The following is a 225,144-nucleotide window of genomic DNA, read 5'->3' as shown; positions in this document are numbered from 1 at the left end:
AATTTCTTAAAGTGCAGATTCCCATTGCTCCCTGCAGGGATTCAGAGGCAGTGAGTTTGGATGAGGTTTGGGTTCTGAGTTATGCTCAATTTTGAGTGACAATACTGAACAGTAACAAACATTGTGCTTAGTAGTACCTACAGCAGGCACTGTAGGGACAGAACTTGCCTTTTACTGGCATTGTCAGGGCAATACTTGGAAGTCAGATCATGTGATCACGGTCCCCAAGCTTGTCAGTATTCCTCTGTCTACTCAGACATACCCCCTGACACACAAACATACACTGAAGCAGGTTAAATAAGACTAGCTTCTGTTCAGTAAGTGGCCTGTTCTGTTATTTCATTTTATCCTTGCAACATCATGTGATAACTATAATTATCCCCATTTGTTGTATGAAAAGGAGCTCAGAGAAATCAAGTCATTTTGCCAGCTAGTGAGTGTGATGGACAAGAATCAAGCCATGGTCACTGGTGCCCATAACCCACTCTACCATTGTGATCATAGCTACAGTTTACTCCTGTGCTGCTCTTGCATGCCCAGAGCAGTTTTTCACACTGTCCTGCTCCACAGGTCTCACCTTGACTCTACTGACAGCCAGCTGTGACCTTACTTGTATTTGCTGGGCCTCAGTCTCCTTATGGGCTTGGATTTATGGTACAGGTTCTCCAGGCTTCCTTGACTACTTAAAAGTTGACCCTTTTGTTTTTTAAACTTTTTTTCAAAAGGAAAACTACAAAATAATGTGACTGAGTTGGCAAGAAAACAACCCAGTAAGTATCTTTTGTTGGGGCTGGAGTGATATCAATTTTAGGTCTTCTGCATGTCCCAGTTGTCGGTCCTCTATGTGCCTTTGATGAATAAAAAATGTGAAAACAAATTAATTATTACTTAATAGTTTCAGTAGTTTTGGAAGGCAGAAGCCTTCGAAACAGAATCATAGGTGTGGCTGATCTCTAAGCGCCCTTCCAGTTCTGACACATCTGAAAAGGAAGCTGTTGGCAGGACCTGGCCTGGTTTTCAAATCATCTCAATGCAGGCCTCTCGGGGTCGGCTCTTATTTGCAAGGCTGGTTTATCCTATTAACAGAATCAGCAGAGGTAGTGACTTTCCAACCCCTTCTGCTGTCCCCATGACAAACCCTCGCTGCTCTGAGCCTTGTTCCACCTAATTTCTCACCACTTGAGCAGTGGAGGAGTTCCCTGCCGTTGATTGCCTCTTACCATCAGTAATTATTTCCTGAACGTCATCCCTTCTAAATATTATTTAATATTCCCAGGGCTCTGTGACATGCTGGTCTCTAGCTAAATCAGATTTTGGCTTGACCGAGATACTGTCCCCTGCTGAAATGGCTGGAATGCAGAATGAATGCTCTGGTCAAAACCAATAGAATTGCATCTGTCTGATTTAAAGCAGAACAGAATGGGGGTGTTTACCTGAGCTACCCATGAATCCTGGGAGCCTGTGTGATCCTGCAGACCTGCTTTTCTCTCCAGTTCCCTGCTGACCATGACAGCACTTCACATCAGATTCTCTATATCTCAACCTGGCAGGCTTGGTTTCCGTTCACCCTGCCTAGACCCTTCTATTTCCGGAGTATCCAAGGTCTCTGGTGTTGGCTCATTCTGCCTCCAACCCAAGGGTTCTGTTAGGGACTGGCCTCCTGCTGAGATGTGGGAGAAGAGCCAGAAATAAAACCAGCCGTTGACGGCTGGTGGTGATGAGATGCTCATTGTGTTTAATCCTGTGTTCAGCCCTGTTCTCTGCTGGTCAGACATACCATCTTGTCCTGAATCTGTTGCTCCCCTGTGTAGACTCACTAGATTTCTCTGGGAACCCAATGTCCGGAGAGGGTGATAAAGCTGGTAAGCTGCTTGGTGGGAGGAAGGTAGAAGTAATAGGGCTTTCTCAGTGGAGTTGTCTAAAGTCCTGTGGTCTATAAGAGAGAAACTATAGGTTCCTTCTCCTTGGATCTTTCTTTGGCTTCTTCCCTCCCCAGATTCCCCCATTTCCCCTCTGTCTACTTCCCCAAATGTTTACCTGGCTCAGATCTGGACTCCTTTCTAAGAGGAGACCGACAGATGGAGTTACATCTTGAGCGTGAGCCAGCAGGTGAGGAGCAGTTGGAAACAATTGCAGCATCAGAGAGCAGAGAGATGAGGATAGGGAGTGTGTCTGGAAGGAGGTCTTTGCCTATGAGTGCCGAGTGGGGGACCATGGGAGAAGTCATAGAGTGGCAGAAGTCAGCCTCACTCTTCTATCCAACCAACCCTTACTGAGTGCCTGCCGTGACTAGAGACTGTGTCCTTACCCCTGGGAGTCTACATTCTAATAGCCAGTAAGCCCACAAAGTAGATTACAGAGTTGTTAACTATAAGAAGAGCTCTGGGCAGGGGTGAGGGTATAGAGCAGCACAAGGGAAACCGAGACTCTTATCAGGGTAAGCAGGGTAAGGGAAGATGCTGCAATTTCTCATCCATGGTATTTGAACCCAGGGGTTCTACCACTGAGCTGCCTCCCCAGCCCTTTTCATTTTCCTTTGGGTCAGTATCTCATAAGTTGCTAAGGCTGAACTGGAACTTGACATCCTCCTGCCTCAGTCTCCCAAGACAATGAGATTACAGGTGTATACCACCACAGCCAGATAAGATGCAATTTAAACAGTGACATTTGAGCAGAGATTTGAAGAAGGTGATCAAGTGAGCATTTGAGTGTCTGGAAGAAACATTCCAGACAGAAGAAACAGCAAATGCAAAGGTCCTGGGGCAGAAGCAGGTCTGGTATGCTGAAGGGGTCAGCATGGCAAGAGCGGAGTGATCAAAGCAGGTAATAGTAGACTAAATCAGAGAGGTTACTGAGGGACCAGACCATCCAGGGCTTATGGACTGTTGTAAGAACTCAGTGAAATGGGTACCTTTTTAGCAGGAGAGAGACAAGATCTGACTTCTGTTTTGCCAGAATTACAAGCTGCTATGTTGGACATAGACTACAGCGGGCAGGGTGGAAGGTAGGAGACCTCTAAGGAGCTAGTGCTACAGTCCAGGTGAGAGGTGATGGTGACTCAAACCACAGTGGAGTTGGGGCTTCATGCTGCACTGCATTCATGATTCAGATGAGGGACAGACTGGGTGCCTTTAAAAGACATGATTGCCCCTATTTCTCTGAAGTCACAGACTGCCCACCCAACAAAAGCTCCCTTCTCTCCTGTCCCTTCATGGGATCTGTTAGCTCTTCCTATTCTCACATGCCCACAGTACATTGGCGGGGGGACTGTCACAGGTTTTCCGGGTGACAGGGTGGCAGTGAGGGGCTCGAAATGGTTCTGTTGAGAAGCAATGGGTGAGTCAGAGGTCCCCAGCAGGCCACAGTCATACCAGTGACATCTGTGTGGATGTTCCTGCTGAGAGGCAGTGAGGAGGGTTCACTTGTTGAGGTGTTAGTGTGACTAACAGAGTTGGGGCAGCTGAAGCCTTATCAGGAATCACTCGTGCACCCACTCCTACTATAGGATTTTTGTGGACTGAGAGCTAATGAATAGGAGCTGGCTGTGCCTCTCCTCACTGCCTAGTACCACGTGGGCTCCTTCATTTGCCATATACAGTTTGGAGTGCCAGCTCTTCAAGCAAAGTCTCTCCTCTCATGCAGCCGAGGGAGCCATGGCCCAGAGAGGTGGGAGCATTTCTCTCAGAGCCAGATGTGAACCCAGCCCTGTCCTTGCCACCATATGGCACTCCTCAGTCATGATGGTTATATAATTGCCAGTGGGACCAAGGCCACCAGCTGGAGACTGGCAGTGTTTGTCACTTGCAAGGGTGATGGGCACCCTGCCCCCCACCCAGTCTCTTGGGTGGTAATGGCTTGCTTACATTTCAGCCCACACCCTCTGGGTCCATATCTGGCCTGGGGGCACACTGAACCAGCTGGCTTGGGGCACAGTGGCACCTGGGTATGGTGTTGCCTCTAGGTGACAGGAGGGAGCAGCATGTGAACCAGAGGCTGCGTCTGCCCTCCCTCCTTATGGACCGCTGGGGCACCAAGGGCTGTGCAGTCTTGAATGCACCCACCAAGGCCCCTCTCCTCCTGCCTGTCCTTGTTCTACCAGAGTTGTTGAGTTTTGCAAAAGTCATTTGCTGTAGAGGAAGATGCTGCCAGGTGTGGTGCCCTGAGGGCTGATCTATGCATCCTCCGCCTAGGCCTTTGCCTCGGTGTGCCATTTGGGAATTAATAAGCCAAGCACCTGTATTCCAAATGGAGCAGCCCAAAGGTGGGGATGAGGCTGTGGGAGTGAGGGAAGGCCTCAGGGTATGCTTTGAGTGAAGAAGCTATACCATTATTCCCTTTCAGAAATTGTTCATTCATGTCATTTGCCTATTTTTCTGTTGGGGTCTTTGTGTATTTTGTGAAAATATGCATTTGTTGTATCATAAATATCATAATATTATAAACATTTCCTCTGGTTTGCCATTTGCCTTTTAGGTTCATGATATTTTGAAAGGTATGTTTGACTTTTTTATGTCACATATGGCAAGCTTTTTCTTTTTGATCTGATTTTCCCCCATTGCTTTAATGCTTAAAAGTCTATTTCCATCTCAAGATGAAATGTATATTAACCTATATTTTGTTCTAGTTTTTCCCAGTGTTATTCTTTTTCATTTTATATTTTGCCACAGTCAAAACCATGTTTCTTCATCCCTGCTTAATTCATCCCCACTGCTATGGCTCCTGTCTCACATCTGTTCTTGATTTTTCCTCTCCACATTTTGAGTCTTAATGTACTGCTTCATACCTCCATCCTTGTCCTTCCCTTGACCTTCAAGGGCCTCTTAGAAGCCTCCCTGATTCCCTCACAGTGTTTACAGCTGGACTGCACACAGCTGCCCTGGGGACCATAGTCTGGTGGCATTGAGTTTATGTCCTGCTGTTTCTCAGGGACTAGAATCATTTGCTCATGGTTCTCACCCCCCAGGCTCCAAGCAGAGCTAAGTGCACAAATACCATATTGCCTGGAAGATCCCCACTCCTTTCTCCCTGCTCTCAAGACCTCTGAAGTGGCAGTGGTTGCTATTATTTCCCAATACACAGCTCATTTCTGTTCACCTCTCTTCTGACATCAGTGTTCCTTTGCTTTGAGGAGGACTTTTCTGTTCCATGTCATCCTTGGTGGGGTGCCAGTCACAGAACCTTACCCCATTCTTCTACCCACAGAGACAGACACATGATTGCAGCAAGGTCAATCAACATCTTTGCTGGGATGCTTCTTTTAGAAGATGCAAAAGGACATCATTTTCTTTTAGTTACAGCACTAGAAGACTCCCCATCAGACACAGTAGGGTTCATCATCCCCATTACAGAAAATTCCATACCTGAAATGGGGATGAGGTCAACACAGAAGGAAGTTGAGATCAGAAATGAGAACAAGAAAGAGCTGACAATATCAGTGGAGCACCTGGATCCTGCCCTGCCTGCAGCCCACAATCTCCACGCTTCCTACTATATAAGTCAATATAGTGCCTTTTAATTTGAGCCCCTTTGTAACAGGTTTCTGCCACTGCAAACAAAAGAATTCTAATTTACTCCTGCATTGTATGGTTTTATCTGTCATTGCCTGCCCATCTGAAAACCCCTGAGATATAAAGGGCCTTAGACACCAGTCTCATCCTACAGTTGGTAAACGCTATCTCAGGAGGGAAAAGAACTCATTCAAAGTCACATAGTGAGTGGTTCCTTGCCAAAGGGAAAAAGAGCTTGAGCTCACCCTCCAGCAGCCTGGTCTTCCAGCATGGCATTGGAACACTTAGTGGCTATTGATCTGTTGTTTTTTGGATGTGCTACCCAGACAGGATTGCCGTGGCCACGTGAGCGTGTGTGCAGCCAGGGGAGAGCTCCAGGGCAGGGACAGAGCAGGGCGGGGAGGCACTGAGAGCTACTGCTGCCACCTCTGACTGGTCACCCCCTGTTGGGGAAGGATGGTAACATTCCAGACCATGGTGGCATTTGCTGAGCGCTCACCCCAAGCTAGGCACATTAAACAACAGCAGTAACTTCAGGTGCATTCACTCTTCAAAGTCTCGCAGCACTCATTTAAGTGGGTACCAGCAGTCCCAAACTTACCAGCAAGGAAGCAGACCCAGAGAGGTTATGGCACTCTCCAGTGGTCGTAAGGCAATTGAGGCATGCATTTGGACTAACCCAGGTCAGCCTGACTCAAGGACCAAGTCCTTCACCAGGGGATGCCAACAGGGATCAGGCCGGCTGTGTGGATGAACTGAGGGCCTGGGAGGACTATGAGCCAGCATGCCTCTGCTCTCCACTCTGCCCAGGGCAGCCCATTCAAGGCAGACTCCTCGGAGCTCCCAGTTTTTCAAAAGAAGTCAGAAATCTGGGTTTTTATGTGAAACTTCTCTATTTTTAAATGTTGGCAACAAATTCAGATTAAAAAAAAAATCACTGTGCAAGCCAACCAAGACCACATTTGCAAGCCAGTGGATGGGAGCTTTTTGGCTTTACCCTACCCTCTCTGTGACTAGAGCGAGATGCTCAAAGCTATGGGTATCCGTCCATCCCCTGACAGGAGGACTGACCTACCTGGATGTGGATGGGATCCCACCCCCGCCTGCCCTGGAACTCGTTCACCTCCTGAGTGTGCCTTAGCGGCCCGATGACACCAGAAACAGGGGCCAGGGCAGGGGCTGCAGGGCAGAGATATCCAGTTTCACAGGTGAGGCGATGGAGACCCAGTGAGGAGTGTCAGTGGTTCAGCCCCATAGAGACTCCTGAAAGAGCTGTCAGGACTAGACCTGGGCCTTTCTGAGCCCTAGGTGTGGTCCCCTTACCACACACCCGCCTGCAGATGGCCATTTGGTTAGATGGAGGGAACACCTGGGTGTTGGATGTGACGGAGCCCAGGATTACCCTTGCTGATGGTTGTAACGGGGAAGCCACAGAATCTCTCTGAGTTTCAGTTCCTCCTCCACACATAGGGGCTGTAGCCAGCTCTCAGGATGAGTGTAAAGAGCCAGCCATACACAGAAAGTGAGATGACTGGCGTACGGTAACCAGGGCTTGCTTCCTTTTCGTCCCGTAAATCCAGGCTACAGCTGAGAGCCAGGAAGGCAGGGAAAGGCCTGGCCCATGGCCCACGCGGTGGGCTCTGTGTTCAGTCCTCCCTGCCTCCAGGGAGCTGGGCAGCACAGGGTTGTGTGAGGCTCAGTGGCCTCTGGGGGCAGTGTGGGGCCACAGTGCGTGGCTCAGGGTACTGCTCAGAAAGAGGATCTGTTTCCTGCCACCAGTGGGGCAAGGTGGAACCTCAAGGGTCACTTGAGGGGACTTGCAGGCTCATGACTCACAGGACACTGATGCCAGGAGGGCCCTTGTGATTTTCTGACTTGGAGGATGTGTCCTGGTGTGCGAGTGCATGCGTGTACACACACATGTACACGCACGGGTCCTTTCCATCTCACTGCAGCTCCCCCAGGCAGTCATGGCCAACTTCAGGAAGCTTCACCTAATCACCTTGACATAGCAGGGGCTGAGGACTCCATCTTCCCAGCCAGGAAATTGACTCTCAACAGATTGGTCTTTCCTAATCCACATCAAGTATCCTCATCTTAGAGTAGAAGGGAGACAGGCCCAGAGAGGGTGCATGGACTTTACCTAAGACCACCCAGCATGTTGTACCAGGGCCAGAGTCCACACTATCCTGTGTCCAGGCCAGGGCTGTGCTTCCAGCCCTGAAGTATGTGCTGAAGTATGTGTTGTGGGGATAAGGCTGTTCAATGGGCAGTTTATCTCTGCTCTTCATCTGAACAGCTCAAGAGTTGTGCACAGGGCCTAAAAACCTCAAATGTGTTCCCATTTGGAAGCTCCAGCTCTGTAAGCATATTGGGAGCCTTGACACTATTGTAGCCCCTGGGCCTCATTCTTACATCTCTAACAGGGCTCAGTTTTCTCCTCTGCAAAGCGGGTATTGGCTTTGCACCAGGCTCCTGTCAAACCTCAACCTGCTCCCCATGTCCATAAACAGGAGCCTGAGCCCCTGTGGCATCTTCTGTGCAATGCATGTGGGCAGAATCCCCACTTAGATGCCCCAGCATCTCTCTCCTACCTGCCCTGTACTACACAGGCAGGGGTACAGGCTGGGAGCAGGCGGGTTGTGCTTGTTCATCCCTGGGTCATCAGCCCTTGGCCCTGGGCCTGTCACAGAGGAGAACCAGTGAATGAATGGTTGGCTGGATGAGTAAGATCCTGAAGCAATTCCCATCAGGCCCTTTGTGTGCCAAGCTCTTAGCACACGTCATCCTTCATCCTGGTGGCAGTCTTGTGCTGTAGAGGAAGCCACACCTGCTCCCCATCATCTGTTCACCTTCAGGACACACCCTTCTCTCCACGCTGTGGTTCCTAACTCTCCCAGAGCTCAGGGTTGCCCGAGACCCTGACCCAGGCCTAGCCAGGCTTCCCTGGAATCATCAGGTATTAACTGCCTCCCCTGGCATCCTTGACATGACAGGGGCTGGGGATTCCATCTGCCCAGCCAGGAAATTGGCTCTCAGCAGGTTGGTCCTACCTTGGCCTTTCCATGTCTGGTCAGGGTCCCCACAAAGCTTTATACTGAACCCTTCCTACATCAGTAGGAATGACCAAGGCTTATGAGTCTTATGGGTCCCAAAGGCAGGGTTGAGATAAGTGGGGTGAAGCCACTAGAACAGGCCTAAAATCTTAATATGAAATAAAAGTTACCATCCAATGGTCTAGAATGGAGTAAACTCTTTGCAAGTGAGTGAATTCTCTATTCTCAGAGGTATGCAAGTAAAATCTGGAGCCTAATGGGGCTAAAAGACATCCACTAAGAGGGTAGCCTCACTATGTGACTGTGAAGTTCCCAACCAGTTCTTAGACACAAAACTCCTTTCTACGTTTTCTCCCCAAGTTACCCCCTAAAACAGACACAGATATTAGCAGGCCCCTTTGAGGGCAAAATAAAGGAGAGTACAGAAGCTAAAGGTGAGTTGTTTGTGAGCACACAGTTGGCTTAGGACCAGGGTCCCTGGAACCCAGCTGTCTTCCTCACTGCTTCACTGGTCCTTCATGGATAAAGGGCAAGACTATTGTAAACTGTTCTAAGAGGTTCCCGCAGTGGTCCTGGGTGATGGGTCCAGCCACTGGCTGGGTGTGGGAGCTGGGGGCTGCAGGTTTAACTTGACCAAAGGGGGACACCCATGGGGGCAGAGGCAGGCAGTTTTTCAAGTGCCCACTGCCCTGGGACTCTGAAGGCCTATAGACCTGACCCTTGAGGAGGGCAGGAGGGAGTGTGGAGCAAGCTTTCCACATCCTGCTTCCCTCTAGCTGGCTCCACCAAGCTCACACTCACCTGTTCCCAGAGAGACAAAGCAGAACACACACACAGACACAACCAGCACCCACTTCCAAATCACTCACACACATCAGACGTGCACACGTCGTGCAGAGACACCCACACAGAGACACAGAGGCACACCCTCCCGCAGCCACGCAGACACCCACACACATGCAAGCATTGACATGGCTCCTCTGCTTGTGAACCCCTGCCCCCCAGCTCATCCATCCTGGGTGGGTGTGCAGGCTCAGTCTCTTTGTTCTAGAACCCTGATTGTCTGGAAGCCATTTCTACCTTTCCCCTCCACTGCCCTGCTCATCAGGGTCAGTGGGACTGGTTTTGCAGGTACAGGCAACCAGGTTAGCAGAGCTTTGGAGCTGGTGAATCTGGGCTCAACTTTCAGCTCTGTCACCTCCTTGCTGTGAAACCTTGGCTCAGTGAGCCTCAGCTTCCTCATTTGGAAAGTAGGCATCACATCGTAGCGACCATTTGCATCCAATCATCTCGGGTACCCCTAGGCACTTAGAAGGGGCTCTGGCTTCCCCTAGCCTGGAGGGGAGTATGTGGTCCAGCTCCTACCTCTCAAGATGAATAGGTTATTTTTCCCTCTTAAAAATAACTTATAAAATTATGTAATAATACACATCATAAAATAGTAAGTATAAAGAAGAAAAGTCAGTAAACAGAGATTGAGTGTTGCCGTTCACTGAGACAAAGGCTCAGAAGATAATGGCCACCCATTGCAGCCTGGTATGTGGCACGCTCACCATATTTGAGAGTGATCACTTTCATGTCTACTTCAGGCTTCCTGGGGTCTGCACCCCACCTTTGGGGGTCCCAGGCTGCTGGCCTCTGTGTCCACACTGGTGAAGATAGCCCTGGCTCCCTGGTGGCAGAGGCAGGGCTCAGCCTTTGATATGAAACAGTACAAAGCTGCTCAGCTCGAACCTAGCCTAGAATCTCAGTAATTTAATACTGTTGCGTTCTAGAATCATGGGTTGCCAAAAACAGAGGTGTGTTATAGTCTCTCAAAGACCTCCAAGCACAAATCTCAGAGATGTAAGGAGGCTTGGAGCCTAGTCCAGCAACCTTGCCTCTCAGATGGAATCCCAGAAGCCTGGAGCCTCAGAGTGGGAAGAGAATTCTGCAGCCTTTTCCAATTCAGTTTGACAGAAGAAGAAACTGAGACTCAAAGGGTGAGTGACCGGTGCAAGACTGTGCAGGTCAGAGGAAGCACTGAGATGAGATCTCCTCTAGTCCTGGTCTCACAGACTTCCACTCGGCCTCTCTATGGAGGATTGGAGGAAATGCGGGAGGCAGAGGAGGAAATATTTGGGCCAAAACAAGGATTTCTGGAGAACTGTTTTTGAAAAATCAAACCAAAAAGAAAAATGGGAAAAGTGCTGGCTTCCCTTATTTTCTGCTTGTCTTCCTCTGGGCACTCACTCTCCGCAGCTCTCAGCGGCCTCCAGCTCTGCTCACAAGCTGCTTCCAGCCGCCCACAGGCTTCCTAAAACGGTCTCTGCAAGCTAATTCCAGAGGGTGAATGGCAGTGAGCGCGCGCCGGGAGGGGTGCTTCCTTAGCAGGCTCAGGTACAGGGAGTCTCCACATCAGCGGGGGCTGACTGCCCCCAATCCTGAACCCCTCCCCAAAGGCTCTGGCCTCTCCCGGCCTGGAGGGAAGCGTGGGGCCCCACCTTCCCACCTTTCCAGACCTGATCTCTTTGAATAATTTTTTATGTTTCACTCTTAAACAATTTGTAAAATTCTGTAATAATTCCTATTTATCATAAAATAACAAGGAAAGAATAAAGAAGAAAATTGATATCACCTGTAATGAACCCTGCTAAGTGAAACAATCTCTACAGGTCTATCCTTCCAGACTTTGGACCAAGCACATATTATAGACAGAGGGAAGCTATTCAAACACAGTCTTCTAAAGCCTATTTTCCTTCCAATCATATATTCACACACATCTTTCCTAGTCAACAACTGCACTTCTACAACATGAGTTTTAGTATTCTGCATATGACTGTGCCACACTGTACTCAACCAATCCTTATCGCTGAAAATTTCAGCATGTGTCCATTTTTCCCCTATGAGCAATGACAGACTTTTATTCTTACAGTTACGTCTTTGTGATCATCTAAAGTAATTCCTTAAGACAACTTCCTGGAAGTGGAATTGTTGGTCAAAAGGTTTTTACCTTTTAAAAAAAAATAAAATGTGACATTATTTTTCTTTCTTTTTTTTTTAAGTTGTAGATAGAAATAATACCTTTATTTTATTTATTCATTTTTACATGGTGCTGAGAATCAAACCCAGTGCTTCACACATGCCAGGCAAGCGCTCTATCACTGAGCCACAACCCCAGTCCTATTATTTTTCTTTCTATAATGAATGCGTAATGATGAAAAATTAGGCAGGTGTGGCAATGCACTTCTGTAGTTCCAGCTACGTGGGAGGCTGAGATGGGAGGATTACTTGAGCCCAGGAGTTGTGAGACCCCATCTCCGGGGGGGGAAAAAAAGGAAAGAAAAGAAAAATTAAAAAATAGGGATAAGGAAATAGAGATAAGGAAAAAATAAAAGGAGAACCATTAAATTTCTCCAACTCTAACTACTAAGGTGCGACTGAGGCTTGGTATAAAGCAGGAGGTTTTTCACACGTGCGTGTATGTATGTACACATATAATGTGATTGTACTGTACATGCTACTTTGTAAAGCTTGGAAATGTACTGCGGATGTCCACACATTCACACTCACAACCCACTTTACTACATGTTTATGCTTGGCATAACCACTCTTCTATTGTTGAGAACTCAATTTCTGATTTATTTATTTTGGTGCTGGGATTGAACCCCAGAGCACTCTACCATGAGCCCCATCCCCAGCTCTTTTTATTTTATTTTGAGACAGGGTCTCACTAAATTGCCCAGGCTGGTCTTGAATTTGCAGTCCTCCTGCCTCAGCCTTCCAAGTCATGGGGATCACAGGCCTGTGCCACAGTGTAGATTTCTGATTTTGTTCAAGTACAAGGAGCTCTGTAATGAAGGTGCTTGGAGAAGTGTCGTTGTTTCTTGTCCACTCCCTCTTTTAGGCTCTACAGTAGTGGCCTTCCTGGGTCAAGGGGTTTTCTGCTATCATGTCACATCATGTGTGACCACATGACTAAATACTACATGCTGGCACTGAGGCTCAGTCAAGCTCCCTCGGTGCCTATGGGGAAAGTCCTGCAGTCTGTAAAGCTTGGAGTGGAGTTGTGTGCCGAGTCAACTGCTCTCCGTAATTGCTTAGAGCAAGGCCTTGGCTTTGAATAGGGCTTTTGCCTAGGAGGATTCCAGCCCTTCCCAGGAAACCAGTCTCAAAACTAGGCTTCCAAAACCACGACCACACAAACCAGTTACTCCTGGTTCTCCCTAGTCCACGTCCCAAATGCCCTGGATGCACCATGTGCTCTCTCTAAATCTCCACTTGCCTGAGACCATGGGCATCTTAGGACTGAATGGGACAGGTTAACCGAAGTCTCATTGTTCTGAGGAGGGGAAAGATGTAGCTAGGACATTGCTAGGGCAGCTGGGACTTCAAGACTGTTGAGCATGTATGAACTTCTGGCCTTGCCAGGCATAGGTGAGCACTGGAAGCTGGCCTGAGAGAGAGTGGCTGAGCACCAGAGCCAGCAAGGCTCAGGCCTGAGAGTCAAGAGTGGGAGTGGCCAACTCAGAAGGGAGGCCACGCCATTTAGCTGAGGTGCCCAAAACAGGAAGGGTTGAGAGCCAACAGTGGATGGAAGAGTAAACCCAAAGGCAGGAGGGCCTGCCTGGAGCTTCCTAGGGTCCTGGTGGCCAAGCTGACCTGGAACCTTGTCTCTCCCCACCAGTGCCTCTCCATCCTTCACTGTTCAGCTCGATTTTCTGGGTCTGGCTTCATTCAGACCAAAAGGCAAGCTTAGAACTAGGAAAGAGAGGGAGGGAGAGGAAAGGGGAGGGCAGGAGCCACCCAAGAGAGGCCACACAATCCAGGCCCCTTTGGTTGACTAGAACAAGGGTCTAAATGAAGACCCTGCCAGTGTCAGCTCAGAAGCAGCTGTCACAGACCTTCATCTGGGAGAGCAGCCCTAGGCCATCCCTCTGGACCATAGAGTCCTTGCAATTTTCCAGTGACCTCATATTCCCAGTCTGAGTGGGCAGCGCTCAATGACTACCCAGCTCTGAACAGTGCATGCGGGTGTGTCCCACCACAAGGAGGCCAAGCAGGCCTGCATTAGGCTCAGGTGTTTCTGTTTCTTGTAACTCGATCCTCATTGAATTTCCGTGTTTATTAATCTCCTCTAGAGTACAATCAAGTCAATCTGTGTGAGGCAAAGGACGGGCAGCACAAACGGAAGCTCATGATGTGCTTCTATATCCTGTGGGTGACTGCCCAGGGAGATATCTTCTTGAGCAGTTACTCTGCTTTCTGTCCTTTTTGTCCCTTAATTCAGGTGAGTTCACCTCTCATGGCCTCTCTCCTTCCCTCAGTCTGCTCTGGGGATGTTGGAAATGAGAGAAAGATGGAAGTGTGATGGTGTGCTTCCCTCACAAACACCCCACGAGCCCATGTGTGATCAGGGAGGCAGGGTGGGCAGTGATCAGTGAGTTGTGAGCCACTCCCCTTTCCACCAGGGGGAACTGAAGTCAAAGGGAGCTTGAGAAAGGACAGAAGCACACCCGTGGCCCCTTCATCTTGGGATGGGGGAGCACAGGGGCAGGGTTCTCACCTGAATAATATCCCCATTTTATAGATGGATAAAATGAGGTACAGAGAGGTTAAGAAACTGGCTAAGCTATAGCCAGCAGGTGGCAGAGCTGGATTTAGAGCCTGTGACTGTTTCACAGAGCCACACTCCTGTTAGGTTTTGTATTGCCCAAGCTCTGCCAAACCACCCTGCTTTCACTAAACCTTTCCTTCTCTCATCTGGACTCTGGAACCCATCCACTGTCTGGGCTGAGAGAAGTCAATAAGCTGCTGTCTCCATTCAGTGAGAACACACTCCCTGAGGCAGCATGGCCTGTATCCTTTGTGCCTAGAGGAAATGTTTGCATGTAGGAGACAGAGCAAGTGTGACTGGCTGGTGACATGGCAAGTAAGTAGCACAGTGCAGGCAAGGGAGAGACCTGGAGTCAGGCTGCCTTGTCCAACCCAGCTGTGTGACTCTGGACAAGTCTCCGTGTACTCCTGCACTTGGCTTCCTCACTTGTAAAAGGGAGCTGGGAAGTGCCTTCCTCCCACTGTGGGCACTGATGGGTAAAATGCTCTGTGGTTCTTTAACTGCTGTCATTGTCATCCCTCAAGACCACCATCGATATTTGACCCTGGGTCTGGTCAAATGTGGTTCTGTCTCCACTGTCTCTCTGAATATTACTGAGGACCTGCCAGGTACTGACCTGGTCTCCTTTGGCCCATTTCAGAAAAAAGACCCTGTTGACACCTGTCCCCAGCCCCAGCCCCAGCCCCAGCCCCAGCCCCAGTCCTAGCTGCTATTCTTAGTCCCTCCCCAAATCGTTCATCTGCAGGCATTTTCCCTCCTAAACTTGCTCTGCATCTCCATAGGAACAGAGGTGGGGGGCTGGATGGGGAGGGTCCTCCCCCACGGAAGGGAACTTCATTTGGGGCTGTTTGGGAGCGGCAGGCAATGTCTGGCGGAGCTTCCCTCACTGCTCCCCTCCCCTCCTCCCAGACCCCTCCTTGAACAGCATGTTCCTCCGACCGTTATTTTTAATGCATTTATCCTACCGCTTAATTTATCCTGCATTGTGATCAGATTTAGCCAAGAGCGCTCAGCACGCTGGGCCTGCCTGCATATTCATGAGCCAGTTCATTCATGCCGCCCAGAGAATGCTGGGTGGGTGGCAGTGGGCAGCAACCTGGGTCCATGAATCTCACTCACAGCAAGGGCACCCCAGGGCCAGAGTTCAAGGGTCCAGGCTGGAGCCAGGCAGGCGATATAGGGGATACTGTGTGGAGGTGGGAGTATCACTATGCCAAGGCTCTGGACCAAACTGGGTTTAAATCCTTCTTTGCCATTGCTAATGCAGTTACTTGAGTAGGCATGCCCATTGTCCTAGTCACTTGAAGGATCAAATAGTTCATGTAAATGGTCACAATGGTTACTTATTATCTTTCTTTCTTTTCTTTTCTTTTTTTAACCAGGGATTGAACCCAGAGGTGCTTAACTACTGAACCACATTCCAGGTCCTTTTATATTTAATTTTGAGTCAGGGTCTCACTAAGTTGCTGAAGCTGACTTTGAACTTGTGATCCTCCTGCCTCAGCCTCCAAGCTGCTGGTATTACAGATGTACACCACAAGTCCAGTTACTTATATCTCTGATTTTCACCATTACAGTTACTGCTGAGCAGTGATTTCTTATGGTCCTGGTTCCTTGGGGGAGAAATAAAACCCAGGATGGTACGTAGGTCCTGACAGGGAAGGACTTGGGGTTATTTCTCTCCAGCCTTTGCCTGTCTATTGATACAAACTCTCCTCGAGTGAATATCCAGAGGCCTGGAAGGCAAAAGAAGCTCAAAGAGGCCATCCAGTCTTAGGAGAGGGCCACCAGAATCATCTGGGCACGTGCACCTTAACTGTGGGCCAGCAGGTACACAGATTGACTGGGGCTCTGAAGGAGACTGGGTTCTTGGCTCTGGGTTCTTCTGGTCCATGAGAATTTCTGGGTAGATTCAGTGCATTCACTTATTCATTCTGTCTCTTTACCAATGCCAAACCCATGCTGGATGTTGGGGACACACTGCCATGTTCTCAAGATCTCATCCTGTGAAGGATGTGAGCCCAAAGTAGGGCGCGGTCAGGGCCTACAGATGAGGCCAGATCAATCGCTGTGAACGTTCAGAAGGGGCGAGTGATCTCACTGGGAGCATTGGGGAGGCGCCTTCCTGCAGGAGTCAGTTTAGGCTGAACCTTGAAGCTGTGACTGTAAAATCTAGGATGAATTAAGGTAGGCATTTGGGGGCTTAAGAGATAGAAAGGCAAAGGTGTGGCCCTGGAAACACACTGTGGGAAGTGTTAGCCAGGTGTTATTGGTGGAGAGGTTCCAACTTGTTTCAGCCATTGCCAGGCAAGAGCCAGAGGGGTCTCATCTCCGCCGCTCTACACACAGAGGTCACGTCCTGGCTTGCTGGAGAAAAGAGAAGTGCTCCTGTCCTGGTCTCCTGATTAATCTATAATTAAATCAGCGTAGACTGCGTGGAGCCATGTTGTCATTAGAGAGCTGATGAGGGCAAACAGCTAGTTCTCTGCAAACATAGAGGCCTGCCCAGGGTTGCAGCCCAGGACCGGGCCAGCTGCCTTCAAGAGCAAGGAGCAAGCTCGGAAGGAGAGAGCTTCAGTCAGGATCAAGAAAACCACAACTCACACTTGGCTGCTTAGTGTTCACATCACTGTCTTGGCAAATCTTCATGGCAATGCTATGAGGTGGGCATGATTATGTACTTCCATTTTACAGAAGGAGAAACTGAGGTTCAGAGAGCAAGGAATCAAGCTGGCCTGGTTAAGCACATGGGTTTTGGAATTAGAACACCTTGAGTACAAAATTCCCAGATGTACCCTTTGCCAGCTGTGTGGTCTTGGGCAGATTGTTTGCCTTCTCTATGCCTCAGTTCCTTCATCTGTATATGGAGGACAAAGTCCTATGACGTTATAACGTGTTGCTGAAAGGATGGATAGAAGCAATCCATGTGAAGAGCCAAGCACAGTGCTCATCAGGTGCTACTGCTTACCATCATGAGGTGATGCTTGTTTCTCTCCTCCATCTCTTTTGGTTGTTGTTGTTCTTTTCAGGTATATGTGATAGGAGAATGTATTTTGACATATTATACATACATTAGGATCCCGTTCTGTGGTTGTACATGATATGGGGCTTCACTGGTCGTGATTCATATATGAACCTAGGAAAGTTATGTCCCATTCATTTACTGTCTTTCCTAATCCCATCCCCACTCCCTTCCCTTCATTCCCCTTTGCTGTTCTCCATCTTTCTTACTAGAATGTGGACTCCATGTGGACAGGGACCATGTCCGTCTTGTTTATTGCTGTGACCTCAGTACCTGTCACAGTAGTGTTCAGTAAATTATTACTATGTGAGAACATTTGTAAAGCTTCAAAGTGCCAAATAAATATTAGATACTATTTTATCTATATTTTGCCTTGCTCGAAAAAGAAGAGACAAGTTGTATTATAGCACCCCTCTTTGTTGTTATTACTGTTATGTTAATGTCAACGCTGTTATTCAGAGTTGGAATTCCTTAAGTGGGCTTAGGGAAAGTCTAGAATTAAGCAGGTAAGCTCACTCCACAGTGGTTGCTGAGAGGTAAGGAGGAGACCAGCTCCTGGAGGAGACATCTGGAAACAGCTGCAGAAACATTTTGGCCACCCAGTGGAACATAGCCTGGGGATTCTGGAAGAGTTTCTTGGTCTAGTCATTTGGGAGGTTTTGGACTTTCAGGGACCAGAGGAGCTGGAGCCTGCAACCCACTTAAGGCAGCTTGGAGCTAAATGAATCTGCTGTGGAGATTCTGAGGGCATGTTAGGCTCATCACCATCTCCGTCCAATGGGACCATGGTTTCAGCCTCTCCATTGGGATCAGAAACTTCCTACACAAATAACTGTTAAGTCCTAGATTTTCCAAATGATTTGCTTTAAATACAAGAAATTTTAGTGGATTCAAAGTTATCCCAATGACAATGTTGCTTCCACTCACTTGCGTTCTTAGCAGAAGATAAAGGTACAGAGTTCCCTGGAGCCCACAGAACCTGGGGACTCTTATCTGTGCCCCAGTCCACTGTGTAATTGATAACTGTCAGCTGCCACTCACCTGTGGACAATGCGGAACAAGTACTGCATGGCAGCAAAAGCTGATGTGGTGGCTACTTGTGACTCTCTGCCCTTGCTGTTCTGGAGGACACACTTAGCCAAAGTGCCAGGGGCTTAATACCCAAGAGGGGATGAGGTGGAGAAAGTCTTCCTTGCCCTTCACTGGGACGGTCACCCACAGAGGTGCAGTGACTCCTGTCACTTCTCACCCTTTCTTTGGCTCATTCCTTTCATCTTGGATAAACCACTTGCACCCAAATCTCTATACCAGGACCTGCATTTTGGAAACTTAACCTGGTTAAGACCCACTCCAAAAACTATGGGTGCTTTACTGGTCTATATTAATTTTTTAAAGTCTTTATATATATATATATATATATATATATACACATATATATATATATACACACACACACATATATATATACACACATATATATATATAAACTATATATACAATATATATATATATGTAGTTGTGGACAAACCTTTATTTTTATTTATTTATTTTTATGTGGTGCTGAGAATCGAATCCAGTGCCCCATACACGTCAGGCAAGTGCTCTACCACTGAGCCACACCCCAACCCCTCTACATTATTTACATTAATTTTCGAGAGGTATCAAAGTCAGTGGATTCCCTTGGGAGTGAATCCATCATGTGAACTGTAATGTCAAATGTGGGGCCTGCCTGGGCAATAGATGAGGGAAGAGCTGGTCAGCAGATGTTCTGGGCAATAGAAGCTGATGGAAAACGGAAAGCCAGATTCCAGAGAGCTCAGCACTGAGGCCAGCTTCACTCGCAACCCTGTTAGGAGTCAGTGCAGACCCTATGGTAAGCACTTTGTGCTGAGCCAGGGAGGCACTGATTTGTTTTAGTAGTCATTGATTAAGCACTTACTGTGTACTAAGGATAAAAAAAGTAAATGAGAAAGTGAGTGTGCTTGCCCCTGGAAAGGTCAGAGCCTATTGGGGAAGAGAGATGTGTCAACAAGTAGATGGACATTGGAGATGAGCCAAGAACTTGACAGAACTCAGATAAATTCATTCATTTATTTAAGACACATTTATTAAGCACTTATTGTATTCAAGACTCTGTGATAGGTTCTTGAGTGGAAGAGAGATGGGTGACAATCATACTCTTCCCAGAAAAGAAAGTAACAGCTAACATTTATTAAGCTCTAAGTGTATGCCAGGCTGAGTAGGGCGCTCTTCATAGTTTACTTCAGTTCTTCTCATAACAAACTCATGAAGTGAGAGCTATTCTTATCCCACTACGGGGAGGAGGACCAGAGGGGCCATGGAGCTTATAAGACCACAGGGCTGGTGTGCCAGAGCTGGGCTTCAACCTAGATCTGTCGATTCCCAACCCCCAATACTATTTTTTCCCCTTGAATCAGACCAAAGTCTGTGGCTTTTGTCTTAAATACCCACTGAGTGAACCAGTTTTTAAAAGAACAAAACCTGGAAGCAAACCAGGCCAGGCTTAGATGGAGCTAGAATGAGCTTTTGCTGGGGTCGGGCTCCTGCTTGGAGGCCTTGCCTCTTCAACAGGGAGCCCAGCCTAGTCTGTGACCCTATCTGTAGGGAATCCAGGACACCTGGAAGCTGACCTCATTTCACCCTGGAGAATCATGGAACGGACCTTAGAAGAGGCCCTGATCCCTATGTCCTCTGAGCCTTAGATGTGGACTGACACCAGATTCATTGAAGTCCCTGCTAAGACCCTCCCCATCACCTCCCCAAGGGTCACCAAGGCAGAGCATGACTGATAGTGGAAGGTTGTTCCTTTTACTGTTACCTAAAAAGAAATTCACCCTAAGGCTTAGTGGCAAAAACTAACCATTCTGATATGCCCGCAGAGTCTGTGGGTCAAGTTTGGACAGGAAATTTGGGGATGTGTGCTCCATGATGTCTGGGGTCTCATTTGAGAAGTCTCAATATCTAGGGGTGATTGACAGGTGAAATTATCTAAAGTCTTCACTCATATGCCTGGCACCTGATGCTGGCTGGGACCTTAGCTGGACTGTCAGTCATAACCGTTCCATGTGACCTTTTATGCTTTGTCTTCCCATGGGCTAGTTTGGCTTCCTCATAGCATGGCAGCTGGTTTCCAAGAGCAAGTGTCCCAAGAGAGCCAAGTGGAAGTTGCATTGCTTTTATGACCTGACCTTGGAAATCACAAGCCCTTCATTACTTATGCATAGTCACAAGCTGACCCAAATGAAAGATAGAGGGACATAGACCTCACCTCTCCCTGGACAGCATGTAGAATTAGGATATTGTGAACATCTTTGGGCTACACAGTTTACTACAATCACAGTTAACTACTGAAGACAGTAGGTAGAGGTTGGCCATTAAAATTAGAACATTTGGGTAAGTGATTGCCTCAAGATCATGGTGGAATGGACAGTTAGCCTTGAACAGGTAGGAATCCAGTGGATTCCAGAACAAGCAGCTTGGGTTGGGGTCAACTTCCAAGATCCAGTTGAGACTGGAGCTAACAAAGCAGTTTGAGCTGCACATGGAGGAATAGATGTTATTTTATTTATCCGCTGCCCTTTCATCTGTCCAGTCACTCTCCCATTTATCCATCATCTACCATCCACCATCCACCTATCCATCCAACTATCCTCCTATTTATCCATCCATGTCTTCATCCATGCACTTACCTAGCCCACCTATATATTTTATTCACTTTCATTACGACTCAGTTTCATCATCTGTAAAATAGAGATCATAATGTAAACCTGATGAGACTGTTTGAAGATGCAATGAATTAATAGATACAATGTGTCTAGAATAATTCCTAGAACATATTAAGTATTCAGTGAATGTTACCTATTAGTATTAGCATTAGTACTTTTGTTATTGTTATTCAGGCATGCACCTATAAATCTTTCTACCCATCTGCTCTTCCATTCATCTGTCTTTTCATTATTCAACAATACAGTTAAATCACATGTACACTTAACTTACATAACTTCAACCACAGCCTGAGCAAAAAAGAGGGAGGGAAAACAAATTTAAAAGGCGGGGCTGGGAGATAGCTCAGTCGGTAGAGTGCTTGCCTTGCAAGCACAAAGCCCTGGGTTCAATCCCAGCACCCAAAAAAAAAAAAAAAAAAAAAAAAAAAATTTAAAAGGCACAGCTGACTTCACCTGCCCTTCCATTCAATGAATGTGTGCCCTGGAGGGCAAATAAGGTGAACTGAGGAACTTCCCTGATCTTTTTCCTTTTTTTATTTTTCTTTTTCTCTCTCTCTTTTTTTTTTTTTCTTTTTTTCTTTCTTTTTTTTTTTTTTTGGTTGTTGTTGTTGTGGATGGGCAGCATTTGTTTATTTTGTTTATTTTTATGTGGTGCTAAGAATCAAACCCAGTGCCTCATGTGTGCTGGGCAAGCATTCTGCCACCGAGCTACAGCCCCAGCCCCACTTCCCAGATCTTTACACAGAGTATGTTACTGAAGAGGATGGTAAAAGCAAACCCGCAAATACTGCACAAAGATTGGCTCTTACAGGGTAATGTAAACTGTTTGTGTTGCACAGTCCATGTTGACTTTCCTCCCTTCCGAATGGCATGAAACCCATCTCTCTCTGGTGGGCCAGCTGGCCTTTGCAGCACAGATAAGGGAGGACTTGGTCCCTGCCTCAGTATGGTCAGTCTATGGAAATTTCAATGGGACAGATGTGAGCACATCATTGCAGTATTATAGAAAAAAACAGTATTATAGAAAAACCATGAATGTGTTGAAATACAGGTCTACATAAAGTTGGACGACCGGTGGTGGCAGTCCTTGTATGACGTTAAGCAAAAATTTTAAGGGATGAACATCCATGTTCAAGATATTTAAGAAGGGGAGGGCTTCCCAGGCAAAGGGAAGAGCAGAGAGATTAAATGACATGGGTGTAAGGAAACATCGAGTGGGATAGGTAGGCATGAGAGGAGGGACAGGAGTCTGGAGAAGTGATCAGGGGTGGATCTGAAGGGCCTGCATGCCAGCTAAGGGAGCACGGGCTTTATTCTGCAGGTGTGGGTGGCCATGGGAGAGGGTTCAGCAGAGGAGTGGGAAGGGTCAGAGTGATGTTTTCTTTTTCTTTTCTTTTCTTTTTTTTTTTTTTTTTTGGCATAGGGGATTGAACACAAGGAGTGCTCAAACACCATTCATCCCTTTTTTGTATGTTTTTATCTAGAGACAGGTCTCACTAAGTTGCTTAGGGCCTTGTTAAGTAGCTGCGGATGGCTTTGAACTCACAATCTTCCTGCCTCAACTTGCTGAGCTGCTGGGATTACAGGCATGCGCCACCATGCCCAGTCAAAGTGATGTTTTCAATAGATCACTCTGGCTCCTGCGTGAAGAATGGACAGGAGAGAAGACTTGGGGTACCAGAAGACCAATGGGGGAAACTGGGCCCTGCCCAGTTCAGTCAGTTCCAGATGTATGGGGCTACTACAGAAGAAACCTGGTAGTAAACAGTCCTAAAGAACCAAGGACCTAGTCAAGGGCATGTTTCCCACTTCGGGCTTGACATCACCAGTACATTACCTCAACGATGTTCTGTGTCAAAGCAGCAGATGACATCTCTCAGAGCCAGCTAGGGGCCTTGGGTTCAGGGTCCATGAAGTCTGCCTGGTACTAGAAGGGGCTCCTCATTGGATACAGAGTTTTTAACATCTTCTCTGTCTTTGGTGGTCTGAGATTTGACTGTGGGACATCTAGGCTGTTTTTGTTGTTGCTCTTTTTTAAAATGTATCCTCTGTGGAGTTCATTTCAACTCTTGAATCCAAGGACAAATGTCTTTCATCAGTTATGGAAAGTTCTTTGAATACTCCTCTCCCCATTCTATCTATTATCTACTCTTGGAACTCTGAGTAGACATTATTAGAGCTTTTCCTCTGTCCTCTTTGTGGTAATATTCTCTCTCTCTCTCTCTCTCGTCTCTCTCTCTCTTTCTCTTCCACATTCTGGACAATTTCTTCAGACTTGTCACATTTTTTCCTCCTCTTCAGCTAAAGTTCACCTGCCATTTAACACTGACAATGGTTTTTAATTTTCAGTTATGGCATTTTTTATTTCTGGAAGTTTGACATCCTTCAGTTTAAACCTTCCTGTTCTTCTGTTATGTCTCCTGCGCCTTATTCATTGTTTCAACTTCCTCTTTTATTTCTCTGAACATTTTGAGTATATTTATTTTACATTCTGAGTCCTACAATGCCAACATCTGAAGTCTTAGGGGATCCAACTGTATTGTCTGCTATTTCTTCTGTTAGCTCAGGGTGGCATGTTTCTTGGAAGCTTTGAATTTTAATTCCCAGTTAGACCTGCATCTGTGGGAATTCACTGAAGATTGGGTTGTGGGTATTTTCTTCGAGGGAGATTTTATTTGCTTCTGTTGAGGACCTGGGAGCACCACACACTTGATTTCTTATTTTTTAAAACCTTTAAAAATTGAGTTATACTTTTCAAAAAGTAAAATCTACAAGTCTCAAGAGCACACCTGGATGAATTTCTTTTTTGCAAACGTTTGTTATTGAGAGAAACATGCATAGGATAAAACACATTAATCTTGAATATACATTTAATAGATATACATCTGCACAACTCTGAATTGAGATATAGAACATTCTCAGCCTTTCCAGAAAGTTCCTGCATCTTCATTTCTAGTCACCTCCATCCAGAGAGGAAACTGCTATTTGAACGTCTACCAAATTACTGATTTGTTGTGAAATACAAATAGGGTCACAGTATTGTTTATCCTGGTGTATGTGAGATTCATTTGTGTTATTAGTTGTGGTTGTAACTGCTCATTCTCGTTTCCGTATAGTACTCCATTGCATGAACATACCACAATTCATCTACGCACTCACCTGTTGATGGACATTTGGGTGATATCCAGTTTGGCACTGTTATGAATAAAGCTTCCATGAACATTCTTGTGTAATGCTTTGGGTGAACAAAGCACTTATGTTTATTGGGTAAATACCCAGGAGTGAGATTATTGGGAGATGGAGGATGTGGTTATTTGGCTCAGTGGATACTGCCTACGTTTTCCCAAGTGGTTGGGTCAAATCCCTCTTCATCAGCCATGTATGCATCCCCTGGCCCTATATTCTCGCAGTGTTGGCATTGTCAGTTTTTAATTTTGGCCATTCTGTTGGAGGTGTAATAGTATTTCATTGTGGTTTTAATTAGTATTTGCCTGGTAATTCATGACATGGAGTATCTTCTCATATTTTGCTATTTTGACCTATTTCATATGTGTTCAAGTCTGTTACCCCTCTTTTTCTGAGTTTAGAATTAATTGTAATTCACCAGAAAAGTAAAGTAGTTCATTTCCACATTATATAACCTCCAGCATAGTCTAGGGCAGTGGTTTCTGGTAAACTGGTTCTCAGAAATTAAAAAAAAATAAGGTCTAATTTGTAGCATTTTCTCATAAATAATCCAACTATAGCCAATTTCAAGCTACCAACTGAATGGCTTATGAAATCCTTAAATATTTAACAAATTGTTTCCATGAGCCAGTATGGATTGGCTCCAGGACACCACGGAGTCTAGGGCAGCACCTCTCATGAAACTAATTGATATTTTTGCAGAAAACATGTAAATATTTACACTAATTGGTATAAAACAACCTCACATCTATTGAGGTCAGATTTTTTTTTTTTTTTTGCCTACAAATGAGTCAACCACCAATTAATTGCAAAAGAAGAATGTTAAGTTTGTAAGGTTCCTTGGGCTTTCATGTTGCATGTAAAAGATTATGGTTGTGTATTTGCTTGTGTTCTGCTGTTTGCAGACTTGGGGTACTACAGGAAATCCTGCTGAACTTTGTGAACAGCTGTGATCAATAATTTTGAGCTAAATGATCTCCAAGATTCCTTCTAGTTCTAGACGCTTATAGCTAAAAATTCAATAAATATTTCACTAAACGTATATACTTATTTATTTATATTTTATACTGTTGTAAGATGGAGTCTTCTAAAACATGGCTTCTGGAACTAGTAAACCCAGAAATCATGTTTCTTCCCTTTGATGGTTCTGGAGTTAGGTTGCCTGAATTCAAATCTTGGTACTATCACTTACTTTCTCTTTAATTTGCAAAGGAGTGTAGTAGAGGAGGTCAGGACATGACCACAAGTAAGAGGGGTGGGGAGCGAGAGACTGACTGCAGACCAGGGACAAAATATATACCCCAAAGGCATGCACCCAATGATTCACCTCCTCCAGCCACACCCTACAGTTACCACCCAGTTAATCCCTCTCAGGGGATTAATGCACTGATTAGGTTAATGCTATTGTAACCCATCATTTCACCTCTAAACCTTCTTGTATTGTCTCACACATGAGCTTTAGGGGACACTGCATATCTAAATCATAACAAAATGTTATTTCTGCACCCACCTGTGAGCTGCCTACTGAGGGCTTCCTCATACCTGGGGCCCCAATTACATGGAGAATCTCATCAGTCATCATTGTCAGAGTAGGGAGAACAGTTTGTAGTGACCACGAGGGTATCTAACACACACAACTGAGTGCCAGGGCATTTCCTCATCTTGCCACTTTGCTCATCTGTGTCCATGATGACTGATTAGGCCTTGGAGGAGCTTCTTGGTCAGCAATACTCAGGCCCAAGACTGATCCCCGACTCAGGAAATCCTGTGTTCTGAAGAAATGTCCCGTCAAGGTCTTACCCAATCCTGATAAAACTTTGAAACCACCATCATGAAATATCTCAGACCTGGACTTCTGGGTCTTTTTCTACTGGGGCCTGTCTAGAGGACTGAGTTGGCCCCATCTCCTCCCACTGAAGGTAGGAGAAACTGTGATGGTCATGTCCTGTGCAGCCCAGTTCACCTGGGCATGGTAGGTTGGGGGTGACTGAACCATCAAGGTGTAAGCATTAAACTGTTCTGATGTATATTTTAAAAATTGGGTTGCCAGGTGTGGTGGCTCATGCCTGTAATCTCAGTGACTTAGGAGGCTGAGCAGGAGGATCCCAAGTTAAAGGTCAGCCTTAGCAACTTGGTGAGGCCCTAAGCAACTTAGCAAGACTCTATCTCAAAATAAAGATAAAAGGACTGGGGATAAAGCTCAGCGGTAAAGCACCCCTGGGTTCAGTCTCCAGTACCAAAACAAAACAAAACAAAACAAAACAAACAAACAACAACAAAAACTAAATTGAATTGTCTGTCTCTTTTGGATAGAATCTTCGGAATTATTTCTGGCTAGGAGCCATTAGGTGGGTATGTGTATTGAAAACATACCTTTGCCCAGTCTGAAGCTTATCTTTTCTGTCTCCTAAACAAAGAATTCAATTTAATGAAGTCTATTCATCATTCTTTCTTTTGTCACTGATGTTTCTTATATCTTTGAAGAAATCTTTAAGCAATGAAGGTATTATTCCATGTTTTCTCCTAGAAATCTTAATGTTTTAGTTTTTGTAGCTAGATCCATGTCTCCCTTGAATTAATTTTTGTGTAAAAGTCAAGATTCGTTTTTTATGTGAATATTTAGTTTTGGAAGTTCTATTTATTTAAAAAAAAATTCCTTTCCTACAGAATTACAAGAGAAGCTCGCTAGCCAGGTGAATGTGAGGGTCTGGGTTAGCATTCATTCTGTACCATTGATCTGTTTGTCTATCTTGCACTAATGCCACACTGTCTTAATTACTATAGTTTATTTTTAATTAAATTTTTAATCTTGGGGTAATTGTAGATCTGCATGCAGTTGTAAAGAATAATATAGAGGTCTCATGTTCCCTTTAGTCAGTTTCCCCCAATGGTAACATTTTGCAAAACTATAGTTTCACATCTAGGAGGTGAATAGTGACACAATATACTGATCTTATTCAGATTTCCCAGGTTAACTTGTACTCCTCCTTGGGTGTGGTGTTCCTTGGTTGTTTTAATGTTGTTTTAAGAGTTCTTTATGTATCCTATATGCTAGCCCTTTGTTCCAAATATTTTCTTCCACTGTATTTTTTAACATATCCTGCAATATAATAATGTTAGTTCTGTGACTTCATGTTTTTTCTTCAAAATAGTCTCTCCAATTGAAAGTCCTTTGATTTTTCAAGTACATTTTAGAATGAGCTTATCAAAATACTGATAGGGTTTCAATTGTGATTGATATCTTTCTATGGTTAGTATTCCAATCTATGAACATGGTATTTTCTTCATTTGTTTTCTTTCTCTCAGCAAAGTTTTGTAATTTTGAGTGTAAAAGTCTTGCATACCTTCATTAAAGATATTTATAGGTATTTGATGGGTTTGGGTGCTATTTTAAATGGTATTATTTATTTAAATTTTATTCTTAATGTTTTGTCATTCGTCTATAAAAATATTAAGTTTTGAATATTAGTTTTGCATACAGAGAACTTGTTGAATTCACTTTTTATCTCCAATATTGTATAGGTTCTTTTGTATTTTCCACATATGCAATGTTATCTGCATATTATATGATACACACGTTTGTACTTCTTCTGTTCCAATTTATACATTTTTACTTGCCTTATTGCACTGACGAGAGGCTCTAATACCATGATGATGATAGTGGACAATCTGAAGGGAAAATCATTTCATTTTTCACTTATACATATGTTAGTGGAAGGATTTTATAGATGTTCTTTATAAAATTAAGGAAGATAACTTCAATTACTAGCATGCTGAGAATTTGTTTTCATGAATGGGTGTTAAATGTTACCAACAAAATTTCCACATCTTTTGAAATTATCATTTTAAAACCTTCTGTTGAAGTGGTGCATTATATTGATTTCTGATATAACCAGATTTGCATTCATGGATGATAACATCTTGTCATGACACACCACACTTTTATAAATAATTAGATTTATTACTTGATATTTTCTTTAGTATTTTTGCATCTTCACTCATGGAGCTGCGGGCTTAAACTTTTTCTTCCTTATAATATCCTTCTCAGTACTCGATGGCAAGCTTCAACTGAATTTATAAACTGAGTCATGAAATATTTCCTTCTTTCCTATTTTCTAGAAGAAATTGAAGGATTAATTTTTTTATTCTCCAAATGTTTGAGAAAATTCACCAGTGAGGTTTCCTGGACTTAGAGTTTTGTAGGAATGTTTTAATTTGACAGATTTACAAGGCTATTCTAATTTCTTATTTCTCCTTGTAACTAATTTTTCAAGGAATGTGCTCTTTTCCAGTAAATTATTCAATTTTGGCATAAAGATGTTTATAATATTTTCTTTCTGCCTTTTAAATATCTACAGCATCTGTAGTGATGCTATTCTTTGGTACTGGGGATTGAACTCAGGGGCACTTGACTGCTGAGCCACATCCCCATTCTTATTTTGTATTTATTTAGAGACAGGGTCTCACTGAGTTTCCTAGTGCCTCACCATTGCTGAGGCTGGCTTTAAACTCACTATCCTCCTAGCTCAGCCTCCTGAGCTACTGGGATTACAGGCGTGTGCCACTGTGCCTGGCTATTCTTCATTCTTAAGGTTTAAACTTTTGTCCCACCCTTTCCTCTGTCTCTGTCTCTATTCCTCCTACCTCCTTACCCTGCCACAGAACAAATGTTTGACTTTGTTGATTTCAGGTTTATTTTAAATTGAAATTCTCAGCTTGGATTTGTTGGGTACAATACCAATACTTAAAATCCAGGTCTTGAATCCATGTGAGGGCCACTCAATGTCCATGACTTCTCAGAAAAACTTCTTCTTTTTCTTTAGTCTCACTCAAAACCAAGGCTGAAATAGACATGTCTACCTCCATGGGGCAGGATTAAAATAAAAAATCTACCTTAGCCTGGTACATGCACTTAGCACATGCCTATAATCCTAGCAAATGGGAAGACTGAGGATCATAAGGTTGAGGCCAGCCACAGTAACTTAATGAGATCCTAAGGAGACCTTGTCTCAAAATAAAAAGAACTGGGGATGTAGCTCAGTGGCATAGCAACCCTGGGTTTGTTCCCAGGGTTGGAAGAACAAAAACAACTGGAAGAAGAAGAACAACAACAAAATCCACCTTTTTTCAGTGGTGTAGCCTTTCCTGAGTCCATAATTTATGTAGGGTGATCTCTGACTCATTTGGTTCTCTGTCCTACATGGGTCGCAAGCTTCATGTTACCAAGCACAACATCCTGCAACTTCAGTGTAGGCTTATCTCTTTGGTCTCATGTTCCTGCTTTGTTTCAGGCATAAGAGGATATCTCTTCTTTCTTTACGATTTATCCATTTCCACATATTTTTTTTTAAATCAAGCATTTTACAGGAAGGGAGATTTATTTCTCACCTTAAAGGCTTTGCATTGACTGTTTCCTCTATCTGGAACACTATTACCCCAGACATCTGCACGAACATCCCCTTTACTCTTTTTCTCAAATATTACTTTCTCAGTGAGTTCAACCTGACTACTCTTTTATAGTTAATAATCAGCATTGTTTCTAACACTACTTATTTCTCTTGCCCTGATCTACTTTTTAAAAAAATAAACCTTATAACAATCTAATAAACTTGTCATTCACTTACTTTTATGTTATTTGCTTATTGATCAGTCACCTTGGCTTGAAGTATGATCCATGCATTTAGGTTCTTTAACTGTTTAGTTTACTAAAGTCTCTGAAATTCTTAGAACAGTACTTGCACATAGCAGGTTCTCAATAAATATTTCTCAAATCAATTGAATGAATTAAATGATGTGACCAGAATGGGAGCCCTTTTATTGGACTGAGGGAGAAACGTGGGTATAGAAGGGGAAAAGGAGCAGTCCAAGACCACCTGAAGAAGTGGCAAAGCCACCAGAACAATTACCCCTGGTCTCTGTCCATCATTCTACAGTTATTAAGTATACTCATCTCCTTGGAGACTCCCCCAAGGGCCCCGGTGCAGACAGAACAGGAAAATGGTCTGCATTTCATAGTGCTGTTGGTCACTTTCTCTTCTGGAAGCTCAGTCCTCCCTGGCTTCTATCCCATGTCACTCTCTGGCTTGCCTTCTGCCTCCCTGATCATGTCCTTTTAGCCTCTTTTGCTCAACCCATGAAGCTTACTGTTTCTTGAGGTTCCACCCAGTGATGACCTATGTCCCTCAAGGCCCTCTCATTGAATGACCGTGTCCACTCCATGCCTCTGGTCATTCTGTCGCTCCAGGCCCAGGCTCTCCCCTGCCTAACAGTTTTCCTGGACATTCTTGCAAGCCTCTAATGGCTGGAGGCTCCTTGGGTTCAGGAGAAAACCTTGGACTCGAGGGCAGAATACCTGCTCCACCCCTTCTTGGAGGACCCTTGGGTCAGTTTTCACCACTCTGACCCTCAAGTGTTCCCTCTGAGACAAATGACACTTCTTTTATTCAACCTTCACGTGTCTTTGGAAAGTTCCAGGGAGCCTGTGAACAGCTCTTTGTAAATTGCAAGACAGGGAGCCCACAGGAGGAGCAGTACTGTATCCCTCAGACATCTCACAAAGGTCACCCCACCAAAAAACAGCCTCATTTTTGTCTCCTCTGCCCTCACCCCCATGGGGATCATCAGCAACAGTGCCGATTCCACCTGCATGGCATCTCTCCCAGCTTTCCCTTCCCTCCAGGGCTCCTGCTCCCGTCCCACTCCCTCTTGACAGTCCTCCTCCACACTGGCCGCCAGAGAGATCTGCGTGAAACCATGTCTGAGCATCCCCTCCCTGTACTCTGAACTCTAGGATGGCTCTCCTTTGCTCCCCCAGATGAAGGCTGAACTGCTTGGCTGGCACTCAGTCTTTCCTATTGAAAACCCTGTGCTGGTCCCATCTCTGCCACGCTCCTGCATTGCACTCAGGTGTTTGTTTCTCCCTGGACAGCCCCTGCCTCTTCCTTCTATTCATGCCAGGCCCTCACCTAGAATTCCCTTCCTTTGTTCTCTGCCTGCTGCAGAGTATGAGACCATGACCCTCTAGTACTGGACAGGAAAGTCTGGATGGAAACTGCACACCCAGCATACCAAGTTGATGCGATCCCACTTCTGCCTGAAATCTTTGCAGAAATCCTCTCCTGTCTAAGTTTAGCCATCAGATGTGGCAGCTGCCTCTAAACTCAAGATCTGAACTAGTGGGGGCAACCACCTACGTGGCTTGGGAGAGGCCAAAAGAGGGTGCAAGGGTTTAGGGTTGACCAGATGTTTACTATGAGATGCTCTGAGTGGGATTCACTAGCTGCTAAAGCAGGTGGGATATGGTTGATCCTATGCTTGGGTGAGTGGTGTCAGATACCCTGGTGATGTCAGTTTGGGGCTGCTTAAGAGAACGGAGGCAAAAACAGGGTTGAGATCCATTTGTCCAGACCCTTCTATCTCTCCCTCTTTACCTTGGGACCTTGAGCTCCCACCATGAGACCCCACACCCACTCCTCACAGCAGTGCTTTGTATGGGTCATGGGGCCATTACAATAAGTCATCTTGCAAAACCTGGGACTTCATCCTGGTGCTGCCACTTCCTCCCTGTGACTCCTTCAAGAAATGAATTTATTTATTGGGAACTTAGTTTCTTCTCTAAAAAATGGGGTTCCTAAATCCTACTGGCCAGGGTATTAGGAGGAGCAGCTGAAATGGTCCCTCTGAAGCCTTTGCTGATATACACAGTAAGTAAATGGGCCAGTGGTCATATGTTAATACTCCCCATCCTCAATGTGTGAATGTTTTAAGGAGAAGACCTTGTCTTATTCAAGTCAGTCTTCCTCTCACTGCATGCCGGTCCCAGGCTAACGAATACCAGGTGCCCATAAATGTGTTCTAAATCCAGTCAAGGAAGGGAGCTGGGTTGGGGAGGATGAACATTGCCCTCAGGATGTTGGGAAACATCCTGGAAAAAGGGCAGGGCTCTCCCTCACAGTCCAGACACACCTCTGTACCATGTCACATAGGGTCTGGCTTTTGAGTCCTACGGAAGTGGGTTCAAATCCTGGGTCTTCTCTCACTTGCTGTGAGATGGGACAAGGGAGTTCAGGTCTGCCAGCCTCAGCTCCGTATCTGAGGAGCTGATCCCTAGCTGAGGAGGGTGGTGGGGGTCAGGCCTGACACACAGTAGGTATTCAGGAAATAGGATCCAACCTGTCCTCCTGCTTCTTTCCCTCCCTCCCTCCTTTCCTTTCTTCCATGTGAGAGATGTCTCCAAGGAAACAGGAAGAATTATTTTAAGAAAAGAGCCGAGGGCTTGGGTGGAAGCAGATGGTGGCTCGGGCATCTGGGAGGCAGAGGCAGGCTGCTCTGGCCCTTCAAGGAGAAAAGGGGACCCAGGTGCCTCCCATCACAGAGAACACGAGGGCAGGCCTGGAGGCGAATCCACACTGAGAGGCAGGGAAAAACATTTCCGGCGTCACAGAGCAGAGAGAGTGCTGGCCCTGGCTGTGTGTTTGCCTCACCAGGTGGCCCTGAGGAAGTCCCAGCCCTCTAGCCTGTTGGTCTGTGTTGAGAGGAAGGTCTTGCAGCAAGGGGCGGGGCAAGGATAGGCAGGACTGGGGCTGGTGGGGTCCAGGTGCAGAACATTGGGAGCAAAGGTCTAGGTGCTCCTGAGCCAGGCAGAAACTCATCCATTAAGTCACTCGCTCATTCCTCATTCCACTCGTGTCCAGTGAGCACCTGGCTTCTCTGCCAGACACCCACTGTGTTGTGGGATTACTAACCCTCCATGGTACAGATGAGGAAAATGAGGCACCAGGAGGCAAAATGAGTTTCCCAAATTCACAAAGAAAGTCAGAATTTCCCAAACTCATCCTCATTTTCTATAGCTCCCCATCACCTTCGCTGAAGTCCCTACTCCTCAGGAGGACGGTGAGGTCATCGTGATGCATGTCCTGCTCACCTTCCTGGCCTCACCTTTGCACGAGAGCCTTCACCTCCATGAGCTTGGGGTTGTGGCCCGTGCGTGCCCCCTTCTGGCCTCCAGGTCCCCCGCGCACCCTCGTGATGGTCTATCTTCTCTGTCCTCACCTGCCTCATCACTTCTTCCTATTCTGGATGTTCATTCAGGGCCCCTCCATGAGAACTGGGTTCTCCTGGGTCCACTCTGAAGACCACAGTCTCCCTGAGGCCAGAGATGTTCCTCACACAGCTCGGCATTGCCAGTATTCAGCACAGGCTCGGCCTATGTGGCTCTAAGTGAGCGCTGAATGAATGAATGAGTGAGTGAGATAAGGAACATCGTGGGATTTCCATTCCTAGCTTCAATCAGTTTGTTCTCCAAACATTTCTCAGGCACCTCCTCCATGCCAGGCCTGGTGCCAGCCCCAGGGATAGGGATAACTCAGTCTCGCAACTCACTTCAAGGTTTACAAAGTGCTTCCGTTGTAGAAGTCATGACCACCCTGTCAAGACAGGGTTTGGGTTTGTGTCCATTTCCCACATGTGGAAACTGAGGCTCAGTGAGGGTGGGTAACGTGCCCAATCACAGCCAGTTGTGGCAGAGCCAAAATCTGATTCCAGGCCTGTTCACTCCAGAGCCCACACTCCTTCCACACTGTGAAAACAAAACAAAACAAAGCAGAGGAATAGACATGAACACTTGGAACATTTGGAAAACACAGGAAAGGCGAAGGAAGGGAGAGGGCAAGTCCTGCATCGCCCTCTGCCCTGAGGTAGATTTCACTAACAAGAGTTTGGGAATGGTCTACTGTTTTGGCTGAGCCTGTGGGTGTAAGGTCCCACAGACACAAGTGGTACAGTCATGGGGCAACCCAGACTGTCAAACACCACAATTTGAGAAGAACTTGAGGTGACCCTAAACTTCAAGGAGCTACTTCTGTTCTTGTGGGAGAGATGAAAGCTAACAGGTGTGTCTAAGTTTGGGTCCCCCAAAAGTACACCTTGAGGTGCTTAAGCACAGACAGTTTATTTGGGAAGTGATCCTAGGAAGCAGCAGAGAGAGGGTGGGTGCAAAGAATGAGATGGAAAAAGAGAAAGTCAGGAAGTGAGTGTTCATTAGCGAACAGGTGACCAGTGTGGGCTGCTGGACTCCATCCAGCTGGGCATTTTCTAAGAAACAGGGTGAACACCCCCAAAACTGTCTCCCTGAAGGCTGGGAGGCTGAGCATTTGCCCATGACTTCCATTCCCAGGAAGTGATGGAAGGTTCTCCTGGGGGCGTTAACTCGCCTGCATTTTCAAGCTGTCTTGAGCTTGGGCTGGGCCAGCTCCTGCAACCTCAGAAAATACTGTCAGGCAGAAAAGCAGGACAATGTGGTGGGCACCTGCAGTGGGCCAGTGTTTGAGAAGCTGTCTACCAGCTGCAGCTGGAACCCAAAACGGGCACCAGAAGCCAGTTGCTATATGGTGCTTGACACACGGTGTTTCTTGGTCATGGTAAAGTACTTTGGGGTGAAAAACCGGGAATGGGAGTGGAAAATAGTTCTTCAGAGTAGATGACAGTGGAGTTGGACTTTGAAAGGCAACTGTGCAGTGGAGGGAGAGGCCTTCCAGGTAAAGGCTGAGGTGTGAAACGGCTCGAAGACTCTGCAGTGTCTTTGGGAGAAACTTTAGAGCCTGTACCCGAGTCAGGGGATTTGACCAGAATTGAGTTAGGAGAGAGTGAAAAAGCCAAATGATGAAGAGCCTTAAATACCAGCCCAAAGTCTATCCCCAGGTGCTGGAGGCAATGCAGGGCTCCGAGTAGGGGAGGCGAGTCCGACCTGTGCACAGAAAGATCTCTCTGGGGCTGTGTGAGGGAGGGCTGGAAAGGGGAGTCTGGAGCAGGAGGTTCCCTGTGCCAGGAACCCTGAGCCCAGGACAGCCTGTGAGGCTCCTTCCTCTTTATGTCCAGGTCAGGCTGGCCCAGGCTGTCCAGATAGATGACGATCAGGAGGCAGTGCTGGGGCTGGCCATTCCCGAGGTCTGTCTTGACTAACCTGGATTTATCTATTTAGGTACAAACCAGGTCTTGTCATTGCCTAGAATGGTCATTACCAGAGCTGGTCATCATCAGGGCAGGATGTCACCTACTGCCAAGTGGACTTTCTCCACTAAGAAAATTTTCTGGTTTGGACCACTATTCTGTCCTCTTTCAGGGTCCTTCCTAAAGCTCTGGCGTCAGCATGTGCTGAGGTGGCAGGTTTGTGCAGGACTGGGGGAGACGGGAGACCACTAGAAGCACCACAGACTTCCCACCACACTGGCTCCCTCCTGGTCTCTGGGTTGGGTCAGGCAAGTGTCCTCTAGTGCCACAACTTCTACACCTATTCCCTCAGATGCCTGATTGCGCCTGATCACCAGGCCATGCTCGTGCCTAACAGTCCTTTCCCACGTGGTCCATGCCCGTAGTCCACACTCTTCCCATCTCTCCTGGTCTTTCCATCTCTCTTTGAGTCTCTGTCTCAGATAAACATAATTGAGCTAAACAGCACCTTGGTTTATGATATGCTCTCACGCATGGCCCAATGTACACCATGCAAGATAGTGAAAAACACAGCATAGCGTCACACGCACAACCAAGAGCCACTGCCCATCCCACAAGCTGGGACAGAACTGATGCCTGACTTCGCCTGCATGCTGTCCCCCAGCACTCTCAGAGGTCACGAAGATTCCGAATTTTAAGTTTATCCTTCTCTGGTTTCCTTATTTCTAGTTTTATTACACATACAAAACCTAAATAATATGTTGTTTGTTTTAACTTATTGATTTCATGTTAAAAGGTGCTGACTGTATATAGTCCTTTTGTAAAACTCAATGCTGTGTTCTGAGCATGTCTATGTTGTGAATAGTTGTGATTTAGTCATTTTGAAGGCTGTGTGTGTGACTCTACCACTATTTATTTATTTTCCTGTCAGTTGATAATTGTTTTCAGGTCTTTTGCTATTACAGATAGAGCTGCTCTGGCTATTCCTGTGAGGTTTTCCTAATGCTCTGCAAAATGTGGCCCAGGGACCATCGGCTCTGCAATCCCTGGAAACTTGTTAGAAATGCAGAATCCCAGGGCCTGCCCTGGACCCAGGGAACAGGAATCTGCATTCTCACGAGGACCCTGGGGATTGCCTCACATTAAAGTTTAAGAAGCAAGAATTGCAGGGTCACAGTGCCAGCTCACCCTCCATCAGCAGTACGTTAAGGCTGCCCCTAACTACACTTCGCCAGATTGTGGTACTGTCCTACTGTTAGGGTGTAGCTATGAGGTGTCTCCCAAAAGCTCATGTGAGATAATGTAAGAATGTTCAGAGGTGAAATGATGGGGTGTGAGTGCCTTAACCTAATCGGTGGATTAATCCACTTATGGGGATTAAGTGGGCGGCAACTGTAGGGAGACTGGGTATGGCTGGAAGAAGCAAGTCACTGGGGGTGTGCCTTAGGGGGTTATATTTTGTCCCTGTTATATTTTGTCTCTCCCCAGCTGGCCTGCTCTCTTACTCCCTCTCTCTCTCTCTCTTTCTCTCTCTCTTTCCCCCAACCCCGGCTTCCCCTTCCTGGAAGCCCACCCTGAACAGCTGTCCCCCACCAAGCCTGCTGCATGACATGGGCACAGGGCAACAGAGCAGCCATCTGCGGATTGAACCTCGGAAACCGTGAGCCCCAGATAACCTTTCCCTCCTCGAGGTTGTTCTTGTTAGGATTTTTGCTTACAGCGCCGAGAAAGCTGACGAGAGCCCTGACTTGGTTTTCGTCATGTTCACCACGGAGTGGGCGTGCCGGCATCTCACTGTGGTGGTGGTTAACTTTTCCCTGATGGCTAATGAGGTCAGGTGCTGCTCATACCTCTAGTGGCACACGTTTCCTCCTCGGTGAACCACCACTTCCTGCTCTCTGCTCCTTCTTTCTTTAGGGCTACTCGGCCCAATCCTGCTTTTGCAAGTGCTGTTCTCTCAGCTTGAAGCACCTTCCCCCTGCCCTGCCCCATGTCAGCTCCTCCAGGAAGCCCTCCCTGACTGCTGCTTGGGCAATGAGCCCCCTCAGCCTCACCGAAGAGACTGCAAACCTGTGCAGGTTGGCCCCAGGGAAGTAAGTGTTTTTCAATTAGTTGTCATAATTTTCCAGAAATTTTTAATTTAAAGTTTGAATTACTGGTTTCTCTTGAAAAATTGGGCCTTCTTTCTTTGCTTTGCTTTTTTTTTTTTTGGTACTAAGTATTGAACCCAGGAGCAACTGAGTCACATCCCCAGTCCCTTTTTATTTTTCAAGACAGGTTCTCACTAAGTTGATGAGGCTGGCCTCCAACTTGCAATCCTCCTGCCTCAGCCTCCCAAACTGCTGCAATTACAGGCATGTGTCACCATGCCCAGCTGAGCCTTCTTTCTTATATGGCAACAATTAGCTGGTGCATAGTGTCAGAGTTCCCACTACTCCATGCTCCTGTCCTGTTCAGAGCATTTAGGTTTGTGACCCTTGTCTAAACAGGGCCAATGTTTATTTCTCTAAATCTCTCTCATCTTCTCCTTTTCCCCATAACCCTGTCCTTACTCCCACTTAGTCCTTTGCACCTCTCCCATGGACTGTCACACCAGCCTTCCACAACCATTCTTTTCTAACCTGCCTCTTCCAATCCACTGACCATGAGGCCCTACTGCTCAAGAATCAGCTCCCCAATGCCTTTCCAAGCACAGAATTAAAAAAAAAAAAAAAGTATTATTACAATATAAATATTTCACAAAAAAAGATGATAGAACTGCATAACAAACACCCATGTATCCACCACCCAACTTAAGAAATAAACCATTTCAAGTATATTGAAGCCCTTATTACATTCCCTCCCTCCCTCAGGGTCACTACTGTCCTGAATTTGCTATTTATCACTCCCATGAGCGTTTTTACACCTGTATTGCATATGTATGTGTCCCTATATAATATACAGTATTGTGTTGCATGTTTGCAGACTTAATATATCTGCCATTAAACCGTGTTTTCTGTCTTCAACTTACTTTTTTCATCTCTATATTTTTAAAAACTGAAGTATAAAATTGAGACAAAAGGTACACAAAACAGTGTACAACCATGCATTTCCACAAACTGAATCAACAGTGGGGTTTTGAGATTCAATCCTCAGAAGTTTGGGTGGCAGTGTTCACCTGCTCTGAAGACAGTGGCGTGGAAAGTCTTCCATCGTCTGTCACTGTTTACAGACTCCAGCGGACGGGCAGTTAGGCTGTGTCCAGCCTCTCGCTATTACAAGTGGCACTGCTGTGAATATCTGTGCGGAGTCTCCCGGCGCTCTTTTTCTTGAGGACAATGCCCGCTCATCTTCAACCTGACCATAGAGTTCCAGGTCACTGTCCAGCCCTTGGCTGTCCTGGCTCTTGATGGCCCCCAGCACAGTGGAGAAGGTTCTCCCACCGGCTCCATTAGCCCCACTCCTCACTACTCACATCCTGCCGAACCCTCAGCCTTCTTTTCACCTGTCATATACTCTCCTTTCTCCTGAGGGCTCCAACACCCTTCTCCTTCTAGGCTTTGCAGAAGCCTCACCCCTGCCAGGAAGTCCTCTTGGGCAGCACAGGTCCTCAGTCTCCTCTGAGTGACACTCTTCACAGTTACCAGCGCCCAGGAGGACAGAGACAAAACAGCACAGGCACTGGGGAGAGGGGACATGCTCTTGAGAAGAGAGACATGGATGGACCAGTAGAGAGTGAAAACTGATCTCTTCGGGTGTGGATGGATGAACAGGAGTCTGTTAGACAGAGATGACCGAAGGCCACACAGGCACAGGGCAAGGCAGAGGCTGCACACTGGAACCCGTCTGGATGGGGATGTGAACAGGTGGGCAGGAGGTGGATCAGACCGGAAAAGGGCTGCGAGGAACCTTAAATGCCACCCATCAGCACTGTCCTTACACTTCTGCATTCAACTGGTGTTCTCTAGACATGGCTCTGTGTGGGAGCCTGGGGAGACAGGCACATGCATTTGACACCTACTGAATGCATGGCACCAACAAAGAGTTTACTTACAATCTTTATCTCTTTGGTTTCCCTACTCAAGTTGACAGTAGATACTCCTGTTGTCCCATTTTACAGGTGGAGAAAATGGGACTCAGAGAAAGGCAATCTGTGGTCACAGAGGCACAGGAGAAGTAGGACAGGTACTCAGCCCACCAACATCCCGATATCCGACTCCAGAGACTGTTTTTAACCCTGGTGTTGCCTGAGACAAGAAGGCACGTGGGAGAGAGTTCTGCAGGAAGCAGGTCACCAGGAGGGGGCACCCATTCACAGAGACAAGAGCCCCAAGCGGGAGGGGTCTTCCAACTCTCCGTGGTGTGACCCAGGACGGTCTCGCCCTCTCTGAGACTCAGTTTCCTTCCTCCAAGATAAAGCGATACTCAACACAGGTTCCTGCTGGCCCTCTCCATAGCCTGTGGTTCCAAGTTCCCGCGCCACCCCTGCCCGCGCTGTGTGACCTTGTTCCAGTAGCCTGCCCTCTCTGGACCACCGACCGCAGATTTCCAAGCACTATTCGGACTAGCGACAGGGCGTCTACAGCTGCGGAGACCCTCCCGCTACCCCTGAGTTGCGGGGGCGTGGGTGGGGTGGGGCGCCCGGAACCGCGCGGCCCCCGCTCTCCCCCCGCAGCCCCGGGCCCGCGGCCGGATCCGCGCCTGGTTTTGGGCGCAGCCGCGCGGCCCCCTCCCCCGCGCGCATCTCCCCGCCCCCCGCCCCCTCCCCGCCGCTCTCGGGGAGCCGGGGCCGCGGGCTCCTCCTCCCGCAGCCGCATCTGGGGCGCCGCGCCGGCCGGAGGAGAGGCATGGGGCGCCCGCGGGCCGGGGCCGGGGCCGGGGCCTAGGCGGGCGGACCTGCGAGCGGACCGGGCGGCGGCGGCGGCGGCGGCGCAGCGCAGCGGCCGAGCGGGCCGGAGGCGGCCAAGGCGCCCGGCGCAGGTGAGGGCGCGGGGGTGGCGCGCGGTGGCCCCGACCCCCTTTCCCGATCCGGCGCGCCCGGTCCCTCGGCAGGACCCCCAATCCGGGTCTCCTCCCAACACCTCCCTGGGCCGGGGGCGGTGCTGGCGCAGAGAAGCCCCCTCCCCCTGCCGGGTGCGTCCTCGGAGCCCCAGTCCAGGGGCGGCTTGCGGCCGGGAAGCCCGCTTCCCTGGGTGGGATCGCCCCATTCAGGGCTCCCCGACCCTCGAACCGGGGGCGGTGGCGCTGGGGCCTGGAGTCCCTGTCCAGGGCCGGACCCCCCATCCGGCCCTTCTTCCCGCGGACTCCCGGGTGTCAAGGGGCTGTCAAAGCTGAAGAGCCCCCTCCTCAGGCCCGCCCCTCCATCCGCAGGACGGCCTGGGGGCAGGGAGACCCCTCCCCTGCCCGGCCAACCTTGCAGCTAGGGAGAGCGACGGCTCTGTCGGCCAGCGGGCTTTCCTCCATCCTGCCCAGCTGCCGCGGATCCCGCCTCGTCGCCTCGGAGCTGCCCCACAGCTCCCCCCTTGCGAACGCTTTCCCCGGACCTGGCATCTGGGGAGGGGGCGGGGGCAGCCCCCATCCCCGTGCTGCATAGCGCCCCCTCCGTGTTTGCGTACCCGGGAGGGGCCGGGCCGGCTGACCGGGGCACCTGGGCTGGAGGGGGGGGCGCTCACATGGCTACGGGAGGCCCCCACGTGCGGCGCCCCACGGCAAAAGGGGTTCGCATTCAGAGCCGGTGGCGGATGGACCAGGTGGCTGCGGAGGCCAGCTGGGTCCAGATGTGCCGGCTCTGCTGGGAGGGGACATATGGTACCTGGACATGCGATGGCCCCTTGGCCTCTTTGGGTTGAACCTGCTGCCTCCGCTCTCTCTTCATCCCTCCATCCCTCTAACCCCCCATCCTTCTTTCTCCGCTAGCTCCGCTCGTACATGCTGCCTCTGTTGCAGAGAGGGGCTGTCAGACTGTTGTGGGAAAAAATGAAATGGAGGAGGGTTGTGGGTTGGTGAAGGCCAGTTGTGTGTGGGTTGCTGGAGGATGGTGAGCCCCAAGCTTGGAGGGCAGTGCTGGTAGGGGTTCCCAGCACCCCCACCTGCCTGAAAGCAGAAATGACAGAGGGGGAGGGGGCTGCGGTGCCAGCCTCAAGGGAGACTGGACTGTCCTGCCACTACTCCACTGTACTTCCTCTGGGGACATGGGAGGGTCCTGGACCTTCTGCCTCTGTGCCTTCACTTGTAGGAGGGACTGTGTTTTCTGCCAGCCTGGAGGTGGTGGCAATAGGTTGTACAGTACCGGTTTCAAATGCCCGTTGAAGGAGCCCGGTAGAATTCTGCCTCTCCTCTGATGGCCACCTCTCCCTTCCCTTCTCTGCTAGAGGGAACTGTGGGCTCCCCAGTCTCAGGTGGCCTGAGGGGCCTGAGCCAGAATCCAGTGGGCAGCAGCACTGGGTGGGGCCACAGGGCTGGTACCCTGGCTGATTGGTTACTAGGGTGTTGGGAGCCACTTCCAGGCCCCAGATTCTGAGTGTGTTCCCAGCAGTTTCTGGCCATGCTTGCTGTGCACGTGGGGCAGGTGTATGTGCGTGTGCCTGTGCTGTGGCAGGAGTAGGCCAGGGCTCCTTGGTCCTCCTGGAGCTAGGAAATGGCAGCTCAACTTCTGTGAGTGTGTCTGGTATGTGGTGTCCATGGTGCCCTCCCTCCTTCATCCATCAGAGGTCCCGGGAGGCTGGACTCTGTGCTGGGAACTGTGGGAAGGGCCCAGACTAAAGACAAAGCATGGAGTACCAGGGCCTGAAGGCTAAGTTGTGTGGGACCTGGAGAGGCATCCAGCTGGTGCCAGCCTTGCGCTGGAGAGGTAGGTCTGAGGGTTGTGCCCCAGGTCTGAGACTGCGTGGTCTGACTGCTGAGATGGTGTTTTTGAAGGAAGGCTGTGCAGTGCTTGGGAACTGAGGATAGAATGTGTACTTTAGAGCTTTCAGACGACTCAGTGACGTATCAAGCGAATCAGGGGCATCCATTGACATCTCATTAGGTTTCTATGCAGTTTATGGGCTGATGGCTTCATAAATGTCAGTGTTTCTACATACCGTGCCAGGGTATCCGGGACACTTTATGTGATTGAGTGCAGGTGGTCTCTACCCTCCCATACATCTTTGGTTGATGGAGGTTCATTCATTCATTCATTCAAAAAAGCATTAAATAATAGCATTCTCTGACTCCTGTGTATTTAAATACTTCCGTTTAAACATTCCGAAATGTGAATTAATAAAATCTTGAGTTCAGATTTCCTTTTTTTAAGAAAGTACAGTTAAGTGCCCACAACTCCCATGATAAAGCCCAGACTCCTCCCCTAGTAGCTGTCTCTTGATCTACATCTTGATTACCCCACCCCACAACACCAACACTTTTGGCTCTGGTCTCTCTGGCCTGCTTTTAGTTCCTGGAACAGACCACATACCTTCCAGCCTCATGGCCTTTGATTATGCTGGTTCCTCTCCCTGAACACCCCTCCCACTTGCCTGTATAACTGATACTCATCAACCAGGCCTCAACTTCAGCATCACTTCCAGAAGAAAACCTTCCTTGATGCCCACACCAGGTTGTGTCCCTATCACATCTCCACAGCCCTGAGGCCTCTGCCTTCACTGCCTCAGATGCAGTTCCTTCTTGGATGAATCTTGGTGTGGTTGATGTGGGAAGGGGTAGGGTCCCACCTTCATGCCATTCCCCTGTGTGGAGGACAAGTCTCGGTGTCCTATAGGCACTTAGTCTATTTCTTTTGTTCGAATGAGTGAATGAGCACAGTGTGGGCCCGTGTTAGGGTGGGGCCGTGGGCATGCTGGGAGACAACCAGGCCCAGTTGCCTGCGTGATGCTCCTTGTGGGTTCCTGCCTCCAGCAGGCTTCGTGAATGCAGAGGCATTTGGTCAGGACCCATGGGAGTTCCAGGCCTGTGGCCTATAAATTCCCAGTGTGTCCGAGTTGTACAGGAGGGCCAGGGCCCAGCACCGGCAGCTTGCACCTTCAGGGTGTGTCTGTGCCCCCTCAGGTTAGGCGCCTGCTTCCACGTTGGTTCCTTTGATCACATCACCACCTGTCTGTCCATCCCTTCTTTCGTTCACTAGGCCATGGGCTAGTTTTCCCTCCAGTTTCTCATTTTTTGTTCCTTTGGACCACCAGTGTTTCCTGGCCCACTCAGTGCTCAACCCTGTGCCAGACTTGGGGACACAAAATCAAACTTGTAGAAGCCTGCTCTGTAAACTGCCATCTGCCAGTCCCTTCCTGGTGTGGGGGGATAGTGCTGTGGAAGTACAGGGAGTGTGCCCTGGAGGACATGCACTTGACCTGGGTTTGGAGGACTCTGAGATGTGACAGTGGAGGGGACTGGAGAAGGCCCTTGCCAGCTGTGAGAACTACATGGATAGAGACAAGAAAACAACTGAGTGGCCTGGGGATGGTGGGGGCCTGTGTACTAAAAAGAGGAGGAGGCCCTCCTGAGTGGACATGGGGGGCTGGTGAGGAAGGCGGGCAGTGTGCAGTTTGGGTTGGGTTCTCACTTGGTGCCAGGACCCTGTTGCTGACTTGCTGTGTATCTTTCTGTAAGCTCCCATCTTGGACCTGTTAATCTCAGAGGGACCTTCTGCCTTCTACTGTCTGGAGTTTGTCACCCTGAAAGTCCAGAAAGAGAGGCTTCAGGACCCCTTTTCTTTGTGAAGAACAGGCAAGGGAGGGAACTTGGTTTGTTCTAGTAGCTTTGGTGGGTAGTATGTACAAGTGCCCAGGACTGGGGTACACAGAGCTAATGAGGCTCCTTAATTTTAACAGATAGATGACCTGTCCATTAAGGGAATGAAGGACTGACTCAGTAGGGAGCAGCCCATTAAGCAAACTTTTACTGGGCACCTTTTGGGAAAAGCTATCACTGAGGAGGGACCTCCTGTGTGTAGAACCAAAGACAAGCCCACCTCTGCTTCATCAGACTCCCCTGGGGGGCCTTTGAGACTGGTGTGACTGGCTTTCTTTTGTTGTGACCTATAGGTGAGGGTTTGCCCATTCATTTCCTACACCCCTTCCACCTCCAGTCTCCTGGCAGCTACCCCAGGCCAAGACCAAAGACTTTAGCACTCTATAGTTTGCACAACCCATTTAATCCTTGAATTTTCTAGCCACCCCTTGGGGGTAGGAATGAAAAGGGGTATTATCTCCATTGACAGATGAGGAAACTGCGGCTTGGAGAGATGGGCAACTGCCCAACGTCACTTAGAGACTTGGGGGTGGACCTACAGGCCAGGAGACCCGATCATTGGACCATGGGGAGTGGCCATCATGTCAGGGTCTCTGTCTTTCTGGTGGCACATCACTTCCTGAGCCAAGGAGTGGGGCCCCAGATCCTTCTGTGCTGGGTTTCGCAACGCCGCCTCCTCCCCGCCGAGCTGTCTGACGTGGCCTTTTCAAAAACCCAAAATGAATGGAAGCACATTTTGTTTGGAGAATTTTGCTACACCCCTCACCAGGGCTGGTTGCAAAACCAGGCTTGGGGATCCCTGCTGACATTGTTGATGATGATGTGATGATGATGATGATGATGATGATGATGATGATGATATTGGCTAACATTTTTTAATCCTTCCATTCAACAGAACATTGATTATCTTCCAGGCCCATGGATGCTTCTGGACCCTTTCTTTACTGAGTTCTGACTCCAAGCTCCTTACATCTAACCCATCTACCAGTCCCCTATTATTATTAGTCCCATTTTATAGATGAGGAAACTGGGGCATAGAGAGCTTTAGTAAGTAAGGCCACACGCTGGGGAAGCAGTGGTACCAGAGTCCAAGTCACTGAGAGTTTAGAGTCTGATCTTAGCTGGGTGTTCTGGGAATTCTGAAGTTCCCATTTGTTCACCAGCAAATGATAGGTGAGGCAGGTGGAGGGTGGATGTCAGACCCAGTTCTGACTTTGGGGAACCTGGTCATGCACACTGGAGGTGGAGCTCAGTCTAGGCTGAGCAAGCATCCCCAAAGAACCGCTGGAATCGAGTGGCCACTGTCAGCAGCCATTCCTCCCTGTCCTGCTAAAAGCTGTGTTTTAACTGTGAGGTTCATGGTCACTGAGAACTGGGTGTTAGTAAGGGGAGCACTGCAGCCTCTCCCCTAGTTCTCTGCTCCACAGCAGCATACAGTTCTGCTAAGCTGTCAGGCTGCCTAGGGAGGTTGCAGGGGTGGGAGAACTGACCACACTGACAGCCTGTTCCAGAAGGAAAACAGTATTTGGGTCCTGGGACCAGTGAAGGGGCAGATGCCTCCCCTCGCGCACAGTGCAGCAGGCTCCACGTGCAGTCATGGGTGTACATGCCCCGGAGAAGGCCACGGAACAGGCGAGCAAATGCTGCATTTGTATTCCTGTCTGGTGTAAGAAGGCCTTTGCTGATGACCCATCTCCAGAAGTTTGTGTCACAAATGATTAGAGGGACATTTGGCACACAAGGGGGTCATTTTGAAAAAGCACACAATGGGAGTGGGTTCTTTGACGATGTAGAAATGGGCCAGGCATCCTGATATATATATGGAGTACTGAGCTTATTAAGGCACTAATTAAGTACCTGCTGTGTACCTAGTGCTTCACTGGACCCTAGACAAGGGATCAGAATATGTCCTGATGGTTTGGAAGGCAGTGGGACTCTACAGACCCCAGGTCCTGGACTGGGGGTTGAGCACTTAACTTCTGGGTCCAGGTGTTTTTCTTTCTGCAGTGACAGTTGAGCTCATGGTGACAGATGTGAGTCTCAGAGGCTTTTTCTTTGCAGCTGGCAGGTGGTGGGTACTGGGTACTTGGGGGATCATAACAAGGATAGTGGGCTGCTATGTATCGCTAACTAAGGGCTGCACCTCTCTGGGCCTCATGGTCTCCATTTCTTTGGAGGGAGTGTGATGGGACTGGTCTTGAGGCTCTCGCAGCTCAGTCTTCCAGAACTTAGGTGTGAACTGATCTGGGCTTCCTTCTGGGAGGTGTCAGGGAGCCCTCACTGTCCTCATCCGTGGCTTCCCTGCCACCCTCTGCCCCAACCCTGTCAGAGGGAAGGAGGGAGGGAGCCCTTCCTTCCGCCCACTGCAGTCTGACTGGGCGCGGTGATGGTGACGCAGCCACTGAGGACTCTGGAGCGCAGCTTGGAAACGGGGATCCGGGTTTGCTGAAGACAGGGGGAAAGGTTCTTCCCACCACCCCCAGCTGCCTGCCTGCCTCCTTCCTCCGGCTGCTGCCAAGCCCTGGCACTGCCTCTGCTCTGCCAGATCCACTTGGGGTTGGAGCTTGGGCTGGAGGCTCAACTTGCCAGGGCCTTGCTGGGTGCCCCTGGCCTGCTGCTGGCCTTTGCTGGACAGTGTGCACTGTGAGGGCCTGGGCCCTGGGAGTCTGTGGCCGACCAGGCAGCTATGCAGTGCCGGCTCTGGAGGGCCACCTGCCTGAACTTGGCCTGCTGTTGGGGGGACTGGATTGAGCATGGCTTCAGGGCCCTCTGCCTCTTGTGTTTTCAGTGTGCAGCCCACAGTGAGGGAGCGAGGTGTCCATCTCAGGTTTGTGTCTGAGGAAATGAAGGCTGCACAGCTGGGGTGGCAAAGCTAGGACTTGAACCCAGGTGTGTGCGAGTTGGGCATTTGGACAAGAAGGCCAGCTGGGCAACCGAGTCTCCCTGTGCCCTCTCTGGTTCTCATTTCCCATGTGTATTGGGAGTGGGGCTGTGGTGTGGCGCTCCCTACCACCTCTGGGCCCTGTTGTCGTCGGGCTCTGCTGGCATTTTTTGAGCCTCCTCGCCCAACCTCCATTCCTATCCTCGAAATCAAAACAGGTGTGACCGCAGGCAGGGAGGTGTTGGCATCTCGCGCCTCCTCCCAAGACCTGCCACCTCTGGTGTGAGGGATTCCTGGAGGATTGAGTGCATTTAAGGTGCTCCAGGGATAGCCAGGGCAGGGCAGAGGCAGGGTGGTTCTAGAAAGCCTGGGGTCTTGGCTAGCCGTGGACCAGGCCCATCTCAGCCTGTGTACAGGGCTGACCCTCCTATGTGTGGTTCGCTAGGTGTGGATAGAGAGGTAGGACTGCCCCCTGACTCCTTTATGTCCCTGGGTGGGGGCGTGGAGGTATGTGGTATGTGTGTGTGGGGGTGTATGTGTGTGCTTAGTGTGTGTATGGTGTGGGGGTATGTGAATGGTGTGTGTGTGTGTGTGTGTGCGTGCGGACATCATCCCCACTCAGGCCAGGCTTTGGGTATATTGTCAGATCCTTTCAACACTGAGACGTGGATAATGTAGACGTCGTCATCCCTCGGGGCCTACCTTCCCTACCTCCCTTTCTTCCAAGGATTCATACAGCAAACACATGTCAAATGCCTGCTTTGAGCCCAGAGCAGACACTGGGCACACATCAGTGAACGAGCTTCTGGTCCCTGCCCTGTGGAACCTCCATCTCTGGGGAGGTCTGCAGTCGTTACATAACCTCCCAGATGAGTGTGAACTCACATCAATGACAGGCACTGCTATCACAGAGACCTAGGAGGAGACTTTAGCTAGTCTTGGGGGTCAGGGAGGACTACCCTCAGGAGGTGACCTGGGGCAGAAACCTGAGAGTGGCAAGGAGTTAAGAGGGTGGGACAGCTGGTACAGATGCCATGGGGCAGCATGGGGAGCTGAGGGTCGCAAGCTTGGAGAAGGCAAGGAGGAGCTCAGTGTGAGGAGGGCTGGGTGACATGGCCTACTAGCCTACAGGGTGGACTGCTGATGTGTGAAGAATCTGAGACTCAGAGAGGTGAAGCGTCTGACCCACGAAGGGCTGGGAACTTGGCTGGATCCTGAAGGGCTCCTGGATGGTTCACCTGTCCTGTTACTAGGATGGTCCTTGACCATCACTGAGTCCAAGCAGGACATTTGGGCAGTTTTCCTGACGTCCTGCAGCAAATTGGAGTGGAGTTGAACCTCCCCTTCCAACTCTCAGCCTCCCCCTGCATGGGGGACATAAACTAGGGAGCCACAGAAGGCTCTAGAGCAGAGAAGGCCCACAGTGCTCTCCTGGCCTGCCACTGCCAGCCTTCCCGGCACTGGCATAGAGTGTTGGCTGCCTGCCCACCTGCCAAGGCCAGAGCTGACTGACCCCTGCTAACCCAGTCTGCTGCTTCCCTCTGCTGACGCCGGCCAGGGCAGGGGCTGAGGCAGTGGGCAGCCTGGGAGGGGGAAGTATAGGCAGGGGACACCCGTCCCAAGGTTTCCAGGAACCGTTTTCAAGGTTGTGTTTGATAAATGACAAGGCCCTCCCTGAAGGCCAGTAGGTAGAAGCGGCCTCCTACCTGGAGCCCTTGGGCTGGGTCTGGGGATTTACAACGAAGTGGAAGCCGGGCTCCTCCCCCTCTCCACATCCCTTCTCGAGCATCTTTTGGCTCCAGCCGTCATGGCCTCTGGCCAAGATGCCTTCCAGCCTCCTACCCAGTCTCCTGCTTCTGTGTCCTCCACACACAGGCAAAGGGATTGATCCAGAAACCACACTGGCTGCTTCCACCTGTCTGGCCCAGAACCCTCGGTGAGGCAGCTGGTTCTCCATCGCCTGCTCTGCACCTCTGTGCCCCTTCTGCTGCTCTGCATCATGCCCAACCTGCAGCTCCATGAAATGCCTTGGGATTTCCAGGATGATCCATGTTTCCTGACCTCCAGTCTCTGCCTCTCTTGGCCTGGCAGACCTTTCCCGAGTTGTCACTGGTTAACTCCTATTTGTCATTTAAGGCTGGGTTCAGGCCTCCCCATTCCAGGAACCCTGCTCTCCCCTTCTACTGGGTCCCCTCACCCCTGCAGACTGGACTGTGAGGGTATCCCAGCAGGCAGGGATTCTCCGGGGCAGGACCAGTCTGATGCCAACAGTACCCAGTATGACTTGGCACAGTAGGTGCACAGTCAGGAGTGGTACCTGAGCACTTTTGAGCCTGGTGGTCCATAAAACAAGGTGAGAAGTGGAAGGTAGCTCCAGGTGAGGCTGTCCCTCAGTGTGCTCTTGAGCCTCCCAGAGGGGTCACAAGGCAGGTGTCTCCTGAAGTCCATGCTGGTACATCCCGTTGTAGGTCCCCTCTCCTCTCCTCCCCAGTTCCAGGAGCAGGGGCCTACTCTGGGGCCACTTTCTCACCTGGACCTGGCTATAGGGTACCTGGGCTGTCTTTCCAAGCTGGGCAAAAAGCTCAATGGCTGGAAAATCTGTTTCCAGGAAAGGGATACATTTCTTGTCCTTTTAGCCTCAGAAATGTTGGGATCTGTCTGATCCTGCAGCTGATACAGATCCCTGCTGTGTGCCATAGAGGACTGGAGGCAAATAATAATCTTCACCCCCAAAGGACAGCTGGAAGAATCTGCTGAAGACTGACAGGGACACCTGTACTTGGTGCTGGTGCACAGTAAGCTCTGTGGGTCAGATCTGTCCATGTGTCTGTCCACAGTCACAAGGAGCAGCCTCCAGTGATGGTGGGGTAGGCTTCTCTGGACAGAGCAGGGGTCCTAGAGGAAGGGAAGGTGACCCTTCCTGGCCTGGCCTATAGTCCACACCCTCAGGAAGCATCTGCCAGCTCTGGTTCCCTTCTGCCCATCTCTGGGCTCCCTTCTCCATTAGCTGTCTATTACTGTGGAACAAATGACCCTTCAAGCTGGTGGCTTAAAGCAATAATGAACACTTCATTCTCTCTCACAAACACAGTGTGCTTCCAGGAGGACTTCGGGGGACTCCAGTTTAGACCCCTCACATCCTTATCAGGCAGAATGACATAGGCTGATGCCAGGTGATGCTGGGGTCAGAGTATAACAGCAGCTGTCTTTCTAGTATGCTCATTCTCTGAACAGGAGGGGCCACTGGCCTCAGGAGGGGAAACAAAGAGGAGAGAGGAAGAGTGACTCTTGAGGTTACCCAGTTGCAGCTGGCAGAGCTGAGGTGTGAGTCCAGACAGCCTGTGCTCAGGGCCCAGCCCCATCGTGAGGCTATTTTAAAATGAGGTGTTCATAGCCGTGAGCATTTATGTCCAGCTGTTCTAATGGGCAAGTTTTTTTTCTTCTGATTTTTGTCTTTAGGTAAAAGAGCAAATCTAAGTGGAAAGGTGGTGTCTTCCTCAGCTCCAAAGACCCCGGAAAGCCACTGGCTGGGCCTCCCTGGGTGGCCACCAATGAACTTGTCCACTCTTCCAAACCAGTGTTCTTTCTGCTGTCCCACAGCATAGGATCTCTGGGAGAACTTGGAAAAGCTGAAGAGAATTCTTACTATCAGGGTCCTTAGGAAGCCTGGGACCAGCGAGCTTGGACTTCGCTGCGCCCATGGGACTCTGTAGAGTTGCTTTCCTCTTTGTGTCCCCTCCCTCCTCTGCTGGCCTGGTTTGCACATGGCCCACTTTCCAGGAAGCTGTTTTGGGGTGGGAGGTCAGCAGTGGGAACCGTGTTGAAGGGACCCAGGCTCAGCACTCTCCCTTGGCACTGTGTGGAGGCCTCTGCAAGGAAAGGTGGCTATGGGGCCGTTGGCCGGGGCTCTGGTTCTCCCAGTGCTGCAGGCCTGATTCGTGCCCCCTACCCCTCCCTGCACATCCTGCTTTGGGGAGCAGATATATTTAGATGAAATGCTCTGTTCTGAACAGATTCTGTGTCGACTGTACTCATCAGGGCTGGGGGAGGCAGGGCGGTAAGCAGCCACACCTGGAGCCTGGAGTCTCAGGCTGCCAGGGATCTTCAGGGGCTGTTAGAGGGGACACCAGTGAGACAAGTGGCAGGTATGGGGGTGGCCTTCTGCTGACACTCTCCCTCTCCCCTAAGGCCACAGCTCTCTGACCCTTCACCACCAAGTTATAGCCAAACTCACTCATTTGTTCCTCATCTACCCACCGCCTGCTGAGCTCCCCAGTCCTCTCTCTCTTGTGTGGTCAGTTGGCAAATGAAGATTTGTGTCTGCTCTGGGCCAGGCTCTTGCTGGATGCTGAGGACATGGGACATGGCCACATCACAGACAAGAGAGGGACCAAAGACATCTAAGATGTTAGGAAACCTGTTGGGATAGCGGAAATCTGTAGGCAAGGGACACTCAGGTTGAGGAGATGACCAGGGAAGGTTTCTTTGAGGAAGATAAGTGATCCAGGCCGAGATGTGGGTTAAGGCAAGAGTCAACACCTGGAGACGGTGAGGCATCTGGGCAGAGGAAGCAGCGTGCACAGGCCTGGAGTCGAGGGAGGCCCTGACTGTGAGTGGCGGGGTGGAGCACAGGAAGGCAGGCAGGGACTGGGTCTGGCAGTACCGCGTGTGTTAGGCGGAGGTCCTTGTCCACCCGCCCCTGGCACTAAAGAACTGTGGGCAAGTTTTCAGTAGGGCCATGGCTGGGTCAGTTGTGATTGGGGTGGCCAGTCATTGGTTCCACGCACTGCTCGCCAAGCTGCCCAGGCTCCCACAGCAGATGCGCCTTGCCCCGTCCGGGTGGGAATCAGAAATAGCTCACACGTGCTCAGTGCTTGGTGAAGCAGCTCCCCCTCCTCAGCGCATTTCATCTGTGCCTGCCAGAATCAAGGACGGCTCATTGCTTGAGAGCTGGGTGACCTTCTCTCTCCCATTTATTAATACAGCGCCTACTGGGGCTGTAGGCCAACCCAGGAGAGGGTGTGCAGGGAGAGGCAGGAAAGGTAGCAGATCTGTGTCTCCTAGATGAGAGAGCCACTGGGGTTTGGAAAATGATGCCTGCCTACCAGAACAATATCCAACAAAAGTATAAAAATCAGCATGAAAATCCCCTGGCATCCACCGCTTCTGTGACTACATATTCACGTCAGCCTTCTAGACATATCTTCAAGTCAGCCTGCCCTGGCAGATGCATTCCTTCATTCAACAAATATGTCTTGGGTGCCCACTCTGTGCCGGGACCTGTAGTGGGCAGAGGAAGCATGGCTCTGATAGATGATGCTCCTCAGGGAACTCAAAAGCAGCTAAGACAGTGATCAGGCCTATGGAGGAAGGTGGCAGAAACCTTGGGCCCTGACTTGGGATCAGCAAGGCTTCCTGGAGGAGATGGCACCCTAGCACTAAAGCTTAGAGTTGAGAAGGAGCCCCACAAAGAGGAGCAGAAAGAAGCGATCCTGACAAAGAATCTCAGTGTGCAAACTGTGGAGTGAGGGAGGCAGTGTTTTCAGGGAAGAGAAAGGAAGATGGCGAGGGTGGGGTGTTGGGGTAAAGAGGAGATGAAGCATCAGGTGGTGGCAAGGACCAGACCAAATGGGGCCTTGTGGACTGTGATCGGTGCTTTAGAATTTACCTAAGACTGTGGACTCTGGTGCTGGAAAGCCTGGGTTCAAATCCAAGTGTTGCACTGATTAGCTGGTTGACTTCAGTCAAATTACCTGGGTTCTCTGTGCCTCAGTCTCCTCATCTGGAAAGTGGGATCAGTGATGTACTCTACCTCATGAGACCATTGCGGAGGTGAAATGATGTGATGAAGTGGTTAGGACAACACCTGCACACAGCAAGTGCTCGCAAATGATTGCATGTGTGCTTCTGAAGTCATCTGCAGATAGTGCAGATGTGTAGATGATTTTGCATAAGCAGGCTCCTGTTAGTCCTGTTTGTCTGCAGCTACTTTTGCTTCTGATACTGACCATCTTTCTGAGTCAGTGACCCTGGGGTATTATATTTGAGATTTGTGAACTGAGATGTAATGTGTGTTGTGGAGGGCATTTCTTTTAAGTTGTATAGTCCAGCCTGATGTCACCACCACTCAGATCAGGATGTCGGACATTTGAGCTCCCCTAGAAAGCTCCATTTTTCCTTCTTCAGTGACTCCCCACCCCCAGCCCCCTAGACAACCAGTGTTTTGACTTCTAAACCCATAGCCCAGTTTTATCTGTCCTGGACCTTCAGATCAACGGAATCATACAGAATGTTCCTTTCTGTTTCTGGCTGCTTTTATTCATTTTGTCAGTGAGATCCATCACTGTTGTTGTGTGGATTGGTAATTCACTCCTTTGCATTGCTGCCACTCTTCCACTGAGTGGAATATTATATCCACTTTATCCATTATACACACTTTATCCATTCTTCTGTTGATAGACATTTAGATTTTTTCCAGGTTTTTTTTAATTATATGGCTAGTATTACTTTGAACTTTCTAACAGATGTCTTTTAGGAAACTTACAAAGTGATATAACCAGGAGATCTGGATCACAGAGGATGAACATTTTCAGTTTTAATAGATACTGTGAAAAACTCTTCCAAAATGGTTGTACCAGTTTACGTTCCCCCCAGCAGAGTGCAGGAGTCTCTCCACATCCTCCCCAACACCCCCGACTCCAGGGCATTTCTTTTTTTTTTTTTTTTTTTTTTTTTAGTTGTAATGGACACAATACCTTTATTTTATTTATTTATTTCTATGTGGTGCTAAGGATCAAACCCAGTGCCTCACACATGGTAGGCAAGCGCTCCACCACTGAGCCACAACCCCAGCTCCACTCTGGGGGGCATTTCTAACCATTGCAGAGACTACCACTAGCCAGACCACCTCAAACCAGGTCCTAAATGATGGGCATTTAAGTTGTTGCCAAATTTTACATGATTTAAAAAACAATAGAAAATAAAGAAATAAATCAGTGAGACAAAATAAATTAAAAATAAACAATGGCTGAGGTTGTGGCTCAGTGTTAGAGCTCTTGCTTAGCACATGTGAGGCACTGGGTTCGATCCTTAGCACCATATAAAAATAAGATAAAGGTATTGTGTTAATCTACAACTAAATATATATATATTTATATAATTTATATAAATAAATTTATATTTATATATATAAATATATATTTATATAAATATATATAAAAAAATAAACAATGGCAGTAACCAAGATATACTTCTGTACTTCACTGGATGAATGGATAAACAAACTGTGGTACATCATACAGTGGATTTTTTTTCTTTGGTGATTAAAAAAAAGAAGCTATCAAAACTGAAAAAAAAAAATTGAAAAAGCCTTTTATCCAGTTACTAAGTGAAAGAAACCACTTTAAAACAACTACAGACTACTTGTATATGACATTCTGCAAAAGGCAAAACTTTAGCGACTGTAAAGATCAGTGGTTTCCAGGGGTAGGGAAAGGGGAAGGAGGATGAATAGGTGGAACACCAAAGATTTTTAGGGCCGCGAAGCTATTCTATGATACTATAACGGTGTAGGTATGACATTATACACTTGTAAAATATGTCCAAATATTTATGCCTATAATTATTTCAAAACCTATAGAATGTACCACACAAAGAATGCTTGCTAGTGTAAGCTATGGAGTTCAGTTAATAACAATGCATCAATATTGGTTCATTGATTTTTTTCTTTTTTTTTTTTTGGACAGTGCTGGGGATTGAACCCAGGGCCTTGTGCTTGCGAGGCAAGTACTTTACCAACTGAGCTATATCCCCAGCCCTGGTTCATTGATTTTTAACAAATGTACCACACTAGTACAAGATGTTAGTAATAGTGGCAACTCTAAGAGAAAGGACTGGAGGTACATGCGAACCCTATATGCTTTCTGCTCACTTTTTCTGTACACCTAAAATTACTCTAAAATCTATTAATTTAAGAATAAATAAAGATAAAGTATAAAGTTATTAAAATGGAAAAAGACAAAACCAAAAATCACTAGTAGTGTCTGCTCTGGTATGGGGGGATATTTCCTATGGGTCACTCTCTCTGGAGATTTCTTCCTTTTTCATGGTGGAAATGACACTCCAAGAATACTTTTGTGTCTCCTTCCTGTTCCTTCCCTCCCTGCTCTTATGGTGGAAACACATCTCTCTTCCTAAATATAGTGTTTAGTGGCGCCCTCAAGGGAGAGGCAATTTAATTTTGATGATGGAATGGGAGCTGTTGTGTTTGGGAAAAACTGGATATTGATAAAGTAATGGAATCGCAGGATCTCAGATATGGGTGTGACATTGTAGCAGAAATGATTTAGAATCACATCATCTTACTGGTACAAACGCAGCTCAGCATCTCAGTATAGTTATCTTCAAGTGACAGAATGAGGTGTGTTTACATTCTGGAAATAAATGATTATGGATCTTTGAACAGATGAGTCTTAAAATTTCAAGACAATTTTAGAAACTCTGAGTTAAAAGAGCCAGTGAAGGTACGCTAGTTTAATCTTTTTCCCCCCAGTATAACCTTGATTTATTTTCCTTTCTTAAAAACAGTTTTTATTGAGATATAATTGGCATACAATAAATTGTGCCATATTTCAAGTGTTCGAATTGATAAGTTTTGACAAATGTGCACACCCATGAAATCATCACCATAATCAAGATAATGGACAGATTCATCACTCCCAGAAGTTTTCTTGTGGATTTTGTAATCTCTTCTTCCTCCTCCCCCTCCTTGGCTACCCTCCCACCCCACCTTGTCCCTCGTCACCTCAAGCAAGGATTTGTTTGTGTTTCCTAGAATTCTCTATAAATGGAATCATACAATATGTTCTTTTTTCTGGCTCCTTTCACTCAGCATGCTTATGTGGAGGTTCATCCCTGTTCTATCATGTATCAATAGTTCATACTTTTTTATAGTGGAGTGATACTCCATTGTATGGATGTGTCACAGTTATGCATTAATTTGTTGATGGACAGTTAGGTTTGTTTCCAATTTGGGGTTATTACACACAAGTCTTCTATGAACATTTAGGCACCTGTCTTTGTATGAATGCTTTTCATTCCTTGTGGGTGGATACCCAGGAGAGGAATGGCTGAACAATAGGGCAGGTGCATCTTTAGCTGTTTAAGAAACTACCGAACTTTCCCAAGTGGCTGTACCATTTTAACATCCTGCTGTCAGTGTATGAAAGTTCTAGTTCCTCCACGTCCTCAACAACATTTGGCATAGTCAGCCTTCCTAATCTTAGGCATTCTAATAGGCGTGATGTCTCATGGTGGTGTTAGCTTTCAGTTCCGTAGTGACAAATGATATCGAGCATCTTTTCATGAGCTTGTTCACCATCTACATATCTTTCTCGGTAATGTAGCTATTTTAATCTCTTTCCTTTTTTAAAACTGGGTGGTTTGCTTTCTTAGGGCATTTTGAGGGCTCTTTTCCTAGTCTATATAAAAGTCTTTAAAGGATATACGAATCGCAAATATTTGCAATTGCAAGTCTTTGGCTTGTCTGTCCATTTCTTTAAAAGTGCCTTAAAAGACAGATGTTTTTAATTTTGATGAAGGCCAATTTATCAATTTGTTCTCTTATGAATTATTTGCAGTGTTTTCATATCTAAGGAGTCTGCCTAACCTAGTATTATAAAGATTTCCCTTATGTTTTTTCTTCAAGTTTTCTACTTCTACATTTCATAAGTAGAACTCTGGTCTATTTTACATTAATGGTGTATGTAGTGTGAGGTATGGGTTACATTTCAAGTGTTGCTTATAAATGTCCGTTCATCCCAGCACAGTTGTTAAAAAGCTCTGCTGGCTCTACTGCGGTGTTTTTGCTCTTTTTTCAAAAATCAGTTATCCAGGCACTGGTGGTATCGTGAGCTCCGTGGCAGAGCACATGTCTAGTGTGCATGAGGCCCCGGGTCCATCCCCAGCACTGAGGGAAGAAATCAATTATCCATATGTATGTAGGTCTATTTCTGTTCAATTAATCTGTTTGTTTTTGCACCAGTAATGCACTGTTTGAAATCAGTCCCTCCAACTTTGTTGTTGTTGTTATTTTTGGTACTGGGGATTGAACCCATTGAGCCACATCCACAGCCCTTTCTTATTTTTTACTTTGAGACAGGGTCATGCTATTATGCTATTATGCATGGAATTTAAATTTTTAAATTTCTAAATAGCTAGTAAATAGAGATAAAATTGATTTTTGTATATTGATCTTATATCCTGCTACCTTGATAGACTTTCTTTTCATTGTAGTTGCTTTTTGTCTGTGTAAATTCCACTGAATTTTCCATAAGAAGAAATATATCATCTGCAAACAAAGATAGTTTTACTTCTTTCTTTTCAATTTGCATGTCTTTTGTTTCATTTTCTTGCTTAGGGCCTCATTAGGTTGCTGAGTCTGGCTTTGTACTTTCTATCTCCTGCCTTAGCCTCCCAGCAGCTAGCATTACAGGCATGCACCACCACACCTGGCTCCCCAACTTTGTTCTTAGTTTTCAAAGTTGTTTTGACTCTTTTAGGTCTTTTGCATTTACATATAAATTTGAAAATTAATTTATCAATTTCAAAAAATGCCTGTTGAGATTTTGATTGGGTTTGATTTGCATATATAGATAAATTTGGGGAGAATGAGCTTCTTTTTGGTGCTGGGGATTGAACCCAGGGCACTTAACCACTGAGCCACATCCCCAGCCCTTTTTTGTATTTTATTTAGAGGCAGGGTCTCACTAAATTGCTGAGGCTGCCTTTGAATTTATAATCCTCCTGCCTCAGCCTCCTGAACCACTGGGATTACAGGCGCACACCACCGCACCCAGTGAGAATGAGCTTCTTAATAATATGGAGTCTCCTAATCCATGAAGAGTGTATCTTTCTCATTTAATTTAGTTTTTTAAAAACTATCTCAGCAATATTTTAGTTTTCCTTATCTAGGTCTCTCGTACCTTTTGTTACATTTATTCATAAGTGTTTCATATTTTATGCTATTATGCATGGCATTTAAATTTTTAAATTTCTAAATAGCTAGTAAATAGAGATAAAATTGATTTTTGTGTATTGATCTTATATCCTGCTACCTTGATAGACTTACTTTTAATTGTAGTTGCTTTTTGTCTGTGTAAATTCCACTGAATTTTCCATAAGAAGAAATATGTCATCTGCAAACAAAGATAGTTTTACTTCTTTCTTTCCAATTTGCATGTCTTTTGTTTCATTTTCTTGCCTGATTACCCTGGTGAGACCCTCTGAAGCAGGTGGGCTGGGAGTGCTGAGTGTGGACATCCTTGCCTTGTCACTCATCTTGAGGGGAAGCATGCTCTTTTGCCACTGAGTGTGACATCAGCAGTGGGGTTTTTGTAGCTGCTCTTTATTGGGGGGAGGATTGTTGAAGAAGTTCTATTCTTAGACTGCTGAGAATTTTTAAAATCATGAATCTTGTTGGATTTTGTTAAAGGCATGTTCTGTGTCTATTGAGATGGTCAGCTGTTTTTTTCTCTGTTAGTCTGACAGTGTAATAATTTACATTGATTGATTTTCAAATGTGAAACTAACCTGCATTCCTAGGATGAATCTCATTCGACCATGACATGTTGTTCTTTTAAGAAACTGTTGAATTGGATTTGCTAAAATTTGTTTAGAATTTTTGTGTCTACATTCATAAGGGATATTGATCTTAGTTTTCATTTATATATTGTTTTGTCTGGTTTTTGTATTAGGGCCCCATAACATGATGTGGAAGTATTTCTTCTCCTCAGTCTTTTACAAGAATCCATGTAGAATCAATATTAATTCTTCCCAACATTTGGTGGAATCACCAATGGAACCATCTAAGCTTTGAGTTTTCTTTGTGGGAAACTTTTTTCTTAAATTTTCATTCATGTGCAATTTCTTTGTTTTTTTGGTAGTAATGATTATCTCATTTTTAATTAAAATTTTAATTGACAAAATTATACATATTGTTGGAGTACAATGAGATGTTTCAGTGCCTATATACATTGTATAATGAGCAAATCAGGGCAAACATATCTGTCTCCTCAAATGTTTATAACTTTTTACGATGAAGACATTTAGCATCCTTCCTTCTAGCTCTTTTGAGTTGTACAGTGCATGATTGTTATCTGTAGTCACCCTACTGTGCAATGGACCCTCGAACTTATTTCTTATGTACAGTTGTATGTGGGAAGGGTTTTTATCTCCAAATTTAATTTCTTTGATGAATATGGGACTATTTGGGTTATCAATATCTGTTTGTAAGAATTTTGGTAGTTTGTATCTTTCAAAAAATTTATCCAGTTAATCTAAGTGGTCAAATTTATTGCCATGAAGTTGCTCATAATATTTCTTTGTTATCATATTTTTTAAAAATAAATGCTTTATTGAGCAATAATTTACTTGCCATCCAATCCACTTATTTAGAGTAGATACACATCACTGGTTTTTAATATACCATTGTACACTAAGTTGTACAACTGTCACATCAGTTTTAGAACATTTTTATGACCACAGAAAGAAATGCTAGTAGCAGCCAATCCCCTTTGCTCTTTACCCCATATCCCGCTTCCAGGCCCTGGAAACCACTTGTATACTTTCTGTCGTCTCTATAGATTTGTTTAATCCTGATGTTTCCTTGAAATGAAATCATATAATATGTAACCTTTTGTGGCTGGCTTTTTTCACATAACAATGTTTTCAAGGTCCATTCAAGCTATAGCATATAACAGCTTCATCCCTTTTTTATTGCTAGATGGCATCACGTTGTATGACTATAACACATTTTATCTATCTGTCCATCACTTTATGGATATTTCAATCTTATCCACCTTTTGGCTATTATGAATATGCTGCTGTGAACATGGTGTACAAGTTTTTGTGTAGACATGTTATTTTTTATTATTATTTTTTAGTGTGTATATAGGAGTGGACTTTAGTATATACTAGGAATGGACTTCTGTGGCATACGTGTAACTTTCTGAGTAACTGCCAGGCTGTTTCCAAAGCAGCCTCACCATTTTACACTTCCACAACAGCATATGAAGTTTCCAATTTTCCCAGATCTCACCAACACTGGTTGTGATCTCTTTTATAATAGCTACCCTAGTGCATATAAAGTGTTCATTTGGTTGTGTTTTGTTTTGTAGGAATTGAACCCAGGGGTGCTCTATCACTGAGCTACATCCCCAGCCCTTTTATTTATTTATTTTTTATTTTGAGACAGTGTCTCACTAAGTTGCTGAGGTTGGCCTTGAATTTATGATTCTCCTGCCTCAGACTCCTGAGTCAGTGGGATTACAGGCGTACCTCCTGGTACCTTACCACTCATTTGGTTTCAATTTGCATTACCCAGATAGCTAATGATGTTGAACATCGTTTCATGTATTTGTTGACCATTGTATATCTTCTCTTGAAAAATGTCCATTCAAATACTTTGTCCATTTTTAAATTGAGATACTGTTTTTAATTATTGTATATTAGTTCATTTAAGTTGATACAGCAAAATACCTTGACTGTGTAACTTATAAATAATAGAAATTTATTGCTCATTGTTCTGGAGACCAGGAAATCCAAGATCAAGGTGCCAGCAGATTCAATATCTGATGAGGGCTCAGTCTCTGCTTCAAAAATGGTGCCTTCTTGCTATGCCTTCATATGGTGGAACAGGGGAATGGACACCCCCTTTTACCCCTCATAAAGTAATCACCTTCCAAAGGCTTCACCTCTTAATACTAACACCTTGAGAGTTGGGTTTCAACGCTGGAGTTTTGGAAAGACACAAATATCCAAACCATACCAAGTTGTAAGATTTCTTTATATACTTAGGATACAAGTCCTTTTCAGATATATGACTCACTAATATTTATTCTGTGGGTTGTCTCTTTACCTTCTTGTTAGTGTCCTTTTTAAAAAAATATCTTTTTATTTGTAGATGGACATAATACCTTTTATTGTATTTGTTTATTTTTCATGTGGTGCTGAGGATCAAACCCAGTGCCTCACATGTGCTAGGCAAGTGCTCTACCAACTGAGCTACAACCCCAGCCCTGTTAGTGTCTTTTATAGCTCAAAAGTTTTAATTAATTAATTAATTAATTTATTTTTTTTTTTTTGGTGGTACTGAGGATAGAACCCAGGGCCTCATGCATGCTAGGCAAGCACTGTACCCCTGAGCCATTTCCCGAGCTCAAAAGTTTAAAATTTTGATGAAATCCAATTTGTCTATTTTTTCTTTGGCTATATTTTCTTTTGGTGTCATATTTAAGAAGTTGCCTAATTCAAGGTCATGAAGTTTCATACCTGTATTTTCTTCTAAGAGCTTTATAGTTTTAGCTCTTACCTTTAGGACTTTGATTCATTTTGAGTTAATTTTTGCACATGGTGTGAAGTAGGAGTCTGATTTTATTCTTTTGCATGTGGATAATAAGTTGTGCCTGCACCATTTGTTGAAAAGACTGTTTTCCCCCATTGAATGGCTTTGATGCCTTCTTTGAAAATTGACCATAAATGTAAAGTGGGTTGGTTTTTTTTGGTCCTAGACTCTGAATTTTGTTCCATTGATCTTTCCTTATGATATTTCCACATTGACTTGATTTCTATAGCCTTGCAGTAAGTTTTCAATTTTATTACCCTTTTAATATCTGTAGAATCTATAGTGATGCCACCATTTCATTCCTGCCATTGGTAATTTGTGTCTAGTTTCTCTTTCACTTTTAATTTTTTCATCAATCTGGTTATGTATCAATTTTATCAGTCTTTTCAAAGAACCACCTTTTGGTATCACTGATTTTTCTCTATTACTTTTCTATTTTCTCTGTTATTGATTTCTATTCTGATATTTCTTATTTCCTTTCTTCTACTTAGTTCAGAGTTAATTTGTTTTCTGTGTTCAAATATTTTTAAGGTGAAAGCTGAAGTCACTGATTTGAAACATTTTGTCTTCACTAATATAGGTACTTATAAAGTTTCCCTTTACTTAGACAGTATCCCACAAATTTTGATATGTTGAGTTTTCATTTTTATTCAGTTCAAAGCAATTTCTAATCTCCCTTTTGGTTTCCTATTTGACTATAGGTTTTTTAGGAGTGTGTTATTTAGTTTCCAAATATTTGAGAATTTTCCAGGGTTCTTTTCTGTTAATAGCTTTACATTTAATTTCATTGTGATCATAGATTTTGTATGACTTGAGTATTTTAAAATGTATTGGGATTTGTTTAATGGCCATAATATGGTTTGTTTTTTAATAAATGTTCCATGAAAAGAATAAATGCTATTAGTGGATAGAGGATTCTTTAAGTGTCAGTTAGGTCAAGTTGGTTGGTAGTGTTGTTTAAGTCTGTATCCTTGTTTTCTGTTTACTAGTTCTATCAATTATTGAGAGGAAGGTATAGAAATCTATGACTATACTTGGAGATCTACTTCTTGTATTCTGATCACTTTCTTGCTTCATATATTTTGAAGCTTTGTTATTAAATACATAAATACTTAAGATTATTATTCCTCTGCATGAGTTGACCTATTTATCATTATGAAATGATTTTAAACCCTGAAATCTACTTTTTCTGATGTTAATATAGCCCTTCACTTTTCTCTGGATGGTTGTTAACATGTTCTATATTTTTCCATCCTTTTACTTTTAACTTATTTGTGTTTTTATATTTGAAGTGCACTTCTTATAGACAGCAAATAGTTGGGTCTTTTAAAAATCCAATCTGAAAATCTCTGTTGGGACATTTAACTACTTGCATTTAATGTTTTTGTTGATATAGTTAGGTTTAAGCCTTCTGTTGTACTGTTTGTTTTCTGTTTGTCCTATCTATTGTTTGTTCTCCCTTTCCTGTTTTTATACCTTCTTTAGAATTAAATGGTTTTACCACTCTATTTTATCTTTATGGATGATTATAGTTATAATCCTATTTCTTATTTTAGTGGCCATTTACAGTTTTATTATACAATCTTTAACTTGTGGTATGCTTTCAAGTGATATTATGTCACTTCATTTATAGTATGAGACTGTTACAATAGTATACTTTCATTTCTCTCCTGATTTTGTGCTATCTTTATTATTTATTTACTTTTATATAATAAGCACAACACTATTGTTATTATTTTTTTTGTTTTTGTTTTTGCGGTGCTGAGGATTGAACCCAGGACCTTGTGTTTGCAGGGCAAACTCAACCAACTGAGCTATATCCCCAGCCCACTGTTGTTATTATTGATATCTAAATGATCAGTTAAGAGATTTAAATAATGAGAAAAATAATCCTGTATTATTTTTACTAATGTAGTTACCATTTCCAGTACTCTTTCTTCTTTTTTGTTGATCCATATTTCTCTCTGATATATTCCCACAACCTGAAGGATATTAACATTTCTTATAGTGTGGGTCTGCTAATAATGAATTCTTTCAGTTTTTCTGTATCTGAAAAGTTGTTATTTTACCTTTGTTTTTTAAAAGTTATTTTTACTGGTCATAGAATTCTAAATTGATTTTTTTCCTCTTTCAGTACTTTAAAGATGTTGTTCCCCTGTCTTCTCATTTGCATTGTTTTTGACAAGAACTGTACTATAATTCTTACATTTGTTCCTCTGTATACAACATTTCCTTCCTTCCTTCCTCCTCCCCTCCCTCCCCCTTCCCCTTCCTTCCTTCCTTTTTTTTTTTTTTTTCTTTATCACTGGATTTGAACAATTAGATTATGATTTACTTTGGTGAAGCTTTCTTTATATTTCTTGTATGCATTTGAAGTTTTTTGGTTTTGGAGGTTTATAATTTATAATTTTACACATAGCAGAATGCAGCTCAGGGACAGAGCAAGTGTCAGGGTCAAAAAACTTGATGGAGGCCACTCCTGATTCAGTTTCTTCATCCTTCAGGTAGGCTGAGGGATACCTACATCCCAGGGCCTTCTGTGTCCAGGTAAGACTTGGTTCTAAGGTTAAACTACCCAGTGGCAAGGTGGCCGAGGCATATGATGGCTGGGTGGGTGCCTTCCTTCTCCTAGGTGCTTACTGTGGCGAGACAGAGGGCAACAGGGCCTCCAGCTGGCAGGACGACATCAGACCCTGATAAGCAGGCCAAGGAGTCACATAGAAGCTAAAAATTAAAGAAATTAAATTCAAATTAAGGAAATGCCTTGGGAAATAGCAATGATCCATCTTATTAGCAGACAAAATTGGCAAGTTTTTTTTTAAAAAGTCCAGCATAGGCAAGAGTGTCGGGAAGTACACCTTCCTGGATCTTATTTGCAAGTATAAATTGAGACCCCTTGAGCAGGGCAGGTTAGTTCCGTATTATCTTTTTTATTTATTTATTTATTTTTTTGTGGTGCTGGGGATCAAACCCAGGACTTTGTGCTTGCAAGGCAAGCACTGTACCAACTGAGCTATCTCCCCAGCACCCAGTATTATCTTAAAGCTTACAATTTTGCGTTGGGTTGGCCTGGCAATTCCAGCTCCAGGAAATTAGAAGGAAACAGCTAAGATTATTAGAATCAAACAGTTATGAATTTGAACTTGGCTCTACTACTAACTAGCTGACCTGCCTTAGCTACTTATTTTATCTCTCCGAACCTGTTTTCTATCTGTAAGACTCTCTCTCTCTCTCTCTCTCTCTCTCTCTCACACACACACACACACGCACACACACACACAGACACACATTAATTATCTGCTTGTGTGAGGATTAAATGAGATAATGTGTGTAAGATACATAGCACAGGACCGGACACTTAGCAAAGTGCAAAAGCAGCTCTTGTGTCGGGGATGTCTTGGTGATGACTGTGGATAGAAAATAAAGACTGGAAGGACATGTACTGGAATATCACAAGTGGTTGTCTTGGGAAGAAGAAAAAATTTATTTTCCAGATGCTTTCCTCTTCAGGTTTTCTGCTGTGAACATATATTGTTTTTGTAATGAGAAAAAAATAGTGACAATTTAAACAATGTATCTTATTCTTCCAGAACCTTACCTTTTCAGGTTCCTTACCTTTTCAGTTCCCTCTTACCTTTGAAGGAACTGATGGGCCAGAAGGGTTTTTGTTTGTTTGTTTGTTTGGTTGCTTGGTTGATTAGTTGGCACTGGGGATTGGACCCAGGGGTGCTTTACCACTGAGCTACATCCCTAGTCCTTTTTATTTTTTATTTTGTGACAGGGTCTCACTACTTTGCTGAGGCTAACCTTGGACTTGTGATCAGATGCGGTATTTTTATGGGAGCTCCAATCATAGTGGCAGGGATGGCAGGAATGGAGAAGTGCTAGGTGCCCAACCTCCCACCAGCCAGAGCCTGGTTAGTGATTGGAATGGAGATTGAGGCCAGAGGTAGGTGTGGGGAATGTGGTGTCTAGACGCAAAGCTGCGTACTCACTGTGTGACCCCAGCCAAGTGCCTTTACTTCGCTGTGCATTGGTTTTCCCCATCTGTAAAAAGGGCATATAATAGGACCTACCTCATAGGTTGCTGAGGCTTCAGGGACTTTTTCATTGTTATCATAGTGCCCAGCGAACAGTAATGTTAACTTGTCACTGTTGCTCTTCTGTTATCCTTATCACCCATCATTACCTTGATTCTGATCCAAGTGGTCCGCAGTCCAGAGTTGGTCCCTCTCTCCCTCACATGGTGAGGCATGGGAGAGAGACAACTCAACCGAGCCGGGGCCAGTGTGCAAGATTCTGAGCCTTGTTCACTAGAGGGGATGATCACTTCTACTTTACGAAGAACAAATGGGTCCCTATTTCCAGTGCCCACACATCAAAGGCTTCTAATGAGTGTCTGTCCCCTGCCCTCTATGGCTGACACGTGGTGTCAGGGGGCCAGGAGGAGAGTGGGAGAGGCCTTGTGGGCAGGCTTGTAGCGGTCAGGCGCCCAGCCTCCCAGAAGCCTATGCCCTGAGGCCCCAGTCTCCCTTTCTCCAGCTCCTAGAAGGCCAAGGCGGGAGAGGGACCCAAGTGGGAACATTAATCCGCCTCATTAACTCACTTAGCCTCAGAGTTGTAGCAATTAGACCTACAGTCTGAACAGCACTGGGAGCCAGGCAGGGGTCACGCAGGCTGCTGGCCCCCTGCCTGCCCATCCTCAGCCAGGCACTTGCACTGTCACTGGGGAGAGGGGCCAGGGAAGGGGGTTTCCCTGGCAGCAGAGTTCACAGCGTCACTACAGACAAACGTAGAAATGGAAGTCTCGGCTTCTGTTCACTTATTCACTCATAGTCATGAATTGGATACTTATTGAGCACCCACTGTGTGCCACAGAGACAGATGTGGTCCCTACCCTCACAGAACTCTAAGGGAGTAAGTGGGGAACTAGTAAAAGTAAAATAGTTACCTGTTGGATAAATGATATGATAGAAAGCAACTGAGTGGGAGGGATCTGCTGGAGAGATCAGGGGACACATTTTTGGGGAGTGACATTTGAGCTAAGGCTTGAAGCCACATAAAGGAACTGCTAGCCTTTTGAAGATCTGGGGTGGTGTGGGGGTTCCCAGCAGAGAGCTCAGCAAATGCAGAGGCTCTGAGTTGGGACCATTCCTGGCTGCCTGTCCTGTTCAGTTGCAGCTAAGAAAAAACAGGTTGGGGTAGGTAGGAAGGAGCTGTGGAAATTAGGGGCGTGTAGGTGAAGGAAAGACAGTCACTGGAGGGCTGGGGCTGGGGCCTAGTGGTAGAGTGCTTGCCTAGCGTGGTGAGGCACTGGGTTCCATCCTCAGCACCACATAAATAAAGGTATCCTGTCTATCTACAACTAAGAAATATATATTTAAATTTAAAAAAAAAAAAGACAGTCACTAGAGAGCTTGGAGCCAGGATGCAATACAATCAGATTGTGTTTCCAGAGACTTTTCATCTGGAGAAGGGGCCTCTGGGAGGAGGCTGGGCCCATCATCAGCTGCTGGTAGAGACTGGCTAGAGAGGGGCTGAGAACTGAGGCCAGCTAGCAGCAAGATCAGATCCTTCCAGCAAGTCCTCAGCCTTTGAGTCTCATCTTCTCCTACCAAGAAATGGGCGTGTCAACTAGGTACCTTGGTGCATGCCTGTGAACCCAGCAACTCGGAGGCTAAGGCAAGAGGATCACAAGTTCAAAGCCAGCCTCAGCAACTTAGGGAGGCCCTGAGTAACTTAGCAAGACCTTTTCTCAAAATTTTAAAAAATTTAAAAGGTCCAGGGTTGTGACTCCCCAGTACAAAAAAAGAGAAAAGAAAAAAGAAATGGGGGTGTTTCCAAGGCCTTCAGCCTTTCCCTGCCCACCCCTCCCCCTCCCTCCACCCGCACCAGGACGTGGCTACAGGAAGGGCCCAGTTCACCCGCACAACTCCCAGCCAAGGTGAACAAAATTCTTCCCATTTTGGTGATGAGGAAAGTGAGTGCGAAGAGGGTGCTGTTTCTTGTCCAAGGGCACAAGCTAGTGACAGGCAGAGCAGGGATTGGAACCCAGGTCCGATGATTGCCAAGCCCGGTCAGTTGTTCCAGTGGTCCCACCCAGCCCAGAGGGTCTGTAAAATAAACAGCAGCATGCTGAGTGCCCACTGCATACCCTGTGCCATGGTCAGTGTCTCACTTTATATCACATTTAGTCCCTGGCGACCCCAGGAGGGAATGTCCCCATTTTTCAGGTGAGAAAATAGAGGTCAGAGGGGAAAGGAGTTGCCCAGGACCAGCCTGGGTCTCCGGTCTCTCCAGCACCTTCTCGCCACCAAGCACTCCCTGTAAAGGCCCCCTCGAGGCTGGTGACCCTGATTTTTCAAGGTGAGGCGGCTTGTTAGCATCTCAGAGCTGTCTGCCTGCCACCATGTATATTCATGGGGCTTCAAAGAGGAAGCTCCAGACAGGAGACGCTTTCTTTCCTTCCAAGAGCAAATTCTCACCCTCTCAGAGGCAGGAAGTGTAGTCTGGCTGGAAAAAGACTTATTTTTTCTTCTTTCTCTCTCTCTTTCTCCTTTTTACACTGGTTAGTAAAAGAGAGATGCTACTTCCAGCTCTAACAACTGAACATTTGTCCTGCCTAGCTGGTTGGGGAAGGTGTGGGGGCTTCCAAGTGTCTGGCCTTGCAGTGGATTCTGAGGCCATCTGGCCCCACTCTGGGGTCATGCAGGGTGAGGGTGGGGTTCTGAGGTCATGGGCACACCACGTTGACACCTGGCTTAAAGTGCAGCTCTACTCTCTACATTTGTGGATGCTTAAAAAAATTTCATACTAAGAAGTGAATCAAGGGATTTGTGTGTGTGTGTGTGTGTGTGTCCAGATCCCAAACCCAGGCCCTCACCCATGCTCAGCAAGTGCTCCACCCCTGAGCGACACCCCAGCTGAAGGCACTTCTAAAAACCCCAAAACAAAAGCCACTCTGCAGGCTGGAGTCGACCCCTGCGCATGCTCCCCTCTCATTCCCAGCTACCACAACTGCCTTGCTTTCCATGGACTCCTGTGCATCCTCCAAGGCTTGGTTCCAGTGTTGCCTCCTCTTAGAAGCCTCCTCTGAGAAAGTCACACCCGCCCCTCGTCCATACCTCACCAGCAAGCCCCACCGCTGCCACTGCGCTCACAGTGCACTGGGTGTTGTGCTGCTTCTTACCCAGAGGACGGCCCTTGTGCTGAGACAGGATCGTCCCACATTACGTGAGGAAACTGAGGTGGGTTTACTTGCCCGCAGCCACCCAGCAAGTGAGTGGCGGAGTGAGGATTTTGGTGCATGCGCGGTTATGTCATCTGCCCCCAAACCACTCCACACCTCTGTCCTGCATACCTCACTGTCCTTCCTGGCTGCGTCTCCCCTGCTGGCCTGAAGCCTTCTATGTGCAGGTCTCTGTGGGTGCAGATCTGTGTACCTAGCTCAGGGCTGGCACCAAGAGGGTGCTAACAGGTGTCTGCCAAATAGCAAAAATGTAGACCAGAAATCCTGAAGAGCATCTTGCCCAGTCCCTATAGTATGGAGGTACAGCTTAGGAAGCTCATGGACCTGCCTTTACAGGCATTAGCAGGAAACCCAGGGAAGCTGGGAAGACGCTGCCCCCGTGGACCTACCCCCAGGGTTAGCTGCTGCTCACAAGGGTGGCCAGACATCTGGGGAATGGTGACTCCTTGGGCTGCAGGAAGGTAAGGCAGGGCCTCACGTATAGCAGAGAAACTCTATTTATTGCATTGTTCTACAAGCATTGATCGAGCACTTACTGTGTGCCAGGCATAATGCCAGGCACTGAAGGCACAGCTGTGAACAGGCCAGACCCAGACCTGCCACTCCAGGCTCTCCTGTGAGGGGATGGGGCATGCAGACAAGACAGTGATAAAAATACCACAGTGTGGGGCCGGGGTTGTGGCTCAGTGGCAGAGCACTTGCCTAGCACATGTGAGGCACTGGGTTTGATCCTTAGTACCACATAAAAATAAATAAATGGTAATAAAAATGTCTAAAAACTACTATAATGTGGGAAAGAACAATTAGGGCTTTGGGGAGCCAGTCAGGGAGGTGTAGGATACTGTAGTGGGTTTTTTTTTTTTTTTTCTTTTCTTTTCTTTTCCCTTTTCTGTGCAAAGGCCCTGAGGTGGGAAGGGCTGGGCTTACCAGGGAACAGAGGAGAGAGGGATGGGATGAATGCCAGGGAAGGAGGGGCATGCCAGAGGAGGCGGGGAGCCATGAGCGGGATCTGTGGGGGTAACATGGAGCACCAGTTTGTCTGCAATTTGGAAAAACCCCTGTGGTGCGATGGGGCGTGCAGTTTGCAGGGGCCCAGGTGGCCAGGGAGGCCCTAACAGGAGTCGGGTACTGTTTCCAGGGGACATGAAGGTGACCTGCGCCAGAACGGGGGCTGGCACTGTGGAGGCAAGGGACAAATTTGATTTTGTGCCAGGCTAGGTGAAGGGGAGGCCAGCTGAGCCCTGAAGTGGGGGATGCTGGTCCCTGAGATGGGATCAGAGGTGCCGCATCCACAGTCCTCTTGAGGATCCCCCAAAATGGCCCAGGGACACTGCCTCCAGATGCAGGGTGGTCTCTTCCCCCAGTCCTGCCTCTCCAAGCCAGTGTCTGGTCTGACAAGTCTATTGGAGATGAAAATCACACCTCCCTCCTGAGCCAATTGCCCCCGGGGGGGGGGTGGCAGAACGCCAGGTGCCCATTTTAATTCTCCAGCAGACAGTCACAGTTGTACTGCTTCATTGTTCCTATTTGGGGTTTTATTATTATTGCTGCTAATGATTTGAAAAGGTCTTTTAATTAAAGCTGCAGGTTGGAACTGGCGCCTGAGCCCCTAGGGTGGGTGGCAGGAAGCCTTGCCAAGCATTTGCCTCACCCCTCACAGAGGCTTCCGAGCCGGGGTCTGTGGTCCCTTTCATGGGGAGACTGAGGTAGGGAGCCCTGCCACAGAGACAGTGACAGTAGCCTCTGTCAGGTCAGCCCTCCCACTGTGTGCAACCAGAAGATTTTTCCAGAACAGATTGTATGACATTAGTTTCCTGTTCAAAACCCTTCTATGGCTCCCTGGTGCCCTCTTCTGAAACTGTGGGTCTGATGGTTGGAGGGCTCATCTAGTCTCTGCCGCTTGCTGACTCTAGGACCTTGGGCAAGTAGCTTATGGCTGCAGTGTGCTACCTGTAAAATGGGAATGCTGAGTTCTGCCTCACAGGGCTGTCAAGGGGAGTAGTGGCCCTAGCATTCCCCAACGAGCCACGCTCGAGGAATTGGACTGTTGTGATTGCAGAGTGGGAGGATCAGGCCAGGCTCTGTGAACACTGGCTGCCCCCCTTCTCCTTCCCCTTGCCCCCTTCTCTTATCCCAGAACTCCCAGGGGTCTGGCCCCACTTTGCCTTTTGGCACATGCTGTTTCCCAATCTGTGAAGCCTCCCTTTACTTCCTGTCCACCTGGAAATCCTCCCAGACCCAGGTGTGGAGCTGCCTCCTGATGCCTCCCTGGAATGCGGGTTCCCAGAACTGCTCTCCTTTACCGGGGCCTGATCCCCAGCCTTTAGCTACTGGTTTACTCCCCAGGGTTAAAACCTTGGGGCTGATAGATCAAGTCAGAAAGGAAAGTTGTTGACAACAGGACAGCAGCCCTTTTGCAAGGTTCTTGTTTCAAAGAGTTGTTCCCACCCTGTGACCAGGGCCACCCTACAGGGACAGTCCCTTTAAAGGGATTACTAGTCTAGTCCATGTTAACAGAACCCCCAGCGTGTGTTGTCCTGCACTTCCTCTGGTGACTGTTCCCATTTCCATCCTCATAACCAATGATACATCTTTCCATGCCCATTTGACTGATAGAGACAAAGGCTACAGAGCTGAAGTTTCTAGCCTCCAGGGTCACTCAGTTGACAAGTGTTGACACCCATCCTGTGTTGTTCCTTTAACTAGTGTCGGCAGTCCCATCAATACTCCGTTTCTACCCCAGGACCTCTGCCCTTGCAGTTTCCTCTGCCTGTGACTCTATCCCAGGTACCTGCAAGACTTACCCCCTCACTTCCCTGAGACCTGAGTTCAAATGTGTCCCTTCCTAGAGTCCCCTGTCTTGCCCTTTATCATGCTTTATTTTGCCTCGTGGCAATGATCACATCCTACATAAATGGGCTTGTTTAATTTCCACCTTGCCCCTTGACCTTCGAGGCCAGCAACCACGTGTGTCTTGCCCATGTCTCATCTCCAGTGGAAGGATGGCTGGCATACTGGTGTTTGTGGCCAGGCAACTCCTGGCATGGATCGTGCAGATGAGACTGAGGGGGCAGGAATGGGGTTCAGCATTCCCAGAGGCAGGAGAACTGAGGGGCCCTGTTCTTCCCCACGGGGGGCCCAGCTTTCCCCCCTGCTGGGTAAGGACATGAAATCCATTTTTGCAAATTAGAACTGTGGCTCAGAGAGTGCAAGTTCCTTGCCCAAGGGACAAAGCCAAGATCGAACCCCTGCTTGATTTACGTGCCCACTGGAAGTCAGCCAGGATCCAGCCCCGAGGGCAAAGCTGGAGCTGACAGTGTTTGGGGACGATGCCCACTCACCCGAAAGCTCATTCAGAGGATGCCACTGCACGCAGCTCTGAGCGCCAGGCGGTGGGAGATGAGCCGCGTGCAGCCGTGGAGGGGGCAGGCCGTGGGGGTGCGCTTGGACCTGGAGGATGAGCGGCGTACTCCAAGCCTTTGGAATGGGGAGGGGAGGAAGTCCAGGTAAGGGGCGAAGCCTCGGCCACGTGGTGCCGAAAGCAGGGCATTGGAGAAGGCAGCAAGCAACGCCTCTGTTGCAGTGCCCGAGGGAGGGGTTCAGACAGGACTGAGGGACACTGACCCCTCCCCCTGAGGTTTACTGACCCAGGGGCCCTCAGGGTTAAATGTTGCTGCATTGAAAGGAGCTGCAATGGACACCCCTCTGAAGGGGATGGGATGAAGCCCAGCATGCCCCACCCGCCTTGAAGAAGGCCCTGGTTAGTTGGTGGCTGCTACCTGAGCTAGGATCTGGGGAGATGCCAGACCCTACTTGGTGGATTCCAGTCTTTCAGGCACCCCCAAGTCCTTCCCCATCTCTCTTTATGATCACAGCCATGCCAAGAGGAAATGGGGCTTGGCCTACCATGGATGAGGAAGCTGAGACCCTGGGCAAGGAGGCCAGGCGCCATGGGGTCTTTTAGAGCTGAGTTCCATCTTGGCCTAGTGGTCCACAGGGTACGTGGGTGAGTAGTAGCTTATGCCTCTGAGCCTCACAGTCCCCTGCTGCCCAGGAAACTGGCAGGGTCCAGGTGGGGAGGGAAGCTCCTGAAGCTGTGTGTGACATGCTGGACGTGTGTGGGGAGCGTTATCTGCTGAAAGCAGGTGCTGGCGGGAAACCAGCCCTGAGTACAGGGGGGTGGCAGGGAGGCCCATCTGGAAGCTGCTAGAATCATAGTTAAAAACCACTGGTCATTCACTTAGCAAGCGTTTATTAAGCACCACCCACAAGCAAGGCCCTGGGTAGCCTGGGCTCTGCCCTCAGGGTGCTCCCAGTTTATCAAGTGGCCACAAAAATCATTAAATGCAAGCAGGCAATAAAGTAGCGTCCCAACCTAGTCAGGGGCTGGAGGTCATTCCTGGGGAAGTGTCGTTTGAGCTTCCTTCTGAAGAATGAGTGACAGCTATTCGGGTGAAGAGGAGTGAAGGCCACTCCAGGTGGGGAAACAGTATGGCAAAGGCACTGAGGCAGGAGTGAGCAGGGCAGCTGTGAAGGCTGGACACATGCTGGGGAGCCAGGGAGCAAGAGCCAGAGGGACATGCTAAAGGGCAGGGGACCCAGCAGCCACCAGAGGCACTGCTACTTAAGAGTAGTGGGGAGCCACAGGGGGATGAGGCAGGAGCTGATGTGAACTGGTGTGCGTTTTGACGTGCTCGCTCTGACTCCTGAGTGAGGACAGGACCAGTGTGGACATGCAGGGCACAAGGGGCATCTCAGCAAGAACTGTGTGTGGTGACGGAGACAGGCTGCCGAGCAGTGATCCTGTGAACAGGCAGATCGCAGGGACTGGTGTTTGCCTGGGGTCCATGGCTCTGTCAAAGGTGTCAAGGTGGGAATGGCAGATGAGGGAACGTCCCAGAGGGCCCAAAGTGCAAGAGACACCTCAGGAAAAGTGGATTCTGGGCCGGGCAGTTGAGGCAGAGTGAGCAACAGAGGGAGCCCAAGGTGAGGAGCAGCTGAGCAGGAAGGGAACCTGGAGTAGCCAGAGGTACCAATGAGCATATTCCCGTGGGCAGCTCCTCATGAATATGCTAGTCTACCTTGCCTCCCTGCCCCTCACCAGCGAGGCCTAAGCTGCCAACACCCTCTCCTGGGAACAGAGCCCCGAGTAGGAGTGTGGTTGGGGGGTGCCCCAGTCTCCAGCCTCAGCTCCTCCCTTCCAGCTGCCCGCCAGTCTCTGCACACTCCCTTTCTCTGGAAATTCTGCCTGTTCTGGAAGTGAGGATGGGACAGAAGGGGGTATCCGCAGGACACCCACATTTGTGCACACACTGAGGGCTGGCCCAATGCGGCCCAGGCCCTATCTTGTGATTCACTTGCGCGTGGCTCCTTGGAGCAGAGGTGCCTGATAGTTAGTGTGTGCAGGGCTAGGCTGTGACTCACCCGCCCAGTTGCATGCTGTGGTGGGCAACGGGAAACTCAGGAAGGAAGCCACAAGGGGCTCCCTACAATCAGTCCATGCCCAGTTTCCCTGGACAGGTTCCCTGGCCTAGATGTGAGATCTCTACTGGCCTCAAAGCACCTTGACCCCTGGGGAAAAAGCAGTGGGTATATCAGATCCAAGGTGCTGGCAGTGAGTCCCTGAGGGGCAGAGCAGAGTGTGAGAAGAGAGGACCCGCTGGTTCCCAGACAGGGCCTCCCTCCAACCTCCCAGTGGACCCCAAGGGGGCCCTCTGGCAAGACCTGGCCCCTCAGGGGGCTGGTGGGAAGCTGGTGTCGTGAGGCGGGTCGGGAGCCAAAGATCTCTGGTGCAGGTACTGCAGTTGGGCGGGTGGAGGGGGCGGCATAATTAGCTGTCACTTAAGTAGTGAGTCAGGCACCACTCGTAGCTTTGAGTCAGCCCCAGAGGATGAAGGGGAAGGGGATGTGGCCAAGGTCGCTTTCCAGCAGATTGGGCCAGTCTCCAGAGCACTTCCCCTGCCCCATGGAGCAAATAGGGCCTGCTCTACTGCTAGCGCTGAGGAGAGCTGGGCTGATTCTGGCTGTGTTAAAAGGTGACTGGAGGGCTGGGGTTGTAGCTCGGTGGTAGAGCACTTGCCTAGTATGCGTGAGGCACTGGGTTCGATCCTCAGCATTGCATAAAAAACCAGAGGTATCAAAAGTGTTTTTTTAAAAAGGAAAACTGAGGCCCAGCAGGGGAACTCACTCCTCCCTGGCTGCACGACTCTTCTCAGACCCTTAAATACTTACTGAGCTGCTCCACACCTCAGAGCCTTTGCCTGGGCATTGACTCTGCCCAAACCAAATTGCAGTTCTTGTCCATCACAATTCTCAGCGTCAGCATCTTCTTCAGAGGGGCCTTCTGTGACTTCTGTCTTGCCTGCGGTTTTCTCTATCCCAGGTGCTTGGGACACTTATCATGACATAATCATTTTGCCAACTTTGAGCTCAGAGTCCACATCTGTTTTGCTGATTGCTCTAACCCTGGCCCCTAGCAAAGAGCCTGGCCTATAACGACAGTAACAATGCCACCGGCACTTGTTGAACGTGTGCCATGTGCCAGGCTCCATGCCTTCATAGGCCTTTTTTTGGGGGGTGGGGGGACTGGGGATTGAACTCAGGGGCACTTAACCACTGAGCCACATCCCCAGGCTTTTTTATACTTTATTTAGAGACAGGGTCTCACTGAGTTCGGTCCTCCATAATTTGCTGATGCTGGCTTTGAACTTGAGATCTTCCTGTCCCAGCCTCCTTAGCCACAGGGATTGCAGATGTGTGCCACCATGCCTGGCACTTCATAGGACTTTGATCCCACAGTTGCCCTTGCAGAGAGGCACAGTGTCCATCGTTCCCATTTTATAATTAATTAATTTTATATTTTACTTTTTGGTGTTGGGGATTGAACCCAGGGTTTTGAGCATGCTAGGCAAGCTCTCTACCACATCTTCAGCCCTATTTTTTATTTTGAGACAGGGTCTCCCTAAATTGCCCAGGCTGGCCTTGAACTTGTGATCCTCCTGCCTCAGTCTCCCAAGTCACTGGGGTTACAGACATGTGCCACCACACCAAGCTTCCATTATTCCCATTTTAGAGATGATGAAATCAAGTACAGAGAGGTCCTATTACTTGATGAAGGTCACATGGAAGATGTGTGTCCTGACATTGAGGATCCCCTCTGCCAAGTGGTCCTGGGCATGTCACTTCCCCTCTGTGGGCATTGGTTTCCCCACTAGAAAAGAACCTTCTGTCCCAGAGCCTGCTAAGGTCTGCCACTACACTGTCACCCCTCAGTCCCTCTACTCTAGTGCATACAATAGGTACTTGCTAAATAGCAGGTGGGCAAACAGATAGGGGGGACAGACTTCTCCCAGTGTTGCCCAGACTGGAGGAAAAGCCAAACTTGTCCTCTCAGCTTCCACCTTCCAGAGTTTTCCTGATCCTGCTGTTGCATAGTCCTTGGCACCCAGTCGGCACCACAAGTCTTCCGCCCTCCTGCAGGCCAACAGTACAGGCTCAGGTCCCAGAGGACATTGCATTTGATGTGCTCCTTTCTTTAAGCAAACCGAATAGTGAGGACAGAAGCAGGCTGTTGGATCAGGGAATCAGGTGAGGTATAATTTCCCAGTAGCTCCTGGCAGTTGGAGTGGACCCTGAGGTCCAGGGAGCAGGCTGTGGGCCTGGGCACAGCAGGTAGGAGGGGTCTTCCTGGGCTTGGATACAGTGAGGTGGTGGCTCAACCCCTGTGCCCTCTTCCTGGGTCAGGGTCTTCCCTGTGGGGGTGAAGATCAGAAGCTTCATGGGGAGTGATGGGAAAGTGTGTTGACTGATGGGTGAGAGACAGGTCGACAGGGTCTGAATGGGGACCCGGGGACAGAGGTGTTGTCAGGGGCTGGAGGTTTCCCAGGATTGAAGGCCAGGCCCAGCTCTCTCCAAGGGCCCTATGACATCCTTCCCCAGTACCACCGATATTGATTAATGGTCGCAAAATGCATGGGTGGCAGCAGCCGCCTGCTCAGTGGAATCAGCTGTGATTTATGGGATTGGGCCTCACAGAGAGCAGCTGTCTGAGCTCAGAGAAGCCACCAAAAAAATGGGTCAATGCAGGGTGGAGCCCAGATGGAGGAAACAGAGCCTGGAAAGATGGCTGCTATAGACATCGTGGCCATTGACAGCTGTGGCTTGAGCATCGGGTGGCCAAGGGGAACCCCACCCTGGGAGCTGGGATTTATCCCTAGGATTCTTATTTAAGCTGCTCCTTCTCCTCCAGGCACTAATCAATTCTAATGCCTCAAAATCATGATCCCTCCTCGCCCCACAGCAGGGCCCAGGAGCCACGCTTCCCTAAGGTGACACCACACAAGGCCAGTGTTATGACTTACTCAGGTCACCCAGCTTAGAAGGAACAGGTCTGGGGGTAGTTTCTGGTTTTACCACTTTTTAATGCCTCACTAGCTTCATTCCAACTAGAGGTCAAGGCTGTACCTCCTCAAGGGAAAGCATTGGATTTCCAAGGCTTCCAGGGGTCTCTGCCGTGGGGTGGATTCGAATTACATCTGTGTGGGCATATGTGTGAGCACACTCCACTCAGCCAGAAATTGGGGACAGGAGCAGCCTGGTGTGTCTGCCTTTCTCCTTGCTGGGAAACCAGGCCAGAGTTGGAGGGGCCCCAACAGTGCTGCCCCAGTGCCACCCTCTCCCTGGTGCACAGATGCCTGCTGGCAAGGGCACTGGTAGACCCTGCATTGCCGCCAACCCATGACCACAGCTGATACACATTGTCTCTGGGCCACTTCATGTCTCCACATGGACAGGAGATCATCCAGAAGGGCAAAGGGAGCTGTCTGTCTGCAGTTCTGGGCACGCGGGCATAGGGGTCCTGGTCACCTCACCTGGGGAGCCTGACTTGGAGCAGTAGGAAGAGGTCCATTTGGGAGGTGGAACTCTGGGTTCTCTGAGTGACTCATGGTAAGTCAGGTCCTCTCTGGTCCTTGTTCCCCTGTCTGGATAGTGGATATGGGTGAGGATAGATTTGGAGATTTCGGGTTAGCTGGCTTGAACCACTGACCCCTGCTTCAGTAGCTATGTGATCTTGGGCAACTAACTTAATGTCCTTGAACCTTAGAATATTCCTCTGTGTTCTTCTGCTGATTTTAGTGCTTGCTTTATGGAACTCTGGGAATAGAGGCAGGTAAGTCTTGGAAGGCCAAGTACAATAGTGTGCACCCAAAGGCAGCCTCCCAGAGAACAGGCCTGAAATCTCACGGTAGGAGCCGACATTAACTGGGCCCCTCCCTCTGCCACATACCACGTCAACATGCACCCTCACTGCAGACCCGTGAGTCAGTCAGTATGGTTATCGCCCCCATTCTAGGAAATGGAGTCAGAAAGAAGAGTTGGTCCAAGATCACCCTGTGGGGAAGTGTGAAGCCCTGTGGCCCTGGCTCCCTAACTGTCCCTAAGTACTGGTCTTCCTTTCTGACTCCCTACTGCCAGTCCAGGGAAAGTTTAGGGACTGTTCTTCAAAGTGTTTCCAAGGGGGTATGATCTTGGGAGCCGGGTGGCGTTTCAGCACCGCGGACAGCAGCCAACCTAGAGAGCCTGAGAGGAGGGGCACTGGACCTCATCTGGGCCTAGGGCTCTGATGTCTCGTCCTTTCCAGTGGGCTGGGACCCTCAACCTCATTTTCACTGCTATGGGGCGGCAACAGGCCCTGGATGAGCCCACAAAGCCACAGGTGCACCTTCCCCTGGCATAGGTTCACTGGACACAGGGGGCCTTCTTCCCCGGGCAGGGACAGCCAGGGTGCCACTTCCAGGCCCTAGCGCCACCACTCCCCTCCTAGGCCTTGGAATTGCCATAGAACAGCTGGAGGATGCTCCCCCAGCTCTAGGAAGCCTGGGCTGATGTGGCCTGGGAAGTCCAAGGGTGGGATTTGATGGGATCTGGAGTCACTGCAGCCCTGCACTCCTTCAAGCCCACCCTACAGATCGGGAAACCAAGGCCTGGAAAAAGAAGGGTAGACTCCAGGCTGTCCCAGCTGGATGGTTCCCAGGTGTCAGTTGGCCTTACTGCTCCATTACATATATGAGAAAACTGAGGCAAAGAGCCTAACCTCAGAGATACCTGCCGTGGGTGCTGTGCACGTTGACTTCTGGAGGAGTAGCCTCTTTCTCCTCGCGTGTGCCATAATCTGACAGTACGTGCTGGTTTTGTATTTGGTGTCTCCTTCCCCATTAAGACAAACTGGGTCAGGTCTGTTGGTTCACAGGTCTGGAACATCCTGCAGTGAATGGAGTGTGCACCTGGCTGGCTCGAGTTCAAATCCCAGCTCTGTCACTCTCCCAGCTGTGAGACCTGGGCAGGTCACGTCTCTCTGAGCCTCAGTGTCCTCATCTGTGAAGTGGCGGAAGAGAACATATATGTCAGAGGGTTGACGATTGACGGTTTGAGCCCTGAGCCTTGCCGGTGGCGAGTGTACAGCTGGCGTCAACTGTTACTGCTGCCCGTGCTTGTTCGTGGCTCAGTCAGGGCGTGTCCAGTGAATAAGCAGAATCCGTCTGCAGCCCGTCTCGGGGGCTTTACTTCTGGGCACCAGGGAAGCCTCTTCCTGACCCTATTTCAACTTGCTTCAGTGGACATTTACTCTCCCTGTGCCTTGCTGCAGGGCCTTGAAATGTAGCCTGCATTGGAATCCCTCGGACAGTCTTGACCAGGCAGATTCCTGGCTCCACCATGGCCACCAAGATGCAGCCTCCATGGGCAGAGTCCAGGGGCCATAGGGTTATGGGCATCCAGTGGCTGGTCTGGCTGCCCGTGAGGTTTAGTGAAGAACTGCCTTCCTAAGCCAGCCCTGCCTCCCTCAGAGGAGCTCAGGGAAGCCTGTGCCCAGGCTGGGCCCACAGAAGAGCCCTCAGAGAAGGCCTCCTGGAGGTGGCAGAGTTTCCACCAGGCCTCGAAGCGTGGGAAGGATGTTGCCCAGCTGAGATTGGCAGAGGGCATTGTGGATGGGGTACAGAATCCACAAAGTGGTGCAGGCAGATAAAAGGTTGTGCCTGCTGTGCGGGGTAGGTTGCGCCAGCAGATGATTATCCAGAAAGGAAGTGGTTTATCTGCATTGTCGGGGCTTCAAAGGCTGCGCCTTATCCAGGCCCCTTATTTCCTTCCTTGGTTTTTCCTTCCGTAGCTTCAGGGCTTTAGGACCCTAACCCCAAGTCCCGTCCCCCAGATCCACTTCTTTCCCACCTACCTCTCTGCTCCTGAAACTCATTCATACTCTGACCTTGACGTGTGCTTTCTATGAACTGAATCCATACTGAAGTCACAGTGGGCTCCGCTGTTGACTGGGGTGGGCGTGGGAGAGCGAGCCTTCCAGCGAGGGCTTTTAAAGCTCGCACAGTAGCAGGGAGGTTCAGGAGGACAGCCCAAGCCCCCACTATGGCCAATAGTGCTGCCACCCACGGTCTGGCCCTCCTTCCTCAGGCCTTGCCTGGGCCTGCCCTCGGAGGGCTCTGTCTGGCCTGAGGCGCGTTGTCCTGAGACTCAGATGCCCCTAGGGCAGGCTCTCAGGAGGGCCGAATGGGCCCATCAGCAACTCTTCCCCAGCTCCCTACCAGGGCCTGGTCCCTGGTGTCAGTGGACTTCACAAAGGTCAGGTGGTGTCATTGGAAAAGAAGCAACCTGTTAGTGTCAGAGGGTGGAGGGATGATTCTCAAGTGTGTGCAGAGGGGCGGTGCGAGAAGAGTCAGAGACCAGATGGGGCCAGAGCAGGGAGCACAGGCGTCAGCCCAGATAGGAGGACCCGTACTATGTGCCAGGCCCTGTGCTGGCCCTGGGATGCTGGGAGAATGAGACAGACACCATTTCTGCTGATGGTCAGGGGTTCAAATCTTAGCACTGTCATAGAAAAACTTGGGTCCTGAGTGACTGGAAATGCCAAATTTACAGTGCCTTGAATAAGACAGAAATGCATTTCTCTCCCACATAAGAGTTTGGGGAGGTAGTTAAGGACCAAATTGGTGGCTCTGTAATCATCAGGAAACTAGATTCCTTCCATCGTGTTACTTCCCTGTGATGGAGCTTGACCTCATGATTTGTGATGACTAGTCCAGCTCCAGCCATCACATCCACATTCCAGCCAACAGAAGTTGTACATGTAATCTCTGAAGTTGATTTTCCTGGAAATTTCACATATGATTTCTGTTTATGCCCTTTTACTAAGAACATAGTCATATGGCCACACCTACCTGCAAAGGAGGCAGGGAATAGAATGTTCTGGTTGACCAACGGCCTAGCCAAAATTCTGGAGTTCAATTACCAAAGAAAAAGGACAGAAGAGACTGGGGGAGAATTAGTAGGGTCTGATGTGCTCTATTTCTTCATCTGACTGGAGATTGTTACTCTTCATTCACAGTAAATACTTATTGAGCATTTAATAAGAATTATGGTCACTGTTTTGAATGCTGGATCAACTGTGAGCAAAAAGATAAAGTCCTTGCTGTCCCAGAGCTCACTTCTAGAAGAGGAAGAGACCCTGGACACATAAGTAATGTCACATAGTAAAAAATGTGAGGTTGGGGAACGACCCTGGGGGCGTGAACTGGTTTGGAAGGAACCTGGCTGAGCGGGGACCTGGAGAGAGTGAGGCCAAGCCAGGGGCCCAGCCTCGCAGAGGCAGAAAGGTGCCACCTGACAGGAACAGGAGGCCAGGGTGGCTGTGGGACCTCGTCATGGGTCACCATGGCGCATGCAAAGTGTCCAGCACTGACCCCGCACGCTGCAGGTGTCCGACAAAGGCTGTGCTCCAGGGTCGAGACTGGCCCTGCATAGTTCTGCTCTGGTTTTAATTGATAGAACAAACTGGGGACAGTTTCCTTTCAAACTTGGGTAGGTACCCTGATTAGAATGACCAAGTGTATGATCACCACATCATTCCTCAGGGGACCGGCCATCTTCCCTGTGCCACTTCCTGGCCCTCGTGCCCATGGGCTCCCAAGCAAGTGAGTGACAGGTTACTCGACAGCCAGGCTTCCAGCCTGAGGGGCCTGAGTGGCTGCTCCCTCCCCCAGACGTGGCTCTGGAGGTAGAGGTGCTGGGCCAGGTTAGCAGCCTGGGCTCATTTTGGCTTTGGGCCTGGCCGGCCCTCCCTTCTGGGCACAAGGCTCTCCCTGCTTGCTGGAGAGGCAGTCCCCTCGTGGGTGGGCAGGGGGCCTGCAGCCTCACCAGCGCTCTGGCCCCTGAGACTCAGTTCCACCTTCCATACCCGGATGTGCTTCACGCTTTCCCCATCTGCAGGACAGGCCTGGTGGCGCTCGCCTGCTGCTCCTTGGAGGAGCCGAGGCGGGATGGCAGGACTGCTGTGCCAGCCAGCGGGTGGAGAGGGCAGAGCCGTCCATCATTCTGATAAGCAGCAGCACCGTCCTCTGCACACAGCCGCGATCGTGAAGCGCTTCCTGCAGAGGTGGCAGGGAGCCGCTTGCGTGAGAGGCGCTGGCCCGGCTGCTGACCCAGAGGCTGCCTGGGGGCGGGGCGGGGCAGGGCTACCTGGCCGAATCAGGTCAACGGCTCACCCACGTCGCCCAGCAGATGAGTGGCAGCAGTAGGTTTGGCTTCCAGGTGGCCGCCTCCAGAGCCCGCTGTCTCCCCCGACCCTTGACCACAGTGGAGAACAGAACGGGACTCATGGGGTGTGGCGGACATGACAGCGTCCTGCCGGGCCGCCTTTCTCCGCAGGCCACTTCCCCAGGGGACCCGCTTCTCCAGCGCTCCGGAGTCTGTGAACTCCCCAACCCCAAGCCTCCAGCTCCATCCCTGGCCTCCCCGTGGCGCCCCCTGCCGGGCTGTCCAGGGCGACCTCTGCATCTCCCCACAGGCCTGCCCCGCCACAGTTTCCTGATGAGTCATGGCACCGTTGTCATCTGGAGTGGGCCCTGGTGGCCCGGCCCAGCTTCCCCTCCCTGGGAAGCTTTTTTGAAGCGTAGTTTATATACTACAAAATTCCCTATTTTACATATTCGGCTTGATGAGTTTTGATAAACTCACATGGGGCAGCACCAGCACCACGACCCCACAGTGTCTTGTTATTGTTGTTGTTTTGGTTTTTTGTCAATTTGTGGTCAGTCCCCTGTCCACCCCATGACCCAGGCAACCAGCTACTAGCTTTCTGTCTCTACAGTTTTACCTTTTCTAGAAAGGTCATGTAAATGGGAACATTCAACAACACATAGTCTTTGTGTCTGGCTTCTTCCACTCAGCATGATGTTTTAACGCTCATCTTTATTGTTACATGTATCAGTAGTTCACTTCTCTTCAGTGCTGAGTAGTATTCCATTTTGCAGATATACCACTTTTTGTTCATCTGTACACTAGTTGATGAGCATTTGGATTGTTTTCAGCACGGGGCTACTGTGAATAGTACAGACCCTCACACAAGGCTTTGTGAGACATCTCTTCATTTCTCTTATATGACCTCCCGTTTTCCATCCCACCAGACCTTCCTTTTCCGTAAGAGAGGCATGTTGTTCAGGGGAGACTGACTCCACCCCTCCCTCCCAGATAGAGCTTAGGGCTCAGGCTAAGCCAGCCAATGTGGCCCGCCCCCAGGTGCAATGCTTAGTTCCGGAATGGGCATGAGAGATGACCTAATCCCTCAGAGCTGCCCTCAGGACTTGGGCTGGAACAGCTGGCCTCCCTCATGCCTCTGATGGTGGAACAGCCACTCTGTGTGCATGACAAAAGCCAGCCGTGTGCGCAGCTGACACAGGGAGGACAGGCCTGAGGAGCTGTGACCCGACTGGCCTGGGCCTGAGTCACCACAGTTCTAGACTTCTTTAAGTGTGTAGATCCATCAGTTCACGTTATGGGTTAAGCCAGCTTGACATGATTTTATTGTTGCTATTATTGTTTATAGCTCAGGGGTCAACAAACGACAGCCCCTGGGCAAACCATTTTGTTTGTTTGTTTGGGGATTTGTTTTGTTTTGTTGTTGAAACATGCTCATTCGTTTAAATACCGTCTGTGGTTGCCTTGAAGTTCCCGTGGCTACAAGCCTCAAATTCTTACCCCCGGCCCCTAAAGAAAAATTTGCTGACCCCTGTCATAGCCCAAACTGAGTATCAGTGTATTCCCCAGTGATCAGAGGCTGGAAGCCATCTGTGCCTCCCTCAGGCTCAGAGAACCAACCCCAAGCATGATGGATCCAAATGTCTCCTGGATCGTCCCACACCTTCAGGCCACCCTGTAGAGCTGTTGAGTGGCCTTTTCCACACAAGCCTGACCAGGCACTGGTCTCCCCCCCTCCCTGCCGTTCCCAAGGAGAAGGCCACACCCCTGGTCTGGCACTGCAGAGCTTCTTTGATGGATGGAGCCCCCATCTCACTTGCAGCCATCTCCCCTTGCCTGTGCTCCTCCCTCCCCAGAGCATACAGACCCGCTCCCCACTTCTGCTGAATACCTTGGAGCACCCCAAACGTGGTGTGTTTTGCCCTCCTCTTGGCTTTTGTGATAACTGTGCCTTCTGCCTCCACCTCCTTTGCCACAGTGCTCCGGTGGGGGCCTCCCCAAGCCCCCTCCCTTTGGGTTTGTCTGTAAGCCCCCCGGGCTGGTCCCGGCTCCCTGGGCATCCTTCCCAGGCAGCCCCCCATCTCCATTTACATATCTGCCACCCATCAGATTGGCGTTCCAGGGACACCGACTGACTCATCACCTGTCCTCAGCTTGGCCCAGTGTGGGACCATGCAGACAGGGGTTCAAGGAGTGTTTGCGGTGCACAGCCTCCCCTGTTTCCACTCCAAAGAACCACGAGGAGCTGGCTGAGGCCCTGATGAGGGAGAGGGTGGCTGCGGCTACCTGGGCTGGGCCTTAGCAATGGGGCGGAGGGGCTGGAACCACTGGGGGACCCCAGGCAAGAGCGCTTCAGGAAGTACAGAAACGTCTTCCAAGATGGCAAGGTGCACCAGCCACGTGCCTGGAAAACGGTTCTGAAGGAGGAAATGTAGGGCACCTGCCAGAGGAGCCCTGCAGCCCTGGCACCTGGAAGAGAAATGGAGGGACTATGGGAGATGCCATGGAAACCAGGGTCTTCCGTGGCCTCCTGAAGCCCGCAGGCCAGGAAGAGGTCTGACGGCTGGGGAGGGGCTCCTGAATTCTGTCCTAACGGCTGGAAGGTTGAGGGGCTTACAGGACTGGCCCTTGGTGGATTTAAGGAACATCTGACGGGAGTTGGGCCCAGCTGGCCGGGTCCTGAGTGACGCTCCCTAGAAGGGAAGATTCGGAGGAGCGTGGCCTCCCCTGGCTGTGCAGCCCCAGGCCGCGGCCCCCACCCCAGGCGAACCCCACTCACGGGACACAAGCCCCAGGCTGTGATGAAGGAGACCGGGTGTGGAAGTGCAGCCACCCCGGCTGCGCCCTGAGGTCTGCCTGTCCCCATGCCCACCTGCTCTGCCAGGGAGCATCTCCTCCCCGCCACGCTGAGTTCTGGGAGTGGGGACAGGCGTGTGGGGCTCTTGTCCCCACATGGGGCTCAGAGCAGGAGCTCAGCGATTATTTCTTGAATGGCCCTGAGCTGTGAAGAAGTGGTTTTCTGGAGGGTGTGGGCGGCCTCAGTTTACGAAAGCAGGGGACGGGTGGCTCGTGGCAGAAGTCTTTCTAACAAAATGACAAATGCCCTGTGGGTTACGAGCACCCTGCGAACGTGGTCTGGGGGAAGCTGAGAGCCGCCTGGCTTGAGGAGTCCAGCAGGCGGCCACGGTCCACAGGCTGCCACTGAACTTTGCAGTAAATCAGGATTCAGCACTTGGGTCGCACCAGTCACATTTCCAGTGCTCGGTAACCGCTGCGCGTGGCTCATGAGTCCCCATTGGACAGGACAGGTCAGAGCATTTCTGTCACGCACGAAGTTCTACCGGACTCCGAAAATGCCTGACCGAACCATCCTGGGAACCAGATCGTTCGGGGGTGGCCATTTCTGAGGTTCAGGGGAGAAGCTGGGGCTCTGGAGTCGGACCCACCTGAGCCTGAATTCCTCCTCAGCCATTTACTTGCCGTGCCGCCTGAGACAGTCACTTCCTTCTCCTCCGCGGGCTCAGCGTCCCCATCTGCAGAATGGGTGGTGACAAGGCAGCCTGGCAGAGCTGGGAGGGTTAGAGGAGAAAGCCATGGACCTCTCATGTGGCGCTTGTGGAAGGGTCTCTGCTACTATTAACAGGCCAGTGTCCTAGAGCATTCGTACCAGAAGGTCTCAGAGGGGAAGCCTCCCAGGCCTCAGAGCTTAACAACTACCGAGGCTTCCCAAAACGAGGGCACAGCATGAGGGGAGCTCCCCAGGCACTGGGGACATGTGGGGGCGGGGGAGACCAGCTCCTAACGGTTGGGAGGTGAGGAAAGGGCTGGGGCTGGGGCTGGTCCGAGCCTGAGGGCTGGGGAGCGGCCACCACTGGATCCTGGGCAGGGGCAGTGAAGCTCCTTCAGAGCAGCACCAAGGTAGGGGATTTGCAGTCAAGGCTGGTTACCTGCCTCCTCTGGGAAAAACTCTGTTGTCTGCTGGCTGAGGAGGACATTAATAATACTGTGTGCTTGGTAGCGGTCACATTCACTGAGTGTTTTCTATATACGGTAGCGCCACCCCCCACACATGGTTTTGCTGTCCAGTTTCAGTTACCTGCTATGAACAGTAGTTTGAAAAAGTTAAATGGAAAATTCTAGAAATGAGCAAAGCATAAGTCTCAGGTCGTGCACTGTTCCATGTAGTGGGATGAGGCCTTGAGCTGTCCTGCCATGTCCCATTGGAATGAATCACCCCTTCGTCCAGGTATCCACGCTATATATGCTACCTGCCAGCTGGTCACGTCGCAGCCATCTCAGGCACTCAGGTATTAGATCACTGACAAGGCGTCACAGTGCTGGTGTTCAGGTAATCTCTATTTTACTTCATCATGGCTCCAAAGCACCAGAACAGTGACGCTGGTGATTGGGACATGCCAAAGAAAAACTACAAAGTGCTTCCTCAAGTGAGAAGGTAGGAGCTCTCCACTTAATGAGGAGAGAGAAAAAAGTCCTATGCTGAGGTGGCTGAGATCTCCGGCACGGTACGAGTTTGAGGGAGAGAAATAGACTACCTTTACATAGCTTTTATTACAGTATATTTGTTATAATTCTTTTTTAGCAGTAGTTATTGGTAATCTTACTATGCTTAGTTTAGAAATTAAGCTCCAGCATAGATGTATACCTTTAGTAAACTGCATGGTTACACAGGGCTCTTTACTTTCCAAGGTTTTAGGTTTGCAGTGGGGTCTTGGAATGTATTGAGGGCCGTCCCAGTCACCACACTGAGATGTGAGTCTGCAGTCACTCACGTGAATCCTCACAGCAGCCTTTGTGATAGGTGTGCTGTGTTTCATTTTACAGACAGGGAACACTAAGGTCTCATCCAAGGTCACCCAGCCACAAGGTGGTGTAGCTGGGGTCTAGCTCCAGAGTGCAGGCCTGAGATAGTCCAAATCCTTATCTGGTTCTGCAGGCCTTGGCCGAGCTGGCCTCAGTGGGTCCTTCCCCCTGTCCTCTGTCCCCCCTGCCTCTCTGGTGAAGTTCCTTAGACACCCAGGTGTTTCCTTCCTGTGTCTGCCCTTGTCTGTCCCTCTGCTCAGGTGCCATCCCCACTCCCCTCCAACTTAGAGATTCCTGTTCGCCCATCACAGCTCAGCTCTGGCCAAGGACAGGGCTGTCATTTCCATGTCACGGTATCCAGCATGTGGCTCCAGGCATTGGAGTCCGTGGTAAATGGTGGGCAGTGACTTGACGTGGCTGATGGTGGCTGGAGGGGGACAAGGAGGCGAGGGCCGAAGGCCAGTCCAGGGCAGGTAGTGGGCAGTTGAGGGAGTGGAGGATGGATGGGGACAGGTGGCTGGGTGGCTTGTGCCCCAGTGCCCTGAGGGGGACAGGCCTGACCTCCACACCTGGGGTGGAGACGGAGTACAGGGTGGTGGCAGGAGAGACATCTGGGGCAGAACCAGCAGGTCTGGGGAAGGAGAAGGCAGGTCCTGGACGATGCCCACACTCTGTCTTGAAGACTTGGGTAGACCATGGTGTCCTCAGGGAGGAGAAGGTGACAGGGTCCTTGTTGGACATGGGGTGAGGGCCTCTGAAGGATGTGACTGGGGGGTGAGCCTTGAATGGGCGAGGCCAGGCTGCACAGAGACCTGGAGGTCGGCGAGGGTGGTGACTGACCATGGCTCGGCCCTAGGAGTTGCTGCCCAGGGGACACTGGGGCAGAGAGGCAGGACAGAGGAAGCCTCTCGGGTCACCAAGGAGGGAGAGGGTCAGAGTCCTGGAGGTGGGAGGGCCGGGAGGGCCAGAGCACGAGGAGAGCCAGCGGAAGGGAACTGTAAATGCTATTTTTAGAAACTATTTTCCATTTCAATTCAACTCCACAAATATTTATTGAGCTAAAAGTTTCTGTGTCAATCCATTCTGTAAATTAGATTTCTGGACAACAAGTGCTGTTTTACCTGGGAAGGGGTGGGGACAGCGATGTCACCCGCCGAGCCCTGTGAGACCGGGTTGGGGGAGTTTCAGCTGAGGAGGTCTTGACTTTGCAGGCGAGTGGTGTGGAGCTTTCGTTTGTTCCACTTGGGTCGTGAAAGGTCCTTCTGGCTGCACACAGAGGGTGGACCAAGGGAGGCAGCCAGGCCCAGAAGGGAGCTGGTGTGGGTTTGGAATGAGAGATGGGGTGGCCCCGCCGGGCTCTGCAGATGACAGGGATGGAGACCAGCAGGTCTTCACGGGTAGGACCAGGGGTTTATGAGGGAAGAGGAGGGACAGGTGTGCTGAAGAGGGGGACCAGCACCCTGGAGGTCTCTGGGGAAGGTCTCATGCAAGGTGTGAAGGTGTCGCCGAGGTGGCCAGAAAGCTGCCAGTAGGAATATAGAGCTCTGAAGGAGAGCTGGGCCCCAGGGAGAACCGTCCCCTGTGACAGAGGGCGGGGAAATCCAGAGTCTTGTGACAGTGGGTACCCATTCAGCACAAAGGACGGTTCACAGATCACCTCCGGGAGCCAGGTGCCCCGCAGTGATGAGCTGAACGGACAGTCCCTGCCCTGTGGGGCCAGCGCGGCAGAGGGAGGGCCAGGTTACTGCATGACCTGGCCTGTCTGATGAGGGCGCCTGCCAAGAAGAGAAAGCAGGAGGGCCGAGCAGCAGTGGCAGCAGAGGGGTGGGCTGCACTCACCGGACCCACCTGAGCCTCGTGACAGCCGTCCCACGACGGGGTTGGATCTCCCCCCATTTTAGAGATGAGTAACCGAGTCACAGAGAAGTTAAGAAACTTTCTACATAACAGGCAAAGTCTAGATTTTTACCTCTGGTCCCTGCTCTTAAGTAAAAGTCCTCACCAAGGTGCTAAACTTCCTCTCATTGACAAAGTTGGCAGCAGCAAAGTTCCTGAAGGAGGTGAGGGGGTAAGGCTCATGGACAAAGAGGAAGAGCACGTGCAGAGGCCCTGAGGCAGGAGATGCCTGGTATATCTGATGAAGAGCATGAGGGCCAGCGCCCTGGGGCAAAGGGAGCAAGCGGAGAGTAAGCTGGCTGTGGAGGTGGTGTGCAGCACTGTGGCCTCTACTCGAGAGGAAGCGAGGCCCTGGAGGGTGTAGAGATGCGGAGGGACAGAATCTGACTTGAGTTCTGACCTGACAGCTCCGATTTCTGTGTTGGGAGCAAAGATAGAAGTAGAAGACCAGAGCGACCCAAAAGGTACAGGCAAGAGATGCTGGTCGCTCAGTGTGCAGCAGCGGCAGCAGTGCAGACCCTGCATCAGCCTCCTGACGTTGTGAAGGGGATCTGCTGGAGCGCTGGATGTGGACATGAGGGCGGGAGTGGCTAGAAGGGCAGGGCTCCCTGGACTGAGGCCGGACTGGTGGGGGGAGGAGCCTCTTCATAAAGGACTTTCCACCTCCGTACCCCTTTCCATCCCTGGCTCCCTCTGAGGTAGGCTTTGAGGCTCAAAGCAGTGACATGACTTGCCTAGGGCCATGTGGCATGAAGGTGGTGGAGCCAGCACTGGAGGCTAAGCGCACCCCGGGGTCTGGCTTTATGACACGTCCATTCAGTCTGCAGATGTGTCCGGAGCGCCTGCTGTGTGTGGGGCCTGTGCTGAGTGCTGGCACCAGTGGACAAGCTGAAGATGGCCCTGCCCTCGTGCAGGGCCCCGTCTGTGGAGGAGGTGGCATTCGTGAAAGGGGCTGGAGGTGCATGCCCCCATCAGCGCCAGCTGAGTGTGAAGGAGACACGGAAGGCGCCCGCACAGCCTCGATGGAGGATTGACCCGGCCAGGCATCAGGGCAGGCTTTCTGGAGGCGGTGAATGGGAAGAGCACAGAGCTCCGGACCAGAGGGTCTGAGGAGCGCGGGGCTTCTTGGGAGAGCCTCCGGTTTCCCAGGCTGCAGCGGAATCCCCAGGGACGCACAGACTCCCACAGGACGTCTGTCCCCTGGGAAGCTGCGGAGCCTCTTTGTTCCGTTTAAGTGTCCCGCTGTCTTAACAGCTTTGCTGAGGCATGATTCCCACCACACAGGCCACCTGTTTTGTGTCCAGCTCCCTGACTTTAGGCAGGCATTTGCAGAGTTGTGTGTCCATCGCCTTGTTCCATGTTAGGACTTTCTTATTACCCCAGGAGAAGCCCCTCCACCTTAGCTGCGACTCCTGCCCGGTCTTCCCACTGGGCAGCCCTAGGCAACCCCACCCTGCTCTGTCTCTGCACATGTCATCTAAGTGGAGTCATGCGACGGGCTGTCTTTGTGCCTGGCTTCTTTCACTTAGCATAATGTTCTCATAGTTCACCATGTTGGAAGTCACAGAATCTTCACGGCTTCCCAGCCAGCAGGGACCTCTGAGACTGTCTCATGTGCTTACCTGAGCCAGTAGAGAGAAGGGGACACTAGGGAGCCTCACTCAGGTCCCACACAGGCAGGTGACAGGGACTCCAAGGCTGGTCTCGGGAAACCCACCGCTGCCCTCTGTGCAGGCAGGAGGCCCCCCACCCTGTTGTCACCTCTTCCTTCAGCTGTGGATCTGGGTGAATTTGGCTCAAAATGACAACTTGTGGAGATCTCATCTTCCCGAGCACCGATATTTCATGCACTGGCAATTTTCACGCCCTCTGGTGCATCCTGAAATCTTTTATGCATCTTTGAGAATTCATGTCCTCTAATTCAGGCTATTTGGGGGCTTGGTATTTTCTTTTCCTGTTTCTTGAACGCTTAGATGTTCTGCCTGCTTGCGGGCCGGGCTGATCTCACAGGGAGGCAGTGGATGCGGCTCAGGTGCCCGCCCTCCTCCTCCTGGGTGTGCAGTCACATCAGCTCTGTGTATTCCTTTGCAAAGTAGGGCTGCCGGTGCCTGTCACAGGCTCAGCACAGACCCAGTGCTGAGGTGTGGGAGCGCTGGCTCTGAGCAGACTCGGGAGAGGACGGAGGGCTTGCAGGCCCTGGGACAGCCCGGTGAGGAAAGCAGCCCTCCCGCCCGCAGCTGCTCCCCTTGGCTTGCTTCCACAGTGAACTGGCCCCGCCTCCCCTCCCAGGCCTGCGGGATGGGAAGCCTAACTGCCGGGCCCCTGTGTGCCCTGCCAGTCCGGTTTCCTGTGTCCGTTTCTGGACTTGTAAGATGGGAGGGCAGAAGGCATGGGGTGTCTTCTGCAGCCTCCAAGGCCACCAAGAGGCTTCTAGGAGGGAGTGTGGAAGGAGGGGCCCTTTCCTCCTCCCGGGGACGTGGGGGGTCTCGTTCCTGCTGATTTAAAGATCCAGGCAGGAGCTGTGACACCTGCTCAGCAGAGTTGGGTGGAGAGGGACACCTGGCCTCCTCCGCTGTCCCACGAGGAGTGCCACGTGGGAGGTGTGGTGGAGCCCTGCAGTGAGGCCTCCTGCTCTGGGTGCGGGGAGCAGGGGGCCTCTTGGAAGGCTCTCCGCTGGCCTGTGCCCCGTGCCAGGTGTTCCGCCCGTGCCATCTCCAGAACCCTCGCAGTAGCCCCAGGGAGGCACTTGACAGGCAGGGAAACAGGCCGGGAAATGGGAAGCTGCCTGTCCACTGTCACCCAGCAAGTGAGAGGCTGAGCCAAAATTTGAACTCAGAACAGTGCGACTCCAGCCCCTTTTTTAATGCCCTTCACCCCAGAACAGAAGGGAGATGCACAACGGGAGGGAGCTGGGGCTTTGGAACCCCAGCTTCGCGGCTGCAGTGGGGATCCTGTGGGCGGTGGGAAAGGCGTTGTAAATATGCATGACATGCAAATCTCCCTCTAAAAACACAATGTGGGGGCCACAGGAGCTGGGATGCCAGAGTGCTTTGGAAAGTGGAGTGTTGTACAAACACTTGGGTTTCCATGACAACTGCTCCATGTTGTCCCCTCCCTGGTGTCCCCAGGGCCGATCCAGGGTCTTGAGGTGCAGGGCTCATCTTGGGCACCTTCTAACTAGTGTTCCTCCCCCATTCCTGCAGGCACTGGTGCCTCCCCTCTGCGGGGTGCCTGGTAGCCCCGTGGGTGACCAGGACCTAATGGGGCCCCTGTCCCATGCTGCTTCTCGCCAGTACCTCTGATGTGTGCCCGGAGGAATGCGTGTGCCAGCCCTGGGTCCAGCGCCTGCTCCTGGGTGACGCCTGCTGTGTACCAGCCGGTTTCCTTTCTCCCTGTGCTCATAGCTCCCTGCTTGGTAAGTAAGTGTGCCACAGGCCTGGGCTGCTAACCCACTCACCCGTGCTCGCCACAGTTGGGAAATGCCCAGCCTTCCCACCTGCTGGCGCCCACATGCTGGCAGTGGGGCTTCCATGAGAGCTTTCCTATGTCTGGGCACAATTTGTAGTTTAACTGGCTCGTTGTATCCTGTCCTCCCAACAACCTAGAAGGTGGGTGTGGTGATCACAACCATTTTACAAGAAACAGCCTCAGAGAGAAGACACTTGCCTGAGAATGCACAGCAACCCAACTCTGACTACCTCAAAAGCCAGCTCTTGCCACACCCAAAAGACCGGAACAGGTGCTGAGGTGGTCTCAGAAAGGAAAGGGGAACAGGGACCCTGCTGGCGGCTCTGGGATGACGACCCCCAAGAGGGGTTCCTGTTCCTCAGCTCCACTTTACCTAACCCCACACAGGGCGAGGGCTAGGCTGCCTCATCTCTGCCCATGCCACCAAGACTGCTGAAGCCTCCGTACCTGCCACCCCCACTGGCTCATCATCCCTCCTGCAAGGAGGTCCACCCCATAGGAGCCGCCTCCTTGGGGCCCTCGGTGCCAGGCTGCTGCCACATGAGACTCAGTGAGGCTGGGGATGGGTGCAGGGTGGCCGGCCCCAACTCAGTACCCATGGGACCGTGGGTTTAGGATCTGCTGCCTTCTCTGGAGTATTGCTTCTTCCCCTGGACAGCCCACAGCTGGCATGGGCCTGCCACTCAGTGGGGTGCATCGTAAAAGTTATGGAAGGAAAGAAGGAGGGAGGAGAGGAGGGAAGCCCCTTGCCTCCATCCACCCACGTGCCAGAAGGACCCAGGAGCCTCTGGGCCTTTGGGCCAGCTGGGGTTCCTGCTGGCCCCTGGGAGCCTGCAGTGAGCTAGCCTTCCGCCAGGCAGCCAGCCCCTCTGGTCCCCGTTCTCTCATCTGCCAACAGCTGCCTGGCCTCCCTGATGGGATAGTTATGAGAAGAGGAAAGACTTGTAAATATGTATAATATGCAAATGTCAAGGATAATAAAAAAACCCGTGAAGTTGGCTGTCGATAATATAATGTAGAAGTGCTTCTTGGAGAACAGGGAGCGTGTGGTGCCAGCCTTATTATTAATAACTGTGAAAAGGGCCCCATTAATTAGCAGCCCCCAGCCCTGCTCCCCCAACCGGGCCCGTCTGTCTGTCGTCGCAGCCACAGACAGCTGTTGCATTTGACTGAGGAGCTGTTGTCACGGAAGCGATGAGGACAACTCCGTCCGAGAGCTGTGAGTGCCCGTGAGGTTCAGTGCCTGCTTGTGCCCAAGGAAGGCACGGCCAGCCTCCCCAGGCCTACCTGCCATGGCGAGCCCCTGGCAAGCAGCCCCTCCTAGGTAGCCCCTTCTAACCCACCCCTTGGTTAAACTCCAGCGGCCCCAAGGGAGGCAGATGGGGAGGCTGAGGCACGGACCCCGGAGCAGGGGCTCGGTCTTTCCTGGAAGGGACTGCCACTCTGTGCCTACCTCCGCCCTGGGCCGGGCACTGGGACGCAGCCGAGCTGGCAGCCCTGGCGTGTGTAGCCCAGTGACGGAGAACGGAATTCCTTGGCACGAGCGGGGGAGCAGCCGTCAGCATCGCGGGGAAAGATGGAGGCCGGGCGGCGCGAGGGAGGTGTTACTGCTGCTATTTTGCTAACAAGCTGGTTATTTAAAGAACAGTCAAAGCCGGGAAATCAGATAGGGAGTCTCTGTGCCCGGGGCAGAAGCAGCCAGGGTACCGGGTCCCCGGGATGGTGAGACCTAGGAACCAGCTGGGTCCAAGCAGGGTGGCCACACGTCGATTTAGTTTTCCCATCTCTTTAACAACAGTAAACAGCACCGTGGAGACAGAGGACACGAGGAGCAGAGGGGTGAGGGACCGAGGGGCCAAGGGGCCTGCAGTGCTGCCCTGGCGCTGGGTCCGCAGGCTTTGCTTTGTGGTGTTTTGCACTCGACATTTTTATTTCGAGCACTTTCTTCTCCGTGTTATTGTCATAGTGAAAAGACTGAAAGCAGTTCCAGCTCTAACCCTAACATTCGTTGAGTCCTTGTTAAATGCCAGGCTCCATGCCAAGCATTTTACTTTTCTCTCCACGACTCATGGTGGCATTTCTCATTCTACCCATTTTACAGAGGAGGAAAGTGAGGCCTTCAGAGGTAAAGCTACTTGGCATGTGGGCACGGAGTCAGGGAGGTGAGAGGAGCAACCAAACACGTGGACACAAGCTCCATGTGCAAGGAACGGGGCCAAGAATTTACCCCCAAAGGGCAAAGGTTCCTCTGCTCATTCCTCTGGTAACTGTGCCTCTTGCATTTTCAAGACTTGAGAGGCCAGACAGGTGTCCGAGGTCATAGACAGATGAGGGTTCTGGGAGGCTGGCAAGGAGGCAGAGTGGAGCATTTAGCCATTTAACAAGTGTTAAAGAATAGGAATGGGACATCCCTGGGGACAGCCCAGGGAAAGGGCCAGGGCATGCTCAGGTCTCATTCAAAGTTAAAACAGGTCACCCACATGAGGCAGAGACAGACCCAACCTCTTAACTCACAGGATGTGAGGCCAAACTGCCATCTTCTAAGCACCTACTATGTGCTCACCCCTTATCTTCTTGAACCCCCAGAAGGTCACCATAAGTTGAGCATTACTGGCCCCATTTTGCCAGTGAGGGGACTGAGATCTGCAGAGGAGAAACAACTGACCCAAAGGGGCACAGCCAGTGAGTAGCGGAGCACTCTGCCAGCCCCAGAGCCCAGTGTCCTGTGTGTGCAGCCAGCATTGCTCACTGCTGGGGTCCCTGGCAGGGCAGCCTCCTGGGCACGGAAGCTCCAGGCAGCACGTGACTGCCATCAAGTTCTGAGGCAGATGTGTCAGTCTGTGAACTGTCCCTGGGGACATGGCACGGAGGGTGGCCTGGCCCACGGCTTCTCCACGCCCTGAAGCAGGGCGGCCTGCTCTGCTGATGGGACACCAGCCCCAGAGGCATCCTTGCATTCCAAGGACGTGCACTGAGACCGGTCCCTGCAGCCTAAACCCCATTCAGAGGACACAGCATGGGAGGGGCAGATATTACACAATCACCTGAATAAATAAACGGATTGAGAAGAGACTCCGTCGGCTCAAGAAGGAAGTTAGCCAGGCAGTGTCCCAAATATTGGCAGGTAGGGGCCCTGCTCCGCATGACATGGGACTGACCAAGACAGACTCCCCAAGGAGGTGGCCTTGGAGACCAGAAGGACAGCATGGATCAGCATGCTGGAGAGCTGCTCATTGTGGCCTTGTAGTAGGATGACTGGGAACAACCCATTTGCCCATCGCCAAGGGACTGGTTAAATCCATTTCACTGAAGCCAGACTGTGATGCTGCTGCAGCTGCTAGAAACGGGGCCGTGGATCTAAATTTATTGTTGCAGAAAGAACTTCATAGTGTGTTGTGGAGTTTAGAAAAAAAAAAAAGAGGTTATAAAACAGCATGGGGAGCATGATATCATTTTTGTAAGAATGGTGTGTGTTTCTGAAAATCGTTCCCACTGTTCCTCCTGGGGGTGTGGACAAGGGTGATCTTTGCTGTCATCTTTATACTTTGGGGAATTTGGAGTCTTTCCTGAGTATTATAACTTGGGGGGAGGGACAGGAACATTTAGGTCCCCTCAGTCCTACCTGGGGGCAGTTCTCCTCTCCTATTATGAATGGGACAAGGCATGCAATTGTGGAAACAGTCAATCTGGGTCATACCTCATTTCCACCACATTTTGGCTGTGTGACCTTGGACAAGTAACTTCCTCTTTCTGAGGCTGCATTTTCTCTTATGCAAAACAAAGATAAAAATAACATCTGAGGGTGGTCGTGGGGCTTATTGGAGTCAGGACATGTATAGGGTGACACAGTGCTGCATGGCATCACTGGTAGCTGCTGCTGTTCCCACAGTGGCTGCAGAGGCAGCACCTAATATGTGTTCATGACGTCCCACGAGGGCTCCCAAGACTCGCCTCTCCTCTCGGTCACTGAGGCGACCACCCCACCCACTCACCTCCCTCCGTCAGCGAGCACTCTGGCCAGGGCTTCTGCTGTTATGGGGATGCCTTGGCCCTGGATTTGCCTTTTGTTTTCTTTCTTGACAATCACTAAACCTGTCTGGAAAGACATATACTGTCTTATGGACACTCAGAGAGTTTTAAATCTCAGGCGGAGAAACTTAGGCTAATGTCAGACTCATAGAATCATGGAGTCTTCATGGTGCATAATCCAGCAATTGCAAACATATGCATTTTACAAGTTCATTGCACCTCTCTTGATGACAGTGATCAATTAACAACTACCCAATTATCTGTCTGTTAGAGATGGTGAAATAAATTACGTCCAGCCAGACAATGGCGTTCTCCGCGGCCGGGGAGACAGTGCTGTAGATCTATACTTGTTGACATGGAAACATGTCCATGGTGCATTGCTGAGGGAAAAAAATAGGAGGTTGAAAAACGGTGTGTATTGCATGATAACTGGCTTTGGAGTCTTTCCTGAGTCGTAGGACTTGGGAGGAGGCACGGGGTATCTATGTAGATATTCACTGTTTTTTCTCATCTTTATGAAAAACATACATGTAAACATATATACGTTCCTATCCAGAGAAACGCCTGGAAGAACAATCATTAAACTGTTCATAGTAGTTTCCTCTGGAAAGGGAGAAATGGATGAACTCTATTTTTATTTTTGCTCACATCATTCAGAATATTTCCTAGTGCAAGTGACAAAAAACCCATCCTAAACCCACTTGAACAAAAATGAAACATATTGGCTCCTCACTGTAAAGTCCAGAGCTTTATCTGGTGTCTGGCTCAGCTGGATCCAGGGGCTCAGACAGGGTCACCAGGACCTGAGTTCTCTCACCATTTCTCGACTCTGCTTCTCAGGGTGATTCCCATGTCTGGGAGAGCTGTCCTGTATGAAATTCAACAGTAAAATACTATTAAGCTCAAGTTGATAGCTCTCACGGGTTGAGAGATGCCTGTCCAGAGGAGCAAGCAAGACTGCGTCCCAGATAGCTCAGATGCAAGTCACAGAACAGAGTCTTGGCATCAAATGGCCAAATCTGAGGGATGTGCCACCCCTCCACCAATTGCTTTTGTAGGAGAAGTTCGGTGCTCTGATTGGTAGCACATTCCTCGCTGGAGGGAGAGTCAACACCTACAGGAATGAACGTGAGGAAGGGCGGCTCCCCAAAGTGAATGCAGGCTGGGAAGTAAAGCAGGCCAAACGGCGGCCAGACCCAGATACTTCCTCCATAATTATCTGAATTTCCCAAGATGCCTAACTTCCATAATAATCAGAAAAAAACAACAGCAAAGAGAAGGCCTGAGCTCAGACCTTCCAGCCAGAAGCTCACCGAGGCAGCCTTCAGCTCTCAGAACCAGAACATCAAATCTCTGAAGCCCCTGGGTAGCTCAGGAAATGTTGGCCCTCCTGTGTCCCCAAGGGAACTGTCCTGATCCTTGAGGTCTGCAGCTTTGAGGGAGAAAGAGGCACTCACAGGTGATTTATCAGCTGTGGGGGCTGTAAAGGTGGGGTACAAACAGGATGGAGGAAACAGAGACCAGCCTGGGAGCAGGGGAGGCTTCCTGGAAGAGGTGACGCCCGGCTAGGCAGCCACAGAGAGTGTGAGGAGAACCTTGGGCAGGAGAAGCCACCTTCCAAAGGCCCAGAGGTCCAAGGTGGGGGTGCAACCATCAGATGAGAAGGGTCTGACCAGGGCCACAGGGGCCTTCAATGCCAGGGTAAGAGTGTGTACTTGATCCTGAAGGCAGCAGAGAGCCTTTGAGAGGTATTGTGGGAGGACCCGCACTCTCTGCGAACACACTCTGCCTCATGCTGGGAGCTCAGCCTGGAGGGTCAGGTCAAAGCCCCATGTGGAAAAGGAGAGAAGGGATTGAATGGCCCCCCAAGGGGGATTAAATATCTCTGGTCTAAATTCCTTCCCACCCTGAATTCCCTGGTCCAAATTCCTGTCCCAAGGTATGGGCTGCTGCCTGCACAGCCTAAGGGATGGGACACCCACTCCCAGCTCCCTCCGCTGCTGGTTAGGCAGAGGACCAAGTCCAGGATCTTAGCACTGCCTGGGACTGAGGGCCATCTAATGAACAACGACCAGGAGAGTGGACAAGTGCCGCATTCCCACCTCAAGAGTCCCAAGACTAAGGAGCCCTGGTGTCCGCAAATCCTACTGGGAGTTCAAATGAAGGGCAGAGAGTCACCCTCACCTAACAGTGGAGGAAGTGTTTGGGTCTTTGGACACATCAGCTGCCTCTGCCAACCCCTCAAAGTCTCTTTGCATTTTACAAACAGGGATGCTGAGGTTCAGGGAGACCAAGCTACCTATACAACAACACAGAGCAAGTTAGAGACAGGGCTGGGACATGAGCCCTGTGTCTCCCACTCTTGCCCCCTCGGCAGCCCTTCCCCCTCCTTCTCCCCATTTCAGGTGGAACCTGGTCACTTCATCTGCTCATGACATATTTTTGTGTAAACTTCAGTCAACTGAGATCATCCCCGATACCTTTCTAAATCTTCACTACTCAGATATCTTGTGACCGTTTGGATGGCAGTGTTTTTCACTTCTGATCACAGCTGTGACTCGTCCAGCCTTGTTTTATGGGTCATCTAATACTTGACAGTGCTCCGTGGTCTCCATTTAGTCACTGACACTCATACTCCATGTTTATTAGTGCCTGCCACGTGCCGGGCACTGTGCCAGACAGCAGGCTGCAAAATTCCACTAGAACAGCTCCTGCCTGGGGCCTCCCTGGCACAACCAAGGAGAGAGGCGTCTCTGTCGGCCATGACAGGTGACTCAGGAGTTCAGAGGAAGGGGCCTCGTGCCCAGGGATCTCCCTGTCCCTCTGAGCAGTCGTGAAGGATGAGTAGGGATTCCCCAGGGGGAGGTGCTGGGAGCGGCGGCTGTCTCACCTGCTCCCACCAGGCAGTCAGCCTAGAGAGTACGAGGGACGAGGGACAGCGGGGACAGTGCCAGAGAGGCCCGCCGAGGCTGGAGCTCTGAAGGCCTCAACTTTTGAATTGGGAAGTTTGAATTTGATCCTTAGGGTTGAATGGAGCCTAGGGGTCGAGCAGGTCTGGGTCTTAGAAAGACCCTGGCTTTGAACTGTTGTTGGGCATGGCAGTGGGCGGGGTGGATCATGGGATGACACAGAGGATGTTTATCAGGAATGTTCCACCAGCCTTGGGGACTGGATGTTCCAGAGGGGAGAGGGTCAGATTTTATCCTGGGAGGAGGGCCGTGTGGGCTTAGGGCCCTGTGGACCTGTGGCTAGGTGAAGCCTGGCAAAGGTCAGGTCTGTGTCCCGAGGTGGGGACACTTCATAAGACTCAGAGCAGCCGCCTAAAGTGTCCTCTGAGGTCCCATGTCTGTGGAATGACGGGGGCACCTCTTTCCCACCATGGAGCCTCAGTTTGCTCCTCTGGAAAGTGGAGGAATGTCAGGGGTTGGGGGCAAGCTCTGCATGTGCCTGCACTCAGCAGTGGTTGGTGACCAGGGCTGCTCTGATTATACATGGTCAGAGCAGAGGTGGATGAGGGTGCTGACTGGCCACCAGAAGCCCAGCTGCAGCGTGGGCAGCTGTGTGAGGCAGTGCAAGGTGCTGAGGTTTCAAGGGGCCTTGCTTCCTGTCTCTATTGGGGAGGAAGGGTCTGCTCTGGCACTCACCAGGAAGGCTCCAGGGGAAGACATTCCAGCTGGGGCTAGAAGAACCTTTTGGATAGAAGAGCTTTCTGCAGGTGGCTGACTCGGGTGGTAGCAAGCTCCCCGTCACTGGGAGTATTCAAGCAGCAGCCACACCACAACTTGGCAGAGTCTGTAGAATATTTGTGACTCATCTGAGGATCTGGAAGGTCCTTCCCAGCCCATAAAGTCTTATTTCAGGTTCTTACTATTCTGACCCTCTGTTTCCTCATCCCCCGTAAAGAGATAACAGAAGCTCCTACCTCAAAGTTGGTCACAAAGTTTAAGTGAAACCATCTAAATAAACTGCTTAACCGATTTGGCACATAGCCAGTGCTCAGTGACTGGTGACTGCTGTTACTGTGGTGGATGTGCTAAATCCTGGGCACGACATTTCCATCTGAGAGCCTCAAGTTCCTCTGCCCATTAGGGTGCTCCTGCCTGACTGTCCTTCAGGACCTACTTTCTGCCCTTCTCATTGCCCTGTCTCTGTCTCCAGCTCCCTCCTCCCTGGGAGGTGGTAGGAATTCCAGACCCTTCTGGGCCCCTTTTAGCTCCCACTTGAGCAAGAGTTGGCAGGTTGGGGCGTCGGGCGCCATCCGCCTCCCATATGCTTCCTGCTATTTAGAGGAAAACTCTCCCCGCGGTTCCTCCAACCACACGGGCTGACATTTCCAGACAGACGCCGGGACCAGCTCTTCTGGGGATTGGCAGATAAATTTGGCCCAGGCTGTTGGGAAAATCTTCAGCCTCGGCGGGGAAGCAGAGCCCAGGCGCACCGACTTCCGTCCACCCCGCGCCTCCTGGGCCTGGTCTTCCGGGCTGCAGTGCTGTTCTGCAGCCTTGCAGACGAGGGTAAGTCTGACCAGCCCAGTCTTCTCCCAGGAGAGCCGCTTGTGGGCACAACAGGAAGTGTGGCTTCCAGCCTTCAGCTCAGGAGGTGCAAGGGGGGTTTCCTCCCGTCACCAAGATACCTGGATGTGGCCCAGCCAACCTGGCAGCAGCAGGTTTGGGGTTAGAGAGACAGGCACTCCCGGACCACTTCCTGTCTCTGTGACCTTCCATACATGGCTCCACCTCTCCGAGCCTCTTTATCTTCATCTGTAAGATGGGGATAATAATAGGATCTGTCTGATGAAAAGTCTTAGGATGGTGCTTGGCACATGCTGAGTGCTCCACAAATACTAGTCACTGTAATTGTTCACTGTCGTCAGTACTGGTACGTTATGGTGGCCTAGGGCAGATGACTGGTTTTTCTTCTCCTTGCCTACAGCCGTGGCTGCTCGGGGAACACTGGGGCATTTCAGACTTAGATAAGGCTGACCAGCAGCAGAATGCAGGAACCAGAGCAAGTGCGGTGGCCACATCTGGGGTAGGGCGAGGGCGACCACACGCACAGTGCACGCGGCCCCGGCCCGGGTCTCGTTTTCCCATTCGCGTCTGGAATGCCCCTCACACAGTCTCGATGGATGGAAGGGAAGGGGCAGGCCAGGCCAGGTCCAGCTGGAGGCAGAGTGGCCAGGTGGGGGCTGGGTGTCAGTCGTAGTAGGAGGCCTCGGGAAGCTCGAGTAGTTTGGCTGGAGTAGAAAGTGGGCAGCGGGAAGTCGTGGGAAGCAAGTCGGAGCTTCATTCAGCACCTCCCGATGGAGCCTGGATGCTGAGCTTTAAGCCAGGCACTGGGGAAACTGGCAGCAAAGATGGGCATGTTGCCTGCCCTCAGGATGCTTGACACACACCACAGCAAACTAGCAGATTCTAGGTTGTGCTTGAGTAGCCTCAGGGGCTGAGAGGGGTTGATGTGGGGCACCGATGGTGGGTACCTATATGAGGCAGGGTGGTCAGAGACTGCCTTGCTGTGACCTGAAGGATCAGTTGGAACTGGCCTTCAAGTGCTGGTCAGGGTCAAGGGGCAGAGGGGGTGGGGACAGAAACGAGACCCTAGAGACCTTGAATGCCAGGTGGTGTCAGGAAGATCACTCTGGTGGTGGGTGTAGGACCAACTAGGACAGCTGTGGGCAAGGCCAGCTGAGGATCTGCTGCTTGTACCACTGCAGGCAGGCAGTGGGCCGGTGTGGACCAGGCAGAGAGGAGGGAGAGGTGCCTTACTGGGGTCTGAACAGAATCCTGGAACTTGAGATGGGCACATTTTGAAAGGAAGACCTGGACCTGTGTGTAATGAGGGAGGGGACCAGGTAAGAGAGGAAATTTTAGTGGAACTTAGAGCTAGACCCCAGAGTGATCAGGAAGAGTCAGGGCAGAGACAGGGAGGGGAGGACCAGAGGCAGCAATGAAAGCACACAGGTAGCAGAGTAAGAGCAGGTTTCAGCATTAGACCTAGCAGCCAATTCCAAATCTGTCTACTTGCTGTGTGACTTTGGGGAAATCATTTGGCCTCACTGAATCTCCTCTGTTTGAATAATACTGAATTAGTTGGAATTGCATTTGACTGCATGTAATAGAAGAAAACAAATATTTGTATCAACACCCAAGAGGTCGTTCTTCTTGTGTAACAAGAATCCAGGCAGGCAGGCCAGGACCAGTGTGGCAATTCTTTCTCCGTCATTCTTAGCACGTACCTTTCATCCTCTGAAGACAAGATGGCTGCTCCATCTCCATATGCTACATCTGAATTCAAGGCAGGAAGAGGGTTGGAAAGGTTATATGCTTTCTGAGTCTGCCTTTCTTTTAAAAAAAAAAAAAATCTTTATTTTATTTATTTATTTTGATGTGATGCTAAGGATCGAACCCAGTGCCTCACACATGCAAGGCAAACACTTCCACCCCTGAGCCACAACCCCAGCCCTGAGTCTGCCTTTCTTATTGGAAAAAGAATAGATTTCCTGGAAACCCCACCCAGTGAACTTTTATCTATGTCTCTTTTGCCAGATGTGGTCACACGGCCACCCTAGCAGCAAGGGAAGCTGATGATGTTAGCATTGCCATCTGGGCACTTCCATTAGGCCAAAGGGAAGAGTCACCAAAAGGATAACTCACAAGAGCCACTTTAGAGCAATCCCCTCCCCAGGAGCTGTTGGAAAGAGTCCGTGGGATAATTAACGTGCAGGACGCATGCAGCCCGGGGCGGGGTGGAGCAGCCTGCCTCTCGGTGAGCGGCGGGCGCCTCTGCCGCGCCCTTCCTGCATTCATTCAGCAGGCGTAGCTCCTGTTCTGGGAGCTGGACACAGTGCCAGGGATGTGACAGTGACGGTCTCTGCCCTTCTGGCGCTCACAGTGAGAAGAGAAGATGGGCAAGGAAACAGGCAGATCACTCCACTTCAATCAGTGTCGTCGCAGAGGATTGGAATGTGCGTTTATTTGTGTCTGTTTTTTCCTTACTGCTCGGACTCTGCCACCTGCAGTAGCGCCTGGCACCCACTGGGCACTCAGCAGGTGGTTCTGGGATAGATGAATAACATAAGAAATACCAATTAGGACCTACTTTGCATAAGGCTCTTTGGCTCTTTGGGTTGGATAGAAAAGGTGGGTGACACATCATCCATGGCTTCAGGGGACAGAGTGAGGACAGCCTTCAGCATTAGACCCAGTGGGCAGTTACAGATCTGCCACAGGGTGGACCCAGATATGGGTACTGGGGACCCAGCAGTGAACAAGAACACTGAGGCTCCTGCCCATGCCCTGGCGGGTACAGGCACTGGAGAAGGTCTGGAGTCCTGAGATCATTCTGTTAATGTGTCCTGGGGAGCCCCACCCGCTCCCTGGGCCTCAGGGTGCTCCCCTGTATGGCAGGTATGATGGGCCCTGGTGGGGATGTCAGGGGTGCTGGTGCGGAAGCGGGTGCTCTGTACACTTGGCTCCTCTGTAAGGAGCCATGTAGGGAGAGGAGGGAACTGTCGCAGGGGTGGGAGGGGCTGCCTCTGAGTCCCTTTGGAATTTCATGGGGATCCAGGAGGGCACAGAATCTGGACTCTACTTCTGTCTTTGTCTACTCCAATAGCTAAGCATGGCAGCTTGTCAAAACTGGCCATCTGGGCATGGAACGTGCAGCGTTGGATATAGGCAAACAATGATTTGGTTGAGCTGGGTCACCCAAGGTGAGACTTGAGGATGACTGTGGTTACGGGAGATGATCTGGGAGAGGGAAGCAGCCTGGAATTTGATACTTACTTGGTTGCGTGACCTTTGGCAAATTTCTCGGCCTATCTAAGCCTTGGTTTCCTAACCAATACAATGTGTCTTCTAATCCTTGCATACCCCTTAAGACCTTGACCTAGCATTCAGTGGGTGTCCAGCATTGCTTGGGAAGAGGAATGACCTTTACTGATACCCTGTTATATGCCAAATCGGTGCTCTTTTGTCACAGTTCTGAGAAGGTATCTTCTGCCCATTGTCAGAGGATCCTGGTGCCTCATCTTCCCCTTCTGCTGCCTCAGGGACTGAGTTGCTGGCTTTACTGGGGTCTCTGTGAAAGGGAAGCCTTGAGGACCCTTGAAGGGCTCCAGGCAGCTCAAGAGATTTGCTTGAGACCATGTGGGCAGCCTGTGATGTCAGAGGGTGTCAGGGCAAGAATAAATCTGACCTTCCTCGAGTGGACAAGGAGCCAGTAAAAGGTGGCCTGAGGAAGGAGCGCTGGAGTGGCCCAGGCTGAAGGGTCAGATGCTCTTCCTCTCTGTCCAGCACCTTGAGGACAGCGTGGTGAGCCCAGCCCTTGAGATGAGGTGGCAGTGAGCCTGTCCCTCACTGCTGCTCTTGGCTGCAGCTCTCTACCCAGGGTCTGTGTGTCTGAAGTGAGGCTGGGAGGTAAGCATTTTAACGAATGGCGGTGGGGGGCTCTCGTGGCCTAGGGAGGTGGATGTTCCCAGTCACGTGCCCCTGAAGGCCCTCCTGAGCTACCCCAGGCCAGGGAACTACAGTGGGTGAGAAACTTACAGGAAAACAGCCCGTGGGAAAAAGAAACGGAAACGGTGCTGTAGAGAGCCCTTTGAGGCCTTGCAAATCCAGGCAGGTACCAGCCAGAGAAAAGCTTCCGGTGCCGCCTCAGCACAGGGGAGGCGATTGTACACTTTGACCTTGGCACTGGGCTGACAGGTGCGCCGCGCCCCCGTGCCCCTGCTCTTGGTGATGATGGCGGGCGAGCGTTGTCTATGGTGCTGAAGTGAGGGTTTTGCCCTGTCCTGGCACCGGGGTGCTGTCCATGGTGCTGTCTGCTGCAGTCTTAATGAGTGGGACCCAGCTGCGAGGTCAGAAGCTTTGACCCTGTCATTGAGCAACTCTGAGGTAGGACTGGGCCCCTGTGATCATCCAGGCACTATTTTAAGAACTTATTATGTAATATGCTATTTTCCCTAATATGTAATCCCCATTTTAGAGGTATGAAAACTGAAGATTAGAAAATTCCAAGGACCAAGAACTGTAACTCTAGTCTGTTTCCTCAGTCATAATGGGAAATTGTTGGTAGCAGAACTCAAACTGAGGGTGGGACTGGGCTCTGTAAACTGGTGTGCGGCTGCTGGTGTTAGTCTTACACACGGAGGAGGGGCTGTTCACACGTGTATTCTTGGAATCCCGTGGGGTTTCCTGGAAGGTTTCAGATTTGGGCCAGATCTAAAAGGGGGCCAGGCTCAGGGCTTGTGTGAGAAGGATATCCTAGGTGTCCCCTGGCCCAGCCCAGAGGAGTGGTGTGACCTCTGGGGGCTACTCAGTTGGCAGCAGGTGGCAGGCTGACTGGACTTCCTCTCCCAGGACTTGTGGCAGTGCTACTCTCCCCTCATACTGGCCTGGGCGCTAAGAGATGAGAAATCAATATCATGTTCCAAACAGAACTAGGTGTCAAAGATACCCCAAGATTCACTTGTTTTGCCACCTTGGAGCTGTGTGCCCTTAGGCAAGTGACTTACCCTCTCTGGGTCTCTGTTTTCCAACCTCTACAGAACAGAAGAACATAAGGATCACTGCCCTGTGGGTGATTTTAAGGATTGGAAGGGACAGTGTGTGATAAAAGGCTGACAGGTTAGTTTTTGTCAGTGGAAACAAGACCAAAGGAAGGACGGGAACCCACCCCCAAAGTGGCATAGCAGGTATCAGAAGCTTGAGCCATTGCTGTCACTTCCCAACAGGACTAGTGGCCATGGCTGGAGTGGCACCTGGCAGCCCCAGCTGACAGACATACCTTCAGGCAGGCCAAGTTCAGCCTCAGAGCCAAGTGTCCCTGTGGGGGTTGGTGGCCAGGCCAGCTCTGACTGCTCCTCCACCAGCCACCCTAATGGCTCCAAGCTTAATATGCCTCATGGGGCTGCTGTCATGCCTAATTAGGCTGTCCTTGGCCATCCTGTCTCCAGGCCTTGTGGTGGCCATCTGAGGCCCTGAATGTGACCATGGCCACTGCCCTTGGCATCCACTTGGCTTTGGGGAGGAGGCGACCACCTGTCTTATGATCTATGGCCTGAGATCTGACTTCCTGGCCCAGCCCTGGAGGCCTTGGCTCCTAGACCGGGAGATGGCTGCACCTCCCCTGCAGCTCCTCTGGCTGCGAGGCCTGGCACCAGAACAGAGTGAAGGAGGGAAGGATAAAAGATGGCAGGAATGACGAGGAAGAGAGGAGGGAGAGGGAGGAGGGGACCTAGCACAGTGAGGCCAGTCGTACTTGTCAGTCACTCATCACAGGGTTGAGGTGGGGGCTTAGTGTGGGGCCAGGGTCGGGCTGGTTCGTCGTGGAGTTGTTTCCACCACAAGGGAAGAACTTGAACCTTGACCTCACGTCCAGCACCATCCACACAGAGCAAGCATGTTTGGTGAGGGAAGAAAGGAAGGTAGAGAGGGAGGACAGAAGAAGGGAGGCACAGATGGATGGAAGGAAGGAAATGGCGAGGGTGTTCCAAGCAGAGGGAACTTCCGTAAACCCAAGCCTGGGGAGGGTGCTCCAGTGGGTTCTTACATAAATGATGTCATAATTATCTTTGCATCATGCTTTTATTATTTGTTATTGAGATTGATCCAAGGTCAAGTGTAGATGTAGTTCATTCATTTCTTCTGCTGAATAGTATTCCATTGTGTGTTTTGCGCGCGCGCGTGTGTGTGTGTGTGTGTGTATGCGCACACTGGCGATTGAACCCAGAGCCTCACGCATGCTAGGCAAGCACTCTACCACTGAAGTATATCACTTTTTATTTTGAGACAGGGTCTCTTCTAGATTACCCAGGCTGGCCTCAAGCTGTGGTCCTCCTGTCTCAGCCTCCCACATCTCTGGGATCACAGGCATGCACCACCATGCCCGGCCTCCATTGCATGTTTACACATTACCCATCTTCCTGCTGGGAGGTGTTCAGGCATTTCTGGTTCCACTATAACCAGTGTCACCGTGAACATCCTTGTGGATGTGCATTAGTTTCTGGACGCAGGGTTTGTGTTAATAAACATTGCCAGATTGCCCTCCAGTGCAGTTGTACACCATTTTGCATGCCTGTTAGTGATGCATCTGACTTCCCACATCCTCAGCACCACACCATCAATTGATTTACCACTCTTTAATTTTGCCAATCTGCTGGGAGAAAATCTCTCATTTTCATTAGTATTGCCGACTATTAGAGAAGCTGAGAGCCTCGTTACTGTTTAATGATCGTCTGAATTGCCTCTTCTGCAAAATGCCTGTTCATATACTTTGCCCAATTTTTATGGGTCACTTATCTTTTTCTTATTAATTCATAAAAGAGGTTACATATGTGGGGATGTTAATCCTGATTATGTTCGTGGCAAGTATTTTCTCCCAGGTCTTCGAACTTTGTGTCTCCTTCTGTCAGAACTTTGCATTTGGGGCGTAGTAAAACACCTCACTTCCCCTTCATTGGCTTTTACTTCCCTGCAACTTGTGTAAGAAGTCTCCCCCTGCCCCCAGGTTGGAAGATACTCTACATTTCCTTCGAATAACTTTGAAGTTTTATTTTCCTTTTGTGTTTCCTATTTAGATCTTTAGTCCAGGTTAGGCGTCTTATCTTTTCATGTGGTGTGAAGCCTGCATCTGATCTTATGCTCATAGGACCAGTCTCTTGTCCCAGAAGCATGAATTGAATACTCTGTTCTCTTCTCACTTATTTGAAACAGCATCTCTGTTGTATGTGTTAGGGCCCGTGTACTCATAGATCTATTTCTGGGAATTCTGTTCTGTCTCATTGATCTCTTTGTCTGTTCCAATTCCACACTAATTACTAAATCTCATTGTTTTTTCAACAGGGACACATTGGCATTTAGGGTAAAACTACTCTTCCATGGGCAAGATTGGCCTGCTCAGTATAGATTCTTAGACATCCCTGATGTGATCCTTGACACTTGATAGTGGTAGAACCCTACTACTAGTCTTTGTTACAATCCATGTTGCCCCTGTTATTCCCAAAGGCCCCGGAAGAGGGTGATCCCCTCTGCCGTTGAGAGTCACCACAAATGTCTGCATAGCATGGCTTGATACCTGGTAGTGAGTGCGCCCTTCCCTTCCTGGTTCTCTTTTTTCCTCTTCTCTTTCCACTCCACCTCTCTGCCAGGAATGAATTCCTTAGCATGGCACTGTCGGGCATCTCCTTGCAGAGAGGGGCCTAGTTGTTAGGAAGTGCTGTCTTACACTGAGCGGAGGTTGGCTTCCATGTGACCCACTTCCTCCCTGGATTCTGGAGTCCACAGAATACAAAGCCCACCATTCATGGGCCTCCAAGAGCAGCTGCTTCTCCATCTCACCTCTTCTCTTCAGACTCCTAAACTCAGTAACTTTGCTTATTGAGTTATTGAGCTCCCTCTGATGTTTATCAAGCACTTGGCTTCAGCCAGGCGTGGTGGCGCATGCTGGTAATCCCAGCAGCTCGGGAGGCTGAGACAGGAGGATCTGGAGTTCAAAGCCAGCCTCAGCAATAGCGAGGCACTAAACAACTCAGTGAGACCCAGTCTCTAAATAAAATACAAAATAGGGCTGGGGATGTGGCTCAGTGGTTGAGTGCCCCTGAGTTCAGTCCCTGGTACAATAACAACAACAAAAAAGAACTTGGCTTCAGTGGCAGGAAACATGGCATGTTTGAACTTGAGTCAGACATACTGGGTTAGAATTCCTGTTATTCCACTTGTTTGCTGTGTGACTCTGGGTAAGTCAGTGAACCACTCTTTGCCTCCCTTGTTCAATGGGTATCAGGGATCCTCTACCTGGAGATTATGGAAGATCATGAATACCAGGCCACGGGCTCAGCAAAGGCCTGTCGTGGGTTAAGTGCTCTCTGTATGAAGTCTAGAAGTTATCATTTTCAGCAATGAGTTTAAGCTATGGAAAAATAAATAAGAGATGATCAGGGGAAGAGAAAATAAAGACAAATAAGATAATTCCAGATTATACTTTGCTAAACGTGTGCTATAAACTTTTCTCTGAGCTCCCTGGTAGACAAAAAAGGCAAACACAAGAAGTAGCAAGATTCCCAGTGCCCTTAAAAGAAAAAGAAGACAGTTAATCGCTCAGGTATGTGTGACTGACAGTGTCCTCAGAGCCATTCATACGGTAAGGACGGTAGTGGTGGGTCTGCTCCACTCTAGTCACCAAAGGGTCTGAGGTTCAGAGAGGCCTTGACTCTGGAACCCTGGAGGCCATGATGCCAAGGGTGAGCAATGGAACGTGAGTTCTTGGCCTCCTGGCCTGATGGGGGAAACAGCCAGGACCACACCCACACTGCTGCGTGGTGGCCGACTCTAGGCTGACATGAGGGCTCAGAAGGGCACCAACTGGATCGGGGCCCGGGGTGCATTTCTGCTGGGGGAGCGTTTCATGAAGGACCAGGAAAGGCTTTGACCCCAGAAGATGGTAGCAGAGTGTCGCAGATCCCCCCTAGCCCTGCCTGGGGAGGGAGCATCTGTCCATGACTTGTTCCAGGTGAAAGGAATTTAGAGGCTCGAGTCAGCTGCACACCACAGTCCCAGAGAAGGCAGAGATGAGCCCGAAGCCACAGAACAGGGCAGGAGCCCAGCAGGCCTCAGACCTAAGCCTCCTGCCTCCCTGAGCTGAGCTGATTGTCCTCCTGCCCGCCTCCCGCCATGGCTCCTGCTCAGGTTCTGACTCGCCTCCTGCAGGGTCATTAACCACCTACTGCCAACCACCTGGTGTCTCCCTATATTTAACTCCCACACTGTGACTTAGAGAGCCCCAGAACAGCAGCCCCCGGTGGGGGGCATGCCTCCGCAGCCCTCTCCTCTAGTCTCATTGAGTTCGTGCTCATAGTTCTGTCCCCAGAGAGAGCAGAGTCCTGGGTCTGCCACCTCTGGGTCATGGCAAGCCGAGAACTGGCTTGTCCCAAGGAAGGCTAGTATAGAGGTCAGAAACCCCCTCGAGGAGTCCTGCATACATACTGAACCCCAATCCCGTCCCATATGGAGCCTCAGCTTTGATTCCAGGCTAAACTCTGAACCTGGCTCCAGACTAAATTCTGACCTTGACCCAGAAGAATGGCAGTTGGAGACATGAATAGTGGGGGTCAGCCCTTCCCCCTTAACTGCTGGAATCAGCTGAATGAACCTTCGACATGTAAGCCAGCAGTTCCTGACTCAGATCGTGCTCCGAAGCTTTTACCTCAAAGACCTGCCCCACACCCTGCCTGGCCTTGGTCTCAGTGGCCTAGGGACCAGTACCAGCCATGAGTTCCACCTGCCCTGACCGTGAACTCCTCTGCGTCTCCAAATGCTCTGCCAGCACAGCTAAAACCCTCCCCCTCCTCCTAATTTGCCTCCTAGCTAATTCCCAGTGCCACGTGACCCATGGTGAGGGCTGAGATATTTATAATATCTGTGTCCTTTATGATAAAGCCAACCCTGGGGACGAGGTTCAGAGAAGCTCTATTCATCCTCTGAAGCCCCAAGAACTTCAAACCACATTCACCACAGAGGGCCCTCCGCACAGTCCACCTGTCGCCAATTGAAGTCACAGCATTTCGGAACTGCCCCGCCCCTTGTGCCCTATCAGACTCAGAAAGCTGTTCCCTGCAGCCACGAACCCCAGCTGAGTGGAGGGACTGGGCTGCAGGCAGACTGGGCGCCTGCGGGTGAGTCACTGCCATCTCTGGGCGCTGGGCTCTTTGTCTTGCAAATGGAACAGTGTCCTCCCCACCAGTCTGCAGTGCCTGGAGCCGGGTGTGGGCTCCAATGAGGTGCCCAAGTGCTCAGCCGAAGGCTTCCTCATTTGAGCAAGTGGGTGGGGCTGCTAGAGCTTCCCAAAGAGCAACCATTGGGTTATCCAGAAACCTCAACTAAAATGCACGTTTCCCTGAGGGGAGGCAGCTTAAGACGGCCATTTTGGAGCAACAGCAAAAGCTCTTGGGAGTATAGCTGTAGAACCTCCCTGACTTCACGCACCAGCCTCGAGCCTGGGAGGCAGGCAGGGAGTGGCTTGGGGTCACGCCCCTGCATAGGGCTCTGTACTTACTGCTGCTTCCTGAGTAGCAAGGGTTCTCTCAGGGCAGGCCCCCTCCCCGGGGCACAGCCCATGCCCACGTCCTGCCAGCCCTCCTCTGCTTCTGCTTGCATTCAGGTTCGCCCTGCCCTGGGCTTCTCCTTGCACCTTTGGGGTTTTTCTTAGATTGTGCCAAAATCTTTCCGCCTATAATTTCTGCCCTATTGCCAAACAGTTCATGATGTTAGTCCAGGGGACCTGGGTTTGAATCCTGGCCCCAAGGTACGTATTATTTGCATATGACCTTGGGCGAGATGTTTGACCTCTGCGTCCTCGTCTGTAAAGTGGGCTGCCGCGCAGTGCTGTGGGGTAATGTGTATTGGTCTCCTCAGAAGGGGTTTGATGTGTGATCGAAACCCAAGAAATGTTTGTTTTGGAGGCTGAGGGTAACACGGCCTGGGGTGGAAGAGACACCTGTCCAGAGAAGTGGGAGGTGGCCCACACTCAGGCAGGACTGTCCCTCTGAACAGGATGACAAGCTGGGGCTGACCATCCCGGCAGACAGCCGAGGGCCCTCCTGGCAGTGAGAACGGCCTACACTGAGGTTTGGAGACTAGGTGCATACGGGCCATTGTGGTGGCAGAAGCCTGGGCGTGCAGTGGCACTTGAGGCTGGAGAAATCTCCCGAGTCCCATGAGAAAGGACCCTGGTTACAGGGCTGCAGCCTGTGGTCGTCATGGAGGGCGGGTGTTAGGAGTCTTGGTTGGGCTGTAGATCTAAGGGATGGGCTGGCATGATCCTCCCGCCAGGTGATAGTAGCCAGGTCGAGGGCTGAGGCAGCAGGGACGGAGGAATTGGGCAGATCCGAGAGTGGCTCAGAGATAGAGCCACCAGCCTGGCCAGTGGACTGGAGGGAGGGAGGCACCTCGGTATCCAACTCAGGTGCTAGGGGCTGTCACTGGGATGAGACCCAGGAGGAGCGAGTCTGCCAGAGGAGGGGGAGGCCTGGGGAGGCAGCCAGGAGGCGGTGACTCGGGATTGCAGGCCATTTCTTATTTGTTTACAGCGTTCCCTCGGCAGATTCTTATTAAGCATCTCCTGTTTCAAGCACTTCAGACCCAGGATATCTGAACAGACTCAGCCCCGCTTTCACAGGCTCTCAGTCTAGGGGAGGAGATGGGCGATAAGCAAAAGAACTGAACTAAAAAATAAAAATAAATGAACTACCGCTCTGAAGAAAATAAAGCTGGGGGACATGGGAGCAGGAGAGGGGCACCTTCCTAGTTGGGAAGTGGGTCAGGGAGGCCTCTCTGAGGAGGGAACGTTTGGGCTGAACCCTGACTGAAGCAAGGGAGCAGCCACAGAAAGGTATGGAGCACAACATTCCTGGTAGAGGGGATAGCAAGTGCAAAGGCCCTGAGGCAGGAAAGAACTCAGCATGTCCCAGGAAGGAGGAAGAGGCCAGTGAGCTGAGTCGGGATGGATGGGTCAGAGTTGTGTGATCTCCATTAGGGGATTGGTTTTGATCAAGAACTCAGGGGTGAGGTTGGAGTTGGGGTAGGACTTTAGAACTAGGCGTCACAGGGCAGAAGCGATGACAATCTGGAGGGAGACAGGTGTGCCAGGAGAGGGTCGAGTTGGAAACAGACCTGGCTGAGAGCCTGAGGAGGCCTGGAGGTGCCAGGTTAGAACCCGACTGCTCCCTCTCTCCCTGTGTGGCTGTGGGCAGGTCTCTCTGTCCCTGGACCTTGGCTTCCTCATCTGTTAAGTCATGAAATGGTAAATCCCCAGGGTGAGAGCCAAGAAAGGGGCTGATGAAATATGATGTGCCATGCATTTGGGAGGCGCTCTGGTGATCTGCAAGTCCACCCTCTTGGAGAGCTGGGGAGGGCAGGGCTGGCCTGGATTTCTGTCCTTGTTTTCCCTGAAGTCTCCAAACAGAGCCCCTGGGGAGCACTGGGAAGGCAGCCAGCTCGGGCACGACAGCCTAGAGTGGTCCAGCTGCTGTGGAGCCCAACCCAGGCTAGAGCTTCCCCCAGCCCCAGCCCAGAGATGGGACCACAACCCCTTTAAAGATCAGCTGAGCAAAGGGAGAAACTGAGGTAGAAGCTAGCCCAGGAGAGCGGGAAGCAGCAGGCTCCGTCCATCTCATGGCTACTACGCGCCTGCTCTCTGGAGCATTATGTACACGTTGTCCTGAGATTAGACACAGACAGGGTCTCCACTCTCCAGATGAGGCTTGGGGAGGAAGACAACCGGCCAAAGCCACACTGCGAGCCAGAGAGCACATGTCAACCCTAGCCCGTCTCAGACAGCCTGGAGGCAGCCAAGAGGGGCCAGGCACTCATCCCCACTCCAGCCACAGCCTCCAGCCTGCGCCCTACGGTGCCCACAGGGAAGGCTGGCCTCCCACCTCCATGCCACACTGGGCTTCTTTCTCTTTCTCTGAACCTGTGAGTCTTTTTCCAGCTTCAGGGCCCTTGCACATGCTATCCCTGTGCCCAGCGTACTCGCACACACGCACGCACACACATGCACACCCTACCCCTCATCCCATCAACTCTGATTCATCCTTCAGACCTTAACTCAAACCTCACTTTCTGCAAAGGCTTGGTCTGACCTTTCCCATCACACGTTCTCCTTGACCTACCTGCCTTTCTCCAGGGCTCTGGTCACTGCTGTCATTTTCACCCATCTGTGTGGTTTTGTGTTTATTGTCCCTCTTTCCCTGAGAGACTGGTTGGTCACCCCTAAGTGTAGATACCACATTTCTCTGGTCCCCACAGGGCAGAGCACAGAGTCTGGGGAGATGCTGGCTGGGGGACTCGGGTGCTGCTCTGTGCCTCTGCCTGTGGGTTGTGAGGCTGCCAGGGACGCAGAGGAGCTGTGGTCCTGCGGGTGCTCCTGGACGCCTGCTTCCACCCTGCTCCTGAAATGGGCACCGTGTCCGCATCCCCTCCAGTGTGACGTCAACCATGAGCTGGCTTCTGAGCTGCTGCTGGGCTGTGTGGGCTCCGTGTAGCGTGTGTGCACGTGACGCGGGGTGCACGCACGTGTGCGCATGGGCCTGTGTGAGTAATTGCAGTGGAGCTTCCAAACGGTGTCTCCATGGAGCGGCCGCCCCCGCCCACCCCAGCCCCAGGTGGCTGCCTCTGCCACCCCTCCTGGCTCTCCATGACCCAGATTCGACCCGCCTCGCCTCCCACGTCCACAGGCTCTGGCTTCTGAACACCCAGGGGGCTCTCCCCAGCCACACCTCTCATTCAGGATCGGCTCCAGGTTCCAGCAACGCTCTCGAGGCCATGTGGAAAGAAAGTGGGTGCTGGCATGTGACTGCCTGGCTGGAATCGGCTCCTCCACCCGGGCTGCCAGTCTGAGGACAGTAATGCTACACTTGGGGGATCCAAAGCTTTATCGTAGCCCCCAGGCCCTTACATGACGGCCCCCACTCTCGTACCTCCTTTCTGCACCCTTTGCTCCAACCCCTCGGGCTCCCCGCGCCTTGCACACCCACGCGCATGCGCACACACCCGCCGCCGTGTGCTTGCACCTGCGGCACCTCTACCTGAGCCCTCTATCCGCAGGTATCCAGGAGACCCACCCTTCACTTCTGCCCAAGTCTTGCTTTTCCAGTAAGCCTTTCCTCACCCCCCATCACACCTGTGTTTCTTCACCTGCTCTGATTTGCTCCCAAGGTGCTACTGCTTGACATCACATGAGTTCATTTGCTGTTCTCTCAGCCAAGTGCGGGCTCTGAGAGGGCCAGGATTTGGTCTTCTCTTGTACCCCAGAGCTTCGGCTGCCTGGCACATAGCAGTGCCCAGTAAATCACTGTTTAGGGGGAATTTCCCGTATTTTTTATTGGTGCGTTATCATCGTACATAATGGTGGGATTTGTTGTCACCTGTTCCTACATGGCAATAGAATTTGACCAATATCCCTCCCCCCATTTCCTCTTTCTCACCCCTCCTCCCTAGTCCCTTTCCTCTACTCTACCGAGCTCCCTTCAATTTTCATGTGATCCCTTCCACCACCTTTCTATTCCTTTTCCCTCTCTGGCTTCCACAAATGAGAGAAAACATGCACCCCTTGACCTTCTGAGTTTGGCTTATTTCACTTAACTTAATGGTCTCAAACTCCATTCATTTGCCTGCAAATGACATAATTTCATTTTTCTTTATGGTTGAATAAACTCCACTGTGTGTACACCACGTTTTCTTCATCCATTCATCCGTTGATGGACACCTAGGCTGGCTGCATAGTTTGGCTCTTGGTAATTGGGCTGCTGTAAACATGGGTACACACGTATGGCTATAGCATGAGACTTCAATTTTATAGGATAAACACTGAGGAGTAGTGGTGTCACTGGGTCAGGTGGCAATTCCATGCCTAGTCCTTTGAGGATCCTCCATCAGTAGATCAGTGTTCAGTGAACAACCGAGTGAACTTACAGCACAGAGCCCAGAGCCCCGCCCTTGGGTGGCTATCGCAGCCAGCATGGTTCACAGCGCTGTCCTTGACCGTGGTCAGTGTGAATCTGCTCTGTGCTAAAGCATTCCACACACTTGTTCCTTGTGACCCTCCTCATCAACTCTGTGAGACAGGTGCAGTGATTATCATTCCCATCGTTCAGGGTCCCTGAGGCTGACCCTGAGGATGGTCCCACAGGGTGGAAGCATCCAAGCCCAGCTCAGGGGTCACCACTACAAAGGCAGCAATCCAGGAAACCCTGTTAAAATGGCATTGTGCAGTGGGGACTCCTGCCACTGAGGAAGGAGGTGGCTCCCTGCAGAAAGGGGGCTGGGACCCCAACCCCATTCCCAATTGGCTTCCTCCTTGCAGGGTAACCCCAGAGCAGCCTCTGCCCCTCAGCAGCCTGGAAGTGCAGTGAGTGGGGTCACTGAACCAGCCGAGACCTCCTTTAGGTCTAATGTTCTTGAGTCAAAGAGAGTGTCCAGAAAGCATGGGGCCCAGGGCTCCCCACCCTCGCCCAGCACCGGCACTTACGCACACAACCACCAGTACCCCTAGAGGGATCGGGAGGAATTCTGACCTTCTGGAATGATTCCGGGAAACACTGAAGACTTCTTGCCCTGAAAGCAGCCTCAGCCTCAGTTTCTTCCTCTGTAAACCAGGAATCCTGGCAAGCCCTACCTACCTTTCCAGGTGGTTGTATTCAGACGCTTCCAAAGAGAGAGGGTGACTTTTGCAGGCTGTACCTTCTTTTTTTTTTTTTTTTTTTTTTTTTGCAGTACTGGGGATTGAACTCAGGGCCTTGCGCTTGCGAGGCAAGCACTCTACCAGCTGAGCTATCTCCCCAGCCCAGGCTGTACCTTCTTAAGGAATGACAACCCACCCGGTAACAGGAAGTTGACCTGTATCCTAGGAATCATTGTTGGAGCTGCAGAGGAATAACCATCTTCATTCCCATATTACAGGAAAGTAAACTGAGGCCTGGATCTGGGACAGTGGTTCGAAGCTGATTTTGAAAACATCAGTGGGGAGGAAGGTCTCCGAGGACAAGGCTGAGTTCCCCTGAGAGACATCCTGACCTTGCAAGTTTCCCTGAGGTAGCCTTGTGCCCCCCTCTCCATGGGGTTCAAGGTTAGTACCCAGAGACTCACCCAAGAGCTTGTTAGAAAGTGTAGGTTCCAGGGTCTCACCCCACTTATATGTGGGTGGGCCCAGGTGATCTGACTCAGGTGTCTGAGGACCCAACTGGAGAAGTGCTAACCAAAAAAAAAAAAAAATGAAATAGGAAGAAACCAAAACTGTTGTACCCACAGCACAAATTCAATTGCCATTTACCAAAAACCTTCCAGCTGCAAGCCCTGGGCTGGCCTGTGCTGGGGACCCAGAGAGGCCCCGCAGTGTTGAGGGAGACACAGTGGAAATGGGCACCACTCCCTTCCTGCCACTTCCTCTGCATTTATTCTGGGGTTCCATTTCTAACTTTTTGAGTTAGATGCTTATCATATTCTTTGAAGTCTTTTTTTTCTTTTCTAATATAAACAGGGCCATAGATATCTCTCTGGGTACTGCTTCAGCTGCACCCGCACAAATTTGGGTATATTATATTTTCATTATCATTCAGTTCTAAATATTTTATCATTTCCCATTTGGTTTCTTCCCAATCCATGAGTTATTTAGAAGTACGTATTTTTAAATTGTCACTCATACAAGTGATGTTTTATTATCTTTTGTTACTGCACTGAGGCTAGTGCATTATTTCTTTGACATTTGTTGAGACTTGCTTTGTAGTTCAAAACATGGTCGAGGTACATGTTTGAAAAGAATATGTATTTGCTAATGGCTGGGGTCAGGATTATCTGTGTTCTGAACGTTCAGTGACAGTTCTGGATAGTTCGAGAGAATAGCCACGGACTGTAGAAGCAAGAGGAGACTCCTGGTCTAATCTGGGCATCTCAGGGAAGGCCTCCTGGAGATGGCACTTCTTAAGGGTGTGCATGTGGGCCTAAAGGCAAGATGGGAAGGGCTTTCCACCCAGAGGGAACCACAGGGAGGTAGGGAGTAACTCTCAGCAAAAATGGAAACACTGATAGACCTTTCTAGGAACCCAGGAAAGGTGAGATAAATCTGGTTGAGGTGGCAGGTCAGGGGAGGGATGTTTCCTAGAGAACATAACAAATCCCTAAAAGCCACAGAGAAAGGAGTGTCAGGTAGCAGAGCTGTGAGAGTCACAATACTAACACCAGCTAAAATCTATTAAGCTCTAACTATTGCCTGGCACCGTCTACATTGTGATTGACTCATTTAATCCCCTCAGCAGTTTTGTGAGGTAGATACTATTATCATCTCCATTTTACAGATGAGGCACTAGAAGCCAGAGAGGTTAAGTAACTTACCCCTGGTCACACAGCTCCAAGTGGAAGAACCAGGAGTTAAAGCCAATCAGATGCAGCTTAACTCTGGCTCCTACGTTCTTAGCCACTACCTTGCTGCTACAGGTTGGCTGGGAGGGTTTTGGGAAATAACATATGGCACCCTTTGACTAGGGCTTAGATTACCTGAGACAGGGAGAGGCTGAAAAGCAGAAACTGGACAAGATGAAGACTTTACACTCAAGAAAACCAGGTTTCAGTGCTGACTTCTTACCAGCCCTGTGACCTTGAGCAAGTCACTTCCACTCGAAGAGTCTGGTGGTTCTTATCTATAAATTAGGACTGATACCCACTACGCTGCCTGCCTCACATAGGCTCAGATAAGATCCCGCCTGCTTTGCAGTGTCTGAAGTACCTGTGTCCATCAATGTTGGACCAACCCAGGGACAACTCAGAACATTACAAAAGGGAACAGGACTACATATTGCCAGCCGTGGCAAGTCATGGGTAGGTCTTGAGCTGGGGAGGTGCAGGGAAGCCTGATTCCTTTGAAAACAAAGCTGAAAAGAACCTCACAGATCTTGCATTTAGTTCTGTCAGATTCAATAAATATTTGTAAGAGTTGAACGAGTTTCAACCCTGAGCCAAGTTTCAGCTCATGATCCAATTCCAGTGGGTTGCATAGAGTGCAGATTTGAGAATTCCAGGCCTTATCCTGCCAGTGAGAAAATGAGGTTTCGATTAGCCATGTCTGCCACGGGTGCCAGAAATATAGGGTAGTGAGCGTTCTATATCTGCCATCCAGGCTGGAGCCCTGAGGCTCTCAAGGGGGACAGCACCGCCCCCTAGGGGCCATTTCTTGTTACCGCAGTAATTGGGTTAGCACTATTCCCGTTTAGAGGACAGGGAACTGATAATGTTCTCACATTGATGAACTGTCCCACCAGCATCCCACATGACTTCTAACGTCCTGCCGGCCAGTCTCATCAGAAAAAAAAAAAAAAAAACTCGCTTATAATTTCTTGAACCTGGAACCTATTTTCCATAGACAAGCACAAGTATCCTGGGAATGCATCTCTCATGAACACCAAGGAAAGGATGTGCTATGTTGACTCAGAACTTTGCCCGGGGCAGGTCGCCATTTCAGAAAAAGCGCCCCCTGTTACTTGTGGAACTGACCCATCTCTCTGCATTTTTAACCATCACTGGTTCTGCACGAAGGTGTCCTCGCCTGCTTGCTCCATCAGGTCTTCTAGAGGGCTGGTGTCCCAGCTTTTATGCTTTATGACATGTGTCATTTTATAAGTTGCTTTCTTTATATTTGAAAGGGCTTTTTATTTTTTATTATGTGTGTAAGTAGGTAACATCTATGAATTTTATTTCAGGCAAGTAAAGAGGCACATTACAAAATATTTGCTAGGACAATGGCATGTGAGGTTCAACAGGGTTGGGTGGGTTGGTGAACGACAGTGACCCACCTCCTTCCACTCAGATGGGGAAACTGAGGCAGGGGAGGGGAGAGGCTTGCCTTTGTTCATGTGGAGAGGGGAGGCAGAACTACAACTTAGACTTTAGGAAGAGCTGTCTCACTTCAGAGTGGCGGGGAACGTGGGGACAAGAGACCAATGAGGTGCCTGGGGCAGGAGAAGGGCAGGGCTGTGACAGGGGATGGAAATGAAGGCGCAGGCAGCTGCCATTGGGCTCGGGGGCAGGGGTGCTTTCTAGAGGAATCTGAGCTGGCCACTTCGCAGGGAACCGCAGAGGAAATCAGGCCATCCCACAGAGAGGCCAGACTCCTGCTGCCACCCCACCCCCACCCCAGCAACCAGAGACCCAGCCCGGGCGGCCAATCCCGAGGCCTGAGGCCCAGCAAGCCCCCGCCCAGTCCCGGTGGCAGAGGCTGCCGCTCCTTGAGAAAATGATGTGTCTGTTCCGAGAAACCAAATATCCTACAATGAATCCAATTCGATTTCACAGGCACAGGGAAACGCGATCCATCTTAAGTGTCCTCTGCGAACCTCCAGCCGCAGATAAATATTTTATTCCATCCAGGCAGTCCCAGGCAGAATATCAAGCAGCACCCAGCTGCCTCCTGGCTGGCCAGACAGTCCTGGCTGAGGAGGGTTCTGAGCCCAGAGTCTGGTGTGGCCCTAGTGTGACCTCTGGCAGGCTGCTTTTCCTACCTGAGTCCGCCTGGCCTCGCTGGCAAGCGGGGTTTGCAACACTCCCACCCCCACCCCACAGTGCTGAGCAGGGAAGTGGGTTTTCATTCATCTGACATGTAGCCAGTGGAGCAACTGCTGTGCACCAGCGTGGTTGGTGTTGGGGACCCAGTCAATCCAGGGGCGCTTGCAGAGCTCACAGTGGGAGAAGAGGGGCAGAAATAATCATGTAAACAAAGACCCCTTTTGACAGGTAAGTTTTGCAAGGAATATACTCAGGCACAAAACCAGTAGGAATGCCTGTTATCTGTAATAGGGTCAAGGAAAGTCTTCTCCTTCCCCCAAGAGACTTTTTATATTGAGATCTGAATTGGAAAAAGTTTTCCAGGAAGGTGGTTCAGCAAGTGCAAAAACCCTGCGGTAACCAAGTGCTTGGTGAGTTTGAGGCTCAGGAAAGTCAGCATTACTAGATCTAAGTGGGGAGAGAGAGACGAGAAGCTGGAGACAGTGGTGGGGCGAGGGTAGGGGGCTGGGTTCTTGCTACACCTCTGCTCAGCAGGTGAATTAAGAAACCAATCACAGCTGCAAATGAGTGGCAGGGGACCAAGTCTGTGTGTTTGGGGTCCAGATTCCTGCCAGAGTTCTGCTGCTTAGGAATCAGCTGGCATAAAGTAACTTGCCCTCGCCAGGTTCTCCATCCACCTAAGCACAGTGGTTTGGGGTTCAAATCTCAGCTCCCCTACTTAGCAGCTGGGCGAGTCACTTCACCTCTCTGGGCTTGGTTTCCTTCTCCATAAAGTGAGGTCAACTTTCATCTCCAGCAGGTTGTCAGAGGGGCTACCGTATGCCAGATGGGTCATACGTGCCCAGCGAAGGAAATTGTTGCTGTTATTACTGTCATCATCATTGTGTAACCCATTTGCTCCCTGGTGGTCGTTGTTACCACCTGTATCTTCCAGTGGCTCAGAGAGGGATGCAGCTTACTCAAGGTCACACAGATGGTGGAGGCTGGAACTCACAATCTGCCAGATTTTGTAGCTAGTCTTACTCGCTCTTTGCCACTCAGGTCTGCGATAATCTGACCATGCGTAAAAAGATAGCATGAAGTGGGTTAGAGCCTGAGACTCATCCTCTGAGAGAAGAGGCCAGAGAGAGGGTGTCTTTGCCCAGGGCTGGGCAGCCGGCAGAGGAGAAGGCCAAAAGGCCATTTTGTGCTACTGTAACAGAACACTGCAGACTAGGTGATTTCTAATGAACCGAAATCTATTGGCTCACTGTTTTGGAAGCTGAGCGGTCCAAGGTCAAGGGACTGACACTTGCATACACAGCAGAAGGTGAGGGGGGAACCCTGCTCAGGAGAGCCCCCACCTTCCAATAGCACACAATGGTTACATTGTCATTCCTGTGTGGCCCGCACAGAGCAGAGGGAGGTTTGTCTTCTGTAATCCCAGAGGGCACCGGGAGGGCCAGAGGAAACCTCCCGGAGACAGACTGAGCTCCCCAGGGGTGGATCAAGCTGCTGCCTCACCAGGTCCTGAGCCACCCATCCTGGAAGTACACAAACATTTCCAGAGGAGATTCCTACTGGTTATCTATTGCTGCAAAACAAATGACCGCCAAATTTAGCAGCCTAAAGCAACAGTAGACATTTATTGCCATATAGTTCCTGTCCGTCAGAAATTTGGGAGCAGCTCAGCTGGGTGGTCCTGGCTTGGGGTCTCTCATTAGGTTGCTGCTAGGATGTCAGCCAGGGCTGCCGCCATCTGTAGGCTTGACTGGGGCTGACACACACACACAGGGCTGGTGGCAGGATTCCATGGGGCTCCTCTAGTGCGGGAGCAGGCTCACCCTAGAGCAAGAGACCTGAGAATAACATGACAACTGCAATGTCTCATTTATTTGTTTGTTTATTTAAAATTTTTACATACTTGGGATTGAATCCAGAGCCACTTTATCACTGAGCCACATCCTGAGCCCTTTTTCGTTTTTATTTTGAGACAGGATCTCATTAAGTTGCTTAGAGCCCCACTAAATTACTCAAGCTGGCCTCGAACTTGTGATCCTCCTGCCTCAACCTCCCAAGTTGCTGGGAGTAGTTACTGACATGCACCACTGTGCCCAGCTGCAATGTCTTTCATAACCTAGCTCTGAAGGTCATGTGCTGTCATTTCTACAATATTGCTAATTGCACAGGTCAACCCAAATGTCAGTCTGGGAGGGGGCTGATTAGACAAGAGTGTGAATGCAGAAGATGAAAATCACTGGAGACCATCCTGGAGTCTGTCACCAGATGGGCTATGAAACTTGAACCGGCCTTCCACATCAGGTGTCCCCTCTCCACCTTGGTTCCCCAATGTACCATGGGGGTTGGAGCTCCTGCAGGCCCATGGTAAGGTGAATGTTAGCACATCTGTCCAGCTGCAGAGCCCCAGGTGGGGGCACCAGGGACAGGTATGTGGAGAAGGCAGTGGAGGTCCATGTGACCCCAGCATCCCCAGGACACAGAGGCAGGCTGCAGGATGTTCCCTCAGAGGGGACCATCTCAGCACCAGTCCACCTCTGATGTATCTTAAGCAGACAAGCTGCAACTGTCACCATCCCTTGTTCCCCAAAAAAGTCCCACGTAGCTGGGATCCTGTTCCATCATCTCCTCTTCCAACGTGGTTTTTTTGAGCATCCCCTACACAAGCAGCATGGGAGGGGCAGATGGGAGCGAAGTGGGGAGGATGGGGCATGTGTCGGTGGAGTTTCAGGGCGTGACACTGGTGTCCCCACACCCCAGGAGCCCAGCCTAGCTCACAGGAGGTATTTACAAATGTTTGATGGATGATGAAAATAAATAAGTGAAACAGGCACTGAAATAAAGACACTGCCATCCCAGCAAGGTGCCCCCAGCCCTGCTGGGCCAGGACAGTTCATCCAGTGCATAGGGTGGATGCTCTGGCAGCTTCTGCAGGGTCCAGAGCGCCTGGTGCTGGAAGCTGGGCCCGCCGCAGACCCCGGGGTGGGGGGAGAAGGGCAGCAGAGGCAGAGGACACACCAGCCTGCAGGGAGTGCCACCTGGGGAGACTGAATGTGTCGCAGGCGAGCAGGAGCAGAGGGACCAGGGGCCTGGACGGGCCGGAGTGGGTCATTACTAAAGGAGCACGTGCAGGGAGAGGGCCTGGGTTCGAATCCCCACTCTGTGACCCTGACAAGTTACTAGCCGCTGGTGCTCGGCTCCTGTCTGCAGACTCGGGGGCTGAGAGCCATTCGCCTTCCATGGGCCGCTGGAGCTTCCCACGGGCTCATAGATGCTGAGGCCTAGAACAGGCTGTGCGCGCACTGGCCAGGGAAGCTGGGCCATCGCTGGAAGACCACAGGGGAAATCCCAGCGGGTGCACTCGGGGTGCTGAGCAGCCGGAAGAGCTGCTATTTTTTGAACGTGTCCTGGGCATGTGCTATTTTAATAATGACAAGGAATGAGACAGGGAGGCCACGGGGCTGGGGCCCGCTGGGCCAGAGCTGATGAGGATCCACCTGCACAGAGGAAGTGAGGGCTGGATGAGGGCGTGCTGCCCTCAGAGGGGCTGTTAAAGGTGGGAGAGGGAAGAGGGTGGCAAGAGACACCCCAAAGGTGACACACCCACATCAAAACATCCCGGCTTAAATGTGCTTCTAGCTGGGAGCTTCTGGGGAAACCAGGAAACTGAGCCAGGCTGGTCCCTGAGAGAAGGGCAGAAGGCAGGCGCAGCCTGGGGCCCAGCTGGCCTCCTTGGAGGTGCCGAGACGGTGAGCAGAGTGAACGCTGGGTGTGTGTGTCGGGGGCCACCCACGGGCTCAACCTGGAGGTGGCTGTTGGCAGCTGGGACCGCGACGGTGCTCAGCCCCTGTGCCACCCATTCAGCCCCTCACCTTGGCACAGAGTTGGGTGGAGGTGAAAAGTTCATCCAGAAGGCACATTGGATGAGTCACGGCTGCTCCGCAAGACTCATGCCCTGCTCATCTCAGTCACAGGACCAGGAAGGGTGATGAGCACCTCCCAGGGGCTGGCCTATCGGCATTGACTCCCCTCTTAAAAGTGGGAGTGTGGCTTGCAGCAGGGTGACTGATGCTGTGGTTGGCTGTAACCCTGGAGCTTTGTGATCACCCAGCCCCGTGCCCATCCCTGGAAGGTGAGGGGCAGGACTCGGTCTGCTTCGCCAGCCCTGTCCCAGCCAGCCCGTCCCAGCCAGCCCCCGTGTTGTGGCCATGGGGAGCTGAGGCCGAGATTGGCAGGGGCTGGCCTGAGATCACAGAGGGGGCGAGAGGCGCAGCGAGGACCTGTGCAGAGCAGGTGGAGAGCAGGAAGCCTGCAGGCCCAGCTTTGGAACCCCCTGCTGCTGGCCAGTCAAGGTCCTTGCCTCTGAGCCTGTTTCCTTGCCTTTCAATCACAATTATTAATACCTTGGTCTTAGAGTTGTGGGAGGTCAAGTGACATCCTGTGGTAGAGGTGCCGGTGCCCAGGAGACCCTCAGTGAGTGGTGTTCCCCTTCAAAATGTGGTCCCCAAGTGCTCATTCTGCATCATTTCAGTCATTCATTCGTCTGGCTTTTATTAAGCATCTGCTGTATACCAGACCCTGAGCTGGGGATACAGACATGACTCTGAAATGTCTTTGCTCTCAAGGGGCTCAGAGTGGGGGAGAAGATCTGGAGCTGCTGGAGGGGTGACCTGAGCACTTGGTCACCTGCAAGGGTCAGAAGTGCTCATGAAGGGGCTGGGTCACTGGGATCCCAGGTTTCTCTTGGCACTCAAGGGAAAGAACATTACAGGCAGAGGAAGTGGCAGAGGGGAGTCTGGATCAGCAGGGCGGGTCCCGGGAACCCAAAGAGCCCTTTGTGTGTGGCTTCCAGGTGGGAGGCTGGTGAGGAGTGGGAGGCAGGATCTGGGCAAGGACAGCCTTGGGGCCCAGGCCAGGGCAGGCGTAGGGCTTTCCTCAAGATCCTGAGACTTGGAAGTTCATTTGGGAGGTGTTCTCTGGAAGCTCTCGTGGGAGTGGGGAAGGGAAGAGAGGGGGTCAGGAAAGGATTGTGATCCAGGCAACTGTCACTGTGGATGGCAGGGCTCAACCCTTCCAGAGACCCCTGGAAGACCCCAGAACACACAGCCCAGGAATACAGATGCAGGGTGTTGTCCCCAGCTCCCTGTTTGACTTTGCTTGAGGGCGGCTCCCAGGGCCTCAGTGGTCCCTGCCTTCCCTGTGCATAGCTGAGCTTGCTCCTGCAGGGAGAATCACAGTTGGCAGCCTTTGGGGGTGTGGGGGCGGGACTCCCACAGCATCTGCACCTGGCTTCGTCCTGCCTCTGCTTCATGAGGAACAGGGGCCAGCAAATGCCTGTGCCTGGGGGAACCCATCCATCTCAAGGGGAGTTAGGACCCCCCCTAGAGAAGGGCTCCCCCGCCCCAGGCCTCCAGGGCTGAGGCACTGTCTGTCGGGGAGCCCCGGGGTTAGGGAAGACCTGCTCAGAAGCCTCTGATGGCCCCCGGAAGACGATTCACTATTTTTTTTAGATAAATTTTTGCAATAAACAATATATTTGCCCAGATCAAAATTCTGAGGACTAAATGCAATGTCATATCCTGGATTAGATCCTGCAACAGAAAAAGGACATTAGTAAAATTAGCAAAAACCAAATAAAGTCTAGAGTTTAGTTAATAGTACTGTACCAATATTAATTTCCTAGTTTTGACAAATGTACCATTGTTATGTAAAATGATAACACCAGGGGAAACCAGGTGAGGGTTATACAGGAACTCTCTGTACTGTCTTTACAACTGGGAATAACCTAAAACGATCTCAAATTAAAGGCTCATTTTTTTTTATTCTAAAGAAACAGAGTAAATAGTCCCCTCCTACCCATTCTCCATCCACCCTGTTCCTAGCTTCTCGGGGACCTGTCCACACATAAACGACTATGAGTAATATCCTTTGCCATCTGTAATGTGACAGCACATGCCCTCAGTGCCTGGACCCTGCGGCCTCCAACTCACCTTTCTGCTTCCTTCTGGAAACACCTGGAACCTTCCAGCCAAGGGCTTTCTTTCGGCCTGAATGGGGTGGGTGAATGTGCTGGGGAGTTAAGTCCCAGAAGCAGCCCTCCGCCATCGTGGGCTGGAAGGAAGCAAAGAGCAGCTATCCTGGCTCCCTTGCCCTGGAGGGTCCCCGAAGCCTGGAGCCCCGGTTGCCCAGAGCTCAGCTGGGCAGCCACCATCTTTCCTACCCCCACCCCTAGCTCCCTCACCGTGCTTCTGGAAACCACTGCCCAGACAGACTCAAGTTCAAGCTGAGTGGTCTGCTTCATAGAGAACCAAACTAAGACCATTACCATGCCCTGTCCTGTTCCTCACGGTTCTCCTGACAGGTGCTTTGGAGTGCTTTCCACTTCAGTGCTTCCAGCGACCTTGTTCTTTTTCACAGCTGCCTAGCATTCCAGAGTATGCAGGTCATAACTTATCTGGTTCCCCAATGTACAGATGTTTGGGTCATTTTCAGACATTTGCTAATTACAAATATTTTAAGAAAAAACAAAAGACCACAAAAGCCCCCACCATTCCTGGCTGCCACGTGTTGAGCAACTTTTCCCCACCATGCCCTTCCGCCATGATGTTCTGTCTCACCTCAGGCCCCGAGCAATGGAGCCAGCCCACCACGGACTCAAACCTCTGAAGATGTGAGCTGAAATAAAACTTTTTCCCAAAAAGGAGAAAAGAACCCTGCACAAGCCTGGTACAGTGGCGCACATAAGTTCCAGGGCAGCCTAGAGCAACTTAGCAAGGCCCTGTCATAAAAGAAAAAAAGAAATTCCCCTCACATCGATCCTCCCCCGTGCATGAGGCAAGGCTGCTGAGTGGTTAGTTCCTAGAAGTGGAACAGCTGGTGCCAGCGGCCTTCCAGGCCCTGCTCTATTCAGATGGCTGATGGCCTCCAGTCTAAATGTACTCCCAAGGAATATATTAAGGTCCTCCATGATCTGACCCCAGCCAGGCAACTGCCCCTCCCCTTCGAAGCCCACACCCACCCCAAGGACTACTTTCTGTCCCCTAGCACTCCCCATGTCTCTCACCCTTGACCATGATTTTGTCTGTGCTTTTCCCTTTTAAAAAATGCTCTTTCCTGCATCTTTACCTGTTGAAATCTAACTTGGCCCCAGAGATCTGGCTGAAATGCCACCTCTTCTGGGCAGTCCTCCTGGGGCCTAGTATTAATCTCTCCCTTCACGGGGCTGCACCCCTGGCTCGGGTGCTTCCTGGGATTTATTTTTGTGTGTTATCTAACTGCTGTGTATATTTCTGCCTCCTGCACTTGGCCACAAGCTCGTGAAGGGCTGGGACCATATGAGTCACAGAGCAGGCCCCATTAAATGCTGGAGGAATTGCATTAAATATGCTGGCAGTTGCTGCGTTCTGATCATTTCATTCTGCCATTTGCCAGCTTGACCTTCCAGGATGGTCCTCAGCGGGGGCTGGAATAGAACAAGCCGAAGCAGGTGGCCTCTGGGACCCACCTGCCCCACAGTCAGCGCTCTGAGGCCAGAGGGCAGGCCCCGTGTTCCCTGTACGGTCCCTCCTAACGGTCCTCTCCCAGCCAAGTGGTGGGAGGTTTGGGGGAGCACGCAATTAGAGGTCGGGTCCCTTGAGCGCAGCCCAAGTCTGGGGCTTTGTGAGGTGGTGGCAAATTGGATGCTGTTACCTGAAAGTGGAGAGGCAGCTCCAGTCACTGGTTGGCAGTGCAGGCTCTGGGGCCAACTGCCCGGTTCCACCCCAGCTCCAGCACTGGTGTGACCTTGTACAGATCATTTCTTTCTGGGCCCTGATACTCTCTATAAAATTGAAGCTAATACCCACTTGAGAGGGCTGCCAGGGAAGCCAACAAGATCCTTCATATCAAGTGCCCCTGTTCATGCGGGAAGCCCAGGATAACAAGCTTCAGAGACGTCCTGACTCCCAGGCTTCGGGTTCCTCTGACAACCCCAGCTCCGCTTTATTGAGCACCTGCCAGAAACTTCACTGGGTGCTCTGCACACACACACCCTCACTGAGGCTCATGGGTGCCCTACTGGTGAGATATCTTTTCAAAGTGTGCAAGGACACACATAAAATGTGCCATTTTCAAGTTATAATATTCAGTTGCATGAAGAGCCTTCCAGAGCTGTGCGCCCCTCACCCCCATCTGTTCCAGAATTCTTTGATCAGCACTCACAGAGACCTGGCCCCTGGGAACCATCACTGCCCATGGGTTCCTCCCAGCCCCTGGAAACTACCAGTCTCCTTGGGGTTCTTGTTTGTTTGCAGTGCTGAGAACTGAACCCGGGGCCTCAGCCATGCCAGGTGAGTGCCCTAGCTGAGCTCCACCCAGCCTTTTCGTTTTTCATTTCAAGACAGGGTCTTGCTAAGTTGCTGAGGCTGGCCTTGAACTTGCTATCTTCGTGCCTCAGCCACCTGAGCAGCTGGGATGACAGGTATGTGCCAGCAGGCCCAGCGTAATCTATTTTTCGTTCCTATGGATTTGCCTCTTCTGGACGGTTTGTGTAATGGGATCACACAGTAAGCGACCTTTTCCGTCTGTCTCCTTTCACTTAGCCTAATGGTCTCAAGGTTCATCCCTCTCGTAACATGTATCAGGACTTCATTTCTTTTTATGGCAGAATAATATCCCATTGCATGGCAAGCGAACGATCCATACTTCCCAGGGGAGAAAACTAGCTCAGAGAGGTCACCCCCCTGCGCAGAGTGGAGCGAGATCTATGCCCAGCTTGGATGGGGTCCAAACCGGTTCTCTTCCTGCCTTAGCACCTCTGGTGGCCACTGCTGTCCCATCCAGCCAGTCCCATTTGCTCTCTCACAAGGCCTCACACAGTTGGGAACATTGTTTTTATTTTCAAACAGAAACCTGAAGTGGAGGCAGTGACTCGCCTGAGGTCACACAGTGAATTAGTGGGACAGGACTCTTGGCCCCGCTAGCACAACAACTTCTGCTTTAAAATGGCAGCCCAAGGGGGCCTCAAGTTCAGCCAGACCCTACAAGAACAGGAAGATCAGTGTCTGCCCCGTCCCCTTCCCAGCCCAGAGCTGCCCGTCCCCAGAGCTATCTGTGGGGCTGACAGGCACCGGCTCTGCAGCTGTGGCCAGCAGCCCCTACCAGCCCTTCTGAAAGGCCTCAGGAACATCCAAAAAGGGTGGCTTTTTGACTTTTATTCATCAGCAAAAAATCCCCTTTCTGTCACCCTGCACCTCACCCAGCGTGGCCTGACTGCCCACTCCCCAGGTGGGGCTGGGCTCAGGGGCAGTCGGGACACCTGAGTCCTCCACAGCCTCCACCTGCTGTGTGACCTTGGTCAAGCCCGGCCTGCACCCAGTTAGCAAAGCAGAGCATGAGAGCTTGGACAGGACGCGACAGGTTTGGAGCTGAGCAACATCCACAACCCAGAGGCTCCAGAGAGGCTTCTGTGGAACTGCAGAGGACAGAGACCCCGGTCCTGCCCGCCTCCAGCTCCGTGAGGAAATGCTCATGTTCTAGGCCCATGCTGTCCCCAGAACAGACAGTGCTTATGCAGATGGCCTATCTGCGCTGTCCCTGTGGTGGCCACTAGCCAGACAAGGCCATTGAGCACTTGAAATGTGGCCGGTGTGACTGAACTTTTTAAATTTAATTCTCTTAAATGTAATTAATGTACGGCAGGTCTAGCGGATTGGCTCTGGGGACACACAAAGGAAAGAGGGCCGCCAGAGAGCGCCTGCAGCCCAGAACACCCAGCCTTGGTTGGTTTCAGACCTCGGAAGAGTGCTGGCCCGGAGTCCACTGCAGTTGGGCGGGCTGGTGTTTCTGACCCCCGTGAGCTTCCTGGAAGCACGGTCCCTAGCCCCCCCGGCTCCTGGAGCCCACACTCCGGAAGCCCACGTTCCAGGCCTCCTCTTGTGTGGCAGCAGCGCCTGGTGCCAACACCAGAAGCAGCTGGAGCAAGGCAGCGGGCTTGGAGGGGCCTGGAGGCGGACGGGAAGGAGCTGGTCACCAGCGTCATCCTGGTCACCTCTTGTCCCCCCAGATCAGGCTCTTCCTAGGTAAATGTGGGGCGACCCTGATTCTTGTAGGAATCCAAGGAAGAAGCTCAGACCGACTCATCCACTCCATCTCAGCCGCAGACCCCTCTTCCTCTGTCCTGTGCCCCACGGTCCTTCACGCTTGGAGGGAGCATATACTCCCTCATCTAAACCGTGACACCGCTGAGAACGAAACAGCAGTGACCACGGGTGCCCCAGGGCCACAGGCAGAGCACAGCCACGCCAGCACACGCCGCCCTCTCCACACATCAGCGTCTAGAGTGCCAGCTCTGGGCAGGGCCCTCGCTGGGGGCTGAGAGGGACCCTGGGGCTGCCTGTGAGTGCTCAGGGTGGCATCATGGTGGCAGGTTCCCATCATGAGTGAGCCCAGAGGAGGACTTACCCCATTTGCAAGGTCAGGGAAGACTTCTTGGATGGCTCCTCTGAACGTCAAGGGCGTCCAGCAGGGAAGGAGGCTGGTGTTTTCAGGAAGGTCCTGGGGAACAAACACCTGCCCAGCCCATCTGCAATGCAAACAGGGAGCAGCAAGAAAGGCAGCAGGGGTGACAACCACCCCATTCTCTCCCATTGGGCAGATCAGATCCTCTCCACTCCCTCCCTCGGTGGCTGTCTGACATGGCTGTCTGACGACCTCATTCATTTAGCAGCTTTTTTTTTTTTTTTTTTTTGCAGTACTGGGGTTTGAACCCAGGCGTGCTCTACCATTGAACTACATTCCCAGCCCTTTGTATTATTTATTTTGAGAAAAGGCCTCGCCAAGATACTGAGACTGATCTTAAACTTGAGATCCTCCTACCTTAGCCTCCCAAGTCCCTGGGGTTACAGGCGTGCACCACCATGTTTGGCTTCATTTAGCAATTTTTTATTGTGCACCTACTAGGTACCTGCTCTGTGCCTAGCACCATGGATACAGTGGAAAATGAAACCAGCATGGTTCCTCATCTGTCAGAGCCCACAGAGCATAGAAGACATTAATCAAGAACATTGGGCTGGGGAGATAGCTCAGTTGGTAGAGTGCTTGCCTCACAAGCACAGGGCCTGGGGTTCAATCCCCAGCACTGCAAAAAAAAAAAAAAAAAAAAAAAAAAATCCATAAGGAACAACAACAACAACAAAAAAAAGAACATGGGGAACGAAGCAACATAACTAGAGACCTGATAAGCATTTTGAAGGAAATCATTGAGAGACAGCAGGATGGGATGGAGGAGCCTCCTTAGAGGCAGGTCAGGGGAGGCCTCTGAAGAAGTGACATTTGAATGAAGACTTGAATCAATAGAAGCAGCTGAGTATGTCGAGTTCAGAGGGAAATGTTTAGGTAGAAGGGAACATTCTTCCAGAGGGCAAAGGCCCTGTGGCCACAAAGAGCTGGGGGTATGGCAGAAAAAAAACTAATGAGGTAAGTATGGCTGAGTGAGCATGAGGAAGCTGGGGTTTTGCCTGGATGAGGAGACTTTCATGAATTTAGAGGAATGGGGCGAAGTGATTCCATTGACTTTTTCAAGGATGACTTTATGATCTGACTCTGTAGGCTTTTTTTCTGAGGAGCCTCTAATACTTGCCTCTGTGTTTCCTCAAAGATGAGTGCTGAGCAAAACCTCAGCTGAGGCCAGACAAGTTTTAAATGGTGTGTGGTCACAGAGACCAAGGTCCCTACTGTGCCCTCACCCCCAGGAGCTACAGTTTCCACATCCTGGGCTCGTGTGCAGAGTCCACTCTCAGGAAGGGCCCAGGAATTCTGCTCTGAGTGGCTGCCTCCAAGCAGCTGAGGGGCCCACAGTGGGGACCGTGTCAGTCACATGTCCCAGGCAGCCATTGCCTACAATTTGGTCAACCAAACAGCCAGTTGACTGGATGTCACGCTTTTCAAACAGTTGCCATGGGCACGGACCCAAGCTGGAAACAAGTCAGACCTTGACTTTGTCAGGGTAGCAGTGCTAAGGAAAAGGAGCCTGGAGCTCGGCTGGTGGACAGGGCCATGGCATGGGGACTGAGGCAGGCCCAGGCCACCCCTCCTGGCTGGTGACGTCACCACTAGGGCTGAGCTTTCTCCTCTAACACGGGAGTATTAGTGACCTGGTCCTGCGTAACACCTGGCTCCCAAGCCCAGCGGTATGATAGGCGTGTTCTCACGCTGCTGCTGAGGGCAGGGAGCCCAGGAGCCGCCCACTGCATGGCCCAGGGTCCCTCAGGACATTGCAGTCAAGTTGGCTCACTCACGTGGCTGCAGGGCAGGGCTGGCTGTGGGCGGAGGCCTGGGTTCCTCCCACAGAGACCTCTCCCTAGGGCGCTCAGCACCTTCCTCAGGTGGCAACTTCCCCAAGACAGCAAAGTGGAGGTGCCATGTCTGTCCTGACCTGGACTCACAATCAAACTCAGTCATGGCCACAGTACCCGGCTGGTCCGGTGCGTGAGGACATGCCTGCTGGGAGATGGGGGTCACCGGGGCGCATGGTGGAGGCGTGGACTTACCTAGAAGAGCTCCCAAGTCGCCACTCAGTGCACGTCCTGGTGACTGGCGCGAGTGGGAAACGCAGCCCGCCACTGCCTTACTCCGGCCCGTTTCCCCGCCCCGGGGCTGCCCACACTCTTTCATTTAGCAAACGTCAACTATATCCAGGCCTTGTGCTGACTGCAGTGACAAGGGTGCCCCCGTGTGCTGTCCTGGGACACTCAGGGCACTTATCAGGTCAGGAGCTTTGGGACTGTTGGTCGGTCAGCCGTCTGGAGGCAGCTGGGAGCTGAGGCCCAAGTGTAGTGAAGGAGAGTCATGTCCTGAGGGCAGAGCGGGTCAGGCAGCCAGAGCAGCCAGGGCAAGAGTGGGGACAGATGAACCATGTTCAAGGACAGACGAGACCCAAGGGGGAGAACGCTGAGAAGCTGGCCTTTGGCCGGGACAGGACCTGCCGCCCGCATCTGGGCAGGAGGCGGTGGGCCCAACCCTGGTGGACTGAGGGGTGGCGAGAAGCAGGGAGTGCTGGGGACGGGCCGAAGTCCACGCAGGCCGTGCGGTATTGGGGCCAGGTGTGTGGCGAGCCAGCTGGAGCACAGTTGTCAGGCGCTGGACTGGGTGGGCTGCGGAGCAGCAGGCGTGGGGCAGGGGTCACGTGCTCCATCTTGGGCCTGCCATCCAGAGTGACATGTCACCCAGGCAGTTAGAGATATGAGTCTGGTGTTTGAGAGCAAGGTTGGGCAGAAGATATAAATTTCGGAGCTGTCAGAGATAGGTGGTGTCTGAAGCCACCTCAGGACGAGAGCAGCAGCGGAGAGGCATGCAGAGGACGAGGAGCCCCGGTCCCTCCAGCTCCAGGTCGGGGGGAAGCCGCAAGAAACGGAGCAAGAGGTGGAGAGGAGGACAGGAGGGTTATGTGGAGACAAAGCCACGGCCCATGCAGCCTGCCCTCTCTCCCTTCACCCCCACCCAGGTGGCCTGTGGCCCGAGGCCTCACAGAGCCCACCTTCACCCTTCCACACACTATTCCTCCAAAGGGCTACGGCAGCGTCTGTGTCCTCTGTGGAAGGCTCAACCACTCCTCTTCATTTCCAGCCCTTCTTCACTCAGTCCATGCCACCATGACCCACTCTACCTGTCCCTCTCTCCTTCACTGACAGAGCTCGACACTGAGCAGGACTCTCCCCTCCCTTCATTTAGATTCTACCTCTGTTAATGCAGCCTTAGAAATAATCTCTCAAAGAGCAGCAAACGTAGAAGATATAAGTTGTGAATGGTCAAGGATCAGAACTGGTTAAAGGAAAGAGTCGTGACGAAGGAAGCGCGGTGTGTAATGTCTGAAACATGATGTGGGGCCAGGTCCATGCGGGTCTGCTTTGCCTCGCCAAAGAATCTGGACTTGAGGAGGGAAGAGGGATCCACAGAAAGTTCTGAATTAGGGTAATGGTGTAGCAGGTGAGCTGTGCTCAGGAAGAGCCATGCTGGGCTCTGTTCCTGGCCGTGTCCCTAATTAGCTCTCCCGTGCTCACAGGCCCGGGGCGTGGCAGGAGGCCCTGTTGCGGGGCAGGCAGCGAGAAGCGGCTGCAGACACGGACACCACAGAGCAGAGAGGCCTCCCGGAGGCGGCAACTCCGTGGTCCCTCGGCGTTTCCGTGAGGGCAACGAGGCTTGTATTAATGAGAGGTAATCATGGGCACCCGGATGGGCCTAAGTATAGCTCATCGACAAAGGCAGCGCGAGGCAGCCAGCTGTGCCCCCCGCAGGTCAAGGCTGCCTATTTTAAGGCCTCTCTGAAGGTGAGGCTCCTTCCACCCCAAGTGTTGGGTGAGGAGGAGCTGGCGCCCAGCGAGCCAGGAGCCCCAACTGAGGGGACGAGAGTGACCATCTTCACACAGACCCCCACTGCCCAGAGGGGGAGGTTGAGGCTACAGCAAGAAAAGAGCAGAGCCAGGATTTGAACCCTGGCTGCCTCCACCTGAAGCGTTGGCCCGTCCCAGGCGGGGACTGGCACCAAAGTGCCGCGATTCATCCTCATCATAATCTTGAGAAGTATGGCCATCATCCCCAGGTCGGAGAAGAGGAAACTGAGGTTCAGAGGGAATCATTAAATTGCCAGGTGTCCTGCAGTGAGGAAGCAAAGTAGAATCATTTCCACCCTGTCTTAGGTCAGGTCCCCAGGAAAACTCAAGATTCTGAGGACAGAAGTTTCCCGGGAAGTCTCTCAGGACATGGCACAGCCAGGAGGTGCAGAATCAGGTAGAGGAGGCGTCGTGCCTCTATGCAGTAACGGCAAAAGCCTCGGCTAAAGCCATGGGGCTCCAGAGCTGAGGTGACCCTTCAGGGCTGCTGCACGTGGGATAGGAGAGCCACATCGTGGTGCCCAAATGACCACCAGCTACTGGATGCAGGCTGCCCCTGGGAAAGGGGTGGCACTCTGGGGAGGCATCTCTCCTTTGGCTGAGAGCAGTTCGTAGCAGGAACATGGCTGTGAATAGTCTGCAGTCTTAGCAGGTGGCAGCCGAGAAAGCCTCGGTGCAGGGGGGACCTGGGTAACCACCATGGTGTCCCATGCAAGTTCAACTCCAGAGCATCTCTCCCTCCACCCCAGGAGCCCTCAGTGAAGGGACTCAGTTACTTTGTGGAACTATCAGGCTACGGGTGCTGTGGGGAGAGAATCCCTCAGTGTTAATGAGGCAGGAAAGAGCAGGTAAGTAGTCAGACCTGGAAAAAGGAAAACACCATCCAAAACCTATAGGGCCAGGTGTGGTGGCAGAGGCCTGTGATCCCAGCTGCTCGGGAGGCCGAGGCAGGAGGATCTCAAGTTTGAGCCCAATCCGGTAAGTAAGACCCTGTCTCAAAATAAACAATAAAAAGGCCTTGGGATGTAGCTCGGTGATGGAGCACCCCTGGATTCAATCCCCAGTACCAGAACAAACAAATAGCAGGGGGGAAAAAAAAAAAAAACCCTATAGGGACAGGAGAAAATATTTGCAAACCCCATATCTGATAAAAATTTAATATTCAGAAAATATAAAGAACTCCTCAAATTCAACAACAAAAATGGCCAACAACCTAATTATAAAACAGGAAAAGGACTTCAATAGACATTTCACCAAAGAAGTCATATGAATAGCCAATAAGCACACGAAAAGATGCTTCATCACCAGTCACCAGGGAAATGCAAATCAAAACTACGTTGAACCGGGTGCAGTGGTGCACGCCTGTAATCCCAGCAGCTTGGGAGGCTGAGACAGGAGGATCATGAGTTCAAAACCAGCCTCAGCAACTCAGCAAGGCGCTAAACAACTCAGTGAGACCCTGTCTCTAAATAAAATACACAAAGGGCTGGGGATGTGGCTCAGTGGTTGAGTACCCCTGAGTCCAATCCCTGGTACCAAAAAAAAACAAAAAGCAAAAAACCACACTGAGATACCAGTTCACACCTAATAGGCTAACTATACTTAAAAAAAAAAAAAAAAAAAATAGGAAAGTACATGTGAGGGTGGAGACATTGGAACCTCACTACATCGATGGCGGGAAAGTAAAATGGTGCAGCTGCTGTAGAAAATAGCTGAGTAGTCCCCCCAAAAGTTAAACAGAATTGCCATATGAACCAGCAATTCTACTCTAAGGCATGTACCCCCCAAAAAATTGGAGACCAGGACTCAGATACTTGCACACCAATGTTCAGAGCAGCACTATTCACAGTGACGGAAAGGTGGAAACAATCCACAGGTCTATGGGCAGGTAAAGGGATGAACAAAATGTGGCCCATACAGTCATGTCTTCCACAGGGACGTTTCGGTCAACAACAGACCACATAACAACCAAGGACCCAGAAGATGATGTCCCCTAGGGATGTCATGGCCACACATTAGTTTGTGTGAGTAACTCTGCAGTGTTTGCACAATGATGATGGCGCCTAAGACACGTTTCTCATACTGTCTCCCCATCATCAAGCATCGCGTGACTGTAGGGAGCATTACGCAGCCACAGGAGGGGACGGAGTTCCCATACAGGCTGCAACAGACACACTCTGAAAACACTGCTGAGTGAGATGGCTCACGCCAAACGTATGCGTCCACTAATTTGGAATAGCTGTAACAGGCAGTCACAGCAGGAGAAGGCAGATTAGATGCTACCAGCGGCTGAGCCAGGCACAGTGGCACACGCCTTGATCCCAGCAGCTCAGGGTGCTGAGGCAGGAGGACTACCAGCCTCAGCAACTTAGCGAGGCCCAAGGCGACTCAGCAAGACCCTGTCTGGGATGTGGCTCAGTGGCTAAGCACCCCTGGGTTCAATCGAAAACAGAAAAAAGAAATTACCCATGGCTAAGAGAAGGGAGAAGATAAGGATCGCTGCTGAATGGGCACAGAGTTTCTGCTTGAGATGATGAAAGGTTTTAGAAATAGACGGTGATAGTGTTCGTGTGACATTGTGAATGAACAAAACTGTACATTTAAAATGGTTAAAATCGCAAATTTTATGTTGTTTATATTTAAAAATAAAACCTATGAGAAATAGGGAAATTCATGGAGACAGAAAGCAGATTGGCGGCTGGGAACAGGGACTTGGATGATTGCTTAGTGGGTACAGAATTTTCTGTGGGGTTAAGAAAAAATCTTAGAACTAGATGGAGGTCGTCATTACACAGTACCGCGAATGTACTAAATGTTACTGGATCGCACACTGTAAAATGACTCATTTTCTCCTTAATTAAAAAAAGGGGGGGCTGGGGCTCAGTGGCAGAGCACTTGCCTAGCATGTGTGAGGCCCTGGGTTCGATTCTCAGCACTGCATATAAATAAATTATTAAGGTCCATTGACAGTATGTTTTTAAAAAAGGGAGAAACTGTGGATAAATAAAATCTATGAGCTACAACTAGACAGGCATTCAAGGGGAAATGTTTAGTCTTTCTGTGACACATTTATTGGAATATAAGGATGTCAGAGAGTGAATGAGCTAGTTTCCAACCCAAAAATGTGGGAAAGGAGCCAGGCACAATGGTGCACACCTACAGTCCTAGCTACACAGGAGGCTGAGGCAAGAGGCTCAGGCCAGCCTCAGCAACTTAGCAAGACCCTGCCAGAAAATAAATTTTAAAGAAGAAAGGGCTGGGGATGTAGCCTAATGGTAGAAAACTTGCCTAATATGCTTAAAACCCTGGGTTCAATCCTCCACCCCAAAAAGTGCAAAAAGAAATAAAATGTCCTGGACCCGGCTGTGACAGGGACATGGAGGAAGCAGTTTGAACCCCTGGAACTGCACTGTCCAGTGATGACAATGAGCTAGCAAACAAGTAAGCACGTGGGAGTCTCCAAGGTTGAAGGGAGCTGTGAAGAAACCCAGCAGGCAATGAACCGACTGGCAGGTGGAGAGCAGAGGGGGTGAGGCGGCGGAGCTGGCAGGGCCCACTTTGCTGAGGCACCGCGTCATGCCTTCCCGTCTCCCCTCGGGGCTGTACCTCAGCTGGTGGACTCGGCCCCAACGCCCTCCCCTTCCTTTGCAGATCGTCCAGTTCAGGGATGGGGCCTGAGTTCAGAGTCAGGAGACCTGGGTTCTGGTCTGGCTCTGGCATGTGCCCTCTGTTCCCTGGGCTGACAGTCCTCCTCTCACAAGAGGGCCTGGAGCTTCTGACGGTTCTAGAGGTCTGAGGTCCGCAGGGGGTCACAGGGCTGCTTCCTTCTGGAGGCTCCATAGAGAATCATCTCCGGGCCTCTTCCAGCTTCCAAAGGCCACCTGCATCCCCAGTTCATGACCCAGCATCACTGTGACCTCTGATTCCATCCTCGTGCCTCCCTCTTAAAAGGATCCCCATGATTAGGCTGTGTCCACCCAGATCCAGATAACCCCCATCTCAAGCTACATCACACCTGCAGAGTCCCTTTTGACAAGGACATGGACATGTCGGGTGCAGCCACACTTGGCTTTGGTGTGCCTGGCTGCCCCACCCTCACTGGCTCTGCTTCAGCCAGACCTACTCCTGTGGATCCTCAGCGCAGCAGGCCCAGGCCAGACCAGGTTGTGGGGCTCCTCCGAGCAGGCGGGTGCCGCCCAGAGCTTAGAAGCCTCGCTGACCTCCCTCTGCTCCACGGTATCCACAGGATTGAGGCCCAGGAAAGGGAAGGGGCTCACCTAAGTTTGGGACTGCTATTTCCAGAATGCCCCTGACGGGGAAACCCTGAAAGCCGGCTAGTCCAGCTGCCCCATTTTATAATGGAGAAACAGCACAGTGACTTCACCCAGATGCCACTGCCTTGTGAGGCCTTGCTCGGTTCACCCAGTCCTAAGGACATGCCTCTGTTCTTGACTCTGTAAGTGCTTCATCTCAATTTGGAAATGATGGGCTATGGGCTTGGTGTCAGGGGCCCCCAACACCTAGCCCAGAGGTCTATCTCAGATTTGGTGAGGGACATAGCAGATTTGGACAGAGGGTTTACATTCGACATAAGGATTCCTCTGCTTGTCCAAGTGAAGAGTTGGAAAGCATGCTCCTAACAGGTAAGACAGGCCTCTGCCTGGGTCCCACTCTTTTTTTGAGGCTCCGGGGATTGAACCCAGGGGCACTTAACTACTGAGCCACATCCCCAACCCTTTTTTGTATTTTATTTAAAGACAGGCCTTCACTGAGTTGCTTAGGGCCTTGCTAAGTTGCTGAGGCTGGTTTTCAACTCGTGATCCTCCTGTCTCAGCCTCCTGAGCTGCTGGGATTATATGCGTGCCCCACCGCACCTGGCTTAGGTCCTACTCTTTAAAGGCTTCTCTGACCCTCTGAAGGGCTTCGCTCTTCTCCACAAGATAAGAAGTATTCAGGGACCAGGGGACATGCCCACCAAATCCCACATTCCCCATTTAGGCTACACCCTGGATACTGAGGATCCTGGGATTCTCTAAATGACCCTAAACCACTTCCAGGACCAATGTGGGGTCTTCCCAGGGGAGACCAGCCCTACCAGGGGACCATCATGCTGTTGGAGCCTGTGTGGATGGGCTTTGGATGTGGGCTGGGGTGCACTCAGTACTGCTCCTCCTGATGGGAGACAGACTCCAAGATGGGAAAGACTGGGGTGGGAACCCTCCCCACCCCACACGCTACCATGGAATCCAGAGGAGCAGGGAGCTGTGCATCTGAAGGGGCTTGCATGTTATGATGGAGATCTGTGCATCCAGCTGGGCGAGGAGAGCATGGGCTGCCAACAGCTGACTGGCCACAGCCACAACCTTCCCTTACACCCAGCGGGTGTGGCCTCCCCTTGGGTTCTTATCCTCCACCCCATAACAGCAAGGGCAGACTCCCTGACTTGGGTCCCACCAGTGCCAAGGTCTGTCCTTCCTGGTGCCCTGCCCCTCTGAATCCAGCTGAGCAGCTGACCCCTCTCTGTCTTCTTTCCCTAGGATAGCAGCCACCCGGGAGAAGTGACCCGGGTGCCCGGCTAGGGCAACGGCCCCGCCCCACGGGCCGGGATCATGAAAGGCCTCGGTGACAACCGCCCCCGCCACCTTTCTGACAGCTTGGACCCTCCACATGAGCCCCTGTTCGCAGGGCCCGACCGCAACCCCTACCTGCTTTCGCCCGCGGAGGCCTTCAGCCGCGAGGCCCGCTTCCCCGGGCAGAACACCCTACCTGGGGATGGTCTCTTCCCGCTCAACAACCAGCTGCCGCCGCCCAGCAGCACCTTCCCCCGCATCCACTACAACTCCCACTTCGAGGTGCCAGAGGAGAGCCCGTTCCCCAGCCATGCCCAGGCCACCAAGATCAACCGGCTGCCTGCCAACCTCCTGGACCAGTTTGAGAAGCAGCTGCCCATCCACCGCGATGGCTTCAGCACCCTCCAGTTCCCTCGCGGCGAGGCCAAGGCCCGTGGTGAAAGCCCTGGCCGCATCCGCCACCTGGTCCACTCTGTCCAGAGGCTCTTCTTTACTAAGGCACCCTCACTGGAGGGCACAGCAGGCAAGGTTGGTGGCAATGGCAGCAAGAAAGGTGGCATGGAGGACGGCAAGGGCCGGAGGGCCAAAAGCAAGGAGCGGGCCAAGGCTGGGGAACCCAAAAGGCGCAGCCGCTCCAACATCTCAGGCTGGTGGAGTTCTGATGACAACTTGGACGGAGAGGGTGGTGCCTTCCGCAGCAGCGGCCCAGCCTCCGGGCTGATGACGCTGGGCCGCCAGCCTGAGCGCACCCAGCCACGCTACTTCATGCATGCCTACAACACCATCAGCGGGCATATGCTCAAGGCCGCCAAGAGCAACACTACCGAGCTGACCGCCCCGCCACCCCCGCCAGCACCCCCCGCCACCTGCCCCAGCCTTGGGGTGGGCACTGACACCAACTATGTCAAACGGGGCTCCTGGTCCACTCTGACCCTCAGCCACGCCCACGAGGTCTGCCAGAAGACCTCAGCCACCTTGGATAAGAGCCTACTAAAGTCCAAGTCGTGCCACCAGGGTCTAGCCTACCACTACCTGCAGGTGGGTGTCTGCCAGGGGTGGGGTGGGATGAGGGCTGGGGACAGGGGCAGCACTAGTTTTGAGGCCTGTCTGTACTGCAGATTCACTTGGGAAGTTGCTTCATTCTGAGCCTCTGTTTGCTGTGCTATGAAATGGGCTGCTGGTGGTACCTGCTAAAAGAGGACTCCTCCACTGATCATGCCCTCAGCAGCCCAGCCCCTAAAAGGGACTAAAATATGTCTCTGCCCTTCAGAAGACAGATCGAGAAACTGTGCGCCCCATCCCCCTCATACCTGCGGCCTACCACTTCCATCAGACTGGCAGCTGCTTGAGGACAAGGACTACATCTGATGTAGCCATGTGTCCCAGGGTCGGGCATGGAGGAAGTGCTCAGGAAATGTGGGAGGGGGTAGATGGACAAATGGACAGTCCATGAACACCCTCCTGACAATCAGGATGCTGGGAGAAGAGAACACAAGAAGAGTGGAGCGGGAGGGGCAGGCAGCACGGAGGGCTGGCAGCCCAGGGGACCCAACTCAGCCGTGGGGAGGCTTCCTTCTTTCCCATGCTAATGGCTATTGAGGCACTAGTGTGCCAAGGCCACACAGCTGGGAAGTGGCACGTGGCTCAGGGACAGTACACAGTCCCAGGCTCTCAAGGGCAGGGCAAGCGGCTGTGAGCTGCTGGCAGAGGGTGAGGGTGCAAAGCCATGCCCATTGCTGTGTATGGAAGTTTCAGGAAGCAAACTGCAGATGGAAGGGGCTGCCTCTGTAGGTAGTGAGTACCTCATCCAGGGGGTGTGCAAGCAGAGACCTGGTCAGCCCTGGGGATGTCACATTAAATGCATTTTGACTGAGATGAACTTCAAGGTTTGACAAAGTCCTGAGTTCTTGTCATTCTGTGTAATGCTCCGGAGACACACACTGGGGGGAGAGATTTTTTTTTTTCATAGAAGGAAAATGGAATCTAGGCAGCTTTTAAAATGTATTTAGGGCTTTTGTGACTTTCAGTCTGCTTCCTTAGTTTAGACATTAGGGAGCATGGTGTGTGATCTGGCTCCCTCTCAAAACAGTGTGGTCAAGGCTGATCAGGCAAAAATGCCTCCCTATAACTCCACAAGAGGGCCCTGATGGTCCTGGGGCTTGTGCTGCCTGCTTGGGTGACAGCAAGCAGGTGGTTAGAAATAGGGTCTGAGCAGGAATGCATTAGTCAGCTTTCTATTGCTATGATAAAATACCTGAGAGCAACCAACTCAAAAAAGAAAACATATATTTTGGCTCATGGTTTCCAAAGTTTCAGTCCGTGGTCATTTGACTCTTGTTTCTGGGCCTGTGGTGAGGCAGAGCATCATGGCAGGAGCATGTGGTAATGCCAAACCAGGAAGCAAAAAGAGGGAGGAGAAAGGGGCCAGGGACAAAGTACACCCTTCAAGGGCGCATCCCCAGTGATTCGCTTCCTCCAACTAGACCCCATCTCCCAACAGTCCATTAAATTATGAATCCACCGTGGATTAATCCATTAAGGAGGTCAGAGTCCTCATGATCCATGACCTCCAAAGGGGGACAGTTAAAATCCAAACCATAACAGATGCATGAGGCCCCATTCCTTGTGGGTAGTAGGGATGGACTAGCTAGGGTTTGGGGAGGTAGATTCTGCAGGTTCTGGTGACTGGGGGGATTATGAGAAGGCTGAGGAGCCTCTGGGGTGGGGTAGTCCCAGGTGGGACCCTGTCATGGCACTAAGGGCATAAAGAAGGCTGTGGTGCCTGTGTGGGCATGCCATCGGGGAGAGCGCATTTGCGCCATGACAGAGGGTGTGTTTGCTGTGTACCTTGGAACTTGTGGTCTGGCAGTCTGTGGTGAGCGTCAGCCCTGGGGGTGGCAGCTGTGTGCTGCAGGAGGACACGGTGAGGAGGTGCGCATTGAGAGGTGCGTTGAGTACAGTGTAGGAGTGTGCGGTGTGAAGTGCGCCTGCTCTCTGTGTTGTTGGGTACAGTGAAGGGTTGCACGGGATGAAGGGCTGCTGGTGTGGGTCACTGAGGAGTGTGTGGTGAGCCAGGGGCACTTGCTGAGGAGCTTGGTGGGGAGGGTTGCTATCAGTGTGTGTTGAGATATGTGGACACAACAAAGCCTGTCCGCTCTGTGCTTGGGCTCAGAGTGAAACCCCCAGCTCCGAGCCCTGCAGCGTGGAAGCGCCGAGATGTGCATATCAATCCCTCTGTGCGTGCATAGTAGTATAAGGGACAGCAGGGTAGACTGTGTGCTCTGCCCAGAGCAGCTAGCAGCGCCTGACCTTGCAAGGGCAGGGGAGGTCCCTCAGCTGGTTACCTCCACCACAATCTCTGGAGGCCAGGGCTACCCTCAAGCTTTGACCTCACTTGCCTCCATCTTGGCCCTTTCCTGTGGTGCAGCCCCTGAGGCTCAGATGGTAAACAGCCCTTTTTCCAGCTTGCCATATGGCTGCCGCTTCCCGGCCAACCTTCCTGTTCTCCATACCTCAGCTTCCCCATCTGGGAGACAAAGAATGTTAGTTGACTGGATCCCCACCCCCATGCTGACGTTCCAGGGACCTCTGACCCCCATTCTAGGGTCAGGCTGTGCTTTTGGGTCTGGAGTCCTCTCTCTGCTGGTGACTGCCCTCCCTCAGGTCTGGTGTTGTCATCTGTGTAGTGGGATCATAAGCCGTCCCCCGGGATGACACAAGTGAATTGACCACGTGAAATGATGGGAGGCAGTGTCTGCCACTGAGATCCCAGGGCCTGGGGGTAGTTTTTCTGGGACAAACCCAGTTTGGGATCCATAGAGGGGCAGGGCCTTGTTCAAGGCCACGCAGTAAAGCTGTGACAGAAGCGGTTCTCGAACCCAGGAATCCCTCTGGGCCCAGGGCTCTGTTCTGATGGCTGTGGCTTCAACGACAGTAAAGCAAGCATAGAAGACCCAACTCCCCTAGGTGGGGAATGATCCTTCGTGACCCATTTTCCAGGTGAAGAGCTGGAGACCAGGCTGTCCCCCGCACTCCCTCTGAGACCTAACCCCTGGATATCCCCAGGTGCCCGGCGGCGGTGGAGAGTGGAGCACCGCGCTGCTATCCCCGCGCGAGGCTGATGCCACCGCCGAGGGGCCCATCCCGTGCCGGCGCATGCGCAGCGGCAGCTACATCAAGGCCATGGGTGACGAGGACAGCGACGAGTCTGGCGGCAGTCCCAAGCCCTCACCCAAGACCGCAGCGCGGCGCCAGAGCTACCTGAGGGCCACGCAGCAGTCGCTGGGAGAGCAGAGCAACCCCCGCAGGTGACCGTGCAGCCCCGCCCCCGGGGCCCCGCCCACGGGCGAGCCCTGTCCTCTCGTGAGTCCTGCGCCCTGAAAGGACCACCCTCGTAGCGGAGCCCCGCCCACATGCTAGCCCCGCCCCTTCAGGTGAGCCCCTCCTGCCTGCGAGCTCTCACCCCGGGAAGGCCTCTCAGCAGGTACCGACACGCCCCTAGGGGAGCCTCTCACAGGTACGCCCCGCCCCTGGGAGCCTCGCCTCCCTCTCCCTGGCCACTCCAGGAGAGCCAGCCCCACAGATGAATCCTGCCCCTCCACCTCAGCTCCAGGCGAAATGCTCCATAAGATCCACACGCTTAGGCTGGCCCTGCACCCATCTGATAAGTTGTCCCGGAAGATCCCCACCATGAACCATCCATGAGTCCCACCCACAGTTAAGCCCTGACCGCAGGTGAGCCTCATCCTTTGGTAAACCCCGCCCATAATGAGAACCTCGCTGGGATGACCAGTCCAGGTAAACTCCGCCACCCGGAGCCACATCCCCAGGTAAGTTCCACCCCACAGGGGATCTGCCCCAGGGGATCCTTTCTTCAAGTTGGGCACCCCTGCCCTTCCTTAGTGAGTCCATCACATGTACCAGCTGCCCAGAGAAGGACCGATTCCTGTGGTGGGCTCCAGAATTGGGGAGGGGAGTGAACCCAGAGTCTCTCAGAGACAGCCAGCCTCTGCCTGTCCCAACACCCTGCCTGGAATTCCAGTCCTGGAGCTCCATCCTGTTGCTTTGAGATGTGGGAGAATTAGAGGAAACAAGCTTATTCTGGTCTTCAACTCCTGAAGCCTGAACCAAGGCTTCTTGGAGGAGGTAGCCAGGAAAGCTGGGAGACGGTGAGTCAGGAAGTGGGCAGTGTACTCAGAGCAGCCAGGAATCTGGTTGACTGGGGCAGAAAGCAGGAAATGGTCTCCGGACTGGAATTCAAGACTTCACGGGCCAGCCCGGTTGCAGCCATCTCTGAGCCTCCGTTTTCCAGTGTTTAAGTGAGGGGGCTGAGCAGAATGACCCCTGAGACCCTTTCTAGTCCTGAGAACCTGCAATTCTCTGAGTGACCAGTAAACATTAAGGTGGAAGAGGCGGGCAGGACCAGTGCACAGGTCTTGAGTAAGAGGGAACAAGTAACAGTAATGTCTGCTATAGCTTAGCTTTTGCCATGCAGGTCACTGGGCCTACCCCAGCGCACTGTAATCCAGATCTCACCACAGCTGGCAGGCAGTGTCCTCCCCTGACGTAAGCAAGGGCAGTGACTCACCCAGGTTCACTCAGTGGAGAAGCTGGATTCCAGTCCAAGTCCTCTGTGTCCATAGTCATTTGGAAGCTTGGATGTTCTGCTTGTAGAGTAAGTGTTGGGAAGGGCCCGGGTCAGGCAGATGTGAAAAAGGCTGAGAGCTGGAGCCATAGGGGTAAGTGATGAGTGCTCTGGGACCTAGTAGAAGCCACCAGAATATCACAGCGAACTAGGTCCTTCAGGCAGGCCCAGTCAAAGGTCAAGACTGTGGGCTTTGACACACCTCCTCTGTCCAGTCTCTGGAGTTGCCCTGAGTTCTCAGGGGGAAGAAGAGGAGTGGTGGAATTGAGCCAGACTGAGCTGGCTGGGCTGAGCAGAGCCTTCCTCCCTTAAAAGTCAAATACAAGCTTGTGCTGCCACCTCGTGGCTACAGCAGGTATGACAGGGGAAGGACATCTGCTCACTACAAATAACAGACAACGTCCCCCAAAGCTAGGATCTCCCACCTTGCTCATCATTCTCCATCTTCCCAGGCTGGCAGTGACTTCCATTTTTTCCTCAGTCACTGAATGATCTTGGCCAGTCTTTTACCCTCTGGGCCTCAGTTTCCCAAGCTGAACAATGGGTGGACTGACCCTCTGTCCTCCCCCACCCCTTGCCCAGGAGTCTGGACCGCCTGGATTCAGTGGACATGTTGCTGCCTTCCAAGTGTCCAAGCTGGGAAGAGGACTACAACCCCATCAGTGACAGCCTCAATGACTCCAGCTGCATCAGTCAGGTGAGGTGGCTGGAAGTTCAGTGGGCTTGGGAGAGCCCCAACTCCTGCCCAGGAGGACAGTCGTCCAGGCCCAGCCCTGCCCAGTGGTCCCCAGATGTCTACACTGTGCTTCTGTTTGGTCTTTGTTCCTGAAGCCACCTTCGTATGTCTCTCTCTGCTCCACTGACTGTCCTGTGGCCACGAGCATCGTCACAGGGTCTGATACACACGGTCCTGGGCTGAGAATTCAAGAGAGGACACCTAGCACTGCTGCCAGTAGGGGCGCTGGGTCTTATCAGCTCCTACTGGGTTCAGAGCCATGAGGACAGAAAACTGGAGGCTTGGGTTCAAGTCCCATTTTTGTCACTGATTGTAGGAACCCAGGTCAAGTCCCCCTGGCTCCCTGTGCCTGTTTCTTGATTTAGGTGGGAGGATTGTAATCCCTATTTCAGAGTGCTGTGAGGAATGAATAGGATGATAAACTTAGTATGCTCAGCAAAGCGTAGCTATCTTTATGATTGTTATTATCATCTTGCTATGTGACCTTGGGCAAGTTACTTCTCAACACTGTGCCCACCTGCTCAGTGGGAAGCTGGACATCCAGGACCCAGCCAGCTCTGCCACTAGCTGTGTAAGCACACTGCTGCACTTTCCACTTACCCACAGCACTCTCAGCCACCCCAAAGGTGGCCTTTTATCCATATTCCCATTGCTCAGATGAGGAAACTGAGGTTCAGAGAGGTGAGGTCAAATATAGGAGGAGGGAATGCTGAGCAGGGATCCAGCCCCTTCCATGTGCAGAGTACTTTACTGCAAAGGGTGACAGGCAAGGCTTGAGGACTCCTCCACACAGTGGACAGGGAATGAGGCCCAGAGAGGGCAGACACGTGTGGGCAACAGCACAGGCGGCCTCCTCTCTGGGAAGGAACAGGCCTCGGCCCCACCGTGTACAGGTCCGTAACCAGGGCCAGGGGACCTCTTAGAAGGCTTGGGTGTCAGGCATGCAGCTCAGTGGTAGAGCGCTTGCCTAGTATGCCCTAGCACCACAAAAACAAAAGGGAGGAAGGAATGAGAGAAAGGCAGGCTTGGGGACCCCAACTCCCCGCCACTCCATTATTCTTGGCCTGGCCAAACCCTTCCCCCAACTCTCCAGACACCCAGGAGTCTGACCTCAGACATGGGAAGGAGTAAAACACCACAGCCCATCGGACCCTGTGTCACCTTCATCCAGGCCCCAGCAAGTCCCTCCTGCATGACTGTCCTGGCCTCCAGGACTGACTCTTCCAAGTGCTCTTAACCTCCAGGAGTGGCTCCAAAGCCTCCCAGAGCTCCCATGTCACCCCAAGCGAAAGCCACAGTCATCCCTTGGAGCTGAGAGGCCCCGGAAGACCCAGGCCCTGCCTCCCTCTCAGGCCCTGACCCTCACGCTCCAGCCACGCTGGCCTCCTTTCTGCTCCTCGCACACCAGGGCCACACCTCCTCCTGCCCAGGTCAGGAGGCCAGGTCACTGTTCTCTCTCCAGGGAGTGCACTGCCCTCAGAATCTTTGCACATCTGACCCTCAGATTAAATGACACCTCCTCAGGAGGCCTCCCTGGATCACACAGTATCGTCCCCATCCCCATGCTGTTTCTGGGCCCTGCCGGAGCCTGTCAGTACTAGGATTATATTAGTTTATTTACTTAAGGTCAGGTCAGTTCTCCATAAAACTGGTATCTTCCAGCTGGCGGAACCATGTTGCCCTGTCCCCCAGTGATGTCCCTAGCACCTTCAACATGCTCAGTAGGTATTGGCTGAACAAACATGTCCCTCCCCGACTCTCCCATATCACGTTCTACCCTTCCTTGGCCTTCCGTTTCTCTGAGCCCCTCTGTTTTTCTCTGTCATCTCTCCCTCCTTCACATTTTCCTGCAACTCTCTCAAGTGTGCATCCATCTCCATATGTCTCTCTGTCTCTCCCACACACACCCATCTCCGGCCCCCGCCTGTCCCCAGCACCTGGAACACCTTTGCTCTTTGACTACACAGAAAGTCTCATGGAATCGGCCAGGCTGCGGACCCAGGCAGATCTCACCCACCAGTCCTTGCCCAACCCTGGTTCTCTCCTAGTCCAGGGTCCTCTGATTCCTCCCCTCACCAAGCCCTCACCCCCAGAAGGTTTAACCACCTGAGACTTTCCAGCTTGGGGAAGAGAGTTCTGAGAGCCATCCCTAATCTGCATATCCAGGTGGGCTGCCTTCTCAGGAGGAGAAGCAGTAGAGTATCCATGTACCCAGAGGCTAGACCAAGAAAAGGACTTATAAACAGCAGAAGTCCTCAGCAATGCCCAGCCCCAGGAGTGAGCCTCCCATCCCTGGAGGCAGCCAAGTGATATCTCCGAGCAGCTGGGCCCCAGCCAGTCTGGAGAGGAGGTTAGATCAGCCAACCTCAACTTCCCTGGCATCTAAGCCTCCAACCCCCAGCCCTGGCCCTCCCATAACCCTCACCCTCTCTTTCCTGCAGATTTTTGGACAGGCCTCCCTGATCCCCCAGTTGTTTGGCCATGAGCAACAGGTCAGTATGTTTGCCATTCCCATGCACCCCAATCCAAAGCCCAGGGCTAGGCGTAAAGAGGCCTGCATCTGAGTGGGCCTAGCACCCAGTCTGGGCAGAACCATTCCAGGAAAGTGCCCTCCAATGCAGATGGAGTTGAGACTCACATGGGTATAATGACCCTCCACTCCCCACCCGCTGATTCACTCCTCTGCCTTGGGTTCCTCTTCATAAAAAAGGGAATGAGTGAGGTTCTATGGGATAAGAAATCATTCCAGGACAACAGAAGTATTCCCTAACAGTCCTCTGGCTCCCTCCCACCCTCCCCTCCTCCCACTAAGCCTGAGGCAGGCCTGGGGAGACTCTTCTGTTTGGATAGATAGGTCAGGGACTGGGGCTGCCAGTTCTCCACCTCCAGATTCCCTGACTATCCTCTTTTCCAGAGCTCCAGCAGGACCTTTAAGAATTTGGGGTTTTGAAGTGAATGCAGAAACTTTTCAACTTTATAAAAGTTGGCAGGGGAGCTGGGGATATAGCTCAGTTGGTAGAGCACTTGCCTCACATGCACTAAGGCCCTGGGTTCAATCCCCAGCACCACAAAAAGCAAACAAACAACAGTTGGCAGAGGTATCGCCAGTCATGGCCCTGTCTGGCTGTCTGGAGGGTCCCCCCCATGAACACTCATCCCCCTGGAAGAGGTCCCTTTTCCCTCCCAACCCCAAGTCCAGAAAGTGGAGCAGAAAAATTGCTCTGAGCTCAACTCTTCATTGTAGCCAGGAGCAGACAAGGGACTTGTCCAAGGTCACATATCACACAGAGCAAAGCCAGAACCAGACCATCTCCTGATTCCTGCTCTAGATGCCTACATGTCCCTCCCCACCATGTCATAGGAACGATGTGTTCCTTTTGAGCACATTATTCCAGAGGGTCTTCAGGGAGCCCACAGTGGACCAGGTGACCTCTTCATCCCCTAACTGCAATAGGTTTGTGGTAAGAATGCGATGTGTTAACACATAAAGCCCCTAGGACAGTGCCCTGCACGCACAGGCCAACACTAACTGGCCTCCCTTCCCCCACCCCAGCTTGGGAGCTTTTTTGGTTTTATTTTGTTTTCTTTTGTACAGGGGATTGAGCCCACGAGCACTTAACCACTGAGTCCCAGCCCCAGCCTTTTTTTGTATTTTAAGAGGCAGGGTCTCGGGCTGGGGCTGCGGCTCAGTGGCAGAATGCTTAACTAGAGGCAGTGGGTTCGATCCTCAGCACCACATAAAGACAAACAAATAAAATAAAGACATGCTGTCCATCTACAACTACAAAAAAATTTAAAAAGAGACAGGGTCTCACTGAGTTGCTTCAGGCCTCACCAAGTTGCTGAGGCTGGGTTTGAACTCACAATCCTCCTGCCTCAGCATCCCAAGTTTCTGGGATTACAGGCATGCACCACCGCACCCAGTGCTTGGGTGCGTCTTAACCAACATTTGTAAATCCTTGCACACAGCCCATGTAGCTGCCTGTGTTTATAGGTACAGGTGGTCAGGTAGTTACTCTCCTGGACTCTGTTCTAAGCATGAGTTAGCTCATTTGATCTTGACACTGTGAAATTGAAACTGTAATTAACCCCATTTTATACATGAAAATTGAGGCAAAGGGTGATTAAGTGACTTGCCTGTATTTCAATTGCAAGAAAACAATGGACCCAGGATTGAAACCCTGGCAGTCTGGTTCCAGAGCTGTGCTGTTATGGTGCAATCCCAAAGCAAGGCCTCCTTGCCCTTGGCATTCACAAGGGTCTCTCAAAATACCTCAGTTTGCAACTCTGGAGAATAAACACAGTTGCTTTAATACCCCCTCCAAGTGAATTTTCCATGCCACATGGTCTATGTTTGATCATCTCTGTCCGGTGGAAATGTCTGAAATGATGGAAAATGTTCTACAATCCATGCTTGTCTAAGGTAGCCACTGGCCACTAGTCACACGGGGCTTCCAAGCAAATGAGACAAACATTGCTAGTATGACTATGGAACGTTATATAATTCTAAATAAATTAAACCTAAGTAGCCACACATGGCTAGTGACCACCATATTGGACAGCACAAATTTAGACCTTTGCAAATACCTTCCAAATTGGATGAAGATCCATTTAGTTGTTTTACCTGATGCACAAACAGACAAGTGTCCAGACAGTTCTGTTACATGCAGATAAGGAGGGACTGACCCAGAGCACACAATGATGGCCTGAGGTCACACAGCTACCCAGCAGATTCATCGCCTAGATCCACCCTTTCCTCCACATATGTGCTAAGTTAGCTGGGACCCTCTCCTCCTGGAGCCCTGGTCTCCTCTCAGGGCCTCCACCTAGTGTTTAGGGTTAGCTAGCTGACTCCCCAGCTTATACTGTGGTCCTCATTTACCAACATATCCTGAGACACTGATCAGAAAACCATTCCAGAACCCTGAGAGAGTGCATGTATAAGAGTCCACCATGTTCATGCCCCCAGCCTCAGATTTGCTATGATCATCTGTGGAGAAAATGGAACCATCTGATGAGGTTGAACTAGATGTGAGATGGCAAATAGTATACCCACCATCATTCTCAATACTGTCCATGGCAGACATCACTAATCAATCCTCAGTGCTACCACCCTCATTCAACTCACCAGGCTATTGCATCAGCTTCATTTCTGGCCTCTGCCTCCATTCCAGAAACAATCCGCAGCATCCATTCTGTATACTGGGGCTAGATTAACCTTCCCTAAACATATATTTAGAGTGTTGCTTCTACCCCATTCTCACTGGTGCCCCTGAAAAATGTCTCCCCTTCACTGCCCCTTAGTTTCATTTGATTTTGCTTTCGGCATTTTTTTTTCTTGTAAAATGAATGAATTGGACCACAAGATGGTAAATATTCAGCACACCTACTGCCGATCCCATGCCAATATTGAAGGTAGACATCACTAATTTATTAAAGGCTTCTTTCACCCTGAATTGATGTAACTTTAAAACAGCTGACCAATATGGACATACTAGTAAGCTATAATCTAGTTAACATCCTGCAATATACCAACTTTCTCCTCACTGTAGAAATGGGGAAATTGAGGCCTAAAGAGGTGAGAGGGTCTGTTTATTTCTTAAGAGCTCCATCTGCCCATCTTATGCCCTGAATGAGGTGGGAGGAGGGGTGGCTGGGGTCCAGCCCTGCAACTGAGCGACCACCAAGCATCCCTTACCCCATCATGAGCAAAGCTGGCCCCTGATGCCTGCCTTTGCCTGGACAGGTACGGGAGGCAGAACTGAGTGACCAGTATGAGGCAGCCTGCGAGTCAGCCTGCAGCGAAGCAGAGTCTGCAGCGGCGGAGGCTCTAGACTTGCCTCTGCCCAGCTACTTCCGCTCCCGCAGCCACAGCTACCTGCGGGCCATCCAGGCAGGCTGCTCGCAGGAGGAAGACAGTGTCTCCCTTCAGTCCCTCTCCCCGCCGCCCAGCACGGGCAGCCTCAGCAACAGTCGCACACTTCCAAGTGAGTATGGTGATGATGGGGGAGAGGCTGTATTTTGTTTTCAAGAGGACCCCAGGAACCACACCTGGTGGGCCAGCCTGGGGGATTGCCTGGGAGGAAGCCATAGTGGGCTGGCCGCCACTGGAAGGATGGATGGGAGAAAAAGCAGAAGGCCTTGCGCTGTACTTCCCACAGATTGCAAACTGGAGCTCAAAAGAGGGGCAGAAGCAGAATGGGGTTGGGGCCAGGGGGTGGGGCCAGGGGGCGGGGCCAGGGCTCCTGGGATCCTTTGTGGCTTCATGGTTCAGAGCAGCCACCTGCTGGTAAGCAGGACTCACTGAAGTGGACCTACCTGTTGGGATTAATTAAGGAGGCAAATTTCTAGGGAGAGTAGGACCTGCAGAGAGGACAGATCTGTGTGGAGCCTTCTCATAGGAAGTTTCAGGTTTCTCTCACACAATCAGGGATAACCCACTCTTCCTGATTCTTGTTCTGACTCCTCTGAAGATAACCCACGTGTGATCAGAGGAAGAAGGAACACTATGTGACTGAGCAAGCCATGCAATAATAGAAAAGTCAAGACCAAGGAAAAAACAGCAACATTTTCTGATTTAGTAGCGAGAGATCTGAGCTTATTCTAGGTAGTTAGTTCTGCTCCCTGAGCCTTAGTTTCTCCATCTATAAATTGAGGATATTAAACCAGGCCCCAGAGAGCTCTTGGGGAGCTGAAGACTACAGAAAGCTCGTTGTCGCACTCCTATCATGTAGGAGACAGGAGGCTCTAGCTAAACCCTCTGTGTAGGCGTGTGACAGTAGTAGCCCCTGTTACTGGTTCTCAGACTTCATTCCGAGCTTCCTAACAACTGAGGACAACTGGGATTAGTTGTCGTAGAAGAGATGACCATTTCGAGGGCCGTTAGTGTTTGATGTCACTGAAAGAACTTGAACCCCACAGATATTCTACACACAGGGAACCAACTTAGTGATTAAATGACCTGATCTCTATAGGGGCAGAGCAAGAAACAACTTGCCCTGACTGGTCTTCCTGCCCTGCCCTTGGGTGATACCTGGAGCAAATCCCTGAGCTCTTCTGATCACTTTTAGAACTTAAGGATCAGTCTCATTTTCAGATGTTAGAGTCCAGTCTGATCCAACTTTACAACTTCAGCTTTGTCCATCTCAAATGCCAGGCACCTGTGGCTAGGGCCAGTCATGGGCTGGGCAGCCCTCAGTGGAGAGCTAAGTGGTGGTCAATGTCTTCTCTCTGCCTTGTTCACCATTGTCTGTTGCTGGTTCCTCCAGGTGGGAAGGGAAGGAAAGACAGGGCAGGTGTTGTGTGGCACTGGGACTCTGACACATGGCCTGAAGGGCCTTCCTAGGGGCTTCTTTCCTTCACTTCACTCCTTCTTGTTCTCCCTCAGATTCTCTCTCTGGTGGAACCCCACCTCCCCACTCAGCTTTTTTATTTTTATTTATTATTTATTTATTTATTTTTATTTTTTCCTTGGTAGTGGGGATTGAACCCAGGGGCACTTTACTACTGAGCTGCATCCCCAGCCCTTTTTATTTTGAGATAGGAGTTGTTCAGGGTCTCATTAAGTGGTTGAGGCTGGCTTTGAACTTGGAATCTTCTGCCTCAGCCCCCTGAGTCACTGGGCTTACAGGCGTGTGCCACCGTGCCTGGCTCCATTCAGCTTTTTTGCTAGGGAACCTGGCCTGCTAGCCAGGCATGTGGGGCAGAATCCTCTGACAACAACTCCAGTCCCACTTTCTCCCTCCATGATCACTTACCATGAAAAATGAGGACCTTGGCCTTATGGAACTTTGAAAGTATGGACTGGTCTCCTATAGCCTTCCTTCTAGACCTGCTAGCATGGGTAGCCCTACCAGCCTTTCCACTTTAGAGGTTTCCAAGCCAGAGTTGAGACCATGGTTCTAAGGCCTCCAAATCCAAGGAAGCCCTGTCGGCTCTCCAAGCACTCTGCTGCAGTCCCAAGGGAGCCTTTGGTAGAAGATCACATTCCCCCCATTCTCACATACCTGAGAGGTTCTCTAAACATAACGTGGGCCCGAAAGGACATATAGCATTGCCCGAAATTCTGTGAAAACAAACCTTCACTCACCAGTTCCCTCCAACCCCAATGACTCATGAATGGACTGGAGATACACGATAGGCTACGTGTCCCACAACTGTTTAGGTCCCTCCCTCCGTCAGCTCTTGCCTCAATAATGCTGCATAACAATCACAAAGTCAGTATAATTCAATGACATTTATTTCTTGCTCACAAGTTTGTCAGGACAGCTCTGTTCCACATGTCTTTCATTCTCCTCCTGGGACCCGAGTCCAGCTGGGATCAGTGGCCTAGCCAGGGCGTATTCTTCTAGTGGTGGTAGAAGGCAAGAAAGCAAGCCTAACCAGCTGCACAAGAATACTCAAGGCCCTAACTTGTGTAACATCTGCTAACATCCTATTGCTAAAGCGAGTCATGTGACTGAGCTCAAAGTCAAGGAATGAAGTACCCTCTCACCCTTGTGTCAGAAACTGTACGTGGCAAAGGATGCAGATGCGGAGAGGGGTAAAGAACCAGGATCAATAATTCAATCTTCTATAGTCCACTCTCTTGGCCACATTTATTCACATCCTCTAACACAGAAAACACTTATCAGAAAACCCCCAAAAGTTTCATCCAGTCATGGCATCAAGACCTCATGATCTGTGTCAGGTCCAAATGTGGCTCCTCTCCATCAATTGACCTATCATCTAAAAAACCAAGTCATTGCCCTGTAGCCAGGCCACATGCACAGCATACTTTGGTAAACAGGGACAGGTTAACTACAGTGGACACTCCTGTCTATCGTTCCATGTCATTCTGGACAAATTGTTAGGCAAATACTCTGGGATAGGGAATACTCCTAGAATATCTCCTGTAATGGAGAATATGCCCTTTGGGCAGCTGAACACCTTCTGTAGCCTGTTTCCTACCCGAAGATGGGGAGCTAAATGTTTTTTCACATCTTGAGCAATCTCAGTTCCTTTAACCAAAGGTGACCAGTGTTACCCATGCACCTACCTCAAACACGGTGGGTTTTCTTTCTTTTATTTATTTTTTCTTTTTACAAAGTCATTCTTCTTTTTTAATATAAGTTTATTTTATTTATTTTTTTATGTGGTGCTAAGGATGGAACCCAGTGCCTCACATGTGCTAGGCAAGCGCTCTACCACTGAGCCACAACCCCAGTCCAGGCTATGGGTTTTCCATGAATTTGATTTCACATAACTCCATGTGCCAAAGTCACACCCACAGTTAGGTTTGAATCATGCCCATCCCTCTTAACTTAATTTTGCCTACTTTAGGTACAGCAGGCTTCTGCAAGACCATTCCCTTAAACTTTCTGGGTGCTCTTATGACCAGCTGAGAATATCTATTAGATGGTACCTGGAGAGTGTTAATAAAAGGTGTTATAACCACACCCTGAATTTGGTCTGGTCCCCATTCTGTATCTTAACTGATTATGACCATGGTTTGATCTTTGTCCCCAGGCTGTATCTTAATTTAAGAATGATTTACTGGCTGGAGAAACTGGAGTTAACAGACTTATTTTCCAGCTCAGCAAGTTCCAGGCTTTCTCTATTTACTCTAAATACTCTCTACAGATTAGCTCTTTCTTTTGTGAGTTCCTCTTTCTTGTGCTTATCAAAAGCAGCTAAAAGGAGTCAGCTCTTGCTTTCAACATTTTGCCTGGAAACTATCTTTCCCAAATCTATCTGTTCTCCTCAAATTACTGTAGATGACAGTTTCACCAAGAGTTTGACCTGCACATAATTTGGAAGATCTTTTTTCAAGCCCCTTATAACAGTTCACTCACTGTTTACTCACCACTTGGTCCTGGAGCTAATGCAACATATTTTCAGTTTTTATTGCTTTCACACTTCACTTTGGGTACCAATTTGTATCAGTCAACTGTTATCACAGTGATGCTGTGTAACAAGCATGTGATTTCAATGGCACACAATAATAAGTATTTGTTCTCATTCGTGAGTTTGCTGGTCAGCTGTTTCTGCTCTATGGGTCCTACATCTTGGGACCAAAGGGTACTCTGGAATCAGTGGCTTAGCCAGGGCATGTTCTTCCCATGGTGATGGCAGAAGTATCCAAGGCAACCTCATTGTGCAAGCACATTTCAAGTTTCTCTCTGATCCAGTTGATCAAAGTAAGTTACATGAGTCTAAAACCAAAATCCAGTGAAATATATTCCACTCTCGATGGGAGCAACTGTGGTAACATAACAAACAGCGTGTCCACAAACAGGAGCTGAGAATGAGGCCAATAATCCAATCAATCACAGCACCCCCAGCACATCCCATATGGATGATATAGCTCTGGGCATTAAATACAGAAATGTGGGAGTTCTCCATTTGGGGGCTTTAGCCCAAATCAAGGTGGTTAAGAAGGTATCATGTAGCAATTTCTCACACCTACCCAGACACATGTGCCCATGTGGACCTACTTATAGACCTACCTCAAGTCTTGTACTCCTAGACCTGTATGTGGCAGATGTAAACCATGAGGTAAACATGTGTAAAAACAGATGTAAAAACATGTACATACTGATATTCTTCTGTGTACACATATATACCTAACAGCAACATACGCCTGCACACACACTCGTGTACACGTGTCTCCTTCAAGGTCCATACCCCCTCCAAACCTTGAGGAAAGCGTACCTTTGGTGTACACTGGAACCACCCCAAAATTCACCCTCCCAGGTTTCCCCTCCACACTCACCACAGGCCACTGCATACTTGGTCTTCTTTCCTCTACCCTTTGTTCCACTTATGATCACAGTTGTGAACTCACCTACCTCACAGGGAAAACCAAAGCCCTCACATTTTCAACTCTGTGACTGGAACTGCAGTTGCGTACTGAGTTAAGAAAGGGTGCTCCTTCTCCAGGCACTTCACAGCCACCTGCTGAGGAGGGGTCATGATGTACACTTTCTGTTACAATAGATCCTTTACTTCCATCTGCCAGGAATTCATCATCACAATTCTATAACTGGATCATGTCTACACTGTGGACAGCACACCCCCATACGTGGCATCCTTAATCATATAAAATTCATACAACCATACACGGCAGTCCTACCCAAATCCCCTCCCTCCACAAGGCAACACCAGCACACAGGCCCACCCTCACTCAGCCTCAGTCTCCCTGCAGGGGTCATCCCTGCTCAGAAGGCCCCCCTCCTCGGTGCACATGAGTAAGTTACATGAGTCCTGTATCTGTCTCCAAGGGGTCATCCCTCAGCCCACCACCACCACCACACACACAGGGCTCTTCTGAGCCCCACACTGCGGAGTGGCATGAAAGCCCTTTGTCTCTCTCACGTGAGCACATATGTACGCAGACCAGACTCGGGCAGGTGGGGAGACGTGAGTGAGCACTGGTTACTGAGGCAGTGAGAGCCTGACAGAATGTGAGCGCCCACCCACCCACAAAGAGCTGGCCAGCTTCCCAACTGCCAGTGCTGCCACTGCCACCCTCCCTCCCCCTTTCTGACCCAGATTCCACATTCCAGAAATAGTTCTGGCAGGTGACTGGCAGGCGGGCAGCTCCAGCTGGGACAATGGGGGGAGGCAGCAGCTCAGCTGCTGTCTGCCCCTCCCCAGCCAGAGGACCACCTGGAGTGGTCCAGGTGCTGTAACCTACAGTTTACCCCTGATCCTGCCTCTCCTCTCTCTAGGCCTCTGGCAGAGAAAGAACAGAGAAGAGCCTCCCTCCCACTCCTCTGCTTATTCTGCCATCTTCCTTCCCCACCCCTTCCCCTCCCCCTCCAGCTTTGCCTTCTGTCTCCCCCTAGGCCCTGTTTCTCTCCCCAACTCCTCTCTTTCCAGCCCCCACCCTCTCTCTCTTCCCTCTCAGTTTCTGGCCCTCCCCATCCTCCTTTCTCTGTCTCTCCCACTCCCTCTGAATCACACTGGAGGCTGAAACATTACCCAGCAACCCCCCACAAGGATGATGGTGGAGGGCTGCTGAATGGCACCCCTGTGCCTGCTAATAGCATCCTCTGCACCTGCATATGTGCACACTTGTGCACACACGTGAACACACGCATATACACAGGTGCACACACTTGGGGTCACTCCCTGGCCATAGGAGACTTGAAGCTGAGCTAAGATAGGTTCCTGGCCCAGCAAACACACTTGTTCCCTGCTCAGGAGCCCCAAGTCCTAGATTCAGCTCTGCTCTGCCACTCTGAGTAGGTACATACCCTTCCCTGACCCTCACATTGGCCATTTGTGTTTAAGTTTGGGGACCTGTCACCAAGTCACAGGCTGCTCTGCCCTTCCTTTCTCCCATTCCCCAGAACTCTCCTGGCTTCTCTGACTCACTCCCTCCCCGCCACACACACACACTGATATACACTCCAAGGATGATTGACAAAACCCCTTCAGTCAACCTCCCCTAAGTCTACCCTGAGTGAGGCCCAGTCCTCCACTGTACTCTGGTTATTACACTGCAGGCTCCTGTCAGCTCTTCCCGTCTGATCCTCAGAATGTCAGGGCTAAAAGGAACCTCAGAGACCATCATGACCAGAGATTGCAAACAGACTTCAGTTCCTGTGTCATTTCTGATCCTCAGCGCTCAGGACTTAGATTTAGTTAAGCAGATAAGTGTGCCACCATTGATTAGTATGTTTGCTGCGGCCAGCAGCTACCCATATCTACCATTCCTGATTTAACCCAGTTACCCCAACACACACAGATATTTTACAAAGCAACCACAGCCTAAAGGAGTGTCATAGTCAAGGTCACCCACTATGTAGGCCAAGGAGCTGTTTCCTACCTGGGTCTGCCTGATTTCAAAGCCTTGAGTTCTCCCTTGTCCTGTGGAGGGGGGCTGAGATCCAAGGTCATGGTACAGAGGTACAGAAGGTCATAGGAACTTCAGGGAGAACCATCTAGTAGTATGGGCAGGATAAATTAGGCTAGTGTTCAGACGAGGAACAGTAAGGCCTGGGTAGAAGCCACAGATTCAGAGAGCGATAGGAGAATCCACGAAGCCTTCCCAAAATGCGTGATGAGGCAGCAAAATTCCCTGTTGAAATGGGCACCTCACCACAGGGCCCCAAGCAAAAGGTAGCTTCCTCCCTGGGCTCCACCAAGTCCTCAGACCAAGACGCTTCTGGTTAACTGAGTGCCTACTGGTGCTGAGTAGGTGGACTGTCACTCATTTTTCAGCACATCATAGTGGGGAAACAGTGACAGTGGGCAGACCTATGGCACAGGTGTGCAGGAAAGCGAAAGTACCTGGACTGCAAAAAGAGAAGGGCTCTCAGGGCACGGAGAACTGGCTGGGGTGGGGGCGCTAATAGACACAGCTGTACTTTTACTTTTTTCCTTTCTTTCTTTCTTTCTTTCTTTATTTTTTAACCGAGGAGGATAGGAAAGCGCAGGGAAGTTGAATGAACATCTCGTCCAAGGTCACATAGGCTTCAAGTGTCTGAGCCGAGGTTGGCGCCCAGGGGAACCCATCTCTAGGATCCCCGGTGCGCACAGCTACGGATGGACAACTAGATACACCTAGGAAGCAAAGTCGATAGGACCTGAGGACTAATCTGACTATGAGGGGCGAAAACGCCCCCTCAGGCGGTTTTCTCTCGAGCCTCAATTTTCCCGGCTACACCGGGATGAACCGGTGCGAGCTCCCACCCGTTCCACCTCCAGCACCGAAAACGCAGTTGCGTTCCAGATGGAACCGGTTTGGTTGGGCGACTCGAGGGGCGGAGCCCCCAGCTCGGGCATGCGCATGCCGACGTGGGCGCGCGCTCCCTTTCAGGCCCGGCCGGCCTGGGCGTGGGCCCAGTGCGCGCCTGCGCACCGGCCCCTTCGAGCGCGCGCGCGCCGGGCCACCTGCCGAGAGGGCTGCGCGCGCCCCCGTCCGGCGCCGGAGTCCCGGGCGACGCGCGCGCGGCTGACGCGGGGGGCGGGCCGGGGCGGGGCCGGCGCGGGGCTTTAACCCGGAGGCCCCGCCCCTCGGGCGTACAAAACCGGAGCCTCGGGCCGGGCCGCGTGAGGGAGGAGGGTGAGTGCCCGCCGCTGGCCGTAGCTGCCGCCAGTCCGTCCGTCACTCCGTCCGTCTGTCCGGTCCACGTCGTCGCCGCCGCCTCCTCAGCCCGGACGCCCGGGGCCCGCCCAGCGCCACCCGGAGCAGCCGCGGCCCCGCGAGGAGACGGGCGCCGCCCCCGCCCTGCCCTGCCCCCGCCCTCCTCCCGTCTGTCCGTCCGTCCGCCCGTCGGTCCGCCGCCCGCCCGCGCTTCCGTCCTTCTGTCCGGCCGCCAGCCCTCTGGCCCGTGTCCCCGCTGTGCCCGCTTTGTCTCTCCCTGGCTCGCTGTCTCTTTGTCTCTGCCCTCGCGCTCCCACCCGGCCCCTCCCTCGCTCCCCGATCTCGGGTCCCCCTCAAAGCGCTGCTCTCATTCCCCAGCCTCCCTTCCTGGGCTCCCCAGTCTTCGGGACTCCTCCTCAGCGCCCCCAGATCTTTCGGGGCCTCTCCTTGGGAACACTTCCACTCTCCCCAAGGCTTCCCCTGAGCTTCCCGCACATCCTCCGGGGGCGCTCCCTTCAACCCGTACTCCCAATCCCTGGGGTCTTGCCTGCTCTGAGCCCCTATTTCCCCGGGGGGTTTTCCCTCTTCTGGGTGTCCCCCTTTTCCGGCAGGGCTTTCTAGATCCCTTGGGCTATCCTTGGGACCCCCAATATCTTCCCAGCCTCCTGACTTCAGAGCCTGTCTTCCCTTGATTTGTTCCCTGTTGCTGTTTCTCCTTGTTCTCTCAGGCTTCCAGCACCCCCGCCTCTCTCTCTGGACTGGGGTCCCCTGCTTCGCTCTCCCTGCGCCCCACTTCTGCCCCGAGGTCTCACCACTCTATGTCTCCGACGCTGAAGGCCCCCCTCTGAGTCCTGGGCTTTGGCCACTCTTGCTTTCTTTCTGGTCCCCTGTCTCCCCTTTTCTCTGCTCCCTGTCTCTCCCTCTCCCTTTTTCTGTTTCTGCCGGGTCTTTGGGTCTCTGACCCCCATCCGGCCCTCATGGCTTTGTGTCTGGAGCTCTTGAAGCAATGTGAGTGGTGGGGAGTCCGTGTCGGGCCAGAGTCGGAGTCGTCCCGCAGGCTGGCCGCGGCTGAGGCTCCATGGGGTTGGCGCTGGGGCAGGGGCTCGCGCTGGGGCAAAGGAGGAGCTGGGGCCTTTCGGCAAAGGGGTTAAAGAGGGAGGGGCCAAGCTGTCTGGCGAGGAGGGAGAGGGGGCCTTTCTGCTCTGAGGCTTCTGCTTTAGTTGCTTGAGTGTGTGGAGGGCGCACCGGGCGGGCATCCCTGCCGGCTTGGCCCTGCATGGCCTGGCACTTTTGATCGCTTGTGGGCAGGCCTGGGCTATTTTGGAGCCAGCAGGATGTGATATCACTTGGGCGTTTATTTAGATCGACTGGGGGTGGGGGCTGCGTTCTTGCCAACTTGAGTAATGAAGTTTTGCAGGGGGGTGCGGCCTCCTAGGCAGCTGGGCTGTGGCGTGGGGTTTGTGGCCAGAACTTTGCAAGCCACCAGGATGGGTAGATGAAAAAGGGTCTGTCAGACTTGGTCTTGCTGAAACTTGATTCACAATGAGTGGAGAGAGGAATTGTTCTTAATCTGGACACCCCTGAGTATTGGGTTTGTAGGTCTGAGACCTCTAGAGCCTTGATTCTGCCAACTTCAGGAGGTGTGACCTTAAGTGAGACCTTTGACCTCTCCAAGTCTCAGTTTTCCCATCTCTGAAAAGGGAATCATTGTGTTTGCTGGCCTCACAGGGTTGCCCTGAAAATCAAATGAAGCATCCGTAGACTTTGTGAACTGTCAGCCTGTCTTTAAATTGAGCCCTCGAGGGGGAGAGTAGCTTTCTGAGGGTACATAACTGATTTCTGCCAGCGCTGGGACAGGGATCCAACCTAGGACCTCACAGTCCAGGGTTCTTTACCCTCCACTCCACTGCCACCTGGTTGTTCAGAAATACACCTGCCTTCTGAGAGCAGGGAAGTGTCTTTCCCTTATTTATGCCCCAATTCTGGTTGCTTTTCATCGGTTTGTAATTAGGTGAATATGTGTCCAGAGAGGTGTCTTTGCTGGGGGACAGTTGGATTTTCCATGTGCTATCCCATTATTGTTTAAGAATGGGATTGGTTGCACTTGGAAACAAAGTTTGTAGTTGGGAGCCATGGCTACTTTTCCTTCTTCCTCTGTAGAGTGGGAGAACAAAGGCTCCAGCAGAGAAAGTCTCCACAGAGGACTGGGGTTTGCTGTCAGGAACCCTAGGATGTCTTAGAACTTTAGAGCAGGAAATGAGACCACCTATTGTAGCCCCTAGTCTTAAAGATGAGGCTATGAGGGCCAGAAGGGCCAGGGACCCACAGAGGTTTCAGCCAGTACTTTGCTTTGGGTGTTGGCTTCCTACTCTGTAATATGGGAATAGGAATCCTTGTCCTAAGACTGATTCTGAAATCATGGAATCCCTAAAATTCTGAAGGGAAAGTGCCTTGGTTCTGATCCTGACTCTGAAGCCAAAATACTGTGACTCTGGACTTCTGTTTTTTCCTGCTGAAAATGAAGATGTTGGGTGGCATGGTCTCTTAGGTTCCTTCCAATTCTGACTTTTAGGGTTCTGAGGTAACTCAGAGGCCAGTTATTTGAAAATGTGCCTCATCTTACATTTTAAAAGTATGCCTGGTCACAGAGCAAGGAGGAGAATGTGCTGAATGATGCCTCATGTGTGCTGATGGGTGCTGTAGGGTTTCAGAGTAGAGAGGTCCTGTCTGGGCAAAGGAATCAGAAGGACTTCCAGGAGGAGGTGGCATTTGAGTTGAATCTCTATATAAGGCATGTTGTGCCTCTTCTACAGCTTTTCCAGAGAGAGGAAATAGTGTGGGGGTTTAGAGCCACAGTCACCTGGTTTTAATCAGTCTCCATCATCCACTGCCTCTGTAAACTTGCAGGTTACTTTCTTTGAGCTTCAGTTTCCTCATCTGGACTCCAGATAATCATTTATACTCATGATTGTGGTGAGGATTAAATGAGATTTTATAAATATAAAAAACACCTGGTACCCAGTAGGCAATTGATAAATGTGAACTTTTCCCTCCCAATAATAATTTGTGGGAACAAGAAAGAGGCCCAGCCTTTCCCCTCAGCCCTAGTAGTTGGGGTTCAGGTAACAAGGAAGGCACCTTCTGCCTCCTCTAGTAATAATAGGAATAATCCTCTACTCTCATGACTGTCTAAGGCATTGTGTAACCTGCCAGGCTCTTTCCTGACCATTGTTCCTCAACAACAGTCCTGGGAGGAAGTCAGAAACTATTGTGGATGGAGAATAGAGAGCCCAGAGCGGGATGGGGACCTACTCAGGCTCCCACTCAGGCTCCAGGCAGGCTTGGAGCCCATCCTGCTTGTCTGTTTTTCTCTGCAGCCCACAGCTTTCCTCCAAGTTTACTACTTCTACCTGGTAGCCTGTCCCTCAGGCCTCTTGCTCTGGCATCTGTTCCAGACATTTCCCTAGTCTCTGAGCTCATCTCAGATTTAAAGGAGGCTAACTTGAGACTGGGTGGGGACTGAGTCACACCTCCCCTAGCTTTCTCATCCTGAGCAGCAACCAGATGCAGCCTGAGGGCCACTGCCAGAGATCACCACACACTACAGGCTTTCCTCCCAGAAGCTCTGATGGGCTCCAGAATGTATCTCCCTGGGCTCTTGGGAAAAAGCTACAGTGGGGCTCTGTATGAATTTCTTCACTCCCCAGGGAGTGAAGGTGAAGGTGTTGCAGCAAGAAAGCAAGCCTTTATTTGTGGTGTATCCTCCCCCTTTGTCCTCTTTTCCTTTGGAGGCCCACACTGTCAAATGGCACCTCCTCCGGGTATTCTCCCCTGGCACTGGAATCCAGCTGTAAGTTCAGTCCTAGGCTTAATTAAAGTGTGACCTTAGCAAGTCACTTTACTTCTCTATTCCTTTTATGTAAAGTTCAGAGTCCTTGTGCTCTATCTCCAGAGATTCTCATTTGGCAGGTCTAGGGGCAGGAATCAACTTTTTATACCAACCCTCTAGAGGATTCTAGTCTGAGAGCCTATTGGCAGCACTCTGGGAAAAAATGGCACTGAGGGTATCCTGAGTTTTTGTGACAGCTTGACTTGTCCCTGCTGGGTAACCTTGATTGGTTTTCTGACTTCAGTTTTCTTCTCTGTCTCATTGGAGGAATGGAAATACCTAGCTCACAGTTGCTCTGAGGTTGGGAATTCATGTAATAAGGACCCTTCAAGAAATGGCAGTTATCACTACGCTTATCTTTGTTTTGGGTAGGATGGGTTGTTTGTAGAAGCAAATCCCCCTTCCCAGCTTGTCCCTGGCAGCAGACACTGTCAGACCTAGCCAGGGTGAGGGCTGTGGAATGGAACACTTGAACAGGAACAAAGGCCATGCATCAATAGGAATTTAATAGGCTGCTCAGGTGTGTGGTGTGATTACCTCTTCACCTCCCAAATTTTCAGGTCCTGGCTATGGCTGCCTTTCCTCACTCAGCCTGAGCCAGAGTTAGCTGTGTTCCTCACCCACCCATTCCCAGAAACCAAGACTGCCTTAAGGACAAATAAAATTCAAATTCTAGAGCTAAAAGATGAAAGTAAGAAAGTATGCCTGGGTAAGGGGAGGGACATGGCTTGGATCACAGAGCAAGGGCTAAAGCCACTGCCCTGCCTCCCCCAGGTCTCCCTGACTCTTATGCATTGCTGGCTTGGATCACCTGGTGAGGAACTGGAACTCTCAATTCTGCTTTGGCCAGTGAACAGTTTCCTTACAGGACAAGAGAAGTGGTCCCAAGTGGCTGGAACTAGGCTCAACCCAGGCTGCCACTGAATTGGGCTTGGATATGCTCTCTTACCAAGAGCCTGCCCTTCCAGCCTGGGCCAGCCTCTGAGAGAAAGGAGAACAGACAAGGCCTCTGCCCCTGGGAACATATGGTCTGACGAGAGACAAGGCCTACAATTATGAGAGACTGTGTGACAGTCTGTAATTAAGCGTCTGCTGAGGAAAGACATTGTCTGAGAAGGAAGAAGTGAGTGTGAGCCAGAGGAAACAAGAGCCCTTTGAGGGGCCTGGATTTGCAGAGACAGAGGGTGGAGCTGGCATTCTGGAGAATGGTTTGTTCAGAGGCAGAGGGAGGAGGGGCTGGAAGGTAAGCCTGTATTTGGAGAACCAGAGTGTGCTAGTTTTACTGGTGCCTCACAGCGCTGGCTGGAAAATCTAGGAGGAACCAGGAGGTTGTAGGCAACCTTGAACAGCAGCAGAAAAGCAGAAGCCTTGGGGAGCCATGGACGGTTTTAGACCAGGAGTGGCACAGCTGGAGGACTTTCGAGAACATGAATTAGGCTGGGTGAATTGGAATGAATAAAAAAGACGACAGGGAGGAGTCTTTGCAAGCATCCAGGAGGAAGTTCGGGTGGGGCCCATGGGAGTGGGAAGAGGCAGATGGGGTAGCAGAGGATTTTGTGCTCCCTGCCAACCCTAGGCCTGATGGGCCAGAGGGAAAGATGTTGGGTGTTACTGGTTTGGGGCAGGAAGTGGTAGTCTGAGCACATTCCTTGTGCACCTGCTCTGTGCCCGGCTCTATGCCAGGACCTCTAAAGATGCTCTCGTGAACTCTGTACAAGAAGCCAGAGGCAGGTGGACTTATCTTCCCTGTTTTGTAGATAAGGAAAATGTGACTTAGACCCAAGGCTGACTGTCTCCAACCCTGATTCTTCCCACAGTTCAGCTCTGCTTACTGTAGAGGAAACTTCTGGGGTTAGGGTCCCAGGGGTCTGAGCATTCTCACCCCTTGAATAAGGGGCACATGAATATATCCCTTCAAGCCCACAAAACTATTTTCTGAAGATCCCAAAGGTCAGAGTTGGGTGCCAGCTTAGAATTTCTTCAAGGTAAAAAAAATCAAAGGAGATGGAGATCCACACACCAGCAGACTTGTACCTCTGTCTATGTGAAGCCTCCAAAGCTTTGTGTCTAGTCCCGTAGTGGGCATGTCCACCACTGGGCCTGGTGGAGTTCTTGGCTAGTGCCCAACAGAGAAGGGTGTTCTCTAGGTTGGCCAGGGGAATCAGTCACCCACAGAGGCAGGAAGGGACTTGTCCCAAGGTGTTTAGTAAAGAAGAACATGGTGATGGATCCCAGGTCTGATTTCTCAGGCTACAGCTAGGATACCCATTGACACAGAGAAAGCAGAGAGGACTGGTACTTTCCAAGTAGCTACTGTAGAAAGCAGCAGTGGTTGACACAGTGCACAGCTAGGGAATCGATGGTTTGAACAAGGTTTCCCAGCTAGCCATTCTTTTCTTCCAGTGCAGAACATGCACCCCTGAGCATGAACTTGGTCATGAGGCAGAGCAACCACATAGTAGGGCCAGTCTTCAGGTCTCCCTTACTCCTTTCCTCCCTTGTCCCCAGTAAACACCCCTAGCAGTTTGCTTTGGCAGGTTTTCTCTCAGCCCAGTTGTATGCAGGGAACAATTGTAACTGTAACCATGTTTTCATATCAAAATCTTAACAAAGGCTTTGAAGCGGAATAATTTGCCTTTGGAACAGAAATGGCCTAAGAAATATCATTTGGACATTGGAACAATAGACTACAGTAATCTGCACTTTCAATTGTAGTAATCCATTTGATTACCATTTGCCAAATGCTTTCTCAAAAATTTGCTAGTTCTCATATATTCATTCTTTTTAGGCCATTTTGTTTTACAAATCACTTTTTTGGGGGGTAGGTGGTTCTGGGAATTGAACCTAGGGGTGCTGTACCACTGAGCTAAATCCCTAGTCCCTCACCTTTTTTTTTTTTTTTGGGAGACAGGGTCTCACTGAGTTTCTGAGTCTGGCCTGTAACTTGCAATCCTCCTGCCTTAGCCTCCTGAGTAGCTGGGATTACAGTCGTGCCCCACCGCACCCAGCTGCAAAGCACTTTTGTCCACATTATCTGAGTAGATCCTTACATAACCCTGGGAAGTCATTACTATTCTTGTCATCTTCATTTTCCAGAAGAGGAAACTGAGGTTCATTCATAGAAAGTGGCTTACTCTGTCCAAGCTGCTCATTTATTCAACGAATATTTATCAAGTGCTACTGTGTGCTCGTACTCCTGAGCCAGCCCTGGGGATACACTGACAGGCAGAGTAATCTTGGGGTCTTGGAGATGTTTCTGACCTCTCAGAGCGCAACCACATTGAGATGTGGCCAGGCTCCACCCAGGGTTCACCTCTACCGCAGGCTTTTTCCCCTGCAGACTCCTTTGGTTTGTGCCTGTGGATTTAGACTGAACCCTCAGCCTGGAGCATCATAGTAAAGCAAGCCAAAGTGCAAGTTTCTGCAATGTGAACTTCAAAAGTGACAAAAGAGGTTTTCAGTAACGACTTAATTATTGACAGGAAGGAAAGGAAGGGCATCTTAGCAGAAGGCCATCTGCTCCTTTTCCCTAGGGGACATCGCCTAAAGGCTGCTTTGCTTAAGATCCTTGCTTGACTTTTTTGCAGGCTTCAAATATTTGATTACAGTCTGCACAGATGTGGAGCCCTATGGCCATGTGCTGAGCTGGGGACCCTCCCTGCCTCCTTTAATATTAAATGAGATGAAATAAAGGTGGGTCCTCAGAGAGCACGTCTAGAAAGGACTCTGGCTCAGCTCCCTCCCCTCCCAGAAAACGGGAAGCAAACTTAGGAGGAAAGGGACAACCAGGATGATGTAGTGAAAGCTATTCCTTCCCCTTTCTTATCAGTCTGACCACTCACCCAGTCCCTCCCAGTAGGGACCCTTTCATGTCAGCTGTATGTGTTCAACATTCAAAGCCTTCTTCATATCCTTCTATCCTCACAGCCATGTTTGTCTTTAGAGTCTTCCTTGACACCCCCTGCACAAGCCCTGCAGAGTTTGGGCTACCCCAGTCTACTCTCAGAGGATACTTAAAAATCTGGGTGCCAAGTCCTGCCCCCTAGGAGTCTGATGCCAGCCATCTAGGGGAAGGTGTCTCTAGGTACATTTTGCTGGGGTTGTTTTTGTATGTAGAAATCAGATTTGTATTGCAGATATATGCATATGGTTTAAAAATCCAAACTATTTGGTTTTGGTGCTGGGGATTGAATTCCAGGACCAAATTCCAGACTGGGCAAGCCCTCTGCCACTGACCTGTTCCCCAACCTAAAGTTCAAACTTTAAAAAGAAACTACCTGATGAAAAAATGAGTGTCTTTCCTACCTAGATGCCTAGATAGGGGCAAACTTGACATTTCCTTCCAGAAATTCTCTGCATATGTGAGCAGCTATGTCAATAGCATCCCTTTTTATTACACAAGTGGCAGCATCTCCTCTACCTGCTGCTGTGTACCTGCCTTTTCCACTGAGGTGTGTCTCAGTTGTAGCTTATTATCTGGGCACACCCAGGTCCATGGCTGCCTTTTTTCATAAGCATGTGCCTTTCCATTGATGGTAGACTACCGTTTGTTGGTTCCTTTACTCTGTCCCCAGCTTTGCTGCTATAAGCAGTCCTGCAGTGAGTACCTTCCCTACTTGTCTGTATGCATGTGTGACTGCAGAAACCATTTCTGCAAGTGGGATTGCTATTTCTGAGAGTCTGTGCATTTAAATTTTTGCCCAATATTTCAAATTACTGCCTTTTCCATTTTAAAAATGTATGTATTTTTAAAAGCATCCCACCACCAGATTCAAATTAATTTCCTTGATTAAGAAACCACCATTCTAATCCAGCCGACAGTTTTACAGGAGGAGCAAGGCTGGAGAGAGAAAGGAGTTGGCGGTGTCATTCAGCAGCCCATAGCCAAGGAGATAACTCTCCTTAGTAAGGTGTGGGGGATGGAAGTAAGAATGAAGGAGAAAAAGGACTGGCAGTGGCAGGAGTGGAGCCAAGAAGGGGAGTGGGCATCTCTGTTATGAGTACCTTGGGACCTTTTGGGACTTGGGCTCCATGGAGAGACCCTACTCCTCCCACTTGAAGTCCTCCTTCATGAGCCTCTCAGGTGTGTGCTGCACTTGCTTGGCAACAGTGGGCAGGTGAGCTCATTCAGATATTTACCAAGCTCCCGAATCCCCATGCTGGCTTGGCCACTGTGCCCCTGCCTTCCTCTGAGTCTCACTTTTCCTCATCTGGGTGGTTGGGAGGCTCATACTTGCACTTTTCTTATCTCTGGGCTCTTATAAATATTTGGTAAAGTAGCCAGTGGGAAATATCCTAAAACAGATTCCCATGCAGTGGACCTAGCTAGGTGTGCCATGTATGTACTCTAGGGTTGGCTTGACATTTGGACCAGTCCTGAGTGGGCTGTTGTCTTCACAGAGACCTGATCAGCCCTGAGGCTGGGAATTTCAGGGCAGCCCATAGTGGGTATCCCCTCTCAGTTTGCCAAGACAGGGTCTCCTGAATTTGCTCCACCCCCGCTTGCCAGGACCTTTGAGAGTCAGCAGAGGAAAAAGGAGCTCAGATGGCAGGTAGGGGAGAAGTAGTCCAGGAGGCTAGGAGGATATCTACACTGCTGCCAGAGTTTTGCCTCCTCTTACAGGCTAACAGGGTGCTTTGGGCCACCTGGGTCATCTCTCCAGCTTCTGTTTTTCCCCCAGTGGTGGTAGGAATGAGGAAGGGAAAGTCTGATGGTTAAAGTTCCTAGCTTTGTTTCTCCCATTTTATTAGTGGAAAAACTGAGACCTGAAGAAGGTGAGCGCCTCCTCCCAGGTTTCCCAGTGAGCCTAGGAGTAGAAGCCAGGTGTTCAGCTCTCCCAATCCTTAGTGCAACCATCTTTCCCACGTCATCTCAGCCTTTAGTTTCACTTTGGGGTTAAAAACCAAAGTGAAAGAAAACAGCAAAGCAGGAAGCAGCAGCTTCAGACGCAGTCCAGGCTGGGGCAGGTTTAGGGAACCTAAGGCCAAGCAGGCCTCACTAGGAGGAGAGCAGACCTCATCCCTGCCCACTCCTACCCTTGTTCAGGATGCCTGGCGGGGCTGGGTGTAACCCAGCAGGGAAAGCCGCCAAGCTACAGACAGGCGGTGGCGTCCTGGCTGGGCAGTCTGGGAGCTGGCCAGTTCCCCAGTGAAGTCAGCCTCACCCGGGTGTGGTCCCACCCCTGAGCCCCCCAGGTGGAAAGCTACTGCCTTTTAAACTCCCATTTTTGCTGGAAGGACTGAACTGAGCCTGGCCAGTGTTAGCCTGGGAAAGAATCCCTGGCCTCTCAAATCCAGCTTTCACAGAACAATTCACTGTCCCTGAAGGTAAGAGCGAGTGCACCTCTCCACTATTGAAACTTCAACTCTCGGTCACTGTGGGCACTTACCTTAACCTGAAGCAGTTTCTTCTCAGGACCCAAATGTCCTGAAAACCTTTTTACCCTGGTCCTAGTTTCAGCCTCAGGGACTTATAGAGGTCAGGGATCGGGGAGCAGGCACTGTGGCTTCTCGCCAGTTTGTCTCGGAATTGATGGGTGACCTCAGATAGGATCTCCTATGCCCCAACCCTCAGAGTCCCCAGTCATTTCTTTCTTTCTTTCTTTTTAATTTTTTTTAGATGTTAGTAGACCTTTATTTTATTCATTTATTTGTATATGGTGCTGAGGATCGATCGAACCCAGTCCTCACACATGCTAAGTAAGCAGTCTACACTGAGCCACAACCACAGCTAAGTAGACTCTAAGCTAAGTAGGCTCAAGTAGACAGAATTTTTAAGGGGAGGCAAAGGGCAGGCTGTCCAGGAGTCAGGATAGGCAAGATCAGCTGGAGAGGACTGTCCAGGGCTGGAGTCTGCCGGGCATCCAGCTCTGGGTTTGTCTCTGGAGGGTCATGTGGGCAGTTTCCTGCTGGGAGAGGACAGAAGCTTGTGATTGTGTGTACTGTGAATAGTTTCAGACTCTCCTGGAACTTTCTTGCCTTTCCTGAGCTTCCCACGCTTCTTGACGTGGCTGTTGCCCTGCACAAGGGTGTGGTAGTCAGGAGGTGTCTGTGTGCCTGCAGCCAGTGCAGGGTGGCTGGGGGAGCAGGGCTTGCCTGACAGCACGCAGTAGAGGCAGGGCCACCACCACTCCTGCTGTCCCAGCAGCTTCGTCAAAGGGGATGCATGGCAGTTCTTGGCAACAGTCCAGGGGAGAGGATTGGGGTTCCTTAGAGCCATCTTCTCTCCTGCCCCACCCACCTCTACTTCTCTTTTCAAACAAGTGGCCATTTGTATACCTAGAGTACCAGGTGCTCTTCCAGGAGTCAGGGAGAGTAGGGAACAAGGTTGACTTCCATCCAGCTTAGAGTCCCCATCCAAGCAGGTAGCAAATAAACAGATACCATCTGCTGGCAAGAAGAAACAAATAGAAGCAGAGACGTACCTAGTCAAAGAGGCTGGGAGAGCCTCTGGGAAAGGTGACAGGAGGGTGGAAGGAAGCAGTCCAGGGCAGACTGGAAACAGCAGGTATGAACCCTGCGGTGGGAATCGCTGGTATGTTGCTGAACCCCAAGAGGTGCTGTTACATCTGGATGGGTTGGTAAGACTAGTTAGGTCTGAGGTGAACAACTTTGCCCACCCTGAGGGAGCCCAAGGGCACAGAGTACTGTGGCTTTTCTTGTTTCTTAAGAAGGCAGGTTGCAGTTTTAATTGCTGTTTTCATAGGTAATGGAATTGAAGTAATGTGACTTGCCCAGAGTTACCCAGCCTAGTCAAGATTTGAAGTTCTGATTCACTCTTCTGTTCTCCCTTACTCTCTGTTTAAGAAGGCCAAAGCAGAACTTTCTATTAATTTTTAGCAAGGTTACCATTCTAAAATGCTTTAGTTAAAAAGTTTCAGTTTAAAAGTAATTGTGTTAGGGAAAAGAAATTAAAATGACTTTTTTCTGTATTTTATAATACCATAAAGTGGTATAGTGTATTCTTTTCCTTTTTGTCTTTTATCTTCACACAATCTCCCATCCAGCTCCTTTCCAAGGTTCTGGGATATTAACACACACTTTACTACCCTTACACACCCAATCTTTCCTTTTTTTTTTTTTTTTTTTTTTTTGGCAGGGAGTACTAGGAATCGAACCCAGGTACGCTTTGCTGTTGATAGACATCCCAGCCCTTTTTGTTTTTTATTTTGAGACAGGGTCTTGCTAAGGCTGACCTCAAACTTGCAATCCTCCTGTCTAGCCTCCCAAGTCACTGGAATTACAAGCATGTGCCTGATGCCTGGCTCTAATCTCTATTCTCTATTTGAATTCTTTTTGTTTGTTTGTTTGTTTCCTCAATTTCCTGAAAGAGAATGTAGGCAGATTATAAATCAGCCCTTGTTCACAAGTACATGTAACTCAAATTAGAAATTAGGAAGTTCTGCCAGGTATGGTGGTATACACGTAATCCCAGCAACTCAGGAAGTTGAGGCAGGAGGGTGGCAAGTTCAAGGCAAGCTTCAGCAACTTAGTGAGAACTTAAGCAACTTAGCGAGACCCTGTCTCAAAAATAAATAAATAATTAAATAAATAAAAGGGGTTTGGTGGTAGAGTGCCATGGGGTTCAATTCTAAATACTGAAGAAAAAAAAAAAAAAAGCATGCTTAAAGTAGTTTTCAATAATTCATTTTGTGACTTTTGGATTTGAAGTGAGAAAAAGCAATTTGATAACTATTAGGACTCATTGTCAGAAATCAGTGAACTATTCATTGGTCCATTTTTAAAAGATTATGGCAAAGTATACATAACAATCTACCATTTTAAGCATTTTTAAGTGTACAGTTGAGTAGCATTAAATATATTCTCTAGTGGTGCTGCCTCACCACCATCCATCCGCAGAGCTCCTCACCATCCCATACTGGAACTGCGCACATTGAACATGCTCCATCCCCCACACCACACACCTGGCAAGCACCATTCTGCTTTCTGTCTGTGAATTTGACTACTCTGGTAGCCTCATTCACTAGCCCTTTTTAAGGAGGTGTATTTGAAAAGCCGGTGGGGTTATCTCTGAGTAATTAACTCTTATGGTAATGGTTTATTTTCCAAGTTAATGCACACTGCAAAGCTAAGCTTGTGTGTCACTGTGTTCCAGCAGAACTGCTAAAGACTGTTGATCCCCTGGGAGGGCTTCCTCCAGAGGCAGCCTTGCTTCCAAAGCCCATGATGCTGTGAGGAGCTTGGCCTCAGTCCTCCGTGGAGGCAAAAGGTGGGTTAGGGAGGGCCATGAATTTAATTGAGGGCCCAAGCACAATACTTCCATTGGCCACTTGTTTGCTAAAGGATTTGGGCAAAGTCCCTCTGCTTCTCTGCCTCAGCTTCCTCTGCTGGGAAATGGGACAGTACTGCCCAGAATCTGTGAGACAGTCAGTAATTAACTTCCCTTTGTAGCTTTGAGACTCTTCATTTAGTGTTAGACATGGTTAAATGCAGTGAAACTTGAAGACATGGAGACTGAGAAGTAAGGGGACTAGTCCAAGATCATATAGCACTTAGCTGCCAAAATTGGGTTGAAACCCAGCCACTCTTACTCTGTAGGTTGCAGCTATTTGGTATTCCATGTCGGTCAGTCTTTCAAAGGACAGTGGACTAAAGAGCAAGTGGTTGCTTTCCCATCATACGTATTTAAAACTTTGCCTGAGAAGCTCCAGCATCGTTGAACCTGCAAGGAAGATGGGGGCAGGGGTAAAGGTTTTGGTAGGTAATCAAAGATGATGGTTCTGCATCATAGGAACATCATCTTAAAGTGTTTACATGGTGATTATCTTGCCTAAGGATAGAAATACCTTGCACTTGGCAGTTACTCTTAATACTGGACCCATGGTAGACAGCACCAGTCAATCACAGCACTTCTACTGAGCTAGGACACTTTCAGGAGTACCATTCAACTAGAAGTAGTGTGCCCAGTGGAACCTGAATGCCATCCCCTGTGCCATCCCCATCCTAATGCAGCACCTTACTTTTACCAATGGGTGGCAGTCCTGAGAGGGGAAGAGACTGTTTAAGGGGCAAGTGATGTCACAGGTCTCTTTGTGAGAGTAGGAAAGAGTCTGGCAGGACAGCCTGAAGCCTGGGGAAGTGCGTTGGCAAAAACATCAGGGCAGAGGATCTCCTTAGAGGGATAGAAGTTATTAAGGTAAAGTCCACTTTCTTCAGGTGCCCGTTGAGGTGCTGGCCTGAGCTCAGGGCCTTTGTGAAAGTGCATTGTTGTCACATCCCACCTGCTGATAGGAAGGGCAAACTTAACTTTTTATGGTGACTTCTAAGCTCTGTAGGAACGTTTATGTCAGTCTTATTGACACAAGCTGGTATTTTTGCTGCTTGTGAGACTGAATACCATGAAGGTTGGGTCTTGGAGGTTGAAACCTATAGGATTTGCATTCACTTAACTGATAGAGTATGATTTGCTGTGTGACACCGAGTAGATCCCTCACCTTCTCTGAGGCTGTTTCTTTAGCAGCATAGTGGTAAATGGTAAAAATATCTTTTCGTGGGGGTCAAATATAAAATGCAATATAAGGACCTCAGACAGTGACTGGGCTTCTTCAATAGCCAGTTCTTGAACAGATGGTAAATACCTCGTAACTATAATTATTAGTCACTAATATTCAGACAGTTTTTAGGGTGTGGCTAACACTGGGCCACGTGGGAGCAGGGTATTATGGACAGGATGGAGTGATTAATGATCTTTCAAAGAGATGTTCCTAAATGCATCACAGTGTGCTTTCAAAGGTGGTTGGGAGGAAAGTTGAACAGGGAGGGTTATGGGGACTTGATGGAATAGCACAGTCAAGACTTGATTGTTGACCTTTGTCTTCTGCACATCACGTCGCCTCTCACAGGCGCTACTTGCTGAGTCCTCAGAGTCTTCCAGTGCCAGGATGGCATCCTACCTCTCAAGAACCAGCAAGCATTCACCTGGGTGCCTCTTCTGGTCCAGGAATGGGGTCAGAGATGTAACCACATGGTCCCTGCCTTCAGGAAGCTCAGGATCTAAAGACAGATACTGTAACGTAAACAGGTGTAAACACGCAGTGATGAACAGGGACCTGCAGTGCACCTAAACATGGGTGCTGGCTCAGTGAGGAGCCACAGCAGTGTCCTGGGGAAACTCCAGGAAGGCTTTTTGGAGGGGTGATGCTGGAACAGACCTAGCAGAAGAAGCAGAATTAGTGAGGAAGAAGCCTGTGCCAAGACCTGGAAGCTGAGAACATAGCGTGTTCTCATGGCATAAAGAGAGTGTTGACAAGAAGTTGGAGAGGTGGTTGGCAAGGCTAGGAGGCCAGTGTTCCCTACCCCAAGTGTGAGGACAGTGCTGTTACAAGCATGGTGTGGTGGGGTGGATAACTGGGTGCTCAGGCAGGACACTGAACCTTCCTCAGCATAGCCCCTTAGAGAGAATATGACCCCTCACCTCTGCTCCAGACCAAGAATCCCTGGCCTCTGACCTGCTGAATCCCCAGCAGCTATGCAGGCCCCTTGCTCAGGAGATAAGTGGGCCCCCCAAGCTGTTCTAGTGTCAGTTCCTCACCCACCAGGCCCTTTCCCACCTGTCTGTTCAGGAACTCTCACAGGAGCTTTATAGATAGTGTACAAGTAAGCCAGCGTCGCTCATTTTATAGATGGAGAATTGAGGCCCAAGTCATAGGATGAGTGAATATGGGAACCAGGGACTCCAAATCTTCAGGTTCAGTAACTCATAACCAAGTATTTCATGGGGGCAGGGAGGAGTGAACAAGTGTCCACTGATCTCATTCTGGGGATGAACTTAGATAGGGGCTCTTGGGCTGTTGAACTCCTCAGACAAAGGTGTCGAAGCCTTGATTTTGCCATCTGAAATTCCAGTGTTGTCCTCTTGTCATTTCCCATGTGACTAGGCAGCATAAACATTCTCCTTTTATGCTTGTTGATAGCAGTTCTCTGGAGGCAAAAAACAAGTTTGAACTATGAATGTCACATACACAGAGATGATGTCAGAACTGGATGTGAAATAAGAGGACAAAGAAAGAGCATCTCAGGACCTGGGGCAGTGGCGCACGCTTGTAATCCCAGCAGCTCGGGAGGCTGAGGTGGGAGGATCGTGAGTTCAAGGCCAGCCTCAGCAAAAGGGAGGCTTTAAGCAACTCAGGGAGATACTGTCTCTAAATAAAATACAAAATAGGTCTGGGGATGTGGCTCAGTGGTTGAGTGCCTCAGAATTCCATCCCCAGTACCGAAAAAAAAAAAAAGAGCATCTCAAGCCTGAAAAGAATCTTGAAGGTCACACCTGTGGGGGCTTGGGTCCCCTCCCAGCATCCACTGTGCCTGTGTCCAGCCTTGATGGCCATCTTCTAGGCCCCTCTTCCATCTTTGTCCAGCTCCACCTCTTAGAAAGCTCCTCTTTATGAGGAGGAATGGTCTGCTTCCACTTAACAGCTCCTTCCCCAAGGCCACATGCATGTGATGCTCTTCTAGGTATTTGAGGACAGCAATTATGCCTTTCTGAATCCTCTCTCCTCCAGGCTGTCCAACCCAGTCTTTCCAAGCCACCCCCCCCCCATTATACTAGGCATGACTTGTCACACACCCCATTTGTGACAAGTCTGCCATAGATGTCACTGGTCACTCTTGTTGAATCAGTTCCAGGCTTTCTCAAGCAGCTTCACATGGCTACCGTGGTACCCATGGCACCATGAGGCGTAAGGAGGCAGGTCATTGTCGTCTTTGCACTTTACTGTGAGTTTCTTCAGGACAAGAATTACACATCCTGGTCCCTGGTGCCAACCCAGGGTACAGTACATGATGTCCCCAAATAAGCTCTTACTATAATGGAATGGTTTGGAGACTTCTCACTGTGTAGATTGCTGTCTTCTCTTCAAGCTCCACTTTAACTACATCCCTTGCCCTAGAATTGCCTGCAGCACCACAGTGTTATCCAGAATTCAGTGGGGACAGCCCCTCTCTGGTCCTGTGCCTTCCTCTGTCAGTGAAGCCTCAGAAGTGTCTGTGATTCGCCAGAGTCACTAAGCCACTTTTCTACATGCTGCTTTTCTCTTTTAGTAGTCTTGCTCTCAAACCCAGGATCTTAATGTAAGGTCTGAGGAGGGGGCTCTCCCCTCCTGTGTCTCTGTGCCTGGGTGCATGGCACAGAAGCCAGCAGCATGGCCTGTGCTGACCTGAACTGAACTCATGGTTTTCCCCATTCAGTCCTGTGCTGTTCTTTTCAGCCCGTCTCTTGGCTGCCCAGGGTTCTTGACTCCTGCTTCTGTCACTTGATATACCACCTGTCACTCCAGGCACAGTGAATGAGCCTATTAACACCTTCTCTCTATTCTGGGATGCACTTGGTCATTCAGAATGACGAAAGAGGCTAGCAATCGAGGTGCGTAGGGTCTGGCAGTGTCTGACTTTGCACACTGGACAAAGTGTCTCTGACAGCTTTTGAAAAGCCCAACTTTTGTAACCCCGTCACCAGGGTTTGATGTCAGCCCTCCAGAAGTGCGGGTGGTTTTTTGAGGCTCTTTCCAAGTAGCACTTCCCAGCCTGGACTCCAGGGACCCTAGGGCTTTGGAAAGGTAGCAACAAGGCTGACCTGTTAAAGCCAATACTTGAAAAGCCAAACAGTGTTTAAAAAGCCAAATCTTGCCTGAATTACAAATTCCAGCAACTTGGGAAGTTGATTACAAATTCGAGACCAGCCTCAGCAACTTAGTGAGGCCCTGCAACTTAGTGAGACCCTGTCTCAAAATAAAAAATAAAAAGGGCTGGGAATGTGGCTCAATGGTTGAGCGTCCCTGGGTTCAATCCCCATTGCCAAAACAACAGCAACCAAAGCTCTCATTCTCCACCCGCTACTCCCTCACAGGCCAGATGTGCTATACTTGTCCAGCTTTTGCACTGGACTAGAGCCATGGCAGCTCTGTAACTCTGGCAGCCTTACTCACCAGTGTCCCCCACAAGTGGTTATAGTTTTGATATACAAGAGAAAGCCTACAGCTTAGGAGCTGGCACCACCAGGTGACAAGAAGGTGTCCCAGAGGGTAGAGCAGACACACAAGTGAGTCTCTGAGGATAACTTTGCTAATATCTGTGGCAGGTTCCAGCACTGGATGGGTGAGGGGTAAGTGTTTTCCCATGAGTTGCTCACTGGTGGAAATAGTGGTGGAAATGGTCTTTGGAAAACAACTTGCTATTTGGGGGTCCCCAGTCAGCACCTGGAGGAGGCAGGACTCAGCCATGAGTGGCTGCCCCCCTGAATACCTGAGCTGGAGGCATTCAGTTGGAGGGAGCAGGGACCACCCTACACTGAAGAGCGTAGGCCAGGGTCCCAGCTCTCCTGCCTGATCCTAAGTGAGTGCATTTGCCTCTCTCCTGCATTTCCCCATGTGCACTATGAGAGGTTGAATTAGTCTAGTGGACCTCAAAATACCATACAAGGGGCTGGGGCGGTAGCTCAGTTGCAGAGCACTTGCCTAGTGCATTTGAGACCCTGGGTTCAATCCTTAGCACCACATAAAAAAATAATAATAAATAAAATAAACGCATGCTGTCCATCAACTAAACTAAAAAACAAAACAAAAACCTACAACTAAAAAAAAAAAAATGCCATATGAGGATTTTCTATGGTGGAAAAAATGAAAATGAAGCTATTTCAAAGGACCTGGAGTAAATGGGAGACCTAGACCCCCTTGGGGGTCCCTGGAACCTGATTTAGAAATTGCTGTAATTACTATATTAATTCCTGGTCCCCCACCGCAGCCTTGGAATTCAGAGGTTCCATACCCTCCTTCCAGTCTTAGCACTCTACGAACTAGCTGTGTGGACTGGGACACATGACTCCACCTCTGTAGCCCTTACTTTTCAGGCTGTGGTGAGACTGCACCAAACTGGAGAAATCCTAAGTGTCTGGGAAACCCATGTCAGGGCTGGTGTTCCTGGCCAAATAGGGCAGTGGGCAGCAGTGTCACAGGCAGCGAGTTGCTTTTTTAGCCATGTCCTGGGGTCACCAGGCCCCTCTCCTCATGACCAACAAAGCCAAAGGCTTCCACCATCAAACCACTGAAAGGAAATAGTCAAAGCCTGCTTAAGGACCCTTAGGAATAAGGGCTCATTTGTGTCCTGATGGGGGACCTGGCCTGACCAAAATCTCAGGCAGGCCCTGGCAGCTAGCTCCTAATACCCAGTGTGGAAGTGTGGCTGAGCAGCTGATAGAAAGAAGTACTGGCTGTGTTCCAAAAGCCTGGTCTCAGATCCTGGTGATTCTGCTTATGAGCTGTGTGACTCTGGATGATTCATTTTTCTAAGCTTCAAGTTTTTTTCCTCTGTGAAATGGGAATGCTAGGCCTGCTGAACAATTAAGAGACTTTTTTTTTTTTTAAATCCAGATTTCTAGCTTCTCTTGCACACTTGGTAACTCTGACAATGCTGTGCCCAAGTTTCCACATGGCAGATATGGGTCAAAGGGGTTTGATGACCTGTAGATATTGAATTTGTGAGCCCCATTCAAAGTCAGCCCACTTACTTATAGCTGGGGACACCAAGGCCCAGAAGAGTTGCCAGCCCTAACCCAAGTACATGGCCCACCATAGCCATTGTTGACTTTAGGACCTGGCAGCCTGGCCTCACAAAGCAGAGCTTTCTGCACTGCCACTCCTAAAAGTGAAATGCCTCTTCTCTCATCTATAAAACATCAGGGATCATTACCTCTTCTCCTGGAGCTGTCTCCAGGTGGATAAAGTCACACCTGACCCATGACTGGCTCATTAACGGTTCTTTTCAATCTGTGCACATGATATCTCTTGCTTGCAGAGTGTTGCCGGAAGCCCACTTATTTTCTTTCAAGAATGGCAATTTTTCAGATAATTTCTGACACCCCTTTGCTTAGGGTTTGTTGAGCTCTCATTCCCATAGCCTCATTGCCCAACTTAAGGTAGAGTTATTCAAAGCTGTACCTCCTATCAGATTGTGCTCCTGTGGGGGTGGTATGTGAGTGTGTGCTGGGGTCTGAGCTGAAGGGAATTCAGAACCCTGGCCTGGGCCTTACTGATTCCAACTCAGCCAGGAGAAGATCATTCTGCTTCCCCAAGCCTCTTTTTCAGTCGTCACATAGATATTTGTTCATTCATTCAATTTACTGAGCCCTACCACGTATTGGGCTTGGTGCTGGGAAAAGATGGTAATGTAAGATACCCAAGGACCTTGCCCTCAGGGACTATGTTAGATACTCAGGTTCCCTAACTGGTAGAGGAGAGAGAAAAGACAAGAGAAGTAGTACGTGATCAATGCATGAATGAAACAACAGGATCCTCAAACAAGGAGTAACAGCCGTAGGCAAGGTGGTCAGGGAGGTCTCACTGAAGATAGGACCCTTGAACTGAGGTCAGGATAAGAGGCAGACTGCACAGATGAGAAGACAGGGAGCAGCAGGCTCAAAGGCCCTGAGGTGAGAGATACTTGGAGCATTTTAGGAGCAGCAAAGAGGCTGCTGTGATTGAACAAGGGCAGAGGCTGGAGAGGGCAGGCAGGGACCAGTTCCTGTGATGGCTGAGGTAAGCACTGCGGATTTTATTCTGCATAAAGTGGGGATGAGCTTTAGAAGGGGAAGAAGTAGTCCAGTTTGCACTTTTAAGAACTTCAGGATTCGGGGCTGGAGATGTGGCTCAATGGTAGAGTGCCTGCCTGACAAGTGTAAGGCCCTGGTTTAATCCTCATCACCAAATACAAATAAATAAAATATCCATTTACAACTAAAAAAATATTTCAAAAAAAAAAACTTTAGGATTCACCTGGGCACAGTGGCACAAACCTGTAATCCGAGCAACTAAGGAGACTGAGGCAGGAGGATTGCAAATTTGAGGCCAGCCTCAGCAGTTTATCAAGGCCCTAAGCAATTTAGAGAGATCCTGTCTCAAAAAATAAAAAGAACTATGAATGTGGCTCAGTGGTGAAGTGCCCCGGGTTCAGTCCCCAGTGCCAAAAACAAAAGCAAAAACTTCAGGATTCAGAGAGTGATTGTGGGTAAGCCAGGCCACAAATAAGTGGGGGCGAGAGGGTTGAGGCTATAGGCCTCTGTAATAATATTGCTTTCCTGGCAAGGGGATGAGCTGCCAATGGGGGAAGGGTGGGAATTCCCACACTTCTGGAATGTGTAGCTGAGTACAAGAGGTCCCCTCTCCTGGGAGAGCAAGGCTGATGTGGGGGAGGAGAAGATTCACTTTCATTCTGGATTTTCTCAGCTTGAGATGGCCTTGGACTTCCCTGCAGAGCTGCCAAGTACACTGGAGCTTTTGAGATGATAGGTGATAACATCTTCCTCACTGTTTTCAAGGCCTGTGTGCTGTAAAATCTTCTGACCACAGCCCAACCTGGCAGAACTTTAAGAGGGTTGCTGTGGGCAAGATGAAGGTACCTCTGTTCCCATTTTACAGACAATCCCAAGAAGCCAAGGACCCCGATTGGAAAGAGCCAGCCCTCTCTTGCTCTCCTTGCCTTGGTCCCGAGCTCTCCTCCACCAGCTAGACTGCCTCAGTTCCATTTGGCCATGCTGTGCCCTGCTCAGCATGTCTTCCCATGCCCTGGGCTGCTGTTCCTTTGCACACAGAAATCCCTTCACCACAAGGCCCCAGATTTTCTCCCAGGAGGTGATCACGCTCCTTCATCCAGAAATCGTGGTAACAGGAGTGACAGGGGCCCACCCCGTGATTACAGACAGTTCACATCTTTCATCTGCTTGGCTCTTTCCCAGAGTACATTGGGTATCACACCCCATTTTGTGGGTTTCCAAGGCTGCCCCTTGACCCTCCCAGTGCTCAGCCTTTGGGCAGCCTGGGTTCAAGCCCCAGCCTAACACTACCTTGCCGGGAGTTGATAAGGCCGAATCACTTCATCACTCTATAAAATGGGACAGTGACAGAACCTCGTAGGCCATGGTTTTGAGGACTCAGTGAGCTAGCATACAGCTGAAGTCAGTTCTCTATAAAGTCATGGCGAATACCAAACCATTGCTCCCATGATTAGTATGGGGTCCCTGCAAGCCTCTGGTCACCTGCCCCAGCAAATCACTACCTTGTTTTACATGTGTTTCTGCTTAAAGACTCTTTATTTAATACGATACTGATTCTTTAACATTGAACTTGAGGCCAACAGCACTGATTCAGGCCTGAATGAGGCTAGTCTAGCACACTTTTTTCCATAAGTCACATTGCAGCCTTCTGTACTTAGAACACTAGACAGCACTTCAGCAATACACATGGGGGTTTTAAAGAGATCACAACAAAACCACAAAAATGGGAGAAGTGTAGCACTAAATAGACCATGAGAAGGACACTGATTTACTGTATGAAAGCTGAAGTGAAAAGGTGGAGTGTCACCTTATTCTACCTCAGCTGTGTGTGTGAATGACTGCAAAAGCCCCTCAAGCATGGGTCCTCTGGTTAAAAGTAGATTTAAGTAAGTAAATTCCCACATACAGAGTCCATGAATAATGAGGATCAACTGTACAAGAAGCACTTGCCCATGCCTGGCTCCAGTCAGTAAGGTCAGCTGTTATCGTCCGAATCATGAACAGGACTGCATCTTGGTTTTTGTGCAAGCATCACGGGACAGGGCTGGCCATCTTCACCATTGTGATGCCTGTGTAACCTATTGTTCTATAGACATTGGAGCCTAAGGCAGGTACAGATTCTGGAGGCCCTGAATACCCTCACTGAAGAGGTATTTCAGAAATGGGAAAAGCATAATTCCAAGTCCACTGGCACTATCAAAAGGTTTCACGCAAAGCAGTGATATGGTTGGATTCCTCAATTAGCCAGGGTAGAGGGACAGGAAGGGCAGCACTGGAGTTGGCAGGCCAGGGAGCAGAATTGTGTAGGGAGGTCTAGGGGAGGTTGACTGTAGTCCAGGAAAGGGAAGGATGGGCAGCAAAGTTAGGGAGAGCCAGGTTGAGGGAGCAGTGGAGGATCCCTAGATGAACTTGGGAGGGTGTTGGCCAGAGAGGTGCTGCCAGTTCAGTGTTGCTAACTCTTGAGGCACAGTGAGGGGGGTGGCGCTCAGATTGCAACAGAGGGGCTATCAACAGAGAAGTGGCTCTGAGAGGGCCATCTGTACCTGATCCTGACCTAGCTGCTTGCAGCTCTTTCCTAATTTCCCCCACTTTGAGGGGAGGAAACAGGAATGGAGGGAGGAATTTGGAACCAGGTGGGTGGAAGCCCTTGATTTCTTTTTTTTACCATAGCATACAAGTGAATCACCTGGGTTAGTTGCATGGTTGATAGGCTTCTTATTGGGTAGGGGTGGGGAACAGGCCCTGGACCCTTCCTCCAACAAGCCCTTTGCTAAGCCTGGCAGAGGTAGCATAGGGAGGTGAGGGAACCTGGTTCTGTCTAATGCCAGCCCTTTCCACTCATATGGGCCTAGAGTTGGCCTCTGCCTTCTCTGTAAGGCCCTTTGCCACAGCTCTCACATTGTGGCTGTGCTCCTCTTGAGGAGTTTAGGACCCCTCTCCTTTAGCCCCCTGCCAGACTCAGACCCTTGGGAGCCAGCATGCCAAGCTGGCTTCAGGATCAAGTCCAGCCTTGTCTCCAGTGCACTTGCAGGATCAGCTTCTTGGGGCTGCTATGTCCTCCAGATCCCTTGGGAGATGGAGTCACAGCTACTCCTGAAGCTCTGTGTGGCCACCTTGCACACCTTGACATGGAAAATAAAATAAGGAAACAAATTTGTTCTGACTTGATAAATTGGTGGATAAATTCTTGGGACAGACGGGAGAAATAATGAGACAAAGATAACTTCTACTTTGAAGAAGCAAGGACTTGTGCACTGGGTGCAGGAAGGCTGGACTAGATGTCTAGGTCCAGGGACAAACTGAACAGAGGCTGCATGGTGCAACTGGTTCCTTTCTGAGGCTTGGCATGAGTGACCTGCATGGCTGAGACTAGGGGTGGGGCAAGCATGCAGCCCACAGGGTGGGTGGTTCTCTGTGCTATGTTCCTAGCAGGCACTTCACCCAGGATCTTTGAAAATAAGTGCAAGGACCAGCTGGAGCAGACACACTGCAGGAGTGCTCACACCCAGGCATCCCAGGAAAACAAGTTTTCCAGACTGAATGGAGAAAGAGTTGGACTCGCATGCCATATTGTAAATTGTGGCACATAGAACATCTCTTAGGGCAGAGAGGGCAGGGCACAGTTACATCTTGGAGGATTGGGGGCCTCCCAGCTCCAATATCTTGGGTCCTTGGGGTACTTACCGCCCTCTAAAACCTTGTTTTTGTGGTACTTGGGATTAAACCCAGGGCTTCATGCATGCTAGACAAGCACTGTACCACTGAGCTCCATCTCTAACCCTATTTATTTATTTATTTTATTTTAAGGCAGGGTCTTCCAAAGTTGCTGAGGCTGGCCTTGAACTTGAGATTCTTCTGCCTCATCTTCCCAGGTAGCTGGTACTATAGGTGTGCACCACCACACCTAGCTTCCCTGTGAAGTTTAATTGGCAGATGATGGCTATGTGCCCTCTGGGCCAGGAACTGGGCCACCAACACCCAAGGAACATGCTAAGTCAGAGGCATGATCACAGCCCTGAGTGTGCCAACTGATGCACAGAGAAAGGATCTGTCTGGGCCAGAAAGAGCAGGGGTAGAGACTGGCAGAAGGACAGAAGTGCTATGGGCAGGGAAAAGTGTTCTAGCAGGAAGAGGTGCATAGGTAAAGGCCTGGGCTCATGAACCTATAGTGTGTTTGGAAGGAGCGTGCTGAGGGGGTGGGCAGGGAGAAGTTGAAGCTGCAGAAATGGGCGGGTTGGAACCAAGCCAGAGGGGCTCTGAATTGGAGTGGGTCTGCAGTCGTGGATGCTGAAGTGTTGGGAGGCTTCTCTATCACCAAATAATCTTGATTTTTTGGCACATGAGTGTTTTTTGTACTGATAATGAGGTTAATTTTCTCATTCAACAAATATTTATTGACAGCCTTCTGTGCTTGAGTCATTAACCTGGGCCTCTGCCAAGACAGAGTCTCACCACACACACCCCCTACTGCTCTTGGCCTGTACCTAGCAACAGATTCTTAAAGGAGCTGATAAATGACGGGAGCTCTGATGGAGGTTCCTGGGTGATGGGGGAGAGAAGGGTAGTCAGGGGAGGACTCCCAGAGAAAGTGACACAGCAATCACAGAAGGAACTGAGGTTGGGGAGGAGAGAGGGATTGAATGTTGGCAGGGCCAAGGGTGAGGCGTTGGCCTGTATTTCCTGCATGTGGGCTCTGGGAATGAGGTTAGGGCCCCATACCCCTGTCCTAGGAAGTGGGTCTCAGAGCAGAGATTCCCACCTCCTTGAGAGGCCCCACATCCCCAAATTCTCTTAGTCACACCACTTATCTGTCTGTGACCTATACCCCAGGAGACAGAATCCAAAATAAGTTCACTTTTCCTCTTACCACATTTGGCCCTTACTGCATCTGACCTGGCCTCTCACCCGTTCACTTTCCTTCCAATGACTGACTACTCTACATGCTTCAACAGGACCCTGGACCTTGTCAGCTCTGAGAGAGTGGCTGGAGCTCTGCCTTCTGTCCAGACTGCTGACTCTGGGTAGTCCTATTGTCTCCTGAGAGAAGGGAAGCCTCTTCCCCACCACATCCTGGAGACCATCACACATACTGCTCCTCATGGCCAATATTATCCCCACCCCACAGATGGAGACCAGGACTTTGGGATCACACAGCCTCAGCCAGGCTTTGGTTGCCCTACAGTAATTATTGCACTCTCACAGGACAGATTCCTTTTGAGCAAATTGGGGCTGGCTTCACTGTTCTGATCTAATGCAGCAAGCCTCTCCCCCCCACTACCAGCACCAAAACCTGCTTCCTTTGGGACTTTCTAGGTCAAACAAATCCATTCCTGAAATCCCAGTGAACCAGTGCTGTCCTTTGGGTTCTCCAGTGAGTGGTTGACTTCAACAACTGCTCTAAATGTCCAGTTCTTGGGGAGGGAGGAATTTCCCCTGGGCTGGTCAGAGAACCAGTAGCTGGGGAGTGGTAGAAATCTGTCCCAGTTCCCTCTGCACCAGACACCAGTAGGATCATGCCAGCCCCAGGCCAAGTTGAGCCTGGCTTCTGTGATACAGTCCATTTCATCATGCCCTTCTTCAAGGAGACAGGGCCACACAGCTGGCAAATGACAGAGCTGGGGTTCGAACCAGACTTTTCTGGTTTGGGCTGCTCTCTGGCCTCTGCACCCTTACCACCAAAGGAGTATTCAAATGGTAGAAGTTCAGGCAAGAGGGAATGAAGGGATCCTGTCCTTGAACGAAAGAATGGTGGCAGTGCACGCCTATAATCCCAGCAGCTCAGGAAGCTGAGGCAGGAGAGTTGCCAAGGTCAAAGCCAGCTTCAGCAACTTAGTGAGGTCCTGAGCAACTTGGTGAGACCCTGTCTCAAAATAAAATGTAAAAAAGGGCTGGGGATATGGCTCAGTGGTTAAGCACCCCTGGGTTCAATTCCCAGTTCCAAAAATAGAATGAATGGGAAGATGAGTTTGCCAAGGGCTACTTGAATATGATGTGCTGTTACCCAGCAGTTAGAACCACCCCCACCCCTGCCCACTGAACAGATGAGGATACTGGAAATGCCAGAGGGCAAGCAGGAGCTTGCCTGAGGAGAGTCAGGCCTGGAAACCAAGTCTCTGCCTTTAGGCTCTTCCTACCCCAGCAGTGAGATCTTGGCACAGGCACGACCCTGCAGCTGGCCCCAGAGCCCAGCTGTAGGAGCACAGTAAAGGCCTCAAACACCTACAGCCCCTGCCCAGCTGGGAGGGGCCCAAGATCTGAGGAACAGAATAAGGTGGCTATGTGGTCAAACAGATGTGATTGCCATGAACTGCTGGCATGTTATCTATCTTTTCTGAGCTTCATGTACCCCATCTGTAAAGTGGGCATGAATGATATCCCCACCTCATAGAATCTCTGTGAATCTTAGGTTACAAAGCCTCAAAGCTGTTAGGCACAGCTTAGTAAATGACCCAGGTTTAGACCATCAGCCTGTGCATTAGGACCAGCCAAGAACAGACTTTCTTCTTCCCTGAGTAGGTTTGCCTCCTCTTGTGGAAGATCATCTGATGACCTGACCCTGCCTCCTGCCTCATCTGTGGCCTTTCTTTTCTAACCCAGAGATGAGGCTGTCCTACCATGCTCTGTCTTGTATAGATTGGTAACCAGAGATTATTAGGTGTGTCTGTCTGGGAGGTCCCTGAATTTCCTCAAGGCCTAAGCAAGACTGGAAATTTGAAGTGAACAAAACAGGAAGTGTTCTAGGTCAGAGCTCCCAGAACATATCACCTCCAGATTATGTTGGGCACAGGAGCTAGCTTCCAGCTCCCTGGGCCTTTTTGCTGTGGTTTCTGATATTTTAGAACTTCTCATTTCACGACCATTTCTCGCTTGATGAGGACTTATTAGTTTTTGAAATCCAATACAGAGCCTGGCTTCATAGATGTCTCTTAGATGAAGGACAGATGGATGGGTTTTTTTTTGTTGTTGTTGTTGTTTTTAACTAAATTTTTTATATTTTGGTAATTGTAGATTCACATGCAATGTAAGAAATAATGCAGAGGGATCCCTTTAACTGCATGCAGTGGTGCAGAGCTGTAAAGCAGCTTGGAAGACTTAGGTGGGAAGATCACAGGTTTGAAGCTAGCCTCTGTAACTTAGTGAGATTTTGTCTCAAATTTTTAAAAAGTATTAAAAGGGCCAGGAATGTAGCTCAATGATAGACCACTTGTCTAAAATGTATGAGACCCTGGGTTCAAATCCTAGTATGTTACCAGAAAAGGGGGCATGGACACAGTACCCTGTGTATTGACCTTTACCCAGTATCCCTCTATGGTAAAATCTTACAAAACTGTAGGACCATCTCACATCCAAAATATAGATTATAGGTACAATTCACCCTGTCTATTTGCAGTTCCCCAGTTTCTCTCATACTCACATGAAGGTGTATTTAATTCTGTGCCATTTCATCACACAGGCAGATTCATGTAATGATCAAGAAGCTGAACTAGGCCATCACCACATAGAGTCCCTCTTGTTACACCCACACCTATTTTTCTTTTGCTCATCCCATCAGCTTTTCCTCTGAGTTCTCCCACCTGACCCCTGGCAATTACTTATCTCTTCTCCATCTCCAAAACTAAGTCATTGCAAGAATTTTATAGCCAGGCACAGTGGTGCACGCCTGTAATCCCAGCAGCTCAGGAGGCTAGGGTAGGAGGATAGCAAATTCAAAGCCAGCCTCAGCAACTTAGTGAGGCCCGAAGCAATTCAGTGAGACCCTGTCTCTAAATCAAAAATACTAAATGACTGGGGATGTGGCTCAGTGGTTAAGCACCCCTGGGTTCAATCCCTAGTACCAAAAAAAAAAATATTTTTTATAAAAATAGAATTATACAGGATGGGACTTTTTTGATTTTTTTTTTTTCACTCAACCTAATTTGCTTATGATTTGTCCACATTGTTGCTTATATCAATCATTCGTTTGTTCTTGTTGCTAAGTTGTATTCCATGGTATGGCTGTACCACAGTACATTTAACCATCATCCTCTGACAGACATACAGGTTGTTTCCAGCTTTGGGCTTTTACAAATAAAGCTGCCCTGAACATTCTTGTTTTAATTCCCATGTGCCATGCAGTCTGTCTACATCCTCCATAACATTTGATGTTGGCACTTCCTTATAGCTTTTCTGATAGGCTTGTGTAGGATTCTGCTCTCCCTTATCCGTGTCCCCTGTGGCACCTGGGGCCTTGTTTTGTGGGTTGCCATTGGGCCATCACAATCTCTATGACTGGTAGCCCTTGAAGGCAGGGCTCATCTGGCTCCCTGTACCAGGATCAGGCAGGGGCTTGTTTTGATCCTCACAGGGCAGAGGGCACTCGTAGTCAAGATGTTGAGAAAGGACAGTGGTCTGAGCCAGCCGTCACAGATGCAGCAGACAGCACCGCATCTGGAAAGCAAGACACTGGCCATGGTAGCCTATGCCTTGCTGAGTGCCATGCCCCAGCTGGGCTGGGAATGTGATTCAGAAAGTTCTCAGACTCCCACTTATGGCAGCTCCTGATTTCCTGAGTCTTGGCAGAGAACAAGGAGTTGGACCAGGCATGCTGGAGTCTTGGGGATGGTAGATTGTTGTGTGGGTGTTCACATGAGGAGGAGGAGGTGGAGCGATAAAGACAGGATGGGAAAAGGGTTAGCTGAGCCTTGAAGGGTATGTTCATCTTTGAAAAGATGGGAAGGAACATCCACACAGAAGGAAGGGCTGGGGTGAAAAGGGGCGTAGTAGGTTTCAGTGACCTTGAGGACAGCAAAGTTAACCACTCCTTAGCTGTTTTGAGCTCCACTGTTACCACTACCTCTTCCTGGCATGGGTCAGACTCTCTTCCAGCCTTGGGGCACTGTGAACTTCGGTGCATTGGCCATCTATCCTGTGTCCCAGCTGAATAATAGGTTTGTGCATGACTGAGGTAGATGGTGTCTTTGGTTAATATTGACCTCCTAAGCTTGACCTCAAATGGTGGTGGGTAGGGCCTGTGAGTGTCTATCTTGGTTGTTACTGACCTCATTTTCTTGTTCCACAAGTCCTCACTGAGGGAACAGCTGAGGCCAGAGCTAGCGCCAAGTCAGGTAGGGTCTCAGCCTTGGAAGGGGCTTGAGAAGGTTGGAGGCTTCACCTTCTCCTCTCCTCTCACCCACCTACAGGTTCATCATGCCTAGTGGCATATAAGAAGACCCCACCACCGGTCCCTCCACGTACCACATCAAAGCCGTTCATCTCAGTCACAGTCCAGAGCAGTACCGAGTCTGCCCAGGACACCTATCTGGACAGCCAGGACCACAAGAGCGAGGTGACAAGTCAGTCAGGCCTAAGCAACTCGTCAGACAGCCTGGATAGCAGTACCCGACCGCCAAGTGTGACACGGGGTGGAATCACCCCAGCCCCTGAAGCCCCAGAGCCACCTCCAAAACATGCAGCTTTGAAGAGTGAACAAGGGACGCTGACCAGCTCTGAGACTCACTCCGAGGCCATCCCCAAAAGGAAACTGTCATCAATAGGAATACAAGTAGGGGCCACTTTTGCACTGTGTCCTCAGTCCATTCTGTGCACCTGCCTGCGTGTAATTACATCTGGTGGAGGCCCATTAGGTCTCTAGGAAAGGTGGTTTATCTGTCAATTTAGGGGATCTCCCCCAAGTGGCTGAACCAAATTTCACTCATAGGCATGCTCTCCTCATATCCACCTACCCATGCCGCAGAGTCTGCAGCATGGGCATGTTTCCGCTCCTCTGGTGGGTTGTCCCAGTGAATGTAGTTACACTCAGCCAGCCATCTTCTGTCCACTGTTTGCTGTCCACTGTCTGTCTGTCCACTCCACCCTTTGCCCTGCCAGCCGACCCATGGGAGGCAGGACTGGCCTAACAGTTCTTTAATCCAAGGTCAGCTCGGGTACGGAAGCCATACCCCGCTTGGCAGTGGGAACAGCGTGGAGCATTAACACCGAAGGGTCACAGGCCCAGGACCCAGGGCCCTTGAGCTGTGGGGGTTGCTCAAGGGGAGCTTTGCCCAGAGCCCTCTCGGGCCTTGGGGACAGGTAGGTGGCTTGAGGCACCAGGCTCATGTCAAATTGAAAAGTATGATGCCGGTCCCCAAAGCCTCCCTCCGTGGGAAATGGTCCAGGCAGATGGTTCCTCCGGGCCACGTGACCCAAGCCAGAGGGCCCTGCCAGAAACCAAACCCCACTGCACCCTCAAATCCACGGCAACCAGCAGGACGGAATACCAGTTTCCCCCTTCACTGTCTCATGGAACCTCCTGCATGTACCCAGCATCAGCAGTCCATCTTCAGTTAGCCGAGCGGGGCACTTGGGCCTGCGCAATAGTTCACAGGAGTTGTTCTAAATCGAGAGATAGGACTCTCCCTGCCTTAGGCCTTCAGGCAAAAGTAGAAAGTAGGGCACACTCAGGGCAGTGAGGGAGAGGTGGCTACAGTGGGCAGAGAGCTCAGGGGGAGGTGGAAGCCTTCCAAGGATGGGTCAAGGAGGGACAAGGTCATGTGCACGGGGGCTTAGGGCTGCAGGGATTTCCATTTCCCCAACCACCCCTGTGCAAGTGAATGTGGCCAAACTAATGGGAAAACACTAGCATGCAGAAGAAACATGGACACAGGGCATTGACTGAAATAGAGAAGGTTTACTGGGCAGTTCTTTGCACTTGACTGGATTTGTACCCCGCAAACGGCATCTCCAGGCTTTGGTTTCCCTGTATGTATATACAGAAGAAAGGGGACCAGGAGACTCTCTTGTTTTCTGTGCTCCTGCTGGTTCCGTCGAGCTGGTCTTCTTCATAAGGATTCAGCCCCACTTTGTACAGCTGCTCCAGGTGGGATTCTTGGGAACATGGAGTAGCCTGTAGTCCCAAACACCCATCTTTGGGCAGCCTACCCTCTTTTTGGCCAAACCAGATCCTCTTACCTTCACAGAAGGCCCAAGAGAACTAGGACCATCCTTGTCCTTTCACACAAAACAGGACACTAGCGACTCTAGTTCTTGGGCTCATCCTGGGTGTTCCTTTCCTTTCCCTGGCCTTACCCTGTTCCATGCTGTCACTGCAGCTCTGTGGAGACACAGTGATGCTGCCCACCCTGTGCAGGCTCTTACCAAGGGGAAATTTGGCTGCATCCCTGTGCCAGAAGGCTCCTCTGGTCCCTGTTTCTGTCCATGACACCAAGTGACTGGATAGTTCAGTTTCTGAGACCACTCTGATCCCTCATTCTTAAGCCATGATGAGAGGGCTGGCCTGGTGGCTCCTTTGTCCCAGAAGAGATGGGCAGTCCCAGGGCACTTCTCTTGCCATGTTTCTTCCCCTTTGCAAACAAATACTGACTCAGAGGTGGCTCTGCTCCCTGCTCGTGCTGAAGGAGGCCTACCTATGATCAACTGTGTTAAGGTCCAGGGACGGCATCTTACAGTGTCCAGGGCTTCACTAGCTCTTGCCTTGGTGGCAGTTCTCAAATCCAGTATTACTGTCCACAGTCTGCCCTTGGTCCAGGGTCTCCAGCCTGCCCCTTCAGCCACAGGGTTGGGGGAGTGATCTTTGCCTCAAGACAGCCCCCAGCTTCAACTACACCAGATAACGGCTGTGGCTTTGTGTGTGTGTGTGTTCTCTTTCTCTTTCGTTGTCCTTTTTTTCTTCTCTCTGATGCGTGTAAAGGAGAGGACTAGAAGGAACGGTTCCCACCTCTCGGACGACAACGGACCCAAAGCGATCGATGTGATGGCACCCTCCTCAGAGTAGGGAAAGCCAGTCATCTCCACCCCACCCCACCTCCCGCCTCCGCGCGAATGAGCAGTGCCCGGCTTAACCTGGTCCGGCCTCGGGCCCACGTGCAGTGTCCGCATGCCTCGTGTCTGTCTGTCCACACGTCCGTTTGCGTCGTCCCACTAATGTGAATTTCAGCAGCAAGTGTGGTGTTTGTTTTTTATTTTTGTCTTTGTCTCCGTGCCGTTGCTGTCGTTGTCCTTCAATAAGGTTGACTGCATTCAGCCAGTGCCAAAAGAGGAGCCCAGTCCCGCTACCAAATTCCAGTCCATCGGGGTTCAGGTAGAGGACGACTGGCGGTAAGTTGGACAGAGGTGGCGGCTGCTTCTCCCCCTCCTCTCCCTCCCTCTGCTCTCACCTCTCCTGCTCTCCCTAACCCACTTCTCCTTGCTGGATTTCTAATAACCAAGCTGGGTTTGGGGTGCTGGCGGTGGCCCAGGCTTGGGAGGCCGGGCAGGGGGTGGGCGGGTGGACAAATGAGCACTTGCTCTGTGAGACCAGTCAGCCCATGGGGCCCAAGGCTGGGCTGGGACATGGCCCCAGCTAACCTGATGTTGGTGGTCTTCCTGGCCCCACTGCAGTAAACAGGCAACCTTATGACCTTGTCCTCGTGTGTGTGTGCGTGCGTGTGGGTATGGGTGGGATGGGGCAAGGGCTGAGCCGAGAATGAGACGGGGGCTGTGGGACCCGCTTCAGGCGCATGGTGAGCAGATGATGCATCCGTTTCTCTGTCTCCCGTGTGTCCGGGTCAAGTGGCCTCTGGTCTTTGGCCCTTTTGGTGACTCACTCTTTCTTGTCCCTACCCCATCCACCCCCACCCCCACAGAAGCAGCGCCCCCTCTCACAATATGTCCTCCCGACGGGACACAGACTCAGATACCCAGGATGCCAATGACTCAAGCTGTAAGTCATCTGAAAGGAGCCTCCCGGACTGTACCCCACATCCCAACTCCATCAGCATTGATGCCGGCCCCCGGCAGGCCCCCAAGATTGCCCAGATCAAGCGCAACCTCTCCTATGGAGACAACAGCGACCCTGCCCTTGAGGCGTCCTCGCTGCCCCCTCCTGACCCCTGGCTCGAGACCTCCTCCAGCTCCCCATCAGAGCCAGCACAGCCAGGGGCCTGCCGCCGAGATGGCTACTGGTTCTTGAAGCTACTTCAGGCAGAAACAGAGCGGCTAGAAGGCTGGTGCTGCCAGATGGACAAGGAGACCAAAGAGAACAACCTCTCTGAAGAAGGTGTGTGCTCTAACAGTGACCCCCCGGGGCAAGGGGACAGGGGTACATGGCGTTCTCTAGCTTTTGACCAGCCTCAGCCTCTGGGGAGAGACTCTTAGATTCTGTTCTTGGGCCAGTGTTAGAGCTCACCGCTTACTTTCATTTTTTCCCTTCTGCCATCCATCCTTACCTACTAACCAGATGTCTTTCTATTAGGACTTCAGGGAACAACTACTCATCGTGCAGGTTGTGGGCTCAGACACACCTGGATTTGGATCCCAGCTCTTACTTTACTAATGACGTGACCTTAGTCAAGTTACTCTAGCCTGTTTCCTCATCCTCCTCTTTAACTGCATAGGCATGTTGTGAGGATCGAATGTGATGGTCTGCGTAAAGAGCCTGCTGGAGTGCTGGACACAGAGAAACGGCACCGTAATTGTTCCTTGAATAACTCCTTATTGAGTGTTCTTTGTGTGCCAAGCACCAGAAATCTGACAGGGCCGTAATAGGATGCAAGAAACAGAAGTTATCTACTTTTCCAGTTACCATCTCTAGCTATACCATGCCTATTTAAAAAATAAAAAAAAACTTAAGAAATTAGTTTAAGAAAGAACTAGATAGAACTGGGATAGAGCTCAGTGGTAGAGTACTTTCCTAGCAGGAAAGGAAGAAGAGGCAGGCCCTTGGGAAGCTCCAGCCTATTGCCCTGCACTGATCTTATTCAGCCAAAGTTCTGCTTCCCAGTTGGTTCCTCCTCCACAGAAGGTTCAGGAAGGGCAGGTCTTCAGAGTATCCAGTAGGATAGATCCACATCCCAGTGACCCCTGCCAGGGTAGCCAGAGGAGCACATGCATCCTTTGATGATTTAGAGCACGCTTTGGAATCAGTTTTCACTGTCCTCTAGGCCAGTTCCCAGCTTTGATACACCCACTGGTGTGCAAGGAACTGTTGTGAGGTATGTGCCTAATAACTTTTTATAATAATGTATTTAAAAGAATCAAACCAGAGGCAAGGATCAGAAAGCACCCAAGGCACCTGACAGAAACCATCCAGCCACTTCCCCCACACAGCCTTCCAGCCTTGATCAGCTGTCTGTTCTGGTATTTGCCTTCATGTTTCTTTTTTTACAATGTGATTACTTTCCTTTCTTCTCCAAAATTAGTCATCATTATGTGTCGATATCATGTAATAATAAACGAATGTTTAGATCTATCAAAAGACCTCCACCTCCTGTGCCCCTACCCTCCACATATGAGCTGATGGATTTTGACTAAGTAACAGCCAATGCTTCTGTTTACTATGAGTATGTAGCTATTATTTACTACAAGGTCTAATATATTATTAGTTCATTTTCTTTTTAAATTAATTTGTTTCTCCTAGAATGATTACTTCCTTTGTGGTAAAGTCTGTTTTCTAAATTGGTGGGGTTAGTGGGTACTGAAGATTGACCCTGGGCTTTGCACGTGCTAAAAAAGTATCGCTCTGGCACTGAGCTACGTCCCCAGCCCTTTTTATTTTAATCTTTTTGGTTAAGTTTTTCAGGTTGGCCTCAACCTGAAAAAACTTTGCATTTCTTCATTCATTCCTCTTGCCTCAGCCTCCAGAGTAGCTAGAATTATAAGTGTGAACCACTAGGCTTGGTCCATTTTCTAAATTCTTTTTTTTTTTTTTTTTTTTTTGCAGTGCTGGGGATCGAACCCAGGGCCCTGTGCTTGCAAGGCAAGCACTTTACCAACTGAGCTATCTCCCCAGCCCCCATTTTCTAAATTCTTATTGGTAATTTCTCTACTTGGTCCACCAGGTCCACCAACCCTCATCAATAGCATTTTTCAAATGTGCTAATACATCAGATAATCTCATGATTTCATATTTTTCCTGCCCCCTTGTCCTCTGCTTGGGCTTGGCCCATTGTTCTCTGGGCCTGCTCTCTAGCTGCTGTCCCTGAGACTTTTACTTACATCACCAGGGATTGTCCTTGGCACCTCTCCACAGTGAGCACCCTGCTTTTTAGACCACATGGTCTTCTGCTTTCTTGGTTTTTGTCCGTCATTTTACTGGAATACATTGGAGAGAAATTTTTGGAAACTTTACATTTCTTCATTCAGACCTCACATAGTTTAGCTGGTTATAAAGATGAAAAAAATAAATATAAATTAAAATTAAAATAATAAATATTTAGCTGGGTACAGTGGTGCACACCTGTAATCCCAGTAATTCCAGAGGCTGATGCAGGAGAATCACAAGTTCAAATCCAACCTTAGCAACTTAGCAAGATCCTAAACAATTTAGTGAGACCCTATCTCAAAATAAAAATAAAAGGGACTGGGATGTAGCTTAGTGGTAAAGTGCCTCTGCATTTAATCCTGAGAAACAAATATATATGTTTGTTTAGATCTATCAAAAGATAGTAAATATAAATTGTGTACCTTGTAATTTATATATAAAATCTTAATATAAAGTTAATAATTTTTCTTCAGGAAAAAAAATAGACTTCACTGTGTATAGCTTTCATTACTTCTGCTGAAAGGTTTGATGCCATTCTGATTTTCTGCCTTTTGTGTTTTTGTTATCTCTGGGAGCTATTAGGATCTTTACTATACCTAACTTAAAAAATTTCTCAGTGATATGCCGTGGAATGGGTCTTTTTTCTTTAATTGTGCTAATAGTTAATTGGCTATTTCTACCTGAAGATGTGGATCTTTAGTTTCTTAGAAGAAATCTCACATTAATTTTTTAAAATAATTTCCATACTTCTATTTGTTGTTTTTTTCTCTCTGGAATTCCTGTCAAATATTGGACCTGCTGGGTTGATCGTCAGTCCCTCGTCTTTTCTTCATTGTGTCTTTTTCTCATACTTTCTAAAAAGTTCTTTTTCTTTTATTATTTTTTCTTTCATTTTTTAAAACATTTTTTAAGTTGGCAATGGACCTTTATTTTTATTTATTTATACATTTATATGTGGTGCTGAGAATTGAACCCAGTGGCTCCCACATGCCAAGCAAGCATTCTGCCACTGAGCCACAACTCCAGCCCTTTCTTTCATCTTTAACAGCCTTATTATTCATTTTTGTGTGGTGCAGGGGATCAAACCCAGGGCCTCTCAAATGCTAGGCAAGCCACTCTTAACACTGAGCCACTCCCCAGTCCTATAACAGCTTTATTGAGATATAATTCACATACCATAAAATTGACCATCTTTATGTGTATAATTCAGTGACATTTTAGTACATTCACAGTGTTGTGCAACCATCATTTCTACCTAATTCCAGAACATTTTATTCTTCCCAAAAGGATATTCCATATTCATAAATCATCACCCCCCCACCATCCATAGGCAACCACGAATCTGTTTTCTGTCTCTGTATAATTTGCTTAATGTGTACATTTCATATAAATAGAATCATATAATATGTGATCTTTTGTGTCTGGCTTCTTCCACACAGCATGTTTTCAAGGTTCATCCATGTTGTAGTATATATATATACTTCATTCCTTTTTGTTGCCAAGTAACATTCCATTTTATGAATATACTGTATTTTTTTCATGCATTCATATGTTGGTGAACATTTGGATTATTTCTAATTTTTGGCTGCTATGAATAATGTTGCTGTGAACATTCATGTACAATTTTTTTTTTTAATGGGGATTGAACCCAGCGGCACTTTACTACTGAGCTACATCCCCAACCCTTTTTTAATTTATTTTTTACTTTGAGACAGGAAGGTATCACTAAGTTGCTTAGGGCCTCACTAAATTGCTGAGGATGTCCTTAAACTTAGCCTCCTGAGTCTCTGGGATTACACACATGTGCTATTGCTCCCAGGTTCATGTACAAGTTTTAATATGTTTCTTTTGGATATATACCTACTACTGGAATTGCCAGGTCATACAGTAACTCTATGTTTATCTTTGTGAGAAGCTGCACCATTTAACATTCCCAACAGCAGTGTGAGGGTTTTGATTTGCCAATACCTTTTTGACCATAGCCATCCTAATGGGTATGAAGTGTAATCTTGTTTTGGTTTTGATTTGCATTTCCATGGTAAATAGTAATGCTGAGCATCTTTGTATGTGTTTATTGACTTTTATATCTTTGTTGGAAAAATGTATTGAAATCAGGAGGTTTTCTTGACTTTATCTTCCAACCCTGCCCATCAAATGTTTACCACAACCATCTAAATAAGAGCTAATAGGTTTATTCTGTTCCTTTTTCATAAGATGTTGTCCTTGTTTATGGATATTGTATCTTCTATTTCTTTGAAACTTGTATAAATGTTTTCCTGTTTTCCTATATTGTCTCTTAATTTTTTAGATTCCTTTTGTGTGTGTGTGTGTGTTACTTGGAATGGAACCTAGGGCCTTGTATATGCTGGGTAACTGTTCTAAATACTCTACCACTTAGCTACATTTTCAAGCCTTTTAAAAAAAAATAAAATAAACATACATGCATGTGTACATACTCACATGCAGGAAATTGAACCCCGGGTAATCTACCACTGAGCTACAACCCCAATCTTTTTATTTTTTTAATTTTTTAATTTTTTTTTTTCAAGACAGTGTCTTGCTAAGTGGCAATTTAACCCAGCCTGTCCTAGAACTTAATCTTTCTTGATCTTCCTACCAAGTAACTGGGATTAGAGACAGGTGCTATCACTGTCATCTAATTGGTCTTTTTGTTGAGTTTTAAGAATACTATATATATATATATATATACTAGCCCCTGTCATGTATGTGACTTACAAATATTTTTTTCTATTCTGTTACCACTTTCTTGATAGTGTCCTTTGATGCATAAGTGTTTAAGTTTGATGAAGTTTATCTGTTTTTGTTGTTAATCCTTCCACTTTATTCTGATTAGGAACATGTTAATTTGATTTAAAAAAATTAAAATTAGAGTATGATTGAAGCACTGAGATGCTGCCCAACAGTTCTGTGTGAACAGGTCTTATTAAAAATAGACTTCTCTGGACACCTTCTCAAAATAGTAGGTTTAAATACATAAAGTAAAAATCATATCAAGATTATCAGCTATTACATTAATAGCACGTGTTTCTTTAATGCATCAAGTAACAAGATCTGTTGTGATTCTAATTACTATCGTTTCAAAGTAGCAAGGAGCAATGTTTCAGTGTAACTGTGACAACTACAATGGGGAATGCAGTTATCTGTGGTTTCCATTGATGACAAAGTACTACAATACTACTAACATGAGACCTTGAAGAGCCATTTTGGTGGGATGGTTGTAGCAGGGGCGAATGGTGCAGCCTGATTAGAGAAGGAGTAAGAGAAACTTGCAGGAGAGTAACTGGAGACGTTGCTGAGGATTTTTCACATATAAAGGAGCAGAGAAGTGGAGGGATATAGGGTCAGAGAAGAGGGTGGGTGGTGATTTGTTTTTTAAACAGGGCAATATAGGCTTGTTTATATGTTGTTGAGAATGGCCTTGTTTAGAGCAGGGCATTAATTTTGCAGGAACGCAGGGCTCCTTTGTGTGGCAGAGGAAGGCAGCATCTGAGGTGTGGCATGGGGAAGCAGAGCCATCAGCTCAGAGCGAGGAGGTAGCAGGGACTGAAGCTTTCGGGAGAGTGGCTCCGGAGCAGCCATCTGGGAGAGTGGGAGGCTGCTCTGAGCAGGCCAAGGTGTGAAAACTGGAGGAGGCAAGGGCTTGTGTTCCAAGAGAGGAGCCTTTTTTTTTTTTTTTTTTTACTATTTTCAGTGTAATTGCTTTGTATTTGGGGAATGTGTCTATATCACTCCACTTTCTATAAATGTTGAGTTTGTGTACTTCTTATAATTCTGTCACATTGCCTTTATTTTGAAGATAGATTAGCTGTGTCAAGTTCAGAATTATTCTATTACTGGTGGATGTTTAGTGATCCTCTGTGGTTGCTGGGATGTGATTTGTTTTTTCTAAACCTCTTGTTCTGTGTGTTGCTGCAGCAGCCTTCCTTCGCATAGGGTCTGTTCACTGTGTCTCATTCCATCTCTTTTTTTTTTTTTTTTTTTAGTGGTGCTGGGGATTGAACCCAGGGCCTTGTGCATGCAAGGCAAGCACTCTACCAACTGAGCTACAACCCCAGCCCTTGTTCCATCTTTTTAAATTCTGATCTTTCACTGTTTTTTCATTCTGTTTGTTTTTCACAGTACTTGGTATCGATCATGCTAGGTAAGCAGTCTACCACTGAGCTACAGTACCCAGCCCTTTTTTTTTTTTTTTGTGGTGCTGGGGATCGAACCCAGGGCCTTATGCATGCAAGGCAAGCACTCTACCAACTGAGCTATCTCCCCAGCCCTTTATTTTATTTTTGTCTGGGGATTGAATCCAGAGGTGCTTTGCCACTGAGCTACATTTCCAACTCCACCCTGCCTTTTGTTCTTTTGAGACAGGGTCTCACTAAGTTGCCAAGGCTCTCCTCAAACTTGTAATCCTCCTGCCCTAACCTCCTGAGTCACTGGGATTATCAGTATGCACCACTGCTCCCAGCTCCCAGCCCTTTTAAAAATTTTGTTTTGAGACAGCATCGCACTAAGTTGCCCAGGCCATACCAGCAGCTGCCCCAGGAGCTTGGATTTCAGGTGTGCACCACTGCACCCAGCTTCACTGTTCTTATTAATTGCATCTTGTAATTAGCATGTACTGTACCTGTATTGGAATATTATCCAACAGGTGCTTTTTATTTCAAATTTAGACAGCATAATCCCTTCACAATGTGATTCCAATATATCTGGGCTTATTACTACTAAAGCTTTGAACTCCAGTGATATATATTACCTTCTCTGTCAAGCAGGAAGTATTGTCCTAAATTTTGTGTTAATTATATCCTTGCTTTTCTTTATAGTTTTACCATCCCTAGTTTTACCTAAGGAATATGTTGTTTCCTTTTCCTTTTTTGTCAAATTAATATTAACAGAAGCGTATTTTTCTGAGGCTTGACTTTTTTATTCACCTTGTTTTTTTAAATTCGTCCGTGTTATGCCTGTGCCTGTAGTTGGTCCTTTTCATTGACAGGTAACATTCTACTCCATGAATATACCATTGTCAATCCATTCCACTGATGAGCAGTTGCATTGTTTCTAGTCTTCAGTTCTGAACCTTTTTTTTTTTATCATGGTCCTGGAGATTGAACCCAAGGACAGTCTATCACTGAGCTACATCCCCATCCCTTTTTTTTATTTTTATTTTGAGACAGGGTCTCACTACATTGCTCAGGCTGACTTCAAACTTGAGATCTTCCTGCCTCAGCTTCCCAAGTCTCTGGGATTACAGGAGTGTGCCACCGTGCCTGGCCAATTCAGGACATTTTTTAAAATCTTTTATTTGTTCTTTAGTTATACATGACAGTAGAATGTATTTTGACCTCTTATATATACATGAAGTGTAACTCCCCATTCTTGTGGTTGTACATGATGTGGAGATACACTGGTCCTATATTCATATGTGAACATAGGAAAGTTACTGTCTTTCCTAGTCTCATCCCCCCTCCCTTCCCTTTATTCCCTTTGTCTAACCCAGAACATTTTTTAATAACAACATTATTGAGATATAACTTGGGGGACATTCTGTGGATTGAACCCAAGGCCTTGTGAATGCTAATAAGCACATGCTACCAGTGTGCTATACCCCGAGCCCTGAGATGTAATTTGCATTCTAAAACATTTTTACTGCATTAAGGGATACAGTTTAGTGAGCTAGTGAATTCACAGAGTTGTGGGACAATCACTACTACCCAATTTTAGGACATTTTCTTTACCCCAAAAAGAAACCTTGTACCCATTTAGTCATCTTTCCCCATCACTTCCTCTCAATCCCCTAGTCCTAGGTAAGCACTAATTTTCTCTACTTTTTCTTCATAGAATCCCATATTTTGAACATTTCCTATAAATGAGATCATGCAACACATGATCTCTTGTGTTTAACTTTTTCTTCTTCTTTTTTTTTTTTTTTTTTGGTACCATACCAGGAATTTAATCAGAGGTGCTTTACCACTGAGCCACATCCCCAGCCCCCTTCCTTCCTGCTCTTCCTTTCTTTTTCTTTTTTTTTCCTTCTTTCCTTCCTTCCTTTCCTTTCTTTCTTTCACAGGATCTAAGTTGCTTAGAGTTTCCCTAAATTGCTGAGGCTGGCTTTGAACTTGGAATCCTTCTGCCTTGACCTCCTGAGTCCCTGAGCATGTGCCCCTGTGCCCAGCGTGTTTAGCATTTTGTACTTAGCATAATATGTTTGAGGGTTACCCATGTTGTTGTATGTATCAGGAACACTTTCTTTTTTAACTATTTGTTTTTTGTTGTAGATAGACACAATACCTTTATTTTATTTATTTATATGTGGTGCTGAGGATGGAAATAAGTGTTCTACCACTGAGCCAAAACTCCAGCCCAGAAACCAGTTCTTTTTATTGCTCAATAATATTCTGTTGTGTGATGGGTTCCATTTTGCTTATTCATCAGTCGATGGACAGTCAGGTTGTTTCACTTTTTGGCTAAATTTAAATTTTTTTTTCATTTATATTTTTGTGGTACTGGAATCAAACCCAGGGCTTTCACATGCTTAGCATGTGCTTTATCACAGAGTTGCACCCCCACCCCTAAGTTTTTAATTTTAATGAGGTATAATTTACTGATTTGTTTCTTCTGTCACCATGCTTTTGATGTGAAGTCTAAGAAACTGTTGTCTAATCCAGGGTCATGAAGATTCACTCCTGTTTACTTCTAACAGTTACAATTTTAACTGATACCTTTAGTAATCTTGAATTAGTCTTTGTGTGTGGTGTGAAGTGTGAGTCCAACTTCATTCTTTCACTTTTGGATATCTAGCACCATTTTTTAAGGACACTATTCTTTCCCCCCATTGAATGGTTTTGGCACCCTTGTCAAAAATCAAATGCAAGGATTTATATTTGAACTCTCAATTTTATTCCTTGGCACTGATACATATGTATACACTTATGCCAGTATCACACTGTCGTACTTGCTATAGTTTTGTGATAAGTTTTGAAATTGAGAAATATGAGTCCTTCAACTTTGTTCTTCAACCCAGATTAGCAAAGCACTGTAGCACATGCCCGTAGTCTCACTAACTTAGGAGGCTAAGGAAGGAGGATCACAAGTTCAAGGCCAGCTTGGCAACTTAGTGAGACCTTGTCTCAAAATAAAACATAAATAAAAAGGACTGGGAATGTGATTTGGTGGTAGAGCACCTCTGGGCTCAGATACCAGTACTAGAAATTTAAAAATAAAAAATTTTAAGTAAAAAAATTAATAGATCAAGTTGGGTACTGTGACATATACCTGTAGTACGAGGTTGGGAGGCTGAGATTGGAGGTTTGCTTGAGTCCAGGAGTTCCAAACCAACCTGGGCAAAATAGTGAGACCTCACATTGGGTGTGTGTGGGGGGGGGATTATAGGCAGCTGAAATCAGCTTTTCAGTTTTTCTAAAGAAAAGCAACCAGGATTTTTGACAGGGATTGCATTAAGTCTGTGAATCAGTTTGGAGAGTATTGGCATCTTAACAATATTAAGCCTTCCCAACCATGAACATGGAAAATCCTTTTATTTATTTACATTTTTAAATTTTTCTTTTCATGATTTTTTTATACCTTTCAGTGTATAAGTTTCAACACTTTTGTTAAGTATATTTGTTAAGTATTTTATTCATCTTCTTGCTATTGTACATAGAATTATTTTCTTAATTTTACTTTCAGATTGTCCACTGATAGTGTGTAGAGATATATATTTTGTCTGTGATGCTGGGTATCAAACCCAGAGCCTCCTATATGCTAAGCAAGTGTTGTGACGCTGAGCTATACTCCAACCCTTAATTGATTTTTTAAAATATTGACCTTGTATCCTGCAACTTTACTGAACTTATTTGTTCATTCTAATCTTTTATGTGTCTTCCTTAGGTTTTTTTGTATACGAGATCATGTCTTCTGAGAATAAAAGTAGTTTTGCTTTTTTCTTTCTTATCTGGATTCTTGTTACTTCATTTTTTGCCTGAAGGCCTTGGCTGCAGTATAACATTAAATAGAAGTGGCAGGTGCATGCATCTTTGTTTTTGTCTTCCTGATATTAGGGGGAAATAATTCAGCTTTTCACCATTAAGCAGGGTGCTGACTCTGGGTTGTTCTGAACATAGTGTGTCTCCTGGTGCACATAAATGAGTTTTCTAAGGTATATGCTAGAAATAGAAATGCTTGAGTCAGGATGTGCACTTGATCAGTTTTACACAGTGCCAGGTTGTTCTTCAAAATGGTCATGCCAAATTATATTCCCTTCTGCACTCTATGAAAGTACCTAGTGTTCTACATCTTTGCTTACACCTAGTATGTAAAAGGTTTTTTCCCTCCCCTATTCTATAGATATGAAATAGTAGTTATTCATATTTCATTGGTTACTAATGAAATCAAGCATCTTTTCACTTATCAGCCATTCAAATTTCCTCATTTGTCTAATGCCTGTTTGCATCTGTTGCTCATTTTTTAATTAGGTTACCTATTTCATATTGACTTACAGGTGATCTTTATATATCTGGATTTTGGAACTTTTGTCAGTTACATATATTGTAGATATTTCCTTCTAGTTATGACTTGTCCTTTCAGTTTCTTTATGGTATCTTTTTTTTCTTCTTTTTTGGTGGTACTAGGGATTGAACCATTGAACCCAGGGGTGCTCTACCATTCAACTATATACCCAGCCCTTTTTATTTTTTATTTTGAGACAGAATCTCACTAAATTGCTGAGCCTGGCCTCAAACTTGCAATCCTCCTGCCTCTGCCTTGCAAGTCTCTGGGATTACAGGCATGTGCCTCTGTGCCCAGCTATAGTATCTTTTAAATGAACAAATATTCTTAATTTTAATGTAGTTAGATTTATCAGTGTTATCTTGTATGGTTTGCACTTAAGCTCTTTCTTCCAATCATAGTAACACTCACCTCTAATCCAACTACTCAGGAGTTAAGGCAAGAGAATCATGAGTTCAAGGCCAGACTGGGCAATACAGCATGAGTCTTAAAAAACAACCCCCCAATGCACACCAAAGAAATTATTTCTCCCAAAGTCAGAAGACATATTTTACCATTTACTTTTAGTAACAATTTTTCAAGTTTTGGCTTTCCTATTTAAGTCCTTGATCCCCTGTAACTGATTTTTCTGTGAAATGAGGTAAGCCTCTATCATTCATTTTATTTTGTAGGATAATAACTAATTATTACTATTTATTAAAATGCTCTTGGCCTTTATATTGATTTTATATCTGGAAATCTTGCTATATTTTTACTAATTTTAAAATTTATTTGTAAATAATAAATCTCATTTAACATTATACCATTAAGTAGTATATAATACTGTAGGTTTTTGTAGCTATTCTAATTCTGGTAGAGAAAATTATTGGTGCTTGGTGTGGTGGTGCACACTTGTAATCCCAGCACCTCAGGAAGCTAAGGCAGGAGGAACCCAAATTCAAGTCCATCCTCAGCAACTCAGCAAGGCCCTAAGCAACTTAGCAAGACCTTGTCTCAAAATATGGCCCAGTGGCTAAGCACCCCTGGGGTACAACCCCTGGTACAGAAAAAAAGAAAGAAAATTGTTGAACTCAGTATAGAGGCACATGCCTATAATCCCAACTATTCTGGAGGCTAAGGCAGGAAGATCAGAAGTTGGAGGCCAGCCTGGGCAATTTAGCAAGATCCTGTCTCAAAAAAGAAAATATGTGTGTGTGTGTGTGTGTGTGTGTGTGTGTGTGTGTAATTAAATGGAGTTTTTATTGTATCTATTTAGATAATCATGGTTTTTCTTTAATCTAGTAATGTGATAAGTTCTGTTAATAGATTCTTCTCCCCTCTTGCTATTTATTTATTTATTTATTTATGTACCAGGAATTGAACCTCGGGTGCTTAGTAGCCACTGAACCATATCCCCAGCCTTTTTTTTTTAATTAATTTATTTTTCATTATCTTTTTTTTTGACAGTGATGAATTTTTTTTTAAATTTCATACATGTTATATAGGGTAATAACGTCTGTCTCATTCTACTGTCCTTCCCATCCCCACTACCCCATCCCTTCCCTCACTCCCCTCTGTATAATCCAAAGTTCCTTCATTCTTCCCTTCCCACCCCCAACAATGGATCAGCATCCTCTTATCAGAGAAAACATTTCACCTTTGGTGTTTTGGGATTGGCTTATTTTACTTAGCATGATTTTCTCCAGTTCCATCCATTTACCTGCAAATGGCAGAATTTCACTCTTATTTAAGGCTGAGTAATATTCCATTGTGTACCACATTTTCTTTTTCCACTCATCTGTTGAAGGGCATCTAGGTTGGTTCCATAGTTTTACTGTCGTGAATTGAACTGCTATAAACATCAATATGTGGCTGTGTCACTGCTGATTTTAAGTCCTTTGGGAATAAACTCAAATCGGATAGCTGGGTCAAATGGTGGTTCCATTCCAAGTTTCCTGAGGAATCCCCATACCACTTTCCACACTGGTTGCACCAATCTTCAGTCCCACCAGCAGTGTATGAGTGTATCTTTTTCCCCACATCCTCATCAACACTTGTTATTACTTGTATTCTTGATAATTGCCATTCCAAATAGGGTGAGATAAAATTTTAGAATCGTTTTGATTTGCATTTCTCTCATTGTCAAGGATGTTGAACATTTTTTCATACATTTGTTGATTGATAGTATTTCTTCTTCTGTAAAGTATCTACTCAGTTCCTTAGCCCATTTATTGATTGGGTTATGTTTTTTTGAGTTCTTTATATATCCTGGAGATTAATGCTCTATCTGATGTACATGTGGTAAAGATTTTCTTCCATTCTGTAGGCTGTCTCTTTACATAATTGATTGTTTCCTTTGCTGAGAACAATCTTTTTAGTTTGAATCCATCCCATTTATTGATTCTTTATTTAACTTCTTACACTTTAGGAGTCTTGTTAAGGAAATCAGATCCTAAACCCACAGGGTAAAGATTTGGGCCTACTTTTTCTTCTGTTAGGCACAGGGTCTCTAGTCTAATGCCTAAGTCTTTGATCCACTTCGAGTTGAGTTTCATGCAGGGTGAGAGAGAGGGGTTTGATTTCATTTTGTTACATGTGTATTTCCAGTTTTCCCAGCACCATTTATTGAACAGGCTGTCCTTTCTCCAATGAATGTTTTTGACTCCTTTGTCTAGTATGAAATAACTGTATTTATATGCGTTTGTCTCTGTGTCTTCTGTTTTGTATCATTGCTCTGTCTATCTGTTTTGGTGCCAATACTGTCCATTTTTGTTATTGTGGCTCTGTAGTATAGTTTGAGGTCTGGTATTGTGATGCCTCCTGCTTCACTCTTCTTACTAAGGCTTGCTTTGGCCGTTCTAGGTTTTTTATTTTTCCAAATGAATATCATGATTGCTTTTTCTAGTTCTATGAAGAATGTCATTGAGATTTTAATTGGAATTGCATTAAATCTGTATAACACTTTTGGTAGTATGGCCACAGAATTGTCTTTTATTTCACTGTTTCACAGAATTTTTTTTCTTTCCCAGGTTAGTTATGTCATATGATCCTATTTTCATTCATTCATTCATTTCATTTATTTATGTATTTATTTATTTGGTTCTGGGAATTGAACTCAGGAGCACTCAAACACTGAGCCACATCCCCAACCCTATTTTGTATGTTATTTAGAGACAGAGTCTCACTGAGTTGCTTAGCGCCTCACTGTTTCTAAGGATGGCTTTGAACTCAAGATCCTCTTGTCTCAGCCTCCTAAGCCGCTGGGATTACAGGCATATATCACGGCGCCTGGTTATTTTTTCTTTTCTTTTTTTTTTTTTTTTGTATCCAGGATTGAACTCAGGGGCACTTAATCACTGATTAAGCCATATCCCCAGCAATTTTTTTTTTTTTTTTTTTTGAGCAGGTTCTTAGTTGCTTAGGGTCTCGCTGAGTTGCTGAGCCTGAGGCTGGCTTTGAACTCTCAATCCTCCTACCTCAGCCTCTTGAACCACTGGGATTACAGTGTGCACCACCATGTCGGGCATTCCTAGTATTTTTATTTGCCTTTTTAAAAAATCCTGATCAATCTGGTATGGCTTGTTAATTTTATTAGTCCCCTATTAATTGACTATTTGCACTCCTTGGATTAATTGTGTTGTTCCTTTACCAGTATCTCATATCCATACTTAATTTGTTTTTCAGCCCATCCTTTTTTACAGAATTTGAAACCTGTGCCTTTCTCTCCAAGTACAACTTAAGCCATATCTGACAACTTAAAATATGTGATTTCTTTGACCAGTGGGTTATTTAAAACTGTTATTTTTTTTACATATTTGGAGATTAATTAATTACATTTTCATTACAGGTTTCTGACCTACATGTATTAATGTTGAAAACAAGATCTGTATGATATCCAGTTCTTTTTTATTTTATTTTATTGGAGGGGGCGGGTGTGGGGGATTTAGCCCAGGGGCACTTTACCACTGAGCCACATCCCCAACCCTTTCTTCTTTTTATTTTGAGACAGGGGCTCACTAAGTTGTTTCGGGCCTAAGTTGCTGAGGCTGCCCTTGAACTTGTGATCCTCCTGCCTCAGCCTTTAGAGTCACTGGGATTACAGGAGCGCACCACCGCAGTTCTTTAAAATGCATTGTATTATCGCTGAGCATGTTGTCAGTTTTAGTGAATGTTCCATATCCACATCTGACAAGAAAGCAGATTTTATAGATACTGGGTTTAGAGTTCTGTATTTTATCCTTTACATCAAGCTCATTAAGTGAATTAAATATTCTCTGAGCTTAGTCCTCTGGGGGCCAAGTTACCTGTTAGCTACTGAAAGAAGTATGCTAGTGTCTTGACTCCAGTGATAAATGCTGCTTCTTACAGTCTCTTGCTTTTCACTTTTTTTTTAATGTATATATTTTTAGTTTTTGATAGACCTTTATTTTATTTATTTATTTATTTATACAAGGTGCTGAGAATTGAACCAAGTGCCTCACACATGCTAGGCACGCGCTCACCTCTGAGCCACAGCCCCAGGCCTCACTTTACATTTTTTAAGCTATATTATTAGATGCTTATAAGTTAAGAATTTTTTTTCCCCATTTTTGTAATCGGGAGTTAAGAAATGTTTTCAATTTCCTGGTGAATGGAATCCTCTGTCAAAATTTGGGAACGCTTTTTATCTTGAGTTTTTCTCTCAGAATCTACTCTTGCATTAGTGTAGCTCTACCAGTATTCTTTTTTTTTTTTTAGAATTTACCTGGTGTACCTTTTTCTTATTTATCAACTTTCTGCGTGTCCCTGTGTTTCAGATGTGTCTCTGATCAGCACAGTATACCACGTGTCTTTCCAGGGGTCTTTCTGCTCAGCTCTCACCTCTTACTGTTTAGCCACTACTGTTCTGCTTTGCTTCCGTGAAGACACAGGGCCTCCCAGCACCCCAGTGCCTAGGTCCCAGGCAGCCAGCCTCCATGTCCCAGACAGGTTCCATCCTCTGGCCGTGTACCTTTCATGGGCCATCTCCACTCCTCTCGGAACCTCGTGGGTTACCTTTCTGCTTTTTTCATAGTGTCCTTTGAAGAATAAAAGTTTTCATTTTCAGTGAAGTTCAGTTGATCTATTTGTTTCTTTTGTTTCCTGTGCTTTTGGCGTCTTGTTTAAGAAAGCATTGCCAGATCCCCAAGGTCATGAAGATTTGTTTCTTTTCATCCAAGAGTTTGATAGTTTTCACCTTTAATTCATTTTGAGTTAATTTTTAAATATGGTATAGGTTAAAGGTACACCAATTTTTGCACATGAATGTCTAGTTTTCCCAGACAGTTTGTTGAAGAGACTGTTCTCTCCCATCCAGTCATTAATCCCTTCTTCTCAGTACTTTATTTTTTTACTGCCTTCATCGGTTGTTGTGCTTAAGTTTCTGTTTGATTCCTTAAGAGCTTCTTTGTTTTTGCTTTTAGTGTAAATAAGTCAGTCTTTGCTTGAGAGTCATTTGACTTCCTGCTTCTTGGGACTGGTGTTATTAGCCATTTCTGAAAGATTCTTAACCATGATCTCTCCAAATATTTCTTTCATTAACTTCATTCTCACCTTTTTGAACTCTTTTTTATTATCATCACTTTATGTAGTTGTAGATGGACAGAATGCCTTTATTTTGTTTATTTTTATGTGGTGCTGAGAATCAAACCCAGGCAAGCGCTTTGCCACTGAGCCCCAGCCTCAGCCCCCCATTTTTGAACTCTTTTTTTTTTTTTTTTTTTTTTTTTTTTTTTGCGGTGCTGGGGATCGAACCCAGGGCCTTGTGCATGCAAGGCAAGCACTTTACCAACTGAGCTATCTCCCCAGCCCCCATTTTTGAACTCGATAGATACATATTCTTTTTCTAACCCATGTCTCCATATATATATATATACATACATATATCCCCCCCCCGGGAATCGAGCCCAGGGGCACTTTACCACTGCTTCATCCCTAGTCCTTTTTTATTTTGAGACAGGGTCTCATTAAGTTGCTAAGGCTGGCCTTGAACTTGCAATCCTCCTGCCTCCCAAGCCACTGGGATCACGGGCATGCACTGTGGTGCCCAACAGTCTTTTTTTCATAGTACTTTCTAGTGCGTCACGTTGCTGCTTCTGGTTCTAAAGGCACCCACGTGCGGTCTTCAGGTAGTTTCTGCAGCCTAGGCCCCGGTTCTGCAGATGGCCCAGTGTGTCTCTGCTCTGGTCGCAGAGCTCCCGTCTGCCTCCCTCCATCGTCGTGTCATCCATCCCTCTTTGGAGCACCTCTGTCTCCACTTCGAACCTCTCTTCTGTGTAGCTGAATATCACAATTTTCATCTGTTTCCTGGCAACAGTTCTCTGGTAGATGTTCCTGTGCTGTGGTGGTTCCTGTGACGTCTTGCTTCCCTCCTCCGTCGGTTCCTTTTCAGTACAAACTTCACGAGGCACATTCTTCCTCAGTGTGTCCTACAAGTAGATCGTGTGGGAGAGGAACCAGGACACATGCCAGGCTGGCAGGGTGGTGCTGCCCAGCAAAGTCACATACCACGCATGGCTCACCCTCTTCCTTGGTGCCACTTATTTTGGAAAACTCAAACCTGCCACCTTCACTGAGCCCTACCACAGCCGTCGCGGCATGCAGCGGCCCTCCTCTCTTATCACACTTGAGCTCTGGGGAGACAGTTTGCATTTTGACTTCTCGTGTACTTTGCTTTTCAGGCTTTCTGGCAGGGTGAGGGAATAATATTGTCTTTATGCTGTGACTTTAAAACTAGAAGTCACTGTAAAAAATCAGCGTAATACTCTGGAGCTGAACACTTCATGGTTAGGATGTTTATTTTTGAAACTCTTTGGTTGGATTCTATTTGCTTATGTTTTGCTGAAAAGACTTTCATATTTATGTTAATAATCAAAGTGCTCTGTTCTTGGCATGTCAGTCTGCTCACAGGGTTCCTGAAGTAAGTTGTATCTTTCCTGTCGGCCTGTATATGTAAGATAGGGATTGTCTGTTCCTTGAAGGTTATGTAAAAACCTCGCCTGATAGGGCTGTCCCTTCTGAGGAATCCCACCACCCGGACTGGCACTGACTGCCTTTATCCATCATTTGAATACTGACCCTGACACTGGAGATAGAAAAGCAAGTTTCTTTTGGGGGGAAGATGTTTAACTTCTGTTTCAACTTAAAAAAAAAAAAAAGTTACTTAGTGGTCTGGGACTGAGGCTGGAGGATTGCAAGGTGGAGGCCAGCCTGAGCAAATTAGCAAGACGCTGTCTCAAAATAAAAAGGGGCTGGGGATGTAGTTCAGTAGTCAAGCACTTGCCTAGCAAGTACAAAGCCCTGAGTTCAGTTTCCAAGTACTGAAGGAAAAAAGTCAAATTTTTTAGTAGTTCTTTGAGTCCTTGACGGAAATTTATATTTTCCTGAAAATTTTTCCATTTAAGCTTCATTTCCTTATTTATTGCCATAAAATATCCTTAGGAGATAGGAAATAGGGTTCACTTTATCTTTATTATTTGCATTTTTCTCAAAATGTATTAATGTATAAATAAAATGAAGACCCAAAGCCATCCCCAAATGCCAATTTATATGTGTGGTCCCACTCCACCAGCATCCCTGTGCTCTGCTAAGTTGGCTTTTCCCCTTTCTCCCTCAGTCTTAGGAAAAGTCCTCAGTGCTGTGGGCAGCGCCCAGCTACTGATGTCCCAGAAATTCCAGCAGTTCCGGGGCCTCTGTGAGCAGAACTTGGTGAGTGTGACTCTTGTCCCTTCACACAGCCTCTCTAACCTTCATGGCATAGAGAAGGTCCTGCTTCCTGCAGGCACTGGCAAGGTGGTGGCAGTGCATGCCAGTGCCTGGCACAGCACAGAACCAGGAGTGGCACTCCTGAAAGGGCATTGACCACAACGTAGAAACAGCCACGTGAGCAGGAGCGTCAGTTCGCACTGACTGACTGCTGTGTAGTCCATTCTGTGCCCAAGATGGCACGCCAGGTAAGAACTGAAGAAGCACCACCAGAAGGGAGAGGTCTCCTTCTCCCTCCTGGCCACCTGTCAGAGTCTCTCAGTGAACCAAGCAGGGGGAGAACTTCTCGGGTGGGGCTTGTGGGGAGTGTTTGTCTGCAGGACCTGTAGGCACCTGAGGGTTGCGTTATCATGGAACAGAATGATGGGAGGGAGACTACATGGATCCCGTGATCAACCCACCTGGATTGAGTCCAGCGTCCCCCCACTTCACTGGCAGAGCCTGGCCAAGAGTGTTTCTTTGCTGTAAAATGAGAACCGCTGGGTGTGCTGGCACCCATGAGGATATGAGTGCCTTCCTCGCCATGACCCTGTAGTGGTGGCGCCGGCCTTGGACCCCAAGCATGGGCCCATTCTTGTAATTAAACTGCTTCCTCCTTCTGCGGGCCCACCCTGCCTTTGGGACTGACACCAGCCAGAAGCTGGCTCCATTTACTCACCCAGATACTAATGCAGACACTGGGAACCCAGGAGCCGGACTAGGCTCCCAGAGCCCCTCTAGGACTGGCAGGGCCAGAGGACCGTGTGTGGGTAGGAGGACAAGCTTCTGCCTTGCCCACCCCTGATCACTGTCTGCCCCACAGAACCCTGATGCCAACCCACGTCCAACAGCCCAGGACCTGGCAGGGTTCTGGGACCTGCTACAGCTGTCCATCGAGGACATCAGCATGAAGTTTGATGAACTCTACCACCTCAAGGCCAACAGCTGGCAGCTGGTGGAGACCCCCGAGAAGAGGAAGGTGAGCATGGAGCAGTGCGGAGGGGAAGTCCAGGGACAAATTCCTGGTCGGCAATAACGCTGCCCACATCGGTCAGTGCTGCTTGGCTCCCTTCTCCGTGTGTCGTCTTGAGCTGGGGCTCACGTCCATCACTGCCGGGGTCCATGCTTGGCACTTGTCCAGCCTGCTGCTCGCTCTGTGTAGTCGAGGCTGCCCCCTGAAGCATGCCATCCTGCCCTGCATGTTCAGGAAAGGGGAGTCCTGGGAGGGGCATGCCCACGCCACAGCACTGGAGACGTGGCTGTTGGAACTTTGCAATCAGCAAAACAGTCCCTTCTCCTGGGGCCTTGCTCCCTGGTGTACTGGGGTCTGGACCCTGTTCCCCCTCCTTGTGGCAACCAGCCTCTTGAGGCTCGGGCTGCCTTCTGTAAATCAGTGGAACCTACTCTGTTGGACTGTGGCCCCTGTAAGTTCGGATCCCCTAGGACAGCATGCAGAATGTGACTGGGGAGTCAGTCCTGTCTGACTGGAGGACTCAGGCTGATTCCTGACTGAGTTTCAGGCTCCCAGTGGCTCAGAGCAGGGTGGGAACAGGTGACCTGTCCGTCCTCTCCTGCTAGAACATTCTAGGATTCTGGCTTGCTTTTTGCTCCTGTGCCTTGTGCTACTCCCACTATCATCGCTTCTTGTGGCTTCCTGATTCCAGATGTGTGTTGCCTGTGCCCAGTGCAGGGAGGCAGGGTGGGAGATCCAGCTGCAGCATTTAGTTGGGGGTAGTGCCACACAAAATGTGGCACCTTTATTTTATTTTTGTTCCTTCCTCACTGTCTTACTAAAGGAAGAGAAGAAACCACCCCCTCCGGTCCCAAAGAAGCCAGCCAAATCCAAGCCGGCAGTGAGCCGCGACAAGGCCTCAGACGCAGGGGACAAGCAGCGTCAGGAGGCCCGCAAGAGACTTCTGGCAGCCAAGCGGGCAGCTTCTGTGCGGCAGAACTCGGCCACAGAGAGCGCAGACAGCATCGAAATTTATGTCCCTGAGGCCCAGACCAGGCTCTGAGACCATGAAGGAAGAAGGAAGGAAACAATTTTAAAGTGTTTAAAAAACACAAAAAAATCTTAATGAGAATGAAACAAAATTTTCTCAACCTTTAGTATGGTTACTCTCTTTAGAGACCCTGAGCCAACTTTCAAATTGACGCATACAAGGGCTCACGATTTGGCTTTTTTGGGTCCCTCCCAGCTTTAGGTTATGAAGACTTCACACAAAAAAATTCAACAAAACTAAAAAACTCTTTTTTCCCTCTTGCTGGCCGTGGTGGACTAGATAGTGGACTCGGCAACTCCCGGCCCAGCCTCAGACTGCGGTCTTTTTACTGTTCTATCAATGAGAACTTACACTAGCTTGTTTACAAGACGACGACAGTCCAAGGGCAGCCTTGGGCACCTGCCATGTCCCTCCTTTTCCCGGCTACCCCCGCGCTGACCTTGGATTTTTCATTCTTACATTTTTCTTTTCCCTTCAGAGCTCACACAGGGGTCACCACCATGGCCAGCGGCTCTGCGTCTCAGCCTCTGGGGTCGATCAGGGCCCAGAGAGCAGAGAGCCGCGCTCCCCCCACCAAGTGCTCACACACAGTCTCGCACAGGCACGCACCGCGGAGGCCGCCCCCTGCTGCCCCCAGGCGACGTCAGACAGGACTTGCCTCTGAGCAGAGGAGGAATGTGCTGGTCTTTGGGGGAAGTGAGGTGAAGCCACGGTTCCCGCATTCCAGACTCCAGCCTTCTCTCCAGCCCCTTCTTCCTTCAGCAAAAGAAAATTTAGGACTCAGAGTGGCTTCCAGGGGTTGTCTGTCCTTGGCCGCGCCTGGTCCAGTGCCCACGGGCAGGTGGCGGTGTCTGTACGTATGTGTACATATGCACATAGACCCTAGAGTGTATATTTAACAACGCCCTCTGCTCACCTGCCACCAGCGCCACCACCGGCTCTTGGGGCACCTGGCAGGAGGCGGGTGTGTGAATAGCATATATTTTTACATGTACTATATCTAGGTGTGTGTACAAGTGTGTGTAAAAATATATACCTTGTGTGTAAGCAGCCCTCTTTTTGTTTTTGTTTTTGTTTTTGTCCCTCCCGCCCACCCCTGCCAACCCAGCCTCTGAGTTTTCCGTTCCGTTCTGTTTTTTTACCCCATTCTCCTCTCTCCCCTGCCCCATCCCTTCTCCCGGGTGTCAGGAGCCCTGAGCTGCAGAGGCCCGGGCCAACAGGGCGGGGTGGGGCGGGCCAGGCAAGGGCAGCAGGGCACTCAGGACGCCAGGGGCCGCTCGGTACTGGACATACAACTCCAGGGCATTGGAGACGTCCTGCGCGTGCTGCAGGGGGTCCCCCCTGGATGAACCAAGGGCCTGCTCTGGGGCCCCAATCCAGCTTGGCCGCCGTCTGTGACCTTGGGCAAGTCACTTGACCTCTGTGTGCCTCAACTTCCTCCTCTGTAAAATGGGGACAGTCCCTGCCCCTCCCTACCTCACAGGCATGTTGTGAGAATAAATGAGGTAACGTGTACCACAGGCTCATGGTGTTATTGCAGCGCGTGGGTCAGGCCGGGGAGAGGAGGGTGGCAGTGGACGCCCCCAGGAAACCAGATGGGCCGACTTGAGTGCAAACCCCAGTTCCAGCTGTCACGCACCAGCTCTGTGATCCTGGGTGAGAGAGCGAAGCTCACGTCTTGTCTGGAAGGCGTGTGTGCAGCATGTGCCCCGCCAGCCTCCTGTGAGGAGAAGGGGCTTCGTCAGAAGCTGCTCTATAGAGCCGGGACGGGCTCTTCTCGGATCTGGACTCTGCACATGTTCCAGGACAGGCTGCTCAGTGCCCCACTGCTGCTTCCGCCTAGACAGCACATGCACCAGGCACACTTGCCAAGCTCAGGGACAGAGCTGGGGTGCTCGCTGACCAGTGACCAGGTAGTCCAGCGTGGCCTCCCCTGCCTGCACTCACCTTTGAATGGTGCAGGGCTGTGCAGGCTGCACTGGCTCACCGGGCAGGAGAGACCTCAACAGTGTGGCGTGGGTGAGTTCAAATCTACCACAGAAAAGGAGATGCAGCCGAGAAAGGCTGTGGGAAGCAGAGCAGCCCAAGCCTAGGCTGGGCAGGAACATTCTGGTCCCCACCAGTGGGTACTGAGCAGCTTTGGGGGTAAGAAAATGCCTTCCAGGCAAAAGGCATGGTAGGTACCAACCCCAGGAGATAGGAACGTGCCTTTTAGAAGGCCCCGGCCAGGCTCTGGAGCCACAGTCACTGTTTCCTCTCGGACCAGCCTAGGCAGGCCGCCAGTGATCTCAGGTCCAGGGATGCACTGATCTCCCTTTCCCACGAGCTGTGTCCAGGCCGCCTAGCCGTCACAGCCAACCTGTGAACCCACCCAACCCTGTGGCCAGGCCCCTGTGCTCAGAGCAGCTTGGCCTCATTCCTGGATCCTGGTAGGTATGTCTGGCATGATGGCTGAGTGTCAGTGACCATGGAGTCTCTGATTAAACCCTGGGGCTTCCCAGACCCACCCCTGCCCTGAGACCCAGCCGGGCGACCTAAAGGTGAGCAAAGAAGGTCCCAGCAGCCAGCACTGAGCCACCTGTGCAAAGGTGAGTGAAGGCAGGGATGGGTCAAACGTGGCTTCAAGGCCACCAGCAGCTAGCAGTCCATCCCTACCCAATGGGCCTGGAGGGCCTGGGGTGGCCCTTATCTCTTCAGAGCCTGGGGGCAGGACCCTGCTCTGGATCAGAAGCACCAACCGGTGAGGAGTAGCATGCAGAACCTGGGCCTCTACTCCTGGCCCTCCTGGCACAGTGGCACCAAAATATGCTGTGCAACTCCTAACAATGAAGACATTTCACACCTGGACATAGTGCCATTATCACCCTCAAATTTAACAATGAATGTTCCAGGCAGGACCTCCCTTACCCAGGAGAGCAGTCAAAGCCCAGGTACTAATATTACCTAAGGTGCCAAGCGCCAGGTGCCCAGGTAATGTTCTTTAGGGCTTTTCCCTGTCCATTAAGGGTCCAGTGAAGGTTCACTCGTTTTGGTTACCATGTTTCTCTCGTCTCTGAATCAAAAAGTTTCCCTGTCTTTCTTTTTGTTTTCTGTTAATTATATTTTAAAGTATCCAAGCGTCTTATAAAATGTTACAAATTTGAGTTTATTATTTTTTCTCTAGATTCAGGGTAAACAGTTTTGACAAGATTATGACTTAGATCAGGAACAGGTGTCACTTTAGAAATGGTGTAGAGCAGCTTCCCAGGGAATCTGGGATAGAGTCCTTGGCTTCCGTGTTTCCAAAGCCCAGTCTCTACCAGGACAGAGCAGAGCCGGGGCAGAGGCAGGAAGCACCCCTGGAGGCTACAGGATGACCAGGGAAGAGGCCCTGGGGAACAGGACACCATAAGCCACCCATGAGTCCCCAGAACTCCCACACAGGGCTGCGCATCTGAGAGCAAGGAGACCAGGTTTCCTTTCTTGAACCCCAAGCTCCCCTGGATTGCAAGTCCCCGGAGTCTCGCAGCATTCTCATCCATGGTAGAGAAAGCAGAAGGGACCGTTGCTGCCAGGATCAGCACTGGGCTCAGGGACCTTAAGAGAAGAACAGCAGGACAAAGTCCTTGCCACCAGCCATGCAGGGCCTGTGTGGGTAAATGCTGTCGGACTCAGTCGGAGCAGGTTTCACCAGCAGTGGAACGGGGCTCACAGCAAACCCCAAATGCGGCTCCTGCCCATTTGTATCTGCCCAGGGGAGAAAACCCAGCCTCCTCCCCTCAGCCTTGGAGGCACTGCCACCTACCCACCTGCCCTGCCAGGGAGAGTGGCCCCGCCTTTGTCCTCCGGCCACCCGGGCCTCACACACTCAGTGTTCACTCTTCCCCACTCTCAGGTCAGGTGGCACATCTCAGGGAAACCCTCCCCAGCACCTGGCCCAGGCCAGATGGGTGCCAACCCCCTGCTCCACTCCTGAAGCCTGAGAGTCTCGTTTCTTTTTTGCTGTCACCACTGTGAGGACATTTATACCTGTCTCCATGCAGGAAATGGTGGGCTCCCTGGAACAGAGTTTTTTTGTTTTTGTTTTTTGCAGTGCTGGGGATTGAACCCAGGGCCTTGTGCTTGCGAGGCGAGCACTCTACCAACTGAGCCATATCCCCAGCCCTGTCTCTGGGCCTTGCACAGAGTAGGGCCTGATGAACTATTTCTTAAACGAATGACTTTGGGACAGGTATTTGCAAGGAAGGTCACCTTTGAGCTGGGCTTTGAGGGAGGAGCAGTTTTCCAAGCTGTGGCACCGAAGGGCCCAGGGGACACAGAGGCAAAGCTCAGGCCCTGCTGCTGCTCAGGGAGCAGGCCATGCTGGGCAGGACTTGAATGCGAGGGCAAAAGTCAGCTTTAAATGGGGGACATTTCCTGCCACAGAATCCCACTTTCCATGAAACGGGGGCCCCAGCCTCAGTAAAGCCCTTGTACTCTCAGCCCAACCAGCACTAGGATTTGTCTCCCAAAAAATGTGTCAGCAGAAATTAGGCCTAGTGAAGCCCACACCAAGAGGGGACATGGGCCGTTGGGGACACAGCTGCCTTCTGGCTAGACTGACAGCTCCCACATCTAATTCTACAACCTGTGTCTTCTGGTCACACATCTCACTCGGCTTCTCCACTTGGATGACTAACAAGTGATTTCAAAAATTAACACCAACTAATAAAACTAGGAGAAATCGAGGAGTTAGAAAATCTCTATTCTGAAGCCATCATGGTCATAACTGAATCACCAGGGATGTTAAAAGTTAAAATGGTTCAAGGCTGGGGTGTGGCTCAGTGGTGGAGCACTTGCCCAGCACCAAAAATAAAAAGAATGGGTGAAAGTTTGATGAAAAGTAGAATATTTATAGTCTCAAAATAACATCCAGCAAATTATTTGCTCATGAATATGCTAATTACCAAGGGGGTTAGTAGTAACTTTCTATAGGCAGACACTACCTGAACAAGGTGGTCAAAGTCAGTATCACTTGCCCGCGCAGCGGTGCACGCCTGCAATCCCAGCTACTCGGGAGGTTGAGGCAGGAGGATCCCAAGTTCAAGGCCAGTCTCAGCAACTTAGCAAGACCCTGTCTCTAGATAGAAACTGAAAAGGACCACTGGGGACCCTCAGCTACCTGCTAGCTAGACAGACAACTACTACATTTAAATCAACAACCTGAATATATAACTCACGGTAGGATGCCTCCATACTAAAGTGCAATAGTACTGAAACCAAGTTACTATCACCTGTAATGAGGACAACAGATACCACAAGTCTCCTGACCCGCAGCACACACCCCTGAAGGGTGCCACACACTGCAGTTGTACTGCTGTCAAAAATATAAAATCAGGAGCCGGGTGCACACCTGAGGTCCCAGCTACTCCGGAGGATCTCTTGAGCCCAGGAGTTAGAGACCGTGTCCCCTCAAAAAAACCAAAACAAAAACACCCTAAAGCTAATCAAGTGAGCATAAATTAACTGGCCTGGGCTCTCCAAAAATGTGTCATGAAAGAGAAAGAAAAGCTAAGAAACATTTCCAGACCAAGAGACTAAAGACATCTTGACAGTGGAAAAGCAATTGACAAACCTCATATATCCATTCGTGATAAGAACACCCAGAAAAGTAGGAATGGAACAGAATTTCCTCAAGCTATAGAGGACACCAACAGAAAACTCCAGAGCAGTCATCATACTGGTCAAAGTCTGAAGGCTTCCCCTTAAGATCAGGAGCAGGGCACAGATGGCCTCTTCACCACTTCTACTCAGTGCTATACTGGAGGTTCTGGTCAGGGCAATTAGGCAAGGAAATAATTAATATTAAAAATTAGAATTAATATGCATAGACAAATAAAAGGCATCCAGATTGGAAATTAAGAAGTAAAACTATCTCTATTTGTAGATAACATATTTTTCATATAGGAAACCCGAGGAGCCTGGGGTGGTGGTGCATGCCTGTAACTCCCAGCGACTCTGGAGGCTAAGGCAGATGGATCTTGAGTTCAAAGTCAGCCTCAGCGATGGTGAGGCCCTAAGCAACTCAGCGAGACCCTGTCTCTAAATAAAATACAAAATAGGGCTGGGGATGTGGCTCACTGGTTGAGTGCTCCTGAGTTCAATCCCTGGTACCAAAAGATAAAAAGAAAACCCTTAGGTATCTATTTAGATGATAAATGACTTCAGCAAGGTTACTAGATACACCACCAGTATGCAAAAGCCAAGTGTATCTCTGTGTACTACTGTGATATGGAAAAAAGAAATGTTCCTTGCACACAGCTCCTGAAGCTCTTCAGAATCCCTAGTCACTTGCCTGTATTCTAAGGAGATGGGGGTGATAGGGAGCTTCAGGGCAGGAACTAGGCCCCGAACCACACCAATGCAATTACAGGGTTGGCACTCAGCTCCACTCCTCCACCTCTTGGTCAGTGGTCAGTGGCTTCATCAGCCACACCTCTGCAACGAAGCCTCCACGAAGACCTGGCAGGATCTGTTTGGCTCCTGGAGGTGGCAAGCTGGAGAGCGCTGGGGGCTCGGCACAGCTGTCTCCTCCACTTGGCTGTCCTGAGCCTGTTCTTTAAGATGACCTGTAATAGCGAGTAGTCTGCGTTCCGGAATTCCGAGAGCTTGTGAGCTGCTCTAGCAAGTTACTAAATCTGGGGAAGGGTTGTGGGAACCCCTGATGAAAGCCACCTTGGAGAGAGGAGTGGGGAAATTGGGATCCTAGTCCTTGTGACTAGTGTCTGATGTAAGGGCAGTCTTATGGGACCGAGGCCCTAACCCTGTGGCGTCTGAGGCTAACTCCAGTTACTGTCAGAATTGAATGGAACTGTAGGACACCCAGTTGAGCCAAACCCTAGAGAGTTGAAGAATTGGTTGGTGTGAGGGCAAAACCCTCATGTTTGGTGTAAGAAGTATCATAAATAAACACAGATCAACTACCAATGAATATTCTGAAAAGGAAATTAAGAAAACAATTCCAGAAATAATAGCATCAAAAGAACAAAATACTTAGGAATAAATTTAACAAGGAACTTGCACATTTTAAAAGATACAGTTAAATGGAGAGGCATCCCATGCCCCACTCCCCGAAAGGATCTTCCTGCGGAGCAATCCTAGCACACTTTTCTGCAGAAATTGATGACCTGATCCAAAATTTGTATGGAAATGCAAAGTGTCCTGAATAGCTAAAACAATCTTGAAAAGGAAGAATAAAGTCAGATGACATACTTCACAATTTCAAAACCCACTACAAAACTAAACAAGATTATGCAACACTGGCAAGGATAGACACACATATCAGTGAATGAGAACTCAGAGTCCAAAAGTAAACCCTACAGTCAAGACAACTGACAGTGCCAGACATGCAGTGGAGAAAGAAATCTCAGCAAATGGTGCTGGGACCAGCCGCAGTGGCTCACGCCTGTGATCCAAGCTGCTCCGGAGGCTGAGACAGGAGGGTCGCAGGTTCAAAGCCAGTCTCAGCATTCAGCGGGACCCTGCCTTAAATAAAAAACTAAAAGGACTGGGATGTAGCTCCGTGGTAAAGTGCCCCTGGGTTCAATCCCCAGGACCCAAAACAAACAAACATAAACAAATGATGGGGCTGGGGTTGTGGCTCCGTGGTAGAGCGCTTGCCTAGCATATGTGAGGCACTGAGTTGGATTCTCAACACCACATACACAAAATAAATAAAAAGTCATTTAAAAATGTGCTATAAAAACTGGATAGTCAGGGGCTGGGGTTGTGGCTCCGTGGTAGAGCACATGCCTAGCATGTGTGAGGCACTGGGTTCAATTCTCAGCACCACATAAATATAAATAAATAAAATAAAGGTCCATTGACAACTAAAAAAAAATTAAAAAAAAAAAAAAAACTGGATAGTCAAATGCAAAAGAAGAAAATTGGTTTGGGCTGGTGGCACACACCAGTGACCCCAGCAGCTCAGAATGGGGAGGCAGGAGGAGTGCAAGTTTAAGGCCAGTCTCAGCAACTTAGTGAGACCCTGTCTCAAAATAAAAATAGAAAAGGACTGGGGATGTGATTCAGGGGTAAAGGGCCCCTGGGTTCAGTCCTCAGTCCAAAAGAGGAAAAGGAAAAAGAAGAGGAGGAAGAGGAAATAGGGAAATAGGATCTTCATCTTAGAAATGTATGGAATTAATTTGAAGTAAACTAAAGGCCTCAATTCAACAACTGAAACTCTTGGGAGAAAATATAGGTGTAAATGTTCATTACCTTGGATTAGACAATGGGTTTGTTTTTGTTTTTTGGCATTGGGGATTGAACCCAGGGGCACTTAACCACTAAGCCACATCCCAACCCTTTTTTAAATTTTTTGAGACAGGGTCTCACTAAGTTGCTTAGGACCTCGCTAAATTGCTGAGGCTGGCCTTGGGCTTGCAATCCTCCTGCCTCAGCCTCCTGAGCCACTGAGTGGTGGTGGTGTTTTGTGGTGCTGGGGATTGAACCCAGGGCCTCACATATGCCAGGCAAGCACTCTACCACAGAGTTACATCCTCACAAAGAGCTGGGATTACAGGCATGTGCCAAAGCGATAATTTCTTAGACATGGCACACAAGACATAAACACCCTGCCCGTAATCCCAGGTACTTGGGAAGCTAACACAAGAGGCTCACGAGTTTGAGGCCAGCCTCGGTCACTTAATGAGATGCTGTCTCAAAAAAAAAAAAAAAAAAAAAGGTACAAGAGGGTCTATGGGCGGTCTCTAGGTTATTGGAAGCAGACCCCTGAAGGGAATTATAGGATCTGGGCCTCTTGCTTGTCCCTGGCTCATAATGTAGGTAGGTCTGCTCCAGCACATGCTCCCAGAATTTGTGCTGCCAACTGATCCTGAACTGGAACTTCCAAAATTATGAGCCAAAATAAACCTTTTCCTTGTATAAATTGATTATCTCAGGTATTTGTTTCAGTAACAGAAAGCAGACTAACACACCTAGCAAATCCTGAAAACGTGAAAACAGATAGCAATACATAAGCTTGTATGCAAATGTTCATAACAGCGTTATTCATGAGGGGCAAAAAGTAGAAACAAACAGACACATGTCCATTAACTGGTGAGTGCATTCAAAGATGTATTTCTAACTGGGTTTAGTGGGACACACCTGTAGGCCTGGGCAAGAAGATCACTTGAACCAAGGAGTTCAAGGCCAGACTGGACAGATATTTGTACTCCCATGTTTATAGCAGCATTATTCCTCCATTTATTGTGTGTGCACATGTGTGCGCACGCAAATTTGTGTGTGTGTGTGTGTGTGTGTTGGTTGGTTGGTTGCTTGGAATCAAACCAGGGGCCTCCCGAATACTAAGCAGCTGTAGCAGCATTATTCAGAAAAACCACAAAGTAATTATCCATTAGCAGAATGAATGCAGAAACAAAATGTAGCATGAAACAGGATAGCCTTACATACAATTCAGCATCAAAAAGGAAGGACAATCTTGCGGACATTATGCTAAGAAAAATAAGCCAGTCACAAAGGGACAGATACTATTTGATTGCACTTATATGAGGTTCCTAGAGTGGTCAGATTCATAGAAACAAAGTTGAGCGGTGTTACCAAAGCTCAGGGAAGGGGGCACAGGCAGCCTAACGGACACCGAGTCCCGGGCCGGCACCCGCGGTGCTGATGGCTGCGCTACAAAGTGAGCGGACTCAATGCCACAAAAGGTCCACTTGAAGTGGCTACAATGGCAAGTTTTATGTAGTCTTACCACACACGTGCACACAAAACAAAGAACCCAGGGAGATGAAAGAAGCAACGCGAGATCTTGGATGGGATCCTTGCTTAGAACAAATTTCTATAAAAGACAAAGTGGAATAATTAGCACAACTGGAATATGAATTGTAAATTAGGTAGTTGAGTCAATGTGAATTTTTTTTATTTTTGTAATTGTAGTATCAATATGTAAGACAATATTCTTTTTTAGGAGATACTGAAATATTTAGTTGTAAAAGGACATGCTGTATGCTGTTTATTTTCAAAAGGTTGGGATAGAGATAAATAAGTAAATAAATAAATAAATATAAATATAAATAAATATATATATATATATATATATATATATATATGGAGAGAGAGAGAAGAATAAAGTCAAATGTTAACTGGAGAACCTAGATGAAGGTATACAGGAGTGCTTTATACAATTCTTGTAACTTTATTGTAAGCCTAAACTTTAAAAAGTTTTTAAAATTAATATGTCCAGTAGGGCGTGGTGGCACACGCCTCCGGCTGAGTCAGGAGGATCGCGAGTTCAAAACCAGCCTCCCCAAAAGCGAGGCGCTAAGCAACTCGGCGAGACCCTGTCTCTAAATAAAATACAAAATAGGGCTGGGGAGGTGGCGCAGTGGCCAGTGCCGCGGAGCTCAATCCCCAGTACCCACCCCGCAAGAAATCAGTATGTCCAAAATGAATCGCTCCCCAAACCTGCTCCACCCACGTCTGCCCCACCCGCATCTAAGAAACAGCAGCTCTATCTTTCCGTTGTTCAGACCGAAAACCTTGGAGCCAACCTAGATTTTTTCCCTTTCACACCCATCCCGATCCACCCGCAAATCCTATTGGCTGCACCAACCGAAACATGCCCGGACGCCCACCCTTCCCGCCGCACCAGTCTAGGGAACAGCTCCTGGCTCCTCGCCCAGCTCCGCCGGGACCCCTGGGTCCGTTCAGCGCAGGCTGCAGGGAGGCTGGCTGCAGACCCGAGCAGGTCCTTCTCGCCCTGCTCAGAGCCCCGCAGCCCGCGTGGCGCGCCACGAAGCACGGAGAGTTCCCTGCTGCTTCTCAGACCCTCCCGCCACTCCTGGACCCTGAGCCCAGGGAGCCCCGCTGGGGCTCACTTCCCGGGAGGTTGCCCGGTCACTGCACCACACACCCAACTCGCTCTCCCTCATCTGCGTTTCTCT

At 49.5% G+C, this 225,144-nt stretch overlaps 1 protein-coding gene across 8 annotated transcripts; it reads left to right on the top strand.

Moving 5' to 3' along the window:
• The first annotated feature begins 39,968 nt into the window (after nucleotides 1-39,968).
• On the top strand, nucleotides 39,969-215,732 carry Dlgap4 (DLG associated protein 4). 8 transcript variants are annotated; one of them, XM_047538756.1, is made up of 13 exons: nucleotides 39,969-40,019; nucleotides 91,769-91,980; nucleotides 140,010-141,080; nucleotides 144,108-144,349; nucleotides 146,269-146,383; nucleotides 148,864-148,914; nucleotides 152,169-152,409; nucleotides 190,126-190,487; nucleotides 192,951-193,039; nucleotides 193,567-193,979; nucleotides 212,092-212,183; nucleotides 213,043-213,198; nucleotides 214,016-215,732. In XM_047538756.1, the coding sequence occupies exons 3-13, from the start codon at nucleotides 140,082-140,084 to the stop codon at nucleotides 214,232-214,234; spliced, it is 2,979 nt and encodes a 992-aa protein (XP_047394712.1). In that variant the 5' UTR covers nucleotides 39,969-40,019; nucleotides 91,769-91,980; nucleotides 140,010-140,081; the 3' UTR covers nucleotides 214,235-215,732. The 8 variants fall into 8 exon arrangements, with proteins under 8 accessions (XP_047394712.1, XP_047394715.1, XP_047394717.1 ...); XM_047538759.1 differs by lacking the exon at nucleotides 192,951-193,039 and adding an exon at nucleotides 192,633-192,712; XM_047538761.1 differs by having other exon boundaries at nucleotides 213,043-213,269; nucleotides 214,016-214,153.
• The last annotated feature ends 9,412 nt before the right edge of the window (nucleotides 215,733-225,144 follow it).

Source organism: Sciurus carolinensis, chromosome 2 (assembly GCF_902686445.1).
Source record: "Sciurus carolinensis chromosome 2, mSciCar1.2, whole genome shotgun sequence".
NCBI classification, from domain to species: Eukaryota; Metazoa; Chordata; class Mammalia; order Rodentia; family Sciuridae; genus Sciurus; species Sciurus carolinensis.
Note: the sequence above shows the minus strand (reverse complement) of the source record. Positions and strands in the feature narration are given on the sequence as shown.

Excerpts from the sequence above, each read along its gene's own strand:
- Dlgap4 (XM_047538756.1), top strand. The coding sequence starts at position 140,082 with ATGAAAGGCCTCGGTGACAACCGCCCCCGCCACCTTTCTGACAGCTTG. Across the intron at positions 193,040-193,566 it reads CAGGTAGAGGACGACTGGCG|AAGCAGCGCCCCCTCTCACA; the intron begins GTAAGTTGGACA and ends CCACCCCCACAG. Across the intron at positions 193,980-212,091 it reads GAACAACCTCTCTGAAGAAG|TCTTAGGAAAAGTCCTCAGT; the intron begins GTGTGTGCTCTA and ends TTTCTCCCTCAG.